The sequence below is a fragment of the Dama dama genome, chromosome 15 (assembly GCF_033118175.1).
Source record: "Dama dama isolate Ldn47 chromosome 15, ASM3311817v1, whole genome shotgun sequence".
NCBI classification, from domain to species: Eukaryota; Metazoa; Chordata; class Mammalia; order Artiodactyla; family Cervidae; genus Dama; species Dama dama.
The window spans coordinates 80,467,258-80,706,179 of record NC_083695.1 but is presented as its reverse complement, the minus strand read 5'-3'; the positions used below and the strand labels follow the sequence as shown (position 1 = coordinate 80,706,179).

At 46.3% G+C, this 238,922-nt stretch overlaps 3 protein-coding genes across 8 annotated transcripts; 1 reads left to right on the top strand and 2 right to left on the bottom strand.

The window, feature by feature from the left end:
- The first annotated feature begins 11,327 nt into the window (after nt 1-11,327).
- Nucleotides 11,328-126,324, top strand: AFAP1L2 (actin filament associated protein 1 like 2). The gene is made up of 19 exons (XM_061162730.1): nt 11,328-11,450; nt 84,057-84,185; nt 91,648-91,722; nt 93,076-93,170; nt 101,437-101,527; nt 106,913-107,118; nt 108,275-108,454; nt 109,276-109,365; nt 111,117-111,201; nt 111,766-111,870; nt 114,429-114,640; nt 117,255-117,400; nt 118,563-118,674; nt 120,654-120,899; nt 121,001-121,172; nt 121,683-121,838; nt 123,877-124,070; nt 124,168-124,290; nt 125,134-126,324. Exons 1-19 carry the CDS (start codon nt 11,435-11,437, stop codon nt 125,158-125,160), a joined length of 2,460 nt encoding a protein of 819 aa, XP_061018713.1. The 5' UTR covers nt 11,328-11,434; the 3' UTR covers nt 125,161-126,324.
- Nucleotides 126,325-127,564: 1,240 nt separating this feature from the next.
- VWA2 (von Willebrand factor A domain containing 2) lies at nt 127,565-177,326 on the bottom strand. 6 transcript variants are annotated; one of them, XM_061162724.1, is made up of 16 exons: nt 177,276-177,320; nt 174,662-174,750; nt 170,335-170,506; nt 169,302-169,363; nt 165,151-165,225; nt 163,566-163,699; nt 157,278-157,387; nt 147,719-147,913; nt 143,433-143,566; nt 142,699-142,831; nt 139,710-139,765; nt 137,146-137,253; nt 135,611-136,183; nt 131,315-131,866; nt 130,537-130,662; nt 127,565-129,350 (listed from the first exon to the last, which is right to left on the bottom strand). In XM_061162724.1, the coding sequence occupies exons 3-16, from the start codon at nt 170,418-170,420 to the stop codon at nt 129,232-129,234; spliced, it is 2,463 nt and encodes an 820-aa protein (XP_061018707.1). In that variant the 5' UTR covers nt 170,421-170,506; nt 174,662-174,750; nt 177,276-177,320; the 3' UTR covers nt 127,565-129,231. The 6 variants fall into 6 exon arrangements, with proteins under 6 accessions (XP_061018707.1, XP_061018709.1, XP_061018708.1 ...); XM_061162726.1 differs by lacking the exon at nt 170,335-170,506 and having other exon boundaries at nt 177,276-177,326; XM_061162725.1 differs by lacking the exons at nt 170,335-170,506; nt 177,276-177,320 and adding an exon at nt 176,646-177,023.
- A 6,712-nt stretch (nt 177,327-184,038) lies between these two features.
- On the bottom strand, nt 184,039-234,530 carry TDRD1 (tudor domain containing 1). The gene is made up of 27 exons (XM_061161345.1): nt 234,155-234,530; nt 226,539-226,549; nt 225,484-225,814; nt 222,346-222,404; nt 217,233-217,377; nt 215,357-215,462; nt 214,785-214,848; nt 213,855-213,959; nt 213,444-213,626; nt 212,803-212,946; nt 211,865-212,036; nt 210,504-210,590; nt 208,780-208,947; nt 208,546-208,653; nt 207,347-207,517; nt 204,795-205,037; nt 204,302-204,442; nt 202,894-203,004; nt 201,974-202,144; nt 199,870-200,145; nt 196,366-196,485; nt 194,423-194,539; nt 191,903-192,070; nt 190,494-190,721; nt 189,809-189,855; nt 189,640-189,727; nt 184,039-184,158 (listed from the first exon to the last, which is right to left on the bottom strand). Exons 1-27 carry the CDS (start codon nt 234,528-234,530, stop codon nt 184,127-184,129), a joined length of 3,972 nt encoding a protein of 1,323 aa, XP_061017328.1. The 3' UTR covers nt 184,039-184,126.
- Nucleotides 234,531-238,922: the final 4,392 nt, after the last annotated feature.

Here is a 238,922-nt window from a genome sequence, read left to right as displayed (position 1 = left end):
AAAAATACATTCAATGACAAAGAGGGGCAGTTAATTTGAAAAAATGTAAACAGAGTTTTATTGTAAAAACCAAAAGCTATATAGTGGAGAAAGATGCAATCGATTTTGGAGAAGAATGAGATTCAACCAAGTGTTGACTGGAGATGCATAAGGATGGGAGATTGGAGAAAGTGGAAATCAAGAGGGAGGGCAGCGATCTTCCCTGGTGGTCCAGTGGCTGAAGACTACATGCTCCCAGTGCAGCAGGCCCAGGTTCAATCCCTGGTCAGACAACTAGATCCCACATGTCGCAACTAAGAGTTTGCATGCAACAACTGAAAAAAAAAAAAGAGCATTGTGTTTCCAGAGCTCTGTCATTAGAGGTTCTGAAGTGGCTGTGTTAGCTTTTTCCCTAGTGGACAGTGGGCAAGAAGTTTCAGCAGGAAGGATATACATTTATGGCTTAGGATGAGGGTGTTGAATTGCTTCTATGCACATGAAGGAAAGCACTGGGAGAAAAACTACTTTCTAAGCTCTTAGCTCTTTCCTTTGCCTCTCTCCTCCACCCACCCCACTCCAAGACTTAAGCCCTAGATAAATGCACCCACAACCCGTTTTTGAACATTCACTCAGTAGCAGATATTACGCTGTTTTTTCTGTGCTTCATCCTGGAGCATCCTTACAACATGTCTATGAAGTAGGTATTATTATTATCCCCATTTTACAGATGATGAATGCCCAATGTCACACTGATCATCAACGATGGACCTGGGATAATTCAGTCATACCAGCCCTTCAGTCTAAAGGACTGAGTCAAGCTATGACCCAGCTCAGGAAAATCTTTATCACAGCCTCCCAAGTTCTCCCACTTATCTTTTTTTTTTTTTAATATTTATTTTTACTTATTTATTTAGCTGTGCTGTATCTTAGTTGAGGCATGCAGGGTCTGTGTCTGAACCAGGGATCGACCCCAGACCCCCTGCATTGGGAACACAATCTTAGCCACTTGGCGGTTGGGGGTGGGGTGGGGAAATTCCAGCTCTCCCACTCTTACAACCCTGTTGGAGGTGGCCCATCTGTTGGGGAGACCATGGATTCTAAGACCCTGAGCACTTTGATGCCCCCACGTGTTGTTTGAATTGTGAGAGTATTTGTGTGTGGGAGGAGGTGAATCCTACCAAGAGCCCTGAGGTGGGTGGGGCCGACCCAAGAGACCATCCGTAGGTCACACACATGTGCAGCTGCATTCTCTCAACAGTCCAAGTTGAGAGACTGGACTCTCACCGTTATGTGTTAACAGGTTACTCTTTTTCTGAGAAAACTGCTCCTCGAGTGCTTTTTTTAAAAAAAGAAAAATGATTGTTGTTCCTTGCCATCTGGGACCTGCCTGTTCTTGGCTCCAAACCCCACACCCCAGGCCCTTCTGCTCTGGGACCGTCCGTAAACATTACTTGAATTACACTAAAAATTCTAATCAAGTGACAGAACGAGGTCCCCAGACACCGGCTGATTTTAGTGGCCTGGTTTCAAGTGCTCTGTCCTGGTGGAGCCTCCTCTATACCCATTTACATCCTCTCAGTTGTTTCTGCCAGGAGAAATGCTGGCTACCTGAGGCTGTTTCCAAACAAAAGGGAAGTTGGAAGTGCCTGGCCAGGATCCTCCTCTCTCTTTCTCCAGGCTGTCTCCTCCTGGCCAGCCTTTTCTTCTCCCTCCCCTTTGTCCTCCTCACCCCCTTCTCTTCTCCCTCCCCCAGAGTATTTTGATCCTGAAAGAAAAACAAGTACAAGTGTGTGATCCAGCAGGAGCAGTGAAGTGAGCTCATTGTAACTCAACGTTCAGAATCCTCAGAAACCAGTTGTGACCCCAGGTGCAGAATGGACTCGCCTTGAAGATTTTGTTCCAGAATTCGTTGTTGTTGTTCATTCAGTCACTGAGTTTTATCCAACTCTTTGCAACCCTAGGGCTGCAGCACTCCAGGCTTCCCTGTCCTTCACCATCTCCTGGAGTTTGCTCAAATGCATGTCCATTGAGTCAGTGATGCCATCTAACCGTCTTATCCTCTGTCATCCTCTACTCCTGCCTTCAATCTTTCCCAGCATCAGGGGCTTATCCAGTGAGTCGACTCTTCCCATCAGGTGGCCAAAGTATTGAAGCTTCAGCATCAGTCGTTCCAATGAGTATTCAGGGTTGACTTCCCTTAGGATTGACTGGTTTGATCTCCTTGCTGTCCAAGGGACTCTCAAGAGTCTTCTCTAGAATGTACCAGCATGAAATCTTCTAGATGCTTTTATCATGGGCCCATGATAAGATAGTAGGCAACCATCAGCAGAGAAAGGGAAGCATCATTTCCTCGGTTTGGTTAACTGTGGGAAAGGAAAGCCTCGTGACTGTTTGGCTCCTCAGTTAGTAGTGCTGGACCAGGGCATCCCCATTGCCTGGGAGGTTGTCACAAAGGCAGATTCTCTGGTCCCACTCCACATCTTCTGCATCAGATGCTGAATGTTACCAAGATCCCCAGGTGATTCCTATATATATTACCATCTAAGAAGCACTCACTTAGTAGATGAGACTTTTTTTACCAGTGAAGATGGAGTTTCTGGTCCCCTTTGAGGCTATAAGTCCCTTTGTGCAGTTTATCATCCAATAAAGCCCCAGGTGCCATGGTTAGTGTCAGACACAGGGAAGTAGAGATGGAGAGCAGAGACCTGAGTGGGTGGGTGAGTGGATGAATGGTTGAAATCTTAGCACCAGTTCTAATCCCTGGTACCAAGCAGGACCCTTCTTCCTGTAGAGGGATTTCTGAAACCTTCCAGAGCTTTGTTTTCTCTGCCATAGGAGGCACGTGTGCTTAATTGCACCCGACTCGTTGGACTGTAACCTGCTAGGCTCCTCTGTCCATGGGATTTTTCCAGCAAGAATACTGGAGTGGGTTGCTATGTCCTCCTCCAGGGGATCTTCCCGACCCAGGGGTCGAACCCGAGTCTCCTGTGTCTCCTGCACTGCAGGCAGATTCTTTACCCACTGGGCCATCAAGGGAGCCCACAGGAGGCCCGAGTGACTCTTATCTTATCGGGGGATGACGCCCTCCCTTCCAGCCATCTTGATCACTGTTGCATCTAACACCTGTTGTGAACTTACATCTCAGACATGGAATTAAGTGCCTTATGTGTATTGTCTATCTCATGGAATCCTCACAGCCAACCTGTGAGGTGAATACAATTTTTATCTTGATTTGACTTAAGGGATAAACTGGCATACAGAAAAGTTGAGTATGTTGCCCAAGGTCATCAGCTAGAAACAGGTAGAGGGGAGAGTCTAACCTTGACTCTAGAGCCTATGTTCTGGTGTTTTTCACCTTTCTTTCCTCATCGCCTCTGTTCATGAGCCTTTAAAAAAAATTATTTAGTTGTTTGGCTGCATCAGGTCTAAGTTACACTCGGGATATTTAGTTGTGGCATGTGGGATCTTAGTTCCCTGACCAGGGATCACACCCAGGCCCCCTTAGCCACTGGGCCACCAGGGAACTCCCTGTCTAGGAGCCTTTATAGACATTTTCTCCTAGGTTCTATTTGTGATATTGTGATTTATGACAAGAAATTTATAGCTATTTAGAAATTTCTCAAACCCTTGAACTTTCCTAAGTGATAAGCGTGATAAAGGTGTCTTGATAGTCATAACAACCCCCTTTCATCACACCCATGTTTATGTCAATGAGGTGATTTTGGAGTGCTCCTAAGGTTGGGGACAGGTTGCCAGGAGAACCAACCATGTGACTTGAGAGTTAGAACTTTCAGTCCCCACCCCCTGACCCCCATCCCGCCCCCCAGGAAGGGGAGAAGGGGATGAAGGTTGAATCAGTCACTGGTGGCCAGTGATTTAATTAATAACACCCATGTAATGAAGACACATAACAACCCCAAAGAAAAGGATTCGGAGAACTTCCAGCTTTCATGAATACCTGGAGATTCGGAGATAGCGATGAGCTGGGAGAGGCATGCAGCTCTGTGCCCTTCCCCCAGACCTTGCCCTTTGCATCTCTTCCATCTGGCCATTCTTAAGTTGTATCCTTTTATTAAAAACTGGTAATCTAGGAAGTAAAATGTTATTTCTGAGTTCTGTAAGCCACTCTTGCAAATTAATCAAACCTGAAAAGAAAGTCTTGGGCGTTACCAGTATATAGGCAATTGATCAGAAGCACACGTGATAACCTGAACTTGGGATTGGCATCAGAAGCTGTGGGGATTACGGGCAGAGAAGGGCTTGGAGTCACAGAGATGCGCCTGTGCCCCCCAGACAGCCTTCCAATCCCTCCTGCCTCTCCCGGGGCTGCCTAGCAGGAGCTCCATCAGTGCATGCCCACTTTATCTTCAATATAAATGAAATCTTGTTTCTGCAAGATTGAGACAATCACTCAGTAACTACTTCCCATTTCCATCCCTTTTACCCTATGTATGAGTGCTCAGTTGCTAAGTCATGTCCAATTTGTGACACCCATGGACTGTAGCCCACCAGGCTCCTCTGCCCACGGAATTCTCCAGACAAGAATACTGCAGTGGGTTGCTATCCGCCCACCCCTCCAGGGTATCATCCCAACCCAGGGAAGGAACCCACATCTCCTGCACTGGCACGCAGATTCTTTACCACTGAGAGCCACCAGAGAAGCCCACAGTTAACAATAGCAGGTTTTATATTTTATCCCTTACCCCAGTCAGTGACTTTAGGGCAAAAGACATAAAATTCCACTCCTTTCATCCAGCCATTGGAAAGGGATCCAAAAAGAGTGCACCAAGGAGTGGGAAGAAGAGAGTCATCAGGCAGGTCAGCCCGGAGGGAGTGGATTCTGGAATGTAGTGATGAGAATTTGAAGCTCAGCCTTGCTAGATGGAGAAGGATTAAGAGGCTGAGCTGTTCTGGCCCGGCGTGGGCACAGGCAGCCCCAAGAGGCCTTGGGGAGCTGAGCCTGTTGGCAGCATAGTGCTGGGAAAGCACCTATTGCAGACAAGTGGCTGCGGGCTTATGGCAGGGTCTGTGGACCCACAGCCAGTCTATAAACCTAGGCACCTGAGACTTGCCAGTCCTGATGGGCTGGCAGTCAAGGGGCTTTTACTGAGTTCCTGCTCACAAGATCCTGTAGGCTATTTGGAGAGCTTAAGATCTAAAAAGATGGTTGTTGTTTTCTGATAGTAAATGAGAAATGGATCTTGGAAGTGGGAAAGTGTTAACAGGATTTCAAGAATCCTTTCAATCCTTCAGGCCTTTCAAAATGTTCTGGGAAGCCTTGATGAAGGAGAAAGGCCTTTGGGCTGGGTCTGGAAGGACCAGCTGGGTCTCTGCAGGGGGACAGGAGCTTGGGGAAGGAAGCAGGAAGTACTCTCAGCTTCCAGGCGCAAATGAATGATTCCTCTGCCAGGTGTCCTTATCTGGGGACTCTGAGGAACCTGCAAGGCTGTCAGTTCTGGTTCAGCTGCATTTCTGCCCAAGCCTCATCTGAGAAATGATTATCTTAGCAATCACAGGAAGAGTCAGCAGGAAAAAAAAGAAACTCAAGAAGTGAAACCAAGATCAAGACGCTGACCACTGCCCAGGCACCATAATTCAGGCACATTTCGGGGGTTCTGTACAACTTCAGGTGACACGGTGTTGGGACTACCCGGGGAGAAGGGGCATCTGAGCCCGAACACAAGCAGCTGGAGGAAGAACTCTCGCTGGACACTGAGCTTGGGTGCTGGTGCCACCTGCCAGCCGCTGGTCTGCTTTGGTTGGTACTGGTACCGCTCTGGGTTCTGGCATCCTGAATGCTGGATTTGCTGGTGATTCCCCATTTCCAAACAGCCCTGAAATGTTCTGCATCAATGGACTGGGAATCTGGGCAGAAGTTAGGAGACAGAAGGGCCTGGAGATGGGCTGGGGCAAGCATTAGGAAAGACAGCGTGGGGAGAGGAAAAGACAGAGCAAGGATGCATGTGTCCACCCCTCTCCTTGCCCCCTTCCTCGAAGCCTTGGCTGTCTTTATTTCTTTGAAAGTGTTGGTTGTTGGCCACTCAGTCACATCCAACTCTTAGTGACCCCGTGGACTGTAGTCCACCAGGCTCTCTCCATGGAATTTTCCAGGCAAGAATACTAGAGTGGGTTGCCATTCCCTTCTTCAGGTGATCTTACTGACCTAGGGATTGAACCCAGGTCTCTTGCATTGTAGGCAGATTCTTTACCCTCTGAGCCACCCAAATATTTATTGTTATTTATTTATTTTAAATTCTGGAGTATTTCAAACATGCTGGCCAGGAGCATCAGTCACCTGAATATTGAACAAACACTTTCTACTTCAAAATTCTAGGCCTTGGCTTCTTCAAATGCATCAACAAAACTATGAGAGGGTTGACCCCAGCCAGTGGTCCTCACTATATAATATAAAATACACTCTTGTAGCAACCACTCAGATTTAAGAAGAAATGTTATCTTCATGGCATGTTGACTCCAGAGTCTTAAAAATACAATGAAACCTACTAGGATGGGAATAATTTTTAAAAATGGAAAATAAAAAGTGTTGATGAGGGTGCAGAGAAACGGGAACCCCTATGCCTTGCTGGTGGGAATGTGAAATGGTGGAGCCTCTGCAAAAACATTTTGGGTAGTTCCTCAGAGAATTAAGCACGGAATTAACAAATCACCCAGCAGTTATACTCCTAGGTAGCTGGGTCAGAGATGGTGCTCAAATGGGACTGGCTTGGGTCCTGCCCAGTGGTGACCTTGGGCAAGTTCCAAGGTCACCATGTGTGAAATATGGGGAAATGTATATGCTGCCTGGGTGGCTGTGAGAATTAAATAGGATAATTTTATAAAGCTGGGCTCCCCTCCTCATTGCCTCAGCTAGCAATTGCCTCAGCACTTTATGATTGAAGAAACCTGGCTGGTGCCGAGAATTGGTTTAGGAATTAGGGGAGAATCAGCCCTTCTAGCTGATTCCAGACTCTTCCACCCGCACCCAGAGGCCCCAGTCCACCCCCAGCCCTGCTGAACTTGGTGGGAACACCCACCCACTACCTACCCTCCAGATTGGAGGTACTCAATTTGGTTTCAGGACTGCCTGCAACAGAACAGCCCATTAGGGATCCTGTGGTCTGTCTGGGGTGGGGTTGGTCAGAGCCCTCAGAAGGTTGAGAAGGTGCAGGAAACCAGATCCTCTGATCCTAGAGGCCAGAAACTCAATGAATTAGAATTTGAATGGGGTGGCTCCTTTGTGGAAGTTGCAAAGGGACTAAAGACATGGGGTTAAACTGCATCCGGGACTTGAACGTTCTCTGGTGACTCAGACAGTAAAGAATCTCCCTGCGATATAGGAGACCTGGGTTCAATCCATGAGTTAGGAAGATCCCCTGGAGAAGGGAATGGCTACCCACTCCAGTATTATTGCCTAGAGAATCTCATGGACAAAGGGACCTGGTGGGCTACAATCCATTGGGTTACAAACAGTTGGACACAATTGAGCCACACACACATGCAACTTGGAAAGAGGGGGATGCAGTGCTGAGCCTTCCAAAGCTCTGAATGCTACTGATGGTTTGAAGTAGTGTTTCAGTTTCATTCTTGAAAAGGGTGGTGAAGTCCCATTTTAAATTCATTCTGCATACATCTCTGATTGATTTCTGTTTGTCTAGAGGCTCTGGGATTTCCCAAGTCTCCGTAGATAAACTAGAGAGGATTTAAGAAGAGGCATTTAAAGGGCTGGAGCTGGGTGGTGGTGTGGGGGGAATGGGGAGAGGGAGCAGGCGTGAGAGATATGGAGCCCCCCGAAGCTTTCTGAGAGGACGGTGCCATTACAGGACGTGCTAACGGAGCTGGCCACCAGAGGACTGGCTGGGGTGAGGCCCTGTTAGAACCCTGGGAAAGCCAGGCTGGGGTGTGACACAGCACAGAGTTTGGAACCAGGAAACCTGAATTCTGAATCTGAGTTCTGAAAAAGAGATTACCTCACTTGGTGACTTGGGTGAGGCCCCCAAATCCTCTCATTCATAGGATGGAGATACTTGAATCCTACCTTTTGTATTTAGTGACCTCAGCTAGAGTCAGCCTCTCCCCTCTGGGAGGGTCGGCGGTGACAAAGGCCTGACGGAGGAGGGGGGCTGGACCCTCTAACCTACTGGCCCCAGCTGACAGCTGGAGTTGAAATCTGGTCAGGAGTGAGCAGTCAGCAGACTTGAGGCTGGTCTCATATTGCCAAGCTGCACAACCAGATTACCCTGGAGAACTTGAAAGGAAACCGGGGACCCAGCAATGTCCAGTTGTCTCTGCACACTGTACACGGGAGGGTGGGCGCCATGCCTGGCCATCTGCAAGATGAGGAAAGGGAGGGAGGGGGGAGAACATAAAAAAAACAAGAGGCCCCCCCATCTTGACCCAGTTCCCAGTCCCTGCTTCCCCGAGACCCCCTGAACACTATTTCCTGTCCCTTGTTCCCCGAGATGCCCACATGCTTCCTGTTTTCTGAACCCCCCATGAGCCCAGTCCACCTGGAAGAGTGGCTGAGAGAACTGAAATAATGTATGGGAGTGACTTTGAGGGCTCAGACCTGGGTCTCTAGGCCTACTCGGAGTTGCTGGGGGCCCTTCACTTTCTGCCCCCAACACCCCAATTTGCTAACACTTATCTGCATCTGATTCAAGGACGCTCATCTCTCTTCCCACTTGTTGTCCCCAGCCCCACCCCACACTCCCAACAGCAGTCCCTCTGCTACCTGGCCTCTGCTCTCTGTAGCGCCTGGTAGCAGCTGGGACCGGACAGGGGCTCAGCTAATAAATAGCTGAGGACTGACTGACTGACTTTATTTTCTGGGGCTCCAAAACCACTGCAGATGGCAACTGCAGCCATAAAATTAAAAGACGCTTGCTCCTTGGAAGAAAAGCTATAACAAACCTAGATAGCATATTAAAAAGCAGAGACATTACTTTACTGACAAAGGTCCGTATAGTCAAAGCTGTGTTTTTTCCAGTAGTCATGTATGGGTGAGAGTTGAACCATAAAGAAAGCTGAGCGCCGAATAATTGATGGTTTTGAACTGTGGTGTTGGAGAAGACACTTGAGAGTCCCTTGGACTGCAAGGAGATTCAACTAGTCCATCCTAAAGGAAATCAACCCTGAATATTCATTGGAAGGACTGATGCTGAAGCTCCAACACTTTGGACACCTGATACAAAGAACTGACTCATTGGAAAAGACCCTGATGCTGGGAGAGATTGAAGACAGGAGGAGAAGGGAATGACAGAGGATGAGATTGTTGGATGGCCTCACCGACTCAATGGACATGAGTTTGAGCAAGCTCCGGGAGTTGGTGATGGACAGGGAAGCCTGGTGTGCTGCAGTCCATGGGGTTGCAAAGAGTCAGACACGACTGAGCGACTGAACTGACTGACGGAGTAGGGACACTTGCCCCCTGGCTACCTAAGTTGCTGAAACTGCAGGGTCTGCCTTGGCCCTTCCATCTCCCTCAAGCCCTGCACTCAGGCACAGAGCCCTGGCCTTGAACTTCTGCCTGTTTCTGCCCCGGTCCTCACATTCAGGTTTCTGCCACCCCAGTGACTTCTCACCTGGCTGGTACGACGGCTTCCTACACTCCACCCTCCACTCAGCTGCCCAGGAAATCTCGGACACCTTCACTTTTCAGGGCTGCCCAATCCTCTTAACTTTCAGATCACTCCGTGTTCTGGATCCTGGAGCAGGCCTGTGCCCACCCCTCTAGCCTCACCTTCTCCACTCCTGGGGTCTTCCTTTTGGCTTCAGCAGCACATAACTATTGGACCCTTAAAATGGCTCCCCGCTTTCTCCCTGGAAGGCTGCAGTCACTCTGCCTCTCCTGTCACCAAACTAGCTCTAACTCATCTTTTAAGACTCAGCTCAGACATTTCCTCTTCTAGAAGGTTTAGGAGGCTTCTCCAGGCGGAATCAGGGCCCTCCATTGGATTCCCAGAATCCCTTGTGCTTGGGTCTAACCAGAGCCCTTACCTGGCTGGGCCGTTTTTATTCCCTGATCTAAGACTTCCCAAGACAGTGACAGACAGCCTGGTACTTCGTCAAGCACCAGGAAAGTTTTGTGGATAAACATCTAGAAGCAGACCACCTGGGCTTAATGTCTGCTGGGCTCTCTTTTAGCTGTGTGACTTTGGGCAAGCTGTTTAACCTCTGTAAGCCTCAATTTCTTCACCTACATGGTAGAAATAAAACTACTACTCAGATCACAGGCTTATAGCAAAAATGAAAGGCTATGCATGTACAGCCCTTAGCGTCCCATGCCTGGCCTGCGAGGATAGGTCCATGGATGCCATGGAGAATTTGAGCTGCTAATGGAACCCAGAAAAACATTTCTAAGACTGCTGGGGCAGAAGGTCTCGACACATCAGGGCTAACTCTGCTGTTCCAAGAAGGAATTAGGAAGTCTTTTGGAAAACAGCGGCAGCAGCAACAAATCTTCCTTAAGTGTTCCTTCGAGGAAGTCGGGGGAGACTTGTTGCAAAACCAGGCGTTCGGCACAAACTGTTATTGAATTTTAAAGTGAAAATGGAAGTTTAAAAGAATACATGGATCTTCCTCAGGGGCCGGTGGGGAGGACATGGGCCTGTTGATGGAGGGACCAATGGTCAAAAAAAGGTAAAAGACGGGAAGTGTGCGGCTTCCTGGCAGCAGTGGTGGAGTTAGAGCCAAGACTGGGCTCCTAAGGAATAGATGCTGCCCCTCGGGGCGGTCCGCGCTTAGCCTGTCCAGGAACGCTGCTCTCCGGGATTTATCTAGGCGGCTCTATAAATTCTAGTCCTGGGAGAACCTGGCACAAGGCGCCCAGGTAACCTGGACTGGGGTAGAAGACAGCAAGTAGACGTCTTTGCGATCGGCTGCCCAGAAATTCTGCGAGAGAGTAGCAGCAAGTCCTGAAGAACTGGGGTCGGACTCGGATGCCCCTACCCCCCTCCCCATGTCCCACCTCGAGAAATGCCAAGGACAAAAGTGCGCGGACCCAGGGGTCAAACGGGGGATGGGGGGTGTTCTAGGTACCGCTCAGCCTCCCGACTCAGACCTCAGTCTCCACCTCCTAGTAGTGGGTTCGCAGCCTGGTGGTTGGAAGAAGAGCTCCCATGAGCCGCCCGAGCCCGCCCCTCCCGGGGGCCTCCCCCAGGGTTTGGTCAAGTCTCGGAGCCCGGACGTGAAGCAGCTGGCGCGGGAGCGGGGCTCCGGGCGCGAGCGGACTCGATAGCTGACGGTCCGCCGGGGCCGGCAGCGGAGTTCCCCCGCGGGGGCGACGCGCCGGGCGGGGACCGGGTCCCGGGCCGGGCGCGGCAGCCGCGCCAGGAGGTCCGGGCGTGAGCGTGACCTCACGGGGAGGGGCCAGCGCGGCGGCCCTGGGCTTGGAGCCGAGCGCCGAGAGCGCAGCGCCGCCCGAGCCGAGCCGCGAGGAGCGCACGCCGCGGCCCCGATGGAGCGGTTCAAAGGTGAGGACGCGGGGTCCCGGGGCTGCGCGCCCCCAACCCCTTCCCGCACCGCACGGCGCTAGAAAGCAGGGCCGAGGATAGCGGGGGCCGTCACCGGGTGCGCCTCGCGTTCCTCTGGGGCTCAGGTGAGCCAGGCCGGCTACCCCAGCCCAGCCCTGACCTGTGCCGAAGATCTTTTGATCCTCCCAGGCGCGGAGGACGGGGGGTCGGTGTGAAGAGGCTTCTCACCTGTTGGAGGGCCGGGGGTGCACATGGAGACCCACCTTCTAAGCCCCGGGCACCCCGGAAAGATGCCAGGGACCGAGGAGTTCCCGAGTGAGGTCGGAAGAGTGAGGGGCTGCTTGGGGGGCGAAAGGGCAGGTAGTCGGGGTTTCTGAAGCGGGCACCAGCCAGAGTGGAGGGCTTCTTGCAGACCCCGAAAAAAAGCTTGCGAGGGGATGCGCTTGGGCAGTGGGGTGGGGTGGGGTGGGGTGGGCGCGCAGCTCGACTCCTGGCTTGGTCGGGCCACCCCAATCGTGCGGGTGCTCCGATAACTGCCTTTTCCCCAGGCAGGGGCGGGGTGCAGGGATTCGGGGCCGAGTAGGGTGCCCGGCAGGTGGAGCGCGTCCCAGCCCGAAGGCTTAGCTCCGGCGCAGCGGAGCAAGTTTCGGAGTTGGCCTGGGCCCGGGTATCTCGGCCAAACCCTCCTGGGCTGCTGGCCGGCCTGGGTTGTGTTGATTGTGCCCGGCTGGCACCCGAACTCAGAGCCCCTGCCCCCCCACCCCCCCGGGGGGGGGGGGGCGGCTGGAGTCTAGAAGCCTCCGATGGCACACGGCACATCTTTTGGTTCTGGAAAAGGTTAAAGAGCTGCCCCTTAATCGTGACGCTGTGGGGGACCCCCCTCCCCCAACTCCTTTCCTTTGGGGAAACTTCTTGCATTTTCTTGGTCTCTTTCTACCAAACCTGCAAAAGGAAGTACTGTTTCTGTATTTATTTTCTCCTGGGAAAGAGTAATATAGAAAAACGCTCAGATTCCCAAGGAATCTCTCTCCCAGTGGTTTCTCATTTCTGAACTGACATAAATTTTAGGGCTCAGCTTTGGTTCTCTAAACTAACTTGGATCTTTTGATTTTTCTCATGGTTTTTTTCTCATCTGTGTCAGCTGGTTACAGGTGAGGAAGGGTCTTTGCCAAGAGCACAGAAGACTGCTGGGGAGACAGGGTTAACTTTGCTGGCAACCTTCCTTTTTTTTTTTTTTCCCCTGTGAACCCTCCCTGGAGCCTCTCTCACATTTCTAACCGGGTGGTTTTTTTTTTTTTTTTTTGTCTCAAATTCTGCTGAGATCACGTCAGTTTTGTGCCTGGATGGCTGAATGCGTCCTTCTGTAGTCTCTGAACACTTGAGGCCACAGCCCCTCTCCTTCTAAAATGGCAGTTTGCTGCTCCCTGCCCCACTGGGCCCCCTCCGCCCTCTGGGAGGGACCCTCACAGGGAATTCGATCCTTGAGCTGTCTCTCTGAGGAACCCTTCCAGCTCAAGAGTCTGCCCTTCCTGAATTGTGTCTGCTCCTGATGGAAGGTCCAAGTTGCAAGCTACTTTCTCTCAAATCAGTATGTTAATCCTTCCGAGTTTAGGGCAAATGATAACAGTTTGGGTCTTTCCAAACGCCCAGTGATTATCAGAAGGTTTTTGTCTTAATAGCTTTTGACTTGGCCCTTAACCTGAGGAAGTCTTTTTAGTTATCTTTTTCTCTTGGGAGTTTAAAATCCTCCCACCCTCAAAGATCCCTGAATGGTTTATGCCAGCTGAAGGAAATTTTAGTTGCCAGTTCAAAGTGTTTATGTTTTGGGTAACGCATGCATCGGTTTCCTCATTTTGCAGTAAATCAAGCACAGCCAGTGATAAGGGAATACACTTGAGAATTATCAGGATTGCAGGGGGCTCATTTAGTGTTTGATTCTGGAGAAAATTCTCCAAGGTTCTCTAGTGAATGCTACTAATCTGTTTACTGCACCTTTCAGCTAAGGAATCTGGGAATTTCCCTGCCCCGCCTTGCCAGAGATTGTAGAAATCCCCATTCACTGAAAAAGCTGAGTTGTATGTTGAACAGTCTCTGAATTGAAAGGTTGACCTGTACAAAATTAAGTTTTGTTGTTGTTGTTCAGTTGTTAAGTCCCGTCCAATTCTTTGTGACCCCATGGACTGCAGCATGCCAGGCTTCCCTGTCCTTCACTATCTCCCAGAGTTTGCTCAAATTAATGTCCATTGCATCCATTGGATGTCAGTGATGCCATCCAACCACCTCATCCTCTGTTGTCCAATTCTTCTGTTGCCTTCAATCTTTCCTGACATCAGGGTTTTTACCAATGAGTTGGCTCCTCGCATCAGGTGGCCAAAGTATTGGAGCTTCAGCATCAGTTCTTTCAATGTATATTCAGAGTTGATTTCCTATAGGATTGATTAGATTGATCTCCTTGCAGTTCAAGGGACAAGGGACTCTCAAAAGTATTCTCCCGCACCACAATTTGAAAGCATCAGTTCTTTGGCGCTCAACCTTCTTCATGGTCTGACTCTCACATTGGTACATGACTACTGGAAAAGCCACAGCTTAGACAATGTGGACCTTTGTCAGCAAAATGATGTCTTTGCTTTTTAATACATTGTCTAGATTTGACATAGCTTTTTTCCCAAGGAGCAAGTGTCTTAATTTCATGGTGGCAGTGACTGTCCGCAGTGATTTTGGAGCCCAAGGAAATAAAATCTATCACTGCTTCCAGTTTTCCCCTTTTACTTGCCATGAAGTGATGGGACAGGATACCATTATCTTAGTTTTTTAAATGTTGAGTTTTCAGCTGGCTTTTTCACTTTCCTCTTTCCCCCTCATCAAGAGGCTCTTTAGTTCCCCCTTCACTTTCTGCCCTTACAGTGGTGTCATCTGCATATCTGAGGTTCTTATTTCTCTGAGCAATATTGATTCCAGCTTGTGATTTATTCAGCTCTGTATTTTGCATGATGTAATCTGCATGTAAGTTAAACAAACAGGGTCACCATATACAGCCTTGTCATACTTCGTTCCCAATTTTGAACCAGTCAGTTGTTCCATGTAAGGCTCTAACAGTTGCTTCTTGACCCACATACAGGTTTCTCAGGAGACAGGTAAGGTGATCTGGTATTCCTACCTCTTTAAGACTTTGTTGTGATCCACACAGTCATAAACTTTTATGTAGTCAATGAAGCAGGGGTAGGTATTTTTCTGGAATTTCTTTGCATTCTCTGTGATCCAGCGAATGTTGGCATTTGATCTCTGGTTCTTCTGCCTTTCCTAAACCCACTTTGTACATCTGGAAGTTCTCATTTCATGTACTACTGAAGCCTATCTTAAAGGATTTTGAGCATGACCTTACTAGCATGTGAAATGAGTGCACTTTTACAGTAGTTTAAACATTTTTTGGCACTGCCCTTCTTTGGGATTGGAATGAAAACTGACCTTTTCCAGTCCTGTGGCCACTGCTGAGTTTTTCCAAATTTGCTGACCTATTGAGTGTGGCACTTTAACAACATCATTTTTTAGGATTTGAAATAGCTCAGCTGTAATTCCATTACCTCCACTAGCTTTGTTTGCAGTAATGCAAACAAAAAATCTCAAAAATGATAAAATGATCTTGGTTCATTTCCAAGGCAAACCATTCAGCATCACAGTAATCCAAGTCTGTGCTCCAATTACTGATACTGAAGAAGCTGAAGTTGACTGGTTCTATGAAGACCTACAAGACCTTCTAGAACTAACACCAGAAAAAGATGTCTTTTTCATCATAAGGGATTGGAATGCTAATGTAGAAAGTCAAGAGATACTGGGAGTAACAGGCAAGTTTGGCCTTGGAGTACAACATGAAGCATGGCAAAGGTTAACAGAATTTTGTCAAGAGAACGCACTGGTCATAGCAAACATGCTTTTCCAACAACACAAGAGATGACTCTCTACATGGACATCACAAAATGGTCAGTACCAAAATCAGATTGATTATATTCTTTGCAGTAGAAGATGGAGAAGCTCTATATAGTCAGCAAAAACAAGGCCTGGAACTGACTGTGACTCAGATCATCAGCTCCTTATTGCAAAATTTAGACTTCAATTGAAGAAAGTAGAGAAAACCACTAGTCCATTCAGGTATGACTTAAATCCCTTATTATTATTATACAGTGGAGGTAACGAATTGAGTCAAGGGATTAGCTCTGATAGACAGAGTGCCTGAAGAACTATGGACAGAGGATTATAACATTGTACAGGAGGCAGTGACCAAAACCATCCCAAAGAAAAAAATGCAAGAAGGCAAAGTGATTGTCCAAGGAGACTTTACAAATAGCTGAGGAAAGAAGAGAAGCAAGGGCAGGGGAGATAGGGAAAGATATACCCAACTGAATGCAGAGTTCCAGAGAATAGCAAGGAGAGATAAGAAGGCCTTCTTAAATGAACAATGCAAGGAAGTAGAGGAAAACAATAGAATAGGAAAGACTAGAGATCTCTTCAAGAAAACTAGAGATACCAAGAGAACATTTCATGCAAAGATGGGCTCAGTAAAGGACAGAAATGGTATGGACCTAACAGAATCAGAAGAGATCAAGAAGAGGTGGCAAGAATACACAGAAGAACTGTACATAAAGGTCTTAATGACCATGCTAACCACGATGGTTTGGTCACTTATCTAGAGCTAGACATCCTGGATTGTGAAGTCAAATGGGCCTTAGGAAGCATTACTGCAAACAAAGTAAATTTAAGTATGTTGGTCCCAATCTTCCATTAACCAGTGCAACCTCTAGTATCTGAGTCTCCTCTTGCCTGTCAGAGATTGAGGACCTTTTTCTTTCAAAGGTAAGATTGAATAATTATGAAATGACTATGCACAGGGTGGTTTTAACAGCAAAATTAAATTGAAGTGCAAGATGTACTTGGAGTCTCAGAACATTTGTAAAAATTGTAAAGAATTGTTTGTGATACTTTTAAGAATAGGTAAACTGCCTCATCACCATCTCCAGAATCTCAAAATGTTTTCTTTCATTTGTAAATCTCACAAATCAGTCAGTGCAGGAGAAACTGTTTTCCATATTCCCCAGTCTGCATGTTACATATTGTGCATCTCCAAAACTAGCCTATCATTTTTAGGCTCTGGGCTGATTTTTCCATTGTTTCTTAAGATGTAAAGAGATGTCTGGAGGTAAAGAGTCATTGGAATATCACCTGGTGTATAATGCAGAAATACTTCCAGGCTTTTTCCTCATCCTTTCTAAGTCATTCCGCTAGACAGCCATGGTTCTCCTAAGCAAAACCAAGGTGGTAGAGGAAGGAGTATGTGGGGGTGTCTTCCTCAGAGAGGTAGAGCTTTTATAAGAGTTGTCCTAGAAAGTGATGGTAGAATTGCTGTATTTTGCATGTGAATTTCTTTGGTATTGTCTAAGCTGTGCTAAGCCCTACGGGATACTTTGAGATGGTTCCCATCCTTGGATGTTTACATATTTATGAACCTCATAAGAGCATCCTTGTGTCCCTGTGGGTGAGCCTATTGGCTGAACTCGCACCATGTGGTCAAGGATTCCAGTTCCTACTGCTCTTCCAGCTGGTGAGCGTGTCCAGGGCCAAATGTGACTGACCTACTATCTGTGGATTGCACTTGGAAGTCCATGCCAAAGCTTCCTGAAATTGCATCACACTTGAAGCCATACATGCACAGTTGAGATAGTCACTTTAATTTGGATCACAATAATTGGTCAAAAGTGTATCATACCTTTCCTGTGTTCTTTGGTTTGTGAGTCAGATCACCTGATTGCCAGGAGAGGGCACTTAATTCTTGGGCACTGGAAGATAGAGATGAGCTGTAAAGAGTCAAGCCAGTAAAACTACTTGAAAGCTTATGTGGGAATCATGTGATCTGTGGCCAGGGAAGGTCTGAAAAAGGAAATCTAATTAAAAAGGATGAACAGATTGATAGTGTTTGTTTCACCTTCAGAAGCATCATCTGAATTTGTTGTTCTTCCTTGTTGAGGAGCTTAGGTTTTTCCAGTTGAATTTCTACTTAAGGCAGAGGGTCTTAACTTTAGACACATGTTGGAGATATTCAGGGAGCCTTAAAAAATATGACCCCCCATCCAAGACATTCTGGGAGAAGGAAATGGCAATCCCCTCCAGTATTCTTGCCTGAAAAATTCCATTGACAGAAGTACCTGGTGCGCTATGGTCCATGGGATTGCAGAGTCAGACACTGAATGTGCACATGCATACACACACACACACACACATACAACATTCTGATTTAATTGGCTTAAGGGTTCAGCTTAGGTGGTGTGTTTTTTAAAGCTCTGGGTGATTCTAAGGTGTAGCCAAAACAACGAGAGCCTTTGGAAAAAAGTATATAACACTTTCCTCACCTGGAAAATTAAGAGCAAGTGTGGACTGAAACAGTTACCTCTTCCATAGTTACATGATGTGGTTTAACCAAATCTTGTGATGGTGCAGAAATCTAACATAATTGCTCAAAGCTTTTAAAGGCTTTAAAAGGCTGTGGGAAAGCTACTGAAGAACAATCTCCGATGTGATGCTTCCGAATCCTAAGCTCAGGGTTTGCTCATGATTGTACTTGACCTTGAACCCTCCTGACTTTGAAGCTCTTTGTGTGGGAGCCCTCAATGCTTTGGCAATGAAGTGGTCTGAAACAAATCCTGAGAGGTCACCTTTGGTGCTGAAAGGCCAGGAGTGGTGGGGGGAATTCTGCTCTGGGACCCCTGCCCTTTACAGAAGGGGCGAGAGCTCTCGGAACTGGGCTGGTTCCAAGCCCCATTAAAGGGCAAGAAGGGCCAAGGAGCTTCAAAGCTGAGGAAGCTGTGCCAGTTTTCTTCCAAATCCCTTTAACGATGGGAAGCGTTTCTCTAAAGACTTCTGTCATCCAGAGATGGGAGGCTTTCCCCAAGCTGAGGGAAGATGGCACTTCTTCCCAGAGCCCAGACGGAAATGGGAGGGAGAACAGTCAGGATGCAAGGAAGAGGCAGCTCTTTGGGAACCTGGAGCCCCACGGGTCCTGCTTGGCTGGGTGAGTCACTCCCCAGGCCTCAGTATCCCCTTCTAGGAAACAGTCTCCAGCATTTGCCCATCCGGTTTTCCGAGCACTCTTCAGTGCTTGCTCTGTGGTCGCTGAGGAATCTCTGGAGGGTGAATGTGCCCTGGGGAGGGGAGGGAAGTGAGAGAGGGAATGTGGGCAGCCCAGTAAACGTCAGTTTAGGATTGTGATTCTTATAAATAAAACCAATTTCCTGTTGAGAGAGGAGCACGGCAGCCTTGGTGGGAAAGAGGATGCTATCAGCTGTGCGAGGAATTTGTGGCTTAAGGACTTTTGTGTGAACGTGTCTCCGGAGCCCGGAGCCTCTCTAAGACGTGGGATTATTTGCTCCTATTTGAGAGACAGGTCCACTGAGATGAAAGAGATTAACTCAGAAAGTCAGAACCCAGATAAGAGATCCCCGAGAAATGAGTTTCTAAAGGGTAGATTCCTGTTCTAATAACAGCAAGGGCTTATTGAGAAAGAAGAGCTCAGAACAATTTCAGGCTCTTTCCTTATCAGTGTCCTCTTAGCCAGGAAGTGATTAAGCCACTCAGGGAAACTCTTCTGTCTTCAGGCCCACATGCCGCCCCTTCCAGGAAGCCTTCCCTGAGTTGCTCTCTGTTCCCTCACTATTTTAGGTACAGCACATCACAAGTGCTCAGAAACTATTTGTTGAATTCAAGTCACATTGTCTTATCATTATATGTCTCTATGTCTGTCTGCCTGGAAACCCATTCAAAACACGGCTGTCTCTCTCCTCCAAGGATGGCTCCCACTCAGCCCTAGTACACCGCCAGGTGACATAGTAAGTGTCTGGGACATGACGGGGGAATGAGCGAAGGAATGAATTCCAGGCTGCAGGAGCCCTGGGCACCAAGGGAAATGAGGCGTGATCTCAAAGCCAGATTCCAGACGTGGAGCTTGCAGGCCTGCAGTGGCCGCCCGTGGCTTTCTCGACTTGAGCCTGTTTCTGTCTGTTCCAGCACAGGGGTGTTGCTGTCTGGTGGTGCAGAGAAGGATGCTGCAGGCTTCTGCTTGTGAGTACGAGCCTGCCTGTGCCCCCTGCAGCAGCTCACCCGGCCTCCAGGGCTCCCGAGGGCACAGACCTGGCTCTGCCCATGCTCTGGACCGATTTCTGAGGGGTGCTGGGGAGCTGGGCACGGGCCTGGGCACTCTGGGGCTCAGGGTTCTAATCTGGCCTTGGCCACTAACTCACTGTGCGACCTTGGGCAAGTCAATTAATCCCTCTTAGCCTTGCTTCCTCATCTGTATGAATGAGGATAAAGATTACTAACTGCTGCTTGGTGGAATAACTTGTAATAGCTGCTGTGCTATACTTGTAAGGGGCAATTTTATATTAATTCAAGGGAGCAGATACCCGGAAACCTCTGACATGGTTCTGACCCCTCCAGTTCCTGCCTTCTTTGGGGGCGCTGGGTGGTCCTCACAGTTAATTTGGTACCAGCTGTGCCCCTCATGCTTCTGGAAAATCTGAGCTAGGGATGCTTAGTCTGTTCCCAGGCAGCCTGGCTTCTCAGAGCAGCTATGTAATTCCCTCGAGGTCAGCTGGAAGGGCAAGGAATTCCTCTGCTGTCTCACTAAGTTTATATAGGAGAGGCCCTTGCATTCTAACAAGAACTTCAAGCTCTTTACTAATTTTCTGTCGCTTGACTCTCACCTTCTCCCTGAAAGTGAAAGTCGCTCAGTGGTGTCTGACTCTTTGTGACCCCCTGGACTGTAGCCCACCAGGCTCCTCTGTTCATGGAATTCTCCAGGCAAGAGCACTGGAGTAGGTTGCCATGCCCTCCTCCAGGGAATCATCCTGACCCAGGATCGAACCTGCGTCTCCCAAATTGCAGGCAGATTCTTTACCATCTGAGCCACCAGGGAAGCCCTTGGTCTCAAACTAATGAAAAACTCCACTCAAAGGGAGGAGTAAGGAGAATGCATAGAAAAAGTCAAGAACATGCATTGCATTACCATGGACGCACTGTACTGGTTATAAACCAGATGAGCCCAGCATATTCTCATGTCCTGTCTCTCTGCAGGCCTTAAATATCGGCCGGAGAGGGCGAGGGGGCAGTGGTGCTGACAGCAGCAGAAGCCCTGTGCTGTTTTTCTCCTAAACACATCCCTGAGCTCTTCTCACTTCCTTGAGCCCCTCTCTTGGACTTCAGAGACAGCAACAGGCCTATTGAGTGTGGTCAGATCGGTCCCAGCATATTGCCAATTGACTGCCTGCTCCTGATTCAGTGGGGGAAGGATGGTTGGCTGTCAGCTCTGAGAGAGCAACCTTCTGCTCCCAGGAGGAATCTGAGCGGGGCCATGTGCATTCCTGCCCTTGGAGGTGGCTTTCCCAAGGAGGGTGACCAGCTGTCGCAGTTTACCCAGGACTTTACGGGTTTTGCCACTGAAAGTGCCACGTCCCAGGAAATCCCTCAGTCTCGGACAGACTGGAGTTGGTGGGTCAGGTCACCTTGTTCCCAAGCCTCAGCTTTGTTAAAAGGCTAAACCAAACGTGGTTACTCCACAGCAAAGATGAACAGAGCCAGTTATTTCATCTCTTTGATAAAAAGCAAAAGTCCAGAGCTTAAAAACCAGCACTTGGTAACTTAGTTTGTAGCTGCATGATACCACCGGTGTCCTAAGAAAGAGAAGCCAGACTTGAAAAGCCTACACACTGTGTGATTCCATTTGTGTGACTTTCTGGAAAAGGCCAAACTGTCCGAAAGGAAAACAGGTCAGTAGTTGCTAGGGCTGGGACAAAGGCTTCACCACAAAGGAGCTTGAAGGAAATTTCTAAAATGATAGAAATCTTCATTTCTTGAATCTGTATGGCAGTGTTGGTTCTATAGTTCTAGAACTGTGCAGTCAACAGGGCAGTTTTGTTTTCGCCCTTTGTGTAAATTATACCTCCAGAAAGCTGACTTAAAACAAACCCTAGCCATTTATGACACTGTGGATAAGATGAAGAATCCATTGAGCATGTGGTTAGCTGTCATGGGTTGTAAATAGAATCTGAGGTCTTGGTGTGGTCGTGCCTGCAGCCATCTGGAGGTGCAGCAGAAGGTGAAGAATTCTGATACAAAATGACTACTTGATGGTAACTTCCATGCAAGAGACTTATCTGTGAGGCACAACCAGGGTGATGGTGGAAGCTCTTCTTCTATTGAGAGAAAAGGAAAAACCCAGGCAACAGATGTGCCCAGGAAGGTCATGGAATATTGAAGCGTTCGCTCCGGGTTCCCACCCTGGGAACTCTTCTCCTACACACACATGGCTCTAATGTATTAACTTTGGCAGCCTTTCTGCTGCAAGTTTGTTTTTTTTTTTCACCAATAAAGTTATTGAATTGGAATTGAGTACCCAAGTCTGCACCATAATTATTTCCCGGCCAACCTTTTGTTTTTGGCAGTCCTGCGTGTCTATGCTAGATAGGATTGATTCTGAGGAGGGAGAATGCACAATTTAGCAAATTAACGCACCTAGCCTCGTGCCAGGTAAGGGGTTAGAAAGATAACCCCTTGTTGGAAACAAGCCGTCTTGTTTCCAACAAGACTTAGCGACTGAACAACAACAACAACTCTTGTTTCCAAGCAGGGAAAAACCTTGTGAGGCATAACCAGCACTAGTCCTTGCTCACCAGCCCAGGAGGCGGGGTATGGAATCCCACAAAAATAAGCAAGTATTAATCTGGTGGCCCTAATGGAATCCGAAGAGCTTAGTGGTTTCCCATTTCTTAAAAACTCAAACCCCAAGTCGAATTGGCTTGCTTTTCAGGTGGACGGTGTCTGGCTCTATGACCCCGGTAGCTGACTCTGTGTCTTCTCCTTTTTGTTAAGTACAGCGGGTTGGAAGGCTGTAGAACCTTCATCCATGAGGACCCTGTGGGCCCAGATGACTTTCAACCATGAATCACGCTGTAGAATTTCACACATGCAACTCTTCTTAATCATAAGTGTGTCCAGGACGCTAATTACCCACAGAGGCTGTTCCACCTGTTCTTAGGGGTATTTAGGAAGAATTCCTGAATAATAAACAGAATAATAATCAAATAATTGCAGTCATTCATCCTAATGGTCTCAACTGTGTTGGAGGACACTAGTGAGGGTGGGAAAGAGGCAGGAAATATTTGTGCATATTTGCAGTGAGTCTTCCCTGATACGTTGTCAGGCCTGGCTTGTGGTGAGCTTTGCAGCTGCCCAAGGGCTCACTTCTAGGTTGAGTGCAAACATGAGTATTAGTCTGAGTTCTGCAGAGAAACTGGGAATGCATGGGTGGGGAATTTCCAGATACTTCCTTACCTGAACTGCAAAGTGTTACCACCATCTCCCTGGGCTACCTTGGCATGCTGGCATTTTTGGGGGTTCTGTCTTAGCCTTTCTCTTAGACCAAATGGGAATCCTGCCACTTCCTTCCATCCTCCATACCCCCCTTCCTCTCTCCCAGTTTTTACACAACAGGATTTATTCATGTTAACTGTATTCAAGTCCCCAGATGGGGGAGAAAAAAGATTGTGTTGAATGAGCTTATTGTTTGGAGACTTCACTGACTTCTTTTATTTAATACCCAAAGTCCTAGAACATATTGAGCTGATTTACTAAAATTCAAATACGGGCCTTTAGGAAGGAACTCGGAGGGTGCTGGATGTCCCTCATAGCAGGGCTAGGACCTATTGGGTGGAGGGTTTGCCGGGGACATCCTGTCTTCATCTTCATGCTCTTGGGTCTCCTTAGGGGCAAATATTCCCATTTATAATCCCGGATTTCTTATGAGCCTGAGATGATCACCACCCTACTGCCCTTTGCATTGTTGGACCTTTTGTGGTATCCCCTTCTAGCACTTTTTTTTGGACACAGTGAAGATGGTCACCACCACTAGATACTTCCATCAGCAGAGCCACCCCGCACCGTGGCTTCTGCTTGACAGTTTCCTGCACCAGTGGAAGGAAATGAAGGGTGGTGGTGTGGCACAGCTTGGGCAGAAGCACCAAGTGTCAGACAGCCTATGACTTAAATGCCTGATGCAGCGGAGCTGGCCTGTGACCGTCAGGGCAGAGTTGGATGGCATGTCTTTCGGCATGTTTCGGAGATGGGGGTCTCTGTGAGGGATTTTGCTGGAGCTGTGGCTGAGGGTCATGGTGTGTCTGCCAGTCCAGTGTGGTTGCCTAGGTTCAGTGATAGTGGGGTGTCTGGAGCCCTTGAGGGTTTCCTGAGAGTCCCGCGGTACCAGAGCTGGGCTGAGACTCGTGTCTCACTGGAGACAGTGGAAGTCTTTCCCTGGTCCCAGTCAGTAACATCCCAGATGCCCTGAAAGTTAGACTGTGGCCAGGCAGGTCGGGTTGAGGACAACACCATCACAGGCCAGTGTGAGAGCCTTTGGCCCTGCAGGACCCCTCCTGGGTGCACACAGCCTCACACCTGCTCCTGTACATTCAACCTTCTCTGCCCCTCTCCCTCTATTTTTCTCCACATCACCCCCACTCTCTTCTTTCACTCTTTTTATTCTCTTTCTCTTGACTTTTTCACTTTTTTTTTCCCTCTATGAGTTCTGTTCAGGTCTCCTGTATCTTTAGAAAAGGGATCTTCCCCGTGAGCCTAAGGTCAGAAAGCCCCAGAAAGAGAGCTTTGCCTTGGTCCCAGGTCTCTGCTCTCATTTCTAGCAGCCAAGGCTGGAATCCCAGGCTTCGCTGGGGGTGGAGGGGGGAGCTGATGACCTCAGAGGCAGGATGGGAAGTGGGGCACGTTCCCAGCCCATCAAGGAGCATCTCATTCCTTCTAGGAAGAGGAGGCCTGAGTGAAATCTGTTCCGTGCAGTCCCTAACTGCTTCATCAGGCCCTAGAGAGTGTCGCTGCACCCTGCCTGCAGCAGAGAAGGCCCCCTTTCCCAGCCCTAGTGGTCCAGCCACTTGCTGACCCATCCCACCTGACCTGGTGCAAGTTAACGTGACTGGTCATGATGACTAGGGTTCCCAGGAGAGTTCTCACCCTCTCTCTGTGGGTCCTTAAACAGCCCCGTGACCTGCTAACCTTCGAGGGGTGGAAGAAACAGTCAGCCCTGGGTGGGGCTCCTCCCACTGCCATCCCAGGCTCCCTGAAAATGAACATCAGAGCAGGGCCTGGCATCCGCACAGGGAGAGCATGGGAACATCACCACAGTTTGGATAAATGTTCCAAACATGAAGGCTCAGCATTGAACTAAAATAATTTTTTCCCATTGACCTCCTGGCTTCCCCATGGGCAAGCATCCATCTCCCGCCCATCTGATGCTGGTTTGGTGTATGTAATTGTAAACAGTTCAGGCTGGGAGCGAACCTCTGAGAGGAGTTATGGGATGCAGGTGTTGCTCCCGGCTGGCCACGCACCGATTCCCTGGAGAGTGGAGAAGGTCGTCTTGTTCTCCGAGGGAGAATCGAGTCTGTTGCTTTTGAGATCAAATCCTCTGGAAGCAAGACTCCTTCCCATGCCTTCACCTCCCAGGTCTCCACTCAGGATTGAAAGAGGCTGGGGGAGGGGCTCTTTCATAAGTGAGTAGGCTTTCTACTCATCTGACCCTGAGGTGAGGGCCCCAAGTCTGCAGGGAGGCACTGACGTGATGCTGTGGATGAGAGGAGCAGAGATAAAGGCCCCCATTCTATGTGTGAAAACCGGGGCCCCACTAACCAGGGCAAGTTTCAGGTCAGTTTCAGCCTTGTTTCTCAAGTGCAGCTGGACTCCTGACGCAGGCTTGGCAACTGGCAGGCAGGAGCCTCTTGTTCTAAGCAGGAGGCCTCTAAAGTGTGTGTAGGTGGCTTTGGGCACTTGGTTACCTCCCTGGCCCTAGAAGGACAATTGGAAGTCAGAGCAGGGGCTGTGTTAGAGGACACCTTAGGTCTGTTGGAGAATGTGGGGGGGCACTAATGTTGGGGGTCTGGCTTCCCCCCTCTTTGCACCCTTGCAGCTCTTAACATACGTATCAACTGGGGAGAGAAGCTGATAAGCTCATTCATTTCACTGGCATCAGGCATGATTTGGTTGTGTGAGTGTGTGTGTGTGTGTGTGTGTGTGTGTCTTGGGGAAGAGATGTCAGGTGACGATCAGCCCCATTTTCTTGAAATTTACTAAAGCTATTTACCTGGTGCCTTTAAACTGGAGATGGAAGTGGCACCCCACTCCAGTACTCTTGCCTGGAAAATCCCATGGGCGGAGGAGCCTGGTAGGCTGCAGTCCATGGGGTCGTGAAGAGTCGGACACGACTGAGTGATTTCACTTTCACTTTTCACTTTCATGCATTGGAAAAGGAAATGGCAACCCACTCCAGTGTTCTTGCCTGGAGAATCCTGGGGATGGAGGAGCCTGGTGGGCTGCCATCTATGGGGTCGCACAGAGGCGGACACGACTGAAGCGACTTAGCAGCAGCAGCAGCAATGCCTTTAAAGAATAAGATTGATGTCCTACAACAAGATTTATTTTTCTGCCCCCCAGGAGGCTGAGGCAGGTTGGAAGAAAGTGAGAGTGCAAAGAGAACATGTTCTGCTGGGTAGAGTAACGTCCAGATGCCACGCTTATCCATCTTGGCTCACTCAGCCTTGACACCTTGACCCCTCCCCCACCCCTAGGCCTTAACCCCTCCCTGAATCTTGCACAGCTTTCCTCTGTGCCTTTATCTATGCTTATAGATTTCTTCTCTGGCTGAAAATAATAAGACCAGTCAAACAGCTTGGAGCGAACTATTGTCTACAAATGGCTTTCTTTTCCCCCTTAAAACATCACCGTTACTGGGTGTAAAAATGGTTTAGCTTCAGGAGGAAACAGCTGGCTGGCAGAGGTCCTGATGGGGTCCTGGGTGAGATTCCGCTGTGTCACTAATGACTTTCTTCGGTACATTTCCGGCACAAGTACACTTGGCAGTTGGGGAATTCTGTGGCTGAGAACTTTTGTCAAGGCAAGAGCTGCAGCCGGAGCAGCTTCTGGCTGAGGCCAGGAAGGGAAGTCTTCATTTCATTCAGGATAATCTAGACCTGTCCAATGGGTGTCTCTTAGCAACCTTGGTAGCTTAACTTGAATGCTAATGAACCTTTTCCGTCTAGAATATTATGTCTCTGGGTTTCTCTTAGACTTCAACACCTTACTCTGTAGCTAAGGTGAGCCCAGATTTCTTAGGATCCCTGACCCACACCCTCTTTCTTGAATGCAGGCAGTGTCTAAAGCAACTCTCTGAGTAGAGTGGGAAGATGTGTGCTGCTAGAAAAAATCCGAGCTCCTTCTGCAGTCGGCCATGCCTATTTGTGCAGTTCCTATGGCTATTTCTCACCTTGTTCTAAGTCTCAGCCATTCTGGATTCCTTGTGCTTTCCCAAATTGGACCTTGGCAAATGCTGTTCCTTTGACCCGGAATGTTCTCCCCTCAAGACTGCCAGCCAGGCTTATCTGCAAGGGTCACTCAGCCTTGACCCTGACCCCCTGAAGCCTTTAACCCCTTACTGCACCTTACATGACCTGCCACAGTCATTGGGTCCATATTACAGTTGATGGAAAGTCTGTGTGCCCAGGAGACTGAAAGATCAAAGGTCAAAAGCCATCATTTCTCTTTGTGTCACAGTGCCTAACTGCATGGGTGATGTATTGTCAGTGCTCATGTATGGGATTGCGTGATTGAGAAATGGTTGTCATCCTCAAGTTTTCTAAGTTTGATTGCATCGAAGTGAAGGCCTTCTGGTCATTAGTGGGCATCCTGATAAAGATAATAGGCAGATGAAAGGAAAGAAAGATATTTATAATCTAAAAGCTTCAGGGGGTTAACAATTAGAATATACAAGGAAGTGATGCACATCAGCCAGAAAAAGGCAAAAATTTCAGCAGAAAAGAAGGTGAATAAAGGGTGTAAATGGGAGTTTACTGGTGATGGAGCCTCCAAAATGTTAATGAGCATCTGAAGGAATGCTCACTTGGGCTCCTTTACTTATCAGAGTCAAACCAGCCAGAACAGCCACCCAGGAGGCTGGCGGAAGTGAAGGACTGCAGGAGGCGGAGGGTTCTCAGAACACTCAGAACTTTCTGCATGGACCCACTCTAGGCAGGGTTGAAAATGACCTTTGCAGTGTTATTTGCGGTGGTGAGGAGCAGGAAGTGGTCTTGGTGTCTGGGTGAATGATGATAGCAGATGTACATTCTAGAAAATTATGCGGCAGTAGAAGCAATGAATTAGATGTCCATCCAGAAAAATAGAGGGCTCTTTGAGGCATAGATAGTGCTGACGGGAAGGTAAGAAGCAGAATAGCACACTTGACAGTTGCAGCATTTCAGGCTATAAAATTTCATAGAGCAGTACATATGGAGCAGAAACACATACAAACAAAAAAGTATACAGTATTGGGTTGGTCCAAAAGTTTGTTCAGATTTTTCTGTAAGATGGACTGGAAAAACCCAAATGAACTTTTTGGCTGACCCAACAGACCATCATCTCTGTTGGGTGGTGGGTAATGGGATATGGGGATGAAGGGACATTGGTAAGAGTTTGCTTGTCATCTGCTGTTGATGCCAGAATTGGCGTAGTGATGGCAACAGCCAGGAGTGCAAGCAGTGTGCTATGGAGAAGTGGAGGGGGCGGGTACTCATCTCACTGCCGTGCAGAAGAGTTAATGGGAGGCCAGTTCTTGCTTATTAATTGTTGGGCTGTCCGAGACTCTTTGCTTGTGAAGTTGTGATAACGGACCACCTTAATGATACACACCAAAGACCTGTAGCAGTGATTAGCAGCCTATATGGTCATGAGGGACAGGGATGCTTATAACCCTGCTTCAGATAAGCCTGGGATGGTAGAGCTGGCTTTTAATAGCTCTTATTTTTCACTCCCACCTCTAGCCACTCTGAGCACCTGGAGTCATCTTTGGGTTCAGATTGCTAATAAGTACATATAGGTCACAGCCTAGAGCTGATGTCCACAGGTTTATCAGATTGACTCTTGAAGGCATTAGAATTGGATTTCTCCAGTACGTGGTTTACTGGACACAAAGTTGCTAGACTCTGTACAGCAGTTCATTTTTGCTTCTGTCCACCAAGGAGATGGAAATATTCACTCAAAATCAGTGCATTCAAATGAGAGCAATTGCTTCTTCCACAACAGGTCTGGGGTCTCCTTGACCTGGACAAAGTTGGCCCTGAAATTTTTTGTTCCATCTCTATATCTACTTGAAATAGATCTATTTGTCTTTCAAGTCTTTTTGAGATCCAAAGATGTGTGTGGTAAAGAGCCATTTGGACCAAGGAGGTGGTAGTTTAGTTGCTAAGTTGTGTCCAACTCTTGTGGCCCTGTGGACTGCAGCCCACCAGCTTCCTCTGTCCATGGAATTCCCCAGGCAAGAATACTGGAGGGGGTTGCCATTTCCTTCTCCACGGGATCTTCCTAACCCAGGGATTGAACCCCGGACTCCTATATTGCAGGCAGATTCTTTACTGACTGCGCTTGGACCAGGGAGACCACTGCGCAATTCTGCTCTGCCCAAAGTGTGCTCTGCAAGGCTGCCTGGGCCCAGGAGGCAGAACCTGGAGCTGCCCGGGGTCTTGTGAGTGTGGGCAGAAGAACTGACTCTTTTGGGTATGGCTCAGTTGGGGAGGAGGGGGCTGCAAATTCAACTGTGTGTAAAAGCCAAGAACCAAGGCTTCAGATTTTCAGACAAGGGACAGATCCCTAATTTGGCCTCTGCTGGTTTGATTGCTTTCCCATCATTCTTTCTCTTGCACTGATGTCATTTTTCAACCTGTTCTTCATCTGACCTTCCATTTATTGACCAAGTCCAGTTGTCACCCATTACAACCACCCCAGTCTCTAGACCTGCATTGCTTGTTCCCGGGTTCACTGGAATGTGTGTGCCTCAGTGAAGGAACGATGCAGATCATCATTTCTGTTCTTTCAAGTTCAAGCATCAGCCCCCAGGGTCTGAGCTTCCCTGGTGGCTCAGAGGAAAAGAATCTGCCTGCCAATGCAGGAGACTCAGGAGACTGGGTTCGATCCCTGCGTCAGGAAGATCCTCTGGAGAAGGAAATGGGAACTCGCTCCAGTATTCTTGCCTGGAAAATTTCATGGAGAGAAGAGCCTAGTGGGCCACAGTCTGTGGGGTTGTGGAGAGTGAACAGGACTGAGCACACACACGCAATGGGCGGATTTCCAGGTGTTCACACTGTGGGCACTTTGTGAGCTTCGTCGTGTGTTAGGTGTCATCAGGATGCTGAGATTAAAGCTGGACACAGTGTTAATGAGGCTACTGTCCTAATGGACCTTACATTCTAGAGGAAGGCAGACCATGAGCAAGCAAGCACAGTTCTAAAAAAGGGTACTTTCAGGACTTCCTGGTGGTTCAGTGGTTAAGACTTCATGCTTCCACTGCAGGGGGAATGGGTTTGATCCCTGGTTGAGGAACTAAGACCCCACATGCTGAACAGCAGGGCCAAAAAAAAAAAAAGAAAAACCAACAAAAAGGCAATAAAAAAGGATACTTTCAAATAGTAGTAAGTAATGAAAAGATGCTCAACATCACTCATCACCAGAGAAATGCAAATCAAAACCACAATGAGGTACCATTACACACCAGTCAGGATGGCTGCTATCCAAAAGTCTACAAGCAATAAATGCTGGAGAGGGTGTGGAGAAAAGGGAACCCTCTTACACTGTTGGTGGGAATGCAAACTAGTACAGCCGCTATGGAGAACAGTGTGGAGATTTCTTAAAAAACTGGAAATAGAACTGCCATATGACCCAGAAATCCCACTTCTGGGCATACACACCGAGGGTACCAGATCTGAAAGAGACACATGCACCCATGTTCATCGCAGCACTGTTGATAATAGCCAAGACATGGAAGCAACCTAGATGCCCATCAGCAGATGAATGGATAAGGAAGCTGTGGTACATATACACCATGGAATATTACTCAGTCATTAAAAAGAATTCATTTGAATCAGTTCTAATGAGATGGATGAAACTGGAGTCTATTATACAGAGTGAAGTAAGCCAGAAAGATAAAGATCATTACAGCATACTAACACATACATATGGAATTTAGAAAGATGGTAACGATAACCCTATATGCAAAACAGAAAAAGAGACACAGATGTACAGAACAGACTTTTGGACTCTGTGGGAGAAGGCGAGGGTGGGATGTTTCGAGAGAACAGCATCGAAACATGTATATTATCTATAGTGAAACAGATCACCAGCCCAGGTTGGATGCATGAGACAAGTGCTCAGGCCTGGTGCACTGGGAAGACCCAGAGGGTAGAGAGGGAGGTGGGAGGGGGGATCGGGATGGGGAATACATGTAAATCCATGGCCGATTCATGTCAATGTATGACAAAACCCACTACAATATTGTAAAGTAATTAGCCTCCAAATAATAAAAATAAATGAAAAAAAAGTACTGAAACTGAAAAAAAAAAGAAAAAGCAAAGCCAAAAAAAAAAAAAATAGTAGTAAGTAACATGAAAAACAGAATGTTGTGAAAGTAATTGGCAGGGGGGAGGGAGTGGTCCCAACATCTGCCAGGGGTGATCACAGAGAATCTCTCTGAGATGACATTTGGGTTGAGATCTAAATGAGAGGGAAGCTGCTATGTGGAGAAGAGGGTTGGGAGTTCCAGGCAAAGAGAACAGTAGGTGCAAAGGTCCTGAGATCATCAAGACCTTGTATGATATGGATTTAGGGGATGGGGCCTGGGAGCAGACCATCAGCAACAGGGATGAGGTTGAAGAGCTGGCAGTTTGGGTTGTATCCTGAGAGCGCTTCACAAGTGGTCCAAATTTAGCTTCCCAGTCACCCACTGCCTCTTACAAATGGGTAGGTTACCACCAGTCTTCTATTCCACAGCAAAAATTCAAGCACATCCTAAAAGAATATTCTTCATACTTCTCTGAAGAGATTGAGGTGCTACAGACCTATTCCAGTGTTCCACACTTCAGTGAAGGGGACTCTGAGGTGGGGATTGGGCACAGAGAAAGTCCACAGGTACACAGCCCATTGGTAGCAGGTATAGGACAGGTGCCTGAGGTTCACAATTGGTGATCTCGCATCCTTCCCACCAGGCAAAGCCACGGAAGGAAAGCAGCTGTTTGATCTCCATTTGACCCAACATCTCTGTATTGCTTCTCCCTCTAAGAGGCCTTGGATGCTTTATTTCTGCCCTGTGCCAATTGCAGCAAATATAGTCACAGTTGAAAATGGCAGGTTTATGCTGACCTGGTTCGTATCCAGCTTGCACACTTGCAATGTCGAGCAGTTACTTGCCCTCTCTGAGCCCTCCTTTCTTTATCTGAAGGGGACTGATTACCCTCTTCCTTAGAGGTTTATAAGAACTGAGTGAAATCTTGTACTTCTCTGTAGGTACAGCACATGGTCAGAGCCCCACAATGCTAGTTATAGGTGGTAGGTGGTGGTGGAACAAGACACTGGGTTGAATTTGCCATGGGTCTTCCATGTTTATTTCTGATGCCTGAAACCTTTGCTTTCAGAAATGTCAACCATTAGTATTGGGGAGGGGCAAGCTGATTTTTGTAGACGAGCCATTTCCTGGTTCTGAACCCACTGGTATGAGAACATTGTGCCTCTTTACTCCTCTGTCACCCCGGCCTCAATTTTTGTTGTTGTTCAATCACTAAGTCATGTCTGATTCTGGGACCCCATCTATGGTAGTCACCACTCTACTCCCATCCCAGGCTTCCTGGGAAGTCGAATGAAAAGCATGCATGAGAGTGTCCTGAAATCTAGAAAACACTGAACATATACGAAAGGTGACTTTCTTCAGTGCTGGACTGGGAATTGCATAACAGGCAAAGGGAAGTCCATGGTGCTTCCTTAGGCATTGCTAGTTGTGCCTGAGAAGTTCTCAACCCTGGCCAAAAGGTGGGCTTTCTTGGTCATGGCGGGAACGTGCTTGAGATTGGCTGCTGAGAAGGGCGGTGAGATGTGGAATCACAGCAGTGAAGTCTCAGTAAGAGCTGGTGAAGTTCATGTCAGTCCTGTAGGCAGTGGACCCTTCTGGGGTGAGAGCCATCTGTGAGATGAGGGTGACAAGCCCTCTGCAGTCATGGGCAACCGGTGTCGGCATAGCCTGAATACCAGTTGCAACCCCATGAGAACATTTGCTCAGAGACACTCATCCCAGGTTGCTGCTTGCTGGCCTGGCAATGGGGTCCTGCTGGGCCCAGGGAGCCTCAGGCCTCCTGGCAGCTGCTCCCTGTGTAGGGCTGGGCTGCTAAGGATACACACGCCTGACCTCTCCTGACTTCAGCACTGTTTCCCTCAGGGAGGGGTGCTCCCCTGTCCATCAATTCTGACTTTCTTCACTCTCCTTGCTCCTCCAGCGACTGCCACCTTCTTGATTTTTAAGTGGAGCATCAAGAGTGATTATAGTGATTATGAAAACTTCCCTGGTAGCTCAGATGGTAAAGAATCTGCCTGTAATGTGAGAAAACCCAGGTTTGATCCCTGGGTTGGGAAGATCCCCTGGAGAAGAAAATCCCCACTCCCATTATTCTTGCCTGGAGAATCCCATGGACAGAGGAGCCTGGTGGGCTACAGTCCATGGGGTCTCAAAGAGTCGGACACAACTGAGCAACTAACAAGAGTGGTTATAGTGATTATGAAAAACAGTGATTAATACCAGTATCTTCTTATTTCAGTGGATGTTCCATTTTTACCTTTCATGGATATCCCAGTGAGATGTGTCAGAAATCTTGGGAGTGGTTCTCACCATGGGGTAACTGAGGGCCTGAGCCTTAAGTGTTACACAGCTACCGACCAAGAAGCTGTTTCTACTGGAAGGTGACTTTTCAGACTCTCAGCCCAGTGTAAGTCCCACTGCCTGCATCTGGTAGTGGCTGTGTTCACAGGCTAAGCGGTAGCCTCTCTCCCCTGGGCATTTTGTTCTCACCATCTCATTTAATCCCTAAATCCTCCTGGGAGGTGGCAGTGAGAACCTGCCACCTGCCACTACTGCATCCTCCAACAGGTACCTGTAGCCTCCCTGGGGAAGCTACATGCCCGGGAGAGTTGTGATAGGAGAAGCATCTTTGAATCCTCCATGACATTCTTGGCATTGCTTTGCTGGGGGAGAAGTCCCCTGGAATGCAGAGACTTGCTTCCCTGAGTTAGGCTGAGCTGAGAATGTTAATAAGAGGCTTCCCAGAGCTTTTCCATCAGACACTTTCATCTTATTCCAGGCGCGCAGAATCAGAACTGGGTGTGGGGGCGGGGCGGCAGGAATCCAGCAGTAAACATTATTGTCCTTATTCTGTGGATGGAGGAAATTGAAGCCAGATGCAGCCCAAGCAAAACCTCATTGTCAGTCCAGCAGGATCCAAACCCAGCTCCATCAGACTCCAGAATGCATTCTGTTTCCTGGTGTAGCTTGATCAAGCTGGACATGGTCTCCATCCTCAGATGGCTTCAAACCAGCTGCATCCGTATTGAAATCTGTTGTTAAATGGGGTGTTGCATCTCCCGGCTGCATCTTGGTCTATCCCTTTGGGATGGGGAGGAGGATTCCCCAACATTGCTCACAGCTGAAGCTTGGCTGTCTCTACAGAGAACCCTGGCTGATGAAATAGTCTCTTCTAAAAGCAGACTCCTCTGTGTGCCTGGCTTCTGGGTGTCCTGACTCCCTCTTGTATCCTTAGCCGGCCCGGCCAGACCTGTGCTTCTGCTGTTCTTTATGACAGGGGATGTGTGCTCCCATCCCTCCTCCCTTTCGTACTCCCACCCACCTCATCCACCAACCCCTGCCTCGGGAAGCCAGCTTGCACTGATAACATCTGGTTCTAGCTGTTTCAGGCTCCAGTGGGACCCAGTCAGCACTCCCCTGGGCTGGCTTATGTGGTCTCTGTTCCTCGTATCCCTGCCATGTCTCCGTAGCTAATTTTATAGCCCCTAAGATGCACAGCAGAGTGTTTGGCACATAAGTGGGCATTCGCTTTGTCCCTGGTAATTCCCAGGAGTTTCTGCCCAGTTTCTCATCTGCTTCGTTCCAACCAGCCTTCAGGAGTCCTTGCTGAGTGTGCGGACCCCGCCCTGCTGTGGGCACATGGAGGGTCAGGAGAGGCAAGGCAAGGTCCCTGGCCACCTCTCCCTGTGGGCCTGGAGGCAGCTGTGGGTGCGGCATGCACAGTGTCTGTTTGCTAACGTGCTCCCAGGACGCCCTGCACACTTTGATTAGTGGGATGGCCATGGATTACGACCTGTAAGGGAGAAGGTGAGCATTTCCCCCATATCTTAGAATTTGAAAGGAGAAAAGATAAGTGGGGCTATTCTCATTTGGAAAAATAAATCTCACCACAGGCAACATTCAGCCACACGCCCTTGGAGCCCAACAGCTGTCTCTCATTTGTTGGCAAATGTTCCCGGTGATGAATGTCCTCCATCCATGCTCACAGCCGTCCCTAAATGGAGGCTTTGGACAAGTGTAGGGGGAACAATGGCCCTTCTCAGAGAGCCCTCAGCAGACACTCCCAATGAAGTTGGTTCATCACTTGGAGCTGGGTCAAGACCACAGACAAGATGCCATTGATTCAGCAAAGGAAGCCTCCAAACAGCCATGGAGCTTGGGAGGCTGGAGGCAGCAAGAAAGAGAGAGAAGGATGGGATTCATGGCTGCTGAGAAAGGCCCCGCATCATTGTGAAGGAGTCCACCTCTCCAGTACTGCCTTCTAGAATGTCCTAAAGGAAATCAACACTGAATATTCGTTGGAAGAACTGACGCTGAAGCTCCAATACTTTGCCCACCTGATGCAAACAGCTGACTCATTCAAAAAGACCCTGATTCTGGTTCCTTGCCAGAATCTGTTTGCTTCATTGCTCCTATAGCCAGATTAGAAGGGATGATGGAGAAGGAGAAGGTGGGGAAGAGACTTAGGTAGAACCAGTGAGGACTTCTGGCCTTGGGGCTGGGAGTGGGTATCTCAGCGCTGCCAGCCTCAGGCTGGGCGTCCACAAGACCCCCTTCCACCAAGTTCTGCCTCCAATCTCCCCTCTGCACTTGCATCTCTGCTGACTTTCCAGAGCAAAGATAAAAGATCAGCATTCCAAGCCAGAGATAAAAGGGCCCAACTAGGCAAACTCAGTCTTTCTTTCCCTTTTTGTTATTTTCATTTTTTTCTGATGAAGTTACTTTAAAATAGTGTAAATAGCAGCTACATTTTTCAAACTGTTATTTTGCTCTGTAAGGAGTTCATGTAGTAATTTTATGTCTGTTTTTTTGTGGCAAAAGTCATACATGTTATTATCAAATATGCGTATGTAGCAGAAATTTATAATCTGAAAATCCCTAGAATTCCATCCTCAATGATATTATCTGTCAAGGATATATTTAGCCAAATATTTTTCTTTCTCTCTGCAGTAATCCTAACTGTCCGTTTCTTCCCTCCTTCTTTCCTTCCCTCCACTCTTACTCTCTCTCACTTCCCCTTGGCCCTGTCCTTTTTTCTTTCCTTCCTCCCCTGTGGTTTTGTTTGGTTTTTTGGTTGCACCGGGTTTCAGTTGCAGCATGAAGAATCTTTGTTGTGTCATGTGAGATCTTTAGTTGTAACTTGTGGGATCTAGTTCCCTGATCAGGGATCAAACCCAGGTCCCCTGCATTGGGAGTGTGGAGTCTAAACCACTGAACCACCAGGGAAGTCCCCCACCCCCACTCCCATGGTGTCTTAAAAAGCAAAAGGGTAGAGTAAAAGGTAAACTTCCCTCTTACTCCTGTTTACTCACTTTCCCTTCCTGGAAGCAAGCACTGCTTCAGTTTTATATATCCTTCAAAAAAAAAAGAGTGCATATATAGAAGCAGCTATGTAGGTATACAGGCTTCCCTGGTTGCTCACCTGGTAAAGAATCTGCCTGCAATGCGGGAGACCCCAGTTTGATTACTGGTTCAGGAAGTTCCCCTGGAGAAGGGATAGGTTACCCGCTCCAATGTTCTTGGGCTTCCCGGGTGGCTGGGACAGTCAAGAATCTACCTGCGATGCAGGAGACCTTGTTTCAGTTCCTGGGTGGGGAAGATCTCCTGGAGAAGGAAATGGCAACCCACTCCAGTATTCTTGCCTGGAGAATTCCATGGACAGAGGAGCCTGGTGGGTTACAATCCACGGGGTTGCGAAGAGTCGGACACGACTGAGTGACCAACACACACATGTAAGTATAACGTCCCCGTTTCCCACAAATGTGGCGTGCCCACTGTTCCCATTCTCATTTCAGTTAAGGGTGTTTCTTGGAGCGCTTTCCTGATAGATCTGCTGATTTCTTTCTAATGCTGCCATGTGTTTCCTTTATATGGGGACAGCATAATTTATCATTCTTGAGCATTTAAGTTCTTTCCCGATCTTTTGCTCTAACAAACAGTGTCACCATGAACTTACTTGCACGCAGGTCATTTCACATACATCAAGGATCTCATCTCAGGTTGAAGTCTCAGAAGCAGAATTGCTGGGCTGAAGGCTATATGCATTTATAGTTTGACTAGATAAATACCCTCTTGTGAAGTTGTGTCATTTTTATGCTCATCGGCAAAGTGTCAGAGTGTCTGTTTTCTTACACCCTCATCAGCACGATATATTATTACACTTTTTCACCTTCGCCTATCAGAGTGGCCAAAGCTCGCTCTCTATGGTATCTCTCTCTCTTTATAAGGAAAGTTGAGCATCCTTTTGTATGTTTACAAACCATTCATGTATGTGTGCGTGTGCTCATTTCTCTCTTGGGTTGTTGGGCTTTTAAAATTCACTTTGTAGGCACTTTTTATATGGTAAGAGAATTAACCCTTTGGATACAAGCTGCAACTTTGCACCCTCTTCCCCACTGCCCAGTTTCTTGTCTTTTGACTTGCTTTTATGTTTATTTTTCTAAAGTAGAACTTTTTGTATGTGTGTGGTCAAATTTATCTCCTTTAATGGATTTTGCTCATACTCAGAAAGTCTTCCCTTAGAATTCTACTTTAAAAAATTTTTTTCCTTCTTTTTCAAAACAGCCTTATCAAGATGTCATTTGCATACCATACAACTTACCATTTAAAGTATACAATTCAGTGGGTTTTTTGCATATTCATAGATATGTGCAACCATCACCACAATTTTAGAACATTTCATCATCTGATAAAAAAAAAAATTCCCTTATGCTTAGGCTGACACCCACTTTCCTCCATTCTCTCCCTGCTCCTACCCCCAGCTGTAAGTAACTACTAGTCTACTTTCCTATGCTGGATTCTCACATGAGTAGAATCACATAATATGTAGACTCTTGTGACTGGCTTCTTTAACTTGGCATGTTTTTAAAGTTTGAGTTGTATTATTATCAATACTTCATTCCTTTTTATAACCAAATATTCCATTGTATGTCTATGGATAGCTGTAACACACCTTGTTTATCTATTAATCTGTTGATGAACATTCCACTTTTTGGCTATTATGAATAATGTTGCTGTAAGTATTTATATATCGATTTTTAGGATATGTTTTTGTTTCTCTTGAGTATATACCTAGTAGTAGAACTTCTGGCTTACAAGGTAACTTTATGTTTACTCATTTGAGGAACTGCCAGACTGTTTTTCAAAGTGACTAAACATTTTACATTTCCATCAGTCGTATTTTCTCCTAATACTTTTGTGATCATATTTTTCATGTACTAAGTTTTTGTACAATTTGAAATTCTTCATAAGTTATGACAGAGATCTAAATGTCTGTTTTTCCAGATGGCTACCCTCGTGTATGAACAGTGTTTTTCACTTATCTATTTTTTTCCCCACAATGTCCATAGCTCACCAGGCTCCTCTGTCCAGGGGATTCTCCAGGCCAAGAATACTGCAGTGGATTGCCATGCCCTTCTCCAGGGATCAAACCTGTGTCTCTTATGTCTCCTGCATTGGCAGGCAGATTCTTTACCACTAGCAGTATTCTTGCCTGGAGAATCCCACGGGCAGAGGAGCCTGGCGGGCTACAGTCAATGGGGTCACACACAGTCAGACACAACTGAAGTGACTTGGCGCACACACATTCTGTGCACTTTTGTCTTTTTGGTTGATCTGTTTGTCCATTCACATGTCATTGCCACACTGCTTTAGCTTTGTGACATATTCCTTCACTCTTAATTTTTTAAAAGACCCACTCATCACCGGCATTTATTAAACCCTGATCTATATGCAATACAGAGTTAGAGTTTGTGCAAAGCAAATCCAACATTGCTCCTGCCACCAAGAAGCTTGTAGGAAATAAGAGTTCTCATTGACATGCCTCTAACAAATGTTGTTAGGTGAATTATCTCATTTGACTTTACAATTCTGTGAGGGTAGATAGAGCTTTGCATTCCCATTAGAGACATGAGGAAACCAAGGCTTTGGGACAGACAGTGTTTGTGTGTGTGTGCTAAGTCGTGACCCCACGGGGATGGCACCTCATCAGGCTCCTCTGTTCATGGAATTTTCCAGGCAGAAATACCAGAGTGGGTTTCTATTTCCTACTGCAGGGGATCTTTCTGACCCGGGGACTGAACCAGGGACATACAGGGTTGTCTTCAAAAAGTTCTGGGTCAGGTGCTCTTGGGTGCCTTGTCAATGGAGAGGCATTCCAAGGCAGTGGGTGTGAATTCACTCAGGATCTTCCCTGGGGCCAGTGTCTGCTTCCTCATTATGGAATGACCAGAGTAAATGAGCCTTCAGAAGAGAGCTCCCACACTTTGGAATGCAAGCCTCTTGGATATAAAACCGTATCATTCCTCAATACTAAATTGCCACTGAGACTCCAGACAGTAGGGAAATAAGGTTGGATGTTAGCTACATTCTCTCCCCAGATTGTGTGACTCAAGATCCCTGCCAGGGATAGAGTTTTTGTTTTGTTTTTTCCCCCCTTGCAAAAAGATAGCAGAGTATTTGCCATATAAAACATACAAGCCCCATGAAGTCCCAACCAATGAAATCATCTCTTCCCAGGCAGACTCACTGTCCTGACCTTGGCTGATTTCCACTCTCTGGGGAATTGTAAGGCAAGGGAACTGATTTACTCAAGGAAAAGACCTACTTAACTTTCACTTCCTCAGACTTCATCAAACACTCGGAGTTCGGAGGGTTATGGGATTAAGAGAGGACCATGTGACCACCCTGGAAGCATTCACTTGTTGGAATGTGGGGTAAACCCATGGAGAACAAATCTCAGGAGGATTTTGTCTGGAAGTGGCAATAAAAATGCAATCCAAGTTGCCTCAGTATTTCAGAACTTCCACTAAAGGAAAAAATGTCTGTCTGTCTCTTCCTCCATCTTCCTAACATCCCCTAAAGACCTTTGTTTTATGGGAAAACTCTTCCAAAGTTTTAACAGTTCCGCTGGGTGATGGGTGACTTGTCCTTTGCTTTTTATCTTGGGAAAAGAAGATATTTAGGCTGGGTCAGGGTGACCTGGATTTGAGGATGCTGGTTGTGCTGACTTTGTGTCCGACATCACCATGGCAGAGGAGCTGGTGTAGGTGACGTGTGTATTTCTGGTGTAGTTCATGTCGCTGCTTCTCCATCTGCTGCATGTCTTGGTCCAAGCCATGCGAGGGGCAGGTGCTTCCTCAGGATTGGTGGGTCTGGGGCTTACTGGCCCTGACCCCCCTTAGTGATGACCAGTGATGTGTTCTTGGTCTTCCATGGTGGCTAGAACATCCCTGCAGGCCTGGAATGTTCCTCCATGGGTTTCCTTGGGGAACTTCTTAGACTGTGGATCTTGGGAAACGGGGAAGTGGGAGTCATTACTTCTCTTCCAGACCCTTAGCTTTGGTTTTGGGGGGCTTATTAATTTCAGGGACCATTTTAGAAGCAGAGGTCTCTGACAGTCTGGAAGGTGGTACATTTGCAGGGAAAGCAAAATAACACTGCTTTAAGGAGAAAGACTCTCAAATTGCCAACATTTACTAGGTTATAGAAACCACAAGGGAATTTCAGAAAAACATCTCTGTCTGTTTCATTGACTATGCGTTTGACTGTGTAGATCATGACAAGCTGTAGAAAGCTCTTAGAGAGATGAGAGTACCAGACCATCTTACCTGTCACCTGAGAAACCTGTATGCAGGTCAAGAAGCAACAGTTAGAACCCAGTATGGAACAACTGATTGGTTCAAGATCAAGAAAGGAGTATGACAGGGCTGTCTGCTGTTACCCTGTTTTTTTAACCTATACACTGAGCACATCATGAGAAATGCTGGGCTGGATGAGTTACAGGCCAGAATCAAGATAGGTGGGAGAAATATCAAAACCCTCAGATATGCAGATGATACTTCTCTAATAGCAGAAAGCAAAGAGGAACTAAAGAGCCTCTTGATGAGGGTGAAGGAGGAGAGTGAAAGAGTCAACTTAAGACTAAATATTTAAAAAACTAAGATCATGGCATCTGGCCCCATTACTACATGGCAAATAGAAGGGGAAAAGGTAGAAGCAGTAACAGATTTCCTCTTCTTGGACTCCAGAATCACTGCAGATGGTGACTGCAGCCATGAAATCTGAACATGATTGCTTCTTGGCAGGAAAGCGATGACAAACCTAGACAGTGTGTTGAAAAGCAGACACATTACTCTGCTGACAAAGGTCCATATAGTCAAGGCTATGGTCTTCTCAGTGGTCATATATGGTTGCAAGAGCTGGATAGTAAAGAAGGCAGAATGCCAAAGAATTGATGCCTTCAAACTGTGGTGCTGGAGAAGACTCCTGAAAGTCCCTTGGAGAGCAAGGAGATCAAACCAGTCAATCTTAAGGGAGATCAACCCTGAATACTCACTGGAAGGACTGATGCTGAAGCTCCAGTAATTTTGGTCATCTGATGCAAACAGAAAACTCATTGGAAAAGTCCCTGATGGTGGGAAAGATTGAGGGCAGGAGGAGAAGGGGACGTCAGAGGATGAGATGGCTGGATGGCATCACTGAAGCAATGAACTTGGGCAAACTTCGGGAAATGGTTAGGGACAGGGAGGCCTGGTATGCTGCAGTCCATGGGGTTGCAAAGAGTCGGACACAACTGGGTGACTGAACAACAACAAATCAAGAAAGACTCTACCTTTCTTGTGTAGAAATTGTAGTTCCTTGTATTAGAAGATATTCATTTAGATTTTAAATCTCCTGGCCTCTAGTGATAATGGAGACAGTGGCAGCACTTTTAATATTTGTTCATAGAAAGCTTCTCAGTTTGCCCTGGGAAGGGCTATGATTTTAGTGTATGTTCCCACCTTTTCTGTGTGTGGTGTTCCGGCTTTTTCTGTGGGCTTCCCTAGTAGCTCAGCTGGTTAAGAGTCTGCATGCAATGCAGGAGACCCCGGTTCAATTCCTGGGTCAGGAAGATTGAAGAAGGGATAGGCTACCCACTCCAGTATTCTTGGGCTTTCCTCATAGCTCAGCTGGTAAAGAATCCACCTGCAATGTGGGAAACCTAGGTTCGGTCCCTGGGTTGGGAAGATCCCCTGGAGAAGGGAAAGTATTCTGGCCTGGAGAATTCCATGGACTGTATAGTCCATGGGGTCACAGAGAGTCAGGCATGACTGAGAGACTTCCACATCCCATCTTTTCCTTGTTCCATCTAGGTGTCTACAATGTTATGGACTGGTAAGGATTAACAAAGGTACAAGCTTCAGTAGTATGAAATGCTTTTGTGCCTTACTGACTGAAAATTCCAGTCCGTTTCTGTGTCAATACAAAGCTAGTGCTTATTTTAGAAACATGTTTAGCATTCAAATAAGAAAGAATCATAAGCAACTTGCCTTGTGAATGCCATGAGTAATGGAAAGAAGAATTCTCCTTCATATTCTTTGCAAACAGGGCAATCCCCTGGCAGGTGGTGGGACACCTGGTGACTTGAATCCTCGTTCTAAAGGCCCTTTCCCCTGACTCAGGCTCTGCTTCCGCTGTGACAGCCCTCCTTGCCCAAGACAGTTCCTGGCAAATAGGTTCATAGCACATGGAGGTGTGGCACCAGCAAAGACCCAGAAGAACCATGGTTTAGTTTCTTGGGAAGCAACTGCTGAGAAATGTTGCAGAAAACACATACGAGCCCTCCCAGGCACCCCCAGACTCAGGGAGGACTCTCAGTGTCCCTTTGAAATAGAGCCCACTTGTGTGATGCTCTGTCTCTAAGCCTTTCAGGCCAATAAATCACTATCTTGCTGAGTTGAAGTGAAGGCTTTTGAGGGTAGAAATGCCTTATTCTTAAAAATAGAAATGCCTTAAAATCTTACACTTTTTTTTTTTTTTTGTATCTCGATTCAGTTCAGTCTCTCAGTCATGTCTTTGCAACACCATGGACTGCAGCACGCCAGGCTTCCCCATCCATCATCAACTCCCAGAGCTTACTCAAACTCACGTCCATCAAGTCAGTGATGCCATCCAACCATCTCATCCCCCATCATCCCCTTCTCCTTCTGCCTTCAATCTTTCCCAGCATCAGGGTCTTTTTTAGTGAGTCAGTTCTTCACATCAGGTGGCCCAAAGTATTGGAGTTTCAACTTCAGCATCAGTCCTTCCAATGAATATTCAGGACTGATTTCCTTTAGGATGGACTGGTTGGATCTCCTTGCTGTCCAAGGGACTCTCAAGAGTCTTCTCCAACACCACAGTTCAAAAGCATCAATTCTTTGGTGCTTATCTTTCTTTATAGTCCAACTCTCACGTCCATACATGACTACTAGAAAAACCATAGCTTTGACTAGATGGACCTTTGTTGGCAAAGTAATGTCTCTGTTTTTTTAATATGCTGTCTAGGTTGGTGATAACTTTTCTTCCAAGGAGCAAGTGTCTTTTAATTTCATGGCTGCAGTCACCATCTGCGGTGATTTTGGAGCCCCCCAAAATAAAGTCTTTCACTGTTTGCATTGTTTCCCTATCTATTTGCCATGAAGTGATGGGGCTGGATGCATGATCTTAGTTTTCTGAATGTTGAGTTTTAAGCCAACTTTTTCACTCTCTTCTTTCACTTTCATCAAGAGGCTCTTTAGTTCTTTGCTTTCTGCCATAAGGGTGGTGTCATCTGCATATCTGAGGTTATTGATATTTCTCACAGCAATATTGATTCCAGCTTTTGTTTCATCCAGCCTGGCACTTTGCTTGATGTACTCTGCATATAAGTTAAATAAGCCGGGTGACAACATACAGCCTTGACGTACTCCTTTCCCAATTTGGAACCAGTCTGTTGTCCCATGTCCAGTTCTAACTGTTGCTTCTTGACCTGCATACAGATTTCTCAGGAGGCAGGTCAGGTGGTCTGGTATTCCCATCTCTTGAAGAATTTTCCACAGTTTGTTGTGATCCACACAGTCAAAAGCTTTGGCATAGTCAATAAAGCAGAAGTAGATTTTTTTTTCTGGAACTCTCTTGCTTTTTCAATGATTAGAGGAGAATAGAAGCTCAATAAATAGTGATTGAATAATTCCATCATCACACTGGGGGAAACTCATAGCCATTCTATTCCATTAACTGCTATTTTGCCAAGATCTTGGTTCTGTAGACAGCACTGACCATGGATGGAAAAGGGGTACTCCTTAATGAATACATGTTGTATTTGGTACAATGTCTATGATACAGCAGATGGTCCACAAGTGTTCATGTCCTGCACATGAGCACAGTGATGGCTTCTTTTCAAGAAGCACAGAATTGTCCTTGATTGGACTCCAGTCATCTAGTTTACAGATCATGGTTTGTGGCCACCTTTGATCCTAACCTTGAGACTGGCTTCTCTGAAAAGTCATGAAAAAGGAACATCTCTGCTGGGCTTTTCAATAATCTGGTAAAATATTCCATGTACTGAACTTGAGTGATAACTCTTTGTGTGCTAGTCAAGGTGAAGTTTATGACATCCCACATTTGGTTGTTCAGAAGTGCACTTTGACTAGGGAAGCCAGGGGCAGGAGAGAAGGGGTAAGTGTGAATTAGCAAGCTGTGGGCCAAAGTTTTTTCTGTATATTATGACCTTGCTTGTATAATATCGTTGGTGATGCTTGAAGGCACCCAGCAGAGTGCCCTTTTCTCCTGCATCAGAAAGGCAGGTGAAGGCTGTGCTGGGCCCATTCCCCTGGACTTTCCCCATCATCTCCTTCCCACTCCTCCTGGCTCAAGGCTCTGTGGGTGGTGACTTCTAGGGAGGCCCAGAAGCTCCAGTGATTTCTCAGGCTCTGGCTGATTCTGCCTGGGTGGTCTTTTATTCTTCCCATGTTTCTCTATTTTTACATCTTCAGTATTTCTATCCCTTGGATAGGGCTGAAGTCATTATGTGTGTTTTTAATTGAGTGTCGACAGTGCTGGATATAACACATTCAACGACTGCTTTATCAGGGTTTGAGTTGGGAGCGTCGTTTCAGTCCCTGTGACTGTTTCAGAGTGATCTTCCTTGTGGGTTTTGATCAGCAATTGCCGTGATCCTCTTTCAAAAGGGGCATTGATTGTAGAGGTTCCTCAGTTCTGGGTAAAGGAACCTGAACACTCCCTCCCCCTGCAGGAGAAAATGCATTTATAGTAAATGAATACTGAATACTGTATGATCAGTTGTGTCCGACTCTTTGCAACCCCTGTACTGTAGGCTGCCAAGCTCCTCTGTCCATGGAGTTTCCCAGGCAAGAATACTGGAGTGGGTTGCTGTTTCCTACTCCAGGGGATCTTCCCCACCCAGGAATCGAACCCTCATCTCTTGTGTCTCCTCATTGGCAGCCCAGTCACGTGCTACTGTAGCAGCGGTGTTGGTGTCAGAGTTTAGTTCTATTACTTAACTGTTATTTTTTCCTTCTCTTCTCTTATTTAGAAGTCCTTACATGTAGCTAGCATTTCATACGTCTCTGTATTGCACTCACCACCCCTACCCTGCCTCCGTATATGTAGGTTTATGTCACAAGTCAGAGTGCTTATAAATAAACACGACCCTTCCTCTGGCAGATCTCACAGTCTCGCAAACAAGTTTTAATGTGTGTGGTTCCTTTAAGAGGCTGACTTTTGTAAGGGAAGGATAGAAGGGACCAATATAATTGACCGTGTAATATTTTGTTGTCCCAAATCCAGTTTCAAATGTTTAATATTTGTTCCCAATTAGACTCTCATGGAACTGAAATAAGAAATCAGAAAATTGAAGTCTTCTTCCTTTCTGTACTGGCCAGTGGCCTTCAAGCTAAGAAAGGTTTTTACAGATGCACATTTGCAATCAATCTGGTGAAAGGAAACTCTTACTCTGAGCCCCCAGTGAGCACAATATCCCCCACCCATAAAAAGATTTTCACTCGCGTTTGACTTGTATTATAAAACGGTTACTCAATTACTGTATTTTGAACTTTGCCAATAGGAAATTTGTGCTTTCTCTCGTTAGAGTAGTACCTACATAATATCCTTGATTTTTTCCTAGCGGTGTGCTATAGAATGAAGGGACCAGAAGACTTTTCTGTAAAAAGCAGATAGTAAATATTGCAGGATTTGTAGCCATACAGTCTGTGCAGCGGTGACTCTACTCTGCCACTGTGGTGTGAAAGCAGCCACAGACTGTAAACAGATGGGCGTGGCTGCATTCTAACAAAACTTTATTTATGGTCACTGAAGTTCAAATTTTGTATGATTTTCAGGTGTCACAAAATCATCTTCTTTGAATATTCTTTCAACCATTGAAAAATGTGAAATACTTTCTTAGCATGAGGGCTGTACAGAAACGGGGGGTGGGCTCAGTCCAGCCCGTGGGTCACCGTTTGCTGACCCCAGTCCTAGAGGATCTGGAGAGGAGGCAGTAACCCCCCTAATACATCAGTGTCTAGGTCAGCTCACTAACAAAGCTGAAATAATATCAGACCAGGTAGCATCTGGCCTGGTGACAAATTCCCTTCTCACCACTGCCGCGGGGCACGCCGGTTCCCATGGGCCACTCCTTGGCTGGGAGGGATGGAATATCCAGCACCATCATCCCACAAACCTAGTTCTCTAAAATCTGTCTAGGAAACAGTTTCTTCAGAATGCAGCATCAGCCCTGGGCCCCTTCCAACTCCTAGTTGGAAGGTCTTTCCAAGGATGGAGAAATTGAAACAGCTGCAGGATTTTTTTTTTTTTTTTTTTTCCTTCTAGAATCATCCAGCAAGGGGGTGAGTTCAGGACTCTGGCAGCTCCTGTGTAAGTGCTGAGCAGCGAAAGACAAATCTGGGAACGAATCTGGAGCAAACCCTGCTACTCCCCAACCAGCGAGACGGGCCCCACAGAGCCAAGGCTTGCAGCGTCGGCCTTTATGTTGAGGCCAAGGCTGGGGAAGGGGAGCCTCTCAGAGAGTCTTCCAGGACACACTGGGTTCTCCATCCCTCAGCTGGGTGTCTGTGAAGACCCTCCCGAGGCAGCTGCATGTCTGCAGCTCCCCACGTGAGACCTGTCCTCATGGGCAGGCCTGGTGCCCTGGGCAGGATGGTTCCGTGCCAGAGGGTTGGCCAGCTGTACTGTTTGTTTCACAGAGAGAGTTTCCAGAAACACTTTTTCCCTTTCTGCTTGAATGACCAAGTTTCAGAAAAATCCAATGATAATGTGCAGGCGTTTCAAATTTATGACTTGAGCTAGGATGTTTGGGGTCATGTTGCCTAGGAGATGTAAGGGGTGGGCATGTTAAGGTCTATGAAATAATCAACAAAATGTCCTCCCCAGCCCGAAATACTGAAGCCACAGCCTGAGGAGTGGGAGGGGATTTGACGTGTAGAGTTTGTGAGATGGTTTGAACTGACGGATCTGTGGTATTTCTCTTTGATGCTAGACGGAAGCCTCCCGGGGGCAGGCCTCCTACCCTCTGTATCTAGGCAGGTGTGATCTTGGGGTCCCAGTCAATCTCCTGTCCACTGTGGACCCAGGTCTGGCTGATTTTACAAGCAGAGAAAGACAAAGTTATCTTGCTGCTTGGCCTTGGGAGAAGGGTGGTGGTGGGGGAGGGGGGCAGCAGTGTGCATTGACAGGTAACCATGGTAACAAAGGCTTGGGGACTTCCAAGACTAAGAGCAGGGTATGGAGGCAGAGCTCTGGGGCTCTGGCCTTTGTCTTCCAAGTCTCTGTCCTCTCTCTTGGCCACCACGTGTATGTCCTAGAATGTCATCATTCGGGGCAACCAGGGGGACTTTGAAATATTATAATGAAAGGTTTAAAAAAAGAGGGGCAGGAAGAGTTAATGACATTTTCCTCCTTACTGTGCATTTCGTGCAGTTTAGGTTTGCAAAATAATAACTAGTATTTTATAAGCAAAGAGATTATATTTTAAACATACATTGCATCCATTCAGCAGAGTACATGCAGCTGTTCAAAACAACAAGACACATCCATGTGTTGCCCAAAGTGGATCTCCAAGGGGCACTGACAAGTGAAACTAGCAAGGTTCAGAATGCCATCGGTAGTCTAAGCTTACTAATATAAGAGAGTTTTCCCTGCATTTTTTTATGTATGTTTTTTATATAGACTAGTATGCATCAGAAGTCTCTGGTAAGACACATAGTAGTGTCCATTGATAGTAGTTTCCAGTGAAGGGGCTAGTGTTGGGGGTTCTGAGTTGGGAGGGAAGCTTTTCATCGTCTACGTTTGTGCTGCTGTTTGATATGAATAAATAAATAAACAAATGAGTATATTTTTACCATGTGCCTGCATACATTCCATTTTTCCAGTTAAAGTTTAATAAAAACAGAAGAAAGTACACAAAAGAAGTCATTGAGAAGGTATTTGGCATCATGGAAGCTTCCGGAGCTGGTCACCCTCAGCCTGCTCTGGACACTGAGATATGGAGAAAAAAGCAAAAGAAAATACTGGGTTATTTCACTCGTGGCAAGCCCTGCCCCTCTCACCCCACCCAGCCCCATGCAGCTTCCTTTATCTGAGCCATAAATTCTGGGCCAAACAATGGCAAGACAGTCCAGCGCTGGACTTGGTGTTTACAGAGGGAAAATCTGGGAACCTGTTGGCATGAATCACGGTGCCTGGGGCTTCTGGGCTGGAAGGAGGGCTTCCAAGGTGGCTTCAGGCCTGCCCAGGTGACTTGCCCGGGGACCAAGGAGAAAGACCAGTGATCATTCTCAGGGTTAAACTCTCCAACTGTCCTGAGATTCTCCACAAAACCAGTCTTAACAGCAGCATCCCTTTCCAAGTCCAAGGAGAAGCTTCGATTTGGAACAAATTACTCAGGAATTTTGTTGTTTCATCCAAGTTTAGGGAAAGAGACCTTTGTTGCTATTGTCTCTACAGGATGTGACTTGCTGGGGAGAAGTTAATGGAGTGATTCTCATGGGGACAGGCCGTTCAATACAGTAGAACTCATCCATATTACCCGCACACTGGAATCCTATTTAATTCACTAGGTTTATGAACTGTATAATGGCCTTTCCCCCCACCCCAACAGAAAGATAAGCTTTAAGCTTCCCTCTGCTCTTGGGATGTTTAAAAAAAATATGGCATAAACACAGGGAATTTTCCATGGCCCAAATTCTGACCTTGGTAAATCATCTTTTTTTTGGACTGATGAGGGGTCTTGCTCTGCCGGTCTGCTTTCTTCAGAATCAGCATTTACAGCTGCCCACACCAGAAGCCTTTAATTTTATGATCTGCCTATTCCCAGCTGAGCTGACTTTCTTCTTTCCAAGATGGCGGCCAAGGCTCCCCTCTCTCCTTCCTCGGCGCAAACCCACCTGGCTTTCTCCTTTGAGGCCTGAGCGTGTCGACAGGCCGACTGAGAACAGTTTTCAGCGTTATTTTAGCAGCTTTGCCCAGTGGCAGGTGGGGAGAGATGAGAGAGCAGGGCTGAGCCCCCAACTTGGCCTTCACCAGCCAATCTCCTCACTGTCGACCCTGTGGGAGGCCCCGCAGACACCAGCCTGCCGGAGTGAGTTAACTTGAAGCATTCCTGCAGCCCCCAGATATGTCTCACGGTCATGGGAAATGTAGAGGTTAGTTTATTGTTGCCTGACTGCTGCCTGGGTCTTGTTGGCTGGAGAAGGCCCTTTGGAGGAAGCAGGACTTGCACTGGGCTTTAACAGATGGAAAGGATTTATGGAGGTGGGGGTGGGGGGAATTCAAATAAAGGGAAATATTGCAAATAAAAGTTTAGAGGTGGGAAGAGAGCCACACCGTGGGTGCTTTTGACAAACGGGGTGACGTCCAGTGGTTAAGATATAGAAGAGGACCTAGGTCTCCTCCCCCACAGTTTCAGTCCCTGCTGCTAGGTAAAGATGAGCCAAGCATCAGACTAAACTCAGCTGCACCCCAAATATCTGTGAGCCAGAAGATACAATAAGAGCCTTAATCTGTTCTATGGGCCTGATGAAGCCCCAGCTTCCTTGTGTTGACTGGTTCTGCCCACCAGGCACTTCGCTGAAGGCAGCTTCGAGAAAATGCTTGTGGCAGAATTAGGTCCCCTCGTGGTCCATCCGTAGTGAGCAAATACTGCACTGACTGTCGTCTCAGGCCCGATTCATGTGAGGGTGGAGGCTCTGAAACAGAGTTTCTAGCTACTCTGTTTGTGGGAGCACCACTCATGTCAGCAGTGAAACAGTTTCAGCATCCTTCAAAGTAAGTAAAGCCTTGTCTAGCTGCCTCTGGGGTACAGATTTGTGATTGGGGTCTTTCAGCTAGCCAAAACCTCTGGTGTGTGTAATCTGTTTAGGGTACTTTAATCATGAGCCCCACCCACCCCAGGGTGTGGATTTAGGCTAACTTACTTGTACACACATATACTGTACTGTTCAAATAAAAGTGTGAAAGTGGATTCTAGGCAGTATTATAGGACGCTCGGATATCTGAGAACAGCTGTATTTGGGAGGATAAAACCTGAGAGACCCACCCCTCTGATTTTCTATTAGTGGCATGGAAACTATGGGTCAGGAAGGTTGATCAGCTTGCCTGAGGTCACCCTGCTTGGTGGTGCCAAAAGAGGACAGAGCGTTTCAGTTCCTCCCATTATGACCTTCTGCATCCTGCATCTGGGCAAGAAGTGCCAAAATGAGTAAGAAATAGTCATGTTCAGTTCTCCTGGATTCCCTTACCTACTGCTCTCCACCCGGGTGCCCTTTCCCAATAAAATCTCTTGCTTTGTCAAAAAAAGAAATAGTCATGTTCATATGTTGGGTATGATCACTGTTATTTTTTTAATTTTTATTTTATATCAGACTGTAGTGGAACAATGTCATGTTTAAGATGTACAGCAGAATAATTCAGTTGTACATGTATCTATTCTTTTCCAAATTCTTTCCCCATTTAGGTTATTGTAGAGTGTTGAGCAGAGTTACTTATGCTATACAGTAGGTCCTTGTTGGTTATTTATTTATTTATTTATTTTTATTAGTTGGAGGCTAATTACTTCACAACATTTCAGTGGGTTTTGTCATACATTGATATGAATCAGCCATAGATTTACACATATTCCCCATCCCGATCCCCCCTCCCACCTCCCTCTCCACCCGATTCCCCCGGGTCTTCCCAGTGCACCAGGCCCGAGCACTTGTCTCATGCATCCCACCTGGGCTGGTGATCTGTTTCACCATAGATAGTATACATGCTGTTCTTTTGAAATATCTCACCCTCACATTCTCCCACAGAGTTCAAAAGTCTGTTCTGTATTTCTGTGTCTCTTTTTCTGTTTTGCATATAGGGTTATCGTTACCATCTTTCTAAATTCCATATATATGTGTTAGTATGCTGTAATGTTCTTTATCTTTCTGGCTTACTTCACTCTGTATAAGGGGCTCCAGTTTCATCCATCTCATTAGAACTGATTCAAATGAATTCTTTTTAACGGCTGAGTAATATTCCATGGTGTATATGTACCACAGCTTCCTTATCCATTCATCTGCTGATGGGCATCTAGGTTGCTTCCGTGTCCTGGCTATTATAAACAGTGCTGCGATGAACATTGGGGTGCACGTGGTTATTTATTTTAAATATAGTAATGGTAATGTGTACACGTCAACCCCAAGCCCCAGTCTGTCCTTCCCCATTACTCTTCCCCACTGGTAACCATAAGTTCATTCTCAGTGAATTCATAAGTCAGTGAGTCTTTTTCTTTTTTGTATGTGAGTTCATTTGTATCACTTTTTAAAGATCACATAATATGTCTTTCTCTTACTTAGTAGGGTAATCCCCAAGTCTATCCATGTTGTTACATATGACATTATCTCATTCTTTTTAATAGCTGAGTAATATTCCATTGTATATATGTATCACATCTTTTTTATTCATTCATCTGTATGATCATTGGTGTTGAATGTAAAAAGATTTTACCTGATAGAGATATGCTGGGGTATTTATGCATATTGCAGAACTTAAATGTATTTTGGACAGATTTGTTTTTGATACTTCAGCAAAAATAAGTGGAACAGGAGATGAAATAAGAATGCCAAAATGTTTAGAACTGTTGGAAGATGATGAAACCCAATCGTGGGTTCATGGAGAGTTCATTTTACTATTCCTACTTTATATGTTTGAAAATTTTCATTAAAAATAAATTGTACTTAAAATTTTCATTAAAAGTTGTTAAAAATCAACAGTAAGTTTCCACACCCAGCCAAGGAAACCAGAGTCACAAGGAAGACGTGTAGTTGCCGGTCATAATCAGTTTTCATGAAAGATAGGATTTTCCCTAATGTACTGTGCTGTACTCATTAAATAGTGGCATCCTTTTTCCGAGCCATCTACCCCATGAGTCAGGTGGAGCCTCTTATCTCCTCCACCACTAGGGCCATGCAGCACCGGCTTGGCTCTCATCCACTTGTGGAATCCCACCTCTGTGATTCTGGCTTCTGGTCTCTGTACCCTGCGTGCAGCAGAGTACCTTAATGTGTCCATGTAGTTGATTATTCCAAACGCCATGCTGCAGCCTGGCCTGCAAGGGTGGGAAGAAGTAAGCTTTCTGTTGGTAGCAAGTGTGTGTGCCTTCCCGTGGGTGTGTGCATTTGCAGTGACTGCTGCTAAAAAGGACACAGTTAGAAAAGGGTGAAGCGCAGTCTTTCTCCCCAGCCCCTCTGCCTGCCTCTGCCTCCTTGCCAGGGAGCCACCAGAAAGGCTGTGGAACGACCTGAAATCAACTTGCAAGTTCAAGTAGAGCCTCCATTCCCCTCTCCCTGGCAATTAACAGTGATTTACTGGAGGTTACATTCTAGTGTGGCCTCTGGCCTTCTGTTATCAGCAGCTTTGGGGACTGGGGCTCATTATTGGTCAGTTCCTGGCTGCTCTGCAAACAAGCCTTTTCACATTTAGCTCTTGCCCACAACCACATCCTGTCCCTTTAGTACCGGACGGCACTGGGCTGCCCTGGGGTTAAATCGGGCAGGGGTGTGAGATGGAGGCGGCAGCCCTAGACAGATGGACCAAATCACCGAGTCATTTTTCCCTTGGCATTTTGGAGATGGGATGCTCCCTGAAGTTTGCTCTCCATGACACGTCCTCAGAGAACACAAGGTCAGCCTGATAGGAGTCTAAGTCCCAGAATGTCTGTCTGCAAACAGCTGATGCTGTTTTGCCCTGGCACAGACGGAGCATTTCCAGAAGGCTATTTGTCTTCTCGCTTTTTGTCAAGAAGACTCCCGTTACACAGAAGAGATGGGAAGTCACCCAAAGCTCTGTTTTCCCTTTGGCTCAGCCAGAAGGTGACGTGTGGGCTGTCCCTCCCACACATCACGGGCTGTGCTCATGGGCATGTGGTGGCCTGGCCATCTTAGCTCAGCAGCTCGGCCCTGCCGATAAATGTTAATAGTATGAGAAAACACTGGAGGAGCCTTGATCTGTCAAAGGTGAAGCATCTCCCTTATAATGCAGTACTGGGAAAAAGCCAAAGGACTGGTATGTGTCCAGATCAGAATAATTGCCTCCCCTCCTTTACCTCTTTGGACTACCTCGAAAGGCAAAGCTTATATTTCCTATTCTTTACAACGTTAGCCTACATTTGGGGTATATTTTCTTTCCCACCTTTTTTGGCTTGGGTTTTGGTTCTCTGTTTCCATTTTCAGAAACCCTATAGGAAGCATACTGGGCACAAATAAGTGACCTGTTCAAAGGCAGTGATTCTTGGGACTTCCCTGCAGGTCCAGTGGCTAAGACTCCATGCTCCCAGTGCAGGAACCCTGGGTTTGATCCCTGGCCAGGGAACTCAATCCCACATGCTGTAATTAAGAGTTCACATACCACAATGAACCTGGTGCAGCCAAATAAGTAAGTAAATATTCAAAAGCAGCAACAACAACAAAATAAAGGCCGTGATTCTTGCTTGCCTTCCATCCATCATCACTTTGCCCTTTGGTTTCGAGGTCCCTACGTAGCCCTCCCTGCTGGCTGTGTGCTTTCTCCTGACAGAATCCCGACCAGGGCTGCCTCTTCACAACCCTGCCTCAGTTGGTGTCTTTCACAAGTATCTCAGCATCTTTCCCTTTTGTTCAGAGATAGAATCTTGTTACTGGTAACTGAGACTCACAGCTCTTTTCTGTAATTAATGAATCTGCTCACTGAACAGTCATGCTGGGAACATCTTTATTGTCAGTCTAAGCCCCAAAGATACAGGTAGTTACAAATGCATGATGGGTATCTCAAGGATGCTAAAGGCAAAGGTGCCCCTTAAACTGACTGTAGTAACTGGGTTTGGACAGACTTGGCTGGAAAGGCCTTGTGAGGGTCATGAGCTCTGTAGGGACTGAAGCGGTGGGTGGGGACTAGTTCCTCGGAAGCTATTGGAAGTGGTTTTCTGCCTTGCATTAAGATTATGTTTCTCAAACTGGGCCCTATATATTATTTGTTTCAAAGCTGTCTATGATGATTTAAATTTTCATTTTGTTAATAATTTATCAAACTGTTTTAAGCCTCTTCTGGATCATCTGGGTGGCTACCTGTCAGTCAGTCAGTCAGTCAGTTCAGTCAGTCATGTCTGACTCTTTGCAACCCCATGGACTGCAGCATGCGAGGCTTCCCTGTCCATCACCAACTCCTGGAGCTTACTCAAACTCATGTCCATAGAGTCAGTGATGCCATCCATCCACCTCATCCTCTGTCGTCCCCTTTTCCTCCTGCTTTCAATCTTTCCCGTCATCAGGGTCTTTTCCAGTGAGTCAGTTCTTCGCATCAAGTGGTCAAAGTATTGGAGTTTCAGCTTCAGCATCCAGTGAATAGTCCTTCCAATGAATATTCAGGACTGATTTCCTTTAGGATGGACTGGTTGGATCTCCTTGCAGTCCAAGGGACTCTCAAGAGGGCTACCTGTGACTAGTCTCAATTACATTTACTGTCGGGTTGGTGCCCAAGAAGGACCAAAAATACTCATATGGGGCTTCCTTGGTGGTCCAGTGGTTAAGACTCCATGCTTCCAGAGCAAGGGGAATGGGCTCAATCCTTGGTGGAGGAACTAAGATTCCACATGCCTGTACGGTGTGGCCAAAAAAAAAAAAAAAAAAACCCAACAAACTCATATGAAATGGATTCCCTGGCAGGACCATAGGGTTATGCTTAGAGGGGGTCCCTGAATTGTTAGCTTAGGAATGTAAGAGAACAATGCACATGTCTCAACACTTCTGCACATTTTAAGTCTATTACACTGTATTGTATGTTGCTGCGAGTCAAACAGGGCTCGGACAAGTTAGTTGCTTTCTTTGCCAAAATGATCCCAATGATTTAATAAATATGTATATAGAGAAAGGGAGGAGGGAATTCTTTCCTATTGAGAGCCCTGGGTGTTGAAGTTCTGCTTTCAAGTCATTGGGCTTGTAAAACAAGAATTGTTAGGAGTTTCTGGAGAGGACATAGGGTTTGTCAGACAACCCCTGATGCCCAGCCTCTGTCTGAGTTGTGAACTTGAGCTTGTGGCTGGAACAGAGGTGGGCCTCAAATTGCTGGGTTCCATGCACCACACCCAGCTAACTCTTGTGTGAGTCTGTTTTCATCCTTATTCCTCTGCTCCAAGTCATTTATGAGTTCCCATTACCAATAGGATGCTTTATCTGGCTGGTAAAGTCTCACCCCATGAGAATCTCATTTCACTGTTGGCCTGCCAGAAGCATGTGCTCCAGCCACTCTTCCTCACGCAGCCCCCAAAGCTCCCATCTTACCTCTCTCATCACCTCCTTGAATGCTGCCTTGGCCCCATCTCCATTTGTCCAAGCCCCCACCACCCAGCCCAGTCCAGACACCATTTTACCCTCTCGGTTCACGCCCACTCTGATCACTTGTCACTCTTCTTTCCTCCCCGCTAGAATAGCAATCATGTGGACTTGACATGTTCTTGAGTTGTGGGGTGGTGAGTGGGTGGGTTTGTCCCCCTGCTTCCAGGTTATGTACTCTTGGGTGGGAGGTGGGTTTCAACTCAGCTCCTAACATGGCTTTGCCTCCTTCTAAGGTGCCCTTCATAGCGCTTGTGTTTATTTGTTCACTCATGGATTCATTCATTTGCTCATGGTTCATGTAAAAGACTTGTATTGAGTAACTACTATGTGCCAGCCACCAAATTTGGCACTGTGAGTAAGCAGTGACCAAGACAGACGTGGAGGAGTATTCCTCATGAATATTATAGGCTGGGGGACTGCGCGGGGAAGTTGGGGAGGGGAGGCAGGCTTTAACAAGCCTTGGCAGCTCAGGAGTATGATGATAGAAGGAGTCTGGAAACCCCAGAACACACTACAGAGGAGTGTCAGGTATTGGCTGTATATGACCTAACACCCTTCTCGAGGTTTAGTACACTTAACTCCCTCGGACTCGCGCTCTTAATCCCGTCTGCTCATGTGAATCAGCTGGGGAGCCTCCAGGTGCTTGGGCCCAATGAGAGAGAGTCTGACATATTTGGTCTGGGGCGTGAATATTGTTAAGAAAGCAAAACTCATGGTCCAAGGGGGAGCAGGAAGACCCAAAGGGCACCCCCCTCATCCTGTCCCCATATAGCCCCCTGAGAAGTAAGGGCCTTGTTCAGTGCTGGGGCCACAGGTGAGAGGGCTCAGAGAAGCTTGTTTGGGCTTCCATGGGCCCTGTTGTGGATTCCCCCAAAAGTTATGTTCGAATCCTAACCCCCAGAATTGGCCTTATTCAGAAACATGGTCTTTGCTGATGCAATTCAGTTAAGATCCAGTGGCCTTACTGGATTAGGATGGGCCCTTCTCCAATAAGGATGAAATGTCCTTATGAAAAAGAGGGTGGTTTAGGATCCAGACACACAGGGAGGATGGCAGAGGCACAGGTCAGACCGATGCAGCTGCAGCCAAGGAATGCTGAGGCTTGCCAGCAACCGCCAGAAGCTAAAAAGCGTCAAGGAAGTGTTTTTCCCCGGGTACATCATGGGGAGCGTGATCCTGTCAACACCTGATGTGGGACTCCAGCCTCCAGGGCTGGGAGAGGAGACATTCCTGTTGATTGAAATCATCATTCCGTGGTATTTTGTCATGGCAGCCCTGGGACCTAATACAGACCCCAGGGGTCATGCCCATGGGAAGGGCAATGCCAGGTTCCCCCCTTGGCCTGGGTAGCAGGAGCCCAGAGGCAAACCCTCAGCAAGTGTCACAGCTGTGGCTTTCTTGACTTTTTTTTATCAAGACTGTAGCCTGCACGGGAGAAGGTCGGCAAGGGAGAAGGGGACTCAAAGTTTTAAGGGACAGAGTGGCTCTCACTTCATCAGTCCCACAGCTTCAACTGCTGATCATTACTACAGCTTCCTCATCAAGTCAGTGGCTCAACCAGGGTTCTGGGTGGGGAAAGAGCGTGTACTCTGGGGCCCTGCCTCTAACCCCATCTGCGTCACATCAGTTGTGTGGCTTTGAGAATGTGGCTTGGAGACCTTTGTCTCCCCCTCTGTAAAGTGGGGTTAATAATAGATTCCATGCAGGGTTGTCGTGAGGATTAAATAAAATGTGAGCAGAAAGCCGTGGTAAGACAGCTGTCATATGACAGTGCTGTTATTTTAGTGATTTGAACAGAGCAGTCTGAATGGTGGAGGAAAACATCCTCTGGCTTGATCAGGGAAGCCCCTGCCACCACCCGCCAACCTCAGTGTGGATGAAACCGGGTGTCAGGACAAAGATCCGAGCTTGGATTTTGGTTCTATCATGAGTGACCTCTGGGACCTTAGGAAAGTTACTTTCTTCAGTGTCCGCAACGTTAAGATTGGTTAACAAAATCTATACGACGGTGGCAGATGAAATGAAATGACACAGTGTCATTTGTCAGTGTTGGCCAGGGACTCATCGGAAGGGACAGGAAGGACCCGGACTCAGAACCAGAGCAGGGGCTCAGCCTGGTTCCTGGGCGACGGGGCTGCCGGGGGCTCAGGGTGCTGACTCTGGAATGGGGTAGCTGGCCTGACTCTGGCCTCACGGCTTACATGCTGCAGCTTTCTCTAGGATGGGAAGCCAGTGGGCTCGAGAGAACCTTCCAAGAGCCACTGTTGGAATCTCTGATTCTGGCGTTTCTTCCAGGGATGGCCTCACCCCGACTTCCCATTTTCCCAGTTCTCTGCTCCTGTGTCCAGCACTTACTCCTGCAAGACAGCTCCAAGGACATGAGCCCCTCAGACCCCAGCACCGTCAGGTGGGGGGCAGAGCCTGGCAGAGGGCGTCCTGGGTGTGTTCTTCTCCCCTGGGCTCCGCGCAGCTGTCCTGTCCGCACCTGCCGGTAGCCTGCCTTCTAGAAGCCCCGGGCCCACCACCTGCTCAGCTTTTTGTGAAAGTTGTTTACTGTTGTTTATAGCCAAAGTGGAGGGCGCTGTTTTGCCAGAGTGGATGTTTTCAAATTCAGAGGTTATTACCTGCTTAATTTTAAATCTAATCAGATTCTTTTAATTGAGCGGAAGACCAGAGCTTTCCAACCAGGCTAAATCTTTCGTAAGTCTGTTCCTTACCGAGCTCTTTATTTGTTTCACAAGCTGTGAATGAGTATTCTGCTCTAGTTCCATGAGTTGAAGGCTAGTGTGTGAGTTACCTGTGCGTGGATGTGTGAGTGGCTGAGTAGTGTCGAACTCTTTGCAACCTCAGGGACTGTAGCCCGCCAGGCTCCTCTGTCCATGCAATTCTCCAGGCAAGAATACTGGAGTGGGTAGCCATTCCCTTCTCCAGGGGATTTTCCCAACCCAGGGATCGAACCCAGGTCTCCTGCACTGCAGGGGGATTCTTTACCCTCTGAGTCACCTAGGATTGCAGCAACAAATGACCACAAACTAGGTGGCTTAAAATGCCAGATTCTTATTCTCTCACTATTTTGGAGGACAGAAATTGGAAATCAAGGTGTCAGCAGGGCCATGGCCCCTCCCCCCCAGGGGAGAATTTTTTCTTGCCTCTTCTTATTCTGGGTGGGGCCTGGCATTCTTTGGCTGTGGGTACCACTGCGGTGTCTGTCTCTGCCTTCACGTGGCCTTCTTCCCTGTGTTTCTGTATCTTAAAGCTCCCTCTCTTTTAAAAAAATTTGTTTGATGTGGACCATTTTAAAAATCTTTATTGGATTTGTTACAATATTGTTTCTGTTTTATGTTTTGGTTTTTTGGCTGAGAGGGCTCTTAGCTCCCTGACTAGGGATTGAACTCACAACCCCTGCTCTGGAAGGCGAAGTCTTAACCACTGGACCAGCAGGGAAGTTCAAGAACTCCCTCTCTTTTCTTCAGTGATATCAGTTATTGGATTTAGAGCCCATCTGAAATCCAGGATAATCTTATTTTGAGATCTGTAATTTAATTACATTAGTAAAGACCCAGTTCCAAATAAAGTCACATTCATGCATACCAGGGGTTAGGACTTGGATGTATCTTTCTGGGGGCTTCTATTCAGCCCACTACAGGGGGTAATAATAACCTTTATTGAGTAATGTTTTGTGTCTGGTGGTTTTCACATGTTACTTCACTGAATCCCCACACTAACTCTGTGAAATAGGTACACTTTCTTCCCACTTTTGTAGGTGGGAAAACTAAAGTTTGGAAAAGTTGTCAAACTTGTTGAAGTTCAAACAGTTTGTTCATGCAGCCAATGAATTCTAGCCTAGCTCTTTCCACTAAACTGGAGTCATCCTTCATCATAAGAGGGAGAGAAATGAACAACTACCATAGTAGAATGGCCATAGAAAAAACATATGGGTTTTCTGCCACTCATTCATGCACGGAGAACCACAGAAGAATATTGGGGCATTAAGAATATCAGGAATTTTTTACCCTGGAATATTAGTCATAAAAAAAAGAATGAAATTTTGCCACTTGCAGCAACGTGGATGGATTTGGAGGACATTGTGCTAAGTGAAATAAGTCAGATAAAGGGCATACTGTATGGTATCACTCATGTGAAATCTAAAAAAGACAACAAATAGTGAATAAAACAAAAAATTTTAGCAGATATAGAGAATAAACTAGTGGTTACCAGTGGGGCCTGGGAGAGAGAGGGATACTACAGGGGTAGGGGGAGAAAGAATAGCAGGAATTTTGTAATGATGTTCATCTAAAAGTTGCTGAAAGCTAGCATAACTAGAGCAAAAGAATTTATACCGAAGGGTATTGATGGGTACTCCAAGAGGGCCATACACAGTTTATTTAGTGGTTGAATCTAAAGGTCTAACACATATTTGCGTGTGTGCTAAGTTGCTTCAGTCATGTCTGACTCTTTGTGACCCTATGGACTGTAGCCCACGAGGCTCCTCTGTCTCTGGGATTCTCCAGGCAAGAATACTGGAGTGGGTTGCCATGCCCTCCTCCAGGGGATCTTCCTGACCCAGGGATCGAACCCATGTCTCTAACTTTGTCTCCTGCATTGCAGGTGGATTCTTTACTGCTGAGCCCCAGCAAAGCTCTTAACATGTATTAGCTGCTCCATAAATATTTGGTGAATAGATGAATGCCTGAAGAAATGCAGCGATGAGAAGATTAAGGACAAGGTCACCTTGAGACAACATCCCGCTATGGTGTATGACCTCTTAGTTGCCCAAGTAAAGTTGAGGTGTTCCTTCACTTTGCACAGTCTTTGCAGCAGAGCCTCTCTTCTCAGATGTCACCTGACAGATGGGAGTGCTTTTCTTAGGGGCAAAAAAAAATTAAGTTTGTATTAAAAGTTGGATGCCAGGAGTTTGGGAATAATCTTGATTGTCTCACTGTTATTTCTCAACTGGGATCAGTTGAGACATCTCAGAGCCCCAAACCTTCCCAGGCAGAAGCTTGTCCACCATTTTCTGCCAGGGTTCATTTCCTGACTCTTGTCCCCATGATTTCACAGGAATAGAGTATATGCAAATGGAGAGAATTGCTGTACTGCTGTGAAATTTTGCTTGGAAAAGAAAATGCATGCTCAAAAGTTCTAAGAACTTCTGAGCCTCAGTACCCAAGAGACTGTCCAGATCTGTGCATTTTGAACCATGCTTGTTGGAATAAATTTGGGTTGGGAAAGTACCTAGGAGGTTTGAGGTTTCTGGACCATAGCGGTGAGTGTTTTAATTCTCAACCGTGTGAAATTTTCCTTGCTGTTTTCAAAATGTCTTTCAACTTGAATGGGACATCTCCTTAGTTTGCAAAGGCTCTTTGTATTAGGGTTCTGCAGAGGAACAGAACCAAGAAGATCTCTCTCCCTCCCTCCCTCCCTCCATCTATCCATTCATCTATTGGAAGAGATTTATTATAAGGAATTGGTTCCTGTGATTATAGAGGCTTGTGGCTCAGTCAAGTTGACCCCTAAAATTAACCTCACACTTAATTTCTATGGTGTATGTTCATTCTTAGCTCTAGTAAGGTGGCAGTGTCATAGATATGACCCCTTGTAATGTCCTTGGCAAAGGTATGTTCAATGGAAACAAAAGACTGTAGGAGCCTAGGCAGAAATCAAAACAGTGGCTCATAAGATAGGATGTTTTCTTAGTCTTGTAAATGTCCATTGGCTTCCTTTGCTTCTTGTCCTGACTGTGTCTGTTTCTCTGTTTTAAATGAGTAAAAGAAAAGATGGATGAGATATATTATTACAGTGCAGGGGGAGGTGTCTGGGTTTCTTTGACCACATCTACAGGTCTCTTGCTTGAAACCTGTTTCTAATAGGCAGAGGAAGGCTTTGATTAAAACTGTATCTGCTCGCCAAACTCTTTCCCATTTTATTAACAGATATAACTCTCCCCATGAACCCACTCTGACTCAGTAGACTTGCTATGCAGGGGGCAAGGAAAGTCAATTAGCTTCCAGAGGACTTGGATGAATACCTCCAGTAGGATTGGTCCATGGATGTTCATTAGGCCTCCTTCCTACCACTTTTCATTTCCCAGTTGCTGTGTTAACTAGTGAAAGGCATGTTTACACACATGGCTCACAAAATACAGTTGAGTGGTAGATTTCTTGTTGTAGTTGTTAGCTAACTTGGTTATAAGGTATTTAGTCTTCTTAAAACCAGGAGTCATTTAAAACCCAGTAATAAAGTCAATACTATTTGTAATCTGGCCACTAACAGATATTGCATTAGCAAAATAATCACCATGCAAGATATACTGGTAAACTTGTCAGGTATTTGAATAAGTCAATGTCATACCTCAGAAGCTTTAGTAATAGTGGTCTCAGTGCCTAGTTAAATATATTTCCTGAGTGTTTTACTATTCTTTTTTACTGTGTTACTGTTCTCATGGGATATGATGTGGTCATTGGCAGCTTGGATGAATAAGGAGGGTTGAAATGGACTAGCAGAGATCTTCTGTATGTATATATGAATCTAGGCAGTAATGTTCTCTTAGGTATGCCAGCTCTGCTAGGTACTGTTTACTTTGTGAATATTTTATTTGTTTATTTGGCTATGCCAGGTCTTAGTTGTGGCATGTGGGATTTCAAACCCAGGGCCCCTGTACTGGGAGTGCAGAGTCTTAGCCATCTGGACCACCAGGAAAGTCCCAAAGTGCTAGTTTCAAATGATTGTGAATTTCTTCTTCTTCTTTGTAAGTTGGACTGTCTGGATATGAGAGAAGAAATTGCAGGGGAGGCCAGCCAGGGTTATGGTGGGAGAGGTGAGAGTGATTTGCATTCAGATCTGAATTTACTAGCTGTGTGTGTGTGATTCTGGGCAGGTTACATAATCTTTCTGAGTCTGTGTCTTCATCTCTGGGATAGTTGTGTCTCCTGTATAGGTTTATTATAAGAGCTCAGTGTGGTGAAACTTGTCAGTCATGTGGCTGACTTTATTCATAATAAAAGCAGTTTTCCTCTCTTGGTTTATATTCTTTCTCTTTTACTGGCTTATTATGACTGGCCTTTTGTGTTACTTATTTAACTGTAATTCTGTCTTCCTTGTTGAAGTTTCAGTAGAAAACTGTCCATCATAGAATCTCTTAATCCTGGTTGCTGAATCCAGAGTTCATTGTATTTTTGTTTGACTTTCCACCAAATTACATTCAGAACAGTGGTAAGGCGAAAGAAGGCATCTTTATTACCAGGTTTTAAAAATTAAGCCTTACTTCTGAGTAAGTAACTCCTGAACCAAGTTTGGGATTCAGAGCTAGTATTGTTCCAGAGATGCTGGGTGGGTCCCAACAACCAGTTCTGAATGGGAAGGATAGGGGCTTTCAGAGCCATGGGCTGGAAGAGGGGGATTCTTCACCTACTGTAGTCATCCAATTTGTTAACTCCTGCTCATGGGAGTGTGAACCTAACTGGTGCCTAACAGGTCCCTAACCAGAGACTTACCAGCTGCAGCAGGGGATGCTGGTAAACTCTGAAGCTTGCACTATAGAGATCTGGTTTGAGATTTTAAACAGACACAATTTTAGCATTTAGGAGGCTTGAAAACACTTAGAAAGGAACTGGTCCAAAGAAACTTAACATGGTACAAATAACCCCTACTCTGAGTGAATGGAAAGTCACTGTGGTCAGAAGGGGAGGTGCTGACTGAGAGATGATTGTCTGAGATGTCACTGGTTACAAGAAGCAGCCTCAATTAAGTAGCACCATGGTTGAGGGAAGAGAATAAAGAAGCACAACTACATTACCTGCAAACTAAGTTGCCATGTGCATTCTTATTTTATGATTTCAAGAAATATATATCAACTGAAATAGACATTTGCCTGTTTTTCTCCCCTATCATATTGCTTTACATGGTCCTGGCAGAGGGTAGGAGCTGACATTGTTAAAGGGACCACTGATGTACAGCCGTCATTCAGGAAACACTTGCTAGACAGTTGGCATGAAGGACAGGTCCAGGGTACACTGGGGGCTGAAATGCTGACCATGCTTTGTGGGGAGGGCTCTTAAAGCCTGCTTTTTGAAGGTCAAGGGGATAGTAGTTCCGAGAGAGTGTGGTGTGCATGGATGTTGCATTAGAGAGCTTGGCCCTGGCAGAGAAAAGTTGTGGCTAAAGACGGTTCCAGAGTGCCCAAGGCTGGTGCCCACAGTGTTGGAGACATGGCCACAGGGAGATAAGGGACGAGGAGTCCCTGTGAGATGGGCCAGGGAGGCAAAGGGAGATTGAAAGAAAAGAGCCAAATGTAAACTTTAAAAAGCGTTCTCCCAAACTGAAATGCTCTGGAAGAGTCAGAAATGGCACAGCAGCAGTTTGCTATGACAAATTTTGTCAAAACAAAAAGCAATGATCCAACTCAAAACTCTGTGATACCTTTATGTTGTTTATATAGAGGGTCTTCAAGGGTTTAATTCAGAACATTTCTGTGATGAATGACTGACTCTTGTTCATGTAAACAAAAACCAGCCTGGACCAAGGAACCATATCTTTTTCATCCGGGTCACAGCCATTTTCCTGAGGAGAGAACTTCCCCTCCCTGCCCCTTCTCACTTCTGGGAAACATGAGCAACACTCTTAGAATCTTGTTCCTCATCTGAGGCGTCTCTGCTGCTCCCATGGGACTCTCATTTAAGAATGACCCTTGTGCTTTTCTAGGATATGAAACTACTTGAACTTAGGTTTAGAAAGCTTTGGGCAGATACAGGAAATATCTTTCCTGTATATCTTATATATCTTGTAGCTTTCTACAAACTAACCATATGACCTTAGCACAGTCCCTTTCTCTCTGAACCTTTGTTCCTTGCCATTAGAAAGGACAACTTTTTTCCTTGCATTTATAATGCTCTAAGGAGCTTCCCTAGTGGTCCAGTGGTTAAGACTCCATGTTCCTAGTGTCAAGGGTCCAGGTTCAATCTTTAGCTGGAGAACCAGATTTCACATTGCTGCAACTAACAGTTTGCATGCTAAGACCTGGACCAACCAAATAAATAAATAATGATAAATATTTTTTAAATTTTCTAAAAAATAAATTAAAAAAATAAAATGCTTTGAGTTTACAATAGATATTTTAGACCAGTGCTGTCCAATAGAAATATAGAGCAAAACACATATATAATTTTAAAGCACGCTTAAAATGTTTAAATTTTAAAAACAGGTGAAATTAATTTTAAGAATGTGTCTTATTTAACTCATACAGCCAAAATACAACCATCATTTCTATATGAAGTCAATAAAGTGAAAAAAAAAAAAAAACAACTGTTGATGCAGTTTACATTCTCTTTTGTGGGAGAGGCGCTAAGCCTTTGAAGTTTTATCTTTACATTTACAGCACATCTCAGTGCAGACAAACCACATTTCACGTGCTCAGTAGCCACATGCGGCTAGTGGCCTGAGAACTGAACAGTACCATGTGAGACCATGAGTCATGAGTGAGCCCCACTCAGAGGCAAAGTGAACTTGAGGAGGATCATTTAAAGGCCCACCTGTCCATAGCCCCATGAATTTCTTAGACCTTGCAAGTTTTGCATTAATTCATTAAAAGCCTAGCGTGGGTTTGCATTACCCTTGAGGTCTTTTTAAAAAATTGGAAAATTAGAAGTCAGTTTTGAGGCAGAAGAAGGGCAAAGGCCCTGCGAATCCCTAGATAGGTCCACAGTGTTATCTCCTCAATTCCCAAATCCCCAAACTAAGAAAGCCAGAAGTTTTTGTGTGTGTGTGTGTAAGGTTGGCATTGGTTAATTTGGAGGCATGTGATGTGATGTCAGGGGATATCTGGTCTATCTAGCCCACTTAACCTACTGGACGCATGTGTTAGGAAGTAGTAAGGATTAAGATATTGTTTAGTCACTTCAGTTGTGCCTGACTCTTTGTGACCCCATGGACTGTAGCCTACCAGGCTCCTCTGTCCATGGGATTTCCCAGGCAAAAATACTGGAGTGGGTTGTCATTTCCTTCTCCAGGGGATCCTCCCGAGCCGGGGGTCAAACCCGTGTCTCCTGCTTGGCAGGTGGATTCTTTACCACTCAGCCAGCTTAGCGTGAGTGTTTGTGTATATTGCTGTAGAAATACTAATGGGTTTTATTCTTGTTTCCCCAGACCTTGCTGGTAGGTTGTACACCATGATCCTTTTCTAGAATTTGAAATGTACTGACTTTCCAAACACTGCTGGTTTTTTGGGTTTCAGATAAGAGATCATGGGCCAGTAGTCGAATTTTTCAAATCTTTTGATTTTAACCATCATAAGAAATGTATTTTACATTGTATGCCAGGACATACATCTAAAAACAAAGGTTTTATGGAAGATTACACTCCTTTTCTAGTTGCTATGCATTCTGATATCTCCTACTACATTTTATTTTTCAAGCTGCTGGTTACTCGCTGAGTTGACAGCACAGCCCACTAAAGGGCCGTGTCCAGTTTGAAGAGCACTGCTGAAGGCCCTGTATTGGGGACCGTGAAGAGCAGCACAAGGACATGGTCATTAGGAAAGAGAAGAGATGGGCTCCTGGCAGAGAGGCGACCCCCCTCAACCCTGTCCATCTGTCCCTAGGCTGCTACTGCTTGTGGTTTAAATGAACCATCATAGCTTCAGTGTCTGCAGGCCATTGTCAGCTGTTTTCCTGGTGGTTTGAGTACCATATTGGTCATCCAAGAAAATGACCTGGCTTTGTGCTTGGGCCTGTCAAAGGGGGCAGGAAATTAAGATTACTATTGGGCCATTTTATGGCTTTGGGAAATCGAGGTACGCCTCATAAAAGAGGTGGTTTACATGAAGCCCCATTTGTTCAAACTTTACTTAACACATGAATAAGGATTTTTTGATCATTGGTGACTAATCCCGTTTATGTGAGAAAGGTTTGTGTAGTTGGCAAGTTCAGAGGTAGCCTTAGGCATGGCTGGACCTAGGGACTCCAGCAATGTGGATAGGGCTCTTTTTCTCCAGGTACCAGCTTTTTTCCCCTTCGAGCACTGGCTTCATCCTCAGACTGGAAAGGGTGGGAGGTGACCGGGTTGACGGCAACTTTAAGTACATATTCTCGTGGTTTATTTTCTGAAGACAGGAAAGACCTCTTTCTCTCACAGCCAGTTGAGCAAATCCTAGGGAAAATTCTATCCTTGCTTGAACCTATCACTGGGGCGTAAAGAATGGCCAGTCCTCAGCTACATCCCCACCTCCTATGGCTCTGGTGTGGTCAGCCAAATCTGAACCATATGGAATAGGTCCTCCCATTACTGAAAGAAGGGGGGAAGAATAGTAAATAGAGCAAAATAATTAACTTTCATTCATTATTATTTTTAAACTTGTTTAAAAAAAGCCATTTAACAATGTTGTGATTGTTTTAGGTGGACGATCAAAGCTATTAGCTGTACATACACATGTATGCATTCTTCCCCAAATTCCCCTCTCATCCAGGCTGCTACATAACATTGAGCAGAGTTCTCTGTACTATATAGTAGGGCTTCGTTGGTTTTTCATTTTAAATCTAGCAGTGTGTACATGTTTATCCCAAACTCTAATTATCCCTTACTCCCATCCTTCCCCCTGAAAACCATAAGTTTGTTCTCTAAGTCTGTGAGTCTGTTTACTCTGTTTCCATTCTGTAAATAAGTTCATTTGTATCATTTTGTTTTAGATTCCCCATGTAAGCAGTATCATTTGATACTTCTCCTTCTCTGACTTGATTGACTCAGTGTGGTAATTTCTGTGTCCATCCATGATGCCACAATGGCATTATTGCATTCTTTTTTATGGCTGAGTAATATTCCTTGTATATATGTATCATATCTTCTTTATCCATTCCTCTGTCAATGGACATTTAGGTTGCTTCCTTGTCTTGGCTGTTGTACACAGTGCTGCAATGAATGTTGCAGTCCATGTATTCTTTTGAACCATGTTTTTCTCTGGATATATGCCCAGGAATAGTATTGCCAGGTCATATGGTACCTCTATAGTTTTTTAAGGAATCTCCATACTGTTCTCCATTAGCTTCCATTCATTATTGACTGCTAACTTTTACCAGGCTGGGAACTGATTCCTTGTTGATGGGGTTCACATATGGGATTAGATATGGTCTCTGCCTGATTATCAGTTCTCGTCCATTGGAGATGTTCTAACCAGCAAAAGCAGGACTAGTCTAGCTGGAAAGCCATTCATACCTGCCAGCTTTATTAAAATCGATCCTCTGTGTGAAGACTCTTGCTTCCCCACGCCTCGTAGTAGTAAGGACCATTTTAGGCAGACCTGTTTCTTGTGCTCTGCCACAGCTGAACAACCACACCCTCCCCATTTCTGTTCCACCCTTCTGGTCTGACCCTGGCACTGGGGAGTCGGTCTGGGGATGGCAAGCTCTTTCCCAGCTCTTTTGCTCCCTGAGCCGAGAGTTGGAGCTGCCACCATTGTTTCCCCTGTCAGACTGCCCTGGAGGCCTTGGCTGTCTTGAAATCCATCAGTGTTGCCTGGAATAAGTGAAAGTCTTTTTTTCCCATTTTTTTGATTAAGCCAGATTGAGCCGGGTTCTCCCTCTTGCAAAGGGACAGTCAACTACCACAGCATATTTTTTTTTTTTTTTGAGCCTGGAATCTGGACCGGCAGTCTGCATATATAGTTTCAGTTCATCCTGCTGGGTAGGCATTTTCATCCCCATTTCACAGAGGGAAAACCTGAGGCCAAAGGAGGGTCACACTGAAAACATCAGGGCTCAGAATCAACAAATCCTTCTGACCTCATACCTAGAGTTTATTCCCTTAACCAAGTCTACTTTACCTTGGTAAAGATTTGCTTATTACTCCAGCTCAATCTGGCTTAATCAAAAAATGGGATGTCCTGGTTGTCGATAACTGAGTGGTAGAGGAGAAGGCTAGTTAGAGTCGGGGCTGAACGGTCAGAATATCTAGGCTCTGTTTTCCATCCTTGGGAGGCTCTTCCTGGAGATGGCCAAGATGGCCCCAGACTGACATTCTAGCAGCTCAGAGATCAAGAAATAGTTCCAGGAAGAGTCCCAGGGCTGATGCCCATTGGTTTGGCTCTCATCAGGAAGCCATCTAAGCCAATCACTGTGGCTAAGGGAAGGAAACACTCTGATTGGCTAACTCCAAGGTCGTGTGGTTGCCATGGAGTCAGAGGTGGGGCTTTTACTTCTATATAAGACACAAATACAGTTGGGTGAAAGGGTTTCCCAAAGAGAACTTGGGTACAAATGAGAAGGGCAAGTGGATGCTGGGAAGGGAGGAAAACTGTAGGTAAGATCCACTGTACACACTCTTGGGTTGTCCCTGCTGAGCAATGTCTTCAGGGGTGTTATGCTCTCTGCCCATAGGAATGTTACCTGGGTTGCTCTCAACGGGGTGTTGCCCAGGCTGGGGTTAGATAGGGTGGAAAAAAAGCCCAGGACCTGGTAGCCACCTCTCCTTTTACAGCCTACCACTCACTCTTGTTCTGCACATAGGTTTCTGGGGTCAGTTTAAGCTGGACTGGGGAGCTATGGAAAGCTTGGAAAACCCTCGCTTATTTATTTTCAGCATTATGTGTTTCGAGCAATATGGTTCTCCAGAGAGGTTCGACCCAAATTCCACCTCAGTTACCCCTGCTGCCTTTCTGCCAGGACATAGCTTAGTAGTCCTGCAAAAACAAACAAGGATATTTCTGATCACTTTTTTGAAACTGTTCTACTAAACTTACAATGTGTTTATGTGTGTGTGTGAGTGAGTGTGTGTTTATGGAGGGTCTCCCATATCCATTTTATAGGAGGGATTTAGGATTTACTTAACAGTGGCTCAGACGGTAAGGAATCTGCCAGCATTGTAGGAGACCAGGGTTCAATCCCTGGGTTGGGAAGATCCCCTGGAGGAGGACATGGCAACCCACTCCAGTATTCTTGCCTGAAGAATTCCTTGGACAGAGGAGCCTGGCGCGCTACAGTCCATGGGGTTGCAAAGAGTCGGACACGACTGAGCTACTTTACATACATATACATATAGCAATTAACATTTACCTTAGTATGTGTACTTAATGGGGTTATTTTGTGATCTTTCTACCAATCCTATGAAATGTAGATACTGTTACTAATCCCATTTTACAAATGAGAAACTGAAGCACAGAGAGCTCAGTTAAGCTCTCCAAATGCCACACAGCCTGTATGTGGTGAAACCAACCCAAGGCTGAGCCATGATTTGGAATTAGGATTAAGCAGTGTAAATTTGGAACCTGGTACAGGTGGGAAGGGCATGGAGGACACTGCTTTCTCTGGACCAAGAGCTGAGGGCGAAAGGTACATGTCCAGTCATTCAGTCATGTCCAACTTTCTGCAGTCCCATGAACTGCAATCCCATGAAGCAAATAGTGGAGGCTCCTCTGTCCTCCACTGTCTCCTGGCGAATGAGTGACTGGTAGCTGTTCAGTCATGTCTGACTCTTTGCAACCCCATGGACTGTAGCCTGCCAGGCTCCTTTGTCCATGGAATTCTCCAGGCATGAATACTGGAGTGGTATTAGAGAAATGCCAATCAAAACTACAGTGAGATATCACCTCACACCGGTCAGAGTGGCCATAAAAAAAAAAAAAAAAATCTACAAACAATAAATGTTGGAGAGGGTGTGGAGAAAAGGGAATGCTTTTGCACAGTTGGTAGGAATGGAAATTGATACAGCCACTATGGAAGACGGTATGGAGATTCCTTAAAACACTAGGAATAAAACCACCATATGACCCAGCAATCCCACTCCTAGGCATATACCCTGAGGAAACCAAAATTGAAAAAGACACATGTATCCCACTGTTTATTGCAGCACTATTTACAATAGCTAGAACATGGAAGCAACCTAGATGTCCATTGACAGATGAATGGATGAAGAAGTTGTGGTACATATACACAATGGAATATTACTCAGCCACAAAAAGGAACACACTTGAGTCAGTTCTAATGAGGTGGATGAACCTAGAGCCTATTATACAGAGTGAAGTAAGTCAGAGAAAAATAAATATCACATACTAACGCATATATATGGAATCTAGAAAAATGGTACTGAAGAATTTATTTGCAGGGCAGCAATGGAAAAACAGAATAGACTTATGGACATGGGAAGAGGGGAGGAGAGGGTGAGAGAGAGAGTAACGTGGAAACTTACATTACCATATGTAAAATAGATAGCCAACAGGAATTTGCTGAATGGCTCAGGAAACTCAAACAGGGGCTCTGTGTCAACCGAGAGGGGTGGGATGGGGAGATGGGAGGGAGGTTCAAAAGAGAGGGGATATATGTGTACCTATGACTGATTCATTGTTGAGGTTTGCCAGAAAACAACAAAACTGTGTAAAGCAATTATCCTTCAATTAAAAAATAAATTAAAAAAAAATACTGGAGTGGGTTGCCATTTCCTTCTCCAACCATCTCCTGGAGTTTTCTCAAATTCATGTCCATTGAGCCGGTGGTGCTATCTAACCATCTCATCCTCTGTCATTCCCTTCTCCTCTTGCCTTCAGTCTCTCCGAGCATCAGGGTCATTTCCAAAAGGTACATGAGCACCGCCCCCCCACCTCTGCCCCAGCTTCCCAGGACATTCCAGCAGTTCACAGGGAATGTGAGGAATTTCAGGTCCAGTAGCCACCAGGGTCCAGGCCAGGTAGAGAGGCTGGGGGGCTGGGAGACCTTTGTTCTCTAGCTCAGTTCCTTGGCGCCCCAAGGAAGGGCTCTTGACTATGTAGGGCAGGGGGCACTGGATCAGGCTGGGGCAGCCTACTGCTGGCTGATCCCAAGGTCAAGGTGGTGGTGGTTTGGGACTGCTGTGGCTGATTTTGACCTTGCTGGTGGAGGCCTGAACAGGATCAAGAGGCCCCACTAGTGTATCAGCCCGATACGTGTCATTCCTGTTGCCAAAAGCTGGAAAGAAACAGGAAATCTGAACAGGACGGTGATTATTTTTTCTTTCCATACATTTGTAGTTTCTGTTCTTTTTGTCCAACAGTGAATAAGTCCAAACCTTAATTTGCAGCCAAAACCGAAAGCAGAGCAGCCCCTGGGCAGCATCTTCTCTCCGTGTAATAAGTCACTGCTCTTTTATGTTGATGAACAGGGAAGGATATAAAGAAGGAATGAAAAATTTCCCAGAACCCCTCCACCGAGCGATAACCACTGTTATTTCCCAGCCTTTTTTTTTTTTTTTCTTCTCTGTTAGACACTGTAGTTCCCATACTTCCAAAGTGAACTTGAGTGACCCCTCGTTCAGAGACTGAAATGGTTTGTACCAGTTGTTGTGGGTCTTGCCATGCAGGGAGCCACCCAGCTGAACCTCTGCGCCTCCCACCCGCATAACTGAGTCTGAATGAAGCCACTCTTCTGGCAGATTGCATTTAAGGAATGTCCTAACTGAGCCAGGGGAACAAAGGCCCCCTGGGCCCCAAAGCCTCTTTGTCTGGCCTGGACCCTGATGGCTGCTGGAACCTGGCTTGCCCCGCCCCTGCCCTCCTGTATCCCCTGAACTGCTGGAGTGACCTGGGGGTTGAGCTCCTTCAGCCCTAGGTTCCTGGTCTCTGGGGGAGCAGCCACCTCCATGCCCTTCCCACCTGCACCGTGGAGAACGTTCTCCCAGCAGAATGCTATCCAGTTGTGAAATAGGTCCGCTGCTAGGGGCTGCCTCTGGGTGGTCCTTCCAGAGCTGTTAACTGTGGGGACCTGAATTGTGGTCTGTAACTGGTGAGCCCTCTGCCCAGTCCTACTGGACAAACCAGCCCAGATACTTTCAGTGCAAGGTAATTCAGGAGGAGCCTTCACTGGGGGGCGGCTGTCTGTGTGTGTCTCTGAAAGCCTTGTGCTCAGCAGATGTTTTCCAAGCATCGACTTTTGAGCAAAGCACTGTTTAAGCGTGGTGTGTCAGTTGCTCAATCATGTCTGACTCTGTTCGACTCCATGGACTGTAGCCCGCCAGGCTCCTCTGTCCATGGGATCTCCCAGGCAAGAATATTGGAGTGGGTTGTCATTCATAGTGGGGGAAACCAAACCAGAAGATGTGGTCCCTACCTACTCAGAGCTTTCAGCCTCACTGGGGACTAAGGATTTGCATTCATGGGACAAATAGAAAATTAGAAATGGGAGAATCGCCAAGTCATAGCCCCTCTGCTTTGGATTGGGTGGCCAGGTGGTGCTTCTGGGCAGGTTGAAGCCGAGGGAAAGTGGCCCTTGGCAGGTCCTTGGCCTCTCTGCCTTGCTGTGCTTAGTTTGATGTCTTTAGCGGTTACTGTGTGAATTTCCGAGGGGCCATATCTAAGAGGCTCCAGTTCCAGCTGGCTCCGTCGCTGGGGTTGGAATTCTGCTCTTGGGGAGGTTTGTTCCATCTGAGAGGTCACCAGTGAGCAGCTCGAGTTGTTTTTCCAGGAGTGCAAGCCGCAGCAGAGCATCTGTCCACTCTCTTCAAGCCCACACAGCTAATCTGGGAGTGCAGAGAGCAGCCTTTTCTTGGAGAAAGTGTTTAAGTGATGAGACTCCGAGATAGGTGAGAAAAGGCAGATCTTGCAAAAAAAGGATGACAGACTGACCGTGAAGGTCAGGCTCAGCAGGGAGCAATGCAGTCATAGCCCTGGTAAATGGAGCACAGCCGTCTCCCCCTCGCTGTTTCTTGGAGATGGAGATAAAGACTCCTGGAGTATTTATCCTGGAGAAAGTTATTTACATTTCTGGCTACTCTCCTGAGGTCCAAGCAGACAGGATCAATGATAGCCCACCGAGGAGGGTAGCCTGCAAATCTTCTGGGTGCTGATTGTCAGTGATAAGAACTCCCACTTGTTCAAGCAGGACAAAGAACTGAGTTCTGTGATGTGTAAACACAAAGACTTCTTGGTTCTTGTCTTCCACACTTCCCTTCCTCACTGTCCAGAGGGAAAAGATGTTAGAAGAAAAAAAAAAAAAAAACCACTTTCAAGTGTATCTAGCTTTGTATACACTTTGCCGACAGAGGTCTGCATAGTCAAAGCTATGGTTTTTCCAGTCATGTATGGATGTGAGAGTTGGACTATAAAGAAGGGTGAATGCCAAAGAAATGATGCTTTCTAATTGTGGTGCTGGAGAAGACTCTTGAGAGTCCCATGGACTGCAAGGAGATCAAACCAGTCAATCCTAAAGGAAATCAACCCTCAATACTCATTGGAAGGACTGATGCTGAAGCTGAAGCTCTGGTACTTTGGCCACCTGATGTGAAGAGCCGACTCATTGGAAAAGACCCTGATGCTGGGAAAGATCGAGGGCAAGAGGAGAAGGGGGCAACAGAGGATGAGATGGTTGGATGGCATCACTGACTCAATGGACATGAGTTTGAACAAACTCTGGGAGATAGTGATGAACAAGGAAGCCTAACGTGCTGCAGTCCATGGGGTCGCAAAGAGTCAAATATGACTTAGTGACTGAACAACAACTTTATGTAATAAGCATGAACCTAGAAAGTTCTCCCTGTGAAATCAGAATGGAGTTATATAGCAGCACTATGGAGATTTGTTTTTAAGGACTCTTATACATAGTTTTCTAAATTTAAAAGACTTTTCATGAAGCAACCATCACACCTTTATCTCTGTGGTTCATATCCTTGGCTGCATAGTAGATTCATCTGGAAAGTTTTGAGAACTCCTGAGGCCCAGACCACACTCAGAGCAATTACAGAAGAAGCTCTGGGGATGGACCAGGCATCAGGAATATATATTTTTTAACTCCCCAGGTGATTCCAGTGTGCGGCCTTTGGTAAGAATCACTGCTTTGTCTTTTGTATGCCTTTTACTTGTATGCCCTGAGTGGTCATCCATTTGGTGTTCAAGTCATGCCCTTGAAAGTCAGCAAAAGGGTGCCTTCAAGAGCATGAAAAACTGGTGTGAGGACACAGAGACCAGCAGTGTCTGTGTTAAAGCACCCAGCAAAGAAGATACCTTTGAATTTATGGAGACATATGGGCTTCCCGCAACCGTAGGGTGGAGTACTACACAGCAATCAAAAGGAACAGAGTTCTCATACATGTACAACAGTGGACAAATCTGAGATGCCTTCTGTTCAGTAAAAGGATCATCATTCTCCAGTCTTGGGAGTCCCATGCAGTCTTGAGAGCCTCCTGCAGGTTGCCAGGGCCTGGGAGTGAGGAAGGAGTCACCTGCAAAAGGGCACAAAGGAACTTTTTGGGTGATGGAAATATTCTGCATCTTGACTGTTGTGAGAATTGCCACAGCTGAGTGTGTTTGTCAAAACAATAGAAGTATGCAGTAAAAACAGAGGACGTTACTGTGTACAGAAATGATAGCCCAATTAAAAAGTTTTTTTGTGTAATAAGATCTCACTTCCTCATTAATAATGAAGGGTTAAACAGAAGGTGGTATATCCATACAAGGGAACATTGCTGAGCCATAAGAAGTAATGAAATACTATACATGCTATAGCTTGGATGGATCTTAAAATCGTGATGAATCATGAAAGAAGTTAGGCTCAGAAAGTCACATACTATATAATTGCATTTACATGAATTATCCAGAATGGGCAAATCCGTAGAGACAGAAAGCGGAATTGTGGTTGCCATAAATCTGGGGGAGGAAAGAATGGAGAGCCAGTGCCTAATGAATTTGTGATGAAAAAGTTCAGGAACTAGATAGTGGTGGTGATATTTGCATGGTATTGAGACACCAAATTGTGAACTTTAAAGTGGCTAAAGTAAATAAACCTGAAGTTATATTGTATTACCACCATAAAAAAAAAAACCCACTTCCTGTCAACAATGCCTGGCACATACCCACCAGTACATCGGGCACTTGGTAAAGGTTGACTTGGCATTTGGCTCTTGTAAAAAAAAGGAGGCTTTGACCTCTTAAAGGGCTGGGGGGAGGGAATCTCCTTTTAGGTGGAGCAAAGGGGCATGTTTTCCAAAAGTTCATTCTCTTTCTTTTTTATAATTATTTTTAAAGATAAATGTATGTGTTTTTGGCTGTATGTATTTTTTGGTCTTTGTTGCTGCACAGGCTTTTTCTCTCATTGTGGGGAGCAGGGGCTACTCTTTGCTGCAGTGTGCGGGCTCCTCATTGCAGTGGCTTCTCTTGTTGCAGAGCATGGGGGCTGGGGCAAGAGGGCTTCAGGGGTTGAGGTACATGGGCTCAGGAGTTGCAGCTCCCAGGCTTCAGAGCACAGGCTTAGTAATTGTGGCACACGGGCGTAGATGCTCCATGACACGCAGGCTCTTCCCGGACCAGGGATTGAACCCTTGTCTCCCACACTGGCAGGCAGATGCTTTATCACTGATCCACAAGGGAAGCCCCAAAAGTTCATTCTTGAGAACTTGAGGATTCTCTAGGATCAGAAGAAATCTGCTGGCATTTTCTGGTCTCCATGGCAACCCACCTGAGGCCCTTGCATATCACAGAAACTGTCACCAGCTTCATGACTTCAGTTGGTCTCCAGCAGTGGGGTTCATGCAGATAATATGTCTATAGTGGCTCATGTTGGAAACCAATGGGATACGGAGGGGAATGCATGTCTTTATACTTAAAGAAGAGTTCTGCTTAGTTTTATGTTTGGATGAAAAATCACCCTGAATTGTGGGTCTTCAGCAAATGCAGCTGAATAAATAAAAATACGTGCATAAAACAGCAGGGGAACCACGAGGAGCAGCTTTTTGGCATGTTGGGAAGACATGTATGTTTGGGAACCCAGTGACCACAAAGCGGGACTGCCTCAGAATGAGCGGAACCGGAGGAGGAGGTCTTCTGGAGGCAGAGCCTGGCTGGGCCGAGGGCAGTGAATCGCGCAGTTGACCCGTCCAGCTCCGCGTGGGCCTTGCGAGTCCTGAACAAGAATCTTATTGATGAGCTGTCAGACCGTGAGCAGACAGCTCTGAACTTGAACAGAGCCAGGATGCAAAGCCTGCACAAGGGCCTACAGTTTCCACACTGAACAACACGCTTATTTTCCCCTCCCTCTGCTGAAGGACCAGGAAGAGACCAAAATGAGCAGTTTGGGGGGGGGATGGGGGTGGGGGAAGGGAGCTGAGCACGTTCCAGGGTCGCAATGAAAGGGCCGCATTCCTCTGAGCTCTGAGGACTTTAAAATGTCACTGGGGTTGGCGCAAGATTGGGCCCTTGCTTTTATCAGTTGCTGTTTTCAAGGTCCTGAGCTCTTGGTTTCCCCTGCTTTTCCAAAGGTTGCTTCACGCCACTTGGCTTTGAGGAAAGCAGGTACATGAATACCTTTGCTTTGGCTTACTGAAATCCATCCAAAGAGGATTTTCGTTTTTCCAGAAAAAGACAGTTGCTGCTTCACCTTCTGCTTGTTTGGCTTGTAAAAGTTTTCAGCAGAATGCTTTACTTTGGGATCGGGGGAGCCTGTGGCTGGACCTTGGAGGGTATTATCTCAGAAGCATCCCTGGCCTCTTCTGTGTTTAGTGCCTTGTCAGAGGCCCAGACTTCCAGAGGCTGACCCTTGACCAGAACTGGGCTCAGGCCTAGCCCGGAATGTAGACCTGGCACAAACCGAGACGACCGTGAACAACTTGACTTTGACAGTGAGGGATGTGGGGAGGCAGAGCTGGCCAGGGAGCTCGGTCATGGGCGGCTTTGTGGACAAGGGACCTAGACAGATCTTGAAGGATGTCATGGATCCGAAGAGGAAGGGAGATGACCTCTGGACTTTGTGACTCCTGCGGCTTCTGGTCCTGTCTTTCTTCAACCCCAGGGCTTACCTTTCACCTAGCTCAGCTCTTTTCACGAGAAAGGAAGCTTTCTGCTTTCTCAGTGTTCCCCATCTTTCCCATCTGCCTGGCCCATCGGTTCCCCAGGGGCAGGGACCACAGATGCCCGCTTGACTGCAGGGTCCTCAGGCCTGTGTGTCTGGTGGCATTCTGCATCCCTTGGCCACCCGCGGGCACCTTCGCTCACAGTCTCCACGTCTAATGGAATGATCACCGAGACCCACGGCCGCTACCCGTCACCTGTCTCAAGTCCAGCCCTTCCATCCTGTCCCCTGCTACCCTGTAAAGTACGGAGGAGTGGGAAGCAGAAGCCGTGATCCAGGGAACCTCTCTGACTTGCCCTGGGGACAGTCTGCAGACAGCCAGTACTGGGACTGGAGCCCCAGTGCCACTGCTGAATGTGGATGTGACGAGTTAGGTTGTAATCCAGCCTCAGGAGCGCACTCCTCCACTCCACACTTGCAGAGTGCTCGGGAGAATTGGAGGTGGTGGGGGGTGTAGCACCCTGCACTGTCCCAACTGCTGTGATTAGGACACACCGTCATCATTGTCATCTGTGCTAACGCAGTCATCTCGCTGGCCTCCCTGCTTCCCCTCCCTGTCCCCAGTTCCCTTCCATTGTCCTCCCCACAGTTGGCAGAGTTATTTTACTTCTAGCCAGCTTGGAGAATAGTATTATATGGCCTCCTCCACTGCGTTGCCCAGAGGCCCTACCGGAAAAGGCACAAACTCCTTAGCAAAGTAGATAAAGCCCTTATGATCTGCCTACCTGATCTGATTCTGCAGGTCTGGCCACAGAGCCCCCCTACTCCCCTTTGAAGCCCACTCACTGTGCCCGTCTGCTCTGGGTGCCCTGACACACAGCACTACTCATGGTTTCTCAGATGCCCATGTGCTTTTGGTACCTGAGTCGTCTGAGCATCTCATTCCCTTTTCCTTGAGTGCCTTTGCCTCTTTCTGGCGAGCTCCTATTCATCCTCAATGACCAGCTTATAAATTCCTCCCCCTGAGAACCCCTGAGTTTGTTTCTTTTCTTGGTGCATCCCTGATCCTTGGAGGTGTCCCTGGATCACTTCTGTTTTACCCGGTGTATTCACTGGCACCCCCATTTCCAAGCATCTTTGTCTCCCCAGAGCCAGGCACGATGCTTTTCATCCTTTGGCTTGGTATGTATTTGCTCATATAAGAAATAAACAAAGGCTGTTTTCCAGGAATCAGGCAGCTCTTGGGAATAGCTGAGGATGTGGAAGCAAGAGACATTTTCAGTTCTTCGGCTTTTTTTCTTTTTTTGTTAGCAGGGGTAGCAGGAGTAACAGCCCGGCAGAGGTCAGAAGGTCAGGAAAAATGTGGCTTGAGATCCTAATTGTTTCTCAAGGTTCTTTCAGTTTTCCTTATCCACTGCAGCTGAGTTCAAGGAGCAGTGTCATTTAGCCTTTGTTTTCCCGAGTTTGCCTTCTTGAAACTCAGTGCTTTTTAGCCTGTGAGTTTCTGCAGCCAATAGGAAACTCATGAATAGCTGTTCAAAATCAAACCAAACCGAACAAAAAACAACACAAAGCCTTACTTTACTATGGCCTCTTCCTAGAAACCTTCCAGCCTTCAGCCTCTTGTCTGACCTCCTATCACATGTGAAGTTATATCACCTGCTTGATTCTTGAATTTTTGGCGGTGTAGCTTGGTCTGTTGATCACTTCACCTGTGCTGGTCTTGCTCTGCCAACGAGCTTGCAAGAGACCAGAACCACATAGTCCTGATTGCCTTTCCAGTTTCCCAGTAAGTTTAGGCTGAGGGCCTTGCTGAGTGCTGGGCACACTCTAGGGTCTCACCTGGTACAGTGAGTCCCCTACATTCGAACCTTCAAGTTGTGAACGTTCAAAGATGCGAATGTGCATTGAACACCTAATGGAAATAGAGGCCCAGAGAAAGGATTAAGAGAAACAAGAGGAAGAAGAAGTAACTGAAGAACCAAAGAGATTCACGATGCAGTAAATGGCAAGGGGAAGCACTTGAGTAGGCACTGTTAGTTTTCAAGGCATAGGACAGTACGTGAAGGTTGCAGCAGCCGTCCAGAATGCAATCCAGAGCTACCATGTCTTCTGTGATAAGGAAAAAGGAGCTGCTACCCAGATGTTGCTGGATCATTTTTTTCCCAGAGAGTAGATAGAATTGAATCCTGTGAGAAACCAGAACCTGTGCCATCAACATCAGGCATGAGTGAAATTGCAGCTTGCCCTCCGTCTCCTATTGTTGAAAATCCTTCAGTTCTACCATCTCCCACATCCTTTCCCTCCTCCAGTCAGTAACTCTTCTTGCTTGTTCACTCACTGCCAGCCCCTGTATGCCAGCGGTTGTGCCATTCAGATCCGTTCAGTCGCTCAGTCATGTCCGACTCTTTGCGACCCCATGAACTGTAGCACGCCAGACCTCCCTGTCCATCACCAACTCCTGGAGTCCACCCAAACCCATGTCCATTGAGTTGGTGATGCCATCCAACCATCTCATTCTCTGTCGTCCTCTTCTCCTCCTGCCCTCAATCTTTCCCAGCATCAGGGTCTTTCCCAAGGTGTCAGCTCTTCGCATCAGGTGGCCAAAGTATTGGAGTTTCAGCTTCAACATCAGTCCTTCCAATGAACACCAGGACTGATCTCCTTTAGGACTGACTGTCTGGATCTCCTTGCAGTCCAAGGGACACTCAAGAGTCTTCTCCAACACCACAGTTGAAAAGCATCCATTCTTCGGTGCTCAGCTTTCTTTATAGTCCAACTCTTACATCATACATGACCACTGGAAAAACCATAGCCTTGACTAGATGGACCTTTGTTGACAAAGAAAGGTCTCTGCTTTTTAATATGCTGTCTAGGTTGGTCATAACTTTCCTTCCAAGGAGTGTCTTTTAATTTCATGGCTGCAATCACCGTCTGCAGTGATTTTGGAGCCCAGAAAAATAAAGTCAGCCACTGTTTCCACTGTTTCCCCATCTATTTGCCATGAAGTGATGGGACCGGATGCCATGATCTTAGTTTCCTGAATGTTGAGCTTTAGGCCAACTTTTCATTCTTCTCGTTCACTTGCATCAAGAGGCTCTTTAGTTCTTCTTCACTTTCTTCCATAAGGTTGTGCTGTACTACTGGACTTTTCAAGATGCAAAATGTAAGATTCAAACTGTGTTAATTTTTGTGTTTTTTATGTATTATTTGTGGGAAAAGTATGATACATCTGTTACAGTACTATAGAGCTGATTGTGTTAGTTGGACTTAATGAACAAACTGGACTTATGAACACGCTCTCGGAATGGAACTCGTTTGTAGGTAGGGGACTTACTAATCCAGTGAGCCCAGAGAACTTTTGCTGGTGCTCTTTCAAAATTCACTCCATAAAGATTTTGATCAATTTTAAGTAAAACTGGGCAAAAGCCACTGGCCTCTTGGAGACTTCTCAGGGTGCTCTTCCCAATACCTAAGGACGGGGCAGGAGGCTCTGCTGTTGGTCCATGGTTCTTTGCCAAGCAGAGCTACCCAATGTGGCTTCTTTCTTATCTCGCCTTGCCTATCACTCACCATCTACTCATCTTGTCTCTGGCAGAGATGAGGGCATCTTCCATCCACCCACTCATCTGAGTGAGCAGGCTGTTTGATCTGATGATCACATGTGTCCAGACTTTTGTCTCTCTTCTCTGAAATAAACATCCTCATCCCCTTTTGCTTCCTCCAGCTCTCTCCCAGTCAACAGCAATATTCATTCCAGGGAGTTTGGTTTTTCAGGAATGAAGTCAGAGGCTACTGCCCCACTGAGAGTCAAAGGGGTGTTTGAACAAAAAGAGGCCATTGAGTGCTCTTTTAGAACTAGGGGAGCGTGAGGGCTTCATTAATGGTCAGGGGGATGGTTAGCAGGTAGTCTCGGGTTCTGGTCCAGTTCTGGGGAGCCAGGCCTTTGAAGGATGCTGGAAGAAGGCCCTACATGGAGCTATCAGTTGGGGTGTTGCCAGGAGCTCAGTCTTGGAGACAGACAGCAAACCCAGCTCTCTGCCACCGGCCGTGTGGGACATTATGGGTCTTCTCTGGGCCTTGAGGTCTACATTTGCAAAATGGGCATAATGTTGCTTACCTCCTAGAGTTGCTGTGAGCTAGTAGGTGCCAAATTTACTCATTTATTTATTCATTCTTTCCATAAACATTCATTCAACACCTGTAACAGTGTGAAGTGCCAAGGATTAGGATGGATGTGGTTCTGATTCTCATTGAGCTAACAGACTAGACCAGGGTGAGAAAGACAAAGATGCATGTTAAAAATGAGCAAGTAAATAAAAACTACTATTTCATTTGTTATTGATGTTACTCATTTACAAATTTTAAAAATGAGGTATATTCTTATTACTAAGAAGTAGCCCTACCACATAGCCCTACTACTAGGGCTATGAAGGCCTAGATGTTGAGTTAGAAAATGATAATAAATAGCTAGTTTGAAGAAGGTGGTCAAGCAAGGCTGCTCTGAGGCAGTGACCTTCCTTTCCTTCCACCCGCTTCCGTGGTAGGGAGTGTTAGGGGCAAGGTTTTGTGCTTTTCTCTAAAGCGGAGCTTAGAGATGAGCACTCTAAGGTGGAGAAGAAGAAATAACTAATGATGCCACAGGATGGGAGGAGATGACAGAGCTCTTCGTGTGGTTAGTGTAGCATTTCACAAGTGAAGCTGTGGAGAGCTTCACAGGTTTTGTCTTTTACACCAACCTTGTGAGATGGTTGGGGCCCACCTGCTCTTCTCCACGGTACAGAGGAGGGAACAAGCCTGGAGGTTGAGCGACTGCTCGGAGTTCCCGCAGTAGGTGGTGGAGGGCAGGCCTAGGCCACTCGGTTGCTGCCTTGGAAGCAGAGCCCACAGGTGTGGCCCCTGGCCTTGTGTTCAGACCCATGCTTCTCAGCTTCAAAAGCTCACAGTTTCAAAAGCTCAACAGATGAAAAGTTTCTTTTCTAGGAATAAGACATTTCTTGACAACTTTATCATGTATAACAGATCTTTTTTTTTTTTCTTCCTTGTGGTCTTCCAAGCTTCTGGTTAGAGAAAAAGAGGGGAAAAAAAAAAAGGGAAAAAAAATGTGTCTTAAGTCCATCACTGTTAACTCCCTGTGACAGGGAAGAATGAAAATAATTTAATAGTTCAAAAAGTAATAATGCTGAAAGCTGTCTAAGAAAGCCTGAATGTCAAAGTAAAAAGTGTACTAACTTGTAAATAAGGGCATTTTTAAACATGTTCATTTTCTTTGCATTTTTTAAAATTGAAGGGATAGTTTAATTAAAAGTATGTCAGGTTTACTGCTGCAAAAATAAAATATCTGCATATCAGAATCACCTGAGGAGGTCTGAGAACTACTGACCCCTTGGTCTCACTCCCAGAGGCTTGGATTATCATCCATCTGGGTGTGGCTTGGGCATCAGGAGTTTGAAAATCTCTCCAGGTGATTCCAATATAGCCAGGTTTGGAAAGCACTGTTTAGACCCTCAAAACCACTGCCATTAATGAGCACATTCAGGAGAGCCAGCTGGGCAGGGAGAGAGCCAAGATGAGGACCCCACCCGTGAATGCTGCATCCTGTTCTCTTTTTATATATATTTGTTTTTATTTATTTACTTGGCTACACTGGGCCCTAGTTGCGGCACTTAGGATCTTTGATCTTCACTGTAGCATGAGAACTCCTAGTTGCTGCGTGTGGGATCTGGTTCCCTGACCAGGGGTCGATCCCAGGTCCCCTGTGTCGGGAGCGTGGAGTCTCAGTCACTGGACCTTCAGGGAAGTGTCTGACATTCTGTTCTTAGTTGAGATTTAGGTCATTAACAATAACAACAATAACAGTAATGATGTGGTGAAGGTCCTGCACCTATGCTGTTGCCCACTGCACTAATAGTTTCTGCAAGGTGCTTCCAGCTAGAAGTCAACAAGTGCTTCTGTAACAGTGGCACTTGAGAGACGCCTATTGCTACTCTGCTGAGTCTCTTCAGTCATGTCCGACCTTGTGTGGCCCCATAGACGGCAGCCCACCAGGCTCTCCCTTCCCTGGGATTCTCCAGGCAAGGAATCTGTAACAGTGACACTTGAGAGACACCTATTAGACACCACAAATAAGGGCTGTGGATCCCGAGGCACCGCAGCCCTTAACCAACTTGGGAGTGATGCTGGACTCGTGACATTGATTCTCAGTCACTGAAGAATCTTGGAGAAAGGTTGGGTTTGTCCAAGTGTGACTTTTGATGGGCTGTCTATAGTCCTGCAGGGACAGCATAATCACTGTTTCATCTCCCTGGAGTGACTCTGTGTTTCCCCATCCTTGGGGAAAGATTTAACAACCACAGCATTTCTTTTGATGGTTGTGGGTTTGATCTGTGTTCAAGTTCCCCAGACCCTGAGCTGTTCTTTAATTGAGGAAGAAAATCCTGTTTCCAGATTCTCATGGCCTGAGGGACTTGGTCGGGCCACCTTGACTACTGTCACTCCAGCAGATGGTGGCCCTGTAGCTTTGGCCGAGGTTGTCCATCCCAAAGCCAAGGGCGTGTTGGCCTGTCCCCACCACCCTGGTGCTGGGAATCATACCTATTGCCTGGGTCCCCTGTGTGCTGCCTGACCTCACCCCACATGCCTCCCCTTGAGACCAGATCCGTCATGGGATGCTATGGGATCAGAGGTGTATCTGAGTGGGGCCTTTGGGGAGAAGGCAGCTGCTTTAAGAGTGTCTTCTGTTTTCTGTCTCCAGCCCTGGAGCAGCTGCTGACGGAGCTGGATGACTTCCTCAGGATTCTTGACCAGGAGAACCTGAGCAGCACGGCCGTGGTGAAGAAGAGCGGCCTGGCCGAGCTTCTCCGCTTGTACACCAAGAGCAGCAGTGAGTGTGGTCGGGGCCTTGGGGAAGGGTCCCCGCGGAAACGGGGAGATGGTCGTCTGTGTGTTAGAGCTGCTGTGAGAACGGCCCCCAGACTGGGTTAAACAACAGGAACTCATTTTCTCACAGTCCTGGAGGCTAAAAATCTGTGATCAAGGTGTTGGCAGGGTCTGTTCCTTCTGCGGCCGGTCTCCTTGGTGTACGGATGGTCCCCTTCTCCCCACGTGTTCACACCGTCTTCCGGTGCGTGCACGTCAGTGCGCAAATCTCCTCTCCTGTAACGACACCATTCATATGGGAACAGGGCCCACCCCAGCAGCCTCATTTAATCTTAATTGTCTCTTTGAATAGCCTTTCTCCAAATACAGTCACATTCTGAGCTGCTCAGGGTTAGGACTTAATTTATGCATTTTTACTAGGACACGGCAGGTGGTAACAGTAGCACAGAAGTGATGGGACGTGTGTGGTAGCCCCACGAACTCTCAACATGGTAGCCCACAAAGAGGTTTTAAGCAGTGTTTTCAAAGTATTTTTCCTATGGTTGAAAGTAGAGAAGGGAAAAATAAACTAGTTTTATAATAACAGCTAGTGTTTCGTTGAGATCCTCCCACCTACACATGTGTTAACAAGGCTTCATCTTCAAAACACTCCTATGAGGTCAGTGCTGTTATTACAGATGAGGAGACCGAGGCCTCGAAAGTCTACATAGCTTGTCCAGAGTCATACAGCCCAAAGGAAAACTGGAAGACATTGCTTTGAGACTGTATATCACAGGGCTTTCCTGGTGGCTCAGTGGTAAAGAATCCGCCTGCCAGCGCAGGAGATGCGGGTTTGATCCCTGGGTTGGGAAGATCTCCTGGAGCAGGGAATGGCAACCCACTCCAATATTCTTGCCTGAAGAATCCCATGGACAGAGGAGTCTGGCAGGCTACAGTCCATGGGGTCACAAAAGAGTCAGATATGACTTAGTGACTAAACAACAACAAATCAAAGAACCCTGAGTTAATTATCTTTTCTATGTTTTTAATCAAGCTAGATTCTGTATCCAGTCAAGTACACAGATCTTGAGTAGTCAATTCAGTGAGTTTTGACAACTATATACACATGTGTGTGTGTGCATGCTAAGTCCACTATGAAAATTTTTAATAGAGGAGGGCAAATTCAATCTACAGACTATAAGAGTAGTAAAGAATATTATAAGCAGTACTACTTTATTCTTATCACTTTAATTTTCTCTTCAGTGGTTTTAATTGAGAATGTAGTGTCCGACTCTTTGCAACCCTATGGACTGTAGCCCACCAGGCTCCTCTGTCCATGGAATTCTCCAGGCAAGAATACTGGAGTGGGTTGCTGTGTCCTCCTCCAGAGGATATTCCTGACTCAAGGATTGAACCCGTGTCTCTTATATCTCCTGCATTGGCAGGTGGGTTCTTTACCACTAGCGTCACCTGGGAAGCTCATACACCTGTGCACCCAGCACCCAAAACAAGACATGGAACATTTCTGTTGTCTCGGGAGCATTTCTGTCTTTCAAGGGCAAGAATTCATCCCCACCCACCCCAAGGCAACCATTGTTCAGATTTCTTCCACCATTGATTAGTGATGCCCTCTCTGGATTTTCATATAAATGAAATTGGATGGTTTGTCCTTTGGGTTGGGCCCCTTTCACTCAGGAGATTGTGCCATGCCATGGGTTGCATCAGTAGTTCCTTTTATTCCTGATTGGTTTTCCATTCTTTGAATATACTGCAACCTGTTTATCCAATTCATTTGTTGATGGACATTTGGTTTATTCACAGATTTGGGCTGTTAGGAATAATAAGACTGCTTTGAACAGTCTTGTACAAGTCTTCTTGTAGACATATGGTTTCATTTCTAGCACAATTTTTTTTTTTAAAAGAGCCTTCTTGTGAAGTCATAACAGTTTAGTCAAGTTTATTTTTATATCGGATGTTTGAGAACTGAAAGTGATATTTTAGGATCGTAAGAGGGCATCAAATCCATCTGCCTCACAGTAGGAACAGCTCAGATCCGCACCAGGGAGAGAGGTGCACCTGCTCTGGCCATCACAGTCAGGAACTCCTCCCTGACATCCAGCCTGCATCCCCTGGGCAACATTTCAAAGTCCCTTTTCCTTTTCTTTGTTCCCTGTGGAATTAGTTCCTATTGTCTGAATATCAGAGAAGTTATAAAAGCCAAAGCATGTTGTTATATGCCTGGCAGCCTTCTCTTCTGTCGGCATAATCTGGCTCCCTTAGCCTTTCATCAAAGGCATTTTCTTGGAGCCCCTTCATTGCCTTTGAGCTCTGCAGGCCACCCCCTGGTTCCCAGGCTCCTCCTGGCTTTGTAGTGAGTGTCTGTTGACCCGCCTTGAGTGCTGATCAGCATTACATCAAAGGTGGGACGAATGGATGGGAAATGCATGTTACAAAGCAGGTGAGTTAGAGAGGAGTGAGTCACTCTGCAGAGGGACTCATTGGTGGAACCCTTTAAAGAGCACACTCCCAGACCATTTAGATGTGCTCCAACTTGCGAATGTTTGATGATAAAGAACACCTCTGTTGGGAATTGAAAAACACCCCCGTGGTGGCGTCTGACCCCTGGTTCCTGGTTCTCACCACTCCATCAGAGCCCCTGGTGCAAGAGTCCCTTTTTGGTTTAGTGTGACTTCCTGTAGGTGACCTCTGTTTCATCCTTAATCTTTGTATGTTCGGCTCTTACAAAATCAGGCCCTCCCCACCCTTGGTCTCTGCAGCATGACGGGCTGCAGGAGCTGCCGACAGCAGGTCAGGGGGCTCCCCAGTGTGAGTCGCCCCCAGAGTGCACCCAGACTGCAGATAAACATGCAAAGCCATACTGGGACCTTCGACTGTCACTTCTGTTCAGGCGGTGCTAGTCGTAGAGAATCTGCCTGCAATGCAGGAGACATAAGCGACACAGCTTCGATCCCTGGGTTGAGAAGATCCGCTGGAGGAGGGCATGGCAACCCACTCCAGTGTTCTTGCCTGGAGAATCCCATGGGCAGAGGAGCCTGGTGGGCTACAGTCCGTAGGGTTGCAAAGAGTCAAACACAACTGAAGTGACTTAGCATGCAAACACCCAGGTCAATCCCCACGGGTGAGTAGCCACTATTGATAAGTTTCCCCTTCTGGTTCTCTTAGCATCTTCTCAAATGGCAGAGTGGTTACAACCGCAGCTGACATTTTCCCCCCCTTTTAAAAAAATATTTGTTTGTCTTTAATTGAAGGGTAATTGCTTTGGAGTATTGTGTTGGTTTCTGCCATCCATCAACATGAATCAGCCACAGATATACGTAGTCTCCTCCCTCCTGAACCTCCCTCCCACCTCCCACCCCATCCCGCCCCTCTAGGTTGTCACAGAGCACTGGTTTGAGCTCCCCGAGTCATAGAGCAAATTCCCATTTGGTATCTGTTTTACCTGTGGGAGTGTATGAGTTTCCATGCTGCTCTGTCAATTCATCCCACCCTCTCCTTCCTCCACTGTGTCCACAAGTCTGGTCTCTAAGTCTGCATCTCCATGGCCACGTGTGGCAGAGCCTAGCATAGGCCTGGGCCAGCCGACCTAACCCTGATGCTACCCTCCCCTCTTCACGGTCCAGTCTGCCCCAGGTTAATTACTGTGCCACACAGGATAGAATGCACAGTCCCTTAAACTGAAAGCATTCTTTTTTTTTCCTCTCAGCTCCCCAGACCTGCCTCACTGTGTGTCTTCTGGAAAATGAACTCAGCCTGCCTGGACTTGTAGGTGGAGGCAGGCTGATCATTTCAAGATAGCCTGTGATCTCCACTGGCTGAGCTGTTGTTTACTTCCACACCTTTCAGGGCAGACTATGAGTGTGCGTGTGTGTCTGTGTGTCTGTGTCTGTACTTTTCACATTGAGTTGTCTGTTCTCTGATCTTTCATGGATAAATAGTATTCAGTTTTCTGCTCTCCTTCCTTTGTCTCAGTGATGAGATGAAGGCATGGATTGAGGTCTGTTTATTGGAATCCTGATGTCTTTTCCTGTCCTAAGCCTGAGGGCTCCCCAATACCCTGCTCGAGACTCTGGGAACATTTCAGGGGCTGCCCTTGTTATGGGACATGATTTGAACATTTAGTCTATCCAACTGTAACGGAGAGGGTCTGGGCCCCTTCTCCTTACCCCCCACCACCACCCTGTTCAGACAAAGGTGGTTTTCCCTGGATCCACACGCTTGGGCAGAGCACTGTGAGCTCTCCTTTCCTCCCTACCTGTAGTGTCGTCCCTCCCCACACACCTGTGCAACTATCCATCCAGGTCTGCGTCCCTCTCCCTCCCTCCAGCCTGCCCCTGCCCCTGCCTCGGTGGGTTCATGAAGCCAGAGACAATGTCTGTTTTGTTCTCTGCTGTGTCCCCAGCACCTCGTACAGTGCTGGGGCTCAGTGCGCTTCTGAAAGTAAATGAGAGAATGATAGAAATTCCCTAACCCCAAGACTGCCTCCCGGACCTGGGACAGCTCATCAGCCTCCCCTTTCCAGGTCCAAGTCCACAGGATTGCAGACGGTCCTGGGAGCGTGTTACTTACTTACTGGATTCTGGGGGATTAGCAACACTGAGATCAATACTTAGTCAAGCAGAGCCTACAGAGTGTCCAAGGAGGGACACGCAGCCTTGTGACATGGACCAGAGCCAGTTTAATCTGCAGTTTACAAATGGCCATCTTGGGGAGGAATCACCTGCTCAGAATCTCACAGTTAAAGCAATAATCAACAATATCTTGCCTTTTTTTGGAAAGGAGTGTGGGCTTAGTCAACAATTTGAAAAGAGAAATGAATGTGAAATGAACATTAAACCCTATTTACATTGCTTTGATTCCTTGTGTGACCTTTTTGGTGTCATCAGAATATTTTCGTGTATTTTGTGGTTTGCCTCTACACTCTGCTCTGTGTTATTTTTATGTTTAGTATTGCTGCCTGTGCACATTGCCCTGGGTTGACAGTTTGTGTACTTTTTCTTTTCTTTTTTTCTTTTCTGAAACATGATCCTTTAATTTTTTGATATCTTTATAAACAGCAGACAGAGCTGCTTTGTTATTTTTCACAGGTGGTTAGTGTCCACTGATGGATGAGAAGTATTCAATTAGTTCAACTAGCTCCTTGTTAGTGAGCATGTAAGTTTTTTTCTTAAAAAAAAAAAAAAAATTCTTATATAACATGGCAATGAACACCCTCAAATAAAATTTGTTTTCATACTGGAGTTTATCTTTAAAATACTTGAATATTTTTCAGTTCAAAATATTGATTTCTGACAAGGAAAATGCTGGGTTAAAGACCAGGAACACTTAAATAAATCCTCTAAAATCACTTCTACAATGTGCGGCCCATTTACACAGTCTCCAGTAATCCATTTATTTTTAAAGGTGACCAGCTATTACCTATGTTGATGTACTATGAATTTTTCACTGTTTTCCTATTATTGAGCCTCTGAGTTATTTGCTATAATTTAGATGGTCTTTTTTTCCTTTCTTTGTGCTAAGTCTTTGTTGCTACATGCGGGCTTTCTCTAGTTATGATGACCAGGGGCTGCTCTCTAGTTGTGGTGTATGGGCTTCTCACTGCCGTGGCTTCTTACTGTGGAGCATAGGCTCTAGGCACACAGACTTAAGTAGTTGGGGTCCATGGGCTTAGTTGCCCTGTGGCATGTGGGCTGTTGGTGGACCAGGAATCAAACTGGGTGCCCTGCATTGGCAGGTGGATTCTTAACCACTGGACCACCAGGGACATCCTAAGCTGTCATTTAAAATCTTAGTTATAAGGTTACCTTACTCTTTCAGATTGCCTAATATTTGAGTTTTGTACTCTTGAGAACTTCAGTTAGGTAGAAATAGGAAATATGTATGTATGTTTGTATATGTGCTCAGTCGTGTCCGGCTCTTTGCGACCCCATGGACTGTAGGCTCCTCTGAACATAGGATTACCCAGGCAAGAATACTGGAGTGGGTTGCCATTCCTTTTACAGGGGGTCTTTCCAACCCAGGGATCGAACCCAAGTCTCCTGCATCTCCTGCATTGGCAGGCAGATTCTTTACCACTGAGTCACCTGGGAAGCCCCAGAAATAGGCAATATTTCATCACGATTGTTTTCCATACTACGTGGACAAGAAAACCAAGGCACACAGGTTGGGTGTTTTGCTCAGAATTACTATTGATGGCAGAGTTTGGCTGAGGACCGCCCTCATCCCCCACACTATCTCCTGCCTCCCCCTGCAGAGTGCTTTTCCCTATGCCAGGTTCTGGAGAAGGTACAGATGCAGCCCTTTAGTGGAAGTATGCAAGCTGTGGATAACTGCATTTAGACCTCGTAGGTCCGTCCCATTAGCTGCTGCAGCTCTTGGTATAGGGATGACATTGCTGACTGGCCCTGGCAGGGCTGGGCACAAGGGTGGCAGTCCCGCGGCCGATGGAGGAAGCTCCATCCAGCCGTGTCCTCCTCCAGTTTCTCTGGGTTCTCCAGGACTCTGTGGAGGCAGGCCTGCTGGCTGGGGTCCGAGCGGTCTGTGGTGGGGAACTGGCTGAACCGTCTCCTTTGCCAGGGGTGTGGATTGGGCTCCTTGGCTCAGTAGCACCGTCTCCAGCCACTGGAATTTATCAGCCACAAGTTTCTAGGAAATGCAAATTAAGAACTGCAAAGAAATGCAGGAGGATTGCTAAGAGGAAAAACACTGGGATGAGCCTCCTCTGCAGGCTTCTGAAGAAAGGGTCCTTGGGGCATTGGGAACTGTATTAGACGACAAGCCTTTCTCTGCCCAGATGTGCAGGGGGAAGGTGACAACTTGTGCAGAAAAGTTTTTAAAGGAAGGGAAGGGCTGTGCTGCTGAAGGTAGAGCAGGCAGCTGCGGGTGCTGCCGGCCCGCATCCCAGCACACTCATCCCCCCAAAAAGAGAGCGCAGGCCCCCACAGCAGCACTCCACCTGGAGGCCTGGAAGCTAAACTTCCAGATCCTCAATTTGACCCACCTTATATAGACATTGCTCTGATCAGCCCATGCGTGTAATTCAGACTAGGTTGAGAATGACTGATAGGAAATGTTTCACAATTTAATGAAAGGCTAGGAAAAACCAGAGAAATCTCTGCTTGGTGGAATATGAGGCAGATCCTTAAGCTCCGGGTGCTTTTCCACGTAAGACTTCTATTCCCAAAGCTACCCTTCTGCACCTTCCCTTTCTGTCCTTTCCCCTCTTCCCAGGACAGAAAACTTGAGTCAGCAAACTAGGCATTTCTTTTTCTGGAAATCTGTCAACTCTTTCTATAATGGACTCTTCCAATCAACTGAAAATGTTGTGTGCTTTTACTGGAATCCAGGCTGATGACAGTGTCTCGAGGGTGGGGGTGGGAGTTTGGCGGGGGGGGGGGGTGTTTCTCTCTAGAAGCCCTTTTCCTTCATGAAGTCACCTGGAGCCTCTGTCTTCCATCCCCCTCCTGCAGGTTCTGATGAGGAATACATTTATATGAACAAAGTGACCGTCCACAAGCAACAGAATGCCGAGTCCCAAGACAAAGGTATGGGATTACTGCCGTGGACTGGCTGGCTCTCAGGAACGGGGCAGGTTTAAGCCTTGGTCCCACACCACCCCTCCTTCCTCCCAGCCAGCACCACAGACAGGCCTGGTGGGGTTATTTTGGGAAGTCCTATTTTAGTTGATGGTATTCTGGGTTGATGTATTTTGGGGAAGTTTCACCAACCAGGCCACCTCCTTGCCTCTTAAAGGTCTCATGTCCCCTTCTTGGATAAGGCATCTGTCCCTAAGATCTCTCAGCGTTTCCCAGCATCACCCCAGAAACAGGAAGTTATAATTCAGATGTTCTAAGAAAGCAGCTGTGTATGGTGCTGATCCCACGGCCCCGGCTTTATGACTTTTGATAAAGTCTGGGTTTTATGAGTGTGTGTGTTGGGGGGGAGATAGGAGTGATGGGGAGGAAATGGTGCTGTCAGCAGTTGCCTTAATATTTGAAGGTTTTGTTCAAAGGTGATCTCTTGGCAGAACATTTTATCTTCCATTGGAAGGACATATCGTCTTCCGTGGTGTCTTACTCCCCTGCTCTGTTCTGCTCTCTGCTTTTCTACGAAAACCCCCAGGACTGGGTCCAGCAGGATCCCAGGGAGGTCCGACGTTTGCACAGCTGCCTAGTTGCAGAGCCCAGGGGATTAGAGGCCCCACCTCCCAACTCTCAAGCCCTAACTCAAATGCAGAGGCTTAGCAAGAGGTGGGAACACAGAACCCCAAAGCATTCAGTCTGGTAAAGCCTTGGCTTCAAGACCCCAGCCTGAAAAGCCCCAGGGTCAAATCTGCCTGGGCCTGTCTGTCCCGGCTGAAATGGGCTCAGAAGAGCCTTTGGCGCCTTTTGTCCTAAAAGCGCACAGATGGTTGGTGGTCCAGTTACCCATGTGGCTTCCACCTCCTGCCCCACCGCCAAGTGTGGACTCAGCAGAGGTCCCCTGCATGAAAGCAGCACGTGTGCCTAAGGTTGTCAGCCTGCCTGCCGGGGAAACTGGGGGGCGGACAGACGTAATCACAGGCTCGGTGCTGAGAGCCGCTCAATATAGTGCCCACAGGCAGTCCTCCAGTGCCGGAGCTCTGTGGCCAGATCATTTTGGACCCCGGGCAGGTGGAGGAGAGGGTGCGGAACCTGCCAGAAACCTCAAACTAGTTCCTTCTGAGGAATCTGCCCGGGGCCAGTCTACCCTATTCTTGGAGGAAAAACAGCACTGGCTCCAGGGACTGCCTGCCTGGGTAATTAACACCTGCTCAAATAGAACTCGGGGCTCATGTGACCAGACATTCCTGGGTAATGAGACTCTGCTGGGAGGCTGGGTGCCCCTCACAGAAACCCTCTCCTGCTTGCTGCCCACAGCGCCCGAGGAGCAGAACCCGCTGACCAACGGTGAGCCCCCCCAGCCCTCCTCAGCCCCTCAGAAGAGTCTCCCAGACCTCCCGCCCCCCAAGATGGTAAGTGTGGGTCTGGGACCCCTGATTTCCTTGATGTGACGCTGTGAATGTCCAGTGGGTCCTCCAGATAGCAGTCCACCAAGCATCTGGCATTTTTGGAGCATCCATTATATGGGGGGCAGGAGGAGAAGGGGATGACAGAGGATGAGATGGTTGGATGGCATCACCAACTCAATGGACATGAGTCTGAGCAAGCTCTGGGAGATGGTGAAGAACAGGTTAGCCAGGCGTGCTGCAGTCCATGGGGTCGCAGAGAGTCAGACATGACTTAGTGACTGAAAAACGACTGTGTATGGGGCCTGGGGTAAGGCACCAGGAGAGACAGAGACAAGTCAGCCTGCAGGTGATCTCATTTGCTCAGTGCAGAGATGAGTGGCAGTGGGAGATGAGGGTCACCGTGTGTCTAAGGTGACCTGTCAGATTCTTTTCCAGCACCCCCTGAGCAGGGCCACGCGCAGCTGTGGTCACCAGCTCCGGCCACAGTGATCTTTTGGAAATGTAAATCACATCACACCACTTCCTGCTTGAAACCCACCAAGAGCTCCCACTGAACTTAGGACAAAACATCCACACTCCTTCACACGGCCCCAGGGCTCACCCTGTCTGGCCCAGCTGCGTCTCCAGCCTCACCGCATCTGCTCATCACCGGCCTCCCCTCTTTTCCTGGGTTGTGCGTTGTGGTCAGTCCTGCCGCAGGGACTTTGCACTTCTTGGGCCCTGACTCTTCAAAGGTTGCCCCTCCTTAGTCTCAGACAGTCTTAGACAGACTCTCCCTGGCCTGCCCGCAGGTGAGGCATCCCACCTTGGTGCCTGCCCCCATTACTGTCTGCCTTACCACCTAGTTACCCCCTCCGTGTTTATTATTTGCCTCCCAGAGCAGATGTAAGCTCCCTGAGGCTGGGGCCATGTCTCATCTACTGCTTCATGTCCTGTGTCTGCACACAGTAGGCCACATGTGTATTTGTTCATGGATGGATGGATGAGTGGAATTTCGGACTCCTCCAGACCTGGGCTCCAATCCCAGCTCTAGCTCTGCCAGTACTAAGCTCCTTGACCTTAAGCAAGTTATTTAAGGCCCTTGGTTTCTTGTTGTTTAAATGAAGGGCATGTGAGCATCTCTCAACTAAGATCTCTATTCTTTGGCCTGGCAGACCATGCTGGTGTTCAGCGAGGTGAGTGGTAGTATTTACACTTTATGGGAGAGGAACTAGGAGTCAGGAGGTTTATAATGTCCCAGTGTCGCAGCCTTGGAGAGGCAGGACACGAACCCGGGTTCTTTCTGCTCCAGGACCTGGTTGGGGCAGCTTCCTGGGAAAGGGGTGAGCTGGGAAGGATTTCTCAGAACATGGGACTCCACGGTGACTGAGCTCACACCGAGCCATCCATTGCTGGGTCTGTGGGCTCAGGTCACCACTGAGGGGGTCCTGACGCCAGACTGGATGCCCCCTTCTTTCATGCCTTCCTGGAGGTAGCGTGGCTGTCCCTGCCGCCCTCCCAGCTGGCGGGGCAGGTCGGGAGTGCCTGGGCTGCATCCCACATCTGGGTGACAGCTGGTGGGGACCCTTCCTCCCAGGCCGAGGGAGACCTGTGGACTGAGCCTCGGTCCTGGGCGTATGCCGATGATGTGAGTGAGTGCTGTGCTGTGAGCCCCTGCCCGCCCGGCCCAGCCAAACGTGGTCCTCCCATCACCTGCCGAGAAACAGAGACTCTGAGACTGAGAACAGGAGGTAGCAGGGCCAGGATCTGCAAGCAGGTTCTTGGTTTCTGGGCCACTCTGCAGCCTCCCAGACCTCAGCTCGTCTTCCCAGTCAAGTAGAGGTGCAAGTTACGTCCCTTCCAGCTGCAGTCCCCCCTCGTTTCGACCCCAGGACTTGGGAACGGAGCCTGGCCTCTCAGCTTCCATCCAGTTGCTGGCTGGTTTTAAGCAGGTGGGAGGTGCTGTGGTTTTCGGGTGCACCCTAAGCTCTGCAGGCTTCCCTGATAGCCCAGCTGGTAAAGAATCTGCCTGCAATGCAGGAGACCCTGGTTCAATTCCTGGGTCGGGAAGATCCACTGGAAAGGGAATAGGCTACCCACTCCAGTATTCTTGGGCTTCCCTTGTGGCTCAGTTGGTAAAGAATCCTCCTGCAATGTGGGATACCTGGGTTCAATCCCTGGGTTGGAAAGATCCCCTGGAGAAGGGAAAGGCTAACCAGGTCTGGAGAATCCCACAGACTGTATAGTCCATGGGGTCGCAAAAAATTGGACACGACTGAGCGACTTTCACTTACTCACTGAGCTCTGCTCGCTGAATGTGGGGAGGAGAGGTGTCTGCTCCGAGCCAGCACTGGAACTTTCCTAGCCTGAGTTCGTGGCTGATTCTGACCAGGGTGCCTTTGGCCTCTGTACGGTGGAGGCACTGCTGCCGGCCCCACATGGGGCAGATGCCTATGGACCCGCACCGGGCATCAGGGACGTGCATGGGGCGGAGCCTCCCAGGCACTGACTCCCTTTGCAAGCCTGTGTTTGAGGAACATGGCGCTGGACCTGGTACCTGGGGTCTGGGGCTGGGGTGTGGCTATACACTGATCAGGTCACAGAGTCCCACGGCCCGGGACTCTGGCTGGCTTGTCCTACTCCCTTGCCAGCCTCCTGTGACTTGGGCACAGAGGCCCCAAGGGCTCGGGGGTGGGAGATGCAGGGCCATCAAGCAAGGCCAGGGCAGAGGCCGGCCCCTGGAGAGCGGTCTGCCGGCGTCAGCTGTGTCCACCGGCCGTCGGGGCCAGGAGAGGCTCAAGAAGGCTGGTGCTGGAGTGGGCAAGATCCCACCACCTGAGAGTCCCACAGTCCTGGAGTGACCTTTCAGACACACGGTGACAGTTCCTGTGGACACAGTCCAGGCCCTGGGGTGACTTCCAGCAGAGCCAGTAACCTTGACAGGCTCCCCACCTTGTGGAATTTCTCCGCCAGGGAGGACCTTTCCTGGGCCCCTCCTAGTCCTGTCTCCAGCACCCACCTCCACCCCAGGAGCCTCGAGGTGTGGAGTGAGGGAGGAGGGGGCAGAACCCGGGGTCCCCACCCCGCCCGCACGCACCTGCCTGCTCTCCTCCGGCCTCCGCTCTGGTCCAGTCTGGCTGAAGACTTCGTCCAGGGCCCCCAGGGGAGTGCCGTCAGGGCGGAGCGGGGAACAGCTGTGTCTTCTGGCTCTCACAAGGAAGAGGAGAAACAGAGCAGCCAGTAGTTTGGGAGGAAGGAGGGAGCGTGGCCGCCAGAGCCTGGGTGACCCTGGAATCACTCTTTCTCAGCCAGAGAGAGCTGTGTCTCTTCCTGCCCCAACCCTGGAGCTTCAGGGCACCGCCGTGGTTTGTCTGCCTGGACGCCCAGTCCCCGGGCTCGCCAGTGGCTGTGGCAGAAGCTGGGTATCTGCCTGAGGTTCTCAGTGCCCAGGGCTGGCCAGGAGCATGGCCTCTGCCCCAGGCTCAGCCTGTCTAGTACCGGAGGGGGCAGCCAGGGGTCTGGGTGTGGCCAGTGACTCAGGCGGCCTTGGCACATCCAGGCCGCGGTCAGCCCGGCCAGGTGCTGTGGTTGCTGGAGAAGAAACAGATGTTTGCTGGCACCGTTCCGCTCCTGGCCAGCGCAGCCGTCTCCACCTCTCCCCTCTGAGGCCTGCACACGCGTCGGTGCTGGGCTTCTGTGAGGGGAGCAGCTGACGCCACCGACGGCATCACCGTTGTCTGTCTGGGGAGCCAGGACTGTGTCCCTCACCCCCACCCCGAACCTGCCACACTGCACCCTGGGGTGGGTTGTTCAGAACTGCAAGAACGCCTCAGGTCACCTGGGGCCGCCCCTCTGTGTCTCATCTAAATCAGAATTGGTGAAATATGTGCGTGCTTGGTCACTCAGTTGTGTCTGACTCTTTGCGACCCCATGGACGGTAGCCCGCCAGGCTCCTCTGTCCATGGGATTCTCCAGGCAAGAATACTGGAGTGGGTTGCCTTTCCTCTCTCCAGGAATCTTCCTGACCCAAGGATCGAACCCAGGCCTTATGCGTTGCAGGCAGATTCTTTACCCACTGAGCCATGTGGGAAGCCAAGCCTGTGACCAAATCCTGCACCATCTGCTTTGGTAAATAACATTTTGTCGGAATTCAGCCAAGCTTATTCATCTGTGTATTATTTATGGTTTCCTCTGCACTACAATGGAGAAGGAAATGGCAGCCCACTCCAGTATCCTTGCCTGGGAAATCCCATGTTCGATCCCTGGGTTGGGAAGATCCCCTGGAGAAGGAAGTGGCAACCCACTCCAGTATTCTTGCCTGGAGAATTCCATGGACAGAGGAGCCCGGCCGGCTACAGTCCATGGAGCCGCAAAGAGTCGGACACGACTGAGCGACTTTCACTTCACTTCACTGCGTACCAGTAGCAGGGTTGCATAGCCCCAGTGGCCTGCAAATCCCTTTTTCACTCTTTATAGGAAAAGTTTGCCAACCTCTGGCATGTCCCCCTGAGTGGGGTGGCTTTCTTCCCTGGCCCTTCCTGTGAACTGTGAGAACATTATTTCAGGTTCCCAAGTCACATCTCCTCGGCATCCTCATTGAATGTGCACCATCTACGTCGTCATGATGATAATTAAAAGAATTTTCCTTTATTCTTAATTCCTGGCATTTAGGATCTCTTGCTCCTTTGACCTCTGATAATAGACTGTTGGGTCTGTGTAATTATGTTGACTCTCTTCTGAATTGTTGGAATTATTTTATCCTTAAACTTCACCTGGACGCTTATCTTTGGCCCTGGCAGCGCTAGGGACAGAGACTGTCCTGTTCTTTAAGGAGGGAGAGCGTAGTATAAGCCAGGTCATGCTCAAACGCCTCCTCAGTATCCTCTCAGAGAGCTCCTGGTCTTCCTCCACCAAACATGCACACGTGCAACTTTTCCCCCTTTGATTGACATTATTATATTTTATTCTGAAGGTTAGTGAAAACTAGTATTTGTTACTTAATAATGCTGAGTACTGTTTAATCCTTACAAAGATACCATGTGATGGTTGTTTCTACCTTCCCCGTTTTGCAGCAGAGGATCTGAGGCCCAGAGAGGTCAAGTCAGTTGCCCAAAGTCACACAGCTCAGATGAGCCAGTGTCAGGATTGATTCAAACCCAGGAGTCTGAAGGTCAGACTCCTGCCTCCACCCTGTATGCCTCTCTGTACTGATCCACTTACAGATGATTTTGTACAGTGAGAGGTTTGGGAGACCCTCAAGAAACACCCCCTGGTGCTCCACTCCTGGACAAGAGGGCAGGCCCCTGTGGGGATAATAGCCATCAGGAGTTCCTACCGGAGGGCTTGCCCCCCACTTCTGTCCTGTTTTAATCGTGGGACTCCAGACCAGAGCCAGATCTTGGGTGCTCAGAGCTTCTCTCCAGATGGGACCCACCTTCTTACCACGAGAAGGGTCCCCACACCCCCTCAAGGGGAGAAGGGCTTCTTGGAGGATGGAGCCGGAGGCCTGGCCTCCTCAGGAAGCCTGAGTCCCAGCACCCATCTGCGGAGACCTTGCTGGGGCCCAGGGGAAGGGAAACGCTTTTCCCTCCTGACCCCAGGCTGTCGGCTCTCAGAGAACCACAGCTGGCTTTCACAGTCAGCCCTTCCTCTGGTTGACCAAGGGGCCGGGAATGCCTGGAGAAGCAAAGGTGAAGGGTCAGCCACGAGCAGCTACCACCTGTGTCCACTGTGTGCGCGACCCCCGCCCCAGGGAGGAGCCCGCCCCCTTGCCCCACAGCCGCACCTGCCGGCCCAGAACGCAGCTGGGCTTCTTAGGAAATGAGCAGATTTTTCTGCTCCTTCCTGCGTGCTGTGTGGTACACCTGCTGGGCTGAAAGCTGTTCAGAGCCTGCCCCTGGGATTTATGTCAGCTCTCTTGGTGTCGGGCCAGATGGCATCAGAAGGATGTGGTGTGGGAGCCAGGTGGTGACCTGGCCTCTGCCGGTCCTCTTCATGCGGATGTGTCTCAGCTTGTCGGACAGCACTCCTGTCTGGGGCTGGGAGGCCCCAGACAATGATGGCAAGAGCCTCCTCGTATTTGATGTGGCTTCCTTGGTGGCTCAAATGGTAAAGAAGCTGCCTGCAACAAGGGAGACCCAGGTTCGATCCCTGGGTCGGGAAGATCCCCTGGAGAAGCAGATGGGAACCCACTCTAGTATTCTTGCCTGGAAAATCCCATAGACAGAGGAGCCTGGCAGGCTACAGTCCATGGGGTCACAAAGAGTCAGAAATGACTGAAGTGACCTTAGCACACCAGCCCTATGGAAACTCACTCACACTTGTCTCCTTGAATCCTCAGGACGCGCTCTTGTTTTATGGAGAGGGTAAGTGAGGCATAGAAAGGCTGTCACACATCCATGGTTAAGGCTGTGGACTCCTAAAGCCTGGATTCAAACCCGCTTAGTTTCACTCTAGAGGCCATATAGATAGATCCATTAGCCAAACCACAGAAGACTTGGCTCTGGGAGCCTGGTTTGGGGGCAGCAACCTCAGGAGCATCACTCTACCCCTAGGGAAGCTGGGATCAGCTGCCCTTGCGGCCCCTGCTGAGTACTGTCCCACAGGGACTCGAGGCCAGGCTGACTGTTCTCCCACCATTGCCAGGGCCAGGACTGGGGAAGCTCTCTGTCATAGGTCCCCCAAAGAAGCTCATTTTCCAAGGCAAAGATTTCTAGATTTCCCCATACCCTACCTGCCTGGCCCTCTTCTGGGTAGGGCAGCAAATCCCCAACAGCCCACGGGTTCCCCATGTGGAACGCCCAGCGCGAGGACCTCTGACAACCAGGAGTGGGAATGCACTCCAGCTTTTGCCATGTCTGTTCTCAACTCATGAAGGTTCCCTCGGCCCTCTGTAGGGACTTTGTGATTCAGACAGACATTGGAGACCCATGTGGATGGATGCTTACCCGCTGATGAGCTGTGTGTACTAATATTCACACCACAATCTACTTCTTTTTTAATTAATTTTTTGTTATTTTTGGCTGTGCTGGGCTTTCATTGCTGCAGGCAGGCTTTCTCTAGCTGTGGCGAGTGGAGGCTACTCTCTAGCTGCTGTGGCTTCTCTTATTGCAGAGCATGGGCTCATGTTGTGATGCATGGCTTAGTTGCTCTGCGGCATGTGGAATCTTCCTGGCCCCGGGATCAAACCACGTTCCCTGCATTGGCAGGTGGATTCTTAACCACTGGACCACCAGAGAAATCTTGCCTGTCTTTTTCTCCCCGGCTATTGCTTATGATCTTACCCTCATAGTCTGGTGCCCATCTTACAGATGGAATAATGGAGGGGTAGAGAACAATTTCAGGCTCTGTGCATCTCCATAATTGCATATGTTTTTTTAAATCCTACTCAAATTATGCTCATTCACCCTCATGTCATATAAGAATTTCAGGGTTGTCTTGACCTCTGAGCATCCTTCCTAGGTCCCAAATGTTCCTCACACCCTCCAGGCTCCCACAGAGATTTGACCTTGTCTATCAGGAACCATGGGCTTCCCTGATAGCTTAGTTGGTAAAGAATCCGCCTGCAATGCAGGAGACCTGGGATTGATCCCTGAGTTGGGACGATCCTCTGGAGAAGGGGAAGGCTACCCACTCCAGTATTCTGGCTTGGAGATCCTGTGGACTGTATCATCCATGGGTCACAAAGAGTCAGACACGACTGAGTGACTTTCAGTCACTACCAGGAGCTGTGAGCATTCATTGTCCAGTTAAGTGTTTATCTAGACTGACTCCCAACCATCTGCTTGCGCCTCTCAGCTAGTCTGCGGGAGCCATCCAATATCTGCTGAGCCAATGATTGAACTCATTATGGGAGACGTTTGGGGGTTAGAAGCCTAATGCTCTTCCTCTGCATGCCCCTGATGAGCTCTGGTCTTTGTAGAAAGTATATTCTATGTAGAAGCCATCATAGCTACCATGACAGCCTGATGCCATCTGGACCTGCAAGTGTATTACACTGTGTGTACTGTGTGTGTGGTGGGCATCAGAGCCTTATTTTCCGGGGGAGAATGCTGAGGTTTGGTGAGGTTACATGACATGCCCACAGCCCTTCGGCTGATGCAAACCAAACACTGTGGACAGGGTGGCTGACGGGGGTCGCTGTAATCTCTCTTTTCCCTCCCAACTTGCTTGATGTTCAAGCTGGGCATTTTTTTCTCCTGATTCCCCTCCTTCCACCCAAAGGGATGATTCCAAGTTGTTCCCAGTGTATCGTATCTGAAAATATTTGTTTTATTTGTTCATGCCACAGATTCCAGAACGTAAACAGCTCTCTGTCCCGAAGATCGAGTCTCCAGAGGGTTACTATGAAGAGGCTGAGCCATATGACACATCCCTCAATGGTACATCCTGGGGACAGGGCTGGGAGGGGGCTGACCACTTCCTGGCGCCAGCTCCCCTCCTGGTGACCAGCACGCTCAGCCTGGCTGGAAACACAGTGGGGCCTGGGATGCTCCTACCAGAGAGTGTAGCTCAAGTCAAGAGCTGGCCACAGAGCATTTGAGCAGTGATCTGATGGGGAGCTGAGACCTACAGCAGACCCAGTCCGCCTGCAGGGTGGGGCTTAGGTTGGTCCCCAGTGAGCTGGTTTACTGTGTCTGATGCTTTTTGTGGTCCTGCCTGGATGTTGCGGATTCAGCAACATGTGACAGAGCAGAGGTGCATTGGCCGAGTGGCACAAGTTCCCGGAAGCCATGGAAATGTGGTCAGGCTGAGGCAGAGCCCACTTTCAAGGTTCTTTCACCGGACTGATAGTCCCTGGGCTCCCACTGTGAACCCAGCATGCTTCTAGGAGTGGGAACTCAGCACAACTCAGCAGTCACAGCACTTAGATTCGGGGAGAGAAGACAGGCAACATATAGACGTAGGATATGTCAGGTGGTGATAACTTGTCAGGACTGAAAGTGGCAAGGGCTGAGTTGAAGCAGGAGAGGGATGTTATTCCAACTTAGGGAGGGCCTCTCTGAGCAGAGTGGCAAGTGGGTGGGGTTGGTACCTGCAGGAAGAACAGTGTACAGCACATGCAAAGGCCCTGAGGTGGGAGGGCCCTTAGCATGTTTGGAGGCCAGCGTGGCAAGAGCAGGTAGGGTTGGGTGAGATGGATAGGGGATGCAGACACAGAAGGCAGCTGTAGACCCTGGTAAAGACCTTAGCTTTTCTCTGAATAGACTTTTCTCTAGCCTTTAGAGGGTTACTTTGTGGTAGACCTAATATAAATATTAAAAAGACCGTCTTTGCTCTGGGGGCAGGGCTCACGCTGGAGTGCTCTGGTCCTCAGCCAGTGATTCTCAGCCTGATGAGGCTGGATCAGAAATGCTCTTGTTGTGGGGGTTCTATAATACAGGAACACCTTGAAGGTGCTGGGAGAGATGGTTGTGACCCTGCTCTCTGGGGTAGCTAGATTCTGGTCCCCTCACTCTCTCCCTTTATTACCTCCTTCTCTTTCCTTTTTTTGTAAGTGAAAGGTCTTTGAAAGCATAAGGCAATTTGCAGATATGGGAAGTCAATGTCCCTGGTGGGGGGAATGAACTTGGCCTAAGGGGGGGGGCCTTGTTGGTGTCGGGGATGAGATGGGACCAGTCCCCTGGAGCACATGGGATCTTTGTCTCCTTTTTTCATGCCTCACCTACTGTCTGCAGTCCCAGGAACTGTGTGGGAGGTGAGGGCCTCTCTGGACGCAAGGAATTTTATTCTAAGAGGCTGGCTTTGTGGGCAGACGTCACTTAGCTTGTGAGGTGTTGCCAAGTCACCTCTGGACTGTGATTTCAGGCTGGAGCTGTGGGCGCGGCAGGGCTGTCTGGGTGTGTCTGGAAGGTGAGGGCCCTGACTCACCCCGGTGAGCACCTCCATGCCTCTGAAGCTGGTCTCTCTGGGGTGTGGCCCCTGCCAGCCGGGGCCTGCCTCCCAGACACTCCCGGGGGCCTGTCTGTGGAGCAGACACTTCATCTCGACACAAACAAGTGGTCAGAAGGATCTCGGTGTTTGTTTCTCAACTGGAAATTCGTATTGGTTTTATCCGGGACTAGGAGGAGAGGCGGGTCATTTCAAGGTCAGCAAGTAGGGGCGGTGGGAAGATGCCCAATTGCCTTTTCTCTCCTGCCAGCACAAGGACTGAGGATGACCTGGGGGACCTTCCCCTGCATTAAAAGCTGGGCTGTCCTCGGTTCCAGCCTATTGTCCACCACACCTGTTTGACCCGTGGGACACCTGATCACAACAAGACAAGCGACCGCTGGACTCCAGCCCCTTGCTCTAGTTCTTTGGCATCAGCAATTTTGCTGACTTCCTGCAGAAGACCAGGGGGCGGCTTCTTGGCCTGCTTTGTCAGCACTGTGCCCTCGCGGCTCCCCTGGGTCAGGTGCCCCTCTCTGAACCCAGGTTTAGTAAGTGCCCTGCCATGAGCATAGCTACTGCACGGACAGTGCCTCCTGCTGGGGTAATGGCAGCTGCTGTAACGAACAGCACCCCGCTGGCAGTTTATAGTAGCCCAGTGCAAATCTGATTCTTATTCTTGGACAGTTCGGCGTGGGCATTACTGGTCAGCAGGCTCCTTCCAGCATCGGCTTGGCCACCCTCTGAGGCCACAGAAGCCTCTGCAAAGAGGGTAGGGGACCTCTGTGTGCTTCTTAAGGCACCAGCCAGAAGGACACCCAGGGCTTCTCTCCACATTCCGTTGGTGACAGGCAATCACGTCTCTGGATGGGAAGGAGCTAGGAAACGATGTCCTTGGCCAGGCTGGGGCCTCGCCCGACAAGCCCACACCTCTGACGGGAACGCGCTCGCTTCTGATGGACGCGCAGCCACGTTGCCACATCTCTTTGTGTCTCTGCCTCTGGACCTGCCCCTCTCTTCATCTTCGCTCTCTTCCTCTTGTCTCTTGCTGTGCTTCCGGAAATGCCGCAGGCCATCCCGGCAGATACCCCCCCTGTGGAGTCCCCAGATGGGTGCAGGTGCCTGAAGGAGTCGTTTACGCCACCATTACCTTGGGTACTGCTCGCCCCAGAGCGGGAATGCCGCTGACCCCCGTGCCTGCTGCTCGCGGAGGCGGGTGCATGCCCGAGGGTGCCCGCCGCCCTCTTCCCGTCCTCGTGCGCGGGTCCTGCATGAAGATGCCCTGTGTCACCCCTCCGCAGACCCCTGCTTGTGGCATCTGCAAGGATGGCTCGAGGACGCAGAGCGTGGCAGGGCCGTGTCGCCCTCTGTTCCCGAGGACACGCCACAGGACGCAGTGGCTGCGGTACCCAGCAGGGGCAGCCAAAAGGGGGCTGAAATTATCTGAGCGTCCTGCCTTTCCCTCCTGCTTACCCTGCGACCTCTGGCAGCCAAGTGTCTGTTTAACAATATCCTTCATTTATGCTTGTGCCATGATCGCTCTTAGGGATAAATAAAATGGTCAATACATTTGCCCTAAAATTTCCTCCGAGCCGTTCCAGGTATCATCCCATTCCCCCCTGGAGGCCAATGGGCACACATTAGAATTCTCCATGGAACAGGTGGGGCAACCCCAGGAGCACAAAACAGCCGGGGGCGGAGAGGAGGGTGGGGTCTGGCCAGCTTCTTCACACTATATACTCTGTAGCCTCACCCACCGACCCACTGAGAGAGATACCCCAACGGCTGCATCTTTCTTCTTTCATTTATTGTGCAGCTAATGCAGTGCTGACAAGGGGGATTTCTTTTTTATAGAATCACCCCACCATTAGATCATTGAATTCTCCGTGTGGCCTTTCAGTACTGTTGTCTTTGCCTAGATGATTGTAACTGCGCTTTCTCACTTGCCATCTTAAGGAGTTTTCTCAAGTTGCAGCTTAGCTTGCAAGAGCTTGCACTGATTACGGTTGCATGGTACGCTGGATGAAATCATGCTTTCTCCAGCCTCCTTCTGCTGACTGTTCAGAAGTACTTGCATGAATATCTTAATGCATGCAACCTCCCCCTGCCCGCCTTCCTTCCTTTTTAAAAAACTAGTTTCCTCGGATAAACTCCCAAGACTGGGATTATTGGGTCAGAGGGGATGGATGTTTTTATGGCTCTCGAAAAAACAGGCTGATGGGTTGTTTCCTGAGAGGCTGGTGTTAATTTATGTCGCCACCAGCCACACATGAGGTCAGGGTTCCCTACCGGGCAGCACCACTATTTTCAGTCTGCTTATTTAATAGGTGTAAAATTGTGAATTCTGTGACTTTTTTATTGTCAGGAAGGGGAGTAGTATCACACTGCTTGTAAAGAAAACTGATATTAAAGTAGTCAAAGTGTTATTTTTAGAAATATTAAAGCAAAATAAAGCACATTTTTATTGGCATTGTAGCTAGAATAACTGTGGCCATGGCCTCATTCCATTTTCCTATATTTCTAGTTCAGAGGTGGTTCTGTTTTCTTAGTATGCAGGAATCTAGCTATACAGGGTGTACCAGAGGCTTCTGGAGAAGGGAAGATGGGGGACCCATGGGCTGTCTCTTTCCTGGCGGGTAATGTGGAGATGAAAGAGAGTTTCCATTCACTCTGACTTGAGGGGATAGAACATGTCTATGGAAGTCATAGGGAAGTAGATGTGACTTTCTGTTAGAGCTGCTCAGTAATGGAAGCAATTGTCCAGCAACCAGGGGGTAGTGAGCTCCCCGTCCATGGGGGAATTCAAGCAGAGGCTGGAGCAGGGTTATGATAAGCAGGATTATGATAAGCAGGATTCCTGAGCTGAGCCAGGGGTTGCTGGACCTGAATCCTGAGGTTCTCTTCTCCATGTCTTGCATTTTGAGGTTTGATATTTTTATCTGCGCCTAGTTTCTGTTGGCCTTTAAGAGGGCAGTGAGGTCCAGAGAACAGAGCACCTCTGGCAAGGTGGTGGGGGCAGAAACTGAGGCACGTGGAGTAGTGGGTACAGGATTGGGTGAGATGTGGTGAACTGAGGGATTCTTTTAAAGAGAATAAAACCGTAAGGGTGGCTCATTGCCAGGAAGGAAGGGTATCAGGTGGAGATGAGCAGGAGGAGCTGGGTTCATGCTGGGAGGCATTCTCTGGGGAGAGAGAACAGTCTATGGAGGATAAGAGTGGATTCTCCAGGAGGGCTGTGACTGTGACCTTAGGAGGGGGAGAGTGACCAGGAGGGCCCACTCCTGCTGTGGGTTACTGCACTTTTGCCTCCAAGAGTCATAGCTTCTCACTGCTCCCAGGACAGGAGAGGGACAGAGCAGGCCTGGTGGGAGAGTTGGGGGGCGACCGCTGGAGGCTTGCCCACCTCCGGGCTCAGATGGCGACCCCCTCTTCCCAGGGCCTTAAATGATAGAGCATCACCCATGCACACACACCAGAAGAACCAAGAAAGAGTTCACCCGCCCCGTCATCCTTCAGTTGAGGAAGTGGAGGCCCCGAGGCCAGCACTGGTCTTCTCAAGAGCCCACGTCCGAGGACAGTGTCTGGTCAGAGGTTTCCGTGGGGTCTGAGATGACAGAATTTGTGGAGGAAAGGGGAGACACCTGGTTTCACACTATCTGTGTCTGTGACCAGGGGCAGCATCCAAGACACTCCGCTCAGCAGTTCCGGGGCCGGAAAGTCTGCCTGGGCCTGCAGTCGGTGGCGGCGGGCTGGTTCCAGGGCACAGGGCGGGGTGGGGAGGCTGGTCTGGGGCCTACGGGCTGTTCCTGCCCGCTGCCCGCCCTCCCAAAGAAGCAAACCTGTTTAGGAGCATCCCTTGCCCGGCAGGGCCCTGACAGCGAGGTCTTCCTTTGCAGAGGACGGAGAGGCCGTGAGCAGCTCCTACGAGTCCTACGACGAGGAGGAGAGCAGCAAGGGCAAATCAGCCCCCTACCAGTGGCCCTCGCCCGAGGCCAGCATCGAGCTGATGCGCGATGCCCGCATCTGTGCCTTCCTGTGGCGCAAGAAGTGGCTGGGCCAGTGGGCCAAGCAGCTGTGCGTCATCAAGGACACCAGGCTCCTGGTGAGTGCCCTCCTCTCCCCTCCCCTCTCCTCTCCTGGGAGCAGGATGAAGGTGGTCCCGGATGCCAGGCACTCAGAGCCTATTACATCAGGAAGTAATACTTCTACTTCTCCCCAACCTGAAACTGTATGCAGAACCTTATGAGCATGGATGAACATGCTTTTTTCTTAACTAGAAAGGTCTAGTAGTTGTCAGCAGACTTTTAAAGGGGTCTGTGATAACCTACCCCCTCCTCCCCCAATACTATTCCCTAGATATTTTACCAGGGATCTTTTGGTCCCCTGGTCTGTGGGCTCCTCCTTCCTCACATCTCAGCCTCTGGAGGTTTGGGGCAGAGCCTGCTGCCCAGTTAGGGCTCCCCCACCCAGCACCGAACCCCCAGTGTGCAGCATGAGAACTATAGGCATCTCTGCTCAGAAGCTGGAATATTCTGAATAACTGATCATAAGACCCCTAAGGGCATCAGAAGATGGTATTCTGACCACAGCCCTGTTTCTTGTTATTTTAAATTAAAACTTGGTTTTATGCCCCAATTTGAGGTTCCATGGAGTTATTACAAACACCCCCTTTTTACTAGTTAAAACCTGCCCTGCTGTGTGCAGATGTTTTCAGGTAGTCCTGTTAAGCAGCTTCATAAGAACCCCCATTTTACAAGTGAGAAACGGAGGGTAGTACATTTTCCCTGTTAGGGAAGAGAGTTGCTTCCTTTCTTTGCTCACACATCATCTAAGTGAATGATAAACTTGGCCTTCATCCCCCTTGGACCCCTTACTGGGAAAGCTGAGCCAGAAAGAGAAGCAGAGAGGCAGAGAGCTGGGGAAAGTGCCTTCCACCCTGGGGAGGTGGGGATTGCCCACAGAGGACTCCTAAAATAGCAGCCAGCCCAGATCTGCAGGGAGATTAGAGCTGCTTGGGTAAGCAGGGCCCTGGAGTGTCTCTGGCGAGTTGGAGGGGGAGGCTTGAGGGAGACACAGATGAGCTGCCTGGTGGTTCTGATGCTGACAACACACTCTGCTGATGTTTGAGGTCACGGTTCTGCACTTGCACAAAGGGCTCCGGCCTTCTGGTCAGGTTCTCAGCGGGCCCTGCCCCACCCAGCAGCGCCCCCTCCTCTGCAGAACCCAGCTGACAGTGTCGCACCTCTCCTCTCTTGCAGTGTTACAAATCCTCCAAGGACCACAGTCCTCAGCTGGACGTCAGCTTGCTGGGCAGCAGCGTGGTGCACAAGGAGAAGCAAGTGCGGAAGAAGGAGCACAAGCTGAAGATCACGCCGCTGAACGCCGACGTGATCGTGCTGGGCCTGCAGAGCAGGGACCAGGCGGAGCAGTGGCTCAGGGTGAGGGAGGCGCCGGGCCGCCGGGAAGCGGACCCACTCCCCTCTGCGGCCCCCAGGGGTTCCTGCAGCCCCGGCTCCCCCGATTTTTCAAAGGGATGACTGCGGTCAGGGTAGAGAGTCCACCATCCTTCAAGTCTGCAGGGCTTCCCCTGTCCTAAAGGGAGTGATCCGTCTTGGGGAGATGGATCATAGGGCTCAGTGGCCAGGTCCGCGGCTTTGGCAGCCACCTGGACTTGGGCTCCAGCTGAAATCCACTTGTCTTCTGGCCTCCAGGGAGGCATTGCTGGCCCGTGAAAAGGCTCCTCCCAAAGCGGGCAGTGTAGACAGTGACAGGCAAGTCTGGGAACTGGGGTTGGACCAAGGCATCACGCAGGCCCTCCACAGTGAGCGCCACGGCCCCCAGGAGCCAGAGGACCATCTGGCAAATGTTGCTTTTACCTCCACAAGGAGCAGCCACCCCCGCCCAGGATGGGACGGGAGGGGGCTTGTGGAGCTGAGGGCGGCTACTCTGGGCCTGCTTGGATTCTGCTGCAAACCCCACCCACCAGTCCCCGGTGCCCCACCAGAATGCATGGGGCCTGCTGGACCTAGGGCCAGGGAACCCCCTTCACCCAGCTGGGACCCGAAGCCATAGGTGGGCTGGGTGCCGGGGTGGAGGCCGGGTGCTCTGCTCCTTGGAAATTCTGCAACCTCTCTCTCTCACCCCCACCCGCCTGGGGTGGCTGACCTAGGGGGCGCACCCGCCCTCCCTCGACCTAGGGGGGGCTCCAGCTGTGGTCTGGCTGTGAGTGCAGCTCTAAAGGCCCTTCCTCTTCCTTCAGGTCATTCAGGAGGTGAGTGGCCTGCCTTCCGAAGGAGCTTGTGAGGGAAACCAGTTCACCCCAGATGCCCAGCGCCTGAGCTGTCCGAAGGTAAGCCTCTGCCCGGTGTGGTTCAGTTGCTAAGTTAATCTCCGACTGTTGTGACCCCATGGACTGTAGCCTACCAGGCTTCTCTGTGGGATTTCCCAGTCAAGAATACTGGAATGGGTTGCAGTTTCCTTCCCCAGGACATCTTCCCAACCCAGGGATCAAACCTGTCTCCTGCGTTGCAGGCAGATTCTCTACTGACTTGGCTACTGGGAAAGCCCAAAGCCTCTGCCCCTGCCCAGGATGGGGCGAGAGGGTTCAGTTCCATCGGGGCCCAGAAGAGAGTTTGATTCTGGTTTTTTGTTTTTTTTCCTGCATAAAATTACAGATGGAAAATTGGGAGCTTTGCTTTTGTACTTCAGCCGGATTGATAAGAAACATACCATGCTTGGCTGAGGGCAGTAGCTTCAGCTTGGCAGGGAAACTGATGAGGATGATAGAGACTTTATAACATTATCTTGCTTGGGGGAAAATTTATTGGGACGGAAGTCACTTGCCTCCCTTCTTGGGCAGGGAGATTTATTTTTCTAGGCTCTTCCTTCCCACTTACTCCCTGGTAGATCTTCAGGGGCTGGGAAACCATGTAGGTGTGGACTCCAACCAAAGAGTCCTGCTGCTCATTTGCTTGGAACTGTGGGGCCCCTGCTTTGGTGCCAAAGTCAGTAAAGTTGGGCTGGGTGCTGGCCCGGGGTGGGGGGGTGCTGTCACCAAGGGGTCACACTCCATGTCCCCAGGTATCTGCAGGTGGGTACCTGAAGCCTGGTGTGCACAGAGCTGAGGGTCCCTGTTTCTCATCTTGGGGTCTCCACCTGTGGCAAGCAGGTGGGCATGGGCCACCCCCAGGCAGGAGAACCCACAGCCTTCTAGAGTAACAGAAGAGGGCCTGATGTTTTCCTTGTCCTATTCATTTTTTGGTCACTGATAAGAAAAGTCCGAGCATACCTGGGGATTTCTTCATGTTGGGATGAGAACTAAGAGTTCTCCCTACAGACCTGGAGTGCAGATGCCCTGGCCAGGTCCCGCAGTCCTTGGCCTCTGGTGAAGGTGCTGTGGTTGGGAATCCCTGGGTTTGTCTTCCAGAAGTCTGGAGTCAGTGGTTCTAGGAGAAGCCTGATTGGAATATGCTGAGTGTCTGCTCTAGGGGACTGTCTGTAGTCTCACAACAGCCCTGGGAATGCAGACAGGGGCAGTCTCCCTATCTTAGACACATGCAGGATGGACTTCAGACAGGTCGCGCCTGATTAGAGAGTGTTCTAAGTGGGATTTGAATCATGGTCTGACCCTGTGCACACAAACCAGCCCTTCTCTAAAGCCTGACGTGTGGGTAGCACAGTCAGTTCTCAGAAGACATCCTCACACCCTCCTGCTGGGGGTGCGTCCCAGGGGCCTGACAGTCAGCTCCAGTTGCAGTGCTGACTCTCATGCACCCCTGAGGCTGGCTACCTGCTCTCCCCCTGTGACAGGGCCTGTCACATCAGTGGAGCAGTCACCCTGAGAACTTGTGAACGAGGATATGTGGGAGGCTTGAAGAAGGGGAAGATGCTCTGGGATGCGGCAGGGAAGCTCAGAAGGGAGGGCAAAGGCAGGTCCTCCAGGGAGCCCCAGGGAAGCCTGGCTATGTGCCACCAGTGACTGGGACTCCAAGGTCAGCCCTGGCCTACACCCAAGAGTCATCTATTATTTCCCTTCCATTGTGGTCTCCAAGGTAACCATTTCCAGACAGGATCACCCACTTGTGTTTCTCTCTTCCACAGCCAGATATAACGGAGAAGTACCTATCAGCCTCGGAGTGTGGAAGCCCCATAGATGGTCACCCTGAAGTCCCAGAGACCAAAGACGGTACAAACACTTTGGCTCTCGGCCTAGGGTGGGGAGAAGGGTGGTATCCCAGTCTGTGAGGCTTGGCCATCTGGCTCAAGCCTATGGGGTTTTAACAGCCAATTGCAGCATGCCTCCAATTTCTAAACTGCTAAATATACAGCTGATAGATACTGGAAAAAGAGAGTGGCCCAAACTGACGCGAGTGTCATGAATTGCTGGGGCAGAATATTCTTTCATATCTTGTTTGCTAACCCTGGTTCAGATCTCTCTGAGCCAGTTCAGTATGTAAAGATTCTTCAGCACTGACATATTCTATAAGAGAGGTTGGTGGGCTCCTCTTGAGGGTGTGATTCTAGAGATACCCGACTTTGACCTGTGGACTCTGGCCTTGAGCACAGATATGTGCGTGTGGGTGTGCATCTGTGAAGAACAGATGTGTGTGTGTGTGTGTGTGCGCGCGCACATGCGTCCACAGTGAGGAACAGACAGCAAGGGAACAGTTCTGCTATTTTTTCTGTCTTTCATGAGACCACGTCGGTAGGCTGTGTGCAAGGCTGATGACTTTTCCTCTCATCTTGATAGTCAAGAAGAAATGTTCTGCTGGTCTCAAACTGAGCAACCTGATGAACCTGGGCAGGAAGAAATCTACCTCGCTGGAGCCTCCGGACAGGTCCCTCGAGACATCCAGTAAGACTTGCAGCCGCCTCCAGGACCAGAGGGCCGGCTGTCCCCCCAGGGCTGCGGCTGGTCTCCGGGAAGGCAGCTCAGACAGCGACGGCAGGGCTGTGGGGTTTTGCTCTAACCCCTCCCTGGCGAGTGAGCCCACGGCTCACAGTTTCTGTTGATCTTCGCTGCAGAGAGCTCTTTATGACTCCCCAGGCTCTCTTGCTGCAGTGCTGGCTCTTGTATGGAAGTGAAGGGTAACTGATGGCTGTTCTCATAATGGTCTTTAAGACTGTGTTCATTGATCAATATGGATGGAGCATGGTAGGCGCAGTGTTAGGGAAGGGGGACCAAGGAGACAGAAGACACGGTCCCGAAAGCTTCCAGCTCAAGAGAGAGGATGGCTTTATATCCAGAAGCACACACTGTGAGGTCTTAGGAGCTCCAAGAACTCAGGGACAGAAAGAACCTCTCTTACTCTGTGGTCAGAGACGGCTTCCTGAACCTGAGCCTTGAAGGGCGGGCACAAGCTGAACGGGCTGGGCTGGCCCCGCGAGCAGGAGCGGAGACTGGGAGGGCCGCAGGAAGACCCTCTAGGGGCGACAGAAGCCTGTGCTACTGGTAGAGGGTGTGGGTGTGGGTGCTGGGAGACCCTCGAGGTCATCTGTACTGCTCTGACTCGACCTTAGGCAAACTGAGGCCAAGCGAGAGAGAGAGAGAGAAAGATAGGAGAGATAAGAGACTTGCCCAGAAAATACCCTGGCTTCCAGCCTGAGGCTCGTTGCTGTGCTTACCCCCGGGGCCAGAAGGCCACCACTGTCCATCCTTGGGCCTTTCCCTCCTCTTCACAGAACCCGTGTCCCAGCCCTGGGCTCTTTTCCTGAGTCCCAGTTCAGCTCCGTGCTTCGTGGTTGGCAGGGTGGGCTGGCGAGACAGGCAGGCAGCAGAAGATGGGTCTTCTCTTTGGAGCTGGCTGGTCCTCCAGCCAGGGCCTTGGGTACCAGCCCGGCCAGCCTTTGCAGCCTGAGAGGGCACGGCGTTGGGCCTGGGAGCCTGGTCCCAGTGAGTCACTTTGGGAGACGCAGCTGGGCTATTGCTGGACGTTACTCAGCAGGGAAGCACGCTTCTGTCCCCTGTGGCTGGGGAAGGGCCAGAGAGAACACAGACTCCTTCCCAGGGCTTGGCAACTCAGCTCCCTGCCTCTCTGGCCCAGAGAACTGTGATGGGCGAGCGAGGCGTCCGCCTGAATGAGCCAGTGTTCCGAGGTCTCAGGCTCACATTCTTCCACGTTGCTGCTGTGATGGGATGGTCACGTGACTCTGGGAAATTCATGACCCCCACTGAGAGTCCAGCACTGGGCCGGGTGCAGAGGTGGCCATGCACTTTGACTCTGGTGTGTGGGCCTGGGTCATCCCGGCTAAGGGTCAGAGCAGATGCTGCTCCCTTAAGATGGAGAAGGCATCCATGCTGCAAACCAGTGCCTCTGGGAAGATAAGCAGCACACACAGACATCAGCTCACTGCCTGCAGGTGGGAAAGGGTCCTGAAGGCTGGACTTTTACTAGTCTTTCCAGCCCCGGGGACAAGGCTGTGCTTTGGCACATGGTGTCAGCTCCATAAACATTCATGTAAGTTGGGGAGGAAGCTGAACCCAACACATGCAACCATCTAAAAGCAAGAAAGGCCTGAAGGATGGGTGTACCCCAGCGTTGGGAGGCCCTGGGTGCTGGCGGAGAAAGGAGGGCTCCCTAGTGGAGGAGCCACAGGGCACAGACGTGGATGCTTGAGATGGACATGGCAGGTTCATGCCCTTGACAGGCTCTGTGTCCAGTTGGGAAGCTGACATGGACGCAGAGTGTCACTGTTCCAGTTCTCAAGTGTTCTGAGACTAGCAGAGCTGGTGGCGGTGGCGAGGTGTGCAGAAACCGACAGGGCCAGGGCCAGCCGCCCCTGGGAGGATGAGGAGGACTTGGCCCAGGGGAGGAGGCCTCTGCAGGCTAAAACCGAGTGACCCAGGGATGGCAAGGTGTTGGGGCGCTTAGGAAGCTAAGGCTGTGGAGGTGAGGGGATGGATCATGGCTGGAAGGGACCTTCCTGCAGGTGGCCTGGGCCGGCAGAGCTGGGGGAGGGCTGCTGCAGGTCACGGGTTTAGAGCCGGGAGATGAGGCCGGGCCGGGGAGCCTCGGTTCAGCACACACCCCCCCACACCCACACCCCCCCCATACACACCCACCCACACCCACACCCAAACCCCCCCCCCCCCGACACACACCCACCCACACCCCCACACCCCCTGGCCTGGTCTAGCCCAAGACACAGTTCACTGCCCTCTGGACACGCCTTTTCCAAAAACCAGTAGGGCTGTGTGCTCCCCTCCTTCAAGGGGTCTAGCCCCTCACACAAAGGAAGCAGAAAGACTGAGGTTCACAGCCTCTACGAGGTTAAGAAGTTCTCTCGGGCAAAGCTTGGCAAGTCTTAGGGCTGAGACTTAAGAGGAGAGTGTCCGGAGGTCCAGAGGCAGGCAAGGGCAGTCCTGGGTGCCCTCGGCCACCGACACCCCCTCAGCCGTGTCCCTGCCCGCAGGCTACCTGAACGTGCTGGTCAACAGCCAGTGGAAGTCACGCTGGTGCTCCGTCAGGGACAGTCACCTGTACTTCTACCAGGACCGGAACCGGAGCAAGGCGGCCCAGCAGCCCCTCAGCCTGCTGGGCTGTGAGGTGGTGCCGGACCCGAGCCCGGACCACCTCTACTCCTTCCGCATTCTCCACAACGGCGAGGAGCTGGCCAAGCTCGAGGTACTGCTGGCCGGGGCTGTGGGGGGTGGGTAGGCAGACACGGCCAGGGCGGAGGTCACGGTCAGGACCACAGTCCTACCACGGGAGATTCAACTCAGCTGCACTTTATTTTTACTTGCTTTGCCTGAGATTGTTTGCGTTTTTTAAAAATTTCCATTCCCTTTCTGACCTCAGGGTGGTTGTGTTATAGGAACGGGACAATGAGCTATTTCCTGCACTTAGGGTAGAAGGAGTATTTATAACTCCCTAAGTTGCTGGAAAAACTTTCTGGAGACTCAAAGCGGGTTTGTGATTTCATTTGTGTATCACCAGATGGGACCCAGTACATAAAAATGCAGACGGTTAAGGTTTATCTTGGGGGAAGAATAAGGTTTGTGATACAATTGCATTCTTCTCACTCCCCACCCTCTGTTTGATGTTATGTTGCATTTACAAAAAAAGAGGTGACATAATGCCTTGCCATGAGCTGGGCAGGCCCAAGCCAGGGTGCTCTATACGCACTTAAGCACACACCCCAGTTCATTCCTGTTCACCTAGTCCTAGCTCCAGGGGTCTTCATCCTGAATTTGCTCCAATACTGCCCTCTTGTGGCTAAAAGGGGCAATTGCGTCCCAAGGACAAGCCTCTGTTCATTCCTGCATCCAGCCATCCTGTTGACAGATAACCTATTCAGTACCATGATATGGTGAACGAGACAGATGTGTTCCCTGGCATGGGACTTACCTTCAAGAACAAGAGTGAGATGTTATTCAGCATCCACTTTGTCACTTTTCACAGGCTGCCTCTAGCTCCTGCTGACCTAGTAATCGCTAAGTAATGACTAGTAATGGTAACCTAGTAATCACTGAGCAGTGGGACAGGAGCTGTGAATATGTATGGGAGTTTGAATGCTGGGTGGGTGGGGGCTGTGTAGAGAAAGCCTGTGGGAGGGGATGGGGGCTGATCTTAAGAGCAGTGGTAGACCCTGTACTCATGCATGGATGTGAGAGCTGGACCATAAAGAAAGTTGAACACCGAAGAACTGATGCTTTTGAATTGTGGTGCTGGAGAAGACTCTTGAGAGTCCCTTGGACTGCAAGGAGATCCAACCAGTCCATCATAAAGGAGATCAGTCCTGGGTGTTCATTGGAAGGACTGAAGCTGCAGCTCCAATACTTCGGTTACCTGATCAAAGAGCTAACTCATTGGAAAAGACCCTGATGCTGGGAAAGATCGAAGGCAGGAGGAAAAGGGGGAAACAGAGGATGAGATGGCTGGATGGCATCGCCAACTCGATGGACATGAGTTTGAGCAAGCTCCAGGAGATGGTGAAGGACAGGGAAGCCTGGCGCGCTGCAGTCCATGGGATGGCAAAGAGTCGGACACGACGGAGTGACTGAACAACAAAAACCCTGAAGGGTTTCAAGGGAGGGTGTTGTGTTCAGATTTGGATTCCAAGATGTGTCCTCCATCTGCTGGGTGGGGGACGGAGGGAAGGGGGACAGGAAGGGATAAAATGAGACCCATCACCCAGGGCGGCAGTGGTGGCAGCAGGAACTAGAGGCAGCCTGTGAAAAGCTGTATTGAGAAATCCACTTGAAAATGAGTGGGAAAAGGAAACCAATGTCAGACTGCACTTTCAGCTGCTCTTCTCATCATGAACACAGAGCAGGAAGGTGGCAGAGCTGTGTTGGCCAGCACGGTGGTTCTTTTTTCTCATGAAAGTAAACCTGCAGCATTTACGGGATTCCCAGTTCTTTCTCATTATAAAGCCCAGAAACCATGCTGGCATTTTAATAGAAAATACTCAGTGTACATGTTTGATTGGAATGTGTTGTCCCCTGGAGAAAACCAGGTGCCGACTTCACTGGGATTTAGTTCATGATTTGCCAGAGGTGGCTGACCTGGCATTAAGATGTATAAGACAGTTTGATTATTAAAACCATAAACAAAAATAAATTTGAATTTTGTTATTTCTTAGCAGGGACCCAGGTAGTCTTGTATATATGCATTAGGGTTATAAACTAAAATGTGATAATTCATAAAATAGAGGTGTCAACCTAAAATGCATACATTTTAACAGTCCTCTCCTAGTCCATTAGCCTTCTAGAAATACATGTTTATAAACATTACATGTGATGGTGTGTGCATGATTCATCGCTTAGTCATGTCCGACTCTCTGCAACCCTTTGGACTGTAGCCTGCCAAGCTCCTCTCTCCATGGGATTTCCCAGGCAAGAATACTGGAGTGAGTTGCCATTCCATTCTCCAGGGGATCTTTCCCACCCAGAGATCCAACCCGCGTCTCCTGCCTGTGTCTCATGCATTGCAGGCAGATTCTTTACCTGCTGAGCCGTTGGGGAAGCTCTCTAGAAATACATCTTGATAAACATTACATGAGATACTGGGGACAAATGCCCACAGCGTCACTGAGATGGCACCAGGGTATCACTAGAAGCAGGAAATATTGTTTGGGGTTCCTGGGGGCTGGACTGTAGCAGCGAAAATGAGGAACATGGCCTCAGGTTCTCAGAGGCCTTGCCCAGCAGGGTGGGCATCGGGGAAGAGGTGAGGAGGTCTGGGCGCCAGGCAGCACGCTCCAGCCCTGCTCATGTCCCTCTCGGCTTCCTCCCAGGCCAAGTCTTCCGAGGAAATGGGCCACTGGCTAGGCCTCCTGCTCTCTGAGTCGGGCTCCAAGACAGACCCAGAAGAATTCACCTATGACTATGTGGATGCCGATAGGGTTTCCTGTATCGTGAGCGCTGCCAAAACCTCTCTGCTGTGAGTATTCGGGGACCTCTCACTCCTAGCCGTGCTTCTATAGAAGGCCTACACTGGCCTCTGGTGGTCCCTCGAGCAGCTGGGAACTCTGGGTGGGCCCTGTTCCCCCCAGCAGCAGGAAGACCAGGGCCAGGGAGCACCCTCAGGGAGGCCCAGCAAGGAGCCAAGCCAGGCCACTGGCCCGGGGGCAGCCACCACATGCCTGGCTCTAATTAGACACTGTTCAGCTCCTGAAGGCAGAGTGGGCGCCTCTCCTGGCCTTCACTTTCCTTGCTGTAGAGGCAGCACCTCTGCATGGCTCCCTTGCTGAGTCCCAGCACACGCTGGTGTAAGCCGACAACGGGTACTTCTGCCTCCTGGGTGAGCAAACTGGGTCTCGGGGAGAAGTGGTCTTGGGGGCATGGGTAGAGGAAGCATTGCTGTTGTCTGTTGCTCAGTTGTGTCCAACTCTTTGTGACCCCATGGACTGCAGCACCCCAGGCTTCCTGGTCCTTCACTGTCTCCTGGAGTTTGCTCAGTCTCATATCCTTTGAGTCAGTGATGCCGTCCAACCATCTCATCCTCTGCTGGTCCCTTCTCCTCCTGCCTTCCATCTTTCCCAGCATCAGGGTCTTTTCAAATGAGTCCGCTCTTCACATCAGGTGGCCAAAGTATTGGAGCTTCAGCAGCAGTCCTTCCAATGAATATTCAGGATTGATTTCCTTTAGGATGGACTGGTTGGATCTCCTTCCTGCAGGAGTGGAAGCAAACAGCCAAAATGGGGAAATTGTCTGTTGGTGCTGGCCCAAGTGTACCGTGAAGATGAAATGACAGAGGATTTTGTTGTTGGAAGGAGGTCATGAAAGGGTGGAATCTGGGTGAGAAGACGGCTGTACTGTGCTTAGTCGCTCAGTCATGTCAAAGAGGAGGGGTATGGGGCAAGGGAAGATTATTTTTCAAGAAGAGACATTTGGAACAAGGAGTTCTAATAAGAAGACCCTGGGGAGAGAAGGAGGAGATACCCCTAAATAAATGAATTCATTTTACAAGGAGATCAGGGCTTGTTCCCAGGTCTCCTGCGCAGCCTGTGGATTTCACTGCACCTCTCATTGTTTTGAAATCTTTGAGACTGGTGGCTTTTAACCCTACCCCATCCTGAATCCTCTCTCACTGTGTCTTCCAGACTGATGCAGAGAAAGTTCTCAGAGCCGAACACTTACATCGACGGCCTGCCCAGCCAGGATCGCCAGGAGCTGCTGTATGATGATGTGGAGGTGTCAGAGCTGACAACCATGGTGAGGATGCTGGCTGGGTGGCGGCCTGGGGCTGTCCATCCCCTTCCTGCCAAGACCCAAAGCCTGAACGCCAGAGGTTCTTAGATGGCCCCCGAGAGGAATGGACTCCAAGTCACCTGTGGGGCCATCAGTGGAGAAAGCGGAGTGCAGTGAGGTTCTCTTTTATCTGCTGGGTTGGTACCATCTGCCTGGCCTAGGGACTTGTCTAGATAAAAGAGCTAGTTAACCACTCTGGTCTGTGCTGGGGTGGACAGTGTGGTGTTGGGATGGAGAACAGCGACACCATTGGCCTTTTCTAGGAAACTGAAGTATAGTTGATTTGCAATATTATATACGTTTCAGATATACAGCATGGTTAGTATTTTTATAGATTATATGCCAGTGAAAGTTATTACAAAATAATGGCTATAATTCCCCATACTATACAACATTCTTATTGCTCATCTATTTTATACATAGTGATTTGTATGTCTTAGCCACATACCCTTCTCTTGCCCCTTTCCCCTCCCCTCTTCCTACTGGTAACGACTAGGTTCTTTTCTGTATCAGCACGTCTGTTTTGCTATATGTGATTCATTTGTACTAGTTTTTAGATTCCACACCTAAGTGATACCATACAGTATTTGTCCTTCTCTATCTGACTTTATTTCACTGGGCATAATATTCTCTAGGTCCATCCACATTGCTGCAAATGACAGAATTCCATCCTCTTTTATGGTTGAGTAATGTTCCATTGTGTGTGTACGTATACATGCACACATCTTTATCCATTCATCTGTTGATGGACACTAGGGTTGCTTCCATCTTGGCTACTGTAAATAGTGCTGCTATGAACTCTGCTATGCACTCATGTATCTTTCCAAGTTTGTGTTTTTGCTTTCTCCATGGTATGGAATTTCTGGGTCATATGGCAGTTCTATTTTTAGTGTTTCGAGGCACCTCTTGACTGTTATCCATAGTGACTGCAACAGTTTACATTCCCATCAGTGAACAAGCTTTCCTTTTTATCCACATCCTTGTCAACACTTGTTATTTGTAGGCTTTTTGAAGACAGCTATTCTGATAGGTGTGAGGTAGTTTCTCATTTTGTTTCTGTTGCATTTCTCTAATAATTAGTGATGTCGAGCACGTTTTCATGTTGTCTGTTGGCCATCTGTCTGTGTTCTTTGGAAAAAATGTTTACGCTGGTCTTCCACCCATTTTTTAATTGTTTTTTTTTTTTTATATAGAGAGATATATGAGCTATTTATATATTTTGAATATTAACCCCTTGTGGGTCATATCATTTGAAAATATTTTCTCACATTCCATAGATCGTCTTTTTATCTTGTTGATGGTTTCCTTTGCTGTGCAATAATTTTTTAACTAGGTCCCGTTTATTTTTGCTTTTATTTGTTTTGCCTTATTAGACAGACCCCCCCAAAATATCGCATGATTTCTGTCAGAGTTTTCTATGTTCTCTTCTAGGAGTTTTGCGGTTTCCGGTCTTACATTGAGGTCTTTAATTCCTTTTGGGATTATTTCTCAACTGTGGTATGAGGAAATGTTCAAATCTTGTTGCTTAGACATAGCTGTCCAGACACCATTAGCCTTTGAGGCTCAGATTGGTGGCGGAGGTGGATCATCACCCTGCCACCTAGGCTCACAGGACATGGACCTCTGTGCTAAGGGCATCTGTGGGCGATCTCACTTCATCCCAGCCACCTGAGAGGGAGGGACTCCTGGTCTCTTCTCTCCAGATGAGGAAGTCACGTCAGGGAGATGAAGCACTGTGCCCTGGGTCTCCTACCTCCTGAATGGCTGATCCAGGAGGCGAGCCTGGGCCTTCTAACTCCAGCTCCACAGGAGGCTCCTAGGGAAGGAGGCTGGTGAACTTGGGCACAGGGAAGAGACAGGAGCTCTGCAGCAGGGCTGGCGTCCCCTCCAGGGCTCAGGGACCCGAGGCAGTGGAGAGAGCCCCCCGATTCTTTCCCACGCAGGGGGAAGCCCCCGAGGAAGCCACCCCTGCAACAGATGCTCCGAGTGAGCCTGACCCCGACCGCGTGTACCTGGACCTCACGCCCATCAAGTCCTTCCTACACAGCGACAGTGGTGCACTGGCCCGGGCCCCCTCACCCACGCCACCCCCCCAGGACCCCCCGGCCGACACGCTCCCTCTCCCTGAAGACTCGGACCCTGCCCCCGATGAGCCCCTCATACAGTCTCCAGAGAACCCCGAGTTGCAGGTACAGGGGCCCCCCAGGGGGTGAGCCAGCCTCACCTTCTCAGGGCAGGGTGGGGGCTGCCCCTTGGCCGGCTGAATCCTATTCGCTTTCTCCCAACCCAGATGCAGCAGGAGAGTCAGGAACCTGAGGAGCCCTCCCTGGCAGGCACAGAGGTCAAACTCCAGGCTGGACAGCAGAAGACCTCCTTCCCACCGAGCGGCCCTGAGGCGGCGGCTGTCGCCCCAGCCGGGTCCAGCCCACCTGTGAAGGACAGGCTGAAGGCAACCAGTCCAGGTGCCTGTCTAGATAAGAGTCGAAGCTTTTGGAAGGGGCTTGGGGGCTTCCCTGGGGGCTTAGACGGTAAAGAGTCTGCCTGTAATGCAGGAGACTCGGGTTCAATCCCTGGGTCGGGAAGATCCTCTGGAGTAGGAAATGGCAACCCACTCCAGTATTTTTGCCTGGAGAATTCCATGGACAGAGGAGCCTGGTGGGATATAGTCCACGGGGGTGCAAAGAGTTGGACACGACTGAGCGACTAACACTTTTACTTGGAGAGGTTAGTCCGATTGCCTCCCTTTCAGATAAGGAAAGAAAGGCCCAGAGAGTTGGAAGACTTGCCCAGTATCTCATAGCAAAGAAGGGGTAGGCTCAGTTTCCTTTTCTGCCCCTGCTAGGCTGGCCTGGCATCCACCTCTAATCTACTTCCAGAGTGCTGGGTTCTGTCCGAGCCTGCAGAGTGGGGTGGGACTGCCCTCAGGGGCCAACCTGACTGACGCAGGGGTTCCCCTCGCTCTGGGTCTGCAGAGATCAAACTTGGCAAGAACCGGACAGAGGCCGAGGTGAAGCGGTACACGGAGGAGAAGGAGAGGCTTGAGAAGAAGAAGGAAGAGATCCGAGGGCACCTGGCTCAGCTCCGGAGGGAGAAACGGGAGCTGAAGGAGACCCTGTTAAAGTGCACAGGTAGGCACCCCCTCCTCCAAGGGGATGGCCCCTGGAGGGGCCGGGGCTTTCCGGGGCGGGCGGTGCGAATCCAGGTCTGCACATGGCCTGCAGCCCCCTCAACCTTTGGCACAAGTGGGCACTCCCTGCAAAGTCCTCCCCTTCCAGCCTATCTGAAAGGTCACTGTCCTGGATCAGGACGTAGTTGAAAAAGCAGGAAATCTCTAAAAATTATGTGTCAAGACCTGAAATATGTCATTCTCATTTAAGACAAATGTCTATTTCTTGGCCCATCTTCTGCAGTAATGCCAAGGTCTTTCCCTGCCCCTCTGGGCTGGCTGACGGGAGCCCCGGGTCATGGTTCCCGCATTAACCACACCTCTTATGTGTTCATTGGAAGGACTGATGCTGAAGCTGAAACTCCAATACTTTGGCCACCTCATGCGGGGAGTTGACTCATTGGAAAAGACCCTGATGCTGGGAGGGATTGGGGGCAGGAGGAGAAGGGGACGACAGAGGAAGAGATGGCTGAATGGCATCACCAACTCGATGGGCATGAGTTGGAGTAAACTCTGGGAGTTTGTGATGGACAGGGAGGCCTGGTGTGCTGCGATTCATGGGGTCACAGAGTCGGACACGACTGAGCGACTGAACTGAACTGAACGCTTCATCTGGCCATCTCTTTACAAGCGCCTTAAGTCTGTGTTCATTTTAAAGAAATCGGCATCCTTATAGATTATTTTCTAAGTCAGCCTCATATCATCCTTCAGCTGTTCCCTAGCGGCTTGTCCCTCGTAAAACCTTTTAGCAGTATTTGACTTCATTTTCAGAGAGTAACTCTGTGCACATTTAATATTTAAGCTGTGAAAGTGAAAGTCGCTCAGTCGTGTCCGACTCTGTGCGACCCCATAGACTATAGTCCATGGAATTCTCCAGGCCAGAATACTGGAGTGGGTAGTCTTTCCCTTCTCCAGGGGATCTCTAGGGATCAAACCCAGGTCTCCTGCATTGCAGGCGGATTCTTTACCAGCCGAGACACAAGGAAAGTGCAAGAATACTGGAGTGGGTAGCCTTTCCTTTCTCCAGCGGATCTTCCTGACCCAGGAATCGAACTGGGGTCTCCTGCACTGCAGGCAGATTCTTTACCAATTGAGCTATCAGTGAAGCCCATTAGACTCACACTAACCAACATAAGCAGTTGATCCACGAGAATCTTATAAACATGATTGGTAGAAGAAAGTCAAGAGGGGCATGATGTGACCCACTTTTTAAAAAAGATTACATCTTCACTGATAAGAATTCATAGACCATACGATGACCTATTTGCACATGGTTTTCAGTATATTCACAGAGTTGTGCAGCCATCACCAGAGTCAAGTTGAGAACATTTCCATCGCCCATACTCACGGGCAGTCACTCGGTGCTCAGGATTCCGTACTGAACATGTGGTACGGACATGAACATCCTTTCCTCTGCAGTGAGCTCCTAGCATGGACTCTTGGTTGAGTTGTCATTTCTTGGTGCTACAGGAAGAGTCTGAGAACACCAGGGTGAAGAGGGGGTAAGACAGGGCTGAGAAGGTGGCAGGGTTGAGGACCATAGCTCCATTAGGCCCAGGGAAGCAGCATGTGCCAGGAGGATTGAAGGAACCATGAGGGGCAAGCTGAAACAGCTGAACCATCCTCCAGAGGTCACTAATAAAGCTTTCTCCCTTTGAGGTTGCTGTCACCATGGCAGGTATTGAAACAAGAGTCCCTAAGCACCTACCAGGAGGGACGTTAGGCCTCAGATTCAGGCCGTCTTGTGAAGGCAGAGCTCTGCTCCCGGGGCCTCCCCAGCCTTTGCAGAATGGAGACACAGGGCCTGGGCTCCTGGGCTTGGAGGCTGTCCACCACCCACCAAGAGGCCTGTCCCTGCTGTGAGGGTCTGAGCCAGAGCAGTGGTCCACAGCCCCTTGGGGGTCGTGTTTCGGCAAGGTGTGTGTATGAATCCATCCTGCCCCCGGCGCGACTTCCAGCTGAAAGGCTGTTCCCCAAAGGCTGCTAACTTCTCTCTGCAGACAAGGGGGCGGTGGCCAGCCTGGAGCAGAAGCTCAAGGAGATGGACGAGGAGTGCAGGGTGGAGGAGCGCAGGCGTGTGGACCTGGAGCTCAGCATCGTGGAGGTGAAGGACAGCCTCAAGAAGGCTGAGGCCGGGCCCGTGACGCTGGGCACCACCGTGGACACCACCCACCTGGAGAACGTGAGCCCCCGGGTAAGTCCGGGTGCCCCGTCCTCGTGGACCAAGCGCGGGGATGAACCATGCCTCCTTCCCCCCTTAACTCAGCCCTCGCTCTCCTCCGACACCACAGCCCAAAGCGGCCACCCCGACTCCTGCCCCCGACTGTACCCCGGTCAACTCCGCAACCGCGCTCAAGAACAGGCCTCTGTCGGTCATGGTCACGGGCAAAGGCACCGTCCTCCAGAAAGCCAAGGTAAGTGGTCACTCCTGTGCGCTTTCAGGGCCCCCCGGAGGACAGGACTGTCACCAGGGTTGGGGTGGGGGACCCTTCTGACCCGGGCGGCACTTCCCTCCTCTGAGTGCAGGCTCTGTGGGGAGAGGTGGGGGACTGGGACTCGGCTGTGTCTTTGGCCTTGACCAGCCAGAAAGGTGTCCTTGCAAGTCCGCCTGAGGGCATGCAAACGCTGGGCACTGCCCACCGCACAATTAGCAGTAGATTCCGGTGGGGTACAGGAGAAGCGCAGAGATAGAGTGGGGCTGGAGAGCTTTCCAATTTAAAAAGAACCTCAGCGATTCTGAAGGGCGTCTGTCAGGAGAACGAAAGCAGCAGATTCAGGCGGGTGATGGGTTTGCCGGAAGCCACCCAGGCAGCTGGCGGTGAGGGGCAAACGAGAGCAGATTTGTCACTGAGGGCTGGTTGAAGAGCGTTATGAACCCTTGACTCATTTGTACAGTAAAGAGCGTGCCTAGAGCTGCCTGTGTTGTTGGCAAATTCTGCTCCTTACCACAAGCAGCTCTCACTGCAGTCCTGCTTATTACCTGCGGGAGGTATTGTGAGGCACCTGTACCAATGCCTGAGTATTAAATCCATGTAAGCACATGAGCACCGAGGCAGACGTCACTCAGCTGCTCTCTGTTGCTCCGTGGCCTCAAAATCCCTGAACAGGTGCTCCAAGCAACAGGGAACACACGGGGGTTGAACCTTAATTGCCGTCTCTCTTCCCAGCTTCTTCTATGAATAAGTAGGTTGGCTATGGAGGATAACTAACTTTCTTCTCTTGGGGGGCGGGATGCTGGTGTTTGAATGGTACCCTAGGAATGGGAGAAGAAAGGAGCAAGTTAGGAAACGAACTTCATCTAAAGACTCTCCTGTCCATATGGACCTTGGTGACAATCCTGCTTCATTACCATCTTCGTTCAAGCAGCAATTCTGTGAAAGGGTGAGTCTGTTTACAAGCAAAAGAAAGAACTGGGGTTCTGTGAATGGAATACTTCGGCTGAGAGGAGGCTCTGTTCCTGTGCAGGGCCAAAGGAAATAATACAGACTTTTTTTGAGACCCAAGTCTATTGGTTGTAAACAGGACACTGCTGTAGTTAGGGGTATTCTGTGTCTCTTCCTTGAAATTTTCATCAATTGTTTTATCAGACTTTTTAAATGAAAAGTTTCTAGTGTGGAGGAGAAATCAAGGTAGCAGGGCCTTGTCTCACTGATCACAGGGCTTTGGTGAGAATATATCTCAACTCCTGACCATCATCTCCTATCTGATACTTAGCAGTGTCAGGGGTTAAACCGTCCTTGTCTTCAACTGTGTAAAAACCATCCATGGGTTGTTTTTTTTAAGAAATGGTAATTGGGAAAATATTTGGGACCAAGCCGAGGCACTGTTCCTGGTAAATTAAAGACTCTCTTCAAGCTAAAGTGGGCCTGAACCAATGGCTTTTAAATAAAAATTTTAAATGATGCTGTATTATATAGGGGAAAAAAATGTTTAAAATCCTGTAATTTAGAACAGTGAAAAGTGTCTTGAGATTTAACTGACTTTTTACATTACCATAGAAACAAGATTATCCTGTGTTTACAGATTCAGTCCCATGGAAAGGCCCTTTTTAAGAGAAGAGTTATTTAATACAATGCTCTCTTAGTCCTTGTTTTTTAAGTCGTGCTTGATGTCCAGGCCCTTTCCAAGAAAAAAAAGGGGGGGGGGGCAAATTTTGTTTCATGTGGTCTCTTTTCTTAAAATTGACAGTGCTCTCGTTTATGTTGCCTGTTCTCTTCTGATGGCATTGTTAACACAGGTTAAAAACATTTCATCTATCATCTCTGCCTCATTTCTGGGGGTTCTGAATCAGAGTTCTTTAACACTGGCTCCTGGGAACTAAAGGTCTTTTGAGTCTGTCTTCTTATTGTCTTTCTATTCCCAGGGCATTTATTTCCTTTGTCATGAACACTTGGTGTCCCAAGTGGTGAGTTAGATTTTTTTTTTTTTTTAATAAAATGCTCATCGTGTTTTGGGTTTTCTTGTATTTCACGGGACAACGCGGCAAGGCCTGGTAGATTTCTACTTCTGGGGGAAACGTTGCGGTTATTTATACACTGGACTTCAGACTATGTGAGTAAAAACACAGGACTATAAGGTGGGATCCTAGCGGGAGACTTTAAGCCTCCTTACATCAAGTAGCAGAGGTAAGGCTGAAAGATTTTAGTATTATAATTAACACATGGGAAACACCTTTGGAAGTTGATCATATATAAAAGTGACTGAATTAAACACACTCCTAAATAATTCTTAGGGGAGTAAAAATCATACCAATACTTGAAATGTTGCCTTAGTAGCAGTAATAATTAAGAAAGTTCACAGCATAAACATGCTGGTTTTAAAAATGGCAAAACCAAATTTCTGACTCATTAAAAAGACAGCCTACAGCAATACTAAATGACAGAACTGAAAAAAAAGAGGCCTTAAGTACTGATACTGACAGCCCTTTTGAATTACAAGAAAATACTATGAATATGGCAGCTTGAAAGTTTGAGGACTATATATTAATATTTTTCATTTTAGAAAGCACAGCTCTGATACCAAAATTCCAACACATAAAAGGAAAACATTCCAATATATTATAAAAGACAACCTCATTTTTGAACATAGATTGAAAAAAAACTTTAAAATATTGGCAAATGAAATTCAGCAGTGTTTAAAGAACCAGACATAGCGACCAGATAGCCTGTATCCAAGAAATCAAAGGTGGTTCAACAACTGAAAACACAAGTAGGTAATGTATCATATCAATCAAATGTGAAAAAACATCTCAAAGGGAGCAGAAAAGCAAACCATAAATCTCAATACTCCTAATAAACACACTGTAATCCAGGAATAGAAGCAAGCATTCCTTATCAAGTAATGCAGAGTGACAATGATAAAAACGTCAAGTCAAGAACCAGTTACATTCCGCTACTTGTTAAAACATCATTCTGGAGGTCCTAGACAATGCAAAATGACAAGAAAAAGTAGTATAAAATTTCAAAAGGAGAGACAAAACTGTCATTACTTGTAAAAGCTATCTTTCTAGAAAAGCAAGAGAATCAGTCAACTATTAAAACTAGAGCAGCTGCCTGGAATAAGGATCACTTGGTGAAAATAAAAGATTTATGATCTATCGGCACTGTTTAAGTTTTTACAAGGAGAACATGTTTGTATATCATGTAATTAAAATAAAAGCCAGTTCCTTTAGAAAGAAAGAAAAAGGGTCGGCTGGGAAAAGATCACTTAAGGTTATTTTGTCAGGAATTCCCTCTTCCGCTACTAGGACCCAAAAAGGGTTAAATTCTTCAGCGGTACCTTCACTAGAAAAGGTTAAAAAAGAAATCTTTCCCCCCCAAGGGCTAAAACCTAAAAATAGCAACAGTAAGGTTTTTAATATGTAGGCTAGGCCCAGGGCCCAGTTTTGTGGGGTTTTAAGTCCAGTTCAAATGGGACATCCAAATATCAACCCTGAGCCAGACAAGAACCTACATTATGAAATGATTAAGCTGCTGTTAACGTAAAGACAACGGAATTCTCTGACATCAGCTGTCAGCACCTGCCAGGTGGGCATGTGACGCTGCTCTGATATTGCTTTTGCCTTGGCAGAAGGCGGCGACTGGAATGGAAATGGAAATAGCCCTTGAATGGAAATGATTGTCATGCACAGTGCTTGGCACACTGGACTTGTTTTTAACATCTAATAAAACCATGGTGATGACCTTCCACGTACTTTTCTTGGCACCAGAAATCCTGAAGTTCTTAAAGCTAAAGCAGTATTTAATTCAAAGTAGCCTTGAATGTTTGCCCATAAAACATCACATTAAGGTATTTACATTAAAGATAAAAACTATGATAAAGTGTCTGGATTTAAATCAGAGTTCTGCAAAGGCTTCTACTGAAAACCAACTCCCAACTCCACCGCCTGGGGAGAGAATTGATTTGTTAAGGACTGTGGGATAAGCAAATATCCAGTTCGCCAGAGAATATTCCATCTAAGCCTTTTTGCCATTTTGGGACAAATGCTCTTGTTAAACAAACACAACCAACATCACTTCTTGAAATATTCCTTTTAAAACCAGGTATGAAAAACAAAACTAAAACCAAGGCAGCGTAAGATCTATATCTAAAAAAGCCAACCCCTTCAAATCTCTTTGTTCTATATTGATTGAGTTTAAGAATTCTGCTCCTTTTTGCACCCCAAAGGGAGAGTGAGACAAGCACTCAAGAAACACCCCACAATGAACCCTCCTAAGTAAACACTAAGAAGTCTCTCGAAGGGAGTGCTGATCAGCTCAGGTGGCCCCTGGAGTCCCGAGCTGTTTGCACACTCAGCCCCTCCCCCTCAGGCAAACAGCTGGTCAGTCAGTCTCCTTCCAGACTGAGGCCTTTCCAAGTCCCACACAGGGATCCCGTCACCAGAACGAGTCACAAATGCCACTCAAGCCCCTCCTCAAACTAAAGAACGAATCCATCTGGGGCATCTTCGGGGAAAGATGTGTTTAAAGGTCCACCCTTCGTCCATCTTGAAATGCCATCATCGAGTCAGGGGTCTGTCATCACTGCCTTCTTGGGCATAACTGTCCCAGCAATGTCCTGTTGAGCCATCATCGTGGGCAACGTGAGCTTCAAACAGGCCATCAGAAGTCTCCAGGTTCCTCTGCTGCTCCTCTGGGGACACGCGGCAGACGACACCAGCTCGGCAGTGCACAATTAGGTCAGCAAAACATGTGAGGCGGTCTCTGTGGTCGTGCGGGGGGTAACCAGCTGCTACCATGTCCCGGGGCAGCTCTGTCTGCAGCTGAGCCCTCTCTTCTCCCTGGGGCAGGAGGGCTCCAGAAGGGGCTGGAGGCAGAGCCCACAGGACCGGTGCTCTGCTGAGGGTGGGCTCCCTTTCAGCGCCCAGGAGGCCCACGCCTTCTCGGCAGGCCCAGCCGGGAGGGACGCAGCCGCTGCCCTCCTGCAGGCTCTCGGCTGGAGCCACGTGCCTTGAGGGCATCTCCTCTCAAGGCCCCTAGGAAAGAAGTGAACTTTGAGGATGTGACGAGCCTCTGAGTCGTCTTCTTAACCAACTAGCAACCTTATGGGCCCCATCGTGCCTTGCGCTTAGGCTAAGCCAAGCAGAAAGTGCCCCTCACAGCCCTCCCCGTATTAGGAAAACCACCTCTGCCGGGGCCGGCAAACGCAGGGCTCCAACGGGAATCGTCCACTGGCTGCTGCTGGCTTTTCTACCTTTAAATTCGTGAACAGCAGCCACAGGGGGCTAGGAGGCTGCTGAACAATCATTTTTCTATGTCCTTACTCTAGTCTCCTTCTCTCCTAGATGGTTACTAATTCTCTTCTCTCCTCAAACCTCCAGCACCTCCTCCACGTCCTCACTCTCCCTTCAGCAAAGAGAGACACTTACAAAAAGAACTCCCACCAACTTCCACTGCCCCATCTGCCCACCCACTCGAACCTGTGCCCACATCTTCTGCCTGCCTTCTGGTTACTCTGTGTCCGCTGTGCTTCCTCCCCAAGTCTCCTCAGATTTTCATCAGAGTGTGTTCAGTTCAGTCGTGTTCGACTCTTTGCTACCCCACGGACTGCAGCACACCAGGCTTCCCTGTCTATCACCAACTCACTGAGCTTACTCAAAGTCATGTCTATTGAGTCAGTGATGCCATTCAACCATCTCATCCTCTGTCGTCCCCTTCTCCTGTCTTCAATCTTTCCCAGCATCAGGGTCTTTTTCAGTGAGTCAGTTCTTCGCATCAGGTGGCCAAAGTACTGGCACTTCAGCATCAGTCCTTCCAATGAACACCCAGGACTGATCTCCTTTAGGATGGACTGGTTGGATCTCCTTGCAGTTCAAGGGACTCTCAAGACCCTTCTCCAACGCCACAGTTCAAAAGCATTGATTCTTCGGTGCTCAGCACCATCTAATACACCACAGGCTGTACTTACTGGTTGTGTCTCCCTCACTCGACTAGAACTCTCAGGAGGGCAGAGATTCTCAATGTCTTGTTTCCTGCTCTGTTCCTCTCACCCAGCATGGCACCTGGGATGTAGGGGGCACCCACTAAATGTTTCACGTATGAATGACCAAATGACTGACTCCTTCCGTCGATGCCCTAGAACCTCCTTTGGCTACAGTCCTGGGGAACAGGAGGACAGAGACCACCCCCCAGCCCCTACGTGGGAGCTGATGCCACACTCACGGTTCTCGCAGTGGGGGCCCTCCCAGCCACCCTGGCACTCGCAGCGGTAACTCCCGTTGTGCAGGACACAGGTGCCCTCGTTCATGCATGGGCTGGGTTTGCAGAGGTTAACTGGCTGCTTGGCTTCTGCAAGGGAGGACATGTCAGCAGACCCAGCCTGGGTCGGCCCTGCGGACCCTACCCTCACCCAGGACAAAGGTGAGGCCACCAGAGCAGGGTCTTACACGTCACAGTGGCTCTGTGGGCCCTTGAGCCACAGGTGAGCACTACGGGGGCCCCATACTACATGGCCGATCAAAGATCCAGCCTCCATTCAGCTTGCCTGCAGGCAAACAGCCGCTTTCTTTAAGATGGGCTGAGCACACAGCAGCGCTTACTGTTATTATTATTACGGCCACAGGCTTTTTAAAAGGCACAGAGAATGTTCCTGGTAGAAGGCGGCTTGGAGTCAGGCTAGCCTGGCTGTGTCTGTTCCTACCCAGGTCAGTGCCATCCTGGGGTCTTGGTGGATATCCTGACAAATCTCTTCCTTTTAGGTGGGGCGCATACATTAAGTTTGGGGAGAGATGCTTGTCTAAAATTCTCTGCACCTTAAATGGGGACAGTTGTGTGTGCCTCCCGCAGGGTTCCATGTGACTATGGGATTTAGCACAGAGCCCGGCACATGGAGTCCCTGGTAGTTGGGAGGAGCTGCTGTTCCCATAAGGACGTCCATGAAGGCTCTGGCTGAGGTCTGTCCTTTGGAGGTGACCCCGAAGTTGCAGATTCCCCCACTCACCTCTGCACATCCACTCGATGAGTGCATCCTGGTGGTGGCTCAGGTCTGCGTAGGTTGCCACGTGGATCAGGGCATCGCGGGGACCCGCGAGCCTCCACAATGCCTCCCTCAGGACAGGCCCCACACCCACCACCAAGACAGAGACGCCGTTGTCCCTCAGCTTCTGGGCTGGGACAGCCGCGTCCTCCACCCCACTCCCACCCGTGACCACCACCACCGCTTTGGGGACGCCAGGCCGGGCGCCCCCCTGGACTGTCATCACCTTGTCATAGATGTGCAGCAAGGCCGTGCCTGCCGAGCCCACCCCCCCCAGGTAGGGGGCCTGGCTCAGGGCCCGCAGCACTGCAGCGCGGCTGAGGTGGGTGTCCAGCCCGAAGGCTGTCTGGACGCGGCCGCCGTACACCACCAGGCCGATCTGCGTCACGTCGGGGTTCACGTCAAACCGGAGGGCGCAGCTTCTCACGAAGCTCTGCATCTGGGCGAAGTTCTCAGGCCCCACTGAGACCGAGGCGTCCAGCATGAAGACCAGGTCCAGCGACTGGGCCTGGCAGCCTGTAGAACAAGCACAGCGGCCCTCAGTGGGTAGCCGGGGTGGGGCACTGCTCTGGGGTGAGCAGAGCCCAGGTCAGCCAGTCTCCACCGCAGCATCCGGCCTCTACCCTCCCCTGGAAGAAAAGCAGGACGCACGAAGGGGCAGCTGGACCATACTCCTAGCCTCCCCGCTGGCAGCTGGGTGTGGCCATGTGATAGTTCTATCCGATGGGATGTAATGGAAAGTAACTGCAATTTCCAAGTTATGTCCCCAAAAGGAAGCTGCTTGTCTTCCACTTCCCCTCTGCCCTCTTCCTGCTGTCTGAGAAACAGCAGCCCCTGGAGTTAGCAGACAGCTGAACCATCCTGCTGGCCCAGGCCGCTCACCTCTGAACTGTGATGGGAGAGGAAAAAACAACTGCTGTATGTAAGCCATGGGGCTCTGGGGCTCGATCTATGCCTCCAGGTGTCATGCACTGTACGGTAGTGGTGGTTTAGTCGCTAAGTTGTGTCTGATTCTTGTGACCCCATGGACTGTAGCCCACCAGGAATAAAGTATGCAGTAAGAGGATCTGATTCACTGGTTTTTACAAACCAATCTAGCATAAGAAGAGTCCGAGAAACTGTCAAAGCCAAGAGGAGTCTAAGAAGACAGGAAGACAAAAATGTATCCTGGATGGGATCCTTGGAACAGAAAAAAGACATTAGGTAACAACTAAGGAAGTTGGAATAAAGTGCAGACTGTAATAAATAATGACAAACTATGGACAGAGGTTTGTATCGTTGTACCCGAGGCAGTGACCAAAACCATCCCTAAGAAAAAGAAACGCAAGAAGGCAAAATGGTTGTCTGAGGAGGCTTCAGAAATAGCTGAGAAAAGAAGAGAAGCAAAAAGCAAATGAGAAAGAGAAAGATATACCCAACTGAATGCAGAGTTCCAGAGAATAGCAAAGAGAGATAAGAAGGCCTTCTTAAGTAAACAATGCAAAGAAATAAACAGTAGACTGGGAAAGACTAGAGACCTTTTCAAAAATACTGGAGATACCAAGGGAACATTTCATGCAAAGACGGGTACAATAAAGGACAGAAATAGCAAGGAGCTAACAGAAGCAAAGAGATTAAGAAGAGGTGGCAAGAATACACAGAAAAACTGTACAAAAAAGGTCTTAATGACCTGGATAACCACGATGGTGTGGGCATTCACCTAGAGCCAGATATCCTGGTGTGTGAGGTAAAGTGGGCCTTAGGAAGCATTACTACCAATAAAACTAGTGGAAGTGATGGAATTCCAGCTGAGCTATTTCACATCCTAAAAGATGATGCTGTTAAAGTGCTGCACTCAATATAGCAGCAAATTTGGAAAACTCAGTGGCCACAGGACTGGAAAAGGTCAGTTTTCATTCCAATCCCAAAGAAAGGCAATGCAAAGCATATTCAGTTACACTCACTGTACTGTACAGTTGCACTCATTTTGCATGCTAGCAAGGTAATACTCAACATCCTTCAGGCTAGTCTTCAGCTGTACATGAACTGAGAACTTCCAGATGTACAAGCTGGGTTTAGAAAAGGCAGAGGAACCAGATATCAAATTGCCAACATTCGCTGGATCATAGAGAAAGCTGGGGAATTCCAGAAAAACATCTGCTTTACTGACTACACTAAAGCCTTTGACTATGTGGATCACAACAAACTGTGGAAAATTCTTAAAGAGATGGGAATACCAGACCACTCTACCTGCCTGCTGAGAAACCTGTATTCAGGTCAAGAAGCAACAGTTAGAACCAGACATGGAACAACTGACTGGTTCCAAATTGGGAAAGGAGTACACCAAAGCTATATATTGTCACCCTGCTTATTTAACCTATATGCTACTAGAGTACATCATGGGAAATGCCAGGCTGGATGAATCACAAACTGGAATTGCTGGGAGAAATAGCAACAACCTCATATATTCTGATACCACTCTAATGGCAGAAAGCAAAGAGAAACTAAAGAGCCTCCTGATGAGGGTGAAAGAGGAGAGTGAAAAAGCTGGCTTAAAACTCAACAATCAACAAACTAAGATCATGGCACTTCATGGCAAATAGAAGGGGAAAAGTGGAAACAGTGACAGATTTTCTTTTCTTGGATTCCAGCAGACAAGTGACTGCAGCCATGAAATTAAAAGATGCTCCTTGGAAGGAAAGCTATGACAAACCCAGACATCATATTAAAAAGCAGAGATATCACTTTGCCGACAAAGGTCCAGATAATCAAAGCTGCAGTTTTTCCAGTAGTCATGTACAGATGTGTGAGTTGGACCATAAAGAAGGCTAAGCACCAAAGAATTGATGCTTTTGAATTGTGGTGCTGGAGAAGACTCTTGAGAGTCCCTTGGATAGCAAAGTGATCAAACCAATCAACCCTAAAGAAAATGAGTCCTGAATAGTCATTGGAAGGACTGATACTGAAGTTGAAGCTCCAATACTTTGGCCACCTGATGGCAAGAGCCTACTCATTAGAAAAGACATGGATGCTGGGAAAGATCGAAGGCAGGAGGAGAAGTGGGTGACGGAGGATGAGATGGTTGGATGGCATCACCGACTCAATGGACATGAGACTGAGCAAACTCCAGGAGATGGTGAAGGACAGGGAAGCCTGGCGTGCTACAGTCCATGAGGTTGCAAAGGGTTGGACACAACTGAGTGACTGAACAACATCAATGTTGGTTCATTAATTGTGATAACTGTCCCTGGTTAACATCTTACAAGAGGGACACCAGGTATGGAACACAGGTGAACTCTAAAACTATTTTTTTTTAAATCCTCTGGCTGCCAAGGGAAGATAAGACTGGCGGGGCACAGTGGAGGTGGGCAGGCAGAGCCCTGTCCTTCCCCCAGCAGGAGGGAATGTCTCACCACTGGTGAGAGTGACACTTGGGGCTGAGAAGCTGAAATCCACATGCAGCTTCTTTAGAGGAGAAGTCCAGAGCCCTGTGGAGGGTGTGTTTCACCTACTCCTGTCTCTGGACATGGGCCAGGCCCCCACCCCTGACGGGGATATCTACTCCCAGGTTGTATTCTCCAGGGCACCCTCTAGTGGCGGGTCATGGAAATCAACATGGGTCATAGAACAGAATGAAGTCAGAGCACATCTCAGGTAGAAATGACAAGTAGCATTTCATGAAAGGCTTGGCTTGTTCTAGACGTTTATGCCTCTGCAGGCATATGTGTGTACTGGGAATGCATTTCTTTCTTGCCAACAAGAAACTGGGAAGCTGCCATTCTAGAGTTACACTTAGTAGATTGACAGCTCCTTATTAACTATAACAATAAAAATGAATAAACAGCAATACCTACAATTCTGAGTGCACACTCTGAGCTTACTCTGTACTAGTGTGCATCTTGCTTGCCCTACGTAATCCTCATAAAAGCCCCTTAGGAGGTGCTACTATTTGCCGGATTGTGGTGACCAGTAAAATGAGATGGCTAGACAGCATCATAACTCAGGGGACATGAATTTGAGCAAACTCTGGGAGATGGTGGAGGACAGAGGATCCAGGGGGTTGCAAAGAGTCAGACATGACTTAGCGACTGAACGACAGCAAAACTGAGAAGATACTCATCACAAGGCTAGTATATAAAAAAAGCAGGGCTGTGGCTCCAGCCCACATCAGAGACCCTGGTTAAGTCCCTACCGAAAGGTGGAAGGTTCTACACTGGCCAGTTGGCCCCAAGGTCAGCTGAGGCTGGCCCGCAGCTGGCACGGGTGTGGGGTGTTCCCTACCTGGGCGCGGCCTGTTGCAGAGCTTGCCCTGCAGCTTTGGAATCTGGTCGAATAGGTCCTGCGGGCTGGTGTAGGTCAGCACGCGCTCTGGGCCGCCAGTGATCACCTCCAGTTCCGCCCGCACGTCCTCGCTGCCCATGCCCAGCAGGAGCAGCTCCCGGGCCCTCGCGAAGCCCGCCGGGCCGGCCACCTGGTCCTGGGAGCGCGCCTCGGTCATCAGGACCACCGCCCGCCTAGGCCGGTCCAGGCCTGTCCCGGGGGCACTCCCGAAACCGCGCTCCGCCGCCTGCCGCAGGGCCCGGCCCGTCAGGGTGGCGCCGCCGTCGAAGGGCAGGCTGTCGAGGCTCCGGACCAGGTCCGGCACGTCCTGGTACTCGCCCACGGGCACGGCCACGGTCAGCTCCGCGCCGTAGCGGGCCACACCCACGCGCGCCCGGGAGTCTCCGGTCAGCGCCGCCCGCACAAACCGCTTGACGAAGGCCTTGGCCCGCTGGAAGCCCTCCGGGCTGGCGTCCGCTGAGCTGGCCAGTAGGAACAGGACATCCACTCTGCACTTCAGGCTCAGATTCAGAGCTGCCGGGACACAGCCACCATCACCTTAGGGAGCACGTGGGCAACCATCCCACCTGGGATGCCCAACCCCACATGGGGCTGAGCCACCGCCCTCCTAGGAGAGGGATGGAGCCATGACACTGAGGCTCCAAAGGCTAGTGACCAGAGCCCATCACCGACTTAGACAGGGCTCCCCGGCTCCCACCCAGGGTCTCGCTCACTCTCCTCTTTTTCAAAAGAAAAATAGAATCTATACTCTTCCCCCACTATGGTTAGTGCTTCCTGGGTCCTGTTGGAGAAATCTTTGTCTACCCCCAAATCAATAGGCTCCTATGTTTTTCTTCCAGAAACTTCACAACTTTTCTCTCTACACTTCAATCAACGATCCATATGGAATTGATTTTTGTATAACTTTGTGAGGTGGGGGAATCAAGATATACTTTTTCCCAGATAAGTCTCCAATTGACCTAGCACGACAGTTTTTAAAAAGTTATTATTTAACAAGTCCCATCCTCTGTGTCAAGCATTGTGCTGAGCACTTCAGGTACAGAATCTTATTTCAAATTCCCATAACCACAGGGCAGTAAAAGTCAATTATAATCTTCACAGTTTTAAAATCAAGAGGGGTTGAGGCTTCTCATTACTCTTCTGGAAGAGGGGTGAAGGGACACTGCCCAGAACCATGAACCTGATGGGCTGGCTCCAGCCTACAGCTGGGCTCGCTGATGCCCACAGATCAAGCCCTTCTAAAGCTAAGAAGCTAGCGGCCGTGTCGTACCCAAACCTCCACCACCCGGGTTATACCCTGGAGCCCTCCGGGTATCACCTGAGACATAAGCTCAGTGGTGTACCTGAAATGCCGGTGGCACTAACTCCTAGGCCAGTTCCTGCCTAGTGGCTAACGGGGTGGCGGACGAAGAGCAGGGGCCCGGACTCCACTGTTCCCCAAAAACTGGGGTCTCGGATGTCCCGGGCACACGTACCGCAGTTGGCTTCCCCTCCAAAGGCTGGCGGGCAGAGGCAGCGGTACCTGTCTGGTCCTTCTGGAACACACGTGCCTCCATTCTGGCAGGGCTGTGAGTCACAGGGGCCTACCAGAGAGATGCCTGTTAACAGCCTGGCACATCTGCCCAGAGATGGAAGGGCTTTGGCCACCCTGCCCCACCAGGGCCCGGCCCCTTCCTTTCCCGGGATGCACTAGGAAATTGGTCTCAACACCTGTAGCCAAAGACCGAAAAGAACAGCAAATGAGGGCTTAAGGTGCGGGAAATAACAGATACTCAGTGGTGGGCTCAGTTAAGGCTCTGTGTGAAGTATAGGCTCACCGTGGATCTGCCAATGGGATCTGGCTCTGATGCTGGGAGCACATGTTACAGACTGAATTATATCTCCTCTCCCCATTCATATGTTGTCATTCAGTTACCAAGTCATGTCTGACTCTTGCAACCCCATGAACTGCAGCATGCCAGGCTTCCCTGTCCTTCACTATCTCCCAGAGTTTGTTCAAACTCATGTCTGTTGAGTCAATGATGCCATCCATCCATCTCATCCTCTGTCGCCTCCTCCTCCTCCTGCCTGCAATCTTTTCCAGCATCAGGGCCTTTTCCAATGAGTCTGCTCTTAGCATCACATGGCCAAAGTATTGGAGCTTCAGCTCCAGCTGAAGATGGTAAAGGATGGTGAAGTTGAAGAATTTTTAAAACTATGAAGTTTTAAAACTTTAAAACTATGACGATTTATTCATTCAGTCCTTCCAGTGAATATTCATATGTAGGAGTCCAAACCCCCAATACCTTAAAAATGTTAATATATTACTTAGTGGTCACATGATTGTAATTAAAGTGTATGCTTTTGAAAGGTAGGAATTGAGAGAACTTTGGGCACCCAGGCCTGCGGTTCTATCAGCAGGAGTTTCATGGAAACGACTGGGGGTTCATTAACAGCGCCAACAGTGGTCTTTAAATGAGCAGCTATTACGGGGTCAGGTACTGTGAAATTAAAAGATGCTTGCTCCTTGGAAGAAAAGTTATGACCAACCTAGACAGCATATTAAAAAGCAGAGACAGTACTAACAAAGATCCATCTAGTCAAAGCTATGGTTTTTCCAGTAGTCATGTAAGGATGTGACAGTTGGACTATAAAGAAAGCTGAGCGCCGAAGAATTGATGCTTTTGAATTGTGGTGTTGGAGAAGACTCTTGAGAGTCCCTTGGACTGCAAGGAGATCCAACCAGTCCATCCTAAAGGAAGTCAACCCTGAATATTCATTGGAAGGACTGATGCTAAACGTGAAACTCCAATACTTTGGCCACCTAATGCGAAGAACTGACTCCTTGGAAAAGACCCTGATGCTGGGAAAGATTGAAGGAGAAGGGGACAACAGAGGATGAGATGTTGGATGCCATCACTGACGCAATGGACATGAGTTTGAGTAAGCTCTGGGAGTTGGTGATGGACAGGGAAGCCTGGCATGCAGCAGTCCATAGGGTCACAAAGAATCGGACACGACTGAGAGACTGAACTGAACTGAGCTGAAGGTTACACATGCATGATCTCATTTCACTGATACAACCAAATAAAGCAAGTACTATGAACCCCCATGTCACAGACAGGAAGCTGAAACTCAACAAACAGAAGTCACACGCTGAAGGTTAGCTACTTGGAAAGTGGCAGAGCTGGGACTCAAGTTATTCTGGTTTCAAAACCATAAGTCCCTGACCTTTTATTTCTGAGTGGAAACAACCAGACTTTCAGTTCCTGCCAGCTGTCAAAGGCCAGCCACCTTGGAACTTTAAAACAAGATGCCCAGCGGGTCACCTAACCCCAGGTAAGAAGTACCCTCCTGCCTGCACACAAGCCTCTGGCTCTTCAGGGGCCGGGTACCTGACCTCATCAGAAGCAGCAAATCCACACAAGCACCGATGCCAAGACAACCAACCTCCATGGCTCCTGCATCTGTGAGATGCTCTAGACCCCAGAGTGATGAGTAGGGAGGGCCCAATGGGGAGCCAGGCCGAATGATCTTAACGGGGTTGATGAGTCCTCCTGTTTGCTGGGGACTTTGTAGCTGATGAAGCACGTGGGTGGACATCATCTACTGAATCTTCCCTAGGAGTCCATGTATGGTACCCTCTACCATCCAGAGTAGGGAGATGGGGAGTCCAGACATGGGGCAAATATTGCCCTCATTTTAGAGAGGAAGAAAGTAAGGCTCAGGTATCTTGCTCTGGGTTTGGTGCTAGATATGAGATTTTCTGTTTGCAAAGTTAGGGGGTCAGTGCGTGCCCTGCTCTGCCTCTTGTCAATGCAGAGTCCCGGTTAAGGAAGTAATTCCAAAGCTTCACTCCATTCTCAGTGAAAAGATACCACTGAATAAGGGAAGCCTTGAGGATCACACGAGCATGTTGCTCTGCCTCTGCAATGCCCATGCCTCTGCCCTGGAGCTGGGTCCAACCCTACTCAGTGCCCCAGGAGTACAAATGCCCCTTTGGGAGCCAGCCTCGTCCCAGGGCCAGAAAGAACAGGAGAATCAAAGAGGCAGACTGTACCTGGGCAGGTGGTCCTGTAGCAGGTGGTGGGGTGGGTGAAGAACACTCTCTTCCAGCTACGACCCAAGACATCAAACGGTACAGATCAGAGGTTTAACAGGAAAGGTTATTTAAAACACTTAAGAGCTGATGTAAGATGCCATGCAGAAGTGACTCAAGAAACCTGTTTTTTTCCCCTGATTCCACCCCAACTTTTGTCTGTACACGGAGTAGGAAATGTTTTAAACTAATCAAAGACAATTAAAAAAAAAAGAAGATAATGTAAGCTGGCTATCCTGTCAGAAGTTGGACATGTCTGTGTTCAATACTCTGAGCTATGTGAACAGCTTTCTATTATAAACTACTTTCTGGGGCCAGCACAGTGAGTTGGGGGGCAGGAAATACTGGGATTAGGCAACTGGATTCTGGCTGTGTGACCCCAGGCAAGTTTCTTTCCTTCTCTGGTCCTCAGTCCCCGCTTCTGTGTAGTAACCTATTGGGTAGTTTTCAACTGTGTTCCTTGGAGCCTCAGTGCAGAGGGAATGGGGCTGTTCACAGCTCCCCCAGTGCCACAGCCCTGCCCCCAACCCAAATGTGCTTTTTCTGGTCTGCAGGACAATTGTCCATACAAGCCTCTATTGTAGCTCAGGAGGATGTGCAAACCACTGGCTAGTCTCAGTGGCCCCTGAGGCCTGTTTGGTTGCCAACCTTCAGACAACACAAGGCACCATTCCTGCGCTGGCTTCCATGCTCCATCCGTCCCCGTCGTTACATCAAGTCTTTGGCTACTTGAAGAGACAGTAACCTCTTTCAGATGGAGAAGAGGGCTCAGAGGGCTGAATTAAGGGGCCCAAAGTCACACACTTATCAAAACACAGCAGAGCTGGGATCTGAACTCCGTCTTGGACTCCAAAGCCCATGCATGTTGCCCTCTGGGCCTCCCCGCCCCAGCTCTCCTGAATCTGCGGGGTCACATGCCAGCGAAGGCAAGAGGGAGTCCTTGTCCCTCAGGTAGGAAGCCCTCCCGTTGCCTGGCAGCAGCTCCACAGTGGCCTCATCTCAGGAGATTCTCTCAGGGCCTTGGCAATAAAGTTCTCTAAAACTTTCCCAAGAAGGCTTCTCCCAGTGAAATCCCACTCCAGTGTTGCCCAGCTGAGGGGTGGCTAATAGGGCTCACCGCTAGGGCAGGAGCTTACCCGAGGCAAAACATCCACTTGGGATAAAAGCCAAGTCAATTCTGAACTCAAGGGGTTGCTGAAGTCAAACTCTGCCAAGCCACCAGCTCATTAAAGAGAACTCTTCTTCCCTTCTGTGTCTACTCCCAGTGACAACCTCATAAAACCACACATCCAAGCCCAGAAAGTTCCACGGGCCCTGCCCTCCCTACCCAGCCCAGCACTGGGAGCCCGTGCTACGGGGCAGACATTGTCTACAGGCCTTTGCCTGGACCTGTACTCAGCTTGCCGCCCACCCCACCACCTGCCACCTCCCTCCGCTCTGGACTCAAGATGCCACATTCTCTGTCTTCCCTGCCTACTATAATTAAAAGCGCTACCCTACCCCAACCACCTAGTTACCCCACTCTGTCTCCCCCACCCCGCATTCTTTCCCCAGTAGGCACTTGGCATCATCTAAGAGTTCCTCTAGCTATTTACTTTGTTCACCGCTGCCTCTTGCTCATGGGGGCTGATTTGTTTCTGAGATGCTCATACAGATTCCCCAGGACCTGGGCCAGTGCTGAGAGCTCAGGAGGGCCTCCGTGAAGATCTCCTGAATGAAGGGATTGGTGAAAAACCTACTATATGCATTACTCTAGAAGCCTTGATGTATTAACTCCTGCATGCTCAGACAAATCCTCTGAGAGAAAGCTCACACACAGCAACAAAGACCCAGTGCAGCCATAAATAAATAAAACTATATATATATATAAAGACTTTATAATTTTATATGTATGTGTATATATATATATAAAGACTGTTCAAGCGGCCCCTTCTCCACGATGTGCGAGAAGGAATCAAGCCCCATTCCAGCACGTGGGAGGCTCTCTCTGGACCAAGAGCACTGGGGGCAGTGACTGTGTCCGCCTCCTTGTCACACACTGTCCGGCTCACAGGGGCACTTAAACATGTTCACCAGAGAACAAAGAACTATCTCCATTCACTTGAAAGCTCAGGTTCAGAAGAGAGTCTCTAATGGCCTATGACAGGGCCCCAGGCCTCACTTCCTCTGATCCATGTCAGGGGAATGGCTCTTCCCTGCCGGGGCGGCGTTTGGACTCGGCATCGGCCCAGCATGGCCCTTGCAGCTTCTCAGCTGTTCCATCTCATTGCCGTGTACATGCTCTGATCTCATCGCAGAGGCCAGGCCAAGGGGCAAGATGCAGCTGGTTCGAACGCTACCCTGGCTCCCTAGAAAGGAGGGGTGGGCCGGATCACAAATTGCTAACCAGGGGCCATACTGGAGGTGATCCAGATAAAGTGCCGAGGGACAGTCTGGGGAGTCTGCAGGGCAGTGGCTGACAGCTGGGCAGTGGGTGCTCTCGAATACCTGAGCTCCTGTGCTGAAGAATCCAGACTCCCCCATGGCATCTACAACTGGAGTTCATGCAAGGATCTTATTTAAGCCTCTTGGTTTGCTCAGCCCCCATAAAGGTGGAAACTGGTGCTCAGAGGAACCAAGTTACCAGACCACTAACCCACGTCCAAACCACTGCCCTATCCAACCAGTTTTTGGCTGACCCGCCAGCCTTCCAGAATGGCTGTGACCTGCCCCGCTCACTCACCCTGGGTGCCTGGCTGGTGGGTCTACAAGACTCTGATGCTGAGTACGTGCGTCCCTGCCTGTGTCCCTGAAACCCTGTCCCTGGCTCCCTCCCTGGTCTCCTCCGATCCCCATCACAGGCTCCACAGCCAAGGCTCCAGAAAGCTGTTCTCCCCGCAGCCCGTGAGGCCGTGGCCAACCCTGCCCAGGTCGAGCCCTTGGGCTCGGACTCCAAACCGTGAGGACAAACCTGGAGAAGGGACAGCGGGCAGCCAGCACAGCGTCAGCGCTCCGAGATCCTCTCCAGCATGGGGCGAGGCCAGCAAGCTCCCTGACCGTCTCCAGCGTCTTGCGCTCACAGGGGTGAGGCTGGACCTTGCAGTCTGTGTCCACCATGTATGCCCAAGACAGGGAAGACAGAGTTAAGCATCATTCCCTGGGGTCCCACCCACCCCTGCCCTCACAGAGCACACAGCAGAGGGCCAGCCAGTCTCTGAGCATCTCCTCTGCACAGGCCCCTCCCCGCACAGCTCTTCCATCCTGTGCACACGTGTACCTTTCATTCTACGTACGTCACTCCAGCTCCCGGATGGACCCTGACAAAGCTGACTACGCATACAGGGATCTCACCCCCAGATGAAGCCTCCCTGTGCTGACAGTGTGGGGAGCTGGCTCCTTCCTCCTCCCAAGCAGTGGACAGGCACAGGGGACCCCCCCATATCTGGGTCCCAAGCCCTGAGCCTCTCAATCCCTCAAAGACAATCTCAGGATTCCCAGCCAAAACCCCCACAGGGCCTGACACGGGGAGGCTGAACAAAGCCGAGTGTCCCAGGGCCGAAGCTGCTAGGTACTGTCCCTCTTCTGCCGCTTCCCTGGGGAGCCTCCTGTGTCCTGACCTCTGGCCTTGGGGAACCCTCCCCACCCTGGCATCCCACTTCCATATGGGCAAGGCCACTCCTTCCCAGCTGGGAGGCCCTTACTCACCTGGAGAGGCGGTGGTGCAGATGGCGGAGCCGCTGAGGGTGCTGAAGAGGCCGTTGGCGGCGTCCTCCACCTGCTCGGCCATCAGTACGTGCCGCTCCCGTGGCTCGCTGGCCAGCGAGTGCAGCTCCCCCCACCTGAGTCCCGGCCCCAGCAGAGAAGTCAGAACAGCTCGTCGCCCCGCGCTCACCCACCTCCTGCCCACCCATCTCCTAGACCCTGGGCTCTGTGTGGACAGCACCACCACCCACCGAGGCAGGAGCCACCTAGCTGCAACCTCGTCCATCTAGGATGCAGGGAAGGTCTAGATGTGAACCACAGAAAGACTGAGGATGCTGAGCTGTGGGTAGTAATGTGTGCATGCTCTGGCAACCCACCAATTTCCTCAGAGGAGAGCCTCCCACTCGAACTGTCAGCTCTTGTTTGAGACTCGGTCCTAACAGATCTAGTCATCTGGTTTTATAACTTATAGCTGATGAGAAAAATTTAACCAGAAAGGAAATGAAGGCAAGTGGTTCGTGGTTCTAGGTGATGCCAAGAGAAGCACACACAGGAACAACTAGTAATAGAAAAAAAAAAAAATCCTGACGATTATAAACCACAGCCATAAGAACTCAGAGGCCAGCAATGTGAGGCCATGTAGACGTGGGAATTGGCATAGTTTAACAACCAGAGGGCACTGTTAGTGCCCGGAACAGAAATGATAGGTGGGATGATGACCTTAGTGCATGAAGAATGGTTCAAGGATGTTGAAAAAACCTGTTTTTAAGAAGACAAGGCAGTCAGTAACACACTTAGAATCTTGCCCATCAAAAAAATTCATCAAAATAGACCAAGGCTTGGCAATACAGCAAAACCTTCATGGATCTCTAAACCGCCTCAAGTAAAACTCTGATTCTCCTCTGAAGGCACGGAAAACAGCCGTTTCATCCAGTACCTAGGACAGCGCCTGGCACAAAGGAGGGGCTTCTTAGTTCTAGACTCACAGTAGCTTTGAGTGGGCAGCTCTGCCAGGCCCCATCCTTAGCTCTCCCAGCCCCCAAAGAGACCTTCTTAAAAGCTCCCTGGGTAATCCAGATACTCAGCCAGAGTTGAGAATCCTCAGAGAATGGGTTTTAAATACACTAAAGGCGGGTGGGGATGGAAGAGTTTGAGCAGCATCAATCTTTAATCTCTCTACAGAGGTTTTCAGACTTTGGTGGTATCAGAATCACTGAGGACCAGAAAAAGCAGAGACCGAGGCTCCTCGCCCCAGAGTTTTGGATTCCATGAGGTGCGGCCCGAGTGCGTGGGTTTCTAACAAGCTCTAGATGCTGCTGATGCTGCTGGTCCAAGGAACACACCTGGAGAACCCCCAGTCAACAGTGTACCGGCCTTCTACTAGGAGTGGGGGAAGGGGTTAGGTGGGCCTGGGAGCCCAGCAGGCTTCCTCAGAGGCTGCCTGTGTCTGCAAAACTTGGGCTTTCAAACCTGAGTGATACCCCCTCTCCTGAGCAACTGGCTTCTTAATTTCTCTACACCAGACATGCTCAAAGTATGGTCTGTGGGCCAGCGCAGGTCCCCAAACTTCTCACCCCAATTCAGAATCTCAAAAGCATAGATACCAGGCATTTATAAGCTAATCGTATCACAACTTGACAGAGCCATTTTTAGTCTGTTGGGTCAATTAATAAGAATTTGAGCTTCTATTTTAACTTTGTTTTTATTTCATTTTTTCTGGTAATTCATTTTTATTGTAATTTTTTTTTAAGCATCATGGCATGATCAATTAGGAAAAAAAAAAAAAACAAAACTGGACCTTCACCACATATAGTTTGAGAAGCACTCCTTCAGCTAGGAACTGGAGAAGAAAGCCCCAGAATGGGCCAGTATTTCCACCTTGTGGGTGAAATTCTCATTTCCATTCTGTTCCATCCTCGGCAACAGATCTTGGGCAACTATTATGTGTAAGACACTCTACTCGGCAGGAGGGTGGGCAGGGAGCCATAAAGTAACACCCTTTCTCCTCTCTCAAGGAGATTATGTTCCTTAGATCTGAGAACACAAAAAGAGCCAGCCATAAGGCAGCTTGTGTTTACTACCAAGTTACAATGACAACAACAGCGGTGGTGGTGGCTGTCATCATTGTGCCCGGACACAGCACAATCAGGACAGCCCCACGGTACCTGCAACCTCAGTTTGCTATCTTCTTCCTCTTTCTGACCTGCACCCGCTGGTCCTCAGAGGTCCTCTCACTTGACACTCAGCTCCTGGCGATCTTATTTAGGCTTTAAACACTATCTTCAGTTTCCATCTCGATGCCTGTCCTTTCTCCTATGTGCCAGACTCTTCCATCCAACTCCCCACTCATCCTCTTTACTGAGATGGCCAATATGAATCTTAGACCTGCCCTGTCTGTAACAGAATTCAATTTCCTTTCCCAGTCTTTCTCATGTCAGTAAGTAGCATCACCATTCATGCTGGGGCTCAAGCCAAAACCTTCTATTCTTCTCTCATACACCCACACCCAACAGACCAGTCACTCCAGTGCTCTGCCTTCCAAACATATCCTAGATCCAGCCATTCCTCTGCAGATCACAGCTGCTGCCCTATGACAAACCACCATTAAATTGCATGTGAGCTGCTCCACCGGCTCCTAGATTCCCTGCTGCCCCATCATTGCCTCTCCCTCGGTCCAGTCAGTCTATTATCTTCCTGGCAGTCAGTGTGATCTCCTAAAAATGTAAGCCAGTTCATGTAATTCTCCTGCTCAAAACCCTCCACGGACTTCCCACACTACTCATTACAAACCTCAGTCTCTACAATAACCCACAAAGTCTGTAGCCCCGACTCCTGCCCACCTCTTCTACCTTATTTCTTATAGTTCACCCTTGCTGGTTGATCTCCAGCTGCTCTCTGGCTGTCTTGCTGTTTCTAAAAGACACTCAGCTAGCTGCTGCCTCAGGGCCTTTGCACTTGCCATCTGCCTGTCTCACTTGCTCTTTTTTGTTATTTGGAAGGCTTGTTCCTCACTTAAGTTTCTGCTCAAAAATCAACTCCTTAAGGGAGCCTTGCCAGACTCCTCCTATCGAAAATAGCTCTACCATCTTGGGAATTCCCTGACAGTCCAGTGGTTAGGACTCAGCACTCTCACTGCTGGTTCAATCCCTGGTTGGGGAACTAAAATCCCAATAGCTGCATGGCGTGCTCTCCCCGCCAAAAAAATAGCTATCCTCCCTACTCCCACCATTCTGTAACCTCTTACCTACTTTATTTTTCTTCTCTGCATTTTATTTCCACCTGAAATTGTTACTTATTTATTCACTTACTTGTTATCTAGTTCCTTTCCTAGAATGGAGTTCCATGAAGGCAAGGACTTTGTATAATATTATTGTCTCTGTATCCTGAGAACATAGAATAGTGTCTGGCATGAGGAAGACAACCTATATTTATTGAAAGAATAAGAAAAGTACAGTGGGCCTTCCAGATCCCTACACAGCTACAAATTCAACTAACTGTGGCTCCTGTGCTATGTTTATGATCTACGGATATGGGAGGGCTAAATAAAGGAAGTGAACATCCATGGACTGTGGTGTCCTGGGAGTAGGGAGTTGGTTCTGGAATGACAATACTAAAATTAACAGAGATGTCTGTGTACAGGCACGGTGCCAGGACCAGAGTCACTTCACTTGATACCCACAACAACTAGACGTTCATAGAGGTCACCTCCATTTTTAGGGCTGAGAATATACCCCCCTCCTCCCACCAGGAAGGCAGATTTCAGCACCTGGAGAAACATGGTTGAAGAGGGAAGCCAGACACAGACCAGCCTCAGGCTCATCAGAACACTTGCTTGGATTATTCAACTTGAAACTGGGGAAATGAGTCTTTTGTCTCCAGGATGGAGCTGGGAAGATAGGGCCTTGGGCGCTGCCTGCACCCACAGTCCCAGCTTCCTGAGAAAGCCTGGCTGAGAGAATAGCAGATACAATTGGATGGGGGACAGACAGACTCTAAAAGGCAGCGAAATCCTTAACTCATGCTGACTCCGAGAGACCCCTGACCCACTGGTGCAGTTATACACGTCCCTGAATTTCCATTTCTGTCCAGATACATTGGAGTCAAGTTTCTGACACTTGAAACCAAGTATTCAAACTAAAGACAACGCAAACTCTCAGACTTCCAAAGAGTTGGATTTCCCTGTGTGCCAGCAACAATGCAGCAAAGTGAGGAAAAGACGGGTCCCTGAAAATCCAGGATGGTTTTCCCAGCTCCCAGAGGGCTGACCCAGCACAATGAAAATCTCTTACCTTGGGAAGCGGATGCCCACGGTGAACACAGTGACGCCCCTCTGCTTGAGCTGCTTGGCGGGCAGGGCCACATGCCCTTGGGACCTCCCGTCGGTGACGATGATGAGGACCTGGGGCACAGAGGCATTTCTGCCCCCCGGGAATCCTTTGCGCAGAAGGTATTTCAAAGCAAGGCTTGTCTCTGTGCGCCCTCCTCTGAGCTCACCCAGAAGAAAAAAAAAAAAAAAAAGGAGAAAGAGTCAGCGATCCAGGGGTGAAGTTGGAATGAGAACCTGAGACAACAGCCACCTTCTCCCAGCAGAGGCTCAAAGGGACAATTCCCACATGATCTTTGCTCTCTCACCATCTAAACCACAGTGATGGAGTTTCCCAGGTGGCATCAGTGGTAAAGAATCCGCCTGCCAATTCAAGAGATGCATCCGTGGGTTGGGAAGATCCCCCTGGAGAAGGAAATGGCAACCCCCTCCAGTATTCTTGCCTGGAGAATTCCACAGACAGAGGAGCCTGGTGGGCTATACTCCATGGGGTCGCAAAGAGTCAGACACCACTGAGCACATACACAGTGTTAAATGCATATATTAGGAGAAAAGGCAGAGACAGAAGGATGTAAACCACAGTGATGAAGAAGAATGAATTTTTCCCCTGGACTTAGCACTCAGCCTGCACATGTGTTGTATTACATAATAATGTTATTCATGTATTCATTTGCGTTCTTTCTCCATGGTGGCTCCAGGGTACAATTCTCATCATTTGTCTAACACCCACCTCCTATCTCCCCATCCCTGAACCATTCCATTCTTGTTACAGCTCAACATGTCCTTGGGAAAGCAGGTAACTGAGCTTGGTAAGGATTTCTGAGCATGAATGGCAGGGCTTTGATGCAAGGGTCATTTTCAAGATCAAGCCTCTGTGTCTCACTTCCAGGTTCAGGGTTGGGCGTTGGAAGGCTGAACCATTTGACTACTTTCAGAGCAGGGCAAAGTGACTATGGTCCCATCTCATCAGGAGGCTAAGATTCTGCATTCCTCACAGCGGAGTTATGGAGACTGTTGGCCTAGCTTGGAAACCCAGCACAGAATCCCTACTAAATCTCACCATAGGAGACTCGTGACCACATCTGCAGAGGGTGGACTGCCAGCTCTGGGTGTCACCTAAGCAGAAAATAAAGACTTACTACAATTTTGGGCAAACCCTTTCAGTGGATGGTAATAGATGAGGAATCCCCTGCTCAGAGACCAGTAATACTAACTGCTAATATTTACTGTCCACCTACCATGTGCCAAGCACCACTAAACATGTGTAAAAAGGTGCTTGGCTCATGTAATTCTCACCATAGCTCTGAGACAGGAGAGTTCAGAGAAGGGCCTTAGCTAAGGTGACACAGTTCATGGCGGGTAGAGGCAGGACTTGAACCCAGAACTTCCAGAGTCCAAGTTCTTACCATCGCATTATACAATCTGCCTCGACCCAGCTAGTGGAGGTCAGAACTGCAGTTTAAACATAGTCAGGCTGATTCCAAAGCCAATGGTCATTCCTTTGAGGGGGTCAGCAATTTAAAGCCTCGGGGCAAATGGGCACAGAAAACGGGTGCCCATTCATTTATGTACTATCTACACAGACCACGTGGCCAGCAGAGCATTAAAATATTTACTGTATGGTCTCTGATGAAAAGGTTTGCTGACCCTAGCTCTGTACTACTGTCCAAACGGTCACAAAACACTCCTCACTGAAAGTCAGGAGCTCCCTGTGGCTTCCCCTGGCGGTGATTCCCACGAGCCTCTGGCTGTGACCCTGCAGCCTTACTTTCTCAGCCAGCCTCAGCTTTCTCTCCTGAAAATATGCCCTTCCTCTGTCACCCCTCCGCCTGTCACTTCCTATGGGTTCAACGCTTTGGGATCAGGAAAAAAGCACTCGTTCTCCAGAAATCCATTCTCATTTCTCATACAGGCCTGCCTTCAGCCACCCCCCCAGTGTCACACTTTGTCTTTCCTTTTCAACCAGATTTTCAGAGTGGGTCTGGGCCCCCTCTTCAGAGTCACCAGCCTGTGGCCAGAGATAAATTAAATTTCAAGGATGGGAGGGCCCAGGTCACACTACTCCACTGGCCTCTAGGGTGTCCACCCTCCGCATCGCTCAGCACACAAATGCCCGTGCCAACCACCCTCTCCACCTCTGCACCTGACCTGCTGACTCCAGCCGACCAAACTCAGGTGAGATTCCTAATGGCTTCTGACCCCCAGAAAGAGAGAAGAAACCCTGCTGCCTCCACTTTCCTTATTTCTTGGAGCGTTCCTCACCGAGTCTGTTCTCAGCTCAGCATCTGGCTCCAGAACTAGAGGTCTGAGTCCAGAATCTAACGTTTTTCTAATTTCTCTCCAATGGGACGAAACTAGGTAGAAAGTGAAGGTTCACAGATAGACTGCTGTTTATGAGAGCAACCCACAGGCTGAACAAGAACAGGGACACAGATACTAAGTCCTGTGGTATACTGACCAGCTAAACTCAGCAAAGTTACTTAGCCTGAGATTCCTGTTAAACTTGCTAACATAGGGAAAGTAACAGTACTGTTTGAGGGTTAAATGCTGTTCCCAGTGCCTCCTGGTACCTAGTAAGCACTCCATCAATGGTCATTATAATGACCACCCAGCAGTCTATTCCAAGAAGTTTATCTTTTGAGTTCATCTCAAATTCTAGTGAGCACGAAAGTCCCTCAGGCGACTTAATAATGTGGATTCTCAGATTCCATCCTCCCAGAGTCCAAACTGGTGGATGTGCAACCAGGCCTGAGAACCTGTATTTTAAACCTGCCTGCCTTCCCCCACCTACCGTGATTCTGATGCAGGTAGTGCGTGGAACAGACTTTTTGAAAAATAATTCATAAGAACACTCACTGTAGGCACAGGGATGTTGATCACAGGAGTTTTTGTTGTTGTTGGTTTCAGCAGTGGATAAAAATCCTGGAATCAAGCTAAATGTGTTCTTTTAGGGCAGTGGTTCCCAATCTTTTTGGCACCAGGGACCCGTTTCGTGGAAGACAATTTTTCCATGAACTGAGGCTGGTGGGGGGATAGTTTCATGATGATTCTCATAGGGAGAATGCAACCTACATGCCTCACATGTGCAGTTCACAGTGGGGCTCACTCTCCTGTGAGAAGCTCATGCCGCTGCTGATCTGACAGGAGGTGGAGCTGAGGTGGTAATGTGAGTGATGGGGAGTGGCTGTAACTACGACTGTCACTCGCCTCCTGCTGTGTGGTCCAGCCCCTAACAGGCTACGGACCAGTAATCGTTCATGGCCCAGGGGTTGGGTAGCCCTGTTTTAGCGACTGATTTACTACATTGTAATAGCCAAATTCACTGGTTTATTATATAACCATTAAAAGGGCTCGACATGGGAAATAATGCAACTTTATGAAAAAATACACACCAAAAATATTAAGTAAAAAAAAATTTTTTTATAATTTTAACTATTTTAAAAACTATGTTTAAATGTTAATGTAGCTTGAAATAAGCCACAGCTGCTATAAAAGGCTTTGTGCGAAAGTAATGTGGTGAGTGCTATTTCTGTAAAGCTATTTAAACATACTACAATGCTAATAAAGCTACAGACGGGGTAAAAAAAAAAATTCAATCACAGAAAACTCAGAGTTGTGTAATTATGAAATTAATCAGACGATGGAACAGACTTGCACAGTCCCCCTGGCCAGACTTCTAAGCATTCGGAGGCCAATTTCTGGCTGTGTTTTTTTCTGATTTTAGGTTATCACGAGGTACAACGTTGGAAGGTTTGCTTGTAATATTTCCCAAAGTTATCACAAAATAGCAATAAGGTGATTGTCACAGTGGTTTCTTAGCCATTTCAAGACACGCTTTTAGGGGACTGCCTTGGTCTGGAAAGGCAAGTGGTTCTGGGTTTGGGGCAGAGCTGTGTTCATCAGTCCAGAATTTCAAACTCCACTGAAGAAAAAGGGTAAAGTGCCCTGGGGAGGTCATCACTCCCGGTCAGCCAACATTCCTCTGTTCTGATTAATAAGAGTGTCTCAACATTCAATGTCCTCAGTGACCCTGCAACCTTTGCCAAAAATCCAGTTACTGCCTCCGGTCCTGGTTTGTTGTCTTACAGTCGTCCTGGGACACACAAATGCTAATTGTGCACATCCCCAAAGAGCTGACCTTGTTCAGACATGTGAAGAGGCACCTTTCTCCACGCCAGTGTCTTCATCTGGCACATTCTCAATGCGTCTCTGCATGTCATGGGTCATGAATGACAGCCCTTAGGTAAGAACACAGCTAACAAGAGGCTCAACTACGTGTTAGGAGCTAGAGGCTGAGGAGAGGGCAGGCAGAGGTGAGAAAGGACAGTTCCATGGGGCCTATTGGATGGGCAGTGTAATCCTGTGGTCCTGGCCAAGTCGCCTGCTCCTTCTCAACCTCAGTATCCTCCTCCATAAAATAAGGGGCTGGGAGAGGTACAGAGAGACCTCTATAAAGTGCCTTTTGGTACCAGTCACTGCAACTGGCATAACTTTTCACATGAGAGCAGGGCTGAGTCATTTGAGTCCAAGTCCATCAACAACAACAACAAAAAACTCTGAAACCTACTAAAAAAGTTATTCTACATCCAAAGACAGAGAAGAAGCCACAGCAAGATGGTAGGAAAAGTGCAATCATGATAAAATCAAATCCCATACCCACTGGGTGAGCGACCCACAAACTGAAAAATAATTATACTATAGAGGCTCTCCCACTGGAGTGAAAGTTCTGAGCTGCATGTCAGACTCCCCAGCCTGCAGGTTTGGCATCAGGAGGAGGAGACTCAAGAGTATCTGGCTTTGAAGGCCAGCAGCGTTTAATAGCAGACTGCCACAGAACTGGGGAAACAGAAACTCCACTCTTGGAGGGTGCACACAAGGTTTCATACCAGATCCCAGGGACAAAATCTGTGACCTCCTAAGAGCCTGGGCCAGACCTACCTGATGGTATTGGAGGGTTTCCAGCAGAGGCGGGGGTAATTACTTTAAATATAAAATAGATTAAATGCTCCAAACATTAGACACAAACAGGCTGAAGGGATACAAAACCAAGGCCTATATGTATGCTGTCTACAAGAGACCCACTTCAGATCTAGGGATACATACAGACTGAAACCCAGGGATGGAAAAAAGTATTTCATGCAAATGGTAATCAAAAGAAAGCTACAGTAGCAATACTGATATCAGACAAAATGGACTTTAAAATAAAGACCACTGTAAGAGACATAGAAGGACACTACATACTAATCAAGGGATCCACCCAAGAAGAAGATACAAGAATTGTAAATATATATGTACCCAACATAGGAACACCTCAATATATAATACTAACATCCACAAAAGGAGAAATTGACAGTGACAAAAATAATGGGGGACTTTAATACCCCACTTTCATCAATGGACACCACATCATCCAGACAGAAAATCAATAAGGAAACACAGGCCTGAAATGACACATTAGGCCAAATGGACTTAATTGATACTTATAGAGAATTATATCCAAAAGCAGCAGAATACACATTATTTTCAACTGCATATGGAATATTCTCCAGGATTGATCACATGCTGGGCCACAAAGTAAGCCTTGGTAAATTTTCTTAAATCATATCAAGCATTTTTTCCATCCACAATGCTATGAGATTAGAAATCAACTACAAGGAAAAAAAACTGTAAAAAAACATAAACACATGGAGGCCAAACAATATACTATCAAACAAAAAATGGATCCTTAAAGAAATAAAAGAGGATATCAAAAAATACCCAGAGACAAAGGAAACCTTTGGGACACAGTAAAAGCAGTTCTAAGAAAGAAGTTTATAGCAATATAATCTTACCTCAGGAAACAAAAAAAATCCCAAATAAACAATCTAACCTTACACCTAAAGCAACTAGAGAGAAAAGAACTAACAAAACCCAAAGTTAGTAGAGAGAAAGAAATCATAAAGATCAGAGCAGAAATAAATGAAATTGAGACAAAGAAACCAATAGAAAAGACCAAGAAACTAAAAGTTCTTTCTTTGAAAAGAAAATTGATAAACATTTAGCCAGACTCATCAATAAAAAAAAAAAAAAAAAGGGAGTGGGCTCAAATTGATAAAATTAGAAATGAAAAAGGGAGAAGTTACAACTGATGCCACAGAACACAAAGGCTTGTAAGAGACACACACAAGCAGCTACATGCCAATAAAATGGACAATCTAGAAGAAATGAACACATTCTTAGAAAGATCAATCTCCCAAGACCGAGTCATAAAGAAATAGAAAATATGAACAGACAAATAACAAGTAATGAAATTGAAACCATGGTTTAAAAACTCCCAACAAACAAAAGTCCAGGACCAGACAACTTCACAGGTGAATTCTATCAAACATTTAGAGGAGAGTTAACACCTATCTTTCTGAAACTCAGCCAAAAAAAATTTCAGAGGAAGAAACACTCCCAAACTCATTCTATGAGGCCACTATCCTGCTGATACCAAAACCAATCAAAGATACCACAAAAAAAGAAAATTATATGCCAATATCACTGATGAACATAGGCACCAAAATCTCCACAAGATACCAGCAAACTGAATCCAGCAATACATTAAAAGGATCATATACCATGATCAAGTGGGATTTATTGCAGGGATGTAAGGATTTTCAATATTCTCAAGTCAATAAGTGTGATGCACCACATTAACAAATTGAAAAATAAAAACCATATTATCTCAATAGATGTAGAAAAAGTTTTTGACAAAATTTAACACCCCTTTATGATGAAAACTCTCCAGAAAGTGGGCACAGAGGAGACTTACCTCAATATAATAAAGGCTGTATATGACAAACTTACAGCCAACATCTTATTCAATGGTAAAAAACTGAAAGCATTTCCTCTAAGGTCAGGGACAAGACAAGGATGTCCACTTTCACCACTTTTATTCAACATAGTTTTGGAAGTTCTAGCCATGGCAATCAGAGAAGAAGAAGAAATAAAAGGACTCCAAATTGGAAAAGAAGAATAAAACTGTCACTGTTTGCAGATGATATGATACTATACATAGAAAATTCTAAAGATGCTACCAGAAAACTACTAGAACTCATCAATGAATTTGCAAAGGTGCAGAATTAATACACAGAAACTGTTGCATTTCTATACACTAACAATGACAGATGAGGAAACAGAAATTAAAGAAACAATCCCATTTACCATCACATCAAAATTAATAAAATACTTAGGGACAAACCTACCTAAGGAGGCAAAAGACTTGGACTCTGTAAACTATAAGACACTGATGAAAGAAAAAAAATTGACACAAATAGATGGAAAGATATAACATGTCCTTGGATTGGAAGAATCAATAGGATCAATATTAATCAAGAACCAATATAATCAAAATGACTATATTACCCAAGGCAATCTACATATTCAATGCAATTCAAATTCAATGCAATTCAAATTACTGATGGCATTTTTCACAGAACTAGGACAACAAAAAAAAATATGTATGGAGACACAAAAGACCCCAAATAGCCAAACAATCTTGAGAAAGAAAAATGAAACTAGAGGAGTCAGGCTCCCTGACTTCAGACTATACTACAAAGCTACAGTAATCAAAAGAGTATGGTACTGGCACAAAAACAGAAATATAGATCAATGGAACAGAATAGAAAGCCCAGAAATAAATCTATGGTCAATTTATCCATGTCAAAGGAGGCAAGACTATACAATGGAGACGAGACAGTCTTTTCAATAAATGGTGCTGAGAAAACTGGACAGCTACATGCAAAAGAAATTACATGTACATGAAGCTACATGAAAATTTCATGAAAGCTTTCTAAATTCATGAAAGCTACATGGAATTAGAACATTCTCTAACACTGTACACAAAAATAAACTCAAAATGGATTAAAGACCTAAATGTAACACTGAAAACTATAAAACTCTTAGAGGAAAACAAAGAACACTCTTTGGTATAAATCTCAGCCATATCTTTTTTGACCCACATAAAACAAATATAAACAAATGGGACCTAATTAAACTCAAAAGTTTTTCCATAGTAAAGGAAACCATAAAGAAAATGAAAAGATAACTCATAGAATGGGAGCAAATATTTGCAAACAATGCAACAAACAAGGCATTAATTGTCAAAATTTTAAAAAGCTCATGCAGCTCAAAGTAAAAAAAACAAACAAACAATCCAATATAAAAAATGGGCAGAAGACCTAAAGGGGCATTTCTCTGAAGAAATTTAAAATATAAAATAACAAAGTATTTAAAATATATAATCAACAAAGACCTACTGTATAGCACAGGGAACTCTGCTCAATATTCTATAATAACCTAAATGAGAACAGAATCTGAAAAAGAATAGATATATGTATAACTGAATCACTTTGTTGTATACCTGAACCTAACATGACATTGCAAATCAACTATAGTCCAATATAAAATAAATTTTAAAATAAGAGTCACTGGAGGTCTCTGGGACCTGTAGGCTTCCTGGAGGTCTGTTCCCAGTGTGTGGATTCATGAGGGCACGAGGGCAAGGACAGCAGAGACCAAAGAAGATTCAGAGATCAGAGTAGCAAGTGGCCAATAAAGGCATTCTTCTGTGAGGGCTTATGAAAAACATTGAATATGTGTATACATATACATGTGCGTGTGTATAACACACGTTTATATCCATATAGCCATATATGTATAATACACATACATAAAATATGCATATTTTATGTATACATAAAATATATACATATATGTATGTACATACACATCAGCTGACTTGTAATGTGACTAAAATCATGACCTACCTCGTGTGTGTGCGTGCTAAGTCACTTCAGTCGTGTCCCCGACTCGTTGCAACCCTATGGACTGTAGCCCACCAGGCTCCTCTGTCCAGGGCATTCTCCAGGCAAGAATGCTGGAGTGGGTTTCCATGCTTTCCTCCAGGGGATCTTCCCAACCCAGGGATCGAACCTGCGTCTCTTATGTCTCCTGCATTGATAGGCGGGTTCTTTACCACTGGCACCACCTGGGAAGCCCATGACCCACTACATATATATATTTATAGAATGTGTATGAGCACATAAAGAGCGGGTCATCATTCTTAAAGTGCTTTCCGTAACAGAGGAGTGCTCTTTTTAGGTCACAAAAATGAGGCTCCAAGAAGCGTGGTGAGTCATCCTGGCTGAGTGGTCATCAGGGAGAGAACTGGGAGAAGGACCCAGGATTCTTCCCACCACGTCATGCTCTTAATCTGTCTCCACCCTACTGGACCTTTCCCCTAGCTGACAACCACACACAACAGAAGCAAAACTTCTCTTTTTTTTTTTAACTTGCATTTAAGTTCCCACCTTGGACATTATATAATAAGGGGCAGCTTTGGGCAGGGAATTCTTATTACCCGCTGTGCACCCCTGGGCTTCTAGAAGCCGGGCCACAGCCCTCTCTCTCTCTGTGGGGTCAAGAGCAGGTGCGACCCTTCAAGGGCAATTCTGAGAGCAGTTAGCATTGCTCTAATTGCAGCAGTATCTGATTGTACTTACTTGAAAACCATCCTCTTGATTTCTGCCTTCACTTCCTGTTGGGTTGAAAACGCATCCAAGGGGAATTCCAGACGAGGGGCAGAACTGAACTGGATGGCTCCCACCCTGACCTGCAGTGGGAGACAGAGGGCCCAGGGGCTGAGAGCGGGGTCAGGTCACAAACATCCCTGGGAGAAGGGACGAGAAAGGCTAACGACTCTGCCTCCTGCCCACTTGCAAATACCAGTGCTGGTATTTCTGTAATCTCCCTGAAAGAAAGTTCCAAAGACGGGGAGGAGAACTTGGAAGGAGACGGTCAAATGTGCCTGTGCTCTGCACTGACCACCACTAATTCGACCCTCATTTCGACAGCTCTCTGGGTGGAGTTGTGAGCACTTCAGGGTCTCTGCTCACACTAAGTCCAGGTGTAGGCACTCTTTTAAGCCTTCTCAATACATTTCATTTAATCCACAGAAGCCCTATTCATACCCATAATTACTGCCGGAGAAACTAAGAGAGAGGATACAGACCTACCCCAGGGCCAGAAAGAAAGGAACATGGCCATTGGACTTGGGGCCTGTGATCTTCACTAAGCCTGTTATAGCGACTGTCTCCTCAGCAGCCAGCACAGGCTTCCAGCAAAACGCCCAACCAGAAGTTAATCACAGCCACCATCAACTGGTGGCCCATCACTAAACACAGCCACCACACACCCATCTTTGGTTGAGGAGGGGGCACCCTTCCAGGCCTCCTCCTGCAAAACGAGGAGAAGGCCAGATCTCCAAGCCAGAGTTAAGACTGGGGGCCAAGCAACTCCCTAATGTGAGACAATCACCACTGGAGCTGAAGTTCCTCTGTAGCAGAGGAAGCGAGAGCCACCAGTGATTCCTGATTCTGCATCCTCATTCAGAAGGCCTTGCAAAACAGGAGGGAAACTGTGAGTAAAGTCATTCTCTGAACTCTTAAGATTAGCGAGTCAAGATTAGAGAAGGGTTTAAACATTTAAGTTTCCTCTTGAGAGCCTAAACCCTGCACCTAGCTGCTGGCTCTCTCAAGTCCTGGAGAAATTACATTCTCAGTTACTCATCTCACAATGAATTCTGGCCAAGATAGCAGATGGGCCAAGTGATTCATATTTAAACAACGATGCTGACTTTTTCTTGCTATGTGAATTCCTTCACTGCTGATCCCTTAGCAGGCCTGGTGCTTGGGAGCCGATCAAAGCACTTGGCCAGCTGCATCTGCTTGCAGGGAGCACAGCCCATCAACTTTCCTCCCACCGGAAGTTCTGAGTAGGAGTTGCCGGGCATCTTAAGCAGGAAGAAATACAAGTCTTGGGTTCGGGTTAGACAAGTCTTGGGTGGGCATGTAGGATGCACATGGGAAAGCAGAGTAGTAGAGAACCTCGGGAAGGAGTTTCTGAGAAGTGACCCTTTTTCTCTCGAATTTAGCATGTGATAAACCACTAGGGCATCTCAAACCACTGGGAAAAGATGGTGCCATCAGTAAGATATACTGGGACAACAGGACAGCCATCTGCAAAAGAATAGAGCAAAGCTTGCAAATGGATTCACCAGTGAAGTGTGAAAAGTGTAACCATAAAAGTTCTAGAAGAAAACTTGGGAGAATTCCTCTGTAATTGCAAAGTAACAAAGACATCACTATGACTTGTAGTCCATAAGCTGTAAAGGAAAAAAATGATAAATCTGACTCTATGAAGACAACTTCTACAGGGCAAAAAATGTCATAATGCAACCAAAAAATAAAGACAAATGAAAAGTTATTTGCTACTCACTCAGAGACAAAAAGTTACTTTCACCAATACATAAAGGGTATCTAGCAACTGATATGTGAAAGATCAACAATCCGACAGAAAAATAGGCCAAGAATATGAACAGAGATCACAGAAGAGGAAATACAGACACAACTGAGCAACTAACACACACATACTGGTTAATTAAACCTTGGTAAATTCTCATGATGGAACATTAATCAGCTGTAAAAACGCATGCTCGTGCATGCTCACTCAGTTGTGTCTGACTCTTTACAACTCTTATGGACTGTAGTCCGCCAGGCTCCTCTGTCCATGGGATTTCCCAGGCAAGAATACTGGAGTGGGTTGCTATTTCCTCCTCCAGGGATCAAACCCACATCTCCTGCATCAGCAGGCAGATTCTTTACCACTGAGCCACCTGGGAAACACATAAAAATGATATATGCCTATATTAATACCTATATTATCTATCTACCTAGATAGGAAAGACTTTCAAGATAATGTGAGGAGAAAGAGGTGAGAGATAAAACTGTATAGCATGCTACCCTTTGTGTAAAAAATGGCAAAAATTAGAATATATATTCATAGTGCTTCTATCTGCATGAAGCAATTCTGTAAGGATGCTCAAGACAGCAGGGGTGGGGGTAGGGAGGACAGGGCAAATAGAAAATACGTGACTGGGAGGGATACTTTTCATTGAATGTCTTTGTTTTGAACCATGTGAATGAATTGGTTAAAAAAAAAAAAAGACTCCCTTGAGACCAACAGCTGGGTGTATTTACTTAAACAGGAAGGAACCAACTTCAAAACAAGATAGAAACAGCTTGAGTCAGTAGTCAAGGCATTTAATTTAATTGGCGGTTTGGGAGCAAAATAGCTACCTTTTATCTTCAGTTTACTGTATGCTCAGAAGCAAGCCCGCCCTGACTTCTCACCACACTGTAATCACTGCTGAAGTCATTACATTAGAGTCAGGAAGTGAACTTCTCAGTTCAAGTGTTGAGAGGAGGACTTCAAACACCTTAACTCCAACTCAATACAGAGCCTCCATAAAAAGCTTTAATTGACAACTACTTGAAAATTTCTTCCCAGAAAGTAAAACAAAGTGCAAGTCAAATTCCTTGTATTCAATACACGGAGATAACAAGACATGCCACGCTGTGCTAAGCTGCTTCAGTTGTATCTGATTCTCTGTGGCCCCACGGACTGTAGCCCACCAGGCTCCTCTGTCCATGGGGTTCTCCAGGCAAGAATACTGGAGTGGGTTGCCACGCTCTCCTCCAGGGGATCTTCCTGACTCCAGGATCAAACCTGCCTCTCTTCAGTCTCCTGCATTGACAGGCGGGTTCTTTACCACTAGTGCCACATGGGAAGCCCAATAACAAGACGATGACACCTCAAATGCAGCTGCAAACACAACAAACCTGAAGCCACAGGTCAGACTGAAGCATCTGAAATCACCCCAATGCAAAAATCTTTCTTCAACTAGCAATTCCACTGAGCAGCTTGGAGGTAGAGGCGCTCATTTGCTTGCGAAAAAGACACCAACTCTTTAGCTCAACAAGTCTTGCTATGAGAAAGTTTTCTCATGTCAAACCCAAATACAGCTCCCTCAACACCCAGACTTTGTCCTGTTAATAAAACAGAGCCACTAGTCACCCTCCTTCCAGTGAAAGTGACAGTCAGGTTCCCTCATACAAAAATGTCCAGGCCTCTCACTATTGTGGGTACTGTCTAGTTCGCCAATATCTAAGCTTAAAAAAAATTAGGTCTTCCCTGGTGGCTCAGTGGTAAAAAATCTGCCTGCAATGCAGGAAATGTGGGTTTGATCCCTGGGTCTGGAAGGTCCCCTGGAGAAGGGAACGGCAACCCACTCCAGTATTCTTGCCTGGGAAATCTCATGGACAGAGGAGCCCAGCAGGCTACAATAAATGGGGTCGCAAAGAGTGATGCTACTTAGCGACTTCATTGCCACCTTAAAAATGCCATATTCTAGATGTGGCTTGGCAACATTAAATTCCCTGAATTCTGGGCACCTGTGGGTTGGGAGAGTTGCTCGCAGAAGTACCACCCATACTGTTTCCTTACGCTCTCTTTGAGGATGCTGAATTCCATCAGTACCCACCACTTCCATGTACAGACACAGACACACCCCACCATGTCACCAGCTGTCCACGGCCTCTGTGACTGTGAGACCAGAATGTGAAGTCCTGGGCTGAGGCTCAAGAGCCCCTAGTTCTTCCATGCTGAGAGCTCTCCTCTAAGATTGCTGTGTGACCCTAGGCAGTCACTTAGCCTCTCTGAGCCTGTATCTTCATCTATAAAACATCCTCTAATAATCCGTGAAGTTCTTTTCTTCCAACTTGTCATCTACTGGGATCTCCAGACTACCCATTTCAGGACATACTGCATCCATTTCAAGGTCAACAGTGTTTGATCTTTATGGCTCTGCCTCCATGAAAAAACTAGCAACCCCCCACCTGCACCCCAAAGAATCACTTCCTTTAAAAAGCAGGGCCCCGTGGGGAGGAGGGCAGAGTCTCAGCAGCCTCTGGCCTTGACCCTCTGAGAGTCCGCGATGGGTTGACCTTACACTTGAACTTCCAGCTTCTAGACAGAATGATGTCAGCTACAACCATGCAATACAGCCAGAAGTCCAGGGTAAGGTGCTCACTCCTCACAAATGACATGTCATTTCTGGAAGAAATCTGGCTCTCATTAAAAGCCCCTTTTGCTCCTAAATCCTGGAGGTTTTTCTAGGATTAATCCAGGAATGTCATCTTGGAAAACCACTTCCTTCCTCCACCTGTATGTGACTAGTCTCTCATTCATGTAATTACAACTTTCCAAACCAAAATTCCCTTCTTAAATTTTTACTTGATTTGTGAGTCAGTTCACACGATTCAAAAGTATAAAAACATTTATACCAATGGGCCTCCCCCTGGACTTGTGCCCCATCTGCTCAGTTCCCACTCCCTCCCTCAATGGGAAACCACAGCTCTTTGCCTCTTACAAACACCCCCAGAGTTTCTTCATGCACATATAAACAAATATAAATACAGGCTCTTTTCATCTCCATTTTTCATAAAGAGTAACATATCACACATACCATCTGCACCTTACTTTTATACTCCATTTGTGTTGGTGTTTTTCCACATCAAAGATTTTTTCTCATTCACTTTTGACAGCAGCCCTGTGTTTCATTATATGAAGACACCATAAAGGATTTACCCCTGTGAGAGGGCCTTTGGGTTGCCTGAAATCTTTTACAAACAAGACTGCAATGAATAACCTCGTGTGAGTTATTTGGTACCTGTGGGAGTCTATAGGATAAATTACGAAGTCAAAGGGTCCCAGCCTTTGTCATTTGGATGGACCCTGTTAAATTCTTCCATAATGAGGCTGCACATTCCTACCAGCATGAGAACACCAGTTTCCTACAGGCTTGCCAATGAAGCATAGGACCAAACTCTAGATTTTGGTAATCCAGTTAAATAGAAAATAGTGTATCAGTCAGAGATTTGCTATTTCATTGAATGAGGTTGGGCATCTTTTCCTATGTCAGAGGGCCATCTGTGTTCCATTTTCTGGGAACTGTCTTTGTTTATTGTCCATTTTTCTGCTGAAGTGAAGTGAAGTCACTCAGTCGTGTCCGACTCTCTGCAACCCCATGGACTGTAGCCTACCATGGTCCTCCATCCATGGGATTTTCCAGGCAAGAGTACTGCAGTGGGTTGCCATTTCCTTCTCCATTTTTCTGTTGAGCTGTTCCCAAATGACAGTTTTTAGCAACAAAAGCCACAGCTAGCACAGTCTGCTGACATTTAAGACTTGCTATCTGGAACCAGGAAGAACAAGAAATGAAGATACTGGCTGGATTCACTAGGCAGGAGCTGCTCCCTTCAAGCAAACACAAAGGGTAGGAGCTGATCTGTATTAAGACCTTAGTCTTCAGAAAGTTTTTGTCTGAAACTTTTTGTCTGTTTCAAAAACTTTTTCAAAAACTTTTTGAAAGTTTTTGTCTGCAGCATGCTTTCCTTTTCCCGCAGTTCCGCAAGCACAACCTCTCTTTCTAGCAGGAAATCCAAGTGTTCATCCCCACCCCAAGAAGGAGGATAAGCACGTGACTCGGCAATGGCCAGACAAGTGCTTCCCTCTGACTTCTGTGACTGGCAAAGGGATTGTCATGTGACCTACATCTGCCCAATCAGAGGCCCCCTGAGGACTTCCGCCAGCTCCACAGGGAAAGAAGTCCGCGTTCTTTTTCTGGGGATGACTAGCTGGAAGGACTGTGTAGGACAACTCTGCTGAGTAAGGAGAACCTGCCTGGGGAGGAAGCCAAATGAGGAAAGCAAAATGGAGAGGAGGAGAAAAAGAGCGACTGAGGCCTGGGATTCCACTGTGCCTGCAACCAGGATTCATCCCCTTTGTCTTCCTGGTTCTACAAGCCAGGAAATGCACTCTTCCACTTAAAACGGGCTTTCTGTCTCTTGCACCCGAAACCCTAATACAAAGACAATGAGACTTGCACTCACCTTCCTGGGGTTGATGTCCAGAGCATCACAGACCGTGATGGCAAAGTGCTTGGACCTTTCAAAGCTCCCTTTCCCGACACTGTGAGAGCCATCCATCAGAAACAGGATGTCCACTGCAGCCGAGCACCACATCACTAGGGGAGAGTGGGGCAACATGAGTGACAGCCAGCTTCCCTGTGGTCTGGTCCTGAGAAGATCTTCCTCCCAGAGCAGAGTGGAGGTGGAAACAATCTTGCAGTGGGTCAAGCTCCTCTTAGTACAGTGGGGGAGATAACACTGGAGACGATTCTGGGCCACAGGCAATGCTCCCCTGCAGTGGGGAGCATGGACCTACCATGGGCGCAACACTGATGAAAGTCTGTGTGATAATGGAAGAGGCTAATTCAACAACACTAACTAAGCCATCTGAGAAGAGGGGCCGCTGGAGCCATGGAGAGATACCCAAGAGCCTTGGATCCCACCCTCGTGGTTCACAATCTAGCCTGGGACACAGTCAGGCACCCTGGGACATAAGGATGTATGTCTAAGTAATCACAAGCCTAACCACATCTTTCCTATAGGCTGGGTACTCTGCTTTAAACACTTTAAATGCACTAATTTATTTAATTCTCATAACCACCTTGAGATAGACTATAATTTTTTTTATTTTTTCACAGTTATCTTGAGATGTCACTTACATACAAGTCAACATTTGAACTATACACTTCAGTGGCTTTTTTTTGTTGCTCAGTTGCTCAGTTGTGTTTGACTCTTTGTGACCCCATGGACTGCAGCACGCCAGGCTTCCCTGTCCTTCACCATCTCCCAGAGTTTGCTCAAACTCAAGTCCACTGAGTCAATGATGCCATCCAACAATCTCATCAATGGCTTTTGGTATATTCAAAGAGATATTCTACCATCACAGTCAATCTTAGAACATCTTTCATCTCCTCAAAAGGAAACTCTGTACCCTTTAGCTAGCAGCTTCCTAGCCCCCCCCAACTCCCACCCCTAAATAGATTTACAATTTGTATTCCCATTGGCAAGATAAACAGAGCAGGGTACAGGGCAATTCAGGGAACTTTCCTGAGGTCAAAGTACCAGGAAGTGGTGTAGCCAGGAGTCCAACCCAGGGTGTCAGAGTCTACACCCTGTCACCTCACCATGAAGATGAGAGAGTGGAAGTCAGAGGAGCACCAGTGAGAAGGTGCCACCCAGCTAGGGGGATTTCTCCAGAGAGGGAGGGAAGGTGGCCGGAGAGTCCCTGCCAGCAGGAGGGCAGGCTTGAGCATGTGGAGGGAGTGCCAAGCAGAGAGAAAGAGGAAGAAATATAGCAGCCGATGAGGCTGGTTGGGTAGACGGTGGTCATACAAAAGAAGAACCTTGAAGCAAGGGCCAAGAAATTCAGCAGTAGGGATCTTCCTAGGTTTTTCACCCAGGAGAGGAACTTAGTCAGGCCTCTGTTTGGGGGAAGTCACTCTGGCCACAGTGTGAAAGAAGACAGGGATGGGAAAGAAAATGTCTGAAGCCAAAAGATTTCCCTTGGGTCCGTTACGTAGAGGCCAGAGTGGGAGGGTTTGGAGGGTCGAGAAAAACATGGGCTTACTTTTGCTGGCGACTGAAATCTTCCCAATAATCTCCTTGCTCACGTGGACTTCCTGAAGAAGGAGGGATGGGGGCACTGGGAGAGAAAACATAAGCACACATTACAAGGCAGAAAGGGGAGGAGTCTTAGTCTCCACGTTATGTGACCAGAATGAACAGGTAACAACAGAGAAAACAGGAACGTGGAAGAGTTTGATATTGTATCTTAAAAATTACCAGGTGGATAACACAAATAACGCCCTCTCCAATTACTCCAACTTTATCAGGCACCTCTGCGTTTAAATTTGGGTATTTTGAAGAGAAAAATTAAAAATATCTACCCAGGGGATATAGAGAGCCTTGATTCTGACGAGTTTTGCCCCTGGTTAGGCATAAGAACCGGGTGCCCCCATCTTGCCATAAAAATTAACCTTGAACATGAACAGACAATTCACAGAAGGAAGGGAATTCCTAGAAAAGCACAGGGAAAATTTTCAAATAGCTGACAAAATGCTGTAACTCAAACCATGGGGTACCCTTTTAAACGTGAAATTTAGATGATCAAGGTTTAAATTTAAATGTAACTGGAGAGATTAAGTCAGGACAACCTTTTCCAATAGTGGCACAGTAAATTGGCACAACCTTTTTGGAAAACACTTTAGCCAAATGAATTAGGAGTCATAAAAGGGGTTAGGCTACAAAGCATCACACCTGGGAATTGATCCAAAGGAAAAACAATTTTAGGGAAGGGGAAATGTGCCACCAAGACATCTCCTTCAATGTTATTTGTTTCAGAGGAATGAAGGTGATGACAAATACCCATAGAGATAGGACTCAGAGTAACACTGATACAATCATTCAATGCAATTAACATGAACAAAGGCTAAAAAGTTTTGGGTAGGAAGCTTGTGGATACACCTTTTTCTTCTATGTGATACCCTGTAAAATTGTGGTAATGGCATATGAGCAGTCAATAATTTACAAAATAAACTCTGAGGGCAGGTAACATGCCAGGTGTAGAACAGCAAGCCAACCACAATGAAAGTCCTGAAGACAATAAGCTGCCACTTGGAGGGGTTATTTGAAAAGCTAAACATGCATGCCCACTGTCAGACAAAGCAGACATGCAGAGGCTTACATATGTCCACGTCCTGTAGATAAGCACATAAGGCACAAAGTGAGGGTGTGCAGAACCTAGGAGCAGGCCAGGCCAGGCCAGGGGCAGATGAAGGAATATGAGGTGTGGGAGAGGCTGCTGGGCAAAGAGGTAAAGGAGATGGAATCAGGCTGGGAAGGAGGTAGGGGTGTGGTAGGAATCACATAACACAGGGAAGTTGGGCTCAGGGGGATTTGCCACTGCCAGGATGGTGACGAGGAAGAGGACACCAAAAGATGAGGTCAGGTTCTGGGGGGAGGGGTACCTCTAGTTGGCGGTACCTGCTGGAGTTCATTAGTCAACCACCCCCATGGCTGGTCCCAGTTCCACCTTCTGTGGCTCCTCTCTTCTCACTGGTCCCCAAATAACAGGCTGAACCAGTGTCTACTTCCACCCCAATCCTCTCTTTTGAGTTCCTGCTCACCTTATGTGCCCTCCCCTCAATCTCTACTAGAGGAGACGGTTCTAGGGCAAGATGCTGAACCACCATTAGCTCCATAGTCAAAAGTTGTCAGACAAATACATGTCTGTCATGAGATCTAAGAGAGCCCACCACCGCCATTTTCCCAGAGGCAGAAACAAGACATAAACTACAACACAGACAGTAGACTGAGTTAAAGAGAAAAATCCTCCACTTCCCTAAAACTTGGCAGATGTTGGGACAGAGGCAACACTTCCCCCTAAAATCCCAAAACAAAAGAACTCAAAAATCACTCAGTAATTCAGCAGACTGGTCTCCCAGATTATGGAGGCTTTCTATGTCACTGCGTTCAGACATCCTCAAGATCTTGCCAACTTGGGGGACCCTGCTACAGCCCACCCTACAGTGAGGTGCTGCTCCCATGAGCCCTGTGCCCCCTGAGGTTCCCCGGGGGCAGAAACACCTTCACCTATCTCCACAGAGCCCAGCCCAGCCTTCTGCACACAGTTTGGCCAAATGAATTAAAAACACTCACCTCCTTCGACCCTGAAGTCAAAGCAGGAAAGCACCAAGCTCTCCTGAATGAACCCATGAATCACTGACAAAAGGTCCAGGAGTTGAGGAATCCTTAAAGTGAAAGTGTCAGTAGCTCAGTCATGTCTGACTCTTTATGACCCCACGGACTGTAGCACATCAGGCTCCTCTGTCCATGGAATTCTCCAGGCAAGAATACTGGACTGAGTTGCCATTTCCTTCTCTAGGGGATCTTCCCAACCCAGGGATTGAACCAGGGTCTCCCACATTGCAGGCAGATTCTTTACTGTCTGGACCTCAGGGAGGTCCCTGAGGAATCCCTAAGGTCTTTTTAAATGTTTTACTGGCACATTCTCCAGTTGGAGACTGACCAGCCACCACCCCTGGATGGGAGATGGGAGGAGGAGCTCTGTGACCAAGGACCACTCACTACAGATGTGACTCAGCTTATATAACCATATCATGTGCTCAGCAGTCCTGGCAGGTGCCAGGCGTCAGGTGAGACCTCCTTCCAGGGAGCGGGTACCCAGTGTCATCCCATGGTGCCGCTGTGAAACTACCTCAGGACTCTGCAGAAGTCCCCCCTGGAACAGAGAGTCAGTGAACATGTGACTACGGCTTCCTCTCCCAGAGGTGAAGTCAGCCTTCACCTCTGAGGACTGCCTTCCTGGACAGGGTGGGGAGACTCAGGTTTGGGTTTTCATCCCAGTCCTGCTCCTGAAAGCTGTGCAGCCTCAGGCAAATCACTTAGCCTCTCTGAGCCTTCCCTGTCTCTTTGGTACAACCGAGGGGTGTCAGATCCAGTGCTCTGTAAACTGGACAGGCGATGGTGAGCTTCCAAAGTGAGTTAAAACAGAAGCTTTACTGTGCCTGGGCCCCCAGGGACCGCATGTCCCCAAACATGTCTCATTTCATCCCAGTCCCTTGGTTATGAAGCTACTGTGTGACACTGATCACACACATGGCTTCAAGAGAGGGGATGGGCGAACTGGACAACCATGTCCTTCTTCCAGCCTCTATCTCCCTGAGGTTCCCGAAAACAAGCAGATGGTGACAGTAGCCAATGAATAGTGAGGATACCCCTACTCACAGAAAACAGACCAGGGAGGAGCTGCGAGAGAGCCTCCGAGACTGCAAGAGGACCCTGGGTGAGCCTCAGGCAGCCAGCCACCCCGCCCGCTCATTCTTACTCATCAGCCAACCCACAAAACACACCTATTCCTTTCTACCATCTCGTATTTCAAAGAGTCTAGAATGTGGGAGGGCCATGTGGGAAGAAAATAGAAAACCGATTTGCTCCATTATCCATTCACTAATCTACTTCTTGAGCACAGATTATGTGCCAAGGCCAGTGCTAGGTGCCAAGACTACACAGCCTATGTCCAGCGGAGAAGACGAACGCTCATTTTTAAAAATTCACACAGAAATAAACTCATATCTGTATTAATGCAACACAACAGAGAGACCCAATGGGACTCGGGGTTTTAGTATGGGGATCTGACCTGACCTGGGGATCCAAGAGGAACTGAGCTGGGTGCTGGAGGATGAGTAGGAGTTTAGCAGGGTAGAGGTACTGGGTGAGTCTGTGATACAGGCAGACGGGCCACCTTAACTGAGAATCCCAGGATGGGAGGGAGCAAGGGTGCTGGGCTGGCCTGGAAGGAGTGTGGCCTGCAGCAAAGAGGAGGAGGGAAGGAGCTCCAGAGGGGACACCATGTGGTACAAGGTCAGATCAGGCAGGCCGTCTTAAGAGCAATGGAATATCACTTAAACGCTTCAGGTAGGCAGTGGGAATGGAGAGGTGTCCAGATATGACCAGATTTGCATTTTGAAATGTGTGAAGAACAGGATGGAGGGGCACCGGGTGAATCCAGGGAGATGATTCAGGAGGCTACTGCAGTGGTCCAAGCACCAGAAGATGGGGCTTAGACTAGGCAGGTGGCCAGGAGTGGAGAAACATGTATGCACTCAAGAGTCCTTTAGAAGTCAAAATCCACCATATGTGAGGTGCATCAAACCCCTCAACACCTCACCCACCTCTCCCCACACCAAGAACACTCACCTCCAGCAAACAGGACAATGCAGATGGCTTCCAGCAACAGGAAAGAGGGCATGTTGATATGACTAGAGGGTCAGGACAAGGAAAATTTAAAAAAAAAGGATCAGCAATCAGTTCTGTCAGCTCTCCCAAGTCATACTCCCAAACAAGACAACAAGGGCTCAGCCTTTCCCGGGTCACAGATACGACCCTAGAGACTGCTGCTCGCATGATAACTACAGTAGTCTGGAGAAGACTCAGATCCCAAAAAGCCATGGAAAACTTTACTCCAATGACTGATTTTAAAGGACAGCCTTAACATCTTCCCCTTCCCTGGTAGCTCAGTCGATAAAGAATCTGCCTGCAGTGCAGGAGACCCAGGCTCAATCCCTGGGTCAGGAAGATCTCCTGGAGAAAAGAATGGCAATCCACTCCAGTATTCTTGCCTGGAGAATTTCATGGACAGAGAAAACTCACTTCAACCTGACGCTCTCGAAAGTCAACCTGACATCCTCAAAGAGGGCCATGCTCCTGCACCTAAGAACATGGATAGGGACTTCCCTGGTGGTCCAGTGGTTAAGAATCCGCCTGCCAATGCAGGGGACAAGGATTCCATCCTGGGTCCATGAAGATTCCACATGCCTTGGGGTAACTAAGCCACAACTACTGAGCCCGTGTGCTGCAACCACTGAACCCCACGCAGCCTCGAGCCTGTCTCCAAAACAAGAGGAGCCACAGCAGTGAAGAATAGCCCCTGCTCCCTGCAACTAAAGAAAGCCCACACAAAGCAACAAAGATCCATCAAAGCCAAATATATATATACACATATATATATACACACATACACAAACACGGATAGCAAGGCAGAGGGCCCAAGATTCCTTACATGGATCTTGGCCCTTGGGACCGCCCCTCCCCACCTCCATTAGGGACACCACTTCTCCAAAACACCAGGCCGGAGTCTCCTGGTCATCTTCTCTAACTTAATCTGCGCTAAAATGAATGTGTTACTTGTCTGAAGCACCCCACCACCTCTGTCCAGGCACTGAAAACACACCTGGCTGAGGCAGGAACAAAACACAGCTGGATTCTGAATTCAGAGGATTTGCCAACCAGGCTGAGAGCAAGGGCTGCCTTGAACATCGAAGTCACCCAGGAAATGCAGATTCTTCTGATTTGCAGAAAAGTTAAAAATGACCCAGCTGGTGTGCGTGAAGACCTCACTGGAACTGCAGGAAATATGAATAAGCGGGGCGGTGGGGTGGGGAGGGTGGTGCTTTCTTGAAGTGCTGACCATGCCCCCCACACCCCGGGGGCCTGCACTCCTACCCTCAGGGGGCGCGCTCCGGTGTCAAACTAAGGAGGGGACTCAGTGAATAAGCACACACACCCCAGAAGTGAAATGGGAAGGCGTCCCTGAGGCTCAGAAGGGAGGAGTCCTGAGTCTCCAGGTCCCCGTCCAACGGGCTTTCTTCTAACCATGCTACTCCTAGAGCCGAGGTCAGCTCAAGGTCCATGGGCCACGCCCCTGAACTCCATGCACCCTGAGCTGGTACACCGTGACTCGGGAGCTACCTCTGCCCCCGGTGACAGAGTGTGTGCACCCTGGATCCACAGGTCCCATGTCTCATCTGATGCTCTGCGACCCTGAAAGCAGCCACAGTTCCTCACCTGAAAATGAGGAGGGTGGACCAGAGGCTGCTAAGATGTCTTCTGGTTGAAAAAAAAAGAAAGAAAGAAAATCCCCTCTTGATCTCCTCTCCACCATGGACCTATGACGGTCAGACCTTACTCCACTGTTTATTCAGCTCTCTGGATTTCAAAACTCTTCTGAAGCAAACTAAATGGAATTGCCTAACCAGCTGAGAGTCTCTGTGCTTCAAGTAACTGAGAGGTTTCCCAGCTTCACCTCATCTAAGTGAGAACCAGAGACGAGGCACTACAGGAGGGAGGAGGGCGGGAGCTTCCCAGGCATGGTCGGCAGAGAGGTGGCCGGAGAGGATGCTGACCAGTGGGGACGTGGACATGCCTCCTATTCTCTTTCCTCTTATTCCACACAACAGCCGCAGGGCAAGTCCATACCTGCCGCCTGGGAGCCAGGCAGGGGTGAGGCCTGGGGACAAGGGCCAGCTCGGAGGAGAAAGAGAGGGCATCCCTGTGCCATCCAGTCCTGAGGCTCAAGATTTGCTGGGATCACAGCTTCCGACCATGGGCACACGCAGGACTCTGAGGCTCAGGCCTGTTGATTTTTTTTTTTTTTTAAACAAAACTAGGATTCTAGCGGCCTCCCGGGAGGACAAGGCAAAAGGGAGCACAGAAGTTTCCTGCCGCAGAGCATGGTGTTCGTGAACACGGGTCCCTCCCCGTACTAGGGGACAAACCTAGGCAGATCCATCTGGCTCCACCATGCGCCTCTGCTTGCCCAGGTGAATGTTTTTCCAGAGCCTCCCAAGGTTCTGCTCATTAAAACGAAGTTTACGTTGGCAACCTGGAAGTCAATATAGGAAACCAAGTGCCTCCTGTGAGTGCCAGGTTCAGGTGGTGCTGACCCTGAGACCTCGGCAGCGCCTCCCCCATTGACCCCCGTGCCCCCACCGCAATCCCCATGGTCACGCAGCCCACACTGAACCTGCCTGCCGAGTGGCAAATGGCTCAGGGACTAGGCACTGTGTCTCAGTCTCTGCATGTGCCTGGCACGTAGTAGGTGAGACACGTGCTTGCTGGAAATCAGCATCATAATGCTTCAGGCAGGGGGGCTAGAGGGATACTTCCTGATGAATCCATGCTCACCGCACTCACGGTATCCTTTTTTATACCAAGATAAATGAACGTAATGTTGTTTCAATGATGATACAGAATTAATAGTACTCTATCTATTCCCACCCAGTCATCTCAAATATTCAGCTCAATCCCCCCTCCTCACACAGCCAACACTTTCTTTCAATACTAACTCAACATTCTAAATACAACCCTACATCTAAGACTTGAAAGGATGGATTCCACAGTAAAAAAAAAAAAAAAAAAAAAAAACAGCTGCTCCCATCTAGTGAACGTTATTTACTCACTAAACACCCAGTACCAGGCTCCGTGGGCTTCCCTGGTGACTCAGACGGAAAAGAATCTGCCTGCAATGCAGGAAACCTGGGTTTGATCCCTGGTTCGGGAAGATCCCCTGGAGAAGGGAATGGCTACCCATTCCAGTATTCTTGCCTAGAGAATTCCATGGACAGAGGAACTTAGTGGGCTACAATCCATGGGGTCACAGAGAGTTGGCCATGACAGAGATTAACACACACCAGGCTCCATACTTACGTTATCTTCTCTCTCCTAATGCTCACAGCAAGCCCCCATTTGACAGATGGGAAAGCTGAGACAGGGAGAAGCCAAATATTTTGCCCCAGGTGAGACAGTTAATAAGTGGATCCTACTCCTTCTGGCCTGTGTTCTGTTCGATCTGTCACCTTCCTGATTATGGGGGATCAGGACAGAGGAACAGAGCCTAATTAAAAACCTGCCACCCTGAATCTCACCTGTTGGCAGTCTTCCATCAGCTGCCAGCAACTCCCACTCCCGAGCACATAACTTGAGTAGATTTCGAGAACTTTCTGCAGTCTTGTACTAAGCAGACGGGAGTGGTCTGCAACCCAGGGGCAGAAACAGAATCTCCACTCCCAGGTACACCTCGTCAAGCCTCTTCCATTACAAAACACCTGGCTCATCACATTTGCTCCTTTCTATTCCGTTACTCATGCTAACCTCACACGTCATTCCTGGCTTCTGGGGTTCTCACACATGGACCTGGATCCCTCCCCGACTCCCTAGTCTTCTTATCTGATGATTGTTATTTTGAAATCCTGATTCCTTGTAGCAATAGCAGCACGAGGAACAGCAGATGTGTGAGGTTTGCTGCAGGGCACCGCAAAACATCACACTCTGTGCCGCCCAGAGATTGCATTTCCCAAGAGACAGAAAGAAAGCAAAGGCCAAACAAGGCTACTTTTGAAAAAGAAGGGCCAGACCGAGCAATAGCTAAAGGCGGTTTTGCAGGACAATGCTCACCTTCTCCTCTAAGATCGGAAGTGAAACAAGGGCAGGGTGAAAAAGGAGAGCACTTCCACCTCCTTACAAAATGCAATTCCAACCTCAAATATTAGATTAGCCCTTGGCAGTCTCTTCTCCATCAGCAGAATGGAAATCTGAACCCTTTACAAAAACAGTCCACACCAGAAAAGACAGACTTTCAAACTGGAGGTAAGTCAGCCAGGAAGCCTGTGGTCTTTTGCTGTAACAAACATCTTCCTTGTTCACTTGGCAAAATACTTGGCTCAGACCCAGTCAGGGGAAGTGGTTGACACGTTTCTAGTCCGATAAGGTATGAAGAGCATTTTACAAGTTGTTCTGGGCACTCTATGCTTTCTCTAATAAAATCACAAATTTTCAGAACCCAACAGTCTGACAACCAGAAATCAGCCACAAGGGACAAACTGTGCCCTTTGGGTCCCTGGATGGCTGGGGAGAAGAGGCAGATTGGGCGTAAACCACAGGCTTCCCACACACTGTACCTGCCAAGAGATTCTGATGCTTGTTTTGATAGTATTTGAAACTCCTTTATTGAAACTGTCAGTATGTGTATTAGTCACTCAGTTGTGTCCAACTCTTTGAGACCCCACAGACTGTAGCCCGCCAGGCTCTTCAGTTCATGGAATTCTCCAGACAAGAATACTGGAGTGGGTAGCCATTCCTTTCTTCAGGGAATCTTCCTGACTCAGGGATTGAATGGGTCTCCTGTACCGCAGGCAGATTCTTTACCATCTGAGCCACCAAATTCACTGTCATAGGATTCTGGAAAGTGCATCCACAGGACTGGAACTCCAAAGATAGAATTCCAGACTAGCTCTGCTTCTAACCAGGTGGGTAATTCTGCAAACACCAACTTCCCACCTCATTCATCTGTTTCATAACTGACAGTGTTGTAAAGATCCAGTGAAATAGTGTGAAAGTCCCCCATAATGGTAAAAGACTTTTTGAACATATGGTGTCAAAAGATTATCACTGCATTTCACGTATTAACGTCATATAACTACGTTCATATACCCTATAGGGTAGACACGATCAATTCCACTTTCACACTTGTGAAAATGGTCTTGGAGAAGTTGGGGTCCAAGGTCAAAGAGCTGGTAAATCACAAGTTTGGCGTCAGGCCCAGTTCTTTGGATGTGGGCAGCCCAGACGTGACAAGAAGCATGTAGCACACAGTTGGTGTGCAAAGGGCACCAATCTGACGTCAGGAGACCTGAGCACCAACCTCCCAAGTACGTTCTTTCACTTTAGTCACTCAATTTTCTTCTTTCAAAAATGCGGGTTACATTACACACTCTATTTACCTGGAAAGGTTATTGCTAGGATCCCATGAGCCAACAGTGCCAAAGTCCTCTGGGCAAGGGCAGAGGTGCCCAAGTGGAGATCAGGAAATCTAGTTAAGAGAAGGGACCCAGGATCAGGATGGGAAGTGAGGAATAGAAGGATCACAATCAGGGAAACCCAGCAGGTGGTTTTGCGGTGGAATAGTAAGCAGCTGGAGCTGTTTAGAAGATGAAAGTGTGAACTAAAAGAAGGGCCTTTGAGCGTGTCCAGCTGATTTGGGTTGATGGCTTGGGATACTGAAGCAGGGGTATCTCACATGGCCTAGACCCTCTCTTATGCAGGGCCCGCAAGAGGCCTCCAATAGCTTTGTAGATGATGTGAGGGGTTTATCGCATTTTTAAAAAATATCCTTGTGGGATAAAATTAAAAATTAGCAATTCTGTTACAGTCCTCTCAATTAAAACTGTTCTTTTTTTTCTTACTGCTCAAAGTGTGGGAATCACTGTTTTAACACACTCACGGTGTTGACCCTTCCACTGATACAATGACGTGAAATTTAACTTATTCAATAACAATTATTAAGCATCTGCCCTGCGCCCAGCACTCTCCCAGGTGGTGGGGATGTGGTGGAAAAAACTCCATAAGATGCGCACCTGGTGGGCACATTCTTAACAAAGGGCTTTTACATTTGCACCAATGGTTTATCCTCAATGTCATCACTTGCCAATTAGTGACTGTGCTCACTACAGACCCAGGAGCCAGGGTTCCTGGCAGGCTCTCCTGTTCTCCCTCAGGCAGTCTTCCACCCTTTTTAGGTCTCAGTCTCCTCATCTGTAAAAACATGGGCATCTGACTCTAATTCATTTCAAGAGCCTGAGCCTAGTGAGGCGGAAGGGAAACAGCTACTGTAAGCTCTGGGTGGTGGACCAAAAAACCGGATTTAAAGAAAAATGTCATGGATGGTTTTCAAAGAGACAGGTATGATGAAGGAAGGATGGAATCCCCGTGGACCTCCGGGATTTGCTTGGGGATCCAGACTGGGAAATCCTTAATACATCAAGAGATGGCTCTGAGCTGGATTTCTACAAAGAAGAGTAAGGGCCATATCCCACACAAAGAACAATCCAGTAAAGCTTTGTATCCCATCAATCGAAGGAAGACAACGGCTAAAAGCTACTGAAAGCCAGCAGCATTTACAAATTAACTCCCACGGCCTTTGCCAGCTGCAGCGCTGAGTTTTCGGTTTCCTTCTTTTCTGACTCCTCTCAATAACTGCACATTTCTTAATATAATGTCACAGAGAAAGCAAAAGACCTTGAATTTTTAGACTTTAATTTATAAAACACTTAAGAGGTTCTAGAGGGGTTGTTTTTAAAGGACTGCCTAAATTGAAAATTGTACATGTTTAATTCCAAGATACTAAACACACTTCATAGTGTCCCCATGGAAAAGCCCTTCTCAGCAGGACAGCCACGGATTCCACAGTGGAAGGGAAGCAAGGTGCCCTCCTCTTCTCTCTTCTGCCTGAGTGTCCACCAAATTTTTAAATCCATGCCCCCTGGCAAGCTTTTAAGGTGCAATTCTGAGACCCTGGGGTCTGACCTGGAGAAGTGCAGTAAGCCGGGCTGGACCAGCTGGCCAGAGTGGGGTTGGTGGGGGGGCTTGGTGTCCAAGCAGGTGAATCACCATGGAGAATAAATCCCTTAGACTTCCCAAAGGCCAAGGGCGAGTTTCTCGGGGCCACGGGCCCCCTCAGGCTCTGCATGCAGAGACCTCGCTGGGGGCACCGGGCTGCTTGGAAAAACCACGCAAGAGTGACTTTAACACCTGCATCTTTTCTGTAAGATGGGAGGAGGTGCGGGGGGAAGGAGGGATCGGCTTGTCCCCAAAGACTTTATTCAAAAGGCGAGCCAGGTTAGGGGTTCCACGACTCTGCTAAGCCGGCCAGGTGTAATACGAGGTTCCCTCCTCCACTCACAGTCACCGAACGCCCGTCCCCTTTACCTGCGATCCGAGCCGCTCCGCTTGGCGTTCCCGGGGGACCCACCGGAGGGGCTGCTGCCGGGCCCTCAGCGCGCTGGCTCCCAAGACCCCCGCCGGCTCGCCCCGGGACCGAAGGAGGGGTGCCCCGAGGAGGGGTGCGCCAGGTGCGTTCTGCCTGGGACGCCGACTTGCCGGAGAGGCGTGCAGGCCCCGCCGCCGTGCTCGGGTGGAGCGCAGACAATGACAAACCGAACCCGCCGCGCCCACGCCGCATCCAAGCGGGACGCTCCGTCTCTGCACGCGGGGCAGGGGCGCCCGGGGGCGGGGCGTCTCCTCCGGTGCGAGCGCCGGGAAGGAAGGGGGTTCCAGCGACGAGGAAATCACGCCGGCTGGACTCACGGCTAGGAGCGCGGCGGGATCCGGCCCGGGCCAGGGGGCGCTGCTAAGCCCGGGGAGGGCGCACGGGCGGGAGCCACGTGGGACACCTGTGTTCCGTACCGAGGGGAGGCGGGGGCGCGGCGCCGGCCGACCCCGCTAGGGCCGCTCTCCACAGCGCGGTGCATCGCGTTGCTGGAAAGCCAGCCCGCAGCCGCCCCTCGCGTTTTTAAGCCACGCGTTGGCCAAGGTCGGGAGACAAACAAAGGTACTTACTTCTGCTCTGGTCTCCCAGCCCCCGAGCGGTGCGGCAGGGAGCACTGTGCCATCCGCCTTGGACACCGCAGGATTTTATTGCTTCGACCCTTGCGAAAATGTTGACTTTGGCATCGTTTCTATTTGTCATGGCAGTTGCCCTTTGTTTACCTGTGTGTTCTGTTACTGCCGTTGGACGATAATAATTGGCCTTTTGGCCAGCATCCTCATTGAAATCTGGAAGGTGCCTTGATTTTTTTTTTTTTTAACCAAATACCATAAAGCAAAAGTAGCTCAGTCTGGCACACTGCCTTGTGCATAGTAAGCACTTAAAAACAAAAGTCTCTTATTGCATGATCTATAGTTTCCATACTTCACCAAAAAAAAGTGTCATTGCATAAGGTGTGCTCATTACAAAAAAAAAAAAAGAAAATGAGGTGAAGCAAACCACACCTACTCCACTACCCAGAGATAATCCTGTTAATATTATGGTGTTTCTTCTTGCAGCATGAGTCTACTCAAAATTTTATCCTTAGCTCGTTCCATGCATGGGCTTCCCTGGTGGCTCAGTGGTAAAGAACCTGCCAGCTAATGCAGGAGAAGTAAGAGACTGGGGTTCGATTCCTGAGTCAGGAAGATCCCCTGGCAAAGGAAATGGGAACCCACACCACCATTCTTGCCTGGGAAATCCCATGGACAGAGGAGCCTGGCAGGCTACTGTCCTTGAGGTCACAAGAGTCCAACATGACTTCATGACTAAATAGCAGCAGCATTCCATGTATAGTGTATCATAGCCAGATTTTCTTTGTCCCTTTTTGACATCTTTCTGTGGCTTTTATCCACTTTTAATGTTCTAGTGTGCTTAACCTATCAACTTTTAATTTTAATCTTTAGATATTTGTGTTTAACCCAGTAACTCCCTGGAGTAAACTGCAAGAATTATATACAATTCTTATTGTATTATATATATATATATATATATATATATATATATATATATATATATATATATATATATATATATACACACATACACACAGAGGCTACATTTTAATTCTGGATGTCCTGACAGCTTTATATGTGTGGTTGGAAGTATTTCACATTTTCATTCCATGATTAAGAAGTAAAAAAGCTGAAACTATAAATACTGGTGGAGACACCAAAAAAGAGCAGGACCCTATGGTCCTAGGGGACTATGACCTCAGCCAGTCTTTTGTCTGTAAGAAAACTTCAGCCAAAGAATAAATTTAATCAGAGAAGTGAGAAGAGGCAGAAACAAAGGAAAACAGTCAAATAAGATTTGGTCATTAAGCATAATCAAGGATTTTTAGTTCCTTTTCAAGGGCTATAGATAATATTCTGAGCCATATCCTCTGAACTATCTTAGAGAGACTAAAATCCCCACCAGGTGGAAGAAGTTAACCACATCAAGACATGCAGCCATGACTTAAGCTGCTACAATTCTGAGAGCTAGCCTCAAAGCAATGGAAACAAACTGACCCTGGCACTAAAGACTAATTATACTTAAATCAAGATGACACTGATCAAACCACCGCATGACCAATTTCAAAATGACTGTCAGAGCTGTTTTTGCATGTAGTCCCTTCCCTTTACCTTGCGGGGGAAATCAGCCTTTGGACAGGAGTCTGCCCTCCTCTCAGGCTGTCGGCACTGAAAATAAAGCAAATTTCTTTTCCAGCAACTTTGCCTCTTTATTGGCTTCAGAGTGGTGAGCAGCTGGACCCCCACTTTGGGTAACAATATTAGTTGCTTCAAACTCCTTCAAAGTTTAATCACCTGTACCTTTCCACCAGGTATGTGTGGGAAGGAGGCAGAAAAGCCAGCGGCCCAAGGGATGAAGGGTGCTGAGTGGTTGACTAGCAGGGGTAGAAGGTTTTAATAGAGAGAGAAGCTGGGCAACTACTTTTGTCATCCACGGCAATCCCTGCTTTGTGAAGCTTTGTGGAAATTAAAAAAATAGTCACCATGAAAGATCTTCATCCCAAAGGGCTTGCAAGCCCCTTGTTTCCAAGGACTTGGCAGATTCATCTTTGTGGGCCCAGTGCCCAGAAATTATACACAGTGAAAGTTGCTCAGTCATGTCCGACTCTTTGTGACCCCATGGACCATACAGTCCATGGAATTCTCCAGGCCAGAATATTGGAGTGGGTACCCTTTCCCTTCTACAGGGGATCTTCCCGACCCAGGGAACGAACCCCGGTCTCCCACATTGCAGGCAGATTCTTTACCAGCTGAGCCACCAGGGAAGCCCAAGAAAGCAAAATGTGAATTAATTTGTGATCTGCCTTGTAGGGCATGTCTCAGCTGCAAACACACAAGGCATGAAGACAGCTCTGAATTCCATGAAGAGATAAAGGCAGACTTCAGCCCTCAGCAATGTACAGAGGGAGATGTCCCTTTAGAGATGAGGAGGTATGGGATTCCCCATCCAGCTCTCTTCCCTACTGGCTTTCTGATAGAGATAAGATGCTTAATTTTTAAGTGTTAAGGTTCCTGGACTACAAAATTAAAAGTTGATGGGCATGGTAGTTCCCAGACTTACAGAAGCCCAATTCAAATTCTTTGCATGCCGTCCCCCAAATGATGAAGCAGGGTGAAGCACATATTAAAAAACCCCGAGGAGGATTCGTAACAGAGCCACAAAACTTGTATCTTTTCCAGAACTCTCTTGTTAAAAAATAAAATAGGAAACAATGCATATTAAATGGCAAAAGGAAACCATCTCAGAGGAAACGAAAGGCTTGGTTCTTAAGTAGTCCATAGGCAACAAATTAAGCCGAAGCAAAAACTGTGGAGCTCATGGCAGCAACAGGAAACAAAGGTGTGGCCAGGGGGCATAAGGAACAGAAATACTGCCATCTCACAGCTGAAGGCCCTTAGGTTTGGGGCAGGCACCAACTGTTGTTCTTAGGGAGAAAGTATCTCAAGTCCTTAAGACAGTGAGAAAAATTATGCAAAAGGTATAGCTGGATTTGCTTTTAGAAAATGTGATACATTCTGGCTGCAACAAGTAAGCACGGTATGTCTACAAAGGCAAAGGCTTGGGTAACATTTAGTCATTCAGTCTACATCCAGTACCACAGAAGCACTAAGTCAATGCCATGAAATTAAAAGATGCGTGCTACTTGGAAGAAAAGCAGTGACCAACCTAGGCAGCATATTAAAAAGCAGAGACATTACTTTGCCAACAAAGGTCCATCTAGTCAAAGTTATGGTTTTTCCAGTAGTCAAGTATGGATGTGAGAGTTGGACTATAAAGAAAGCTGAGCGCTGAAGATGCTTTTGAACTGTGGTGTTGGGAGAGGACTCTTCAGAGTCCCTTGGACTGCAAGGAGATCAAACCAGTTAATCCTATAGGAAATCAGTTCTGAACATTCACTGGGAGGACTGACGCTGAAGCTCCAATACTTTGGCCACGTGATGTGAAGAATTGACTCCTTGGAAAACACCCTGATGCTAGGAAAGATTGAAGGCAGGAGGAGAAGGGGATGACAGAAGGTGAGATGGTTGGATGGCATCACCGACTTCATGGACAGGAGTTTGAGCAAGCTCCAGGAGTTGGTGATGGACAGGGAAGCCTGGTGTGCTGCAGTCCTGGGGTTGCAAAGAGTCAGACACAAATGATTGAACTGAATGCTTCCAAATTTTTTATCTTTAGTTTTCACATACATGTGCATGCCCTAATGTAAGTATTCAGTGAATGCATTTTCAGAGGAATCTGGGTACACCCTTGGAGGTAGCGAAGTAGGCCCTGCCTGACCTATAATCAACCTCACAGACCATCCCATTTCCTCAGTTCAGTTCAGTCAGTAGCTCAGTCATGTCTGACTCTTTGCCAACCCTTAGACTGCAGTATGCCAGACTTCCCTGTCCATCACCAATTCCTGGAGCTTGCTCAAACTCATGTCCATGAAAGTTGGTGATGCCATCCAACCATCTCATCCTCTGGACATCAGTCTGAGCAAGCTCCAGGAGAGGTTAAAGAACAGGGAAGCCTGGCATGCTGCAGTCCATGGGGTCGCAAAGAGTCAGACATGACTGAGCAACTGAAGGATTAGCCCACGAGTGAGCCCTGGGACCCTCACCAGTGTGGGTAGTTCTGTAGGCAAGACTCGCAGCCAAGCAGAGCTGACTCATTAAACCCAAGTTCCTCAAGGCTGCTGTCTGTGGCTTTGTTTTTCCAAATAAGAGGAATTGGAGGGCAGCCTGTGGTTCCAATTGTGCAGTTAGGAGTTGTACGATGGTTTTTGCTTGCTGGGATTAAAGGAAGACTCAGATTCGGCAAGACTTCTGCCCATTTGCTCAGGATGACAGTGGTAGAAGTCCCACCCAGGGAAGTGCTTACCCTTTTTCTATGCCTGAATATTGTTCAAGCTACCCTGTAGGCAAACGATCTAACTTCCCTAGGAAGCCTCTCAAATCCTGGCAGTAGCTTTCACATAACCTAGAATTAGTTTCATGTAAGGCTTTAGCTGCCCAGCCCCAGTCATTTTCATATGCTTTCGTTTCACCTTGAGGTGATGAGGTCAGTTCAGTCACTCAGTCGTGTTTGACTCTTTGGGACCCCATGGACTGCAGCACGCCAGGCTTCCCTGTCCATCACCCACTCCCAGAGCTTGCTCAAACTCTGGTTCATCGAGTTAGTGATGGCCATCCAACCATCTCATCCTCTGTCGTCCCCTTCTCTTCCTGTCTTCAATCTTTCCCAGCATCAGCATCTTTTCCAAGGAGTCAGTTCTTTGCATCAGGTGGCCAAAGTATTAGAGTTATTGGGCTAATCCTAGAGGAGCTCAATTTGCCAAACCTGGGCAGCTGCAGCTGTGCTGGCGATAAGGCCACCAGCTGCACACTCAGTTTATTGCCCTGGGCTGGCAGCCTCAGAGTGGCAGGCCTCACAGTGACTTTATTCCTCCTCTACAATTTGGCAGTTTAGGGCTCTGCTGAGAATGATCCTCAGGTTCACTGGAGCAAGAGAGCTCGAATTTAGACTATCCCTCACCCTTGTTCACAATCTTGAAACTTTCACATTTCCAGCAGTCCTAGAAAAACACATTCCACCAAAATAAAAGGCATACCAAGTATGTCTTCTTCCCTTACTCCCCCCACTATTCTTAATCCATGCATGGTTAAGAATCTCTTCTCTTGCAAAACAGATCTGATTTGTCTCAATAAACAAGGCCTCTGCCAAGGAATAAACTATTTGTTTATCTGGTCTCAGCTCTAGAGTACTTATCTATGAGTGAACTAGGTATTCTGAGGAAACCCCAAGACTGGGGTTGGTGCATGTGACAGACCATACATGGCCCTGCTGGATGATAAATACATCACTAACCTCAGTGCCAGGCACACAGCTGGAGCTCAATAAATATGTGAATGTGAAAGATCGAAAACAAGATCTGATGGTCCAGTATGGAAATATGTTGAATCAATCCGGGAGATATTCAATCCATCTAGTGTGAGACTAGCTGAATCATCAAGTAATATTAAACTGCATTTAATTTAGACTGTTTCTATCCCAATTTCCAGTCTGTACCATAGGATAAAACCTTGGGATCTGATGAACTTTGACTTACGCTTTCCTTAGTGTGTTCTGTGACATTTCCCTAACTTCCCTTAATAAAAAGGACAGTTCTGTGATTCCACAGATTTCATTTGCATTTGCACTGTGGATGGAACTGAACAGAGTATGAACAAACCAAGCGCCCAGTGCTCCTAGTATGTGCCAGTAAGAAAAGGAAATTAGCAAAATGCTGCTGGTGATAAGAACACAAGGGAAATCTGGCTGTGAAGTAAAAGGATTTTATTGGGCACAGCAGCTTAAATTTTTATCTAACAGAAGCATATCAATGTTTAAACAACTTTTTACATGAGGTAAAACTCCATTTAATCTAGCTGACACACATTACCAGCAAAGGTACATTTTAAAAGAACAAACAAACAAACAAAAAAAACAAAGTCAAGTTTTTTCTTTGAGTTGGTGACATCTTCTTAGGCTTTCACAGTCTGATACTTAAATCGTGGAAGAATTCCCAAACAGAAACTTCTGGGCTGGCAGGAAGGCTGGCTGGCCCATAATTCCACACATGTGAGTTTACAGAGTTTAAGATGTCTTTATGTGCTTCAAGAAAAATATATACTCTAACTTGACTTTTTACATTAAGCTGTTAACTGTGCTCCAGGAATTTGTGCTTCAGAAAATGTAAATTCCACTACACTAAAAATCCAAGTGGCCACGGATTTGGAAAGGTACCTACGGATGGCAGGAGCAGAAAGTGCCTTCCTGGTCAGAGTGGGTGAGAGCCCAAGGGCAGACTGTGCCCAAGGGCTGAAAGAAAAGTGATCTGAGTTAGGATGGGGAGAGAGAAACTGATGACCTCAGAGTGGACAGGAAAAGAAGGGCAGGGGCCTGAGCAACAACAAACCAGAGAACTTGTATTATGTGGAAGAGGCAGGCTGTGACAGGGAGGGCAGGGTGTATTTTATTATGAAACACATCAAACATACAGAGAGAAGTCCAAAAAATAAAACTTGTGTGTCCAACAACTCAAATGATGCAGTATTAACCTGGAGCCATATTTTCTTCAGCACCTTTAAGTAATAAAAAGCTCTATGCAGACTAGACAGTATCCCTTATGTATCCCTTCCTGATGCTCCCATGTACTTTCATGTGAGACTTACTGAGAGGATGCATTTAGAGGGGGAAAAAAAAAACACCTACCCAACCTAGACAGAAGAATGGTAAGCAAACAAAAATGCAGACATAAAAGGTCATTAAAGAAAAAGTTTCCAATAAACAAAAACACAAGATGCGGTACTTTCTCTCCTAAATTTAGCCTTCTCTGTTTCCAGTCTCATAAGAGTTGATCTTCAAGAGAGGCTGTTTCTGTAAGACAAAAATCAATTCTCAGTATGCCTCATATAAAAACCCAGTCACTGTGATTCTTAATTTCTATCTCAAGTACAAGAAAACAAAATACTCACTTTTAATCTGAAATTCCACATTTCTTTAAGTCAGATCTGCCAGTTAAAAAAATTCACCACTGCAATAACAGGGCTTTATGTTAAGTATAGCTGTTTGTACTCCCCTTCAGATATGCTCCCCTCCAAATATAAAAAATATTTTATACTAACCTGTATGTTGAAATACTTATCTCTTTGATGAAGAGATAAGAGTTTTATGTTCTCATAACCACACCATTCCTAGTTCAGCAATTTTACAATTATATATATATGACATATGAATGCATGCTCAGTCATGTTTGACTCTTTGTGACCCCGTGGGCTCTAGCACACCAGGCTCCTCTGTCCATGGGATTTTCCAAGCTAGAATACTGGTGAGTTGCCATTCTCCTTCAGGAGAATCTTCTCAACTCAGGACCAGAGTTTTATGTTTTCATAAGTGTATCACTCTTAGTTCAGCAATTTTACAATTAAGCTACTAACAAATTTTTGCAATCAGGAGTTCATGATCTGAGCCACAGTCAGCTCCTTGTTTTTGCTGACTGTATACAGCTTCTCCATCTTCAGCTACAAAGAATATAATCAATTCTTCTAAGGGATTCTTGCCCACAGTAGTGGATATCTGGATTAAATTTGCCCATTCCAGTCCATTTTAAATGTTCATTGATTCCTAAAATGTTGATGTTCACTCTTGCTATCTCCTGTCTGACCACTTCCAATTTACCTTAATTCATGGGCCTAACATTCCAGGTTCCTATGCAATATTGTTCTTTACAGTATCGGACTTTACTTTCATCACCAGTCACATCCGTAACTGGGTGTTGTTTTCATTTTGGCTCCATCTCTTCATTCTTTCTGGAGTTATTTCTCCCTTCTTCTCCAGTATGATATTGGGCACCTACCAACCTGGGGAGTTCATCTTTCAATGTCATATCTTTTTGCTTTTTCATACTGTTCAGGGGATTCTCAAGGCAAGAATATTGAAGTGGTTTGCCATTCCCTTCTCCCTTTTCCTTACTGCAAAATTCAGGCTTAAATTGAAGAAAGTAGGGAAACCACTAGACAGACCATTCAGGTATGACCTAAATCAAATCCCTTACGATTATACAGTGGAAGTGACAAATAAGTTCAAGGGATTAGATCTGATAGACAGAGTGCCTGAAGAACTATGGATGGAGGTTCATGACACTGTATAGGAAGCACAGTGATCAAGACCATCCCCAAGAAAAAGAAATGCAAAAAGGCAAAATGGGTGTCTGAGAAGGCCTTACAAATAGCTGAGAAAAGAAGAGAAGCTAAAGGGAAAGGAGAAAAGGATAGATAAACCCATCTGAATGCAGAGTTCCAAAGAATAGCAAGGAGAGATAAAAAAGCCTTCTTCAGTGATTAATGCAAAGAAATAGAGGAAAACAACAGAATGAGAAAGACCAGAGATCTCTTCAAGAAAATTAATATACCAAGGGAACATTTCATGCAAAGATGGGCACAATAAAGGACAGAAATGGTATGGACCTAACAGAAGCAGAAGATATTAAGAGGTGGCAAGAATACACAGAAGAACTATACAGAAAAGATTATGACGAAGATAACCACAATGATGTGATCACTCACCTAGAGCCAGACATCCATCCTGGAATGTGAATTCAAGTGATGCTTAGGAAGCATCACTAAGAACAAAGCTAGTGGAGGTGATGGAATTCCAGATGAGCTATTGAAAATCCTAAAAGATGATGCTGTGAAAGTGCTGCACTCAATATGCCAGCAAATTTGGAAAACTCAGCAGTGGCCACAGGATTGGAAAAGGTCAGTTTTCATTCCAATCCCAAAGAAAGGCTATCCCAAAGAATGCTCAAACTACCACACAATTGCACTCATCTCACATGCTAGCAAAGTAATGCTCAAAATTCTCCAAGCGAGGCAGGCTTCAGCAGTACATGAACTGTGAAGTTCCAGATGTTCAAGCTGGGTTTAGAAAAGGCAGAGGAACCAGAGATCAAATTGCCAACATCTGCTGGATAATAAAAAAAAGCAAGGGATTTCTAGTAAAACATCTAATTCTGCTTTATTGACTACACCAAAGCCTTTGACTGTGTGGATCACAACAAACCACAGAAAATTCTTCAAGAGGTAGGAATACCAGACAACTTTACCTGGCTCCTGAGAAACCCGTATGCAGGGCAAGAAGCAACAGTTAGAACCAGACATGGAACAATGGACTGGTTCCAAATCAGGAAAGGAATACATCAAAGCTGTATAATGTCACCCTATTTAACTTATATGCAGACTACACCATGCAAAATGCTGGGCTGGATGAAGCACAAGCTGGAATCAAGACTGCAGGGAGAAATATCAATAACCTCAAATATGCGGTGACCCTTGTGGCAGAAAGCAAAGAGGAACTACAGAGCCTCTTGATGAAAAGTGAAAGAGGAGAGTGAAAAGGCTGGCTTAAAACTCAGCATTCATGAAATGAAGATCATGGCATCTGGTCCCATCACTTCCTGGCAAATAGATGATGAAACAATGGACATAGTGACAGATTTTATTTTGGGGGGCTCCAAAATCACTGCAGATGGTGACTGCAGCCATGAAATTAAAAGATGTTTACTCCTTGGAAGAAAAGCTATGACCAACCTATACAGCATATTAAAAAGCAGAGACATCACTTTGCCAACAAAGGTCCGTCTAGTCAAAGCTATGGTTTTTCCAGTAGTCATGTATGGATGTGAGAGCTGGACCATAAAGAAAGCTGACCACCAAAGAATTGATGCTTTTGAACTGTGGTGTTGGAGAAGACTCTTGAAGAGTCCCTTGGATAGCAAGGAGATCCAACCAGTCCATCCTAAAGGAAATCAGTCCTGAATATTCACTGGAAGGACTGAGGCTGAAGCTGAAACTCCAATACTTTGGCCACCTGATGAATAGAACGGACTCCTTGGGAAAGACCCAGATGCTGAGAAAGACTAAAGGCAGGAGGAGAAGGGGATGATAGAGGATGAGATGGTTGGATGGCATCACCAGCTCAATGGACATGAGCAAGCTGTGGGAGTTGATGATGGACAGGGGAGCCTGGGGTGCTGTAGTCCATGGGGTCTCAAAGAATCAAGACACGACTGAGTGACTGAACTGAACTACTAACAAATTAAACATTTCTCCAGAAATGATGAAACAATGAAACTAAGCACATTTTCTCCATCTCTAGGAAAAATAATTTAAAGAATCATTCAACTATACTTTCACGACAATGAAGGATGCTTAAGGAGCCATGTATGGTAATTTTCCTCATCCCATAACCTTGTAGTTTCGTGCCCTTCAGAGCTGATCTAATCTAAATGACCCTGCAGCACAGCTACAGGTGAGTAACAAAGAGCAGCACGGAGAACTCGGCTGCGAGTCAGAAGACCTCCTTTCCTGTCTGTGTGTGTGGTTTCGGGGCACCCATTTAACCTCCTGGAGCTTTCACTTCCTCATCTACAAAATGAGGCTTACTTTCTTTTAATCTTCCAGATATTGTGAAAATTAAATGTAAAAGTGTAAAAGTGTAAAAGTGTAAAAGTGATGTAAAAGTGATTTTTAACTAATGCACTACTCAAATTCAGGGCATGGCACAGTATTCGAAGGTAGTCAAAAATGTGTGTTTACTACTACAGTAAAGGAGAAACCAGTTCAACCACTATGCTTTAAACGAAGTGAAGTGTTGTTGTTGTTTTTTAACATAATGTCTTCAATATATTTCGAAACAGAAAACACTGGTTTCATCTGAGATTGTATATGCAACACTCAATACTCCTATGGGGAAAAAAGAACTTATTTCACAGATAAAAAGATAAAAGCACATACAAGTTAATCAACTTGATTAAAAATATGATGACTTGGCGCTAGGACTAAATGCCAGAAGTTCATGTCATTGTATATTCCCTAATCTATGAAATTTAAAGTATCATCAAATTTCAGATTTTAAACTCAAGTACACAGAACAGCAATCCTGGGTGTTCATTGGAAGGACTGATGCTGAGGCTGAAACTCCAATACTTTGGCCACCTCATGCCAAGAGTTGACTCATTGGAAAAGACCCTGATGCTAGGAGGGATTGGGGGCAGGAGGAGAAGGGGACGACAGAGGATGAGATGGCTGGATGGCGTCACTGACTTGATGGACATGAGTTTGAGTAAACTCTGGGAGTTGGTGATGGACAGGGAGGCCTGGCATGCTGCAATTCATGGGGTCAAAAAGAGTCGGACATGACTGAGCGACTGAACTGAACTGAACACAAAACAGCTGTCAGTATAAAAACAACGTATTAGAAAGGATTGAAAGTTGGAATTGCAAGTTAGCATTTATTTTAAAAGTAACCCAAAACTTCTGAAGTAAATAAATCATCTCAAAATAAATCATGAGAATCAAAACTGATGATCCTGCATGAATGACAGTTAGCTTAGAACTTAGTCATACTTTCTCAGAAACAGAAACAAAACAACTGTGCGTTAACAAATGGAGAATAAATGTGACCCCAGTAGGTACTTCCTTAAGAGCTGCTACACTCACAGAGCCCCAGAGAGCAGGAGGACCTCGGGAGCTACTTGCAATGGTCACTTGGGCCCGCCAGAGTACAGGAATTAAGTCAAAGTTCTTTTGCTTTTAGCTGAAATTCTATCAGTTCAAAGTGGCAAGAAGGACAACTTCATTTCGACCAGAAGTCCTAATTGGTTACTGATCACAAAACACTTTCCAAGGGTTATCTTAGATCACAGGATCCCAGGCAGAAAAAATAAGAAGCCGCAGCAAGGGAACCACTATTTAAAACCCACTATGGGTTTACCTATGACTGATGGCAGATTCATGTTGATGTATGGCACAAACCAACACAATGTTGTAAACCAATTATCCTTCAATTAAAAAGAAAAAATAAATAAAACCCACTGATAGCATCTTTAACCACTAGAGTCACCGGAGCTAAAGAAGGAAGAATATGCTTTGTTCTGAAATTAAATCTATCAGTGCAGCCCATTTTCTTGACTCCTCAGAACTTCTTCACAAAAAGTATTAACCATCTTCATAGAAGTGTGTACAAGAAAGTATTAATTTCACCCTAGACACAAAAGAATTTCAGGCTAAGCTTGACCTCACGACAATTTTTACATGTCCCTGCACATACCATCAAGAGCTTTCTCTATGTCAAGCAACAGTAAGGACAGGATGGCCCTGGACTCAGTTCCAGAAGCAGTGTCAAAGGGAGGCTACCAAACAAAACCTAGGAAGATGGCAGAATCATTATAGCCAGCCCTCTGATCATCAGACCACAGAGTAAAGCACAGCCTCCAAATATGTGCTCTGCCCTGACAAAACGACTGGAGATGTCCTGTTGGGGGTTGCGGAAGAGAAAAAAACATCAAATTTAACTTACTTTTTAACAATTTTTTCATTTCAATAAATTTATTTTGATTGGTTGGATTGTTTAAAAGGAAGAGAAGAATTTGCTCATGCTTTTCAACCTGAGGGTGAGAAAGAAAATAGTGTTATTTCATTCCTTAAAATGTTGGGAATATAATTTCACTTTAGGGAAATTTACCCACTTGTTTCTGTAGCTTCATGCAGCAGCAGTTCATCCTGTTTGCCGTTTCTGAAAGCAAATGCAAAAAGCTGTTAGACCTCTTAGCTATAAATAACAGGAAAAAAAACAAACCTGGAGTTTGAACATACACAAGCCTACCCTGCGGGGCAGATCCTTTCCAACCCCAAAGGAATAGATGGATTAAACTTCTCATCAGCGTTTTAATGCTACCTACTACTGTGTCCTGTGTTCTACCAAATGAGCGCCCTCACCCGTCCAGGGTTTTGGGTCTTGCCTATCCTGCACAGTGTATCTCTTTTTGGTGGAGATCAGGCCTGACTAATCATCTTATGAAATGACTAGTAAGACCCAGTCTCAAGTATATGAGTTCTTCTCACTTTGATCAGGATCAAAAGGAAGTAGGAAGTAACTGAATGCTTGACTTTTTTAAACCTTGGAGCATTAATGCTATGGACAAGGTTTCTGAGCCTGATATAAGGAAAATCTGGACTGGGAGGTCGGCTTCCTTCCAGGCTCCTCTGAGGTAGCAACATGAGTCAGTACCCCACTGCTGGATTCATAGAAGAGGACGACAAAGGGAACAAACATAGCCATGAGAATAAAGAAGGATCAGACCTACTAAACTGATGACATCTGTTTCTGGTTACACTTACATCTGTTATTAATTAAACTTGAAAAAACAATACCTTTATTTAGAGCACTTGGATTTTTAGATGTGATGTTTTTTGCCAGACCATACATCACCAGCTTATCAGCTATATTGATAGTACCATTCTCGGAACACTTCTCAACTGACACCGTGTGAACATTCTTGATAACTCCTTTTACAGAAATCATTACATTCTGATTCAACATGAAATTCTTCAGTAGCTCTATCATTAGGTGAGAACATCTTCCATTCAACTCCATTAGTCCTGGAAAAAAACTGAGTACTAATCAACAAGTTCCTAAAAGATAATATTTAACTTAATTGTCTAAGGATAATAAAAGGCTCACTGATTTTAGCTAGCTTTAGTTACATACGCTGTAATGTAAAAAGCTGCTGCATTCGAAAAAATCAAACCTGACAAATATTCCTCAATCCTTATTATGTGTCAAGCACTAGTGAAGTGAAAATCGCTCAGTCGTTTCCTACTCTGCGACCCCCATGGACTATACAGTCCATGGAAATTCTCCAGGCCAGAGTACTTGAGTGGGTAGCCTTTCCCTTCTCCAGGGGATCTTCCCAACTCAGGGGTCGAACTCAGATCTCCCACATTGCAGGCGTATTCTTCACCAGCCGAGCCACAAGAAAAGCCCAAGAATACTAGAGCGGGTAGCCTGTCCCTCCTTCAGGGGATCTTCCTGACCCAGGAATTGAACCAGGGTCTCCCGCATTGCAGGCAGATTCTATACCAGCTGAGCCATCAGGGAAGCCCTGTCAAACACTTAATTTAGGTCTATAAGCCAGAACACTGACAAATGTCTGCCTACGTGGACTTCTGTTCTAATGGGAGATGCAAACAATGATAAAGAGAATTTTCTAACTTTCTGAGTCAAAACCAAAGTAGACAGTGAGGCAGTCCGTTATTATCTGGTGGAACCTCTAGGTAAAGAAATTAGGAGTAAGAATAAAAAGCTACTTCAGCATTTTGGTTCCTTTTGTTCAAATTCCAACTGAAGGGTTGAATAAATATGCAGATATAGATAAGAGTACAAATAGTAAGGTAGGCCAAAACAGTGTCATGAGAACATCTCTAGTCTGCAACAAGGCAGAAAGACCCCCACAAGAGAGGTCAGAGCAGTGACCCCAGCTGGTCCTGGCTCTGCCACTTTCTAGGTGTGCAACCTGAGACCAACCAGAGTCTCTGAGCTTTGACTCTCTGACACTCATCTGTAAAACCAAAGATGGAATGACTGAATATAATTTTTGTGAGAATCAAAGAAAGAATAAAAGACATGAGTTGGTTTTTTTTTTTTGGTAAACTCTGCTTGATATTTAGAAATCTGGGCAGTTACTTAAGATACCCATTTGTTTCAGACTTAATGTTATAGAAGAAAGAAAAAAAAAAAAATCCCACAGACACCCATACTGGAAAGTGACTTAATTGTCTACCATCAAGGGAACATCTGATAACTTGGAAAGGAAGCTCCAGGTGGCTGGCAGAGATGGGCTGCACTCTGCAGAGAGGCAGAGTTTCAATGTTTCCATAGTCCGCATAGAGCACTTTCACATCGGCATCTGATGTCCCCAGCACAATGGCACGGTACCAGCAATCATCACCTAAAAATGGAATGGAGTCTCAGGTGAGAAGTTACATTCAATGAGGCCCTCCCTCCCCTAAGACGGTTATTCACAGTTACATTGACATCACTTGGAAATTCACACCAAGATTTCTGATTTCATGCCAAGGATTCTAGATTAAACACAAGCATCACCTCTACTTCTTGCAGATTCTACGGAAAAGACAGTTACAGGATTGAACAGAAAAAAGGCTAAAACCACAAGGATGGAGAACAAGAGAGATGACAATGTAACGTTGGGAAGCTGGAAAGCAGATACATGAATGGAAATAACTTAGCAGAGTTCAACTGAAGCTGCTGTAAGAAAGCCAAGAAGCATCCCAGTTTGCATTTCAAATCCCCAAGTAATCAAGGCTCAATAATTGGTGCTACTCATTCAAAAGTAGGAGTAAAGATGAAACTGAGATGGTGACTGAATGTGGAAGCAGAGTTCCTTCCCCAAGACATGTGAATAAACTTTAGTTTATAAACACATTTACACACAATAACTATTTTTAAAGGTGCTGAAGCTTTATGATTAGCTTTGTGTTTACATGTTTTAATAACACTTAGAAAGGTCCCCCTTTCTAGGTAATGTCTCCTACCCAAGGACAGAAGACTAGTTTCTTCTTCAGAGAGGACGGACCAGAGAGACTATGGACTGGGGAACATGAGGCAGAGCAGAGATCCCTGTCAGGCCAGTCCACACTTCAGGCAGGAGACAACCATCTCAAGCAAAAGCACTTGAAGACACCAGCGTGAAGACTTCCCAGTGAAACAGCAGAGCCAGGTCACCCCACAGACAAGCTCTGCCCCCACTCAAAGGAACTTCCAATTAGCTTCTTAGTGCCTCACCTTATAAAGACAAACAGCAAAGGATGACCAAACAGAAGAAGAAAGAGAAGACCAGACCAAACAAACGGGATATCAAGGAAACAGAGGCCAAGGACAGAGGAAACCATGAAAATTAAAAGAATATGACCATCCTCAGAGAAATGACCTTCCATCCTTAAAACAAGTACAAGGAAGTGTTAAAACCACACACCTGAGAAACATAAAAACTACTGAAACAAAAAAATGTGATATTAAAAATGAGATAAGAAAGGCCGGAAGAGAAAACCGAGGAAACCTCTTGAACAGAATAAAAAAGATGAAACAGCAGAGGAAATTCAGCAGAAGAGTTTAAGCCTAACATTAGAATACTTGGAAGTTCATAAAAGAGCAGAAAATGAAAGAAAGGAATACAAAAAATTCAGGGAAAAATTTCAAAACTAAAGCCCATAAATTTCAAGACTAACGGGCCCACCCGCTGAGTGCTCACTCAGTACAACAGTGAAAAGAAAAACCAGTGCTGGGGGAAGGCCCTGGTTAGGACTCTACACTTTCAGTGACGGGGCCCGGGTTCAATCCCTGGTTGGTGAACTAAGATTCCACAAGCTGTGTGGAGCAGCCAAAAAAAGAAAGAAAGAAAACCAATGCTAAGTCACATCATAAAAATTCAAAACTCGGGATGAAGAGATTACCACAAGTTCCAGAAAGAAGGAAAAAAATATGTACAAAGTCTGGAGAAGCTCAACGCCATCTACCTCTCCACCAGCAACACCTGCAGCTAAAAGACAATATAAATGCAATGCCTTCAAAAATTTAAGAGGAAGATGATTTCCAACCTGGAATTCTATCTATACGTAAGCTATCAAGTTTAGGGTAGGATACTTTCTCAAACATGAAGGGTAACAGAAAACTTAATTTTATATGTACCTTTTCTCAGCTTCCAGAGGATGAGATATACCCAAATATTAAGAGTAAGTCAAAAGTAAGGGATCCAGAAAGCAAGTTAAGATGAGGGAGGGAGATAATCTGGCATCAAGGAGCGGGTGGGAGAGAAATCCAAGCAACAGAGGGTTGGCGTGATGGTGACAAGAAACTTCCAGGAGGACAGCTCAGGTCCCAAAGACAAGCAGTCTAGATAGGAGCTGGTAAAAAGGCCAGGGCTGCCTACGATTATGACAAAAGTGGATCAAGTACATAAAGTACTCTTGGAGAGAATTTATACCAGCGCAGAGGACTGGAGATCATTACTGAAAGTATACGGAACAGGAGTAACAAAAAAAGGCTGCAGAAGTATTTATAGTGACTACACGGCTGGGCTCTGAATTGCTTTTATGCAACCCTAGTAACGTAACACAGAATACTTATCTAACCAAAAATTATGACACATCTCTACCAGGAAGAAAAGAGAGGGAAACTGTAGAGCCAGTTGTCATATAAAATAAATAGAAAATTAAATACTTTTAAAAACTGTAAGTCTAATGTTGTAAATGCACACTGTTCCGCCTAACAGAAAGAATCTTACTTGTGTATCTGGCACAACACGCATCTCCAATTTTCGGTGTATAGGGCGATCGGCTTTTCTGACCATTGCAATATTCTAACAATTCGGCCGTCAATACACTCAGTTTTTCCTGATCTCCTAAAATATATGTTAAAAAAAAACACCTCATTAGAACTGATTCAAATGAATTCTTTTTAATGGCTGAGTAATATTCCATTGTGTATATGTACCACAGCTTTCTTATCCATTTGTCTGCTGATGGGCATCTAGGTTGCTTCCATGTCCTGGCTATTATAAACAGTGCTGCGATGAACACTGGGGTACACGTGTCTCTCAGATCTGGTTTCCTCGGTGTGTATGACCAGGAGTGGGATTGCTGGGTCATATGGCAGTTCTAATGAAGTGGATGAAACTGAAGCCCATTATACAGAGTGAAGTAAGCCAGAAAGATAAACACCAATACAGTATACTAACGCATATATATGGAATTTAGAAAGATGGGAACGATAACCCTGTATGCAAGACAGAAAAAGAGACACAGATGTATAGAACAGACTTTTGGACTCTATGGGAGAAGGCGAGGGTGGGATGATCTGAGAGAATAGTATTGAAACATGTATATTATCAAGTGTGAAACAGATCGCCAGTCCAGGTTGGATGCATGAGACAAGTGCTCAGGGCTGGTGCACTGGGATGACCCAGAGGGATGGGATGGGGAGGGAGGTGGGAGGGGGGATCAGGGTGGGGAACACATGTAAATCCATGGCTGATTCATGTCAATGTATGGCAAAACCCACTACAATACTGTAAAGTAATTAGCCTCCAACTAATAAAAATAATTGGAAAAAAATAAATTAAAAAAAATTCTGTGAAGAAACTTTCAGTGCTAATATTTATAAAAGTATATAAGAAGGAAAATTAAATCTAAACTCCAAAGACCCTGTATATTTTAAAATATACATTTCTGTTTTAAAAACAGATAAAACCACTAGGGGGTACACTGTGGGGAAGGGACGCAGTATTGGGAAGGGACAAGAAGGAAGCCACCAGTGGGCTAATGTGTTGATCAGGGTGGCTAGTCCAGTGTGCTCATTCTACAAAAACCTATGATGTTAGGCTACAGCCTTACAATTGTTCCGTATACTTGTCAGTGTGTTATAGGTAATAAAATGAAACAAAGTACTTCCAATTCATCACACCGTATGTAGCTGCCAGGATGGAATAACCCTGAGCCCATGCTTCCTACTATACAGTTTAAAGATGATTGTTCCTAAAACGGAGAATAAATTTAAGAGCAGCTATTGGTATCACCACAATTCTTGGGTTGATCACTTCAAAAAAAAAAAGGTTCATTTTTAAGTATCTGCAAATTCTTCTGAATAGCCAACTTGTATTGTACTAACTCAGCTTCTGAACTATAAGAATAAACTCAAATACACTGATGAGATGACTGAATTGTAATCTTTCATGAAACAAAAAAGGAAAATTAAAGTCAACATTTATGTGCTACTCTTCTTCACAATTAGAAGCACTGTCAAACAGTTCTCTAAGTTCCTAGGACTCAGTAACACTGTGATCAAAGAGTGATTTCAAAGCACTCTTTCAACATATCTAAAACAGAATTCGGTTGAAATTCTCTTAATGCTCGTAGAAGGTTAAGTCAGTAAGTATAATTCCATACAGACAGTACCTACTTTTAAACAATAAATTATACAGCAATCAAGGACACTGCCTTGTTATAAAAAGCTGCAGATGATCAAGACCAGGCAGAGGAGAGACTGAATGCAGGGCATGTTCACATCTGTTTTTAAAATCAAATTTTCCTTACATATTATTATGATCAATTAAAACACTGAGTGGAAAGGAAACCATCACTTCTCCCCGTCGCTTCTTAAGGAGTTCAGGTAAGTTCATTCTACAATTAAAAGACTAGCATAAATGTGTCTCAAACTTTTATTTCTTACCTGCCATTTCATTTGGTAGAGCATAAAACAAGTTTGGATTTGCGATTTCTAAAATGCATGCTTGTACAGTTTTATTAACTGGCAACTCTATTGTACTCCACTGATTAGCTGAAGAGATGGCTGAAAATACATGAAATACAGTCCTCTCATGAAACAGATAAAACTTAGTATTCTATTGAATATCAACACTCCCAAAGTCCCAAAATGAAAATCTGTATTTTCACAAAAGAGTTTGTTTAATATGAGGGACTTTGGTGTGCATTACAAAAAATCTCAACCTATATAACAAGAATCCTTAAACTATGACACTCATATAGTCTATTTTTATTTCTATAGCACATTTAATTATTAACATTTACTCAAACTTTAAGGGATACATAACTGTATGATGTATGTTTGTTTACCTGACAAGTAACTACATTAAAAATGAGTATAGTGTTCAATAAAACCCTGTTTCAACAAACATTCAGTTCAGTTCAGTTGCGTCCGTCTCTTTGCGACCCCATGGACTGCAGCATGCCAGGCCTCCCTGTCCATCACCAACTAACAGAGTTTACTCAAACTCACGTCCATTGAGTCGGTGATGCCATCTAACCATAACCATGCCATCTAACATAACCCTCTGTCGTCCCCTTCTCCTTCCACCTTCAATCTTTCCCAGGATCAGGGTCTTTTCAAATGAGTCAGTTCTTCGTATCAAGTGGCCAAAGTATTGGAGTTTCAGCTTCAACATCAGTCCTTCCAATGAATATTCAGGGCTGATTTCCTTTAGGATGGACTTGTTGGATCTCCTTGCAGTCCAAGGGACTCTCAAGAGCCCTCTCCAACACCACAGTTTAAAAGCATCAATTCTTTGGTGCTCAGCTTTCTTTATAGTCCAACTGTCACATCCATACATGACTACTAGAAAAACCATAGCTTTGACTAGACAGACCTTTGTTGGCAGAATAATGTCTCTGCTTTTTAATATGCTGTCTAGGTTGGTCATAACTATTCTTCCAAGGAGCAAGCATCTTTTAATTTCATGACTGCAGTCACCATCTGCAGTGACTTTGGAGCCCCCCAAAATAAAGTATGTCACTGTTTCTACTGTTTCCCCATCCATTTGCCATGAAGTGATAGGACCAGATGCCATGATCTCAGTTTTCTGAATGCTGAGTTTTAAGCCAACTTTTTCACTCTGCTCTTTCATATCAAGAGGCTCTTCAGTTCTTCTCCACTTTCTGCCATAAGGGTGGTGTCTTCTGCATATCTGAGGTTATTGATATTTCTCCCAGCAATCTTGATTCCAGCTTGTGCTTCATCCAGCCCAGCATTTCTCATGATGTACCTTGCATATAAGTTAAATAAGCAGGGTGATAATATACAGCCTTGACGTACTCCTTTCTCTATTTGGAACCAGTCTGTTGTTCCATGTCCAGTTCTAACTGTTGCTTCCTGACCTGCATACAGATTTCTCAAGAGGCAAGTCAGGTGGTCTGGTATTCCCATCTCTTTCAGAATTTTCCACAGTTTGTGGTGATCCACACTGTCAAAGACTTTGGCATAGTCAATAATGCAGAAATAGATGTTTTTCTGGAACTCTCTTGATTTTTCCATAATCCAACAGATGTTGGCAATTTGACCTCTGGTTCCTCTGCCTTTTCTAAAACCAGCTTGAACATCTGGAAGTTCACAGTTAACGTACTGTTGAAGCCTCGCTTGGAGAATTTTGAGCATTACTTTGCTAGCATGTGAGATGAGTCCAATTGTGAGGTAGTTTGAACATTCTTTGGCATTGCCTTTCTTTGGGACTGGTATGAAAATTGACCTTTTCCAGTCCTGTGGTCACTGCTGAGTTTTCCAAATTTGCTGGTATAATGACTGCAGCACTTTCACAGCATCATCTTTCAGGATTTAGAATACCTCAACTGGAATTCAGAGAAGGCAATGGCACCCCACTCCAGTACTCTTGCCTGGAAAATCCCATGGATGGAGGAGCCTGGTGGGCTGCAGTCCATGGGGTCGCAAAGAGTCAGACACGACTGAGTGACTTCACTTTCACTTTTCACTTTCATGCACTGGAGAAGGAAATGGCAACCCACTCCGGTGTTCTTGCCTGGAGAATCCCAGGGATGGGGGAGCCTGGTGGGCTGCTGTCTGTGGAGTCGCACAGAGTCGGACACGACTGAGGTAACTTAGCGGCAGCAGCAACAGCAGCAACTGGAATTTCATCACCTCCACTAGCTTTGCTCATAGTGATGCTTCCTAAGGCCCACTTGACTTCACACTCCAGGATGTTTGGCTCTAGGTGAGTGATCACACCATCGTGGTTATCTGGGTCATGAAGATCTTTTCTGTATAGTTCTGTGTTTTTTGGCCACCTCTTCTTAATGTCTCCTGCTTCTGTTAGGTCCATACCATTTCTGTCCTTTATTGAGCCCATCTTTGCATGAAATGTTCCCTTGGTATCTCTTAATTTTCTTGACGAGATCTCTTAGTCTTTCCCATTCTTTTATTTTCCTCCATTTCTTTGCATTGATCACAGAGAAAGGCTTTCTTATCTCTCCTTGCTGTTATCTGGAACTCTGCATTCAAACGGGTATTTATTTCCTTTTCTCCTTTGCTTTTCGCTTCTCTTCTTTTCACAGCTATTTGTAAGGCCTCCTCAGATAGCCATTTTGGTTTTTTGCATTTCTTTTTCTTGGGGATGGTCTTGATCTCTGTCTCCTATACAATGTCACGAATCTCCGTCCATAGTTCATTAGGCGCTCTGTCTATCAAATCTAATCCCTTGAATCTACTTCTCACATCCACTGTATAATCGTTAAGGGATTTGATTTAGGTCATACCTGAATGGTCTAGTGGTTTTCCCTACTTTCTTCAATTTAAGTCTGAATTTGGCAATAAATTGTTCATGATCTGAGCCACAGTCAGCTCCTAGTCTCGTTTTTGCTGACTGTATGGAGCTTCTCCATCTTTGTCTGCAAAGAATATAATCAATCTGATTTTGGTGTTGACCATCTGGTGATGTCATGTGTAGAGTCCTCTCTTGTGTTCTCAGAAGAGGGTGTTTGCTATGACCAGTGCATTCTCTTGGCAAAACTCTGTTAGACTTTGTCCTGTTTCATTCTGTACTCCAACGCCAAATTTGCCTGTTACTCCAGGTGTTTCCTGACTTCCTACTTTTGCATTCCAGTCCCCTATAATGAAAAGGACATCTTTTTTTGGTGTTAGTTCTAGAAGGTCTTGTAGGTCTTCATAGAACCGTCCAACTTCGGCTTCTTCATCATTACTGGTTGGGGCACAGAGCTGGACTACCATGATATTGAATGAATAAACATTAAACTGATTACCGTGATGTTGAATTCAATAAACATTAAACTGATTTTAATTATCTATTACTAATCTATTTCCACAAACGGTATTTCTACAGGAAAATTCTGTCACTTGAAATAGCACAATTTTCATAGCCTATAATAGCAAAGGAGAACACAAATTTAAATAACAGTTTAAAAATGTTACCTTGAAGCCCCAGGGTATCAATCTGAAGGTCATGCTTATCAACAGGTCTGGTTTTCACTAAGTCTATATGTGGTGAACCAGCTTTTAAAACCAGGTGTTCATCAATCAGAATATCGCTAATGACTCTGGGATAAGAAGTGGAAAGATCAGTGAGTTCAATCCCCACTCCGTTTTCAGTGATTTCAACCACTTGGGCTTGGAGTTTTATCCTGGCAACACACGTCTGAAATCTTGCTATGGCTTCTTTACTCCAGTGTTTGTTTCTAGGCTGTATACCTAACAAACAAGAACAGCATTAACAAGAATTCTGTGCCCCAAAGCCATATTTTCTGTCTCAATAACATACAGGACTCCCCTTGCCAAGTTTACCTTTCAGGTCAGTGGTTTTTAATATCTTTTCTCAATAGTCAATTATACATCTACATCCTCTGTGCCTGTGTTGCAGATAATGCATCTGCAAAAACACTACTGGGGTTTTAGGAGACTCAGGGTCTGTCATGACTTTCCTCCCTAACTTATCTTCACCTGGCATCCTTCCCAACAGGCAAAAACAGAATTACTGTTTCTAGAAGCCATCATTGTTATATACACAATCATCAGTACCAATCATTCTGATTTAAACAAAACATACTTTCACATAATTTTCCAATGATAATTTTAAAATGTCATCTTAAATTTGAAACCAAAAATTATTTTTCTAGGATAACTTTGACTTACACCCTAAATTTTCTAACAGTGATTCTCAAATGTGGCTGTGTATTTGAATTACCTAGAGGGCTGGTGAACACAGATTTGGGGGCCCCACCCTAGAGTTTCCAATTTAGTAGCAGGTCTTGGGTGGGGACTGAGAATTTGTGCTTTTAACAAGTTCTCATATTGATACTATTCACTGGTTGTAGGGTGGGAGGGGATCACACTTTAAGAAGCACTGACATAAAACATGGTAATTGAAAATAATAATCCAAATCATACTCAGTGTAAAATAAGTAAAAAGAAACCAGACAGGCGAAAGGAAAAATAAAAAGCATCTAATGCTTCCATACATGACTACTATTAACGTTTTTGTATGCAACCTTCCATAATCTTTACATGCATATGGAAATACTCACATGCATACATTCATGATTCTTTTATAAAGAAATTTTGTAATACTAAAAAACTTATAAAAATAATATAAAATTATAAAAATTTTATAGTTAAAAAATTACATTAGGCAGTATTCAGTGCTTTATACTTTATATCTCTTTTATTCTTAATGTCTTTTTGAGGAAGGTACAATAGTTCTCCAGATGAGAGAAAGGAAGCACAGAGCTTAACCAGTTTACCTAAGATCTCACGGCTAGTGGGCAGCAGAGGTGGTGCTAATCTGTTCTCTTAATCACAATACTACCCTGCATCTCTTTTATAACTGGCTTCCTTCACTTAATTCATGAACTGCTCTTCATGTCAACAACACATATTTAACATTTTAATGAATGTGTAATAAGAACAAACAATTAATGGAACTTTCTGAGTGCCAGGCCCCGGTCTAAACATTCACTCAACAATCCTCACAACATCCTTATGAAATAGACATCACCACTACCCACTATGGGCTTCCCTGGCGACTCAGATGGTAAAGCATCTGCCTGCAATGCAGGAGACCCGGGTTTGATCCCTGGGTTGGGAAGATCCCCTGGAGAAGGGAATGGAGACCTACTCCTGTATTTTTGTCTGGAGAATTCCAAGGACAGAGGAGCCTAGCAGGCTACAGTTCATGGGGTCACAAAGAATCAGACATGACTGAGTACCTAACACTTTCACTACCCACTATATGGATCCTCATTTAACCAAGGCTCTATTTCTGGCTATTTAGATTGTTTTGCCACGATTAACAGTAGTGTAATGAATTTCCATGTAGGTGAACTTGGCGAACTCATAAGACTGTTTTGGGAGGATGCATTATTAGAAGCAAAATTGCTAAAACAAAAGGCTGAAATACTTGAGGCTCTTTGAAACAAAATAGCTTACACAAAATATTAAAATTAGAGATATATTAACAGAGAACTTTTTGTAATCTAAGTATTAGAAGACAATTAACAAAATTTCTCATTTTGCATCATACCTACTAACCAGCAGTGTATCCCTTGAAATGGAAGTTTTAAAAATTTGGATGGGATCATTTGAAGTTCATCTGCAGTGACTTCTTCAATGTTTCCATAATCTACAAAATGTACTTTAAAGTTTCCATTTGGTAAGATTTCCTTGACCAAAGCACGGTACCAATTACCATCACCTAGATTTAATACAAAGTTTATAACATGGAGTATTTCCCTTCTATTGAGATTTGAAATTTTTATTTTGAAAAAGACCATCCTTTGTCTAAAGTAGCTAATAAATTTGTTCCTTTTCCAGATGGTACCTTTAGCTTTTAATTCAGAAATCTCTAGAAGAATTCTCAAAATTCATTCTTAGAATTATCTCCAAAGTTTTTATAGCGTCACACTTCTACATCTACTATAAAGATTTCATTCATAACCTAACCAGTAAGCAGAATATTTTTTTTTAGTAAGCAGAATATTAAGAAAAGACTTAATAAGCTTGAACATATTTGTCAAACTGGAGGACATAATTCTCTTATTGCTAATGAGACTGTTTTACCTGTTACTTGGTAAAAAATATAAAAAATAAACAGAAAAGCATGCAATGAAATTAAGGGATGTCATCAAATACATTTTCAAGATAAACATGCAAAGGGTAACCAGAAAAAACAATGAATCTGCAGTGAACAGGTTTCCCTTTCACTACTATCAGAAATTCTGCAAAGAAAAGCACTTGACAAAGTTAAGTAAGAAAGTATCATTTGGAGGCTCCTTGTTACAGAGAGAGAAGGGAGAAAACACAAGATCTTAAGCATTCATATAATTTTGATTATGAAAAATATCTGCCTAAACAACAGGAAGAAAATACAAACTAAAAATGAGGTTTGGATGTCAAGAAATAAAAGATTCTAATATAGTCAAGACTGTGCCAACTGCAACTTACCTACAAAGCAAGCACAACAAGGTTGCCCTATTTCTGCCTTAAAATCATTAGGCAACTTCTGCTGGCAATATTCTGCTAGTAAGTTGTTCAAATCATTGAGCTCCTTTAGGGCTGAAAGCACAACATACATACGGCATTTAACATTTTTAAAACATGCTGAGTAGCAGACTTTCCTTTAAAGCTGGAAAGTGTTTTAATGATAAAAATCCAGGTACATCGCCAGACAATTATAAAGTACGCCAAATGCCTTTCCCTTTTCCTTATTAAGAACTTGGGCAAGTCAGTCATTGTTTAGTTAACAGTTAATATTCTCGGTAAACCCCATACCAACAATTTACCGGGCAGGGAGCCACAATGATGGCATCATTGTCAGTAGGCTAGAGCATGGGCTTTTGCGTGTATACCGGGAAACGGCGGACAAGCCTGCACAGAAAGGAAGTCACATACAAGCTATCCTGAAGGAGTATATACGAACCACCACTAAGTGGGTGGTGCAGACAGTGTCTGCGAAGGAAATTCAGAGAGGTGGGCTCTGTGCACTAAAGGTCTCATAGAGAAATCTGAAAGGAGAGGGCATTCCAGAGAAAGAAACGGCTCTGAGGCACAGGACCAAATTAAGCAGCCAAAAACACTCAGTGGGAGTGGTCTGGCAGAGGACAGTGGAAAGGTGAGCCACTGAAGAAAAACACCAGAGATGTGCTTAGAAAGACACGGGCCATGGAGAACTTTAAAGAGCCATCTGAACACTATACAAAGTAAAAGGAAAATATCTTTTAAACATGTGGCAAAGGCCCTTTCACAGAAATGGAAATTAAACTGCATCAAGTTAGAACTGTCACCTTTCAGATTAGTTGAAGTAAGAAAATGTAAGGACACACTGTTGGAAATGGTGTGGGAGAGGGCACTTTCATACGCTGTGGAGGGCAGTGGCCTGTCTGACCTCAAGGGCACCCTCTCCAGGGCCCAAGCACACACATCACTCTCATCTGTGCACTTCTCTATGTGTACGTTATACTTGAATGAAGTCAACAATTCAGTTTTTTCAAAAATAAATTTAGGAGACATTCTGTGAAACCTAAATTGGTTTAAAAAGAGACACTATTGAAAACAGAAATCATGGCTTACAACAGAATAAAAGGCAACCAAGTATAGCTAGGGGGCTTCCCTGGTAGTTCAGACGATAAACAGTCTGCTGGCAATGCAGGAGATCCAGGTTCAAGCCCTGGGTCAGGAAAATCCCCTGGAGAAGGGAATGGCAACTCACTCCAGGATTCTTACCTTTCTTGGAAATACAAATACCCACTTGGCCCTTACTGAAGAGGGAACAGTAGTATCATCACCCAACCACAAACTTTTCTTGATTTATTATCTATGACAATGTAACATAAGTAGGTAAGAGTCAACTTACCATCATCCCCTTTAAGCACATGGCAGTAAAATTCTCCAGGACTATCAATCACACAGACCACAACATCTACTGTTTGATCAACAGCAAGTTCAACCCATGTCCACTCCAGTGGATTGACTTTTGCTTCTATACCCAAGGGAACTGTGAAAATAAATGGACATTTTGCTAAACAAATGGCCAGAGTGGTGGGTCAAAGGCAGGAAGAACCTGTTTTCAAAGAACAGAACTTCCAATGACTTTCTTACTGACTTTACAGGAAAGTTAATTAATCTCAGAATTAACCATTACTATCTCACTGAATTTCAAATTTCAAATTCACATTTCTGATCAATCTTCAGCTGCCAGTGACCCAAACACAGTCTCTGGATGAATGGTTGATTTTAAAAGACAAAATGTACTCAACGTCAATTCTTTTTAAAAGTATGAGAACCCACACATTCACAGAGCCATCTGAACTCCAACATGGACATTACCTGGAGGACCATTTACTTACCACTGGCTTCTTTCACGTCACTGGGCTTATCTGTCACTAGCCCCTTGTCCTCCACGGCAAAGCCTGCATTGAGGAGCGCTTTGGTGACACTGATGTGGGGCGTCACAGACCGATCTATAAGTTCCACCAGGGAACTGTTTTCCAACTTGTCCACCACATTCACTGTGATCATTTTGTTCTGTACAATTTTCTTCATCAGACAAACAGCTTCTGGAGTCCAAATTCCTAATGATGGCTTTACTCCTAACAAAGAATTTTTAAAAGAATGTTCAAATACTTATCGCAACCATCTAGAAATTTAGCTCCTAATTTCCACAAAGTTAACCGTAAGGAATCTATGACAAACACTGGAACCAAAAAATTCATTAGAGAAGGATTTTCTAGACATGAAAATGAAAAAAAATTACAAAGTCTATAAAAAACTTCTATGTTTCTATGTAAACAAACCATCATAAATCCATCAATATGAAATGTCCAAAGAAGCAAACCTAGAAGACAGAAAGTAGTTTAGTGGTTGCCTGGGAAGCTAGGATTAACTGCAAATGGGCATAAGAGATCTCAGTGGGGGTGATGGAAACGTTCCAAAACTGGGTTATGGAGATGGTGGTGCAACTTGATAAATTTACTAAAAATCATTGAATTATACACCTGAAACAGTGACTTTTATGGTATATAAATTATAGCTCAATAAGGTTAAGAAAATCATAAACAAAAGTATAGAACAATCCAGGAAGAAACCCCAGTCACTAACACTGATGATGTACGAAACATCTGTAGTATCTACTGAAAGGGCCACAGAATCAACAACCCTGACATTGTGCATAGTCATTTCATAAAACTAAGAGCCAAGTAACTTACGAGAAAACCTCCGATCTCACTTGTAATGAAACAGACTAAAATGTTTTAGTTTATCAAAATTGGCCAAGATGAAATAACACAGAAGTATCTATTTGAGTGAAGGAGCTGACTCCCTCCTACATTTTTGGCAGGTGTGTACAGCAGTTCCACCTTTTCCAGAGAACTATCAAAACAGGTACACAGACACGAAAAGCAGCAGACCTCCGACACCTCCATTCCACCTAAGGAGGCATTCTGCAATATGAGTATACTTTACAACCTATCCCAAGGAAAGAAAGAAAGAAAGTGAAGTCGCTCAGTTGTGTCCGACTCTTTGCGATACCGTGGACTGTAGCCCACCAGACTCCTCCGTCCATGGGATTCTCCAGGCAAGAATACTGGAGTGGGTTGCCATTTCCTTCTCCAGGGGATCTTCCCGACCCAGGGATCGAACCCAGGTCTCCCGCATTGCAGGCAGACACTTTAACCTAAAAAATTAATTTTTAAATTTAGGTATATTTGATTTACAGTACTGCATTAATTTCAGGTGTACAACACAGTAATTCAGAATTTTTATACTCCACTCAAAGTTATAAAATACTGGCTACATTTTCTGCCCTGTACTATATATCCATACAGCTTATTTAATTTATACATAGCAGCCTGTACTTCTTCCTAACAAAACCATCTTGGGTAAGTTGTGAAATGTAGTTAAGAGAACACTGCTAGTAGCAAAAACTTGGAAATATCCTTCTGATAAGCAGATACTAATTAAATTATGGTACTTTGAATCAAAGTTGTAGAAGCCAATCTTTTAAGTTGGAAAGAAGCTCCTGCTCCTAGAGGGACACATTACATGTACAGTAGTTTCTAAGCATACAATCATTCATGTTCTTACTGTTTTTAAAAGCAGTGAAAGTAAAATTGTCGCTCAGTCATGTCCAACTCTTTACCACCCTACAGACTGTGGCCCACCAGGCTCCTCTGTCCGTGGAATTCTTCAGGCAAGAACAGTGGAGTGGGTTGCCATTTCCTTCTCCAGAAAAATATTCCTGACCCAGGGATCGAACCCAAGTTTCCCATATTACCGGCAGATTCTTTACCGCCTGAGATCCCTGGGTCAAGAAGATCCCCAGAGAAGGAAATGGCAACCTACTCCAGTATTCTGACCTGAAAACTTCCATGAACAGTAGAATTTAAAAGCAGGTTTTCCCCTAATACACGCAACTAACAGACTGCGGTGATTATATTAAAATGCAAGATCTATAAATAAGGAAAGAATAATCAATTTCATAAACACAGGTATATTCAATTTTATTTTATTATAGATAGCAAGGGCTTCCCTGGTGGTTCAGATGGTAAAGAATCCACCTGCAATGAGGGAGACCTGGGTTCAGTCCCTGGGTTGGGAAGATCCCCTGGAGGAGGGCATGGCAACCCATGGCAATATTCTTGCCTAGAGAATCCCATGGACAGAGGAGCCTGGTGGCCTACAGTCCATCAGGTCCCAAAGAGTCGGACACGACTGAGCGACTAAGCACAGCAGAGACAGCACAAGAGTCACCTGTATTTCCCAAAGGTTTATTAAGATTATTTTTGCATTAAGGTAAGTTGTATCTAAACATATTCCTTGATCACTAGTTTAATTTCAATTCCAATGCTCTTACTTTAGATTTCAGTATTTTAAGAATATGAGAACCATAAAAATTACATACCTGCCAGCACACACTTTATAGCTTGCATTGGCAATTCCAGCAACTTGGGAGTTATGGGGCAAAGTCTTGTCAAGCTAAGGATCTCAAAGTTTCCATAGTCCACATATCCGACCAGCACAGATTCCTCAGAAGCATAAGCCAGAACAGAGGCACGATACCACTGGTCATCCTCTGAAAACGGAAGAGACTCACTGGAAATGTTTTTTTCTAATGTAGATATAAACAAAAACCTTCCCTCCTCAATTTAGATGGTCATTTAAGGTAGACTCTCTTTTCATGTAACATCAAGCTTTACTGAACAATGTATGCTTATTCAACACTGCTACTTTTGCCTATCAGAAGCTTTCAACTCCTAAAACGTCACTTTTATTCAGCCCTTACCAGGCCACTCTAGTTGCATGCTGCTGTCGCTATTTACTTCCATGCTTTGGCTCCCTAGTAGACAGTTAACTCATTAGGACTAGGAAGATGTCCTGGTCATGTGGGTGAATCCATGAAGTCTTGATCAATTATAGAATACCTGACAGTATGAGTCAACCAGACTCCATCAACCAAGCCACAGATTTACTGCAGGCCTGCTTGTATTTCCCCTTTTGGGAGGGCCACCGGACTGCCCTTCAGCAGATGACTGAACCTGGTCATCACAGGGTCATCATCTGAGGAGCTACAGAGGCTGAACCTCCAAACCCTCTTCCTGGTCCAAAGAAAACTGGCCAAGACACGACCCTGGGCAGTTCCGCATTCCCAAATGACATAAACAAGTATCTGTATCAGTCTCCTAAACTAAAGAGTTGATAAGATAAAAACCTCCTGCACCACCACACCCTCAAAGCCTGTTCACAGGCTTCCTCCCTCATGCACTTTGATTCTCCTTAATTGGATATATTTAAAAACATAATTGGTGCAGGACAAACTTCAAATGCAGCCATCTAATGCAAACCCAAGACTCTGTTTCATTTGTTGGTTCAGTTCAGTTTCGTCGCTCCCGTCGCGTCCGACTCTCTGCGACCCCATGGACTGAAGCACGCCAGGCTTCCCTGTCCATTACCAACTCTGCGGAGCTTGCTCAAACGCATCGAGTCAGTGATGCCATCCAACCATCTCATCCTCTGTCATCCCTTTCTCCTCCTGCCCTCAAACTTTCACTTGTTGGTACCTAACTGTAAGTAGAAAATGTACCACCACTCCCTTCTCCTTACCGGAGAACTGAGCACAGCAGATGTCACCAATGGTGGGATAGAAATCCGAGCGCGGAGGTACTTGGCTGCAGTACTCGCTGAGCGACCTCTGAAGCTCAGCAAGCTTACCTGGAGACAGAGACCACATCTTAAACCACAGAAGTGCAAGTCTCCATGTTACCTGCACATCTGCAGGTGGAGTCTCTTGACAGATGGAGTATGTTACATTGACAGCACTGATCAAGATTTACTTACGCCCACTTTGTAGCTGTTGACAAAAGAAGTCTTCTGGAGTCTGAACGTGGGCGACCACACCACAAAACTCATCCCCTACATTCAGAGTCAACACTTTGGGGATGAGGTCACTTCTGTCCACGACAATTTTGTTTTCAGCGGTCATTGTTCTGACATCTTCAAGATCACCTTATCAGAAAACAGAGAGGTAAGCCATTCTGGTTTCGTTAATCCCATTTCCCAGTTTTTCAGGCCTCCCTGTGCTCTTTCACACCTCTAGGCCTCACTACATGCTGGTCCTTTTTCCAGAACATACTCCCAGATCTCCCAACAACTTGAGTCTTTCCTGCTCAGTATGACGTCCCTGAGAGAGGCTTCCCTCCAAATGTGGTCAGGTGCCCTCCCCAGGGCCCCAGTACAAACCCCGTGCTTCTGCGAGCAGTCATCTGACAACCCCCTTCCCTCTGAGCCTGCACTGCCCACAGGGATTCTGCTGGGCGGCTTTTGTTCCCTCCCCTGGACCCCTTGGCAGCATCTGTTACTGCTGATGACTCCTGCTCAGAAGACCGACTCTTCTGTTATTCTGGCAACATTCTCCACGTTCTCTTTCCACCTCTCCCATCACAGCTTCTCCCTTGGTATTGTTAAGCCCAGGTTCATTTCCCTCACTTTACACTCTCCCTAAGACACCACCATCATTTATGGTTTCAACCGTGACTACTTTCAGACCATGAAGTATCGGGTTTTCGCCTCCAGATGGCAAAAAACTACTGACAGCTTTTTGGCAGGGCTGTCACACCAAGATTTATGTTTCCGGGATTCATATAGGCAGTACTATAAAAATACAGACAGGAGACAAGAGATAAATTGGGAGGCTGTTGCAATGATCCATGAATGATGAGGACTCCTGAACCAGAAAAATGGCAGGAGGAAAAAAAAAAAAGATTTTTAAAAAAGAAAGTGAAAATAAAGAAATATACAAATGCTATTCAGGAAGAAGAACTAATAAAGATCTAGCAACCAATTATACAGGATAAGAGATGGGAGCTGAGAGATAAAGTAGATTTAAGAAGGACTAAAGTTTCTCTGTGACAGGCTGTGTCCCATCACAGCATCATTAATCTGGCAATCATCTCTGAGAGAATGAGAAATAGAAAATAAGTGCATCTACATGTAAAGTAATTGGAAAAAGAGCAAAAAAAAAAAAAAAAAAGGAGAAAGCAGACTACAAAAAGCAATAAATTAAGGCTAGGCAAAGAGAAAATAAAATGCTGACAGCAAAACTTGTTGGTTTTCCTGTTAGATTAAATGAAAATTACATAATTAAATAAGTGGAAAATTTAAGAAGAAATACCACCCTACCAGAAGAGAATGCTATAGCCCTATTTATTGCTGCCAGAACGAGAAGGAAGGAGGAAAAACAAATCAAATTACGGAAATGTTAGCTAAAAATCCCTCAACTCAAAAGTGTCGTGATGTTTGGTATTTCGTCATCTCTGGTAATTATCAAATGGAGAATTAGCTGGTAAGAGAGGAAGGAAAACATGAGGGAAGACTGATTAGAAATAAGGAAATAATACACTACTAAATTCAAAATTATCATTTGTCTTCTATAAAGTTTACAGAATGGTTATCATTTCCATTAAATCTGACAGTGTGATAGTTGTGCCTTTTTCATTTAGTAGAGAATATATTCTTCAATAACTAAAATCACTATACCGCTCAGTATTAATCTGTATACTCACCTGAATCTGTACTTTGCTTCTTAGAATTCTGTCCCTTAGGTTTCACACCATATCCCATTTCTATAAGCACGTGGTCTAAGAATTTTCCTAAAAGTGATTCAGAAAACATATTTTCATTGAGATGCACCAAGTATTAGAGGAAGAGAATAAACACAAAACAAATGCATCCTAGTCACATGATTTGGAGATTATAAGTATTCGCACACTGGCCAACTTACAGCTTCTAGTTGAAAAACATAGTTTATCAATGCTCGGCTTTAAAAATTGAGGCAAAAACCCAATCGTTACTTGACAAAAAACTTAATAAAAATATTTCACTTAAAAATTATGACTAACATCAAAGATTTAGCTACCACCTCACTGGCATGCTTAGAATAATTACCATTTACAAGAAAAAAATAAATTTAAGACATAAGACTACTGCATCTCAGATTTAAAGTATGTTTGAGAAATATCAACAGTATCCAAAAGCTCAAGTCGTAACATGAAACACACACAGCAAAGAAACAAAACATACAGATTTTATACTTAATTTCACAAAAAGGTGAACTGAATTTTCTACCAAAAACCAACCAACCATGGGTCTTAAAACAGTAGAAGAGTAATAATACCTTGGAAATCAAGAGGCAATTAAAAGCACATAAAGGGAATATAAAAAGTCACTTTTAAAATATGTACAAAGCCATAAAGGAAGAACAGGATCTGAAACTGCTTCCATTTCTACAACTTAAATTCTTGTTGTTGTTTAGTTACCAAGTCATGGCAGATTCTTTGTGACCCTATGGACTATAGCCCGCTAGGCTCCTCAGTCCCTTGGATTTTCCAGGCAAGAATACTGGAGTGGGTTGCCATTTCCTTCTCTAGGAGATCTTCCCTGACCCAGCAGAGGAGCCTGGTGGGCTACGGTCCATGGGGTCGCAGAAGAGTCAGACATGACTTAGCGATTAAACAACAATAATGCTAACCAAATCCAGTTCTGTGAAGGCTGTTCAAAGAAAAAGCACTGATGGTGAGAATGGTCAAATTCAGAGAGAAATTCCTGAATTTTCCCAGTAAATGAGTAGAAATTAGGAATAAATATTATAATAGTTGTATAAAAAAGATAACACAGTGTCTCCATACTACATCTAGATCTAGCTCTTAATACACTCAATTTTATAAACTCATGCTTTGTCTCTGACAAACTGCCAGCTGCAACAGCAGAGCCAAGGCCGTAATTTCCATCACAATCTAAATGACTCCAGACCAGGGCTTACTTGGTCTCACTTCATGTTTCTATTTCTTCTCTGAGTAACATTAAGTGCTCCGCTTAAAAAGAAAGAGTCAAAAAAAAAAAAAAAAAAGAAAGACTCAGATCTTACCTGAACTTGTCATCATAACATCCACAGCAAAGGTAACCCCTTCCTCTTTTAAGATGTCCACTATCTTTAAAGAGCAGTACTGCTCCATTAACAGCGATTTTATAGTTTTGATACAATCATTGCTCCAATTCCCCTCTGCTGGGATAACACTGGCCACAAAGCATCTTATGGCCTGAAAGATTTTATACAAGGTACTAGAGATTAGTATTTGAAAATGACTTTTTTCTAATTATGTAAAGATTTTTTTAAGAACAATGTATTTCATGCTGAAGATTTATCAAAAATCTTCATGTACTAACCTGATAAACAATTCTATGAATAACTATTTGTCCCTCTTGATAAGTCTATCCACGACATTTTACCTTTTGGGTCTTGAAGCTTGAGAAATCCATGAAAAGACAGTAATTATCCCTCAATTACACATAAATTCCAGTCACTTTCAAATAATGTAATAAATATAGAAATGATTATTTCTAAAGAGTAGACTGATAAAGTGTCCCTAAAAATGCCAAGTTCCTCACCTGTGAGTGAAAGTGAAGTCACTCAGTTGTGTCCGACTCTTTGTGACCCCATGAACTGTAGCCTACCAGGACCCTCTGTCCATGGGATTTTCCAGGCAAGAGTACTGGAGTGGGGTGCCATTTCCTTCTCCAGGGGATCTTCCCAACCCAGGGATCGAACCCAGGTCTCCCTCATTGTAGGCATACGTTTTACCGTCTGAGCCACCAGGGAAGTCTGTGGCAGTACTTTAAGTAAGGCCTAATAAAGTGGAGCCAAGAAAGTCCATTACTATTTCTCTACATAGTAAAAGATATATCAATTGGTACTTTTTCAGAATAACCATGGTAAAAGAACATGCAAATACTGTGTCTATCAAAACATTAAAAACATCTTCTTTGGGACACTAGTAGGAATTTAGAAAAGTAAAAGAGACTCACACAAGGCGGAAACAAGTCAATTTTCCTGTTTAGTTGGTGAATTCTGTTTACTGGGATTATTTCTTCATTTCCATAATCAATATATAAGACTTGTGCCACCTTCTGCAGCAGATCAACGTCTTGAATTATTACTCTGTTCCAGGTCTGAAAGTGCAATATGACAGTGTTCTGCTTCAAAACAGCATTTCACAACCTTAGGTTTAAAAACTCTCAATCAATCTACAGAACTTGCTAAGGAAAGGTTACTGTTTTGTTCTGAGATGCTCCATTAACAAGTTAACTTCCTAAGAATCTGGCTAAGAATTCCCCAAATCTGTCCGTTTTAGATGCTTTCACCTGCACAATCCCCAGGCTGTCCTAGTCCAGCAGACTTGGCTACACAAATAAACACAAGCTCTAGGACTCGTAATCCCTCCTACCCACCCAGCAACTGAGGAGCCTACGTGTAGCGCTGGAGAGGCCTGGGGCATCAAGGCAGTGAGCAAACAGACCTGGACTCCTGACTGAGGAAGGGAAACGGCGGTGTGACCAGAACCTCGCCTCAAGCCATCTAACGCATCATTAAGAGCTCTGGTGATGAGCTGACAGAACCAAAGTAAATTAAAATGTCTTATTTAATAATTCATTTCATTAGGGGTTACCTGATCAACAGTGTACTTGGCCACACAAATTTCCCCCTTCACAGGAACATAATCTTCTTCGTGTGCCTTATTTGCATAAGTTTCCTTTAAGCTCACAGAGAGTTGGTTCATGTATTCTAAAACTTCCGAAGAATATAACTGCACATAGAAGTCACCTGGGTGTTTGAATTCAGTAACTGTACCCTTTCAAAGACAAAAAAGTTGCAGTAATTTGCTGAGAAATACAGCAAATGTTAATTCTATAAAGCTCTGTAACAAGATACAAAAAGTGTTAGAGATAGTTTCTGCAATTTGTATCAATTTCAGTACTATTTTGGAGCTATCTTATAAATTCAAATTAAACACGGGAAACAAGGGAAAAAAATCTGTAGTGCTTTCGCTCTCTGCCTGTGGAAATTAAACAGCAAATACCTTTATTTCCATGGTCTTCCTGAGTTGCAGGCTTCTCAAATCAGAAAACATTATTTTATCAGCACAAATAGCTCTTTCTTTAGTAACTGTGAGAGGACAGTCACTCTGGTTTGAAAACAAAACAAAACACGTTAGTGAGTTACTTTACAAGCACCCTTTTAAAAACTATGGCCAGTATTTGCTAGAATCAAGGTCAAAACAGCTCAGGTTTGAAAAAAAGCATAGAGAAATAACACACATCTTCAAGAGTTATTAAAACAAAACTGCCCACAGGCAGAGTACACAGTACTGGGATCCCCCAAGAATCAGGCCATGATGGTGATAACAATGTTGAGTTTATTTTTAAAAAGGGGAGGGGGGGGGGAGGGGGAGGAGGCAGTGTTTTAAGTTTTCCCTTGTTAACATTTTTATAGGGATGGGTTTTCTTTTTGAAAGTAGAAGCCAGGACCAGCTAGAGAAGACTAAAATTTATCTATATGAATTGGATTCAGTGATACTTTCCAGATTACAAATGATTTACTTCACATACTTACCTACATGGAAGAAAGATATTAACAGGAAAAAAATGTTCCTTTAGATAACAGGGCCCTATCAGAATCCAGTACACAAAGCTAGAGAGCCATGCACACAGGGACTAAAAAAAGAAAGGACTCTCAGCCATCTGCCTACAGCCAGACACAGCATCTCAAGTCCTTTTTAGGAAAAAAAAAAAAAAAAAAGCTGGACATAAACAATTCTTGTAGACCCCTTACAGTCACTGAAGATCACTAGGGTGTACAGATTTATTTAACAGAAAAAAAAAAAGAACACTGGTGAAATGGAGAAATAAGTCATAAATATTTTATTTAGCTTCAGTCCTCTTATTTTGAAATAATGGGCATCATTAAAAACTTGCTCTTAGGGCAAAGAAAGAGTATAAATATATCATACCTCATCTTTCACCTCCATGTTCTTTGTTTCAAAAGGTGATTTATAATCTTCAAGTTTGTGGAAACTGAAATAAAGCAACCAATTATAAAACATATGGCACAGAACTAATTAATGGTAACATAATTGTGGTAGGGGCCACAGCTATGTTAAATTCTCCACAAAACCCAAAAAGAGCAAAACAGCCTCATCCAGAGAGAATCACAGTAGTAACAAGGTAATACTACCCATCCTGGCTATGCAATGGTCTGCTCTATGCACACAAAAGGTGTGCTTTTGCCAAAAGCCGCCTAATCAAACGGAGACAATCCCATTCTCCAAGCCTCAGTGTTCCTATCTGCAAAATGGAAATAATCCCTATGTTACCTAAAACAGAGTTCTGAGGATCAAAAATTATACAGCTGTTCATTTCGGATTTATACTTTTTGTTATACTTCAGTAAAAAAAGTAACAAGGAGCAACATTTACATACTTCTGCCTGCTTACCTGATTTGATCCTGTACTACCAAAAAAAAACCCCCAAAATCCCGTATTTTAAAATATCCTCTAACGAAATGTTTAAGACTCACACTTACTTTTGCTGGACAGGTTTGCACACGATTTTGTGGGCTGCCCAGTCCCTTCTCTGGCATATGTTGGAGCAGTAGTATGTCTGCTTGCACTGTGAGCACCTCAGCGACCCTATAGAAGACAGCCCGTGACACCGCCAGTGTGTTATTGCAAATATCTGTCACCAAGAGCAAGACAGATTCAAAGACCAGACATATCAAATGCCACTCTATTAAGCCTATCGAGGAGACTATGTGAAGAGGATCATGCTGTTCATGATTCCGGGTTAAGACTGAACGTTTAAAGCTCTCTTGAACTGCAGAAAAAGGGGAGTGCCGAAATGAAAACCAGGAAGACAGACTGGAAACACCACTGACTTTCCTAAAGTAGAACCCAGAACACGTGCTGGAAAAGGAACAATCAAAGGGGACAGAAAATCTGGGGGGTGGGATCAGACAGTGCGCAAGCAGAGTCTGACGGGGTTCACCTTGTGCTCTTAAGAAGGCACAGAGCAAAAACCAACGGGACAACCACACCTAGAAAAACCCAGGAAGTTTCTGAAATGAACTTGAAAGAAAAAATGCTGTCGGTATCCAGACGGAGGAAAACAAATTATCTAAAAAACAAAACAAAAACCACAAAAAAACAAAACCACAAACCTAGGCTGACCGCGAATGCCTCTGCTCTAAAAGAAATAGGAAAAAGGGGGCTAACATCCAAGCAGACAGTAAGCACAGGAAAACTGCTCGAGATCACTGACCTGAGGGGAAATGAAAATTAAAACCACAGAGAGATACCACCACACACACCCACAAGAAGAGCTAAAATTAAAAGGACTGGAAACACCAGATGTTGACACAAGAGGTGGAGCAATCAGAACTCAACAACAGAGGGAATGCAAAATGGGACAACTCTTTGGAAAATGGTTTGACTTTTTCTTATAAAGTGAAGCCTACATCTAGCTTTGACTTAGCAATCCCACTCCCTAGGTCTGTACCCAGAAGACGCGAGAACCTGCGTCCACACAAAGATTTATGCAAAAACGGGGAGAGCTATATTCATAATAGCCCAAAGCTGGACACAAACAAATGTTCAACAGAACAGATACACAAACTATGGTATCACACAGTGAAATACTACTCAGCAACAAACAAACAAATTAACTGTACATGCGACAACATGGATTCAACTCAGGAATACTTTCTAAACGGAAAAAGCTTCACACACACAGAGTCCATACTGTATAATTCCATTTACGAGAAATTCTGTAACTGGAAAAATTAAATGATGGTCAACACACCACAGTGGTTGCCTCAGGTGGGGCAGGTATATGACTGGGAAGGGACAGGAGAGAACTTTCTGCAGAAATGGAAATCTTCATTTTGACAGGGCTATCAGTTTGTGCACTTCAGTGCATATTATATTTTATTGGATATCTCAAAAAAAAGTATAAAAATAATCAAGCAAAGCAGCAGTAAGAGTGGGAAGATATGGATGTACAAGAATGGTACAATGTTGGCAGCTGCTGAAGCTCAGAAATGGGCATATGAAGTATATACACTCATCTGTTTAGGTTTTACATAAAAATATTTTTCAAATGTGAAAAGGAAAAATTCAACAAGCAATACTGGAGTGGGTAGCCTTTCCCTTTTCCAAGGGATCTTCCCAACCCAGGGATCAAATCCAGGTCTCCCGGAGTGGGTAGCCTTTCCCTTCTCCAAGGGATCTTCCCAACCCAGGGATCAAATCCAGGTCTCCCGGAGTGGGTAGCCTTTCCCTTCTCCAAGGGATCTTTCCAACTCAGGGATCAAACCCAGGTCTCCCGCATTGCGGGCAGATTCTTTACCAACTGAGCTATCAGGGAAGCCCAATTCAACAGGCATCTGAGAGCAATATATTTACCAAACAGACCGCAGCGATGGCAAGTTGTTGATCGAAGAGGAGGTCCTAAGGAGTTGAAGAGTGCTGGATTATTTATGGACAAGGAATTCTCAACCAACTTGTGTACTCTCTTTGACTTTGCAGGAGGCACATGATTGCTAGGCTTCTATGAAGAAAAGAGAAGAGCAGTATTAAAACTTGGTAAGAATATTCTGTTTTCTTTTATTTGTTAAATATAGATTTGGGATTTCGCTTCTGAGAAGATTAAGTAGATGTACTTTTCCTTACTCCTACCATTAATTATAACTGAACACCTTGGACTTACATGGACAAACACACAGCAACTCTGAAGGAAGGCAGAAGACAGACGAGGTACCCTGGGGCCCAAAGAAGGACCCAGATGGGGTACTGGAGAGGCACAGACAATAAAAGCCCCGGCAAAAAGCCTGCTCGCTCTCTCTCTGGCCAAAAGACCAAGAAAGAGGCAGCCCAGCAAGACAGAAAACCTCCATCAGTAACTGCTCTAGACAATCACCACAGAAAAAAACTATGGTCCCACTCGCACCAGCAAAGGTAGACTGGGGAGCCTAGACCTCCACCCACACCAGGGCACAGGGGGTACCCCTCTCTCCACCCGGGGATATGAAGAAGGCCAACAGAGCAGGGATCCAGTACTTCATCCCTGTGGGGTCTCCCTGTAGAGGCCATGTGGAGGCCTGGACTTTCTCCTGGCAGTAATAAGCGTCCCTCTTACCCCCATCACCACTACCACCGCGGTGGTTAAGAGGAAGCTTGGTAGATAGTCAGGATTTTCCACCACCATTCAACGGGAATGAGTAGAGCCTCTCCAGATCCTCCCATCTCCAGTTCTCCATCCACCCCACGGAAGTAGAGAGGATGGTGGGGTTGGGGGAGGGTGGTAAGGACATTGGGCAGCTTAACTCCCATCCTTGTCCAGCTGAGCACATTCTGGGCCATAAATCATACAGACAATGGTGTTCTTCAGCTACAATGGACTCACATTAGAAATCAGTAACAGAATGAGAATAGATAAGCTCCACACATTTGGAAACTAGACAATACACTTCTAAATAACGCATGTATCGCTAATACAGAAATTTATAGCACTAAAGCGACACATTAGAAAAGAGGAAAGTCTTAAATTAATACTGTAAGTTCTCATCTCAAGAACCTAAACAATAAGAATAAAACATGCCCAAAACAAGCAGAAGGAAGGAAACAATAAAGATAAAAGTAGAAATCAATGAAATTAAAAATAAAACTGGGAGGAAAAAATCAATCAAACAAGACCTGGTTCATTGAAAAGATTAACAAAATTGATAAATCTCCAGCAAGGCTAACAATGGAGAAAACAAAGGCAGAAATTATCAATATCAGGAATGAAATAGGTATATATTACTACAGACCATGAAAATTCAAAGATGATAATGGAACACTTCAAACAACTCTACATAAATTGCACAATGTGGCAAAATGGACCAATTCCTGAAAAATCACAAATTATAATAATATGAAATAGATAATTTGAATAACCCTATAAATATTAAAGAAAATGAATAATTTTAAAATTCCCAAAAAAGAAATCTTCAAGCCCAAATGGCTTTTATTATTGGAGAATACTACCAAATGTTTAAACAATTTACACTAAACAATCTATACCCCAAAAAACTAGCATTACCTTGACACTCAAACTAGACAAAAACAATAAAAAAGAGAAAATTACAGACAAAACCATGAGAATGGATACAAAAATCCTTATTCAAAGCAACACTAGGTATAATTCAGTAATATATAAAAAACAATTATACAGCATGACCAAGTGGTGTTTATTCCAGAGATACAAGACAAGTTAAAAAAAAATCAATATAATCTACCAAATTAACATGTTAAAGGGGAAAAGAATCACAACAGTATCAATGAATAAAGAAAAAGCATTTAAAAAATTCAATACCTATTCATGATAAAAACAAAGCTCTCAGCAAAATAGGAAGAGAGAAAGCTTCATTGACCTGATAAAGATCATCTACAAAAATCGTATAGCTAACATTCTCAACAGTGCAAAGACTCAATGCTTTCCCTGTAAGCTTCGAACCAAAGATATCCACTTTCATCACTATTAACACAGTGCTATAGTTTTAGCTCACACAATAAGGCAAGAAAAGGAAATAAAAAGCATATATTTTAAAAAGGAAGAAATAAAACTGTCTTTTATTTGCAGATAATTATCTATGTAGAAAATCCCAAGCAATCTACAAAAAAATTTCTAGAATAAGTGACTCCTGGAGGGTCATAGGATACAAGATAAACATGCAAAATCAACCGTATTTTTACATATTAGCAATGAAAATGAAGACACATGGAAATAAAGTGTGTAACAGAATTTACTTAAATAAAAAAAAACCCACTTAGGTGTAAATCTAACAAAACATGCACAGCTTATAAACTGAAAACCACAGTGAAAGAAATCAAAGAACATTTAAATGAATTGGAAGACAGACTGTTAATTAGAAGATTCAACCCAGCAAATTCAGTTCAGTTTAGTTGCTCAGTCGTGTCCAATTCTTTGCAACCCCATGGACTGCAGCACGCTAGACTTCCCTGTCCATCACTAACTCCCGGAGTTTATTCAAACTCATATCCATTGAGTCAGTGATGCCATCCAACCATCTCATCCCCCGCCATCCCCTTTCTCTCCCGCCTTCAATCTTTCCTAGCATCAGGATCTTTTCAAATGAGTCAGCTCTTCGCATCAGGTGGCCAAAGGACTGGAGTTTCAGCTCACCATCAGTCCTTCCAATGAATATTCAGGACTGACTTCCTTTCGGATGGACTGGCTGGATCTCCTTGCTATCCAAGGGACTCTCAAGAGTCTTCTCCAACACCACAGTTCAAAAGCATCAATTCTTCTGCACTCAGCTTTCTTTATAGTCCAACTGTCACATCCATACATGACTACTGGAAAAACCATAGCTTTGACTAGACAGACCTTTGTTGTGACGTCTCTGCTTTTAAATATGCTGTCTAGATTGCAGGCAGATTCTTTACGAGCTGAGCCACAAGGGAAGCCCCAACACAGCAAAGAAGGCACTAATTTTCAAACTGATATACAGGCTTAATGCAATTCTATCAAAATTCCAGCAAGATTTTTTCTAGTTACAAACAAGAGTTACAAACAAAATGTAGACTGGAAAGAAAACAACCAAGACGGATAAAACTATTTTGAAAGATGAAAAAGAGAAAATGGGAGGGATCACTGTACCCAACTTCATGACTATCTATCACAGCTCCAGTACTGTGTGGTAATGATTGATGCAGGGAGAGATCAGCAGAAAAGAACAGCGAATCCAGAACAGACCCACACAAATTAGTCTAGCTAACTTGTGACAAAAGGGCAAGAGCCATTCAGTGGAGGAAAGAGAACATTTTCAACAAATGCTGCTGGAGCAACTGGACATTCCTAGCCAAAAAAATTTACCCTCAATCTAAGCCTAATGAGTTAGAATTAACTCAAAATGGACCACACATTTAAATATAAAACTATAAACTTCTTTGGGGGAAAAAAAAAATTCCATGGAGAAAGAAATGGCAATCCACTCCCGTATTCTTGCCTGGAGAATCCCATGGACGGAGGAGCCTGGTGGGCTACAGTCCACGGTGTGGCAAAGAGTCGGACACGATCGAGCGACTTAACTAACTAGCTAACTAGTCCATTTGTTTGTCATTCAGTTTGGTTGTTGGCCTTGATGTGCTTACATTTTGGTGCTATTTTAAAAATATTGCTAGAAATATTTCTGTAAAATTTAAAAAATTTCTAGTATAAAAAAAAAAAAATCCCAAAGTTTCTGGAGCTAAACCAGCAAAGAGTTCTTAGACATGACACCAACTCCATAAATACTCCATAAATATTCCATAAAATGAAAAATTGACCAGGATTTAGTTAAAAACTTTTACTCTGCTAAATACCTTGTTAAGAGAATGAAAAGACAAGTCAGGAACTGGGAGAAAATATTTAGAAATCATATATTTGACAAAGGACTAGAATCTGGAATACATAAAGAACTTTCAAAACTCAGTAGGAAAATAAAAAATAAACAATTCAAATTAGAAAATGGACAAAAGACATGAAGAACATTTCACCAAAGAAGAGACACGGATGGCAAATAAACACATGAAAAGATATTTATCCTTAGCCATCAGGGAAACAAATTAAGATCACAATGAGCTGTCAGTAGACAAATGTGGAAACAGGGAAACTAAAAGTACTAACACTAGCAAACACTGGAGAGGATGCTGGATGCAGAGCATCTGGGTCACTTATATATTCTCGATGGGAATGTAAAATGGTAGAGCCACTCTGCAGAACACTTTGGCAGCTTCTTAAAAACCTAAATATGCAACTACTATATGACCCAGACACTGCCCTCCTGGGCACTTATTCTAAAGCAAAAACAAAAACCTTATGTTCACAAAAAACTCTGCACAAGAATGTTTATAACAGTAGTACTTATAATAGGCAGAAACTGGAAACAGCCCAGAATTAAACAGACCTCAGCAATATAAAAGCAATACTCTACTGATACCAACAACAGTCGCAGTGAATCTTCAGAGAATCAAACTGCGTGAAAAAAATTCAATCCCAAAAGGCACAAACTGTATAACACTGTTTGTATAACATCCTATCCTTGAAATGACATTTTTGAAATATGGATTAGATTAATAGTTGCCAGAGGTTAAGAAGGGGGTACCGGGGGCAGGAGGGAAATGGATGTGACCTCAAAAAGGTGCAGAAGGGATCCTTGGAGTGATAGAAATATTCTGTATTTTGACTGTATTGTTTCTTTATCCTGGTTGTAATATTATACTGCAGCTGTGTAGTGTGTGGCCACAGGGAGCACTGGGTAAAGGCTACAAAGGATCTCTATTATTTCTTACAACTTGTAACTACCTAAATACAAAAAGGTTATTTTTTAAAAAGATACTAGGCTAAAGATAAAACAGTGTGACCCTGAATATTACCTGCAAACTGAGTAATTCTTTACTAACATAATACAAAAACATGTTTAGAATCTTTTATCCAGAAACACAAAAGAGAAGAAAATCCACATTAACTTACACTATTTACTTCTCTAGGTGGTGAATTATTTCCAACATTTAACGGTGACACAGAGTTACCTGGGGATAGAAAACATAATGCCAAATAAAAATCAAATATTTACTTTATTCCTGAAAATGTACAATAACATAATTAGGTAATATCCAAATAGAGCTATACCATCATAGCCTTAAAGCCATACTATAAATAAGCAACATCCTACTTTTCCTAATGGAAAATAAGGATTTGCTGCAATTTCTTCTACTAGTACACCCCACTCACTGTGAACTTTTCTCCATTCACAAGGAAACAGTTACCAGGCTTTCTGAACTGCAGACTCATTTACCCTCTTATAAATTACTGAGGACCTCAAAGAGCTTTTGTCTATATGGTTTATATCTATCAATATTTAGAATTATTAGAAATTAAAACTGGGAATTCCCTGGCAGCTCAGTGGTTAGGACTCCACGTTCTCACTGCTGAGGGCCTGAGTTCAATCCCTGGTTAAGTCCTACACGCCACATGGCACAGTCAAAAAAAAAGAAACAAATTCAGAAGTAGAAATTAAAACTAAACATTTAAAAATATTTATTAAAAATAACAAATATATTACATGTTGCCATGATTTTTTAAAAAAAAACTACATTTTCCAAAGGAAAAAAAAAAAAAAACTGAAGAGTGGCATCATTTTATATTTTTTCACATCTCTTTAATGTTTGGCTTCACCAATGATAGCTGGATTCTCATATCTGCTTTTGAATCCAATCTGTTGTTATATGTTGCTTTAATTGAAGTCCCTGAAGAAAATCTGGCCTCACACACATATATGGTTACAAATAGGAATAGTATTTCACGACCTTCTCAGATAACTGTGAATATTTTCCTTTAATTCACACCAAAACTCAAGTGGTAGTTTAAGGGTTAGTTGCAATATGGAATCTAAACCTATATCAATAAACTTTTCATCTGTTACATTAGAATCCACTGATTTATCTTGCACTTTAAATGGATTTTTATCCATGCATGACTACAAAACATTACACATTGGATTTTTGGAAAAGACTAAGAAACTCTTTGAGTTATGCAGATCTTACAAATGTTGACACATTTCATCAGACAATATTAAAAAATCTTAAGTGTTAATATCACCGTGCACCTCAGCAGAAAAATCTTCTAAGTACTGGGAAGCTCTCCAGTTCACAGTGGCAGATACACGTTTCCTCAAATTGTATTTCATCATTAGCAACAAAATACTGTCAGCTGTTTCCTGTGAAGTGACAGGCTCACTTTGCCCATTTTTAAGAAAATGACTGCCAGTTATCTAAGTCTGAATGACCACAGTTTGTCATTCTTTTCAAGCAAAAATGAAAAATTAAAAAAAAAAAATTCTAAAAAAGTTTCCATTCAGCTACAATTCAAACAATTGCACACATGCTTTTCATACTTTGGTAAGCAGCAAAAGTTAGGGGTAATTCTCATTTTGTTACACAGAATACTAAAAATACACAAGGGTCAAAACTTATTAGTAAATTTGTATTGCTTTATCAAGGGCATTCTTACGTAAAACTGGTATTTCTGGCTTGCTCTGTCTTAAATGCAAATGAAAACCAATGACCCCTAACCCAGGCTGGTACCCCTGCTAAAGGTGAGCTAATGAGGTATTAGAGGCTACCCACCTCTGCTTCTGCACCACCTGCATAACGTCAGGATGGTGAAGAAGAGCAAATAATGTTTTAATATTATTAGGAAAATACTTGTGACCCCAGAGGCCCATGGAGAAAGCAAGGGCAACCCATTCCAGTACTCTTGCCTGGAAAATCCCATGGACGGACGAGCCTGGTAGGCTGCAGTCCATTGGGTTGCAAAGAGTTGGGTATGACTGAAGTGACTTAGCATGCATAGTGCTAAGAAGTTAAGGTTTTTGTGGTAACCTGGCCTTGGGAGGAGGCATCCAGCTTTGAATCTGGTTCTGCCAGATTCTGGCCTACCAGTCTACACGGAGGAATGCCATCTTGACAAATCTTAATTTTTCAGAAGAGAAAGTAAAAATGAATGTTTATAGGATTTTAGGATCTGGTCTCAAGTGACTTGGCTTCTGTGAATAGTGCTGCTATGAACATTGCAATGGCAACCCACTCCAGCACTCTTGCCTGGAAAATCCCATGGACGAAAGAGCCTGGTAGGCTGCAGTCCATGGGGTCTTGATGAGTCAGACACGACTGAGCGACTTCACTTTCACTTTTCACTTTCATGCATTGGAGAAGGAAATGGCAGCCCATTCCAGTATTCTTGCCTGGAGAATCCCAGGAATGGGCGAGCCTGGTGGGCTGCTGTCTATGGGGTCGCACAGAGTCAGACATGACTGAAGCGACTTAGCAGCAGCAGTCAGAGGCCCATGGGCTTCCCTGGTGCCTCTGATGGTAAAGAATCTGCCTGCAGTGCAGGAGGCTTGGTTTCAATTGTGGGTCAGGAGGATCCCCAGGAGAAGGCAATGGCTACCTGCTCCAGTATTCTTGCCTGGAGAATTCCATGGACAGAGGAGCCTGGAGGGCTAGAGTCCATGGGGTTGCCAAGAGTGGGACACAACTGAGCAACTAACACTTTCACTTTTTCAGAGGCCCAAGGGCCAAACTCTGAGAACTACATCACCATATTATAAGGTCATACCTGACATACATTCACAGGGGCTAAATTCCACCAGGCCCCAGCCTCCTTAAAAAGTAGATTTTTAGCACTAAGACTAAAGGAATGATTTTTTAAAAAATCAAATGAAACAAAATATTGTCTTAGATACATCTCTGTGAACTATTATATGCACAAAATTTGCACAGTATTTCTAGACTAAGGCCAATCTTTAGAACATTCATAAAAAGCCAGTGTTTCCTTTCTACATTTCTAGTGTATCTCTGAATTGGGTGGGGGGTTGGGGAGAGAAGTTCATTTGTAGATATTTTCTCAAGAATCCTTCTGTGATTAATGTAACCAAAGTAGCTACTTGGCATCTGGTTTTCCTTTCTAAATTAACATTTACATGCAAATACTATAAGTCAGCCATTTGGTTGTTGTTAATCGGCCCCTGGTGTGTAGTTACAGATACTTTCAGTAAGTCTAAGAAACCATCAGAATCAAGTGAGTATTAAACCTGCAGTTTGTACTCACCTGTTGGCAATGTCTTCCTTTCTTCCTTGGATCCAGCCATTTCTCCACTGACACCGTTAGGGTGTGAAGATAGTGAACTGTCTTCCTGACTAGCCAAAAACTGTTTGGTTTGCTCACAAAGCAAAAAATTGTTCTTTTTATTTCCATTTTCTGGGCTTTTCAACCTGAAATTAGGATGGTTAGGATGTCCTCCAGGGCTTCTTAAAGACTCGTGTGATGGAAGCTTGCTTTCATTTTTCTCAAAATTAAATGGCTCTGTCATTTTACAGGTAGATGCCACCAAAATATTTCTTGACATCATATTAAGCGGCAGTTTAACAGTCACAGAAGTCTAAAGGAAGAAATGTATTTAAAAGGCAACTTTTAATTCCAAAAATAGAAGCACTGCAGGCCCAGGTGGTTTCTTTTTTATGCAACAGCTCCTTCTCATAAGTGACTCCAAAGCAGATGTAACTAACTGTGATACTGTAAAAGGAGGGAAAGGGGCAGGGCACAACTTTTGAAAGAATAATATAGCCCAAGGACACAACACTGATTAGAATCAAATGGGACCAAGCTGGCAGACAAGACTAGACCTTGATTCTCCATCAGCAAGGGAAATGACACCCCGACAAGTGCCAGGACAGTTCCACTGCACTGTTCAAAGACCAAGGAGTGGGTGGTGGCCCAAAGCCTGGAAGTCTCCGCCCCTTCCCAAAAAAGGATACAATAATCCTCCCACTTATTAGCATATGAAACTACCCAGCCTATAAAAACTAACCACGACGATTTTCAGCTGCACTCATCCTCTGCAATGGCCCATACTCTATGGAGTGTGCATCTCTCTGTATCTGAATAAATCCACTTCTTACCTATCACTTTGTCTCTCACTGAATTCTTTCTGCGATGAGATGTCAAGAACCCGAGCTTCATTAGGTCCTGAAACCAGGTACCGTGGGTTTTGGCTGGGTTCAAGTCCCAGCCATGTGGGTTCACGTCCCAAGCCGGGTTTTGACTGAGTTTGAGTCCCAGCCACATGGGTTCAAGTCCCAACCTGAGGTGAACGGTTTCAGTACCAAAGCCTGTTCTACAGGCACAAGAAAAGAATGATTCTTTATCATTTAAGTACAAACTCCAAGTTAAACAAAATTCAACAATGGACAATTCAAGAGACATTAAGCATTACACCTCAGTTTCACATCATTCCTTATTTTAAAAAGCTTCTGGAAACAGCAGGGATAGAAAAGGACTATGAGCTCAGTCGGTAAAGAATCTGCCTGCAGTGCAGGAGATCTGGGTTCAATCCCTGGGTCTGGATGATCCCCTGGAGAAGGAAATGGCAAGCCACTCCAGTATCCCTGCCTGGAAAATCTCATGGAGAGAGGAGCCTGGTGGGCTGCAGTCCATGGGGTCGCAGAGAATCGGGCATGACTGGGTGACTAACACTTACTGACTTAGTTTTGTTTTTTTTCTAATGTATTTCTGACCTAGAGCCTACAATTCAGTGGTGAAGTGTAACAGAGGGTAGTGTTTAAATTGGGTCATCATCTGCCTGTTGGGCCTTTCAGAACCTCTCTACCCTCTCCTGCTTGTTGCTCTGCTATGACCTTGAACCTAGTCCCCAGAATGGCCTTGCTCTCATCCCCCTGGTCAACTCTTTGCTTCCTAGCCCTCCTTCACAATTTGCCTCAGCTGATTTCTGTTTGGTCTGTTTCCCTCCCCCTCCCCCCCCCCTCCAAGTCCTCTATTTCATAATCTCCATTTGGGCTTTATAAATTAACTTGCATCTGTTGCTTTTGAAGATTTATCTGTGTGAGCGCTTGGCTGCAAGTAAGGCACACATATTGTTGCAGAGAGCCTCTGAGAAATCTCTATCCAGACATTAGGCTGGCTTCCTGTTTTTCTATTACTCCTTGAGAATACTAAGTGCTCAGGGGAAGTTAAAAAAAAGTGGAGAAACACTGACCTATAGCTTTGAAATACTGACCTATAGCTCTGTCTTCAGCCTGCAGGCAAAACGTCTGCCTATCTTTCCAAAACAGCTCAGAAAGAGGGGAAAAAAAAAAAGGCCATAGATAGCCAAAACTGGTATGAGTAACAGCTAAATGTTATTTACATTACATTTTACATTCAAGTCGCTCAGTTGTGTCCAACTCCTTGCGACCCCATGAACTATACGGTCCATGGAATTCTCCAGGCCAGAATACTGGAGTGGGTAGCCTTTCCCTTCTCCAGGGGATCTTCCCAACCCAGGGATCAAACCCAGGTCTCCGCACTGCAATCCGCATCGCAGGCAAGATTCTTTACCAGCTGAGCCATAAGGGAAGCCCAAGAATACTGGGGTGGGTAACATTGTTTAAAATAGAAGATAAAGAAAGAACAGAAAAATCCTCCCCCCTGGTGTCCTAAAACTGCTCTCTCTGCTTGAAATCAGGCCTTGCTGTTGTTGTTCAGTTGCTAAGTCGGATCTGACTCTTTTCGACCACGTGGACGGTAGCCCGCCAGGTTCCTCCGTCCTCCACTATCTCCCAGAGTTTGCCCAAATTCATGTCCACTGAGTGACAACACAGGAAAGATCATGAAATTTTAAAAGAAAAGATACACACAAGCAGATGTCAAGGTGAGGGAACTCTCAGGGGACCAGGTCCTGGGATGATGCCTAACAGAAGGCCTGCAGATGGGCAGCTGTACGGGGAGGCAGGTGTCAGGGAAAGCCTACCTGTAGCAAAAAGCACACTAAACTGAAGGATCAGATTGAGAACTACAACGCTGGATGCAGTGAGAGAGAAATACTGAGAAACTACAAAAGGAAAAAGCAGCTCCAGGGGATACTGGGTGAGGATATGAACAGTGAGTAACTAGACTCTGTGCAAGAAATATAAAGAACATCCAGTTAAATCATTAGGGCAACTACCACAAGGACAGAAACAATGTGCAACTTCAATATCCAACGGGGTCGGGGGTGGGGGATTCGAGTATGATAAAGAGAAAACACCAAATAAAATGACCACACCAAGCCCAAGTAACCACAGTATCAATGATTAAGTCTCAATTAAAAGAGAAAAAGAGAGATAGACCCAGGGAGAAAAATATCCAGATAGATAATATGCACAAAAGACATACATTAAACAAAATATATGGCAAGCTTGAAAATAAAAGGACTATAATATGTGCTATGCAGCTAACCAAAATAAAGTTGGTCTGCTAATGATTAATAGCAGATAAAAGAACCTAAGGTAGAAAATATTCAGATAATGTGAGATATTTTAAATTGATAAAAGAAACACTCCCAGGAGAGCAGCCAGGAATCTCTAACTCACAATGACATCGCCTTGAGATATATCAATATCAAGTAAAAAACTGATTAGAAGAGAAATTCAATCTCCAAAAGGACACAGCAGCTTTAGAAACATACTAGTCAAGGGATGGCAAACAATCAGTGACAAGATGCATTTTACTACCACAGTGAACTTGATCTAGTAGGGACCAATACAACCAAGAATATTCATTTTTTCCAACACTGAGATATAACGGACTATCAAGTCTACTTCATCTACCTCCAAAAGAAACTAGTATCATACAAGCCACGTTCACTCACCACACTATACTAATCTCCACCTCAGATTTTACTTCCCTGAAAATCAGCATGCAAAACCCACAGTGGAAGACGAAGGGTTTGGTTTTAGTTGCTTTTCTTTCCGGTCGCCCCCTGAGGCATATGGGATCTTAGCTCCCCAACGAGGGATCAAACTTGTTCCCCTTGCATTGGGAGCAAGAGGTCTTAATCACTGAACTACCAGGGAAATCCCTGTTTTAGTTTAAAAGTAGTAAAATATTAAAAGGAAATGATGGCAAGCCTGACTATAACAACAATTAAAAGCTTACAAAAAACATTAAAGAGATCAGGAAATAAGTATTAACTCAAAGATGACAAATTGGATACCTTTAAAAAGTGGGATAAACAGTAAAGAAACATGGAGACACTGTGGGTGACTGGCCCAAACACCACCTTTCACCTCTGATTTGCCAGCCTGAGTTAGAGACAGCATTGGCCATCATCAGAGTTCTCCTGAGTTGAGCTTCTCAGGAAGCCCTGTCCTTTTCTGATGAATAGGGACAGATTCGGCTAGCAGGGTCTTTCACTCTTTTCTTCCAGCCACACAGACCTGAGGCCTGAAGATGAACCACCCACATCACAATGAGGAAGCAGTAAGCATAATCAAGCAGCACAACTTCAGGACTCTAGAGTAGAAAATAACCAGTCTGTTGTCCCTGGCAAAGGCTCTGACTCTAGCCCGGATCAGCCTATGCACAGACCTGCTGTGGCATCAGAAAAATAAACCTTTGGGTTTTCCCTTATTTGCAGCCCAAAGGATACAGATACCAATAAAATAAACTCGCAAGAGGCGTGAACGAAACACATAGAGGATGAAGATTACTTGATTAACATTCGGGGGCGGGGGCGGGGGGGGGGGGGACATTCAATCTCACATGTAACAAAAAAATCCAAATGGGAATAACTATGTATTACCTCCTACGCAGCATACATGTAATTAAAACACTCAGTGATGACGGGAATATATAAATGAATATGTTCTGTCTGGGCAATAATTTGGAGATTGATATAGGCACTTTGTTCTCTTGCATATATGTGTACATATATATATGCACATATACGTACATGAACATATACATAATATATATTCTTAAAAATGTCCATAGCCACGCACCAGACAAGTCTACTTCTAGAAATCATCCCGCTGAAATAATTGTAAATATCAAAAAAAATACAGTATGTATAAATATCCATTTAAAATATAAAAACAAAGAAAAAATAAATTAAATAGAAAAAAGAGAAAGTTAACTGTGATGCCTCTACTATTCTAATAGGATCCTACTCTAATAGGATATTACACTACCATTTGGAATTTTAGTTTTCAGAAACACTGGAAAATATCTGTTAGAACAGCAAACAAAAAATCAGAAAAACACTGAGTTATTTAGTATAACAACTGCAAAATAAAAAAGAACAAAACTCCATGTAAAAAAGAAGACTGAAATACATTAAATTTTAAATAACAGTGGTCTGGGGTGGGTAAGTTGACAAGAAAATCTTTTTCACTATTGTTTTCATTTTCCAAATTATATTAAAGGATGAGTTAATTTTATATTAAAAAAAAGTATTTTAAGGGTTAAAATATCACTGCATGTTCAATTAAACCTTTTTCTTAAAGTGTGGTTAATTTTAAACCAAGTAAAAAAATAACAGTAATACTTAAACCACAAAACTAGGGTACAGACAGCTTTTCAAGACACCACCAGGACCCTCAACACACAGTCTTTAACTCCTAAAATAGCCTTCCTACCTTTCTCTTTATTCGGTAAGGCTGACAGTCAGTCCACAATGCCTTACTACCCTGTACAGTTACCTAAAGACAGTTATTTTAAGTTGGTGCGGGAACCATGTCTTACTAAAAAATTAACAACAACAAAAACCCTTCTAATTTCCTATAGCACCTACTGTGGTGTTTGGTATAAAGAGGCATTCAAAAGATACCTGTATGACAAAAACTATCTAGCATGCCCTATTGCACTGTTTTCCTGACAACTTGGACAGGACAGTTAAATTCACTGTCCGAAAATGTCATCTGACCATCCTAAATAGAGAATTACATCATAGTATGAGTTTACTGAAATTTAATAGCAATAATTCATGTCTTAACTCTTCCAAAGTCCAAAAATTAATAAATATTGACTTTAGGAAGGATAACAGAAATCAGTCTTAGACCTAATGTAAAGTTTAGTCTACTTAGTGGAAGTTGCTCAGTCGTGTCCGACTCTTTGCAACCCCATGGACTATACAGTCCATGGAATTCTCCAGGCAAGAATACTGGAGTGGGTAGCCTTTCTCTTCTCCAGGGGATCTTCCCAACCCAGGGATCGAACCCAGGTCTTCCACATTGAAGCAGCAAACAAAAAGGATTTAAGCTTAAAAGAAGCTCCACCTATGGTGGAATCTTTAGGTTAGAATTTAGGTTCACTTGCCTCACCCAATTTAGGAATTTTCATTACAACCCCCAGGGCAAACAGACATCTGGACCTGTCCTATAACTAGAGGCTTCTAACATCCTTTAATTTTGGACAGCCAATTGTAATGCACGTGTGTCTATAAAATGATTCTCTTCTCCAACTGACTACTGACTCCTGTTGCTGCCCTGTGACCCCAACCTTTCAAACATCTGAAATGGACGCCACGTCCACTTTCTCCAGGTCCTTCACCAGCTGAGGATCGGCCAGACCTCCCACAATTTAGCACTTTCTCTAGTTCATCCACAACCCAAACACAGACAGGACTCTCCTAAAAGCACAGGATTCGAGATGTGGGCTGACAAATGGTCAACAGGAGAATTGTGCTATCCTTGACTCTGAAAACTACTTTCACCCATGCTCTAGTTTTTGGAGGAAGCAGGACTACTGTGAGCACACATACGGAGCCATCTAAAATCTTTTGGAACTCAATTTTTTTTTTGTAATGTATAATTATCATACCATGCAACTGCCTCTTTTCTTCTGATTTATAAGTTCTATGAATTTTAACACATATAAAGATTTATGTAACCACCACAATTGGGATACACAACAGGCTTTTAAAGCTGAGTTTCAACATTATGAAACACTGAGAATGTGCATGTGTCTTCACTTAGCTTCATCCTGGTTCAATCACTGGGGCATAACTGAATATGGAGTCAATGGGCTCTACACCATAATGCTGTACTTCCCAACCTTGGGTTGCAAACTTTCAATACATACAGGTATAGATATTGCTCTGCAGGTCATAATACCTCGAGGACGGCCTAACCTCACCCAGTTTTAAAGTAAGTAGTTCCTCCATATAAAATCCACTATTTTTTTACACGCTACTGGTGATAAATAAAATGAATTTATAATCATCCTCAAATCCACAGTAAATAGTTTTGTTGTTTCCTTAGCCAACACAAGAGGTTAATTAGAAAGATCCCCAAATTTCTTTAAGGATGATGTAAAAAAACAGCAGTGGAATGAAAGTAACTAACTTCTGCAGTTCTATAGGCAAACATAAGGCCTTGGTTTTGTGTTGTCCTTTAGCTCTATGCTTCACGAACTGATCTCAGTAAGACTGGACACACTTTCAAGGGTAAAAACTTTCTTTTATTCCCTTAGAATTCAGCAACCCCTCCCCTATGAAGCCAGGAGCATCCCAGGATACACTACAAACGGTGACATGAGGTCTCTCCTCTCTTTTCAGGAGACCACAGCCAAGAGGTGAGAGTCAATTCACAGTGTGCTGTGCTTAATCGCTCAGTCGTTTCCAACCCTTTGCGAACCCATGGACTGCAGCCTGCCAGACTCCTCTGTCCATAGGGATTCTCCAGGCAAGAATACTGGAGTGGGTTGCCATGCCCTCCTCCAGGGGATCTTCCTAACCCAGGGATGGAAGCACGGTGGGCGGATTCTTTAAGGTCTGAGCCGCGAGGGAGCTAAATACCCAAAGTGCATGCAGTAGATAACTCATTTTTCCCCTCCTCTGTTTGCTTTTGTCTTCCCGATAACTCCTTGCATTCAGAGAGAATGGCTACCCAAAGGAAACATTCAACTTTTCGAGCTCTGAATCTCAACGGTTCCACAGCAACATGAGCTTTAAAGTCTGTCAGATATAAGTCTGAGCAGTTTCATCTTCCTCATTCAGTATGCTAGCTCAGGCAAATCACTTCATCTTTCTAGGATTCAGTGACTGTAAAATCTAGCCAGCAGCAGTAACTTCCTCATAACATCTAATCATGAGGATTAAACGTGAGGCTGTATGTCAACCACCTAGCACCTTGGCAGATGCCTACTAAACCCTTAAGAGGCAGCTGCTATTTTTACTTTACTTCTGTACCACTCCCACACTCAAAGACTTTCTTCCACTCATGTGGAATTAGTTTGCACACTGAAGAGCAAAATAATTTGAGAATTCAAGTAGTCCTATTTCTTTATTCCCACAGAGAAGGAAAGGAGACCTGGGAAGGTTTAGTAACTCTCCAAACCCACAAGGACCAGGGCCCTTACACAGTTGAGATGAAAAAATTCAGGTCATGTTCCTAGGCCTTGCAATTGTGCATTCTATACCCGGATGGCTCAACAAGGCAACCAGAGGCATGCTCCTTAATTCCAGAGGCCAAAAAGGCAAGCACATTTATAGCAGGGCCTGAGTACCAAGAGAAGGCTGCACACCGCACACACGCTACAGACACGTGTTAAACGAACCAGGCCTGCCTCACCTATATCTAAGTGAATGCTGCAATGCACCTTCCTTTTACAGGAGGTAGGAAGGGGGCAGGGGGTAAAATCTAAAAAATATTCTTTGCACTGTAGCTTTGAGTTAAATGAAAGCACTGAATCCACAAGTCAGATTCTCCTAGAAGGGGGAAGGGGTACTTGAAGGGGATGCAAGTGGAGGTTTGCACCCTGGAGAGTCATGCCTGGAAGTTATGAACTATTTTCCAAACCGGCTGCAAGTCCCCCTTACGTCCAAAGCTCAACACTCACATCTCTCGCCCCTCCCCCCAACACGGGATCTCTCGCCCCTCCCCCCAACACGGGATCTTCCCCCACCAAAACCTCCCACCCCAGACGTGCCTTCCCCGCCCAAGCTCCCAGGACCTCTCCAAACCTTCAGTACTCTCTCCACCTCCAGGCCCCTGGGACCCGCTCAACGCCCGACCCCAACGCCCGACCCCAACGTCCAGCGCCCAACGTCCGGCCCCCAACGACCGAAGCCCCGCAGCCCTCATGCAGCCCCTTTCGCTCCCCCCGTGCGCATGGGAACCCTGACCTGGAAAAAGGCAAAAGGGCTGTGGGTCCGATCTGCCTCTGAAGCCTCCTAGTGGTGGCGGCGTCTGCCCGTGCCAGGAGCCCTGCCTCCCAGTTGCGCACCCCGAGCTCACCTCGCTCTGGGTGCCCGGCCGGCCCTCCTGGCGCCAGCGTGGCGCCTGCGCAGTCCGCGCCCAAGTGCTTGCGCTGCGATCACGTGCACCCTCCGCGTGCATGCGGAGGCGTGCTTCGGCCCTGGTGGTGCAGCTTTGTGAGGGCGGCTACGAAGTCTCAGGGCGAGCCTCTGCGGATACGTAAGGTACCTATTGTTGCAGCTACTAGAAAGGAGTCTCTGGAAACTCCAAAGATAAAGATGCAGACCTTGCCTCCTCAAAGGTCACTTGGGTCATATTAAGCACTTAAAGTCTTAAAAAAAGGTTTTTCAAATCAATCCCTGCTTCTGTGAGCTTGCGGAAAGTAGGTACACGTGATCACAGTTTGCCCTGAGAGCACTTCATTATAGTTGATGTTGCTCAAAGAAAAACACTTGCGAACTTGTTTTTTTAAACCATGACTTTAACAAAAAATTCAGAAAAATGTTACTTGTATGTACCCATCACCTAGTTCCAATAGTATCTATTTAAGGTCTGTCTTGTCTGCATCAGTCAGTATCCCACTGATGCAACAATCTCTGGTGATTGAAGCAAATTCCTACTTGTATACTGTTCTCTTTTTAATCAGTTCAGTTCAGTCACTCAGTTCTGTCCAACTCTTTGTGACCCCATGAACTGCAGCAGGTCAGGCCTCCTTGTCCATCACCAACTCCTGGAGTCCACCCAAACCCATGTCCATCGAGTGGGTGATGCCATCCAACCATCTCATCCTCTGTTGTCCCCTTATCCTCCTGCCCTCAATCTTTCCCAGCATCAGGGTCTTTTCAAATGAGTCAACTCTTCGCATCAGCTGGCCAAAGTATTGGAGTTTTGGCTTCAACATCAGTCCTTCCAATGAACACCCAGGACTGATCTCCTTTAGGATGGACTGGTTGGATCTCCTTGCAGTCCAAGGGACTCTCAAGAGTCTTCTCCAACGCCACAGTTTAAAAGCATCAATTCTTCGGCATTCAGCTTTCTTTATAGTCCAACTTTCGCATCCATACATGACCACTGGAAAAACCATAGCCTTGACTATTTGGACCTTTGCTGGAAAAGTAATGCCTTTGGTTTTTAATATGCTGTCTAGGTTGGTCATAACTTTCCTTCCAAGGAGTAAGTGTCTTTTAATTTCATGGCTGCAATCACCATCTGCAGTGATTTTGGAGCCCAGAAAAATAAAGTCAGTCACTGTTTCCACTGTTTCCCCATCTATTTGCCATGAAGTGATGGGACCAGATGCCATGATCTTACTTTTTGAATGTTGAGCTTTAAACCAACTTTTTCACTCTCCTCTTTCACTTTTATCAAGAGGCTCTTCAGTTCTTCTCCACTTTCTGCCATAAGGGTGGTGTCATCTGCATATCTGATGTTTTTGATATTTCTCCCAGCCATCTTGATTCCAGCTTGTGCTTCCTCCAGCCCAGCATTTCTCATGATGTGCTCTGCATATAAGTTAACTAAGCAGGGTGACAATATACAGCCTTGACATACTCCTTTTCCTATTTGGAACCAGTCTATTGTTCCATGTCCAGTTCTAACTGTTGCTTCCTGACCTGCATACAGGTTTCTCAAGAGGCAGGTCAGGTGGTCTGGTATTCCCATCTCTTTCAGAATTTTCCACAGTTTATTGTGTTCCACACAGTCAAAGGCTTTGGCATAGTCAATAAAGCAGAAATAGATGTTTTTCTGGAACTCTCTTGCTTTTTCGATGATCCAGTGAATGTTGGCAATTTGACCTCTGGTTCCTCTGCCTTTTCTAAAACCAGCTTGAACATCTGGAAGTTCACGGTTCATGTATTGCTGAAGCCTGGCTTGGAGAATTTTGAGCATTACTTTACTAGCGTGTGAGATGAGTGCAATTGTGCAGTAGTTTGAGCATTCTTTGGCATTGCCTTTCTTTGGGATTGGAATGAAAATTGACCTTTTCCAGTCCTGTGGCCACTGCTGAGTTTTCCAAATTTGCTGACATATTGAGTGCAGCACTTTCACAGTGTCATCTGTCAGGATTTGAAATAGCTCAACTGGAATTCCATCACCTCCACTAGCTTTGTTCTTAGTGATACTTCCTAAGGCCCACTTGACTTCACATTCCAGGATGTCTAGCTCTAGGTGAGTGATCACACCATTGTGATTATCTGGGTTGTGAAGATCTTTTTTGTACAGTTCTTCTGTGTATTCTTGCCACCTCTTCTTAATATCTTCTGCTTCTGTTAGGTCCATACCATTTCTGTCCTTTATTGAGCCCATCTTTGCATGAAATGTTCCCTTCAGTTCAGTTCAGTTCAGTTGCTCAGTCGTGTCCGACTCTTTGAGACCCCGTGAATTGCAGCACGCCAGACCTCCCTGTCCATCACCAACTCCCGGAGTTTACTCAAACTCATGCCCATCGAGTCGATGATGCCATCCAGCCATCTCTGAAATGTTCCCTTGGTATCTCTAATTTTCTTGATGAGATCTCTAGTCTTTCCCATTCTGTTGTTGTCCCCTATTTCTTAGCATTGATCGCTGAGGAAGGCTTTCTTATCTCTCCTTGCTATTCTTTGGAATTCTGCATTCAAATGGGTATATCTTTCCTTTTCTCCTTGCTTTTCTCTTCCCTTCTTTTCACAGCTATTTGGAAAGCCTCCTCAGACAGCCATGTTGCTTTTTTGCATTTCTTTTTCATGGGGATGGTCTTGATTCCTGTCTCCTGTACAATGTCGCGAACCTCCATCCATGGTTCATCAGGCACTCTATCAGATCTAGTCCCTTAAATCTATCTCTTTTTAATAGATCTTTATTTTTAAAACAATTTTAGAAGCATAAGTGGATTCAGAAGACTATGGAGAATTCCCACATAAGTTACATTGTTTCCCCTATTATTAACATACTAGTAGAATACATTTGTTACAATTAAGGATCCACTAGGACTTCCCTGGTAGCTCAGAGGGTAAAGAAACTGCCTGCAATGTGGGAGACCTGGGTTCCATCCCTGGGTTGGGAAGATCCCCTGGAGAAGGAAAGTGACAACCCATCCCAGTATTCTGCTGGAGAATCCCATGGACAGAGTAGCCTGGCCAGCTACAGTCCATGGGGTTGCAAAGAGTTCGAGGCAACTAAGCACAAGGATCCAATATTCATGCATTATTAAAGTCCATGGTTTATTGAGAATGTTTAAGTTTTTACCTATTGTCCTTTTTCGCAGCCCGGGTCCCATTCAGGATAACATACATCATTTAGTTGTCTTGTCTCCTCAAGCAGTTTTCAGTCCCTGTTTTGATGGTCTTCATGGCCTCCAGGGGTATTGGTGAGACATTTTTGTAGGATGGCCCACTGATGGAATTTGTCTGATGTTTTCTGATAATAAGAGGGTAGTTATTAGAATGACTACAGAGGTAAAGTGTTATTTCTGTAGCATCACATCAAGCATTCTTTGAACATGACAGTTGCTATTTTTTGTGGTCACCTGGCTAGTATTTGTCAGGTTTCTCTACTATAAAGTTATTCTTTTTTCCCGTCCTTTATGTCCTGAACACTTTGGCAGAAGTCATTTTGTGCAGTCTACACCTAAACAAAGGGAATTATGCTCCCCTTCCTTAAAAGTAGAGTTCCTACAGAAATCATTTGAAATATTTTTGCATGGGAGATTTGTCTCTCCTCTTCAACTTACTAATATATTCAATCATCAGTCAGTTCAGTCACTCAGTCGTGTCCCACTCTTTGTGATTCCATGGACTGCAGCACTCCAGGCTTCCCTGTCCATCACCAACTCCCAGAGCCTACTCAAACTCATGTCCATCAAGTCAGTGATGCCATCCAACCATCTCATCCTCTGTTGTCCCCTTCTCCTCCCACCTTCATCTTTCCCAGCATCAGGGTCTTTTTTAGTGAGTCAGTTCTTCACATCAGGTGGTCAAAGTATTGGAGTTTCAGCTTCAGCATCAGTCCTTCCAATGAATATTCAGGGTTGATTTTCTTTAGGATAGACTGGTTGGATCTCCTTGCAGTCCAAGGGACTCTCAAGAGTCTTCTCCAACACCCCAGTTCAAAAGCATAAATTCTTTGGCGCTCAGCTTGCTTTATAGTCCAACTCTCACATGCATACATGACTACTGGAAAAACTATAGCTTTGACTAGACAGACCTTTGTTGGCAAAATAATGTCTCTGCTTTTTAATATGCTGTCTAGGTTGATCATAGCTTTCCTTCCAAGGAGCAAGCATCTTTTAATATCATGGCTGCAGTCACCATCTGCAGTGATTTGGGAGCCCCCAAAAATAAACTCTCTCACTGTTTCCCCATCTATTTGCCATGAAGTGATGGGACTGGATGCCATGATCTTAGTTTTCTGAATGTTGAGTTTTAAGCCAACTTTTCCACTCTCCTCTTTCACTTTCATCAAGAGGCTCTTTAGTTCTTCACTTTCTGCCACAAGGGTGGTGTCATCTGCATATCTAAGGTTATTGATACTTCTGGCAATCTTGATTCCAGCTTG

Coding starts and splice junctions, on each gene's coding strand:
- AFAP1L2 (XM_061162730.1), top strand. Junction 93,171..101,436: donor ACCTCCCGCCCCCCAAGATG/GTAAGTGTGGGT, acceptor TTCATGCCACAG/ATTCCAGAACGTAAACAGCT. Junction 101,528..106,912: donor ATATGACACATCCCTCAATG/GTACATCCTGGG, acceptor CTTCCTTTGCAG/AGGACGGAGAGGCCGTGAGC.
- VWA2 (XM_061162724.1), bottom strand. CDS start 170,420: ATGTTCAAGGCAGCCCTTGCTCTCAGCCTGGTTGGCAAATCCTCTGAA. Junction 131,867..135,610: donor CTGCAACAGGCCGCGCCCAG/GTAGGGAACACC, acceptor CTTGTTCTACAG/GCTGCCAGGCCCAGTCGCTG. Junction 130,663..131,314: donor CATCGAGTGGATGTGCAGAG/GTGAGTGGGGGA, acceptor CCTCCCTTGCAG/AAGCCAAGCAGCCAGTTAAC.
- TDRD1 (XM_061161345.1), bottom strand. CDS start 234,530: ATGCACGCGGAGGGTGCACGTGATCGCAGCGCAAGCACTTGGGCGCGG. Junction 207,518..208,545: donor CTGCTGTGCTCAGTTCTCCG/GTAAGGAGAAGG, acceptor TTCCGTTTTCAG/AGGATGACCAGTGGTATCGT. Junction 189,856..190,493: donor TCCAAGTGCTCTAAATAAAG/GTATTGTTTTTT, acceptor ATTTGCTTTCAG/AAACGGCAAACAGGATGAAC.